General features: G+C 44.0%; 6 protein-coding genes, 2 non-coding genes and 1 pseudogene across 9 annotated transcripts; 8 read left to right on the forward strand and 1 right to left on the reverse strand.

Moving 5' to 3' along the window:
• Positions 1-35,619: 35,619 nt before the first annotated feature.
• PROKR2 (prokineticin receptor 2) lies at positions 35,620-47,879 on the forward strand. Its single transcript, XM_003933222.3, has 3 exons — positions 35,620-35,858; positions 37,961-38,426; positions 44,663-47,879. The coding sequence occupies exons 2-3, from the start codon at positions 37,969-37,971 to the stop codon at positions 45,357-45,359; spliced, it is 1,155 nt and encodes a 384-aa protein (XP_003933271.2). The 5' UTR covers positions 35,620-35,858; positions 37,961-37,968; the 3' UTR covers positions 45,360-47,879.
• Positions 47,880-77,637: 29,758 nt separating this feature from the next.
• Positions 77,638-78,134, forward strand: LOC141585534 (small ribosomal subunit protein eS24-like). Its single transcript, XM_074405380.1, has one exon. The coding sequence runs from the start codon at positions 77,652-77,654 to the stop codon at positions 78,051-78,053; it is 402 nt and encodes a 133-aa protein (XP_074261481.1). The 5' UTR covers positions 77,638-77,651; the 3' UTR covers positions 78,054-78,134.
• A 22,013-nt stretch (positions 78,135-100,147) lies between these two features.
• LOC101053445 (ubiquitin domain-containing protein UBFD1-like) lies at positions 100,148-101,428 on the forward strand (annotated as a pseudogene).
• A 17,047-nt stretch (positions 101,429-118,475) lies between these two features.
• CDS2 (CDP-diacylglycerol synthase 2) lies at positions 118,476-196,327 on the reverse strand. 2 transcript variants are annotated; one of them, XM_003933223.3, is made up of 13 exons: positions 195,986-196,325; positions 145,902-146,038; positions 144,563-144,659; positions 142,194-142,291; positions 139,995-140,134; positions 136,165-136,223; positions 135,466-135,548; positions 132,414-132,501; positions 131,549-131,617; positions 130,248-130,400; positions 127,570-127,689; positions 126,921-127,024; positions 118,476-126,655 (listed from the first exon to the last, which is right to left on the reverse strand). In XM_003933223.3, exons 1-13 carry the CDS (start codon positions 196,040-196,042, stop codon positions 126,523-126,525), a joined length of 1,338 nt encoding a protein of 445 aa, XP_003933272.1. In that variant the 5' UTR covers positions 196,043-196,325; the 3' UTR covers positions 118,476-126,522. The 2 variants fall into 2 exon arrangements, with proteins under 2 accessions (XP_003933272.1, XP_010342087.1); XM_010343785.2 differs by lacking the exon at positions 130,248-130,400 and having other exon boundaries at positions 195,986-196,327.
• LOC120367941 (U6 spliceosomal RNA) lies at positions 190,315-190,421 on the forward strand. Its single transcript, XR_005582182.1, has one exon. It is a non-coding gene; the product is annotated as a U6 spliceosomal RNA (small nuclear RNA).
• A 4,162-nt stretch (positions 196,328-200,489) lies between the features above and the next one.
• Positions 200,490-200,611, forward strand: LOC120368000 (small nucleolar RNA SNORA26). Its single transcript, XR_005582231.1, has one exon. It is a non-coding gene; the product is annotated as a small nucleolar RNA SNORA26 (small nucleolar RNA).
• A 2,131-nt stretch (positions 200,612-202,742) lies between these two features.
• On the forward strand, positions 202,743-208,688 carry PCNA (proliferating cell nuclear antigen). The gene is made up of 6 exons (XM_010343786.3): positions 202,743-203,155; positions 204,195-204,292; positions 204,384-204,451; positions 205,414-205,608; positions 208,079-208,202; positions 208,284-208,688. Exons 1-6 carry the CDS (start codon positions 202,935-202,937, stop codon positions 208,361-208,363), a joined length of 786 nt encoding a protein of 261 aa, XP_010342088.2. The 5' UTR covers positions 202,743-202,934; the 3' UTR covers positions 208,364-208,688.
• A 3,166-nt stretch (positions 208,689-211,854) lies between these two features.
• TMEM230 (transmembrane protein 230) lies at positions 211,855-238,175 on the forward strand. Its single transcript, XM_010343787.2, has 4 exons — positions 211,855-211,938; positions 215,908-216,021; positions 217,662-217,784; positions 224,167-238,175. The coding sequence occupies exons 2-4, from the start codon at positions 215,923-215,925 to the stop codon at positions 224,305-224,307; spliced, it is 363 nt and encodes a 120-aa protein (XP_010342089.1). The 5' UTR covers positions 211,855-211,938; positions 215,908-215,922; the 3' UTR covers positions 224,308-238,175.
• A 9,843-nt stretch (positions 238,176-248,018) lies between these two features.
• Positions 248,019-249,329, forward strand: LOC120367874 (heterogeneous nuclear ribonucleoprotein A1-like). Its single transcript, XM_039479364.2, has one exon. It carries the CDS (start codon positions 248,095-248,097, stop codon positions 249,055-249,057), a length of 963 nt encoding a protein of 320 aa, XP_039335298.1. The 5' UTR covers positions 248,019-248,094; the 3' UTR covers positions 249,058-249,329.
• The last annotated feature ends 22,881 nt before the right edge of the window (positions 249,330-272,210 follow it).

Genomic DNA, 272,210 nt, shown 5'->3' on the forward strand with positions numbered 1-272,210 from the left:
ACCTCTGCCTCCCAGCTTCAAGCTATTCTCATGCCTCAGCCTCCTGAGTAGCTGGGACTACAGGCGCATGCCACCACACCCAGCTAATTTTTTGTATTTTTAGTAGAGACAGGGTTTCACCGAGTTAGTCAGAATGGTCTTTATCTCCTGATCTCATGATCTGCCTGCCTCAGCCTCCCAAAGTGCTGGGATTACAGGCCACTGCACCCAGCTGGGATTGTTCTTTACAGGTGGAGGAATGAGCATCGAACTGTGAGTGAGGAGACTCAGCTCTTCCAGATGGAGACATCAGTAAGAAGTCCTTGAATTTTTCCTCATTCAGATCCCTCATCTGTGAAATGAGCATTTGGGATCAGAGGGCTGAGGGTTTTTCCAGCTTTAGGATTGGAAGCATTTGTAAATTCTTAAAAGAATAAAGATGCTTCTTACTTCTAAAACCCCAACAATGTCAGACACATGGTAAGCGTGCAAATAGTGTTACCACTCATTACTATCATCATCAGCAGCAGCCTTTCTTAAGTGTTAAGGATCAGAGAGGGACTTTTACTATTCATATTGTTTGTTTTTTCAAAATTGAAAATAGCCTTTATTTTACACTTACATGAATAACACATGTTCAGTGTTTCTAAAAATTCAAAAAGTAGAGAAAAGAACAAAGAATTTAAGAAAAAAATTCTGAGACCCTCCTTACCATTTATATTTTGATAACTAGCTTTTCATCTCTCTCTCTCTTTCTCTGTATATTTACACATACACACTTTCAAAGATGTTTTATTATGGACACTTTTATGTGATTTTAGTCTTTTTCCCCTACCTCCAACTCCCTTTTTCTCACCCTTCCAGGTATCTCATCATTCACAAGCTGGTATGGTATCAAACCACAATGTTCTCTATGTTCACCTAATCATACACATGTATGTGTTCACATTTAAAAAGGATTTTTATGTTTGTTTTACAGATATAAATGATATATATTCATTTACATAGACATACCTACACATACTATATAGCCATATACATGCAGTTTTATTTTTCTCACTATGACAACTAAAACAATTAGTTATTGTATACATAATATATTTTAGGCACTCTTCTAAGCATTCAGATTTATCGTATCAGCTGATCTAGTTCTAATACATATGCTTAAAAGCACTATGACACTACCTGGAAAGAACGACCACGTATTAAATCAATGGGCTGTTAATATGTATTCATGATGTTTCAGATATTTTTCTACCAAAAATGTGAAATAAAAAATATTCTAGAAGTGGAGTTTCTAGGATGAAGGTGTATGTGTTTTTAATCTTAAATATATTGGCTGCCAGGTCTTGTGGCTCACGCCTGTAATCCCAGCACTTCGGGAGGGTCCAAGTGTGAGGACTGCTGAGACCATCCTAGGCAACATGTTGAGACCTTGTCTCTATAAAATATATACATTGGCTTAGCCTCCTCCACTGCAGGAAAGGCAGAGTAGTTGTGGTTTCACTGTATCAGGAGTTCCTGTGACCTTCTGTTGGAATCCCATTACATTATGCAAAAGTACAGTAGATGACACACAGAAAAAGGGGGCACAAAATGTAGCACCTTCCACCCCCAGCTACTCCCTAGGTCACCCCATCCAGAGCCCTGCATAGGAGGATTCCACTCCCAAAGCTGCATTTGCCTGCACGCATGGCCCAAATTTATAAGGTTCCACTTTGCAGAATTCTATATTCTGCAAGCCCATATGGGAAAGAAAAAGTCACAACTAAATTCAGTGATGATGATGCAATCCTAAAAGAGAATCTTGAGAAGGTAGACATATAGGCTACAGATGCTGCCCTGAACAATTCAGTGATGTCCAGAGCTTCCAAGATGCACCTCCTAGTCTATGCATTCAGTTTCCTCCAGGACTCCAACAAGCAAAAGAATACAACTATGAGGGCCAGCCAGCCAACAGACACAAGCACAGGCCCTATCCAGGTGTAATGGTGACACTCTGCACCCTAGAAGCAATTCTGGCCTCTGAGATGTGTCTAAAGAGAACTCTAAGCCTCATGAAAATTGCCTTGATGGACTGTGGGCCTATAGCTCTGCAAGCATAATTATTTAATGACTTTTAAAATTACATCTGCCCTTGTTTAGAGAAACATTCTAAAAGTTTTTAAAGTCTCTTTACAATGCAGAGAATGCTACAAATTTTCTGACATGGTTGCTTGATTGTTTTCCTTAATGCCAATGCCATGTAAGATTTGTACTATCAAAATATGGAAGTGGATTCCTTCCAGGACAATGTAATGCACCAATAACCCCAGAAACTCCTTCCTGCCCTTAGTCCACTCTATCAGGAAATGTCTTCACCCTCTTCTCGCATGTGTCTTTAGTTTTCCAACTGTATTGTGGAGAAAACTCCCAGCAATAGTGGAAGAGAATATGTATTATTTTTCCATAATTTAATGTGTTCCGGAAAATATATTGGCAACCATTATTTTTCTCCTTCTAAATTCTTTGATTTAATTTTATGATCTGGTGTTATTGTCTTTTTTCCTTATTTCTTTTCTCTTTTTTTTTCCCCTTTGGTCTTTGCATCATAAAAGGCAAGAGAAGGAGCGCCAATGTATTCAGAGTTAAAATAAAAGTGCAGTAAGACACTGTAAATGGTATAACCATTTCATCTGTTCATAAGTTTTAAAAGATTGTGTGAAATTAGTTGTGAATGCACTAATTCTTCCAACCCTGCTTCAGTTCACTCTGGCCATGTCTATAGAAACTTTTCTCAGGCCAGTTTTCCTTGTGCATCTCATGGGATAATGAGGCAATGAACAAAGCCACATCCAGAAGTCCCCTTCCCTCTGCCCCTAGACCTCTATTTCTGGCCCTGTTAACCAGGGTCCAGGCTCTGCTGGCTCCCCGTGGGCTACCCTGGCTGCCATGCACAACAGCATCTGGTCCTTTATTAAGTGGTGACAGCAGCCTGATTGCATATTGCTTTTCCCATCTAAGCAAAATTGTTGGCATTCCACGGGAGCCATTTGCTGTATAATGTACCACCTGGTCCTTTGGGATAAGAAAATAATTGATTATTTTTGAAGACTCTTAACTCATCCTGCCGGCTGCACCATATGAAGAGAGGGGGCCCTAAACTTGTGAGACAGCCAAGCTTTTACTAAAATGAAGTAAGTGGCTGAGATTCATGAAGCCAACGGTTCCCTCCTGATTAACTTGTTTTTTAAAAAACAGATTGTGACAAAGTGATTGCTATATGCCAGGCACTGTTTTAAGGATTTTATAAATGTTAGCTCATTTATCCTCAAAGCAACCCTGATCTGTGGGGGTGGGAATGAGGAGTGTTGGGAATGCTCTGTTTCTTGTTCTATATGCTGGTTGCGTGGGTGTGTTCCGTTTGTGAAAATTTCTCCACTCCACACTTATATGTACTTATGTATGTTATTTTTCAAAAGAATTAAAACACAGATTCCACTTAGTGCTATTATTTTTCCCCTTTTACTGATGGGAAACTGAGGCATGGAGCTTGCCTACGGTCACATAGCTGAAAATGGTACTCTGGAATCAGAACCCAGACATTCGGATTCTGGACCCCAGGCTCTCACTCCCGCTTCACACTGGCCCTCTGAGCATGGTATTCTAGCGAGGGGCTCTGGCAGCAGAAGAGGATTGAGGAACACCTGTTCCCTCATACTGCTGCATGAGAAGGGATCCCTATAGCGAAGGAGGCCTCCTTTGGTCATCATCTTACTTGTTGCTTACAGATTGTTCTCTGGATAAATAAGTTTTAACCCAGGAACCAGAGAATGCAGAGCTGGCTTGACCAAAGTGAAGCTGCTAACATAGTGAGAATAAGAGAATGAGAATGGTGTCCACCAAAATACAGGCAGGACAGGGAGCCATTTGGCAAGCTGGAAGGGGAATCAGAGATGGGCTCCATCACCAGAAAGCTGGTAAGGAAATCCAAGAGTGGCCCCCAGTGGGAACAGCAGGAAGATGCTGGATCCAGGACACAGAATAACACACAGACTCAAAGCAAAGCATGTTCTGCAAACCTTTGGCTCCACAGGTGGTTGGTAGAAAGTGTGTTCATCAAGAAGTAAAATAAACACAACAGAGTTAGGTCTGTGCTGCTTTCCGTCATTCTAGTAAGAATGAAACACAGCTGTGTGTACAAGCTACAAAATATAAACTGCTTCCATGATTCCACATACCAGTTGAATGTTTTATATTTGCACATAAAGCTGATATTACATAAAGTTTATGCTAGTGTAAAATTTTAATTTTTTTCACTTAGAACATTAAATAGGAAATTCAAAAACCTCCAGCCTGGCTGGGCATGATGGCTCATGCCTATAATCTCATCACTATGAGAGGCCGAGATGGGTGGAATGGGTGGGTCATAAGGTCAGGAGTTTCAGACCAGCCTGGTCAACATGGCGAAACCCCAGATCTACTGAAACTACAAAAAATGAGCCAGGCATGGTGGTGCGCACATGTAATCACAGCTACTCTGGAGGCTAAGGCAGGAGAATCTCTTGAACCCAGGAAGTGGAGGTTATGTTAAGCGGAGATCATGACATTGCACTCCAGCCTGGGCAACAGAGCAAGACTCTGTCTAAAAAAAAAAAAAAAAAAATCCCAAGTCAAAAAACAAAAAAGACTGTAGATGAAATAAAAAAGCTTTGTCCTTTGGTAACTTTAATGACCTTTTTTCCCTGCATTTTGCACAGGATCTCAAAAATTATGGAGCTTACCTGTCTACAGAGGAGTAGCACCAAGGAATTTCAAGGGGGTTCTGGAATTATTTGACTATGGTGATGGTTGCTCACAGATAACTCTACATGAAAAAAGGTAAATTTTACTATATATAAGTATCTCAATTTTTTTTTTTTTTTTAGACGGAGTCTCACTCTGTCATCCAGGCTGGAATGCAATAGTATGGTCTCGGCTCACTGCAACCTCTGCCTCCCAGGTTCAAGCGATTCTCCTGCCTCAGCCTCCTGAGTAGCTGGGATTACAGGTGCATGACACCATGCCCAGCTAATTTTTGTGTTTTTAGTAGAGATGGGGTTTCACCATGTTGGTCAGGCTGGTCTTGAACTCCTGACCTCATGATTCGCCCACCTTAGCCTCCCAAAGTGCTGGAATTACAGGCATGAGCCACTGCACCCCATCAAGTATCTCAATTTTTTTAATGGGGAAATTTTTTAAATATTAAGGGCTGATTGCATATGCCTTTCATGGCTTTTACTGATGATAAGAGTTAAAATAACAAGCCTGCATTTGTTTTTGAAATCTGTGGAAACTGCCACCCAGTACAACAAAATAATGAGTTCTAAATGGCTATTTGTTCCTTCAACTTTTGGATAATTATGCTAATCAGAACCTCCTGCCTTCTCAGAATCCATGCCTGGCTTTGTTTGTTTTTCCCCTAGACAGAGCTGGCTGGTGAAGACCACCTTCTTTCAACAGTAGAGCATCCCTGGACAGGTGTGACCCAGGTAGAGCCTGGCTGCAGTGAGGATGGTGAGGATGGTCTACATGCTGACCTGACACCTGAATCCTCACATGACATGGCTCTCCCTGCAGCAGTGGCCAGGGTTCTGAGGTCCTCTACAGGGGCCTGCCTGCTCTCCCAAAATCTCCCTTGAGGGCTCAACTCTGGCTCCAAGTCTCCCTGTAGACATATTTGAGCTCAAAGTGCAGGATTCTGTCCATTCAGCGTCCTGCAAGGTGAGCAGAAGCTTTGAGGGCTGACAGTCTCCATTTCACACTGTCCTTAGGACCCAAGTTGCATCTCCTTCCAGGCACTTGTGACTCTCAACCATTTGGTGAATCTCTCCAATATGATTGGTTCTTGGTAACATTTGTCCAAAGAGTGGATGAATTACCTCTTGACCTCAGACCCAGCTGCTCTCAACAGCTAATTCTCCACTTCACTTCCTCACTTCTGTACTGCAGGATCCCAAGTTCTCATTATCTGAAGCAATTTGCAAATTTTCATATACTTACGAAAGAGTGAGCCCAGAATTTGAACCAAGGCACCCTCAACCCCAATACACACATATTCCGCCTTCTCCGACAGCAATAGCAGGGAGAGCTCATCATCAATGTATCCAGTCATTCATTTTTTATTTTCCTTGGCAAGTTTCACACAACTGATAAAAGACTCAGAATGTTGGGACAAAAGTCTGCCTCTATGTTGAGGGAAAGGCACTTGCCTTGGAAAGCTGTGGGGTTGAACAATAACCACCCTGGGAAAGTTGGGATCATATCAGCTTCCTGGTGGTTTGAATGATATGGTATTTTGGAAGGTCATAAATGTTTTTAAAATAGATTAGGAAGGATCAGGTGTACCATTTAGGGAGTGGGGTTGCAATTTTAAATGGGGTGATCAGGACAGGCCTTATTGAAAAAGTGACATTTGAGTAAAGACTTGAGGGAAGTGAGGAAGTTAATCCAGGGCCACCTGAGATAAAGATGCTCAAGAGTAGAGTTGCCAGTGCAAATGCTGAGGTGTGGTGTGCCCAGCGTGAACAACAAACAGCAGGGGCTCAGTGGAGCCCGAAGCAGAGCCAGCAGTGCTGAACGGCCAGGGAGGTCAGAGCGCACTATAAGGACTTGACTTTTACTCTGAGTGACCAGGAGAGACTTTGAAAAAACTGCATTTATGTTTTGGTCACTTTGAATGCTGTGCTAAAAGCACAGGATAGAAGCAAGGAGACAAGCTCCTGAGACTAATATCAAAATCCAAGTGAAAGGTGGTGGTGATTCAGACCAGGTGGTTAGCTGTGAGGTTATGGCAAGTGATCAAATTCTAGATTGTGTGAGAGAGTTTGTGTGTGTGTGTGTGTGTGTGTGTGTGTGTGTGTGTGTGTGTGTGTGTGTATTTTTGAGACAAGGTCTTACTCTGGGTGTCACCCAGCCTGGAGTGCAATGGCATGACCATGGCTCACTGTGGCCTCAACCTCCAGGGTTCAAGCAATCCTCCCACCTCAGCTTCCCAAGTAGCTAGCACTACAGGCCTGCACCACCACATCTGGCTAATTTTTTATTTTTTGAAGATATGAGGGTCTCACTATGTTGCTCAGACTGTTCTCAGACACCGGGCCTCAAGTGATCCTCCAGCCTCAGCCTCCCAAAGCACTGGTATTACAGGTGTGAGCCACCACCCCTGGCCCTGGATAGATTTTAAATGGGGACCCAAAAGGGTGTTCTTACAATAGGAAATATAATGTGAAAGGAAGACAACAGACTCCAATTTTCGGGAACCTGAGGAAGTGGAAGGTTGAAATTGCCATCAACTGAGAAGGAAAGGTTTATGGATAAAGTAAGTTTTGGGGGCAAGCTGAAGAGTTCAGTTTTAGAAATACTGACCATGAGATGCCAATAAAACATCCAAGAAGAGAGGTCCGGGGGGCAGTTGGGTATATCAGACTCAAGAAAGAGTTCTGCCTGGAGATGGCAAAAGTAGCCATGTCACTGAGGGACGTGTAGGGGCAGAAGAGGCAAGATATCCCCATCACAAAGATTACAGCTGACACTTTTATAACAAAAGACAGGTCAACAAGAAGAAAGAATAACAGACTTTTTAAATCAAAGTGTTGCATGACATGGGGCCCTCAGAATGAAGACCCAAAGACTCAAGAGAAAACTGTCCATTTTTATGATTGGGCAAAAAAGGGATGATCTAATGGTAGATCGATGCGGGGAAACCCAGCAAAGCCTGTCTGTTCAGATTCTTCTTGGTGCTCCTTGCAGTATTTCTTCTTCCAGGGTATGGTGCAGGACCACACCTCAGATGAAGGTCTTATGACCTACTGTCAGACAAGGGTAGGTCAGAGAATTTCTTTATGGCCAGCTCTTACACAGAAAGGTAGGGGACAGTTAGAGTAATAATTCTAGTTGCCATGGCTGACTTTGGGGAAAAAGTGTTCTAGTTTTTATGATATGCCTTGAGGAAGAAGAATTCTGATTTCTATGACTTGTTTCCAGGAAGCATGAGAGGCAGGAGGCAGGAGGGCAGGAGAAGGTCAGAGAAACTCTGGTTCTGAGGCTGCTTCTGATGTCTTCCAGTGTCCTTTAGTTCAAAGTATTCAGTATGCCCAGGCACCATACTTTGGGGTGTTGTTTTTTTGAGCCCCAAACAGAGGGGAAAGGATGAGGTCTAGTTCACAAGTGAAGAATTTGGAAGAGCTGGCCAGCTTATCTACAGTGACAAGAGAGAAGTGAGATCATGAGGGTGGCAGGGGGTTAGAACCTTCTAGCCTTACTCCTGTATCTTAAATTTGTTTTCTATGTCTATCCCTGTGCAGAAGTCCTGCATTTTTATATAGTCATTTCTGGTAACAATTTCCTTTATGGCTTTAGGATTTCAGTCTTATTTAGGAGGTCCTCCCTCAAATGAAGGTTATAAAATTATTCTCCTGTATTTTCATCTGGTACTGTTAAAAATCATCTAGATCTCTAATTATTCCTTGATTTTGTGCATGGGATATGGTAAAAACAAACTAACTTTCTTTCCCTCACAGGAATGGTAAATCATCTAATACCATTGGTTAAATGGCCCATCCTTTTTTCCATTGATTTGAAATATTAACTTTATCAGTTACTAAATTCCTCTATATAATTTGGTCTATTTCTGACCTCGAATTCTACTATTCAATCTGTATATTCTTAATCCAAATACTATAACATTTTAATTATTGTATCTTTTCAGCATATATTAGTCTGTTTTTATGCTGCTGATAAATATATCCCTGAGACTGGGTAATTTATACAGGAAAAAGGGGTTTAATGGACTTTCAGTTTCATGCAGCTGGGGAGGCCTCAAAATCATGGTGGAAGGCAAAACGCATGTCTCACGTGTTGGCAGACAAGGGAAGAGAGAACTTTTACAAGGGAAATCCTCTTTATAAAACTATCGTCTCGTGAGACTTGTTCACTACCACGAGAACAGCATGGGAAAGAACCCCATGATTCAATTACCTCCCACCAGGTCCCCTTCTATAAGGCTGTCCTCACGTTAATTAAACTATTTCTTTACTGCAATACTATAGTCTCGGTGAATTGATTTTGTCTGTGCAATGGGCAGGAAGACCCCCACTTCAGGCAGTTACACCAGCATATTGATGAGCAGGGTCTGTGGACAGCGCGGTCCTTATCATCACTTTTGATGGGGACAGCTCTGCTGTTTCACCAGCATATGTCTAGGCTTGCTTCTTTTTCGTAATATTTCAATTTCTCATTTCCTCAGGTTGTGGACCCTTTTTTCTCCTCCTTTTGTCTTTCTTTTCTTCTCGTTGCTTGTGCTTCTAAAAATCCTACTTTAAGAATATAGAGCTCCCTCCCATATTTACCTCCTATATCCTTAACCTTTCTCTCATATTTTCTTTCTTTTTGTTTATTGCTGAAGTTTATTTCTCATCCATTTTTTAAAATTTTAGCAACTGTATTTTTAATTTCCAAAAAAACCCACCCCTTTTTCTTATTCTCTGGTTGCTTTATTTACAGTGGTTCTTTTTATATGAAATTATTTTATAGCAATAATTTATCAAAATATTCCCCAGGTAATTATGTTAAAGGTTTTTGTTTTGTTTTGTTGCATTCTTGAATAAACAGCATGAGGTTTAAGCTAAGGCAGACAGGAAGAGTGGAAAGAAAATAAAGGATTTGAGAAAAACTAAGACACTAGAATTAATGATACTGAGGCAGGGATTGAGGTGAAGAGTGAAAAAACAGGGAAAGACAGTAAAGTTAGGGTTGAGATTTTTTGTCTAAGCTATTGCTAGAATTCAGGACATGCTGCCCCCAAATATGACTGTAGGAGACCAGAATATGCCACCCCAAATATGCCTCTTCTGCATGAGGATTATTTTGAGTTGATTATTTTGAGAAACTACAGAACTACTATGAAAACAAGAACAGAAGTATTATCCTTTTGTTAGAGATATTTACATGTGTTAAAGAAATCTCCATTTATAATGGTGTCTTCCTCTCTGTACCAAGAAGAGAGGAATGATTCTAATTCCCTAGAAACTCTCATCAGTGGAGAAGGCATGAGCTCAATTCCATATAACAAGCCTTGCTCATGTTTACTGAACTTTTCCTGGTCACCTCATCTTAACGAGGCTTTCTCCACACCCTTCTTTATTTCAGCAAATGGTAGTATTTAAGGTGCAAGTCAAAGCCACCTCTGTGGGTTCTACTTTAAAGATGTACTAATGTTTTCCTGGGTATCTTCCATTGGAGTGTGTTATTCCATTCTGTTTGTTTTTCTTTTGTTACAAATAAAGGGAATAACTATTTTTTCTCCCTTACACTATTTAGTTATTTATTTAATAGCTCCTGAAAGTAAGGTCTAAAGATCAGCTAATAATGTTTAGAAGAATTTTTTTTTAACTCTCTGTTGTTTGTTTTGACAAAAAACAAAATTTTCACAAATTTAGTGTAAAGATCAAATGGGCTATTATTAGGGATTTATGAACTAGGCAGCATTTCATCTAGATATTTAGAAAGCGCATTCCACTGGGCATGGAAGAACAGTCACTTCACAACCACCCAACAGGTTCTTCCTGCTCACTGCACAAGTAAAGACCATGGCATTGCAGTGAAGAAAGAGTTTCATTGACATGAGGCTGGCCATGCCATGTGGGAGGCAGCAATATTACTCAGCTCAGTCTCCCCAAAAATTCAGGGATGAGGATTTTTAAGGATAATTTGGTGGGTAGTGGGTGGGAAATTGGGGAGTATTGATTGGTCAGGTTGAAGATAAAATCAGAGAGAGTTGAAGCTGTCCTCTTGCACTGAGTTAGTTCCTGGGTGAGGGCTACAAGACAAGATGAGCCAGTTTATTGATCTGGGTGGCATCAGCTGGTGCATCAGATTGCAGGATCTGTAAACTATCTCAAGCACTGATCTCAGGTTTTACAACAGTGACTCTTAAACCACAATTCTGAATCTTGTGGATAATTTGTTAGTCCTACAAAGTCAGTCTCATCCCCAGACAAAATGGGGATTTCTTTTGGTAAAGGGCTGTTACCACTTTGTTTCAGAGTTAAACTATAAACTAAGTTCCTTACTATTTTGCCTAGGCTCATCTCAAACCCCAGGGTCAAGCAATTCTCCTGCCTTCTACCTAAGCCTCCCAAAGTACTAGAATTACAGGTGTGAGCCACCTCATCTAGCCAGACAATTGCTTTTTAAAAATCTATGAATAGCCTCTGTGTTTTTATAAACCAAAACTTGTAATCTAAGGGAAGCTTTAGGGTATTGTGGAAAAGACACAAGAGGCTGGGTTCTGCTTCTAACCTTCTCCTTTGGCAGGTTATTAAACTATTGTGCTCAATTTTCTTTTTTTTTTTTTTTTTTTTTTTTTTTTTTTTCCGGAGTTTCGCTCTTGTTACCCAGGCTGGAGTGCAATGGCGCCATCTCGGCTCACCGCAACCTCCGCCTCCTGGGTTCAGGCAATTCTCCTGCCTCAGCCTCCTGAGTAGCTGGGATTACAGGCACGCGCCACCATGCCCAGCTAATTTTTTTGTATTTTTAGTAGAGACGGGGTTTCACCATGTTGACCAGGATGGTCTCGATCTCTTGACCTCGTGATCCACCCGCCTCGGCCTCCCAAAGTGCTGGGATTACAGGCTTGAGCCACCGCGCCCGGCTGTGCTCAATTTTCTTATCTGCAAGATGGAGATCAAAGAGTGCCCTTCACAGGATTACAAGTGAGAATTGATATAAGTACAACACTGATATACGACACATATTAGTTATTATTTCAGTTATCTTTTAACTCTTGACAATAATTTCCTAGTCACACCTTTATTATTTCCATTTCTATGTTTTTTTCTCATATGAAATTCTCCTCCTAGTGTTTGTATGAATTAACAAGCACTCTGAACAATTTTTTAAAAAAAGGAAAAAAATGCTCTCAAGAATTATTTCTATTCCCTGAATTCTCTCATTAAGCCTTATAAAAACAAGAGCATTTACCAAAATTGCTAGTTGATTCTAATTTAATATGTCTGCATGAACACAAATTCTCAATAATAATTTTTGTTTGATTTCTGCTTCTCTTGGTAGTCTTGGGTGCTAGCTGAGAGTCAATATTTCACAGGAGCACCAGAAAGCATCTGAAATGACACATCACTGAGCTCAGAAGAGTGTCCAGTTCAAGGTTACTGAAGTCTGTCCAGACAAACAATTGCAGATGGTATCAGGAAACTAACTTTCCCCTCACCATCTGCTGAAAAAAAGGAACTATGAAAACAGGAGGATTCTTCATTGGGTGTGGTAGAAATGCTACATAGAATGACCTTGGAAAGCTAAATATTATTATAACAAGAATAGTATTGTAATACTATTATAGCCTGAGGTTGCTAAGCACCTTCCTTCAGACCAAAATCTGTCTCTGATGGTAACAAATCTTCAGCACACTAAAGCACCAAATTTACGTACCCTCCAGTGGAGAATCAAGCATGGAATCAGAACTACCTTACCACCTTCACCTCCCTAACACCAGATACCCGCTGGATGGAGCTAGGATCCTAGAGGAAGAGGATTAGGAAAGAGAAGAGGTAGGGAGACCAGAGTCAAAAGGGACTATGGGTGCCATATGAGGCTCATAACTCTGTGAGGTCAGAGAGAAACCCAATGGGAAGAATAAAGAAATGTCTCCTGCCACCCTCCGTGTGATCTGTGCTGTCACGACTGACTACCATTAGGATTGTTTTATTTCTAACGATGAAATCTTATCATCATACTAGACATTCAAGGGCTAACAATGGGATAATGATATTAACAGCCACAATTTATGTATGCTTTCTCTGCCTAGACACTAGATCAAGACTTCTACATTCCTTATATCATCTAATCCATGAAATTATGTATTAGTTATCTGTTGGTACATAACACATTACCCCAATAGTTATCAGCTTAAAACAATAAACATTTATTGTCTCACACAATTTCTGTGGGTCAAGAATGTGAGAATGGCTTGGCTGGTGGTGGCTCTGACTCAGAGACTCTCATAAGTTTCTAGTTAAGATGACAGCCAAGGATACTGTCATCAGAGACTTTACTAGTATTCTTGGATCTTCTCTGTATGCCTGACAAGATACTACTGTTGGCAGGAGATCTCAGTTCCCTGCCACGTGGACTGCTTGAGTGTGGGGCTGCTTGAGTGGCCTCGCAACATGGCAGCTGGCTTCCCCCACAGCAAGAGATTCAAGAGAGAGCAAGTCATCATATGTTTTATGACCTAGCCTCAGAAGTCACATTCTGTCATTTCTATAACATCCTACTGCTTACACAGGTCAGCTGTATTCTGTGTGAAAGGGGACTACATGAAAGCATGAATATCAGGATGGGGGATCACTGGGGAACACTTTAAAGCCTGGTATCCTTGGGAGAGTGTGATTATCCCCATTTTACAGCAGAGGAAAGTGAGGCACAGAAAGATATGTCCATTTGCCAAAACACAGCTGGCATGTGGCAGAGCTGGGATTTGAATCCTGGTTTCAGTGACTCCAACACCATGTGGAGGCAACATTGATGCCTGAACTGTAGTTAAGTGAGAAGTTGGGTTGGGGCTTTAACAGCATCAGGGCATGATGAGCTTAGGGGTTTCGTGCCTTGGCCTGGCAATTCAACCTCCATTTGCAATATTGATTCCATGGCAAATTAAAATCTGAATCCCAGATAGCCAACCTGCACATTTTGGAACCCAACCTGCTCTTAAAATGAGAATTGCCTGCATCATCAATTTCCAAGCATCCATCTGCAGTAAATAATTATAATGTACACTTAAATGTAGAGCAGGAGTCTCACTGATTTATATCCACCAAATTGCTCACAGGTCAATTATGAATGTCATATTTTGGAGGAATAACTATGCCTGGCATTCTCTATTTATCAATAACGTCTAAAGTTTCTTCCAACTCTAAAATGTCCTGATTATTTGATCATAAGAAATTAAGCTATTTTATTTATTCTGTACTTCGTAGCTCCCTATAAATATGCAAAACTACTCATTAGCAAGAGAACTACTTGAGGACATTAAAACTGGAACCGTAAAAGCCCAAAAGAAGCTCATTTGATTCATTAAAATTCAAAATCTTAATAAATGCTCCTTGATTTTGGCATAAATACTTCATGTAATGGTTTATATGTCTTTTGTTGCATCTGCCAGCCTTTTCCAGTCTCCATTCTGAACACAATAAAAACTCGTTTCTCTGCCATTCTGTTTATCTAGATGAACACTTTTACACATCTTTAAGGCAGTGGTAATTTACGTTCATAAGAAAGATTCCAAGATGTTCAGAATCCTGAAGTTACTTCTAGTTTGCCAATGGAAAAATACCCAGCCATGTGGAACTGTAAGTACAATCAAAGCTCTTTTTCTTCCCAGTCTCAGGTACGTCTTTATCAGCAGCGTGAAAATGAACTAATGCAATACTCCAGTCCGAATATACTGTAGGAGAAACAGTCAAGGAGGCCAGATTGGAATGCCCCAGTTTTCCAATGTGAGCCCACCCTGCTTTGGAAACCTGGTCCTCAGGTTCCCATCTCTTCCAGACCCTCTCCACGGAGACCAGCTCTCTGCTAGATTTTCACTTTGTCCCTGGAAAAAGCCCAGAACTCCAAGTTCCCAGTCAAGCTTTTTCACTAACCCAGCATACAGCCTTGGGGAGGTCACTTAGCCTCTGTGGCCTTCATTTCACTTACCCATCAAAAGGCAGATTGCACAAAAGAACCCTGACCCAGAAATCTAATTAGGAAAGAGTTGCAGAGGGATTTTTCCATTAAACCCCAATCCGTGTAATGAAAATAAAACCAAACCCTGCAACTGTCATAGGGGAACGTTATTCTTTCCTAAACTACCCTGTCAATTATAACAGCAGAGGGGCTGTACCATGCCATGTGGGGTTTGAATAAATGCTGATTGTGGTTTTTGTTTGTTTGTTTGTTTGTTTCTTGTGTTACTTATCTAAAATTCAGGCTAAGCCAGGAATATGTAATAAGTGTTTGCTCTTTCTGGAAAAAAGTTGTAATGATTTGTCACTGTCTTCATTACAAGTTTAAAGCATCTCCTAGAGGTTCATTTTATTCAATAAAATCACTTCCTCAAAAAGCTCCGCCCATGTATTTATCAGCTTATGGAGAACAAATAATCACACAGATATTTTCTCTTTTATAAAATTCCAAACATGACTTAAGAGAGTCCTCTGGGGGAAAAATATGGGGAAACCAGTATTTTTTGAAAAAACAAGCTGGGGAAGTCATTCATCAATTAGAAACTAAATTACATTGACAAAACTTTACCCTAAAACACTACCAAGATGCATTTTAAAGCACTTTATAAACTCCTAATCATTTTCAACTATTAGCACTCTGTTCCAAGTGAGGTTTTAGAAGTTAATCCACACAACCACATGGGTCAGTAATGTTCCTCATCTCATGCATTGAAAGCAAGAGATGGGACCAAAACCTCAAATTATAGGCTGTAAAAAAAAAAAAATGTTGTAGGAAAATCACATCAGGACTCAAACACTTTACAGCACCACCAGTACTTTCTAAAATGTATATGAAAGTAAAAATAAGAAAAGAGCAAAAATGATAAGCATACAGCTTGATACTTTTTTTTTTTTTTTACAAAAAGAACACACTACTGTCATAGCATTCACAGCAAGCAATAGAGCATTGCAAATATCCCCTATACCCCCCATCATGTCTCCTTCCAGGCAGTACCCTCTCCTGTGTGACTTCTGAACAAGGTGATAGAGAAATGGTCTGAAAAAGTACCTCTAAGGCCAGGAGCAGTGGTTCATGTCTGTAATCCCAACACTTTGGTAGGCTGAGGCAGGTGGATCACTTGAGGTCAGGAGTTTGAGACCAGCCTGGTTATCATAGTGGAACCTCATCTCCACTGAAAATACAAAAAAAAAAAAAAATTAGCCGGGCATTGTGGCATGCACCTGTAATCCCAGCCGCTAGGGAGGCTGAGGCAGGAGAATCACTTGAATCTGGGAGGCAGAGGTGTCAGATAGCTGAGCCATTACATTTCAGCCTGGGCAACAGAGCAAGACTCCATCTCCAAAAACAGAAAGAAGGAAAGGCAGAGAGAGAGAGAAAGGAAAGAAGGAAGGAAGGAAGGAAGGAAGGAAGGAAGGAAGGAAGGAAGGAAGGAGAAAGAAAGAAAGAAGAAAGAAAGAAAGAAAGAAAGAAAGAAAGAAAGAAAGAAAGAAAGATAAAGAAAGAAAGAAAGGAAGGAAGGAAGGAAGGAAGGAAGGAAGGTACATCTAAGCTGAAAATCTGAGAATGGCAGGGTGATTGGGGATGTAGACAGGGAAGAGCCGAGGAGAAAAGATGGGGAGAAGGAAACATCCCAGAGAGATGCAGCAATGTATGCAAAGCCTGACTTCTCACAGCATAGATTATTTTTGTCTGTTTTTATATTTTATACAAATGAAATCATACAGCATGAACTCATTTGTGTCTGGCTTCTTTCATTCAACATCGGGTCTGCAGCTGTAAATCATTCATCTCCCTTGCTGTCTTCCAGTGTGTAAATGTACCACAGTTTGTTTATCCATTCTGCTGTTGTGGGCATTCGGGTCATTTTCAGTTTGGGATCATTACAAATAGAGCATCGCCACCAGTGTTATTACCCTAAGATTAGAAGTGGCGTGCCCAGGTCCTTGGCCCAGTAGTTCTGAAGATGAGAATCAAAGGCGTAAAAACAATAGACAGTGCAGCGGTTCTCAGATGTCAGTGGGCACCGGACCTGTCTGCTGGGCTTGCGGCAGCACAGATTGCCAGGCCTCCAGAGACTCTGATCTGGCAGGTCTACAGTAGGTCTGAGCATGTGCATTTTTAACAAGTTTCCTGGAGATGCTGAAGCTGCTGGTGCAGACACCACACTCTGAGAACCACTGAACCAGAGATATTTGTAAAGCTTTGCCTCAGTGGGACCAACTGTTATTGAAATCATACCAACTACGATGAATGACACAGGCAGCCTCCAGCAATCCCTAATGCTCAGGCTCACTTTCAAAATCTCTCCAGCTTCACAGAACTCTTACACAGAAAATTATTTCTGTCTTCCATTAGGGAAGATCATTCAGGCTGCAGGAAACAGAGACCCCCCTCTCCTTCAGGTTCCCCCAAGTGATTCACCTTTTATAAGGAGAAATGGGAGTAGGGACGCTCAGAAAATGACTCTGAGAGCGACTCAGCCAGGCCTTAAGACAGTTGTGCTTGTCAAACTTAATGAGCAAATGAATCACCGGGGGATCTTCAGTCAGGAGGTGGAAGGTGGGGCCTAATACTTTGCATTTCTAACAAGCTCCCAGGTGATGTTAATGCTGCCGGTCCACAGATCACACAGAGTAACAAGGTTGTAGAGAATGGAGCCTCGTTCATCCCTGTTGCTGATACTGCAGCAGCACCGGATCTCTGTTGGCCCAAGGATCCTGCAGCAATCCAAGAAGTCTTCCAGGCTCAGACTCCACACCTGCATTTCTGCTTTCCTCCCTAGCTCCTCCCTCACTTCCCCTCCACTGATTTTTTCCCCCTGGACGTCGCACTCATCTGTGGCTTCTCCTGATTTGGGCTTTTCCCCACTGCCTTCTCTCCATTTCTCTGCCCCTCAACTGTCTGCTAATATTGTATGAGACCTTACATCCTAATTTTCCAATAGAGAAGATCTGATGGAGTCTTACTGGACAGTTACTGAACTGTAGAGACAGGTCATACATACCTTTGGGTTATATGCCAATCCCCGGCCTCATTAGTTGTAGCCTGGGAAAGAGGGGTCTCAGGTGCAAGAATAATGACCTCTGTCAATGGTTCACGGCCCTGGCTACACATTAGAATTACCCAAGGGCATTAAAAAAATTGCCCAGCCCAAGGCTGAAAACATGGAAATTTTATTTCTATTTGTCTAGGATGGAGACCCGGGCATTAGCATTTTCCAAGAGCTCCTCTGATATTTCTAAGTAATAGCCAGTGCCACTGACTGTATTAGGCTCCAAAGGCTGCTGCAACAAAGTACTACCAGCTGGGGGGCTTAAAACTACGGAAATGTATTCTCACAGTTCTGGAGGCTAGAAGGCCAAAAATCAAGGTGTTAGCAGGGTCATGCTCCCTCCAAAGCCTCTAAAGGAGGAGACTTCCTTGCCTCATCCAGCTCTGGTAGCCCCAGACATTCTTTGCTTATGGCCATATAACTTCAAACTGTCCCTATCTTCACTTGACTACCTGCCCTCTGTGTATGTGCCTGTGTCCAACTTTCCCTCTTCTGATAAGGACACAGTCATACTGGATTAGGGTCCACTCCAGCGATCTTATTTTAACTTGATTACACCTGCAAAGACCTTACTTCCAAGTAAGACCACATTCGTGGGTGCTGGAGGTGAGGACTACAACATATCATTTGGGGGGTCACACTTCAACCCACTGATCTTTATGTAGGAACCTTTCAGGAGGGGACTATGGCTTAGGAGGTTACATGAAGAGTGTTCTGAAGGGGACAGTGTAGGAGAGTGTCACCTTGCATGACCCTCCCACATAACTCCTTCCCACATTTCCTCTGACCTGCCCCAAAAATGATGCTCCCTGGGGAACTGGTAGTCTCAGTTTTCCTGCCCAATTTTGAGAGAGTCACTCATTCCACCCACAGTAACCTCAATGCTCAAGAAAACAAAACTCATAACCCTGGCATCCACATTTGGAAGGTAGTTATTCCCACCACCCTAATTTATTCTCAGACCTATTTACAAAATTGCAAAGACACAGCATTTTGCTATCATGTAATTAACATTGCAGAGTCTGTAAGAAAATCACAACTCTTTGAAATACCAGAAAAAGTAGATCAAGCCAAAACAAAATTGTCATGACCAGAAAAGTCTGGCAGGTTTGTCAGGCTTGTTCCATAGAGTATTACAATTTAGGGGGAACTGCATGCTTCCCCCACGAATATAAAGATATAAACATGGACAAATTCTTCCTATGTCATTGACCCTTCAGCATATTGATATTCAAGTCATTTTTAAGTTATCTGAGAGGTATAAGAATGTTCAGGTATTTATTCTCTGAGGACAGCGTGAATAATACTTCAAGTACAAGTACAATTACTACTCCCCATTTTTTCGGTTTCAGTGATGTGAGTAGTTGTCCAAAGCTGATTCCAAAAGCCTAAGAGTGATTTTGTTTTAGAGGTGGCTGAGCCACAAGAGTACTCCATTGCCACAAAATTACCATTTACAGGACAAAAAAGCAAGTTTCAGCTGTGGTTCTGGCCAAACAACACACTCTACATGTCCAATGGTTACTAAGTGATCTGGTCCTGTGTATACCACCCATTGCCTTTAGGGACCTTGTGACATTCATCTGAGCACACCCAGGAGTCAGGCAGGCAAGTCTCAGCTTAGTGGTTCATGAGCTGTGTGTCCACGGTCACATCATTTACTGCCTCTGAGCCTTGGTGTCCTCAGTTGGAAGATGAGAATCACTCTGCCTCTCCCACAGTGCTCTTTTGAGTATGAATTGTAACAATGAATTTAAGTGCTTAGCAGTGGCTACCACAAAATCAACATCTAATAAATATAATCTCCTCTTATGGACTGAATGACTGTGTGCTCCCCTATTTCCGCAAATTTATATGTTGAAATCCTAACTCCCAATGTGGTGGTATTAGGAGGTGGGGCCTTTGGGAGGTGATTACATAATAAGGATAGAACCCACATGAATGGGATTAGTGCCCTTATAAGAAAAGCTGCTTATAAGAAGAGACCCTCATAAGAAAGCGCTTGCTTCCTTTCTCTCTGCTCTCCATTGTGGGAGGGCACAGAAAGAAGACAGCCATCTGCAAACCAGGAAGCGAGCCCTCAGCAGACACTTGACTTACTGGCACCTTAATATTGGGCTTCCCAGATGGCTGAACTGTAAGTAATAAGTTTCTGTTGTTTAAGCCGCCCAGTCTATGGTATTCCATGATGGCAGCCTGAACTAAATGGCTGTCATTCTCTCTGAGGTAGCAGTCTCCATTTGTTCACATAATCCATGTCTGCACATGGAGAGTGTATCCAATTGTCTGAGAAGAGGACCCCATGTTCCCCATTCTTTCTTCCTGAACCAGAGTTCTGTTTTGCCTCTCTGTGACAAATTTCCAACACTTTTTCATATATCAAAATCCAGCAACCAGTAGGCCATACATTTCTTATGTCTTGTAACGTACTAGGACCTGTGACAAGTACAAAGAAATGGAGGCCACCATCAGGGCCTCAAAGAGTTTACAATCTTGTATGATCAGAGCACAAAGGAGGGATGGGTATATCCAACTAAGTACTGAAAGAGATGACCCAGAAAAGGAGTTCTTCAGGTTGAACTTTGGAGGAGTGGGGGAAGGGTAGTTTTGGTGGGAAGGACGTTTCAGACAGTGGAAAGGGCATAGGTAAAAGCCCAGGTTACAGAAAACAGAAACGGCAGCCTTAAACCGAAGGAAGTAGAAAGGAAGATAATTCTAAAACAGGGAAAATAGTGCAAAAATATTATTAATATTTGAAGAGAGAATAGCTAAGGATTTCTCAGCATTGAATAAGGGCTGAAGTCCACACATTAAAATATTCTCATAAGCACTCAGTAAAGTAAGTCTAGTTTTTAAAAAAAGTTTATGCAAACATATATCACAATGAAACATCAAAACAAAAGAATATCTGAATGGTGGATCACTTGGCTGGTGTGTCGACGGATGGACTCAGCTAGCTGTAAGAATGAATGTAAATGGCAAGATATATTCATCTCCAACTAGGATGTCGAGGCTGCAGTGAGCCAAGATCATGCCACTGCACTCTAGTCTGAGTGACAGAGTGAGACCTTGTCTCGAAAAACAAAATAAAACAAAAAGTGATGTTATACATCATTGTTACAATAATACTAGCTTTTATAGTTATTCATGTTTCACCTTTACTGAGCTCTTTATTACTTTATACGGCTTTCAGCTACTGTCTATTGTCCCTTTGTTTCACCTTTTAACATTTCCTGTAGGGTAGGTCTAGTAGTAATGAATTCCTTCAACTTTATTTTTCTATCAATGTCTTAATTTCTCCATTAATATTTAAGGTCAATTTTGTCAGATATAGGATTCTTGGTTTAAAGCGTTTTTTTTTTTTTTTTTTTTTTAAGCATTTTGAATACATAAGCCCAATGCCTTTTGGCCTCCAAAGTTTCTGATGAAAAATCTGTTGATGATCTTACTGAGAATCGCTTCTGTGTGATGAATTAATTGCTTCTCTCTTGCTGTTTTCAAGATTCTCTCTTTGTCTTTGTCTTTCAACAGTTTGATTATAATATATTTTAGTGTGTGTTTCTTTGAGTTCTTCTACTTGGAGTTTATTGAGCTTCTTGGATATTTATATTCATGTCTCTTACCAAACACGGGAATTTTTCAGCCATTATTTCTTCAAATGTTCTATGTGCACTCTCGTTCTCTCTCTCTCTCTCTCTCTCTCTCTCTCTTTCTCTCTCTCTCTCTCTTCTCCTCTGGAACTCCCATAATATGTATTTCATCCTCTCGATGATGTCCCACAGGTCCCCTGGACTCTGTTTACATTTCTCAATACTTTTTCTTTCTGTTCTTCATACTCAATAATTTCTATTTTAATATCTTCAAGTTCACTGATCCCTTCTTCTGCTTGTTAAAACCTGCTTTTGGATCCCTCTAGTGAATTTTAGATTTTGGATATTATACTTTTTAACTCCAGAATTTCTTCTTGGTTTCTTTTTAGGTTTTCTATCTCTTTATCGATATTTCTGTTTTGTTCATACATCAGTTTCTTGACTTTCTTCATGTGTGTCTTCGGTTTTTTGACCATCTTTAAGACAGCTGTTTTAAAGATTTTGCCATCAGGTATTTTTCAGGGATAACTTCTGACAGTTTGGTTTTTTCAGAGTTTATTTCTATCTTTCATTTCTGTTTCTTGTTTCTATTGTGGTAACCATCTCTAGGCTGAAGATCATCCTGAGGAATAAACTTAAAGTCTTCTTAGATCTTCTCTAAACCTGTGCCTTTCCCTGAACCCATGTGGTGACTTCCTAATCCCCCATATATGCAGTTGCTTCTGAATGTCTTAGTCTTCAATATCTGGTTCCCAAAATGGGGAAAACAAACAAACAAAAAAAAATGGAAGAGCAAAAATAAAGGATGCTGGCCCTTTAAATTCTCAGGAAATTGCCTCAGCCAGTGATAGAAGGGCTGGCAGCAATGGAGGAAGGTGCGACAATAATGGCTGTCACCTCTTTGTCTACATCTCTGTGGTTTGAAGCAGCAATCAGCAATCAGGGCATGGATCCCCAAAATTAAGAGGACAAGGTCTTTTTTGTCCACTCTAGCTTCCAAAAGCTGTATGCAACCTCAGCTGTATGCATGACTGCCTGCCATGGGGCTTAGGGGTGGATGATGGGTGACTACTGTGCTAAGAGCTAAAATTGGCCAAAACTAACTGCAATTTATCATCTAAAACCTTCCCCTGGAAATGGAAAGTCTTCAGTGGACTTCAGAGTTCCAAAATAGTTACTCCAGACAGATTCTGCCGATGCAATTGTTACCTAGGTGGAAAGACAGATTTCTGGTGCTTCCTATTCTGCCAGCTTCCAGAAGTTTTTTAATTGGAAATTTCAGATCTTGCTTTGGAATAATTTTTGCAAGTAATGCATACCTGGCCTTCATGAAATAATATGTGGAGCTGGAGTTGATCTGTGGAGCCAGCCAGAGTTTCACCAAACAGTATTCACTTCCTGTTGGATACTGACTCTAGAATGAGTGGTTTGGGAAGCAGAGGGATGGAGGAGAGATAATGACAGCTCCTGTGTTCCCTGTGGCTGCATGGAGGAAGGCAGACAGCACCAAAGCAACATGACCCCAAGACATTCCAAGAAAGGGCAACAGAAGGAAGCACAGAACAGCTTCTGAGGTAAAATTCAAAACCCAAAATGAGCTCCGACCTGGTGGTCTGCACATGGCAGGGAAGTCCTGACTTTAAACAGAAAGACGCCTCTGGGAGGGATGGAGCAAGTTTTTGTGGGGGTGGCTCTTCCTCAGCCTCCTGGGAGGGTTGTGCACAAAGACGTCCTGGCATGTGACACTTCTCCACTTGGTCAGAGGAAACCTCTGAGATCTTTGCTCCTGTTCTTGTTTGTTGTTGTTGTTGTTGTATCACCATCTCCAGCCTGATGACTATGCATACTGTAGGAGACATCAGTTAAAGCACTCCCTCCAGTACCACTGAAATGGTCCTTACCATGTGCTATTAACTAATCCTAGTGCTGCTAAGTTACAGGGCATTGCCTCCTGGGTACACATGCCTCATCTGAAAAAGTACTGACTCCTGCTGAATCTTGAATGTCAATACTTAACTGACACCAAACTCAAGTGAACCAAAACCTCATCTTCAGACTCAGGAGAAGGTGACAATCAAAATGAACTGCTTTTATGAGACACAGGGCCAGCCTGGATTCAAAGATATTAAGACTTGCTTAATAATTTTGCCTTTTTGTAAATTGTTACAATTTTTTCTATGCCTTGATACTACATAATTTGAATGTTTGGCTAGCTGTGAGCTTCCTTTCCTTCTCACTGTCAAAACTAGACAAAGCTTATAACTTTTTGTTGGAAATGTTGCTGATTCTTTATGTTTTGTTTTCCAAAGTCAAGAAAACCTTTTTTGGCCAGGTGCAGTGGCCAATACCTGTAATCCCAGTACTCTAGGAGCCCAAGATAGGAGGAGGATGGCCTGAGCCCAGGAGTTCAAGACTAGCCTGGGCAACATAGCAAGACCCCATCTCTACCCCCCCAAAATTTTTTTTTAACTTTTTTCTTTTGAGCTAAGTATAGCTTACAACAAAGGTCCCCAAGCCTTAGGCCACTGACCGATACCAGTCTGGAGTCTCTTATGAACTGAGCTGTACAGCAGGAGGTGAGCAGCCAGAGAGCAAGCATTGCCACCTGAGCTTTGCCTCCTGTCAGATCAGCCCAGCCTAGATTCTCATAAGAGCGCCAACCCTATTGTGAACTGTGCATGCCAGGTATCTAGGTTGCACACTCCTCATGAGAATCTAATGCCTGCCTGAAGATCTGAGGTGGAACAGTTTCATCCCCAAACCATCCTCCCTACCCAGTGGTCTGTGGAAAAATTGTCTTCTACAAAACTACTCTGAGGTGGAATGAGTGCTGTACCATACTAAGTACCCTCCCTCTAGGGCCAGGGTATCATCGAAGAGATGGACACCTGAGACTCCAGTTTTGAGGGGTAAAATTAGTTCAGACCCTGCAAATCAAAAATAGGCACACAGATGCCTACATAGCTGACAAATGGAAGGACTATGCCTCCTGGGCCACTATGTGGCCTCTTTCCAACCATCCTGACCATAAAAAATTTTCTGCTTCCTATAGACTTAAAGGAGAGTTACCAAGAGGACATGGAGATACCCAGTGACAAAGCCTACTGGGTGTTGGTGTTCCTGGTTACGGGGTTTACACAGAGAGATGATAAAAAATTTATTGGCCACTTAGAACAAATTACTAAAAAGATCACAGAAGACATTGTGGCACAACAACAACAAAAATCTCTAAATTCCTTAGCTCAAATGGTTTTAACAAAATGCTTCCTAGATGCATAAAACTTACAGATAAGTTAATTTTGTAACCTTGCTTTTTCGACTTTTGGTTTTTGGCTCTTATGTTGCTTAGACAATTTAAGGGTTTAAAATTTAAAAATTTTAATAAGTTCCTGTTCACCTCCATTCCCATATGGCCTGGAATGTGAGTTGGCTGTACATCTTTTGGCTGTAAGTCTCTTGAATACAGAGGTGCCACCAACAGAATGGATGGACTCAGGGCAGGTGATCATACCATTCGGGCAATGATATGGAACAAAAATAAAAGTTTGGCCATCAATCTGCTTCTGAAAAAATCTCAGCCAAAAGGGGGAAATGGGAACTAAAAACAAAATCCAAAGCCCCCCAAACAACCGAATGGTCCCCTTTTGGTCAAGGGAACCCCAAAGAAACCTTAAATCCTGAGTTCTCAGCTGTGATAGGATGGGAAGTCAGACACTCCTCATTCTGTTCCCTCCCTTTTGTGGTTTAGATACAACAATTGACCGGCATTAATATTCAAATAGGGATCATGAAACTGACAGAATGGACTTTTTTGTGGCAATAAGACACAAATTATAAACAGGACCTAAGGCCGTGTGAGACAAAAGTTAAGTCATGCACCTCTTCCTACACTTAAAGAACAAGCAATTTCTAACTACCATGAGGTTTTTCTTTTTCTCTAGCAGCTAAACAATCACTGACCTTGAGATAAGAAATATTAAAACAATTTGCAGCTCATCCACCACCAGACACTGACTAACTGACCACCTGTTCCACAAGCCATAACTACAGCTTTGATTGAACAAGAGACTGGTTTCAGTAACCTCCCTTTGCAAGAGACCACTAACTAACTGACCATGGACTGGTTCTGGCCAGTTTACAGAGACTGCACACATGAGTGCCTTCATGTCTTTGCTTTATCTTTCAATGTATAGTGCCTAATTATAATGCATTTATATGTTAAGTCTCCACCCCCAAAGTGAACATGGGACACATGTAACACACGTTTGCTTATTATGCATGTGTTAGGACCCCCTTCATGAATATCCATAGTCTCTTCTATAACCTGTTGAATATGTGTATTTGGCCAGCCCATTCAGCATACATTTCTATCTCATCTTTCCTTCCCTCCCATGAATTGCCTGCCTTTGTTTTCTGCTGAAAGCTATGCTTTCCAGCCTGTCAGAATGGCCACCCTGCAGGCCGTAACCCTTTATAATAAAGTCTGCTCTCCAAATTTTAAGAAGACCTTGTGATTTTTCAGTTAACATATGAAGCCTAAAATCAACATCTTGTGAATTTCTATAAACATACTTATTTTCATACAAGATGCATAAGTGCAGCTGAAAGATACCTTGGAACTTCTAAGTCTTCTTTAGCTGAGTTGTTAACATAGACACACTGTTCAGTAGAAACACCAGGTTTTAGCCAGGCGCTGTCGCTAATGGTAATCCTAGTACTTTGGGAGGCCGAGGTGGGAGGATCACTTGCGGTCAGGAATTCGAGACCAGCCTGGCCAACATGGTGAAACTCCATCTCCACTAAAAATACAAAAAGTTAGCTGGGCGTAGTGGCACACACCTATCATCCCAGCTACTCAGGAGGCTAAGGCATAAGAATCACTTGAACCCGGGAGGTGGAGGTTACAGTGAACCGAGATCACGTCATTGCACTCCAGCCTAAGAGGCAGAGTAAGACTGTCAAAGATAAAAAGAGAGAAGGGGAGTCGGGGAGAGAGAGAGTGAAGGAAGGAAGGAAGGAAGGAAGGAAGGAAGGAAGGAAGGAGAGAAAAAGAAGGAAAGAAAGAAAGAAAAGAAAGAAAAAGAAGAAAAAAAAGAAACACCAGGTTTCAATGAAGGCCAATCAAGCCAATCTCAAGCACATCTGTTGAAAAAAGTTGTAAGAAAATTTCATACAGGAGAACTCAGATTTTGCTGCATATTAGAATCATTTGGAGAAGATTTTTTAAATCTCCAAATCCAGACCACACTCCAGACCAATTAATTCAGAATCCCTGGGATTACGCTCCAGGTATCAGTGTTTCTTTCACTGCTCCCTGGGTGATTGTGATGCACATCCCAGGCAGAGAACCAGAGGCACTGAGTGTGCCTATTTGTAAGCGTAAGTGTTTTTAAGTGTAAGATGTAAGTCATTTTGCAGCCTGAGTAATTGAGAGGAATAAGAATAGAGAAGCAGAAGAAGACATGTTCACTCAACTCCAGTTTCTGCCCATAACAATTTCATGTCCTAGTGAGGGTAATACAAAATGAGTGTTCTGATGACCACACTTCACAATTGTTCAGTAATGCTTAATTAGATTTTTTTTTTCCAGAGTATCTCCTAAACTCTGGACACTTACCAAACACTCCAGAAGATTTCCAGCTGTGTCATTAGAGGATTAAATGACTGAACCATTTTCTCAATAACCCATTCCAGTCTGAGGATTCTCTATTCTATCACTTCCTGCCTGGCAAGAAGCATTTTTAAAATCTCTTTGTGAAGGTTATTCTTGGCTTGCTACTCTGAGTTTCTTGGACTCTACATCCCAAAAATTTTATGGCTCAACGAGAAAACTTCTAAACTGTGTGCACGAAAGTCGTTGCATCTACATTGTGACTTTCCCACAAGTGTCTTTTGTTGCTCAGGGATTTCGTCTGCATTTTACAACCTGGCTCCTACAAATCCTCCACAGCTTTTAAAACCAAAGATCTCTAAAATAGGCCAAACTACTTTTCTCTCTAGATTTTTCCAAACTTCCAAGGCACCACTGAATAGTTAGATGCCTAAGTCACATCACACCTGCAGTGTAAGACATGACGTATAGACCAATATTCTCTGAGAAAGAAAGTAACACACTAGGATGAGAAGTGAGAAGAAATTCGGAAACTTTGCAGGCTCCTTGCCCCAAATAAGATTGATTCAACCAATTACGCCTAAGTTGCTAGTGTGACCATAGACATTCCCTGGCCAGGAATGCCCTATCCAGCCCAGAGGTGAGCCTTGAACTGAATCAAATTAGTTATTTTCATAGCAGAAAATACACAATACAATCTGAAACAGAAAACCTAGGAACACCCACAATATCTCAAACAATAGTCTAAAGTCAATTATAAGTATGTTGACTTCCAACTATAAGAAGAGAAAATGCCTTGTCATTTCACAAAGGCTAATGGGACAACATTGTGAAAAACATGCCTGGCAATACTGGGTCTAAAGAAATGGTGAGGAGAGGAGAGAAGGGCAGCCAGTGGCAATGGAAGTTCCATATCACCAGAAGAACAGAGAAAAGAAGCCTGTGACTGGGCTTCTTACTGTGTTTCTGCCCCATCCTTCTCTTTCTCTGCCCCAGACCCAGCTTGACCAGTCTTCCTAGTATTAAAGTGAATAATGACCCATCAGGCAAGCTTGCTCTGCAGGGAGAGACGAAAAGATAATCAGGGGCCCTTGACACAGCCTGGAGTCTCATCAAGCACAGGAGGGGGAAGTGGGGGCCTGGGTGATGCAGAGGACACCAGCAGGTTTCTGGAAAAATACAGATGGGTTTTTATGTCTGATATGGGAACAAGGCTGCCAATTACAAACAGATTTCAGAAAGCCATGAGCCACTTTATAGGGAAAGGCTTCGAACAGAGTTCAGAGGAGTAGTCTTTCTCTGCGCTGGATACTCTCATTGAGGACAGGGAGTGGCAGTGGGAGAAGCCTTGTAGACATGCCTCCACTCCTGCTCTTGCCCAAAGCATACCCAAAGCATACCCAAAGCATACCCAAAGACTGTTTTGTTTGCGTTTGAACTTACAAAGTCTAGGTAATCATGTCACTTCTAAGGGGCTGCATTGTGGAGAGCGGACAAAGAATTTGACTTTTGACTTTCCAAATTTCCATATTATGTGAATTTTTCCACCTGAGTGCTCCCACACCCCCCTGCCCCTGACCTCAGGTGACATACCAAAAGGAGGGAGTTTTCATCCTTTCCTGAGCTCACAGCAAGACAGCATGTGATCACCTGGATACAGGGTCTTCAGCTGGAGGAAGACAAGCCAGAGAAGGTGAAGCTCAACATAAATTAATACCCAAGTGTCTCTTTATAAAACTAAACCCTTTCTATACTCTACCAAATATGGATCTGAACGCGATGCCTCCTGTGTTTCTTATTAATTACAGCACTGTCCTCTCCTTCCTCTGCCCTGCCAGTGAATGAGGTCGTTTCCATGAAGGGATTTCGTTAACTGAACTCTCCATCATAGAGATCAGTTTTGAGTGCATCGAGGAGCTGCTTCTTCCAAGAACTTTGCTTCCTCAACCCACCTTCCTTCTACCACTGCCTCTCTCTGAGGGCTCGGAAAACTTCTCGAAACAGTTTTCACAGCAATCAAAAATTTCCGACTGGAAGTTCTCCGGCTTTCATGTAAACTTACCTTTTTCTTGGGTCTTTCTCCATAGACAGTGAGCATGGCTGGTGGGTACTGACCCTGATTCCTTGTCTCAGTCCTGACTCTCGCTTCCTCCCCGAGAGGCAGATAGAAGCTAGAGAGGGAACAATACCTGGTCCAGCTGAGTCAGCTGGTGTAGCCTACAGAGCCACTCTGCAGAACCCAATGAAAGCCAGCTGGATGGAAGGGAAAGTAGACCCAGGGTCACTGCACCTTTAACCATTAATTAAGCTTCGTCTTTCCCAGCTATGATTCATAGAATTTAATTACATTTACTTTCAATGTTAAAAAGTGTACCAAAAATATGTCTGCATTCAATAACAAGGGTCTATTCTCAATTTCATGATTAATTACTACTGGAGAGAAACAAGAAAACACACTAAAATAACTTGAAGTCATTTTCTTGAGAATAGTGCCCCTCCCCATCATACTTTGAATGACTGAAAGGAACCTGCATTCAGGACTGAGGACCTGGCTGGGCACATGACTCACACCTGTAATACCAGTAGTTTGGGAGACCGAGGTGGGTGGATCACCTGAGGCAGGAGTTTGAGACCAGCCTGAGATCAGCCTTGGCAACATGGTGGAACTCTGTTTCTACTAAAAATACAAAAAATTAGCCGGGTGCGGTGGCAGGCACCAGTAATCCCAGCTACTCTTGAGGCTGAGGCAAAAGAATCGCTTAAACCTGGGAGGTGGAGGTTGCAATGAGCCTGGACCGAGTCTGGACCTCACCACTGCACTCCAACCTGAGTGACAAGAGCGAAACTCCATCTCAAAAAAAAAAAAAAAAAAAAGAGAAAGAAAGAAAGAAAAAGAAAAAGTAGAAGAAAAAAGGACTGAGGACCTGTGTGAGAGACAGGCACTACTGAGAAATCAGGCACTTGAATATTGCCTCTGTGAGCACAACAGACATTTTATTACTGCACTTTTTTTAAGAAGCAGGGCCTTGCTCTGTTGCCAAGACGGGCGTGCAGTGGTGTGATATAGCTCACTGAGGCCTCAACCTCCTGAGCTCAAGCAATCCTTCCACTTCAGCCTCCTAAGTAGCTGAGACTGCAGGCACACACCACCATGTGTGGTGTGTGTTGTGGAGACAGGGTCTCACTATGTTGCCCAGGCTGGTCTTGAACTCCTAGGCTCATGCTATCCTCCTGCCTCAGCCTCCCAAACTTACTGGGATTACAAGTATGAGCCACAATGCCTGGCTGGCATTTTATTATTGATCATCCCTGGTATTAACCTCTGCCCTCCAAAGACTGCTGAATAGTGAGACCCCCTAAAAAGTTAAGTGCGACAATATTTACACGAAAGCATTGACTCAGCAATACCACATCTAGGATTTAGCCATCCAAACGTATTTGCACATATACAAAAAGACATTATGTCAGAGTTATTCTTTGAAGCATTGTTATATGTATATCATTTTTACTACAGCACTGTAATAGTTAAAAATTGGAAACAACCTAATTTGTAGTTTAACAGGCATATCTTGAAAATATTAAACCAATGTGTCCAGCAAAAGGGACCTTAAAAAAATTAACTGTGGTATATCCACACAGTGGACTACTTTGTAGTTGTAAAATAAAGAATAAAGAAGCTCTATATATATTTATATGGAAACTTCTTAAAGGGGAATAAATGAGAATATGCCATTGTGTTTACAAAAAGCAGCACAGGAAGGATACAACGGGAACTCATAAGGGGAGTCAAGGGGAACAAAATAGATGGGTACGGGGTGAGAGCAACACTTTTCTTTTCTTTTCTTTTTTTTTTTTTTTTTTTTTAGGCGGAGTTTCGCTCTTGTTACCCAGGCTGGAGTGCAATGGCGCGATCTCGGCTCACTGCAACCTCCGCCTCCTGGGTTCCGGCAATTCTCCTGCCTCAGCCTCCTGAGTAGCTGGGATTACAGGCATGCACAACCATGCCCAGCTAATTTTTGTATTTTTAGTAGAGACGGGGTTTCACCACGTTGACCAGGATGGTCTCGATCTGTCGACCTTGTGATCCACCCGCCTTGGCCTCCCAAAGTGCTGGGATTACAAGCTTGAGCCACTGCGCCCGGCCGAGAGCAACACTTTTCAATGCATAATTGTGTGTGTGTGTTGATTTTAGAATCATGTGAATTTATTACTGATCCAAAAAAAAAAACTTAACTGGGAGCCTGGTATGTCATAAAAGACATTCTTATCACATTTTAACCAAGTTGTAAGAAATCCAGGTTGTTCTCAATTTCTTATTAAACAATACTACAATCAATATCCTTGTAGCGAAATCTTTACCTGCTTCATTCGTTATCACCATAAAATAAAGTTATAAAATCGAATTTCTAGATTAAAGATTAGGGGAGGTATATTTTTTAAGACTTTTTTTTTTTTTTTTTTTTTTTTTTTTTTTTTTTTTTTTTTTGAGACAGGATCTTACTCTGTTGTCCAGGCAGGAGAGCAGTGGCATGATCATAGCTCATTGTAGCCTCAAACTTTTGGGCTCAAGCAATCCTTCCACCTCAGCCTCCCAAGCAAGTTGGGACCACAGGTATTTACCATCATACCAGTTAATTTTTAAAAAAATAAATTGTAGAAACGGGGGTCTCACTATGATGCCCAGGCTGTTCTCAAACTCCTGGCCCCAAAGGATCCTTTCATCTTGGCCTCCTAAAGTGCTGGAATTACAGGCATGAACCACTGTGCCCAGCCTCATGGCTTTTTAACATCTATTGGCAAATCAAGCTCCAGAAAATCTGTATTAATTTCTTTACAATTGAAAAAGTTTACATATAAAACCTTTATAAACCTGAAGACCCATGTGGTTTTGTCTTAGAAATGAGTCACTTTCAAGAAACATAAAACAATTATCAAAAGTAATTTAGGGGCTAGGTGCTGTGAATCATGCGTATAATCTTAGCATTTTGGGAGGCTGAGGTGGGAAGATCATTTGAGCCTAGGAATTCAAGACGAGCCTGGGCAACATGGCAAGACCTCATTTCTTGTTTGTTTTCCAAAAATAAAAATAAAAATAAAAAAATAATAAAAAGCTGAGTGTGGTGGCAGGCACCTGTATTTCCAACTATTAGGGAGGCCAAGGCTAAAAGACTGCTTGAGTCTGGAAAGGCCAGGCTGCAGTGAGCTATAATCACACTAATGCACTCCAGTCTAGGTGACACAGGGAGACCCTGCCCCTGACAAAGAAAAAAGTAAAAATAAAAAAATAATTTGGGGGTCAAGCTCAGTGGCTCAAGGCTGTAGTCTCAGCTACTCAGGAGGCTGAAGTGGGAGGATCACTTGAGCCTAAGTTTGAGGCTACAGTGAGCTATGATTGTGCTACTGCACTCCAGCTTGGGTGACAGACTGAGACCCTGCCTCCAAAAAATAAATAAATAGCAAACGTAATTTAAAAAAATTATCTGAAAATCAGATTTACCTGACAAACCCTGAGCTCTCTCTCCCTTTATACACATACGGACACATATTCTGAGTAGTGACACATATTCCCTCTCCCATTTAGAAGAATCCCTAGATGTGGCTCTATCTGGCCATCTCAGGCTGACCCAACAATTCCACCCTCCCTATTCGGGAGTATCATTGAGAGATGTTATTCTGAGGTGGTGTTAACCTACTCCAATTTCCTGGCTTTATACGAGTGGAGTGGCTGCCATGCACTAGGATTTGTGGGGGAAGCAATAGAAACCATTCAGATTTAATACTGTCAAAATATTACACCTGTTAAATTTTTATTCTTCTTGTCTCCCAAGTGGATTCCAATATACAATCTTCTGGCCCTGTATCAAAGTATCCTTACCTCATCCATTTTTCTCATGTCCAGTTGTGTGTTGAAAACCCCTCCCCTGAGGCTCTGTAGCAACTCCAGTCTATAAGGCTTTTCTTTCCACCCCTTGGCCTCTTCCCCTCCCTAAGCACTTGTAGTTCAGCTAAGCGTTTCTCACCAGAAAGACTTCAGAGAGAAGTCTCTTTCAGAGATAAGGAGAAGAGACTGTGGGCTTGCAATTAGAGACACCTCTTTGACTAGAAGGAGAAGTCCGTTAATAATTTTCACCAAAGTCATCTGCACTTCCCCAGTTCTCGCCAGCTTTGTGAGCCCAAGTGGGGTTGTAAGTTACCTCCAAGTACCTAATGCAAAGTCTTCAGCCCCTCTCAAAATCCCACTCAACTGATCCAGTTTCTCTGGGTTCACACCCAGTTCAGTCTATGAACTCCAGCGGAAGTAGGGCTTTTGCCCACCTCTGGAAAGGAAGGCCCCTCTGCTGCCCTCCTGCAGCAGCTGTGAGAGTGATCGCCTGCCTGGAATTGCCTCTGCTCTCCTGGACTCACTGGCAGATGCAGTTCCAGGCACTTTCTACACCACACTGGGACACAACCTGAAAGGGAGGGAAATTCTGGCCCTGTTCATGGGAGGTGGGGTAGAAATTGATGGCTGAATGTCCAGTCTCCCTGTGCTACTGTGAGCAACCATGTGGCATGTTCCACACGGTCTGCAGGTCAACTGGAGGAGCCCCAGTGGCACCCTGCTTATTAGCATATAGTGTATGGGCCCTTCTCCCTTCTCTGTCTCACTTCCCCTCCACCTGTCTGGGAGTCTCCTGAAACCCAAACCAAGACAAATCCCAATAGCACTTTATTTTTCTTTCTCTCTCTTTCCTTCTTCCTTCCTTCCTTCCTTCCTTCCCTCCTTCTCTCTCTCTCTCTTTCTCTCTCTCTCTCTCTCTCTCAGTCTTGCTCTGTCACCAGCTGGAGTACAGTGGCACGATCTTGGCTCATTGCAACCTCCACATCGCGGGTTCAAGTGATTCTCCTGCCTCAGTCTCCCGAGCAACTGGGATTACAGGTGTGCGCCACCACGCCCTGCTAATTCTTTGTGTTTTTAGTAGAGATGGGGTTTCACCATGTTAGCCAGGATGGTTTCCATCTCCTGACCTCATGAGCCACCCGCCTCAGTCTCCCAGAGTGCTGAGATTACAGGCATGAGCCACCGCACCCGGCCTGTTGCACCATTTTCTAAGCATCCACTGTCTCCCTGGGGACGGCATGTCCATTCCCAGAAAAAGCTCCTACTCTGCCAAGGGTGGTCAGTATTTGGAGTTACTACAACGACATCTACAGGTCTCCAAATCTGTGTAGATGCAACCGTGCTTTAACTCATCTTAGAGGATTCCATGAAAGCACCAGCAGGCAGATGTTCCCAGGGGTCTGTCTGTTTGCCCCCATTGAATAGGGCAGGTGTGGTCCATGAGCAGAGAAGCCTCTAGCTGAAGTCGAAAAGCATGAGCTATGCCAAAGAATATGCCCAGGGCGTGTAACTGGCTACCTCATCATCTTCCTTGAGCAACAGAGCCTCTTTTGCCTCTGTCTCTGGAGTTTGCCCTGACCCTATAGAACACCTGCCCAATCGCAGCCCCTCCCCAGGAGGAAAGCAAACAGCTGGCTCTCCAGCCTTTGATCAGGCCCGAAGAGATGCTAAGAGGGGAGGAGAGTGGGGTCAGTTTCACTTAAGGTGGGAAAGTCTGAATCACAGAACGTCACAACCTAAAGAGATTCGAAGTTCATTCACCCACACATTTTTTAATTGGCAGTCCTGTGGACTGTGTTCAGTCTGAGACAAGTTCTCTTTAGCCAAAATAAAGATCTTGCTTTAACAAACCCAAAGAGTATTTTTTAAGTTCTCAAATTCCAGATTCCCTTGAAAAAAAAAAAAAAAAAAAAAAAAAGGGAAGCTCTGACATAGAGGAGTCTATATTCTGACCTGCCAATTATCCGCTGGCTGGGTGGCTGGGGTTTAACAATGGGGAACACCTTTTCAGACCTTCAGGATCCTGCCACAGGTCCAATCCTGTACACCCAGAGTCCTGAGCACCAGTCATTTGAATGGGCACTTCCTGTGTTTAACCAGGGAGATCGTGGGAGGAGTTAGAGCCTGTTAGAAGCAAAGTGGAGGGCTCCAGACTCTCGGGACAGATGGGCTGAGGCACTCCTGGGATATGGCCCTGGAATCTGATAGCAGTGGTCATCCCAAAGTTTGAGTGAGGACTACAGGAGCTTTGAGCAGGGCAAGCTGCCCCCATCCCCAGCTTCCTCCTGGGGGCCTCCTTCACCGCCATCGCCAAAAGGTCCACACTGCACTCGTCGGAGCCAGGCTTTCCTTGAAAGAGTCCCCTTGTAGTAGGCGCGGACGCTGGCACTGGGCACCTCCGGAAGACAGTACGCTCCGCTCCTGCGCCCGATACCCGGGTGCCGTGCCACGGCTAGCGGCAGAGGGCGGTGCTCGCTGTTCCCAAGCGCACGGTCGAAACCCGGCTACTGTGGTCCTATTCAGACTGTAGGCGAAGACGCTGAAATCCCTGAGGGGGTGGCCCCCGCCGCCTCGGGACCCGCGTCAGGGAGGCCAGAGCTACGGTGCCCGGCGCCCTGGATGCACCAGCCCGAGAGCACGCGGTGGGGTGCGGGAGCTGGGCACCCACCCTCGGCCTCGGTTCGGAGGCTGGCGGGGACCCCGGGGCGGAGTCGAGCGCGGGGAGGGGCTCACAGGTCGGCGCCACAGGAAAGAGCTGCGGGGGCGAGTGCCAACTCCAGCTGGAACCCAGAGACCGCGACGCGCCGAGGGAGCGCGCCAGGGCGAGGAAAAAAGAGGGACATTACCCACGCAGCGGCTCTGCAAGTGCAAGCCCCGGTCCTGGAGGCGAAAACCAAGCGGCCCGCCGGCACCCAGCCACCCTGTTACCCTCGATCCGGCTTCCGGGGCCGCAGAGCGCACAGAAAGGAGGCGCCGAAGCAGGTAAGGGCTCAGATCCGTGCAGTCCCGGGACTCCATCGGTGCGGTGGGGGAGTCGCTGGAAAAGGGCTTCCGACGCCTACTTTTTCCTCTGGGGCATTCTGGCTGCGTTGCCTCTCGCCACTCTCGAGATGTGTCGGGGCTGGCTCCAAGAAGGAGAGTTGGTTTTGGAGATACTGTACCCTCTGGGCCCTCTAGGACCGGGCAGGGGACGGTAAGCGGGGCCTGGGGTGTGCGGGCGCGGGCGGAGGGATCCAGCACGTAGCTGAGCTCTCGGGCGAGCTCTACATCGCCGGGGAGGGTGCAGGCAGAGGGGCACCTTCCTGAAAGGTGTGCAGAATAGCAAGCGTCCGTGGGGAAATTCCCGCGCACCGCATCCTCCACCCACCGCAGCCTTTGCTTCTGGAGCCTGAATTTGTGACTTGGTTCCTGCCCCTGCTAGGGCGTCGCCTCCAGACCTCGATCGTGCGGCCGCGTTGATGGGGCTGGAAGGGGGTTGCTGGAACGGGTTGCTCCCGGACGGGTAGTGCAATCTGTGAAAATGCGCCCGGGACCTATCCCAACCCGGGCGCGCGTCCTCTCCTCTTGGGTTAGGGGACTGGAAAGCCTACGAGGGGTAGGATTCCCGATTCTTGGTCCCTGGCTGAGCAGAAGCTGCGGGGATTGGGGTGTCGCATGAGACGGAGGGGCGACCTGGAGGGAAGGCACCTCCGGATGTGGATGCCACTGGGATTTGCACCTCACCTCTTGGAGGTGTTCACCTTGGGAAAGGAGCTAGCGGGCGCATCCCAGGTTAGCGTGTCTTTCACTGGAGTGCAGTTCCTGTCCCTCGGCGTTCTTCTGTTCTCGCAGGAGTGGACCAAATGCGTTGTCCATCTGGGTCTTCTCCTTGCTACGCAGCACCCCGCGGCGCCCACATATGAGGTCGTTTCCAGGTGTGCTGAGAGGTGAGGGGAAGGCCACTCACAGTTGGACAGCCAGGGCCCCTTTCTGTGGGTGTTGGGGTCTGGGTTCTTTTTCCAGCCCCTCGGTGCAGCCTTGCACCCTGGGGTGCCCTATCTCCTCCAGGCTCAGGGCTTCAGAGACTATTTTCCCTATTTTGAGATCTTGGTGACATAATTGGTGTCTTTCAGGCAGGGTTGACTCTGGGTGGAGAACTAGAGCCAAGTGAAGGAGGTCAAGGAGCAGATCCAAAGGAGTGGGAGTGGTGGGGGAAGGCGGACAGAGGATTTCTTTCTGGAGCTCATTCCCTAAGAACAGGGGAGCAAGAGGGGAATTCCACTCCCCCCCCCCCCCCCCGCCAATGCAGCCTCCTCCACCTACAGCATCCTGGTCATGCACTCAACAGATTCCTGTCCAGCCCACATTATGCACCAGGCACTGGACTGGGCAGCAAGAATTGGGTTTACAGGAAGATTAGGACTCGGAGAACATAAATCACTAGCCCAGGGTGACTCAGTCTGTCCATGTGAAAATGGACTTGATGATTTCCAAGTCTGTGGCTTGGTCAGTACAGAGGGAGTGATGTCCTGCTTTTGGAGAGAAGACCCTGCAGTGTCCTGGCCGTCCTGCTTCATTGTCCCTGGCCAACAGGTGCCACAACATTGCAACTGCTGTAGGAGCCGGGCCAGCACCTGGGAGCAGCCTTGGAAGAGTTCCAGAAGCCCCTGTAGGAGCTGATGCATGGGAAGCTGGAGGATGTGACTGGGCAGACAGAGAGGCCCTGGCCCCTGGGCAAAGGGCAAAGGTGCACGTTCTTCTTGAGAGTTTTAGAGAGTTTGATCCATCCTATGCTATCCTTCCCGGCAGCTGGGCAGCTATAGAAGGCTTCCCAGCTTACAAATCTATGGTCTCCTCTCCTAGCATCCTGGGTAGTTCCATCTGGGTAGGCAGTGGGTCTGGTTGGCCTATACCTGGGGAACTCGGGGAATGTGACCAGATATTCTCCTGCATGCTGTCCACTGGCTGTGCCTCCTTCCAGGATCCAGGATGGTGACTCAAGTCTCCCCAAGGATGTGGGCAGGGTGCTAGGCTCACCGACCCCGAGAGAGCAGGAGGTCTGCACCCCTACCCCTTGCACCTCCCTCACACCACTTTTCTTGCAGGCGTCACCATGGCAGTCCAGAATGGAAGCACCAGTTTTGCACCCAACTTTAATCCACCCCAAGACCATGCCTCCTCCCTCTCCTTCAACTTCAGTTATGGTGATTACGACCTCCCTATGGATGAGGATGAGGACATGACCAAGACCCGGACCTTCTTTGCAGCCAAGATTGTCATCGGCATTGCACTGGCAGGCATCATGCTGGTCTGTGGTGTCGGTAACTTTGTCTTTATCGCTGCCCTCACCCGCTATAAGAAGCTGCGCAACCTCACCAATCTGCTCATTGCCAACCTGGCCATCTCCGACTTCCTGGTGGCCATCATCTGCTGCCCCTTTGAGATGGACTACTATGTGGTCCGGCAGCTCTCTTGGGAGCATGGCCACGTGCTCTGTGCCTCTGTCAACTACCTGCGCACCGTCTCCCTCTACGTCTCCACCAATGCCTTGCTGGCCATCGCCATTGACAGGTGAGGATGGTGGGTGGGGTGAGTGATGGGGCTGAACCAGGCTGTCTCTTTCTTCACTTGGGCTCTGACAGGCTGGCATTGCTCCAGGTAGAAATGCTAACCAATCTATGGAGGGCAAAAGGAGGTCTTAATTCTCCAGGTGTATTCTTACTTCTCCAAATGTGAGCAAGACTGAGGCTGCTGAAAGGCCCATCTCTGAGCCATGCCCCCAGATACCACACTTGCTTCGATACAGGCATGCCAGATGACAGTATGTGGGATCAACAAAAAGGGAAAGCAGACAGGGCAGGCAGCTACTACCTAGAAGCCACATGAGTGTTAACAAGGGCAGCTTCCAGACAGGAAAACATGTACCAAGCTTTTCCTATAGCCACCATCCAGGTGGAGATGTAACATTTACATCACCTAGAGAATCTTCTCTGCTCCTCACCAGTCAATCCTCCCCACCAGGAAACCACTAATCTGACTTCTATCATTACAGTTCAGCTTCACCTGTTCTTAAAAAAGAAATCATACCGTATGTGCTCTTGCTTCTGGTAGACTTTGTTGCAGAGCTGATTTTAAAATGAGATAACAGGGTTCATTTATGCAAAACAGGAAAAGACATGCTTGCTTTTGCTTTTCTGTATATATTGGTGTGCTCATTTGCATACGTTTGCATAAGATATTCCAGAAGTCCTTGCTCTATTTTATTTTTTCCTTTCTTTTATGTATTTATTATTTTATTTTATTTTTGGCATTTATTCTTTTTAATTGACATGTAGTAATTGTATATACTTATGGGGTACAGAGTGATATTTTGATGCATGTATGCAAATGTGTAATGATCAATCAAGTTAATTAGCATATCCATCACCTCAAATGTTTATCATTTTTTTGTGTTGGAAACATTCAAAATCCACTCTTCTGGCTATTTGGAAATTATATAATGAATTGTGTTAGTTATATTCACCCTATAGTGCTGTAGAACACCAGAACTTATTCCTCCTCACCAGCCCTTGCTTTATTTTAAATTTATAAAGTAAAATACATAATAGAGGTTTATGACAAACCTTACACATGTTTTGTTTATGTGAACAGTTGCAGGCCAGCATGGGGCCATCACTGGCTCTGTTCAAGGAGACAATTGTCACCTTCTCTTGGTTTCTGTCCACCACTGTAAGCTGTGCTCATTTGGATGATCTACTTAGTCATCTTTTTTCCTTTCATCTTTTCAACTCTTCAGTTTTTCCCTTGCTTGTTCTCAGTGCTGTTCAGGTTTGTTCTCTTTAATCAACCACTTTAATATTTTTCATTTTGGTAATAAAATACACAGACAGGTGTAGGAGGCATCCTCCTTCCTTTGCATAACATAATTCCTGCAGGAAGAACAACTTTTTAACAACTCTGAGACTCCACCCCTGAAACAAGCCTTTATGAAATGTGTACCTATCAAACAACTGCACAAAATTATCCAGGGAAAATGGTGCAGAAGTATTATTTGATAGACAGTTACAAAGTCAGGCTGGGTGTGGTGGCTCACACCTGTAATCCCAGCACTGTGGGAGGCCAAGACAGGCAGATCACCTGAAGTCAGGAGTTTGAGACCAGCCTGGCCAACATGGTGAAACCCCGTCTCTACTAAAAATACAAAAATTAGCTGGGCATGGTGGTGAGTGCCTGTAATCCCAGCTACCTGGGAGGCTGAGGCAGGAGAATTGATTGAACCCAGGAGGCAAACGTTGCAGTGAGCCAAGGCTGTGTCATCGCACTCCAGTCTGGGTAACAAGAACAAAACTCCATCTCAAGAACAAAAAACAAACAAAAAAAAAAGACAGAAAGATACAACATCAGATTTCTGGGCTCCACCCCAGCTTCTTGAATGGGAAACCCTTGAACTGATGAAATATATATGTATGGGAGTTTAAAGTATTAACTCACATAATCACAAGGTCCCACAATAGGACATCTGCAGACTAAGGAGGAGAGCCAGTCCGAGTTCCAAAACTAAAGAACTTGGAGTCCAGTGTTGGAGGGCAGGAGGCATCCAGCATAGGAGAAAGATGTAGGCTGGGAGGCTAGGCTGAGGTCTCTTTTCACATTTTTCTGCCTGCTTATATTCTAGCTGAGCTGGCAGCTGATTAGATTATGACCACCCAGATTAAGGGGGGTCTGCCTTTCCCAGCCCACTGACTCCAGTGTTAATCTCCTTTGGCAATGCCCTCACAGACACACCCAGGATCAATACTTTGTATCCTTCAGTCCAATCAAGTTGGCACTCAGTATTAACCACCACAGAGAGTGAGTACTGTTCCCATCTCCCTTGTCCCATGGAAACCTTTGCCTTTATAATGCTGGTTTAATTTGGTTTCGTTTTTTGGAACATTGGAGTTTCTTGGAAGCAATCGCCTTGTTACGACAACATAGACAACAGAGTGGGTCCTTTTCTACCCCAAACCAACTCTGCCCCTAGTCAGCCTGCAGCTCCCTCAGCAGCTCCTCCATCCTCTCAGCCATCCAAGCAGGGAAAAGTTACCATCATCCTTACCCTTTTTCCCTGTCCTACCTCCACTCATCCCACCCCATGTGTTCAGACATGCAGCAAGTCCAGGCAGCTCACCCTCCAGCTTCATCTCTTAGAAGGTCATAGCTGGACCGTTGTAATACTCTACTAACCTGTCTTTTCACTCCTCAGGGGCTCCTGACTGTTCCCTGAAGTCTATACTTATTCATAGGAAGCATAGGAATGCCACCACTGATGGATCTTCCTAGACATTTCATTACTTACAAAATGTCTAGAAATCCAAGTGCTTACGGAATACATATCAAATCCTGAGCCTAGCATTCCAGGGCCCTTGTAATCTGATACCCATATTTAATTTGCTGTCTTTCTAAATTCATGCTATGTATGGAAATACTGATAGTATTTTCCAAAAGACAATTTGTTTTAAGCACAGTAACTATGTGTTCTATCTTTCTCCACAGTACCTAGCACAGGGACTTACACCTGTGTCTTAGCTTGAGTTACACCCAAATCAGACTCTAAGACAAAGATTTATGTGCAGGTGACAACCAAGAAGTACTTAAACAAGCTTTCACTGTGGGCAATTAGCACATATCCTGCTGAGGGACTCTTGGAGCCAGAGTAGACCACAGCTCTACAGAGAGTTCTTCCAGAGGTGGGAGGTATAAATATCCCAGCTCCCCATAAGTCATTGATGAGGGTTGCTCTGGAAATGCTGTACAGGTGGCAGGTGGTAGGACAGGGAGAAAGGGTAAGGATCCTCTTCTCCAATCAGCTTCTAAACTAATTGAAAAAAACACAGTAAAACGGTAAGAAAGATGAATAGCCAAACTCTCACCTTTGCCTGGATGATGCTGATTTTGGAGAAGGGGGCTTTTATCAGTGGGCAGAGTCAATCCCAGAATTAGATAGGCCTGTGTACCCTGACACAAGTAGGGTGGGAGAAGCACAGGTCTCTCTGTCCTGCTACACAGAAATATCAGAAGGGCCATCCAATGCTGTTTCCATATGCCACAGGCAGCTCCATCTAGAGAGGGCCCCAGAAGAGGTGCTATTTCAAGTCATAGAAATACTAGAAGGAAAGGATTGGCCTCAAGAAACATTCAAGCAGACAGATGAAAACAAAGACCTTGCAGAGATTCCTCTTGCCAATGAATGAGTCACAGGAAATGATTAGTTTAAGCAATGTGCAATAGCTTTCAACAGCCCTTATGTATGTTTACCTTCTCAGAACATGACCAAAAGCCTTAGAGATTGTCAGTGATGTTAATTATCCCCACTTCACAGACAAAGAAACTAAGTCCCCCAAGCATAAGTGATTTATCCACGTGCACAGTTTGACTCCAGGTACACAGCTGGAATCCAGGTCTTCTGAATAACTCCTAGGCCAATGTTATTGCTTTCTGATTTATTTGATGACAACTCTGAATTTTGGAACATCCTACAGTGAGGAAGATGTTATTGGAGGAAAAAGAATGAGAACTAGGAACTGACAACAGAATAAGGAGGAGTGTGGAAATTCCCTTTGGCATGGGTTATTGAAATACTTTTCATGATAAAGCCAGATTGAGAGAGAGCTTTTAAGTTCTGAATTAGTTCTGCCTATCTAAAGGCTTTGGACTCAGTATGGGAGGCAGAATAATGTCCCTCTCCCAAGGATAACCACATCCTAATCCCCAGAATCTGTCAACATGTTACATTACATGCCAAAGGGGAATTAAGGTAGCAGATGGAATTAAGGTTGCTAATCAGCTGATCTTAAAATACAGAAATTATACTGGCTTATCTGGGTGGGCCCAATGAAATCAGAAAGATCTTTAACTGTAGAAGAGGGAGGCAGAAGAGTCTGTGTCAGTCATACAATGAGAGAAATTTGATTGGCCCTTGCTGGCTTTGAACAGGGAAGAAGTCACCAGCCCTGGCATGCTGAAATCCCTAGTAAAGGCAACAAAAACATATTCTCCCCATCAGCACCTCCAGAAAGAAATGCTGCCTTGCCAACATCTTGATTTTAGCACGGTGAAAACTATGTCAAATTTTTTACCTCCAAAACTATAAGACAATACATTTGGGTTGTTTCAAGCCACTACATTTGTGGTAATTTGTTACAGCAGCAATAGAAGACTAATTCACTGAGTCATCACGGAAAGATAGGGATTGTGAGATGTCCCTGCCCCATCAAGAATGGGCCTGACCATTTGTTCCATTCTCCAGCCCCTGTGAGCCTTGTACCACGCAGGCAGGTCATGCAGGTTAATTTGGCAAGGCCAGGTCACATGCATGGGTGAAGAACCCCAGCAACCACTGTGCATATTGATATACCTAGCTAGGGTGCAGCCAGTGGTTGGGGGAGGATCCACCTTCATCCCAGATCTTCAGAAAGTCAAAAGTTGGGGAGAGTCATGCTGCTTTGGTATCTCCTCTAACGGAATTCAATGGATCAGAGCCACTAGCAGGCAGGGGGTACACAAGAGAAGATAAAACAACTTTGTGGCAGAAATATTGGCAGGGACAGGAAGAAATAACATGACAGAAGGCCTTCTTAGTCCAGTCAGAGACTTGGAAAGGGTGGCTAAAGGGTCACAAAGGAAAGGCAAGTGGGATAGAATTTCCTACAGGCAGCATCCGGCTCTTGTTCTCACCTGACTCAAGCTCCAGGTAGGAAGCACACGTTCATTTCTAGGGTTGATTTGTTTCCTCCCTGTCCTTCATGCCTCTTGTCTGCATCTACCTCATCCCAAAGCATTCTTCTCCTACCCCAACCATAAGATGCACAGAAATGATGCCAGGGCACCAAGTGTCTAAATAGGTGTCATTAGGTGTCCCTGGAAAGAAAGTATGCAGCCCACACAAATGAGCTCACTTCCCACAAAGGACTCCAGTTTCTCTCCCAGATAGTGTGGCTCATTGGAAAGAGCAAGAATTATGGTGTCAAGGTGACTTCACATACCTTCTCACTTGAGCACAAGATGGCCCAGGGAGGTAGGAGCATAAGCTTTGTATCAAGAGCCTGGATTCTGGTCCCTGCATGATGTAAGCTTGGACAAGGCGTTTACTTTTCATTAGAGTCCTTAGATTCCACCATAAGACCACCTTGAATCTCCTGCCTCTGAAATGCAGGATGACAGCTCATGGGAGGGGAAGCAAGTTCTTACCCATTGCCCTGAGAAGGTCCCCCACCTCTTTCTGTGGGGCACAAGCCTTTCCTTCATCTAAACCATGAGGTATTTGAAATGAAGAGCTTTGAGAGTATTATATGTTCTTGGGAAGAATGGCAAGATGGAAACCCAAGGTGGTATAATAGGATGCTTAAGAACAGTAACAGGCCACAAGTATTTATTGAATACCTACTATACACAAAGCATTTTACAAAAATTACTGCATTTAATGTTCACAGTAGCCCTGCAAAGTAGGTGTCCTCTTATCCCAGGTTGCATTTGAGGAAATGAAGCTCAGAGAGATTGGATAATTCATCCTAGACCCCAAAGCCAGTCCAGGGAAAAACCAGAATTTATTCAGCCTGTTTGACCCAAAGCCTGTGCTGTCTTCACCAAAATACTCCACTACTCCAAATGATATTGCTAAAATAAGATGAAGCTTGTTAAAGCTGGATAACAGGTACATGAGGACTCATTGCCCCACTATGTCTGCTTTAGTGTATGTTTAGGGTTAGTTAAAAACTAACGTTTCCAAGCATCCATTATTACTACTGTTGGCTTCCCTCCCCCACCAGGTATCTTGCCATCGTTCACCCCTTGAAACCAAGGATGAATTATCAAACGGCCTCCTTCCTGATCGCCTTGGTCTGGATGGTATCCATTCTCATTGCCATCCCATCAGCCTACTTTGCAACAGAAACCGTCCTCTTTATTGTCAAGAGCCAGGAGAAGATCTTCTGTGGCCAGATCTGGCCCGTGGATCAGCAGCTCTACTACAAGTCCTACTTCCTCTTCATCTTTGGTGTGGAGTTCGTGGGTCCTGTGGTCACCATGACCCTGTGCTACGCCAGGATTTCCCAGGAGCTCTGGTTCAAGGCAGTCCCTGGGTTCCAGACAGAGCAGATCCGTAAGCGGCTGCGCTGCCGCAGGAAGACAGTCCTGGTGCTCATGTGCATCCTCATGGCCTACGTGCTATGCTGGGCACCCTTCTATGGTTTCACCATCGTACGCGACTTCTTCCCCACCGTGTTCGTAAAGGAAAAGCACTACCTCACTGCCTTCTACGTGGTTGAGTGCATCGCCATGAGCAACAGCATGATCAACACCGTGTGCTTCGTGACGGTCAAGAACAACACCATGAAGTATTTCAAGAAGATGATGCTGCTGCACTGGCGTCCCTCCCAGCGGGGGAGCAAGTCCAGTGCCGACCTTGACCTTAAGACGAACGGGGTGCCTGCCACGGAAGAGGTGGACTGTATCAGGCTGAAGTGACCCACTGGTGTCACACAATTGAAAACCCCAGTCCAGTACTCAGAGCATTACCCACCATCAACGAAGTTCACAGGCTGCATGGGAAACGACATCTGTGCTCATGTCTCCCCAGTGCCCTCAAGAAGCTGAATGCTGCAAAGTCATAACATGCAATGAGACTAGACATGAACCACAACAGCTGACATTTACTGATATCTGCTCAACACCTGCTGTGTGCACAATCCCAGCAAGATTAGACATAAGGAGCAGCAACTGACATGGACTGAACATCGACTGTGTGCAAACTACACCAGTGAGATTAGACGGGGACAGTGGGAGCTGACATTTACTGACTACCTACTGTAATCAAAAACATTTGATTTGATTACAATCAAAGAACGTTAAAAAAAAAAAACAAAAAACAAAAAACAGAACAGAACAAAATGGCAGAAGCTATTGGAGTCCCCAAGCTATCTCCAGATATATAGATAGCTCATCCTCCACCTTCCCTAATTCTGTATCTTATCACTGCAGGAACCTCAAAAGGCTATAGTCTGAGCATGATGGCTCATGCCTATAACCCCAGCACTTTGGGGGCTGAGGAAGGTGGATCACTTGAGGTCAGGAGTTCAACCCAGTGTGGCCAACATGGTGAAACCCTGTCTCTACTAAAAATATAAAATTAGCCAGGCGTGGTGGCACATGCCTGTAATCCCACCTACTCGGCAGGCTGAGGCAGGAAAATAGCTTGAACCTGGGGGTCAGAGGTTGCAGTGAACCAAGATTGCTCCACTGTACTCCAGTCTGGGCAACAGAGAGAGACTCTGTCTCAGGAAGAAAGAAAAAAGGCTATAGAAGAAGGCCCTTAGACACAATGGAAATGTAAGAATAAGTTTATCAGTGCGGGGTTTTCAGCACCATGGGAGGAGTGTTAAAGCCATCACATTGAACTTTCCCACCCACCTCCTATTGCCTCCCAGGACATTCTCTAGGATTTTGCCTTCAAGAGAACAAACCTTATAGTCAAGCCAGCCTGATATGGTTACCCACAATGGTGTAATTTCAAAGGAAAGAACCTAAAGATCACTTTCCCACTGATGCTTGAAAGCTTACTTTATTTTGGTGGAGATGGGTAATCCTGAGGTGTCAGTTTTTGACACGTCAGTGCAAAAGATGTCAGGGGCTCTGGAGTCAGAGCGGAAGAGGATAGAGAAAAAAGTGGTGGTTGCCACTGGCAATGAACAAAATCTGAGTGGGTGTTTTGCTAAGGACTGAACCACTTTCTAGAGCACACCTTCTTTTACAAAAGGAATTCTACCTGGAATCTAAAGTCCTGGGTTCAGGTACTAACTCTAAGACTCATGTCCTAAACTTATGATGTTTTCTCTCTGTGTCTCAGTTTTGCTTTAATGAAATGGCAATGATGAAAATACTTGCTCTGCCTACCTTGCAGGACCATTGGGAGAGCCCATTGAGGTCATGATTTGTGAATGTGTTTTTCAACTGTGCGCATGATAAGAATGGAGAAGTGATATTGAACAGTTTATTTGGAGGGAGTTTATCTAGAAACCCCATCCACTGTGATTTATTAGAGAAATACTCCCACTTTTTCATCCCTGTTCTTTGGACTAAAGATCCTGAACTCTTCACAGTGTACTCTGTCTACAGTGAGACAAAAAGGAATCCCTGTTCTTAGTTATGATCAGGGAACTTTAAGCTCAGAGTCTCTGTGACCCCAAGACTCTCAGCATCCCTATGGTGGTCTTACAAGTGTTGACAGTCTTCCCTGCATGTCACAAAATAGCACCCTAGCACTGCATAAATATAACTTCTGAATCTGTTTGTATTATTATACATTTGTGGTGACTGTAGGTATACGTCCTCATTTCTTCCTGATTCATTGTGAAGCAGTAGCTATACAAATAGTACCTGGTTTGGGACTGATCCATCCTTATTTGGTCAATTCCTAATTTTGCGTAGAGAAGGAATTAGTTGCTTGTTTTTATCATTTGTTGGTTTCTCCAACTGAAGTTTCAATCAATATTTCTTTCTATCACCTCCCAGCAGACCCACCTTCAGCCCAATCATTGTACCCTCACAAAATGCAGGCCAGCACGGTGGTTCACGCCTGTAATCCCAGCACTTTGGGAGCCCAAGGTAGGTGGATCACCTGAGGCCAGAAGTTCAAGACCACCCTGGCCAACATGGCGAAACCCCAGCTCTACAAAAATACAAAAATTAGCCAGGTGTGGTGGTACATGCCTGTAGTCCCAGCTACTCGGAAGGCTGAGCTAGAAGAGTCAAGTGAACCCCAGAGGCGGAGGTTGCAGTGAACAGAGACGGTACCACTGCACTCCAGCCTGGGCAATAGAGCAAGACTCCATCTTAAAAGGAAAAGAAAGAAAATGCTGCATTGGAACCGAATCATTTCCTGAGTGTTAAAAAAAAAAAAAAAGAAAAAAAGAAAAAAGAAAATGCAAATGTACTGTAATATGCCTAAGCAAAATTATTTGTTAATTCTGATTTAGAAAAATTCTTACTTACTTGGCTTTGAAATGCATTGTGTAATTTTGTAATTACAGAATGCATTTCAAAGCCAAGCAAGTAAGAATTTTTGGTTGTCTACATTTCTATAAATATAATAATAATTGTGTTTTTATTTATTTTTCTATCCTGGCTTTCAGCCGAATCAGAAGATTCTTTAGGAATGGACCATGTCGAGTCTGCAGGATCCATCCCCCTTTTCCTTTTTGTCCTACAATATTCTTTTATTGCAATTTAACTGAAAAAACTTTTGTAAATATCAGTGTGTATTTGTGATTTTCCAGCAAATAAAAGTGTAATGTTGTTATCCAATTAAATAATTAACATATGGAATTTAATCACAGGTTTCAAGTGCTTTCCCTGCCAATCTTTTAGAGCCTGTTAGTATATTTAGATATGAATGAAGTAATAGCCACCTAAACAGTCCAATCCTAGAACAGAGAAGGAATTTATTGAAGGCATTTTTAGAACAGTGGCAGCTCATAGCATCAATCAGCCTCCTCTCAGTTACATCCTTCAGGCTAATAGCCCAGGAGTGTATTCATGCGTGCAAATAAGCAGGGAACCACAGTCCTGGACATCCTGGACTGATGTGATGCCTTCATTCTAAAACAGTCTCGTTTGTTCCAACAAAAACTGCCGCTTGCACAGTGACTATTCATCCGTCCAACTGGTAATAAATGAATTACACTTGTATTTAGGCTTTTCTTTTCAAGTCTAATTAGTGGTAAGCTTAGGACACGTTTAATTAGTGGTAAGCTTAAGACACTTTTAATATGCTAAGATATATAGACATTTATGCCTATTATTATATATTGAAAAATTAATCTCATTTAGCAAAATGGATCCATTTCCTCAGCCAGAATAAGAAAAAAGATGGCTCTGTAATGAAGCTATTTAAGATTTTTCTATCAGCATTCAACATTTAAAATAAGTTGCTTTACAAATTAAAGAAATCAAAAGATGGCTTCAGGTCCTCAGTCATGAGAAGCAATCCAGACTTGAAGATGAAGAAAGAATGTGACATGTAGGAGGTAATTAGAAAACTTAAAGTGAGTTGTTCTATTTCTACAAGAAAAAATGATGGATCTGAAACATATCCTTCCAATTTAACACTTATGTCTCCTTTGGTTCAAGAGGATGGGTGTGCACATGCACACACACACACACACACACACACACACATCCCAGACCAGGAAAGGCCTTATAAGGGCATACAATTCAACTCACTCCTTTCTTAAGTGAGGAGATCTGAGTTTCAAGAGGAAATGTCTTGCTTAAGAGTGCAGCTAACACCACTGGAGCCAAGATATTGCCCCATGTGTTCTCATTGTTCAACATCCACTTATGAATGAGAACATGCGGTGTTTGGTTTTCTGTTCTTGTTTCAGTTTGCTAAGAATGATGGTTTCCAGTTCCATCCATGTCCCTGCAAAGGACATGAACTCATCCTTTTTTATGGCTGCAACAATCTGCACATGTACCCCAGAACTTAATTTAATAAAAAATCTTGAAAAAAATATATTTTCCCAAGATTTTCACTCTGATGCAGTGAACTGCACTCCTAACTCTTAAGGAGTGAACCCTCAGCTGGTTTCTGGCCTCCCAGCAGAATCTTAAACTGCAGGGAAGATACTGTTCCTCCCTTTGGCAGGCCAGAAGCCATCCAATCCAAGAGACCATAATTGAGCCTCCAGGATTCCAGGGAAACCAGAGCAATCACCCCAGAATCACTCTAGTGCTCTTGTGTTTTTTTTCCTAATGAGAGAAATGGGCGTGCAGGGGCTCTTGACACATTTGACTTGAATGTATGTGGAGCTATTTGCAAGTGATCCAGGAGCCACATGGGAAAGCAGATTGTGCTGAGAGGCGACCTGGCCCCAGGAAAAGCAGGTGGAGGGGAGGGGATTTGCTTGCACTCAGAGACAAGGCAAGTCCAGGGACACCCACGACAAAGTGCGGTCTTCATCCAAGTCACTGCTGGCTGACTCAGCTGTGGTCATGCTTTGTGCCTCCCAGTAGCCAACTGCCTTCTAAAGAAATAAACATCAGCTTTTAAAGAGTTCAAATTGGTTTTATTCAGAAGTCTTACTGAGGACGACAGCCCGGGGGGGAGTCTTTCAGAGAGGTTCTGCTGGATACCTCCAAAGCTGTGAACTGTGTTCACAGTTTATATGCAGGTATGAAGATTCAGCACATGTACAATCACATCAAAGCCTGGGTGGAAGGGTATATCTAGTTATAGTTTACAGAAGCATAATGATTAACTGCATCAGATGTTATCTTATGTGCAGAAAAAGGCAAGGATTAGGGTCATTCATCTTTTGAGAAATAGTGACTCAGGCAAGAGACGTGGGTCCCGATAGGATGCTGTCAGCTGTGGTTCTTGTTCTTAACTTAAAATGCTACATGTCATAAAAAATAACTACATTTCTTTGTCAATTGAAAACTTTCATCAGATTTTACTATGGCTATTCTAAGTTTTGTCTCTATGCTGTTTTGTCTTCACAGCATTCCTCTGGAGAGCTGCACGTTTTCACAGTCAGAGGCTTTGTGAACTTTGTGAAATTTTGCTGGCAAGCAGCAGTGAGCACACGTGGCTTCTTACCTTTGCTACTTTATCTCACATGGTGATGTGAGACAAACGCAGCATCTCTTGAGGTGCGCCGACCAGAGACACATCACCTCCTGAGGCTGCTGATGCCCTCTTTTTATAATTTTAATTCTTATGGGTACATAATAGGTGATGTCCTTTTTTTTTTTTTTTTTTTTTGTGAGACGGAGTCTTGATCTGTCACTCAAGCTGGAGTGCAGTGGCATGATCTTGACTCACTGCAATCTCAGCCTCCCAGGTTCAAGCATTCTCCTGCCTTAGCCTCCTGAGTAGCTGGGATTACAGGCATGCACCACAATACCTGGCTAATTTTTGTATTTTTAGTAGAGTTGTGGTTTCACCATGTTGGCCAGGCTAGTCTCAAACTCCTGATTTCAAATGATCTGCCCGCCTTGGCCTCCCAAGGTGCTTGGATTACTGGCATAAGCCACCACGGCCGGCCTCATGCTCTCTTAAATAACAGCACAAACACAACTTTTGCTGGTTTCTTCCCTGAAGAAGTTTGGATAGCTCTACCCTAGAGGGACCTGGATACAGAAACCCTGAGTGCCCAGTGGTGGAACCACTATGTGATGAACACATTTATTTAATCAAAGTATCTTTTGCTAAGCAAGGTCTTCACCTTCAGCCCTCAGCTGGGAAAAACCTCGATACTACATAGGGCAGTTCATCAGCAGGGTAGCCTGGATTACAGGCATGAGTCACCGTGCCCAGACTCGGTCTTTTTGATATAGACATTTAGGGCTATGAACTTTCCTCTTAGCACCAGCTTTGCTGTATCTCAGGGGTTTTGATAGGTTGTGTCACTATTGTCATTCAGTTTGAAGAATTTTTTAATTTCCATCTTGATTGTTTTTGACCCAATGATCATTCAGAAACAGGTTATTTCATTTCCATGTATTTATCCTGGTTCCTTTTGGAGCTGATTTCCAGTTTTATTCCACTGTGATCTGAGAGAGTGCTTGATATAATTTCAATTTTCTTAAATTTATTGAGGCTTATCATAGGGTCTATCATGGAGAGAGTTCCATACACTATTGATTATAATGTGTATTCTGCCATTGTTGTATGGAATGTTCTGCCTATATCTGTTAAGTCCATTTGTTCTAAGGTATAGTTTAAATTCATTGTTTCTTTTTTGACTTTCTGTCTTGATGACCTGTCTAATGCTATCAGTGGAGCATTGAAGTCCTCCACTATTATTGTGTTGCTGTTTATCTCATTTCTTAGGTCTATTAGTAATTGTTTTAGATTTGGGAGCTCCAGTATTAGGTGCATATACATTTAGGATTGTGATATTTTCCTGTTGGACAAGGTCTTTAACCATTATATAATGTCCCTCTTTGTCCTTTTTAACTGCTGTTCCTTTAAAGTTTGTTTTGTCTGGTATAAGAATAGCTACCCCTGCTCGCTGTTGGTGTCCATTTGCATGAAATGTCTCTTTCTACTCCTTTACTCTAAATTTATGTGAGTCCTTAGGTGTTAGATCAGTCTTCTAAAGGCAGCAGATAGTTGGTTGGTGAATCCTTATCCATTCTGCAGTTCTGTATCTTTTAAGTGGAGCATTTAGGCCATTTACATTCAATGTTAGTAAAGAGATGCGAGGTACCATTCCACTCATCACACTATTTGTTGCCTGTGTACCTTGGTTTTTCGTTTTTGCATTTTAAATTGTATTTTTGTTTTATAGGTCCTGTGAGATTTATGCTTTAAAGAGGTTTCGATGTGTCTCAAGGATTGGTTTCAATATCTAGAGCTCCTTTTAGCAGTTCTTGTAGTGGTGTCTTAGTAGTGATGAATTCTCTCAGTATGTGTTAGTCTGAAAAAGGCCATATCTTTCCTTCATACATGATGCTTAGCTTCACTGGATACAAAATTCTTGGCTGATAATTTGTTTGGGGAGCCTGAAGACAGGGCCCTAATCTCTTCTAGCTTGTATGGTTTCTGCTGAGAAATCTGCTGTTACTCTGATAGGTTTTCCTTTATAGGTTACCTGGTGCTTTTGTCTCATAGCTCTTAAGATTCTTTCCTTTGTCTTAACTTTAGATAACCTGATGACAATGTGCCTAGGAGATGATCTTTTTGTGATGAATTTCCCAGGTGTTCTTTGTGCTTCTTGTATGTGGATGTCTAAGTCTCTAGCAAGGCCACGGAAGTTTTCCTCAATTATTCCCCCAAATATGTTTTTTAAACTTTTAGATTTCTGTTCTTAGGAAGAAGAATAATTGGAGCACCAATTATTCTTAAGTCTTATCATTTAATATAATCCCAAACTTCTTGGAGGCTTTCTTGATATTTTCTTATTCTTTTTTCTTATTGTTGGATTGGGTTAATTCAAAGACCTTGTCTTCGAGCTCTGAATTTCTTTCTTCTACTTGTTCAATTCTATTGCTGTGGCCTTCCAGAGCATTTCACATTTCTGAAAGTGTGTCCGAAGTTTCCTGAATTTTTCGTTGATTTTTATTTAGCTATGTATTTCCTTGAGTATTTATCTCTTCATTTCTTGTATCATTTTTTTAGATTTCCTTGTATTAGAGACTTCATCTTTCTCTGGTGCCTCCCTGATTAGCTTAATAACTAACCCCCTGAATTTTTTTTGCAGGTAAATCAGGGATTTCTTCTTGGTTTGGATCCATGGCTGGTGAGCTCGTGTGATTTTGGGGGTTGCGGGGAGTGTTTAAGAGCCTTGTTGTGTCATATTACCAGAGTTGGTGTTCTGGTTCCTTCTTATTTGGGTAGCCTCTGTCAGAGGGAAGGTCTAGGGCCGAAGGCTGTTGTTCAAATTCTTTTGTCCCACAGGGTGTTCCCTTGATGTAGTATTCTCCCTCTTTTCCTATGGATGTGGCTTCCTGAGAGCTGAGCTGTAGTGGCTGTTATTTCTCTTCTGGGTCTAGCCACCCAGCAAGTCTGCCAGGCTCTTCTGGGCTGGTACTGGAGGTTGTCTGCACAGAGTCCTGTGATGTGAACTGTCTATGGGTCTCTCGGCCATGGATATCAGCACCTGTTCTGATGGAAGTGACAGAGGGTGCAATGGACTCCATGAGGGTCCTTAGCTTTGGTGGTTTAATGCTCTATTTTTGTGCTGGTTGGCCTCCTGTCAGGAGTTGGTACTTTCTAGAGAGCATCAGCTATGGTAGTATGGCGGGGGCACAGCCCTAGAACCTCCAAGAGTATACGCCCTTTGTCTTCAGCTACCAGGATGGGTAGGAAAGGACCATCAGGTTGGGGCAGGGCTAGGCATATCTGAGCTCAGATTCTCCTTGCAGGTCTTGCTGCGGGCTCATGTGGGAGACGGGAGTGAGGTTCCCAGGTCAATGGAGTTGTGAACTTAGGAGGATTATGGCTGCCTCTGCTGAGTCATAGAGGTTGTCAGGGAAGTGAGGAAAACCAAGCAGTCACAGGCCTCATCCAATTCCCATGCAATCTGAAGGGCCGGTCTCACTCCCACCATGCACTTCCTAACAGCACCAAGTTTGTTTCCAGGCTGTGGGCAAGCAGGGCTGAGAACTTGCCCCAGGCTACCCACCTCCCAGCTGCAAAAGAAAAGGGCTTTAGTTCTTCCCTTGCCTTTGGAGTCTCACTTCCATCATGCACCCCTGTGCATCAAGTCTGTTTCATGGCTGTGGGCAAGCAGAGCTGAGAACTTACCCCAGGCTACCCACCTCCCAGCTGCAAAAGAAAAGGGCTTTAGTTCTTCCCTGGCTTGTGGAGTCTGCACGCCAGATTCACACCCTCCCCACAGTTCTGGCCAGAAGGCTTCTCCACAGGTTCAAATTGTTACAAAGTTCAGCTGGAGACTTTCTTCTCTCTGTGGCATTTTCCCCATGCCTCTAGCTACTCTCCTGAAGGATCCCTGTACTGCCAGGCAGGAAGGGCCTGCTTGGGAACCCACTAATCTCCCAGAGCCTTTCCCGCTGCTTCCTCTACCCCCTATTTCACTCAGCTCTCTAAATGACTCAGCTGCAGATAAGATCAAAATCTTCTCCGGCACACTAGACCTTCGGTTTCCCCAGTGAGGGGTATGTGTTCGAGAGTGGAGGAACTCTCTTTTCCAATTCCACGGTTCGGGCATGCACAGTATTTGGGGAGTCTCCTGGGTCCTGCAGGAGCAGTCTGCCTCCTTCAGAGGGTCTGTGGTCCTCTTGGGATTCCTAATTTATTCCTGCAGTTATTCTGGAGCTAAAATTCACAGTGTGAGCCTCCACACCCTGTTCTGTCTGTATGAGTTGGAGCTGCAAGCTAGTCCTGCCTCCCGTCCACTATAATTGACACCTTGATTTTATTATCATAAACTCATTTTGGACTTCTGACCTCCAGAACTGTAAGAGAATAAATTTGTGTTGTTTTAATCCACTAAGTTTGTGGTGATTTGTTACAGCAGCAATAGGAAACTAATACACCTGGGTACCAATTTCCTTGCTACCTTTGAGGATGGAAAGTCAGAAAGCACTTTGGTCCTCCCCAGACTACATCCCTCTGGCTGGACATATATGCTCCTGTCTTAAATCAGTGAGGACAGACATAGAATGAAGTTGATCTGGAGGGCACATAACAGGTTCAGAAAAGAACAGGGTGATTCTGCCAGTCAAGAAAGGCTAAGGGTCAAATCTACAGACAGCAAAAACAAAAAGCAGGGAGGAACACGCAGAGTCCAGGAGGTCAGATTACAAATTCAGCACTGAGGAACAAGACTGACATGCTCAGCTCCTAAGCCAGCAATGGCTTCCTCTTCTGTTTCTGCTTTGCACATCAATGTGGAATTTTTCATAATATTTGTTTGCCATAGAAAGAGGTTAGAACCCTGCAGGCAAAACTTTGCATTAGGCTGAAATCAAAACAGAACAAAATGGCTGCCTTCCCTTCCACCTGGACATGCTCATTAGACTACTGAGGCCGTGAATATGTCAAAAAACACATTTGAGACCAAGTATTTATCTCTGTGGCCTTCCCAAGATCTCTTCTTATGTACTAAACCAAGGATGCGCTTAACTCTTCTTTGGAAACATAGAAATTTCTTGGCCAGAATGGTTCACTTACAGCCTCCCCACTCCCAATTATGCTCTTACCATTTTGGCACCTTTCTTAAGTGAAGAAAGAGGAGATGAAATCAATGATAGGAAATAAGAACACACCTGCACTGTATACTTGTATACTTTCTTGGTGCCACATTTCATAAGGCACATTTGACATACGAAACCACGTTTAAACCTCATTTTCACTTGATCATTTAAAAGTGGTTATATCTCTTCACCTGGAATCTTTTTATATAGGAGTGAAGTCAATGTGCAAAGTAAAGTGTACATTGTTAACAGAGTTTCCTTGTGAGTAGATGTTGGCAGCACATGGTACTTCATCTCTAGAAGGTGTTCAAAGAAGAGCATCTATTTCTTTAAAATAAGTATTTCTTTAAAAGTTTTTATACAGGATTTTAATAGATGTTTTCTCATGTACATCTTTTTTACACATAGTTAGCCCTCATTCTTTTTTTTTTTTTTAATTTTACTTTAAGTTCTGGGGCACATGTACACATCTCACAGGGTTGTTGCATAGGAACACACAGGCCATAGTGGTTTGCTGCCTCCATCCGCCTGTCACCTACATAAGGCATTTCTCCCAATGTTATCCCTCCCCAAACTCCCCACCCCCTGCTGTCCCTCCCCTAGCTCCCCACGCCCAACAGACCCCAGTGTGTGATGTTCCCCTCACTGTGCCCATGTGTTCTTATTGTTCAACACCCATCTATGAGTGAGAACATGTGGTGTTGGTTTTCTGTTCTTGTGTCAGTTTACTAAGAATGATGGTTTCCAGATTCATCCATATCCCTACAAAAGACATGAGCTCATCCTTTTTTGTGGCTGCATAGAATTCCATGGTGTATATGTGCCACATTTTCTTTATCCAGTCTATCATTAATAGGCATTTGGGTTTGTTCCAGGTCTTTGCTATTGTAAACAGTGCCACAATGAACATATGTGTGCATCTGTCTTTAAAATAGAACGATTTCTTTTTGTTATTCTTTTTTATAGAACGATTTATAATCCTTTGGGTATATACCCAGTAATGGGATTGCTGGGTCAAATGGAATTTCTATTTCTAGGTCCTTGAGGAATTGCCACACTGTCTTCCACAATGGTTGAACTAATTCACACTCCCACCAACAGTGTAAAAGCTTTCCTATTTCTCCACATCCTCTTCAGCATCTGTTGTCTCCAGATGTTTTAATGATCACCATTTTAACTGGCGTGAGATGGTATCTCAATGTGGTTTTGACTTTTATTTCTCTGATGACCAGTGATGATGAGCATTTTTTCATATGTTTCTTGGCCTCATAAATGTCTTCTTTTGTAAAGTGTCTGTTCATATCCTTCGCCCACTTTTGAATGGGTTTGTTTTTTCTTGGAAATCTGCTTTAGTTCTTTGTAGATTCTGGATATTAGCCCTTTGTCAGATGGATAGATTGCAAAAATTTTTTCCCATTCTACTGGTTGCTGGTTCACTCTAATGATTGTTTCTTTTGCTGTGCAGACACTCTTAAGTTTAATTAGATCCCATTTGTCTATTTTGGCTTTTATTGCCATTGCTTTTGGTGTTTTAGTCATCAAGTCCTTGCCTATGCCTGTGTCCTGAATGATATTGCCTAGGTTTCTTCTAGGGTTTTTATGGTGTAAGGTCTTATGTTTAAATACTTAATCCATCTGGAGTTAATTTTAGTGTAAGGTGTAAGGAAGGGGTCCAGTTTCAGCTTTCTGCACATGGCTAGCCAGTTTTCCTGACACCATTTATTAAATAGGGAATCTTTTCCACATTGCTTGTTTTTGTCAGATTTGTCAAAGATCAGATGGTTGCAGATGTGTGGCATTACTTCTGAGGCCTCTGTTCTGTTCTTTGGTCTGTATCTCTGTTTTGGTACCAGTACCATGCTGTTTTGATTACTGTAGCCTTGTAGTATAGTTTGAAGTCAGGTAGGGTGATGCCTCCCAGCTTTGTTTTTTCTGCTTAGGATTGCCTTGGCTATGCGGGCTCTCTTTTTCTTCCATACAAAGTTTAAGGTGTTGGGTTTTTTTCCAGTTCTGTGAAGAAGGTCAATGGTAGCTTGATGAGGATAGCGTTGAATCTATAAATTACTTTGGGCAGTATAGCCATTTTCACAATATTGATTCTTCCTAACCATGAGTATGGAATGTTTTTCCATCTGTTTGTGTCCTCTCTTATTTCCTTGAGCAGCGGTTTGTAGTTCTCCTTGAAGAGGTCCTTCATATCCTTTGTTAGTTGTATTCCTAGGTATTTTATTCTCTTTGTAGCAGTTGTGAATGGGAGTTCACTCATGATTTGGCTCTCTGTTTGTCTGAGCCCTCATTCTTGAATTCTGTATTTGTGTATTTTCTTATGAACTAAAATTTATTTGTAAATCCAAAATCAGTATTTATGGTGCTTTTGCAGTCATTTGTGTGCATGCACAAAACAGAGAATAATTTGAGTTGTCCAATGCACATTCCCAGTGAGGTTGAACAAGCTGACATTCTGCCTTCTTGTTTCAGCTCTCATACAGTAAACAGTTATCCTTTCCAATGTCCATGTAGTGCCATGTCTTTTGATGTTTTTGCTTTCTGTTGGTGATTTTGCTGTTTAAAATGGTCCCCAAGCACAATGCTAAAGTACTGTCTATTGTTCTTAACTACAAGAAAGCTCTGATGCACCTTACAGAGAAAATATGTGTTAGATAAGTTTTGTTAAAGAACGAGTTATGTTGGTCTTGGAGGTGAGTTCAGTGTTAATGAATCAATAATGTACATTAAATAAAGTGTCTTTAAGTAGAAACACACATAAAACAAAGTTATGTATTTATCTCTTGACAAAAATATTGTGACTAGTGGCTTGCATGAACTTGACCTATACTTCCCCTAGGAGCAATGGTTCAGTATTCACTAATTCAGTGTTTGAGATGACTATAGAACATGACTAATATGAGTAATGAGAATTGACTGTCATATTTTAAGTTTAACCCTTGTTTGTCACCAGACATAACTTTGGATGTTAGTTGGATAAAACCATATGGTCCAAGATTTGAAAAAGCCAAATGGCCACTTTGCAAGACATCCCTGTCACCCCTCCCTCCTACCCAAGTCTGCCATTTTGATGCAAATTGAAACCCCTTAGGCAGAAAGGACTGGGATGGAAATACACACATTTAACCAAACCACACGCCACACTTTCTGGTGAACACATGTCTAGAAGACCAGCCCTCATTTTTTTTCCAAGAAAAAAAACAACACTACAAACTTGAAAGCTCCAGCTCATCTGTTCTATCTTATTGCTATGGAACAGAAAGAGGAAAACCACACACTCTTCCCATCCCAGACTGGAAAAGAGGGTAGCCCTTGGCCAAGACTTTAATTGAGTCTTTATGTGGCAATTGCAAAGCTTTTCAAAGTCAATCTTAGCAGAGCTGAGGGGACAGCTACTTAGAAATGGTGCTACTTCCTACTCCCAGTGACCCAGGTATACAAGGGGAAGCGGAAGGTTGAGAGAAAAGGAAGGAGCCAGTGATCTTCCACATCAAAATGTGAAGTTTAACTCCACTGAGGAGCTGTGGCCTTGAAAATTGTGGGGCATCAAGAAAAATGTGATTCTTCCTCCTTGTGGGTTTCTACTGTCTCTTGATAATTACCATTTGTCCTTGGAGTGAGAAAGAAAGAGGGGAGAGGAAAGGGGAGAAAGAGAGATTGAGGGAGAAAGAGGGTGGAGCAGAGAGCAACAGTCTCCTGCCTTTTCACTTGATTCAACAGCCACTTACTGGAAAATGTGAAAGATGAATAAGTTCACCTGCAAAATATGCAGATGGGAGAAGATATGGAAGGGAGAGCTCATGCTGGGCTATACTGTGGGTCCTAGAAGCTAAAAGCAACTTCCCACTCCCCTCTGGAGCCCCAGGACATTCTCACAGACAGAGCACAGCAGCAAAGAAAGTATGGCTAGTAGGAGAAGAATGAATCCTGGGGAAGGCAAATTGCTGGGGTAGGTAATGGAGTTTCTTAAAAAGTGAGTTGAGAGTCCTATAATGAGAATTTAAAAGAAGTTGATACTCCCTTAATAAGAACCAGATACAAACGTCTGCTCCCATCCCTTCCATTCATCCTGTACTAGAAGTTGGCATAATAAGAAAAAGAAAAAAAGTTACAAAAGATTAGGGAAGAAGAATCCATTGTCATTATTTGCAGAAAATATGATTGTCTACACAGAAAATCCAAATTAATCTAGTAAAAAGAAATAGAGCTAATAAGAGAGTATAGCAAGATAGCTGGTCATAAGACCCAGAAACAAAAATTAATAGAGAACTCGACAAGTCTATCCCATAATTCAAGCCAAGGCAAATTTCTGGAGGGACTTATTTCAACAGAGAGCAGTATTTATTATAAAGCTGTGGTAATTAAAAGAGTGAGGCATGCAGGGAAAGACAGACAGGCCAATGAAACAGAATATGAAGCCCTAGATACAGATGCAAATATATATGAGAACTAACAAAATCAAGTTTTCTCCAAAATGTGGAAATCAAGGCTTAAGAACTAATTTAATCTCAGTTTGGTTTTTTTTTCCAAAACATTTACATCTTTCAACCTACCCAGCACATTCTATGGTGGAGATGCTGAAAGGGACATGATCAGGATGGAAAAGGAACTGTGGCCTAACCCCTTTCAGCCCCATGCTGATGCCTGGAGAGAAGCAGCAATGTCCAGGGGTCAGGCAGGCCTGGGTCACCAGCAGCAAAGTGAGCAGAAGAGGAGCTGGGTGCCATGATGGCCTGGCTACTGCCAGGTGGATACCTCATGAAAGACTTAAGAGAAACTCCTCTGTCAGGAGGCCAGGAGGCTGGGAGTCTGGCCCATGAGGAACTCTTCCTAAGCCCAGTCAAATACTGAGTATTACCAACAGAATTCCTTCACTGTGCATAACACACTAGCACCTCATTTCCTAAACATATTCTGCAACTGTCCTCCCTGTGCCAGAAGCACTGCTTTCATGAAGACTTCCTCATCCATCTTTATCACAGTAATAATCCCTTCCTTCTCCTGCCAATACCAAAGAGTGGGCCAAAGCTGCATTGTTCATGGGCTCAAATTCTGTCCCTACATAGCTGTCACCATCTAATTTGTGTCCATTCCTGCCTGGCCCTGGTCTCTTACATACCCAGCCTCCAAGACCATAAGAGTAACCCTGCACCCCATGCCTTGATGTTACCTACTGCAGTTTCTCTCATGACTCTGAGCCCATTGCTGGTTCTAGCCCCATGCTCAGCTCTGGGCTCCCCAACCATTGGGACTGAGCCCTGATGGATGCAGAAGGATTCCCCAGAATGAAGATGCAACTGTGCCCTCAATGTGAGCATCTCCATTGCCCAGAGACTCCTGCCTCCTGTTTCACCAGAGGGCCATCTCCAGGTTTTAGCACCAGCATAGACCAGCAATGATGACCTGTAGTTTACACTTATGTGACCCAGCTCTACTTTTGGGCTTGATTCCTGGGCTTTGGCCCTGTAGCTCCCCAGTTTACTCCAGTCTTCTTCACCCTCCAACCTGCATCCTGCTGTCTCAAAAAGCCAGTCCCACCCAAATCAGGATGCTTGGAACCTTTACTCTTTCTCCATGTGCCCATCAGGATTTTAAAAGAAACAAATTCAACTCAGCTCGTTCAACTGAGAAGCCTTTAATAAAGGTGCTATTTTCAGCAGTATGGGTGGGGCTAATGGGACCAACGAGGGTAATTGGGTCCCAAAGACAAGCAACGGACTGCAGCATTACTGCCCTTAGGACTGGGGGGGCAAGGGAAGGAAATGGCAGCACAGGAGCCCAATGAGAGCTGGAGCTAGGTTAAGGGACTGTTCCTGGGGGGATGGTGCCACTGTCAAAGCAGGAATTGGGGGTGGATGTCTCCTTCAATCTGCCCTTCTGTCTCAGATACCTCCGACTGGTCAAGCCCAAGCAGAATCTAGTTGTCAAGGGAACCTCAAAAGTGCCATTCACAGGGTCAACCTCTGCAGTGCAGAGAAGGGCTTGGGATGCATTCGTGTGTGTGGGTGTGGGTGGAAACAGAACAAGCAGCCTACCCCTCTCATGGCAGGCCCTTCATTTCTCCTACAATCATAACAGCTTCTGCCCTATTGAGCCCAGACTCAGGCTCTCCTGGCCTCCTGACAGGGGAGCTTCACTTAAGCATTTCACAAGGTGTCCACCTGTCACCATGACTTTCATGATGCAGACTGCTGAATTTCTATTCCAACCACTCAGCTGCAAGTGAGGCCGGGACTCTGATATTCTCCCATTCCTGGGAGGGGAAAGTGGAGAAGGGGGATTCCCGGCACTTCTCTGATACCAGGTGTTACTGGGAACTTATGGAAAGAGAACAGAGAAGGCTTGTCTCCCCCAGGAAGCTGTCAGTGGAGACACAGGCAGGTGGGACACAGCACAAGGAAGGAGGACCACAGGAATAAAAAGCCCAAGACAGGCCCCCTGTCCAATCAGTTAGGACAGTAAAGTAAACTTTCTCACATACTTGTGAGAAAGTCTGTCCTCTTATTCCAGGGGATGCCCAACAAGAAGCAGAATGGCTCAGGTACCCCTGAGAGACTATATGACAATGCTTATTACAAACTCGCACCTCTCCTTCTTTCCAAACCAGGGACAGCTTCTTGACCCCCACTTGGTCACATATGGCTATCCCACCCTTAACATGCCTTTCTGTACCTGCTTCTCATATTCGTAATTGCTGCTACTTTTTCTCTTTTGTAGGTCTATTTGTGTCATCCCAGCACTTCTTGTTGTCACATAGTCCCAATTTAACATCCTTTGTCAATTTTGTGACTTAAAAAAATATGGTTGCCATAACAACTCTTGCAAAAATCATGGACCAGCTGCATCATTCAGCAGTTGCCATGTCCCACTTTGGAAAGACTTCCTGATAAGACATCCTGGACTTCTCTTTTATGTTAACCCTGAGACCCAGGGACCAGAACCAACATGTTTACCATAGCAGGCACACGTAACTCTCTCAACTGCCCTCTGAGCTGTGAACCACTATTAGTCCCATTTTACAGGTGAGGAAACTAAGGCTCAGGGAGGTTGAGTAATTTGTCCCAGGTCATACTGACAGTAAGGATCAGAAGTGGGACATGTGAATACATAGAAGTAGAGAGTGGAGTAGAGACCACCTGGGTTGGGGAGAGGGAAGACATGGGTGAGGCAGGTCAAAGGGCACAAAGTTGCCATTATATAGGATGAAATAGCCCAGAGAGCTCACTACAGCAAGGCGACCGTTGTTCATAATGTTATGTTATATACTGGAAATTTCAGATACTCTTACCATGTGAAAAGATGTGGCTGTTAATTTGCTTAACTATAGTCATATTTTCACTATGCATATGTATATCAAAACATCATGCTGTATACCTTAAATAAATACAATTTTTTAAAAGTGGGACATGAACTCAGATCTGCCTGAGTCTAAAACACATGATCTTGCGGAATAAATCAAGAGTCTCCGACGTAAATTTCTTTTTTTTTTTTCCCCTACGTAAATTTCTTCAAAGATCCCCAAGTGAAGACACAATCATTGGAGATGATGCTGCTGACCTCCAGGAGCCCCTCCTCCTAGCATCCACCCCTCCTCCTGCAGCAGAGATCTGCTGTCTTTTCTAAATGACAGTTCTGCTCTGGGGCATGGCCGGTTGAAGCTGTTCTCCTTCCTGAGAACCTGGGGTGTTAACTGAAATGTCTTCCTGGGGTTTCCCCACTATCATAATCACATCGAAATCTGATCCCAACACAGGCATTCAGGTATAAGTGGTCAATTGAGAAATAATTAGATAACTAATTAATTAAGGAGAAATCAGCAAGAAAGTACAGAAAGCAGGATACAGAAGGGGAAGAAGCCAAGAAAGGGGTGCATTTCGGGTGGATCCCCAGCCTCAGCCTGACCCCATGGTGAGCTCTGGAACATATACAACACCTCAGACTGTGTCTTGCCTTGGGCGCTGAGCTTCTGCACTCACACCTGTCCTGGGCTAGGGAGCGAGAAGGCTCAGGGGAGGGCATGAAACTCCAAGTCTCCTCCGGCTCACTGTTGGGCTCCACTGCTCAAGACAATCTCCCAAGAGGCACAGGTGCCACTGTTAGCAACAAAGCACAAGGGGCAGAAGACGCCACCAGAGGGATGGTAAAAGGAATCTCAGAGGAGCTGGGTGGCACAACAGCAGTGTCCAAGACCACTGCTATGGTCTGCCTGAGTTTCCCAAAGTCCATAGATTGAAACTTAATTGCCAGTGATAGTATTAAGAGGTGTGCCCTTTAGGAGGTGATTAACCCCAACCGGAAGATCCCTTATGGATGGGATTAAAACCCTTCTAAAAGCTTGAAGGAATGGGTTTGTTTTCTTCTGTTCTTCCACCATGTAGGGGGATGCAATGCTCAAGGCATCATCCTAGAAGCAGAGACCACCCTTCACCAGACACTTGGACCCATTGTCACCTTAATCTTGGCCTTCTCAGCCTACAGAGCTGTGAGAAGTCAATTTTTATTTTTTATAAATTGCCCAGACTGTGGTATTTCGTTATAGCAGTGCAAACAGACTGACACAACAACACATACCAACTTCTCTCTTAAAACCAAAAGCCAACACTGTTCTGTGTCAGGGCAACAGATGCTTCAATTCTCCTGGTATTCTGTCTTTCTAGGCAGTTCTGACAATGTGCTTGTTCTTTATCAGCCCTGGGTGAGCTTTACCCAACCCTTTTCAGTTAGTGTCTCTTTCTCTCTGTCCTGCCAAATGTCTGTGATCCCAGAGTCAGGTACAAAAGCAGCATTTGGGCCGGGCACAGTGGCTCATGCCTATAATCCCAGCACTTGGGAGGCAGAGGCAGGTGGATCACGAGGTCAGGAGTTCAAGACCAGACTGGCCAAGACGGTGAAACCCCGTCTCTACTAAAAATACAAAAATTAGCCTGGCACAGTGATAGGCACCTATAATCCCAGCTACTTGGGAGGCTGAGGCAAGAGAATGGCTTGAACCTAGGCGGCAGAGGTTGAAATGAGCCAAGATCATGCCATTGCACTCCAGCCTGGGTAATAGTGTGAGACTCCATCAACAACAACAATAACAAAAAAAGGCAATATTTGACAGGCAGCACTTCTCTCTCCCCTTGTTCAGTTCTTTTTCAGGCTTCTCCTCAGATTCTCTGTAGCTCTGCCTCTCCTCCTTGCCTTGTGTTTCAGAATGATACTGAGCAAGTGAATAGCCAGGGGCAGCTTCCCAGATGGAGTGACCTGGACCCAGGCACCTGGAGCAGAAGCCAGGCCCCTTGCTGCTGAGCCCTTTCAAGCTCAGCTCAACAACCCCCCATTGTGCCTTTGTTCCTTTTTGCCAGCCTGCTTTATTCCAGGGACAGAAGAAAGAACCTTCGTTTTCTCCAGGGAGTGAGAAAGGTTGCGGCGAGTCATTCTGGGGAAGTTAAACTGAGATAGAAATGGGGCAACTCCCAACTACTCTCTCCCCCACCGACTGCCACTGTCAGTAAAGGAGTTGAACAAAATCAAAAAAGCATGGTAGGTGGCTCTTAACAAACCATTTCCTGCATCATCTCATGCAGTTTGGCATCTCTCATCCATCCCCTGGCATGCACAAGCGCGCACACACACACACACACACACACACACACAGACACACACACACACAGACACACACACACACAGAGCATGCGAGTGCCCTTGGTGAGTACACAGAGGACACATGGACAATGCTCCTGTCCTGATTGCCCTCTGAAGCTAAATCCAGGTAAGATATTTGAATTTGAACAGTCCATAGAATCCTCAACTGTCTCTAAATGAGATCAAGCCCAGAGTCTGCCAGCAACAGGTTCTGTGACCTTGCTGGCAGGCTATGGTCTGGAATTCTGGTCTCCCGATCTTCAGTTCACATTGAGCCATCCACATTCTCTGCACCCTACAAGGGCAAGGTGAAGAGAGTCAACAGCAAGCTCCTCTAGCCAGGCCCTGACTGCCATGGCTGGAAGATTTGTAGGGGGAGAGGCCTCCTAAAAACCCAAGAGATGAAACTCATAACCTTTCTCAGGCCAGAGACAGCCTTTCCCTGGCAGTAGGGCTGTCAGACCTACAAATTAAAATGGCCGGGCACGGTGGTTCACACCTGTAATCCCAGCACTTTGGGAGGCCGAGGCAGGTGGATCATGAGGTCAGGAGATTGAGATTATTCTGGCTAACACGGTGAAACCCCGTCTCTACTAAAAATACAAAAAATTAGCCGGGCATGGTAGCATGAGCCTGCAGTCCCAGCTACTAAGAAGGCTGAGGCAGGAGAATCCCATGAACCCAGGAGGGGGAGGTTGCAGTTAGCCAAGATCACACCACTGCACTCCAGCCTGGGCAAGAGTGAGACTCTGTCTCCAAAAAAAAAAAAAAAAAAAAAAAAAAATTAAAATACAGGTCATTCAACAAAATTTGAATTTCAGATAAAAATGAGTAATGTTTTGGAACAAGTATGTCCAAATATTGCCTCTGTCTGGCAATTCTATTCCCAAAGCATAGATTTTTGAGAAGTAAGGGGAGCAACCATAACTGCCACAGACCCTTTTTTTATTTCCCGAAGGGTATTCAGAGAATCCCAGCAGAATGAGACCCTTTCCTGATTTCCAGTTCAGAGGTTCAGTCTGAAGTCAACAGAGCACTAGGGAGCAACTGGGGAAGTCAGAGATGTAAATTTTTCCAAAATAGAAATTTCAAAACTTCTAACCCATACCACCTCTTTGCCATATGAATTTCTAGGAAAGTGAGAAATAGACTTGCCATGCTGGACAACCTGCCCATTGGGAATGCCACTCTGAGAAAGATGCCAAGCAGATTATCCTGAAAGTAGGTAGGTGCTCAACACTTTTTCTTAAATGAATTAATTGATGCATGAATGAATGGATGGATGGATGAGCAAGCCAGGGCTAGAGCAGGGTGTCAGGATGCCCAACCTCCAAGAGACAGCACTCGCATCCTAAATGGACATCTCCCCTTCTCTCCCAGCCCAGGCCTGAACCATCCCTCAGAGCTCAGTAGAATCCTCTCCTCCTCCAAGAGCCAGGCAAGCTCCTGGTTTTCACCCTTGACACAGGATATTTTTCATCGCCTGATGGAAACTGTGGGCCTCACAGTTTACAGAGGGGTGAAACGAGAGAGCAGGATTCAGGTCACAGTAGAGAGCACTGTAGTGTGGGAAGCATGAGAGGCTGCGGGACACAGACAGTGTCCCTCGGAGGACCCCATATGACTCCAGCCACATCTCAGTCTCTCCACGCTGCCCTGTGGTGCTCTGGGGTCTTGTATCTACTGCTTTATTTCTCTATCAAAGGATTCTCCTGCTGTCTCCCATGCACAGATAAACAATCTTCACCATAAAGCTAATGACACACATTTTCTTCTCCATAACTTCCCAGAAATTCCCTCTTATTTCCCTGGCTACTCATCCTTAAGAATTGACTTCCAGGAAGTTCTTGCTAACTTCCATGCTATCCCCAGGCTGGGCAAGATGAACCTCTTCCAGCAGCAATGCATATAGATCTGCCTTTTTAATTTAATGCTACATAATATTCTGTTGTATGGATCAACCACAATTTATTTGATTGATCGCTTATTAACTCAAATGCCTTGTTAAATTCCTAACAAGAATGGAATGCTAGGGTTATAAAATTTAATGAGACACAGTATCTATAAACAATGAATTCAGTGTGATGGGTAAGCTGACATTTAACAACTTGATATAGTTTGAATATTTGTCCCCTCCAGACCTCATGTTGAAATTTGATCCCCGATGTTGAAGGTGAGACCTAATGGAAGGTGTTTGGGTCAGGAGGGCAGATCCCTTGTGAATAGATTAATGCCCTTCCTGGGGTCAAGTGTGGGTGTGTTCTCCTTCTGTGAGTTCTTGAGGGACTTTGTTGTTAAAAAGAGCCTGGCTGCTGGGCATGGGGGCTCACATCTGTAATCCCAGCACTTTGGGAGGCCTAGGAGGGCAGATCAAGAGGTCAAGAGACAAACACCAGCCTGGCCAATATGGTGAAAACCCATCTCTAATAAAAATACAAAAGTTAGCTGAGTGTGTTGGCATGCACCTATAGTCCCAGCTACTTGGGAGGCTGAGGCAGGAGAATCGCTTGAACCCAGAAGGTGGACGTTGCAGTGAGCCGAGATCATACCATTGAGCTCCAGCCTGGATGACAGGGCAAGACTACCTCTCAAAAAAACAAACAAACAAAACAACAACAACAACAAAAAAAACCCAGCCTGGCATCTCCCCTACTCTCTCTTGCTTCCTCTCTGACCATGAGATCTCTGCATATACCCAGCTCCCCTTCACCTTCCACCAGGAGGGGAAGCAGCCTTGGCTTTCATCAGATGCCCAAAATTCCAGCCAGCAGAATCATAAGCCAAATACGCCTTTCTCAGCATTACTTAAACAGCCTCAGGTATTCCTTTAAAGCAACACAAACTAAAATAACAACTAACCATGATTAAACATAATCAGAGCTATAAGGGCATTATTAGCCAAATGTAACCAAAAAAACAAACAAACAAACAAACAAAATCAAAAGCGAATAAAAATATTTGGATCTGAGAAGGTCCTTAGTCAGCTCTTTCTTAAGAAAAACATTTTAAATGCCATATATAAAGGATTTCGAGTGTAAAATTTTAGACTCTTGCTGCTTAAAGTATACTCGGCAGACCAGCAGCATCAGTATCACCTGGGAGCTTGTTAGAGCTACAGATTATCCCCTGAGACTGCAGAATCAGGATCTTCATTTTAACGAGATCCCCAGGTGATTCATGTGCACATTACAATATGAGATGTACTAAGGTAAAGGATTTGTTGGTTTTTCCTATCTTGACCTCTTTCCCATTCCTTTACTAATACTAATTAAGGTAACTAATTTGATGGCAAATCTTATGAGGAATAGTCTTTTGAAAATTGTCCAAATGCTGTACATAAAATAAAAAAAAAACTGTGAGTACATTACCAGATCTCACAGATAGCTCGTGGGATCCTTCGTATGTCCAAGCCTTTATCCATAGATGTATTATTCTAGCTCTTCAAGTTTCTAAGACCTTGTTCTATAAATTCCCAACTTTCCTCCTAATGATTCCTTGCTCATTTTAATTCATCACTCACATCCCTGATGCTGAAAACTGTGGAAGGTGGAAGACATCTTATCAGGAGTGCCAGCTTAGCTTATAGGTCTTCCTTAATTCTGAATTGTAGGTAGTACAATTCTGGAGGCTAGCTCAAAAAGATACTCTAAAACAAATTATCTGGACAGAAAAAAGAGACAAGAAAATGTAGATGTCTGGTCATTCAAAGACATTCTACATTAGGATGCTTCCTAAAGTGCTCAACATCACTACTTATCAGGGGACAGTAAATTAAAACTACAGTGAGATACATCTACACACCCTCCAGAATGGCTAAAATAAAAGACTGATGAGATCAAGTACTGGTGAGGCTGGAGAGCAACAAGAACTCTCATACATGGAAGCATAAAGTGGTACAACCTCTTTGGAAAACTGGCAAACTCTGCTAAAATTAAACATGAATCGGCCGGGCATGGTGGTTTAAACCTGTAATCCCAGCACTTTGGGAGGCTGAGGAGGGCAGATCACGAGGTCAGGAGTTCAAGACCAGCCTAGCCAACATAGTAAAACCCTGTCTCTACTAAAAAATACAAAAAAATTAGCCAGGCATGGTGGCACGTGCCTGTAGTCCCAGCTACTCAAGAGGCTAAGGCAGGAGAATTGCTTGAACCCAGGAGGTGGAGGTTGTAGTGAGCCAAGGTCGCACCACTGCACTCCAGCCTGGGCAACAGTCTTTGTCTCAAAAAAAAAAAAAAAATTAAACATGAATCTACCCTGTGATTTTTTTTCAGAATGTTATATAATTGTTATCAGTCTTTTCAAATTGAAAATTAATAATACTAGAAAATTATTATTTTCTAATAATACTCATTTAAGTTTCCTCCATGTCTTTTCATTAATTTATAGTTCCTTTTTTTTTTAACCAATAAATACTATTTAATCGTCTGGATATACCACAGTTTATCCATTAACGTACTGAAGGACATCTTGGTTGCTTCCAAGTTTTGGCAATTATGAATAAAGCTGCTATAATCAACCACAGGCATGATTAAGTGTGGACATAAGTTTTTACCTCCTTTGGGTAGATAACAAGGAGTGTGATTGCTGGATCCTATGGTAAGAGTATGTTTCATTTTGTAATGAGCTCCCAAACTGTCATCCAAAGTGGCTGTGCCATTTTGTATTCCCACTAGCAATGAACGAGAGTTCCTGTTGCCCCACAACCTCGCCCCCATTTGATGTCAGTGTTCTGGATTTTGGGCATTCTTATAGGTGTGCAGTAGTACTTTCATTAATTTTATAATAATTTTAAATTATTTTTAATGTAAATAATCCTTTTATTTTCCTGATATTAAATGTGTTCTCCCTAAGGGGAAGAGAAAGTTGGCCTCTGTTCCCAGCCCTCCTCATAAGAATAAAACGTAGGGAAGAGTACCATCAGCCTGAGAAGACTGTGGGAAGCGGATAGGGAGATCTCCTCCTTCCACAACAGGTGGTTCCACCTTTTGGCCTCTTTCCCCATCTTCCTCTCCCCTGTGAACCTCCCCTTTAACCACCTCTCAGAGCCTAATGTGTATAATACTCAGTATGCGCCAGACTCAACAGACCTTGCACGTACTTATTATATTATTTCCCCAGAACATTCAAAACATTTGAAAACAACTTTAAATAGAGACTCAATATATTTTAAGTGAGGTTGAGAAAGGGGGTGGCTACATAAAGAAACAGCGAAAACAGTTACCAGGGGGAGAGAGTGGTGGGTGGACAATTTAGCAACATGATTCCATTTCAGAGTTCTCTGCTGTTTGTGGGTGATATTATGTCACTGAAACTGTCATAGTTAATCCACAGGAAGTGGGTGGTGTTAACACAGACTTTAATGTGCTGCCAAGGATGTTTCACTAACTTGTGAATCCTGCAAGCGTAGAGAGTATACTGGTGGGCCAGTGGGGCTACTTCTCCAGGTCCCCGAATGCAGTTGGAGATATATATATACTCCATATAACGAGGGGTTGAGGATGGAAGGAATGTGAGTGGGCCTATAAAAGGGCAGCATGAGGGATTCTTGTGGTGCCGAAATGTTCGGTATCTTGACTGTATCTGTGTCAATATCCTGATTGTGATACAATTTTTCAAAATGTTATTATAGGGAGAAACCAGCTAAAGGATATATTGAATCTATCATTTCTTACAAATTCATGTGAATCTACAATTATTTCAATATAAATACATAAATATGGAGTAGATATATATATATACATATATATATATATATATTTCTATACTGTGCATATACACATTTAGAACCACATCAGATAGTGTTACAATTTTTGATTCAAATGTAAAATATAATTTTTAAAACTCAGGCAGAGAATGAAAATCTATTGTAACCATCTACATTTTTGCTTACCTTGTTCTTTTCCTCCCCCCGGTAGTCTGTGACTTCTTCTTTTTTCGTTTTGTTTCTGTTTAGATAACTGATTTAGCATTCTTTTAGGGTAGGCCCTGCCAACTGATTGTCTTTTTAAATTCAGCTTCAGGTCGTCCTTGGTTTTGGCATGAGGAGTGATTTTTCTATTAAAATTTGAGCATTTTGAAATTCTGGGTCTTATTTAAAACTCCCGTTTTAGTTGACTTCTTCTGACACTGCTCCAGCAGGGAAGGGGAGAAGAGCACCACCTCATTACTTTCACCTGTGGGTAGAAATCCAGATTCCCCACGTGATCTCGACTGACACCTGATAAAGGGAGGATGGCCTTATTACTGCCAGGTGGAGGAGATACCCAGGCTTTCTAAATTGTTTCCATTGACACTGCGGTGTGAAGAGATCACCTCATTATTTTCCAGTGGAGAGGAAAGTCTGGGCTCCCTAATTAATCTGTTCTGACACCATCTTGTTTAGGAAGTATGCCAGTCATTTTATAGCCTGGCAAGGCTGAAAGTCTAGGCCCTCCATTCAATATTTGTTGGCAGGGCTGGGAGTGGGGCCATAATTTTTCGTGATGTTTGGCTAGAGTAGAACAGTTATTGCCTAAAATATGTCTATATTTCTAAGCTTTCCTGGTCCTTTGGCTGGAGAGAACAGACTTCACTTGGGGTTTTTTCTGTCTCTATTAGCATTTCCAGGTTGCTAGCTTCTTTACCTTCTAGTCTGAGATGTATGAAGCAAAAACCAAACAAAACCAGGACAGAAAACTCACCTCCTATCATATTTGGGGAAAAGTACATCTACATCTTCCTATAAGCAGAAATCCTTCTGCTTTTCTTTTTTTTCTTTTTAAATATTTGATTGACAAAAATTGTATATATTCAAGGTGTACAGTATGATGATTTGATGTATGCATATGTTGATGTGTGATTAACACAATCAAACTAACATATCTATCACCACCTATAGTGTGTGTATCCATGTGTGTGTGTTTGTGTGTGTGTGGTGAAGGCATACACAAACTATTCTTGTATCATATTTCCAGTAAACAATACAACTATAGTCACCATGCTGTACATTAGATCTCCAGAATTTATTCATCGTATAAATTCAAGTTTATACCCCTTGATCAAAATCTTCCCATTTTTCACACCTCCCAGACCCTGGAAACCACAATCCTACTCTTTGCTTACATACGTTTGACTTTAAGATTTCACATATAAGTGAGATCATACAATATTTGTCTTTCTATGTTTGGCTTATTCCATTTAGCAAAATATTCTCGACTTTTTCATGTTGCTGCAAATGGTAGGATTTTCTTCTTTTTTATAGATGCAGACTATTCCATTATAGATATAGATATTCTTTACACAAACAAAATGAATAACCTAGAAGAAATTGATACATTCTGGAAAACATACAACCTATAAAGACAAAATCATGCAGAAACAGAAAATCTAAACAGTCCAATTACTAGTAAGAAGACTGAATCAGTAATCAAAAACTTCCTAACCAAGAAAATCCCAGAATTGAAGGGTTTCATAGCTGAATTCTACCTAGGATTTAAAGAAATAGGAAGTGAGTCACTCACATCTCCCCAAAACCATAACAATTCACCGATCCACAGACAAAAGGATTTTTGTAGGAACCATGGGATTTAGGTAGAAGGTTACAGAATCTTGGTGAAACTCAAAACCTGAGAGGGTCATTTTGAGACTGCAGACCCACACCCAGTCTGCAGTCCTGCCAGTTGTGGTCCTGGGTGCAAACCGGGAAATGATTTCACTCCCTGAAGGGTTTGACTACAGCTCTGTTTGGCCTTGAGCCTATGATAAAAACCATCTGCCATGGGGTTCAGAGGAATAATGACCCTAGCGCCTCAGCAGAGAGACTCACCAGCCCATCAACATTGGTCTTGGCAGTGGACCAGAAAGTTACCCTGTAACTTGACTCCAGCCCTTCTCAGCTCTGGTCCCTGCTTAATGCTGCCTACACAAGAGCCCGGTGGGAGATTTGCTCATCTGAGCCACCAGCACAGGCTTGTCTGTGTCCGTCCCACAGCAGATCCTGAAGGGACCCTGTCTCAGCTGTGGACCCACTCTGCCATAGCCAGGGAGTAATCCTGCCTATGCAGAGAAGAGCTCAGAGACTCCTGTGACTGTCACCTTAGTAGGCTTGCCACTCTCTATCCCATAGCAGAGCCTGAAGAGCCCCTGAAATTCAACTCTACCCTCCTCATTGTGAGCTACGCTGATGACACAGAGAACTTCTGGGAGATGTGCCTCTCTGTGCTAACTGGGCAAGCTTGCCAGACCCTATCCCACAGAGAATCCTTAAAGGAGTCCTGTCTCAGCTCCAGTTGCTCTGTGTAACAGCCTTAGAGTTACCTCATCCATGCAGGAAACTCCTAGGAGATGCATCCAGACAGACTTGCTGGACTCTGATCCATAGCAGTTCCATCCCACAAGTTCCAGAAAGAGCTCTGAATGTCAGCTCTGGCTCCTCTTAGCTGCAATATACAAGCAAATCTGCCTGCATAGGGAACTGCTGGGACCACTGTTGTCACCAGTTTGGGCTTGCTGACATTGCTCCCATAGCAGATTCTGATTGGCCCTGAAGCTCAGTTTCAGCCTCTCCTAGCTGTGGTCTAAGAGCAGCTCTACCCAGGCAGGATCCTGCTGGGAGACATGACCATCTGAGTTCCTGCCTTAAGCTTGGCAATCTCTATTTCTCAGCAGATCTTCAGATGGCCCTGGATATTGGTCCTGACCATTTTCATCTATGGACTGAGAGCAGTTCTGCCTGCCTGGGAACTCAGAGACAGGCATGTTTAATAGTGCCCCTGGAAGCTGATGCCCAGATCTTGGTCACATTGTGAATCTTGAAGTTGCCCTATAAATTGGCTCCAGTTCTTCTCAACTGCAGTCTGAGAACAAGTCTGCTCACCCAGGAACCCAGTGGGAGACAACTTTCAGTGACCCCACAGACAAACCTGAATATCATGGTCTTGGCCGTGGACCTGAAACAACCCTGTATCTCAATTCTAGCCCATACCAGCAATGAGCTCAGGTAATACAGACAGCCCAGGGAATCATCCAGTGATCCAACAGAGGCTCTCTCAGAGTCCCAGAGGAAACCATACTCATCAGTGTACCTAGTAATAGGCCCACTATCTGCAAATCCTGAAGCTGATGCTTACGTTAGCACCAACCCAACAAACCAAGGTCCTAGAGACAGTCCAATACCCAGGGGCAAGATAACACTTGCACCAAATAACACTTGCACCCACTAAAACCTCTGGGAATAAGCCCTCCAACTGTGGTTTCTGCTGGGGACCTAGAATCAGCCACATGACCTGGACCCAACACCACTCAATTGCAATCTCAGAGGCAATCCCTTCAGCCCAGAGACCTAAAAAGAAAAGACTTAAGCTTGTCAAAGCCAGTCTTTAAGACTGAAAGAGAGATTTTTTTCCTTCAAATGCACACATGCCAATGCAAGACTACACAAATAATGAAGAATCAGGCAAACATGACACTACCAAAGGAAATCTGTAAGGCTCCAATAACTGACCCTAAAGAAAAGTAGATATACAAATTGCCTGAAAATATAATTCAAAATAATCATCTTAAAGAAGTTTAGTGAAATACAAGAAAATATAAACAATTAAATAAAATTAGGAAAACAATATATGAACAAAATGAGAAGTTTAATAAAGAAATAGAAACCATAAAGGGAACCAAATCGAAATCCTGGAACTGAAGAATACAACAACAGAAGTAAAAAACTCAATGGAGAGTTTGAACAGCTGACTCAATCATGCAGAAGGAAGAATTAATGAACTTAGGTCAATTGAAATGATCCAAGTAGAGAAACAAATAGAAAAATGAGTAAATAAAGCATAAGATATTTATGAGGACACTGTCGAATATACAAATATATGAATTATAGAAGTACCTGAAGGAGCAGAGAGAAACAAGGAGGCAAAAAAATTCACTTAAAGAAATACCGTGGAAAACTTCAAATCTGAAAGGAATACAAACATACTGATTTAAGAAGCTCAAAAGAACCCAAAGCAAGATCAATGCAAAAAAGAAACTCCAAGGTCAAAGATGAAGACAGAATCTTTAAAAAAGCAAGACAGAAGAAACTTGACACGTACAAAGGATTTCCCATAAGGCTATTAGTGGAATTCTCAACAGAAACTTTATAAGCAAAAAGGGAGAGGATTAAAGATATAAATGTAAGACCTAAAATCATAAAAACTCTAGAAGAAAACCAATTCAGAACACAGGCATGGGCAAAGACTTCATGACTAAAACACTAAAAGCAGTGATAACAAAAGCCAAAATTGACAAATGGGATCAAATTAATCTAAAGAGCTTCTGCACAGCAAAAGAAACTATTATCAGAGTGAACAGGCAACCTACAGAATGGGAAAAAAAATTTTGCAATCTATCCATCTGACAAAGGGCTAATATCCAGAATCTACAAGGAACTTAAACAAATTTACAAGAAAAAAACAAACAACTTCATCAGAAAGTAGACAAAGGATATGAACAGACACTTCTCAAAAGAAGACATTTATGCAGCCAACAAACACACAAAAAAAGCTTATCATCACCGGTCATTACAGAAATGCAAATCAAAACCACAATGAGATATAATGGCAATCATTAAAAAGTCAGGAAGCAACAGATGCTGGAGAGGATGTGGAGAAATAGGAATGCTTTTACACTGTCAGTGGGAGTGTAAATTTGTTCAACCATTGTGGAAGACAGTGTGGTGATTCCTCAAGGATCTAGAACCAGAAATACCATTTGACCCAGCAATCCCATTACTGGGTATATACCCAAAGGATTATAAATCATTCTACTATAAAGACACATGCACACATATGTTTATTGCAGCACTGTTCACAATAGCAAAGACTTGGAATCAACCCAAATGCCCATCAAAGATAGACTGGATTTAAAAAATGTGGCACACATACACCATGGAATCCTATGCAGCTATGGGAAAGGATGAGTACATGTCCTTTGCAGGAACATGGATGAAGCTGAAAACCATTATTCTCAACAAACTAACACAGGAAAAGAAAACCAAACACCACATGTTCTCACCCATAAGTGGGACTTGAACAATGAGACCACATGGACACACAGAGGAGAATATCACACACCAGGGCCTGTCGGAGGATGAGGGGCTAGAGGAGGCATAGCACTAGGAGAAATACCTAATGTAGATGACAGGTTGAGGGGTGCAGCAAACCACCATGGCAAGTGTATACTTAATGTAACAAACCTGCACCTTCTGCACATGTATCCTAGAACTTGAAAGTATAATAAAAAAAAAAAAAGAAAAAGAAAAAGAAAAGGGGTGCACATTCCCCAGCCTGCAAGTTCCCACAGGAAAAACAACTTGAAACTATGAAATATGATAAAATTGACAAAAAGTATATTCCTTCATAGGCAGGCAAATTGTGAAACATAAGTTTCAATTCCATTTTTCAACAAAAAGAATTATAAATCTTTCATCAAGATAGAAAACAAAATCTAAGGCCACTTTTGCATACGCCAAATGTCATTCCAATTATTCCACCTTTGTGTCCCTGCATCATCTGACTTCATGTTAACACATGTATGTTCTACATTGCTGGGTTCACACATTTCATATTTTTCTTTCAACCATGAGACAGTTTAGGCATGTTTAGTTGTGATTTCTTTTCAGAATAAAATTTTTTGAAATAAAATATTTAGGGAGAAACTTAGAAAGTTTCTATGATATTTTTTATTGATAAAAGAAATATAAGTGGGTCATTTGTCAACTCTCTATTCAACAAGAACTATTGTTGACTTACCCATCACCTACTTACCCAACAGTGTTTGTTTCTGGATTTTCTGCAGCACTGTCCAACACAGTAGTCATTAGCCACATGTGTCTATTTAAATTTTAACTAATTCAAATTAAACAAAATTTAATATTCAGTACTTCAGTCCCCTGTGCCACATTTCAAGTGCTCAATAGTCACATATAGCCAGTGGCTACTGTATCACACAGCACAGATACAGAACATTTTCATCACAGAAATTTCTATTACATAGTGCTATTCTTGATCATTGGGAAAAAAATTTTAATATTAGAAAAAAAATCTTTCTGTTTTCTCCTTAGCGGCTCTCCTCCTCCCTCACTCCATTTCTATCACTGCCTCTTCTTCTTACATGGATTCAGAATTCCTGGAAGAGATTGGACATGGTTCTCCAGGTTTTGTGGGTGTGAATAAACTTCTGAACTCTATAGCAATGACCCCAAACTTGTTATATTGTGCAGCCCACCAGTAAGAAAGCTCAAGCCACAACCGAAGAAATTTTTAAAGGATAACCTAAATAGGAAATGAATGTTTAATACATGTTTTAATAAATTTATTAATAGTTCTGTTTATTATAATGAGTCATTCTCATTAAGATAGAATTAAAATGTTTATTATTTGGATTTTGAATTCAACATAATTCAGTCTCCTTTAATTTAAAAAAAATTGAGGATAGGCCGCCATCATGAACGACACAGTAACTATCTGCACTAGAAAGTTCATGACCAACCGACTGCTTCAGAGGAAACAAATGGTCATTGATGTCCTTCACCCCGGGAAGGCAACAGTGCCTAAGACAGAAATTCGGGAAAAACTAGCCAAAATGTACAAGACCACACCGGATGTCATCTTTGTATTTGGATTCAGAACTCATTTTGGTGGTGGCAAGACAACTGGCTTTGGCATGATTTATGATTCCCTGGATTATGCAAAGAAAAATGAACCCAAACATAGACTTGCAAGACATGGCCTGTATGAGAAGAAAAAGACCTCAAGAAAGCAACGAAAGGAACGCAAGAACAGAATGAAGAAAGTCAGGGGGACTGCAAAGGCCAATGTTGGTGCTGGCAAAAAGCCGAAGGAGTAAAGATGCTGCAATGATGTTATCTATGGCCGTTGTGGATTTTTCACGAGAAGCTTAATAAACTAAAAACTTGGTGTGTCTGGTTGTTCGAAAAAAAAAAAAAAAAATTGACCTTTTGCAATAAAATAATTTGAAGGTGTATTCTTTCAAGACTTGCTTCTGATTACTGTCATAGCTAAAAAATATTTCTCACAAAAAGTAAATATAGTAAGGACATCACTACATTACTGAATGTGCTGCCCTAAATTGTGAAACTCATTTTTCCATCTCCTTCACCACCTATTATACAAAGATTCTTGTTGACACTTGGCAAGTAAATGACCATGTTCCCTGATGTTCCCCCAGACTAATCATAGGGTGATGTGTTTTTAAATATTTAACAGTGTTTCTGTCCAAACCTACTGAAACACTCCATTTGGAAGCTTTTAAAACAGCTCAATAATTCTGTTCCCAGGTCTCCTGTCCTCATTGTTTTATTGTGGTAAAAACACATAACAAATTAACCATCTTAACCATTTTTAAATGTACAGTGCAGCAGTGTTAAGTATAATCACATTATTGTGAGACAGATCTCAAGACTTTCATTGTGCAGACGTGAAACTCTATACCCGTTAAACAACTCCCCCTTTGCCCCCTCCCCTTTCTCTGACTTCTGGCAACTCCATTCTACTTTATGTTCTATAAATGTGACAACTCTAGATACTTAATATAGGTGCACTCACACAGGATTTGTCTTTCTGTGACTGCCTTCTTTCACTTAGCATTGTCTTCAAGGTTCATCCATGTTGTAGCATATGACAGGGTTTTCTTCCTTTTAAAGGATGAATAATATTTCATTGTGTGTGTATACATATGTATGTTTTATATGTGTGTGTATATATATATACATATATATATTTATAAAACATTTATTCATTCATCTATCGATGAACATTTGGGTTGCTTCTACCTCTTGGCTATTATGAATAGCACTCCTATAAACATGGGTGTGCAAATATTTCATTGAGACTCTGCTTTCAATTCTTTTGGTTATATACTCAAATGTGGGATTACCAAATCATATGATAGCTCTATTTTTAATTTTTGGGAAGCCTCCATACTAATTTTCATAGCAGTTGCACAATTTTACAATCCTACCAACAATGCACAAAGGGTCTAGTTTCTCCACATCCTTGGCAACCCTTGTTATTTTCCAGTTTTTTGATAGTGTCTAATGGGTATGAAGTGACATCTCATTGTTTTGATTTGCAGTTCTCTGATGATTAGTGATGAGCATCTTTTCATATGCTTGTTGAACATCTGTATGTCTTCTTTGGAGAAATATCTATTCAAGTCTTTTGCCCTTTTTTTTAACTAGGTTACTTGATTTTTTTTTTTTTTTTTTTTTTTTTTTTTTTTTTTTTGCTGTTGAATTGTAGGAGTACTTTATATATTCTGGATATTAGCCCATTATCAGATACATGATTTACAAACATTTTCTCCTATTCATAGGTTTTCCTATCACTCTGTAGATTTGTGTACAGTTCAGCAGTGAATTTTGTTTGTTTCTTGTTTGTTTCTTTGTTTGTTTTGAGACAGAATCTCGCTCTGTCACCCAGGCTGCAGTGCAGTGGTGTGATCTCAGCTCACTGCAACCTCTGCTTCTTGGGTTCAAGCAATTCTCCTGACTCAGCCTCCTGAGTAGCTGGGATTACAGGCAATGTGCCACCACACCCACCTAATTTTTTTTTTTTATTTTTATTTTTAGTAGAGACAGGGTTTCACCATGTTGGCCAGGCTGGTCTCAAACACCTAACCTCATGATCCGCCCACCTCAGCCTCCCAAAGTGCTGGGATTACAGGTATGAACCACACTCAGCCTGTTTTTTGTTTTTTTGAAACAAGGTCTCACTCTGTTTCCCAGGTTAGACTGCAGTGGCTTGATCTGACCTCCCAAGCAGCTAAGACTACAGGTGCATACCACCACACCCAGCTTATTTTTTTTAAAAAAATAGGATTTTGCCATGTTGCCCAGGCTGGTCTTAAACTCCTGAGCTCAAGTGATCTTCCTGTCTTTGCCTCCAGAAATTGGTGTACAGGTGCATAACCACCATTCTCAGCTAATTTTTTTTTAGAGATGAGGGTCTCCTATGTTGCCCAGTCTGGTCTTGAACTCCTGGCTTCAAGCAATCCTCTTTTCTTGGTCTCCCAAAGTGCTGCAATTACAGGCCTGAGCCACTGTGCCCAGCTTGGATTGTGCTCTTTGGTGTGCAAAAGTTCTAAAGTTTGATGTAGTCTCATTTGTCTAGTTTTGCTAATGTCATCTGTGCTTTTTTGGTGTTATCTATTGTTGTCATTGCCAACAATGTCATGAAGTTTTCCCCTATATTTTTCCCTGGAAGTTTTGTAATTTGAGGTCTTACTTTTAGGTCTTTAATGCATCTTGAGTCAATTTTTTCATATGGTATAGGACAAGGGTCCAAATTCATTCTTTTGCATCCAATTTTCCAAGCATCATTTGTTAAAGAAACTGTCCTTTTTCCATTGAATGATCTTGGCACCCTTGATGAACATCATTTAACCATAGACAGGGGCTCTCTATTCAGTTCTATTGATCTATCTTTATGCCAGTACCACACTATTTTGCTTACGGTAGTTTTGCAAAGTTTTGAAATCAAGAACTACTAGTCCTCCGACTGTGCTCTTTTTTCTCAAAATTGTTTTGGCTATTCAGTGTGCCTTGAGATCCCATATAAATTTTAGGATAAATTTTTCTATTTTACAAATAATGCCATGGTATTTAAACAGAGATTGCATTTAATCTATAGATCACTTTGGGTAGTGGTAACATCTTAATAATATATTAAGTATCCAATCCATGAACACAGGATGCCTTTTTATTTATTTCTCCTTTAATTTTTTTCAACAATGGTTTTGAAGTTTTCAGCGTACAGGTCTTTTACCTCATGGGTTAGGTTTATTCCTAAGTATTTTATTCTTTATGCTATTATAAACAAAATTGCCTTCTTTTTTTTTTTTTTTTTTTTTTTTTTTTTTTTTTTTTTTTTTTTTTTTGAGACAGTTTTGCTCTGTGGCCAGGCTGGAGTGCAGTGGTGCAGCCTCGACTCACTGCAACCTGTCTCCTGGGTTCAAGTGATTCTCCTGCCTCAGCCTCCTGAGTAGCTGGGATTACAGGCACCCTCCACCACACCCAGCTAATTTTTGTATTTTTAGTAGAGACAGTGTTTCACCATGTTGTCTAGGCTGGTATCAAACTCCTGACCTTGTGATCCGCCCATCTCAACCTACCAAAGTACTGGAATTACAGGTGTGGCCCACTGTGCCCAGCCATGAAATTGCTTTCTTAATTTCCTTTTCAAATGATTCATTGTTTTTCCCAAGTTTTTTTTAATATGGCAGGAGGATAGTGGGCAAATTATCCACTTATATTTCTTTTATCAATAAAATAATATAATCATAGAAACTTACCAAATTTCCCTGCATTTTATTCCAAAAAATGTTGCTTTCTCCCACAATATAAAATACTATTTTCATCTTGATGATAGAGTTTGTGTTTGTTTTTTAGTGTATTCCTTTTTATAAAATTTTTATTATAAACATTTTTAAACACACAAATGTAGGGAGATAATGGTGTAATTATCTACCATATAGCCAATACCTGGATTTAATTATTCTTTATATTTTACTATATTTGCTTCATCTAATTTTTACCTCAGTATTTAATATTATCTAATATTTGCCTAAGTATTAATAAGCTACAATGAAATTTTACCTCATCATATTTTCATATGCATCTCTCAAAAAGCAGAATTTTTTTTTTACATAACCACTATCTTAGCTTGTTCAGACTGCTGTGACAAAATACCAGTGGCTGGGCATGGTCGCTCATACCTGTAATCACAGTGCTTCGAAAGGCCAAGGTGGGAGGATCGCTGGAGTCCAGAAGGTCAAGGCTGCAGTGAGCCGTATTCGCACCACTGCACACCAGCCTGGGAAACAGAACGAGACCCTATGTCAAAAAAAAAAAAAAAAAAAAAAAAAAGATAAACTGGGTAGCTTATAAACAATGAAACTTATTTCTCACAGTTCTGAAGGCTGGGAGATGCACAGGGCGCCATTGTGCTGAGGACCCTCTTCTGGGTTGCAGAATGACCACACCTTGTTTTGTCCTCACGTGGTGGAAGAGCCAAGGCGTTCTCTGGGGTCTCTTTTATGAGAGCACTGATTTCATTCATTAGGGCAGAGCCCTTATGACACAATCACTTTCTAAAGGCCCCACCTCCTAATGAATTCTGGGGGGACACAAACATTCGTACCATAGCAGCCACTATATCATTATTGTACCTAACAAAATGAACAATCATTCTTTCATATTACCTAGTACCCGATCTGTGTTCCACTTTCCCCAGTTGTTGCCAAAATGTCTTGCAGTTGGTCCATTTGTGCCAAGATACATGCTAGGGCTACAGATTTCATCCTGTTCAGCATTGGTGCACTAAATTTAGCAACATGTCTGGACAAAGCTGCATTAGCCTGGGGAAGCAGAGGGGACATAGAAGCCTGTGTTCCTGCCTGAGGGTCTGGGACCTTAACAATGTGGCATATCATTAACTCTGGGAGTGATGAGGTGCTCCTGGCCCTGGTGCAGAAGTCTGGAGCTGGAAAAACAATTCGGCTTCCAGAAGACCTGATGGAATTCTCACCTGATCGGATGTTACCATCGGACACTGTGTGGCTCTGGGAATAACTGCAGTGGACACGTTTACACCTCTACACGGTCCAGTTAGTATTCCTAACCTCTTTGCAGTGAATTCTGACTATGCCAACTTCCTTCCCCATTCATGATATAAGGGAACATTACTAACTTACCCAACAGTGTTTGTTTCTGGACTGTCTGCCAACCTGAGCTCTTCGTGTCTTTTGTCAGTTATATTGACAGCCACTTGTCTTCCCAGAAGTGTTTCCCAAATTTGAAACTCTTCAAATTGCCACCTTTCATAAAAGAAAACTGTGTAACTCATCTTTAAAGAACCTGGCCACAAATAATCAGTGAACTTCCTGTGCAGGTAAAAGATTTTCATCCCCATCCTTAGAAAATGCCCCTATAAAGCAAGCTACATTAATGGAGCATCTCTGTCTTTTATTTTATTTCATTTTATTTGAATTTTTTTTAACTTAAATCTTTTTTAGTGTTATGGGGGAAGGGGCGCAGAGCTTCCATGCCTTCCCTGGGTGAGCCACTTCCAGGAATCTCCACATGTTCAGATATCCGGAATCTCAGCATCTCTGGCTTTGACCTCTTTGCTGTAACACCTGGCCTATGAAACAATGGTGGATATGTTCTTTATGGGAAATTCAATATTCTTACTGCAAAGTCCTTTCTGTTCTCCTCCCAAATCAAAGCAGACGACTCTTGGTAGCGTTTTTGCATTTCACTTTTCATCAAACACTGTTTTTTTCTTTGTTGTTGTTTTGTCTAACCACTAGATGTTGTGGAACATCAAACACTTTTTTTCATAAGTTATTATTGAGACTATATCTTATCTAGTTCATCTTTCCTTTCATGGCTTATTAAAAAGTAGTTCTTTCAATTTATAACTGACACAGTCTAACAAGCACTATGAGCTAGAATGTGTTACAAGCATCTGTACTTTTATCAAACTGTATTGCAAATTTCTCACCAGTGTAATTTGTTTTAATATTTTCCAAATCTTTGGCAATATTTTCTATGTTTCTTCCACTTTTGACCAGCAAGGACTGTACTTTAATCTTGCCACTATATTGCCTCCAGATATTCTTTCTATTGTTTTTATTCCAGCAGAATGAGACTTTTATACATAGCATGCTTTTCATCTTTTACATAAGGAATCTCAAAAGAGGCTTTGTAAGTATTTATCATTAAGTCCAACAGAATTTTCTAACGGTCTGAATAAGGTTTATCATAACTTTTAAAATAAAGTAATAAAAAATTGGAGCTTTTTCATCCTTGGGATTCTTTTTTTCTTTTTCTTTTTTCTTTTTTTTTTTTTTTAAATAGAATCTTACTCTGTCACCCAGGCCAGAGTGCAGTGATGTAATCTCAGCTCACTTCAACCTCTGCCTCCCAGGTTCAAGTTAATCTTGTGCCTCAGCTTCCTAAGTAGCTGGGACAACCAGTGTGCACCAGTGTGCACCACCACGCCTGGCTAATTTTTTTATTTTTAGTAGAGATGGGGTTTCGCCTTGTTGGCGAGGCTCTCAGACTCCTGGCCTCAAGTGATCTGCTCACCTTGGCCTCCCAAAGTGCTGGGATTATAGGCATAAGCCACTGTACCTGGTCTAGGATTTTTTTTTTTTTTTTTAAGAAAAAAAGGTCATATTAATCATGTTAACTTTGTTTAATTGAACTGTATTGAATTTCTAATTTTATATCAAAATATAGCTAAATATTGTCAACTCTATATGATTCAGCCTAATACTATTTGACTTCTTGATTTCTCAATACATATACACCTAAGGCAAGGTTTAAAACTAGTAAGAGTGGCTTTAGAGCCATAATCCAGAAAGAATTCTTAACAGTTTTAAATTTTTTTAACCAACTGTTTGTCAGCACTGATTAGACCATCATCATTTTTAACCTTATGTTTATTGATACTAGGAACAGAGTCTGTCAGTTCCCCCACGTTCTTGTAGAGTTGTTTGACTTGCCTCATTCGTGTCTTCAATCTGTGTGTTCTTTGCAGCACTTTTTAAAGCCACTTGTTCATTTGGTGTGTATAACTCATAAATCTACTTGGCAGGCACATTTAAATCACAGAGAGGATATGAGGATGCCACAAGCAGCACCCCTCTTCTTGGGGAGCACTCTCTCTTTCCTTGGGATCCCACACTCCACGGAAGCCTCATAACCCGTAATCCAGCAAGGATGTCAGTGTCTATTGATACATGCAATATTAACAAAGCTTTAAATACAAATTAAATAGTCCTAGCTATTATATTTTATTTCTGCCCTCTAGCATGGGCACTACTTTTTAGGAGGTCACTGTTCTAGGCATGGTGGCTCACACCTGTAATTCCAGCACTTTGGGAGGCCAAGGTGGGTGGATCACTTGAACTCAGGAGTTCGAGACCAGTCTAGGCAACATGGCAAAACCCTGTCTCTTCCTAAAATACAAAAATTAGCTGGGCATGGTGGTATGCACCTGTGGTCCCAACTACTCAGAAGGCTGAGGTGGGAGGATCACTTGAGCCCAGGAGATGTAGGCTGCAGTGAGCTGAGATCACACCACTGCACTCCAGCCCAGGTGACAGAGGGAGACCCCATCTCAAAAAAAAAAAAAAGAGAGAGAGAGAGAGAGAGAGAGATCACTGTTCATTATGACCATGGCAATGTCCTCTACAATACGCTGCCCATCACTCTCCAGCCCCATCAGCAACTCATCAGACCCAGCCTATGGTTGATGTCCAGCCTCTCTCTTGAGAGTCACATTCACAAGAAGCCACCTTCACTGTCTGTTCTTCCCTAATCTGCCCTTACCCCACATTCTGTATTCTTAGCCTAATACACTACACTCCTGTGGAGTCTCAGGTGCAGCACGTGCACACATTGCATTAGTAAGAACTGGCTTCAGTCAGGCAAGGGAGGAAACTAATTTCTAAACTGGAAAGCACCACACAGGCATTGGAGCAATGTTCTTTCACAGGCCCAGCCCAGGACTGGTAGATCCAAGTCTCTGGGTCATGCCCTGGACATCTATATCTTTACCTACCTTTCTACTAATTATGCACAATTATTCATATTTAAATTTCAGAACTTCAGAATTAGACCTCACATCACCTGCCTACTCTTACTTTGGGAAATTTCTGACAATGCTATATGATGGCAGCGAATACTCTCTTCATTAAGAGTGAACTTAAAGGCACATGATCAGCACTGCACTTGAATGAATAATTCCTCTGGACTTCTGGAAGGAAGATAACTTTCTGGGATAGTTGGTTGGGGAAAATAATCTACCTTGAATCTGGCGTTGAAGGTTGTAGAATTTCAATTAAGAATTGAGCATGGGAATAACGAAGGGAGAAAGACCTGAAGTCAGGGAAGATTTGTGGTCTTATTCTTCTGGTTCTCAAAGAGCTGGAAGGATTCTATTTTTATTTTTTTTTATTTTTTTATTTTTTTATTTTTGAGACGGAGTTTCACTCTTGTTACCCAGGCTGGAGTGCAATGGCGCGATCTCGGCTCACCGCAACCTCCGCCTCCTGGGTTCAGGCAATTCTCCTGCCTCAGCCTCCTGAGTAGCTGGGATTATAGGCACGCACCACCATGCCCAGCTAATTTTTTTTTTTTTGTATTTTTAGTAGAGACGGGGTTTCACCATGTTGACCAGGTTGGTCTCGATCTCTCGACCTCGTGATCCACCCGCCTCGGCCTCCCAAAGTGCTGGGATTACAGGCTTGAGCCACCGCGCCCGGCCGGATTCTATTTTTTAAAAAAAATCAAAATTATTGAGAAAACTTTCTAAACTGTGGATTTATGTCCACTCTCACTAGTTTTGAACCTTGCCTTAGGTGAAAGTGTTTTGAAAAATTAAGCAATGATTGCATTATACATAGTCATATGGGTCCACAGAGGAGGCTTTTTGTGGAGTGCTTGTTTGTCTCTAGACATGGTTTTGAGCAAAGCATCTATGCAGTGCGTCAAACAGAGGAAGAAAAAGGAGCTTCTGATGGAATGTGGGGCCCCAGGACAGCGTGGTGCTGCTGGCTCCAGGCAACAATCCAGACACAGCCAGCCAGGACATGGAAAGGCTAGGCTTGATTTCCGTGATTTTTTTCTAAATAAGTCCTACAGAGATGTTGGAAGCCGTGCTGCAATAAAAAATATTTAGCATAAAGAACTTTAACAACCAACACTCAGGAACTCCCTGGATAGGAGAAGAAACAGAGGAAGGAAATGAGGAATCAGGGGATGCAGGCCTCACCGTTATGACCAACCTCACTCACTGCAGATCGTCTGTCTACACAGCAGGCAGTGCTGGGCTAAGATTCCTCCAAGAACACTGCTTACTGAGCTCCCCTTGACTTTCTTTTTTTTTTTTTTTTTTTTTTTTTGAGACGGAGTTTCACTCTTGTTACCCAGGCTGGAGTGCAATGGCGCGATCTCGGCTCACCACAACCTCCGCCTCCTGGGTTCAGGCAATTCTCCTGCCTCAGCCTCCTGAGTAGCTGGGATTACAGGCACGTGCCACCATGCCCAGCTAATTTTTTGTATTTTTAGTAGAGACGGGGTTTCACCATGTTGACCAGGATGGTCTCGATCTCTCGACCTCGTGATCCACCCGCCTCGGCCTCCCAAAGTGCTGGGATTACAGGCTTGAGCCACCGCGCCCGGCTTTCCCCTTGACTTTCATTGATCAGGTTGAGGTTCATGAGACATGGAGCATACTCTGCTCCTTCAGCAATGGCTCTGGTGATTTCGAATCCTCTCCTGCTTGTCATTCTAAATGAATGTATGACAAAGAAATCCAGATGGAGATGACTGGATATGGTGCAGAAACAATTCAGATCAACCCGTAAGTTCCCTCCCCTGGGCTAAAGTGAAATGGGACCAAGGCACGTCCTTGCCTTAAGGTTAGAACAGGTAATGCATAAAGATGGGCACTGCTGGAAACAGATGCTTGGTGCTGCAAAGAAAAATCAGCACTGAGACAAAGGTCTTTTAGCAGGGCAATTTTTACTTTTTGCAGAAAGGTTATTCTTGTTAGCTATCTTGCTATGAGAGTACAACGAACAAAGGAAAAGCAAATGTATTTATTTTTTATGCATTTGGGGTCATCTTTACTGCTGTGTCTGATCTCTGTTGGTTGGAGCTAGACTTCACAATCCAAACCAAAACTTGATTGGCTAACAACTTAAAACTTTTCTAAGCAGGTAAAAGCAACAGAGAACAAAAAGGAAGTCTAGATAAGGCAGGGGCGTAGGTTGTGAGATGGGACATGCCTGTGAGCACATCTCACACAGATATCTTGGTTAAAGTACAAGGACATAGGATGTACTATGTGCTTGTAGGCATGTATAACAGCTACATAGGATAGGGCTTAAAAAAGAGCTACTAGGGCCGGGCGCGGTGGCTCAAGCCTGTAATCCCAGCACTTTGGGAGGCCGAGGCGGGTGGATCACGAGGTCAAGAGATCGAGACCATCCTGGTCAACATGGTGAAACCCCGTCTCTACTAAAAATACTAAAAATTAGCTGGGCATGGTGGCGCGTGCCTGTCATCCCAGCTACTCAGGAGGCTGAGGCAGGAGAATTGCCTGAACCCAGGAGGCGGAGGTTGCGGTGAGCCGAGATCGCGCCATTGCACTCCAGCCTGGGTAACAAGAGCGAAACTCCGTCTCAAAAAAAAAAAAAAAAAAAAGAGCTAGTAGCAAGAAGGCTTTGAAGAAAGTGAGTGTTTAAAACAAACTATTATTTCTAATACTTATGATTTATTCTTTAATGAGAAAGGAAATTTTGAAGAGGAACTTTTCTACTTCCTACAGGCACTTAGCAGGGGCTGTATTAGTTTCCTAGGGCTGCTACAACAAAGTACCACAGACTGGGTGGCTTACATCAGAAATGTACTTTCTCACAATTCTAGAGGCTGGAAATCTGAAATTGAGGTGTTAATAGGGCCACCCTCCCTCTGAAAACCTGTAGGGGAGAATTCTTCCTTGGCCCTTCCAGCTCCTGGTGTTGCTGGCAATCCTTAGTGTTCCTCAGCTTATAGATGTCACTCTAATCTCTGCCTCTGTCTTCACATGGCCGTCTTTCTCTGTGGCTGCCTCTCTTCTTCTTATAAGGACACTAGCTATGTTGGAATAGGGCTCCCCCTACTCTAGTATGACCTCATCCTAATTACAGCTGCAATGACCCTATTTTCAAATAAGGTCACAGTCTAAGGTTCCAGGTGGTAGGACTTCAACTTAATCTTTTTGGAGAATACAATTCAACCCAGTATAGGGCATAAGAAGTATCTATTGGAGGAGTGACAAAAGGTCCCACAGCACTGGTGTTCTCTGTCTCTAGAAATGAGACAACCCAACGTGAAGTGATGCTAGAAGTTACACTAGCAGGAGCACTATGGCTGCATCCCACGACTGTCCATGGGGACAAGGTCGACTGATAATACCATTCTGGCTTCTGGCTCTGCCATCAGGATTTGCTTCACTCAGACCCAGACAGGCTGGGTCCTGACTACTGTTCAATCAATGTATATAATTACATCCTCTAGCCACAGGAGAGCTCTGTTCAAGAATATTTCTTCTGGCTGGGTGTGGTGGCTTACACCTGTAATCCTAGCAGTTTGGAAGGCTTGGGTTTATGCCGCAGGGAAGCAGGCTTTGTTTGGCTAAGAATTATACATTTGAGAGCTCCCGCATTCAGGGTGCTTTGAGTAATGGTGGGCAAGAAATGCTATTAAACCAGGCATGATTGTTGTCTTCTGTTTATGAAAGATCTTGGTTTTATAATGGTGTCTGGGGATATAAAACGTCATTGGTGGGCGAATGCTTTACAATGACACAATCTTATCCAAAGATTTATTGATGGTTGCATTATGATGGAGAAGTGCTCAAATAGCTATTGCTTTCTGCCATACTGTGTAGGGGCGGGGAAGATATATTGCTATGATTTGCCATCCTCTCTTCCACAATTAACAATGAGTTGCTTTTTGGTAAGGCATGGCTGGGCCCTTGTTAAACCATTAGGTGGCGCTGTCTCTGCGGTAAAGCAGGGCAATGCAATAGCTACATTGTTAAAATTATTTCATCACAATATTACAGTTACAGTGCTGTAAATCCATAACTGAGGCCATCTCTAAACTAAAAGTAACTTCTCAATTGTCTAAGCTGATGCATAGGACAGGAAAAAGCAAGGTCTACCATAACCACAATGAGCGAGTGGTGGAGTCTAACAGGACTTACATGGCTTATTGTGGTTTCTTCAGGGAATGGAGCCTTCAGGATGGGGAGCCCAGGTCTCAGGTCTACTGACCTTTTAACAGCATCCTACCCTTCGATCACCACCCCCAGCTGGCAGAGTAGATTAGTAGTTTGAACAATAGAGCCACACTGAGGTTGAAAGGAAGGCAGCTGGGAGAAGAGGTAGTTTTGCTCAAACTGACTGTGCCAATAATCGTGGAAGCATGAGGAAAAAATATTTTTTGATATAGCTTTCTATTTATAAAAGAAAGATACATCAGTGAAACATTATGAAAACACACACATAGTATTTTTCCAAACATTTCAAATCACCCCTCCGCTCAATGTGCCTGTTTTGAATACGGTCTACTCTCCTGGTATTTATATATGTATGATTTTATATGTAAGTAATTAACATGTCTGTATAAGCATGTGTATTTATAATTTACATCTGCCTATATAATTTATCAAAATGAGGACCTCCTGTACATTCTGCCTTGCAGTACGCAATCTATTGCAATCAATATTATGTTATTGAGTCAATATTATTTAGAACCTGACTATAGGACTGTGAAGCAATCCATCATATGGCCACATCTGGGATACAGCTAGGTGATCAGATCACACTGAAGCAGGAACTGTACCACAGAGCTGGTCCTGCCTTAAGGCAGCACCAGCTTTGATCACCTAGCTGCATCCCAGGTGCCTTAGTCCATTTTCTGTTGTTTGGAACAGAATACCTGAAACTGGGTAAGTTATAAAGAAAAGGAATTTATTTCCAACAGTTATGGAAGCTAAGAAGTCCAAGGTCAAGGGGCTGCATATGGTGAGGGCCTTCTTGCTGGTGGGGACTCTGCAGAGTTCTGAGGTGGCTCAGGGTGTCACATGGTGAGGAGCTGAGTGTGCTGTCCCAGGTCTCTCTTCTTATAAAGCCATCAGTCTCACTCCCATGATAACTCATTGATCCACTAACCCATTAATCCATGAATGTGTTAATCCATTCATGAGGGCCAAGCCCTCCCTCATGATCCAACCACCTCTTAAAGACCCCACCGCTCAATACTGCCACATTGGGGGTTAAATGTCAACATGAGTTTTGGAGGGGACAAATGTTCAAACCATAGCACCAGGGTTGGATGTTTTGGTGGATAGATTTACAATTAGCTGTTTTGTTTTGTTTTGCTTCCTTATCTTTGAGGCAAAGAGTTGGACTGCAGTGGCCAAAACAAAGATGAAGACTGAGAAGGAAGGCAAAAACCTTTCTGGTTTGTCCTCCTCCCCTCCATCCCCCCGCCCCCACCGTGACTTCTATTCCCTCAGCTCCACACAGAGCCCACAGTCCTTGAGTTAATTAGAAATGCTGGAGGGGCATGGAGTGATGGTAGCAGATTATATCTCTCAAGGTTCCATAGAGCATGATGTTGCATGGGATTATGAAATGCATTATTTATTTCAAATACAGCTTGCCTCCAGGCAGGCAATTCAGCCTTTCCACAGTCTGTCCACGCTACTAGTCTAGTCAAGGATGTGAAAGCTATTATTCGTATGCTGGGTATTCAACAAAAATTCTATATTCAAGTGTATGCTTGGGGTTGATTGGCAATTTGAGGCTGTATGCCATTTTTAAAAATAAGACACAGGGTTCTCATCCTATTCCTTTTAGAAAATTTCCAGGAAGAAAGAACGTTATTCTTTCGTACAATTTGTCTCTTTCTTTGCCTGTTGTCACTCTTGTGGCCAACAGAGAATGCGTCATACCCGATGTTCTGTGAATAAAAAGCAATTTCCAGCTGTGGTACGATGCCTTCGGGGTGGACTTTGAGCTCATTGAGTCCAGTGTGACACGGAAGATACATTTGTTAACTGCTTGCAGTCTGTGCAGTAGCTCAAACGCAGAGAAGCAGGCACATGTGCAGGGGAGACCTATTGTTTTGCTTATCTTAGAGTCTTGAAGGGCAGGGTTGGTCAAGAAGGTGAAGATCCCCATGTGAATAGCTTAGGTGAGAGAGGTAAGGATAAACAAGAGTTAAATTGCACTCCATAACGGTGTTGGCATTGCCTCCTGGGGCTTGGGGGAAAAGTGGAGACTCTGAAACGGGAAGTGGGAGGAAATGGGTCCTAGCCATATGGTGGAAAGAAGGGCCTGTAGGAGGACACGTGTGGCAATGGAAAGGGAGGATGGGGGCCAGTATTCCACCCATTCAGTGAAAGAGAACCCACCAAGCAAATGCATGAGGTCCTTCAGCTGCCCAGAGGCAGCAGGCTCTGTGCCTGCTGAGAAGGAAAAGTCAAGGTCCCCAGAAGTTGAGCCTGAGGCAGGGATTTGAGTACAAGTAGATTAATTACGGAAGTGATCCCAGGAAACACTGGAAAGGGGTAAGACCAATCAGGAAGCTGGTACCATAAGCCAGGGGTGAGGTTATGGTGGCACATTCCAAGGTGGTAGCAAGGGAGGGAATGAGATCAGATGAGAAGCGCATCACTTGTAAGAGAAAGCATAAGTAAAACATGCATTTGTTCCCAAAGTGATGTTACAGAGATGCATGTCATAAAAACCTGAATAGCAAGAAGAGAGCCAGGAACCGACACTGTTAGTATGAGATGTGAACTCAGAGAGGCAAGGAGGGGGTGCCCAGCTTGATCAATGCCTCACTCCTTCCTCCCATTCCTGTGCTTACAGCAAAGACCCTCTTTGAACTGTCACTCTTTTCCCCATGAAGTGCTGATATGGTTTGCATGTGTGTCTTCTCCAAATCTCATGTTGAAGTGTAATTCCTCATGTTGAAGGTGGGGCCTGGTGGGAGGTGACTGGATCATGGGGGTAGATCCCTCATAAATGCCTTGCTTGGTGCCATTCCCAGGGGTGATGAGTGAGTTCTTGCCAGTTGTTTCCAGGAGATCTGATTGTTTAAAAGGCTCTGGGAGCTCCCCCTTCTCGCTCCTCTCACCACGTGACACTGCCAGCTCTCCCTTACCTTCTACCATGATCAGAAGTTTCCTGAGGCCCTCACCAGAAGCAGATGCTGGTGCCATGCTTCCTGTACAGTCTGTAGAACCGTGAGCCAAATAACCTTTCATCATAAATTACCCAGTCTCAGGTACTCCTTTATAGCAGTGCAAACAGACTAACACAAGTGTCCATGACTGTAAGATGCCCACAGCTAGAGCTTGGATTGCAATTTTTGAGTCAACTAAATCTGTGTTCACTGGATACTGAATTGCAGGGGATTCCAAAGTCAGCATTGCCTCGTTTACTTCTACACACCTTCCAAAGCTAGTTAAGTGTCATGGTCTTTGAGACCCAACTGGTGGGCTTGAGGTTCCCCCTGCCCCTTTCTATAGGGTGGGGGTGAGCTGTTATTTGGTGCTTGCTATTATTATTTTTATTTTTTAAGTAAAAGCTGTTCTTAAAGATGACTGATGTGACTTTCCACTTAGTCCTTTGCAGCTTAATCGTTAATGCGCTCAGAAGATCCAGTCTGTATTTGAACTGATTTGGGAAGAAATCTGGCCGCTCCTAGAACTAACTAAGACTCATCTTCATATCCACGTGGACGCAAATGCAGTGCCTTTACTGTGATCAATGGTTGATGAAATGACAAACTATGGAGATAAATCATTCTTTTCTAAACTCACCTTTCCTCTTTGGCACTCCATTAATGCATATGGCAACTTTGTCCAAAGGATGAAAGGACAGACGCTCCAGACGTGGCTCCTTGCAGGACACAGGACAAGGTAAGTGAGCTGGGCTGCTTTTTGGCCTCCACCCCCCAGCCCCCAGCTCCCAGCTGCCTTGTGTAACATGGGATCTGCACACAGCATCCAGCAGGCTGAGCCTACACAAGCCAGGTATCAATAAATTAAAGCTAGCCAATTATCCAGATACCTTATTATGCATTCCTGAAAAAGATCTGCCACTACCATACATATAATTTCATATGCATATGAAATTCATATAATATTTTGGCTGGGTGTGGTGGCTCATGCCTCTAATCCCAGCACCTTGAGAGGTACAGGCGAGTGGATCACTTGAGGCCAGGAGTTTGAGACTAGACTGGCCAACATGATGACACTCTGTCTTTATCAAAAAAACACAAAAAAATTAGCCAGGCATGTTGGCACACACCTGTAGTCCAAGTTACTTGGGAGGCTGAGGCACAAGAATTGCTTGAACCCAGGAGGTAGAGGTTGCAGTGAGCCGAGATCATCCCTCTGTACTCCAGCCTGTGCAAGAGAATGAGACACTGTCTAAAAACAAAAGAAAGAAAGAAATTAATATAATATCTTAGAGATGGAACCATCATGAAAACTCTTTTTCTGTTGTTTATAAGTTGTGAGGATATCCAACTGTGAACTGTCACAGGCAATGACAATATCCTTTGCATTACACGTTTGGAAAGACAGTCTCGATGCCCCTCCCCCTAGTCACTGCCTTGGGTCCAGCAGTCCAGGCAGTTGTAGCAGCTCTGTCAGTGGCCTCCCCACATGCCCTTGACCCTCACGATTGCCACACATGCAATGGCTTCCTACAGCAAGCGTTTGCAACTCATTGCCTAACAGCTATCTCTCACTGCAGGAATGTTCTCGGCTGAAGGTGCAGCAGGGAGGATACGCTGCAGGATCTAATGCCTCTGCCTCATCTCTTAGTGGTGACAACTTTGAGAAGTGTTCTTTATAATCTCCCAAGTTTCTGCAGGGGAATTAAGTCCCAGTTGTATCCAGCAGCAACCTGCTTGTTACAGGATCTCACTCTGTCACCCAGGCTGGAGTGCAGAGGCGTCATCATAGATCAGCAGACTTGAACTCCTGGGCTCACCCAATCCTCCTGCCTTAGCCTCCTAAGTAGCTGGGACTACAGGCACACACTACAGGGTCCAGCCCTATAGGGTTCTGTGTGCCCCTCCCTATTGGTGTAGAGGTGAAAAACTGTAGAAATAAAAGACACAGACACAGAGATAGAGAGAAGAGAGTTAGGGCTCGGGGATCCACTGCCAACCAAAGCGCGGAGACCTGCAGTGACACCAAGTGCCTAGACACTCTGATTTTTATTGAGTACAAAGCAGTGGGCAGGGAAGGTAGGGTGAGGTAATGGTGGTCGGTGATAGGGTCAGGTAAATCACGTGTCTTAGAGACAGGGAGCCCAATACTTTCAGGAAGCCGACGAGAGGAGAAAAGCTAATGCATCAGTGCTCTTCGCATACTTGTCAGAAATGTCAAGGACACTACGATTATGTTACTATTATTAATTCTTATCTTTTAAGAAAAAGAGAAACCAGGTACAGAAGCAGGGTGTGAGAGTAGACATGGAATGTGACCACTGGGGCACAGCATCACATAGAGACAGTTAAGCCCCTGGATGTCTGTGGGTTTTCCTGACAGCCGTCAGGCCTTGCCACAAGAGCTTGGAGAAGCGGAGTTTTCTCCTATCTTGCGCAGGAAGGAGATGTCTCCATCATTTTGGACATCTCCTTCCCTCGCTGGCTAAACTGCAGGCACTTTCATAGCACTGGCCCTGCCGCTCAGCCGAGGCGCCCTCCAGCAGCCCTTATGCGGCGTGACAGAGGGCTTAGGGCATCTTGCCTTAGGATCACTTTGTTCACAATGTCACCTCAGTTCCATGCTTCATAACCTGATAGTCATTAGTAAAATTAAAGGTTATATTGAGTATATATCTTTGATTATAAGTAACTATAAGATTATATAAAGGCATAACTCTGTGCCTACATTTCTAATTCTTTTCTAAACCAATATTTATATGGGAACAGGCTGAGGCTTCAGACCCTTGCCACAGCACTTGAGGGGATTCCCCCCTACAACACACCCCATTCCAAGCTCATGTTTTTTTTTGTAGAGATGGGGTCTCCTTATGTTGCCCAGGCTCAAACTTGTGACTTCAAGCAATCCTCCTGCCTTGACCTCACAAAGTGCAGGGATTGCAGGTGTGAGCCAATATGCCCAGCCAGCAGCCTGCTCATTAATACAAATTTATCTGTGTCACCTGTCCATTTCACTGCAAGTTCTTCCTAAGCTCCTCCAAATACCCTACTTGCACTCAGATTCTTGTCTTGATGTCTGAAGCCTAACTCAAACCAGCTGCTTACTGGGTTAGTTAAATTGATTCCTCCTTTAGATCAGGCGTCCCCAAACTTTTTACAAAGGGGGCCAGTTCACTGTCCCTCAGACCGTTGGAGGGCCGTCACATACTGTGCTCCTCTCACTGACCACCAATGAAAGAGGTGCCCCTTCCTGAAGAGCGGCGGGGGGCCGGATAAAGGGCCTCAGGGGGCTGCATGCGGCCCACGGGCCGTAATTTGGGGACGTCTGCTTTAGATCTTCCTTTAGTTCTCCTTCTTCAGACTCAGGTTAGACAGGAAGACATTTTCACAGGAGAATTTAAAATATGCAAATGACATTCAAGTCCCAGAGTAAGAACTACTGTTATTTCTGCCAACCTAATTATGTTCACACCCACCAAATGCCAGAAAAAGAGAGGCTGTCAAACAAAGATAACAGAAACAAATGCCAAAAAGCAGCCTGCCCTGGCCAGTGTCATCAACTCCCAGATGAACAGGACTCTGCTATCAGGAGCTCTGATCTCCAAAGTAGGGATAGAGAAACAGAGAAATAAGTGTCCTCTTCTCTCTGAAACATCCTCACAACCTCGCCCAGTGATGTTCCTACTCTCTCCCCATCTCTGTAACAGCCTCTGCCCTACACTAAGCAGTAAGAGTCTTTCAGGGAAATAATGGTATCGTGTCCAACTGTTGAACAAGGCTAAAAGCTTGTTGTTGTTGTTGTTGTTATTGTTTTGAGACAGAGTCTCACTCTGTTGTCCAGGCTGGAGAATGGTGGTGCGATCTCAATTCACTGCAAACTCTGTCTCCTGGGTTCAAGTGATTCTCCTGCCTCAGCCGACCTAGTAGCTAGGACTACAGATGAGCACCACCATACACACCTGAGTCCCAGCTACTAGGGAGGCTGAAGCAGGAGAATGGCTAATTTTTGTATTTTTAGTAGAGACGGCGTTTCACTGAGTTGGCTGGGCTGGTCTCGGACTCCTGACCTCAAGTCAAGTGACCCACCTGCCTCAGCCTCCCAGAATGCTGGGATTACATGTGTGAGATACCGTGCCTATCTAAGACTTGTTCTTGATTCCTCTTTTTCTCACCACTGTCATCCATTTCATCAGCAGGCTCAATGGTTCTGCCTCTAAAATACATCCCAAAGGATTCTGTGCCTCCCCTTCCAGCCTGACCACCTTAGCTGAAACCATGCCCTGCACCAGGGTTCCTGCAGCAGCCTCTTAACTGGTCATGTCTGCTTTGACCCTTGTTTCCCTACAGAGGAGCTAAAGACCAATTTTCCCTGCCTGTGACACATGTAGCCCAACTGCACTGTAAGTCCCACTTCCGCAATATCTGCTGCGTCTACTGACCAACACACTCTTGGCAGGATTTAGTTTTCTGCAGCAGTGCAGAAGTTCCCAGTACCTTAACCCCCACTTCATGAGGGTCAAGTTGGCCTACTTGTGGCAGCAACTCCCTGGGTGTCTCCTTAGCAGGGAGTGTTTGTCCCCAGAGCCAGCCACACAGGCAGCAGCTCCCTGACTGTGGAGGAGGTGGCAGCTCTCTTAATGGCCAATTCTGCAGTATCCCTCTGCAAATTATTCTCAGAGCTCAGCCTACAGTCTCATTCTCTAGTTTGTCCAATGATTTTGCAAGCACCTAATTATCTATATAAATCCCTTCCTGCTTGCCCCAACTGGAAGAATTGTTACCTATAACCAACTCTGATGGTCACCACTGCTGTATCTAAAGGGAATTAGAAAGATTGTGTGGGTGCGTGTTTGAGAACATGTTTAATAAGCCCTTCAAAAGAGATTAAAGTTATGTGTATCACTTTCCCCATAACCATGGGAAAATATATCCAAGAACTTAGTGCTTCCCAGGGGGTCTCCTTACTTATTCCTGGTTCTTGCCCTTGTTTCCAACCTGAATGTAGCCCCTGCCTCGTCATCTTTGCTGGGAATCCCCATGCACCGTCTGGTAATCCTGGCCCCACCCAGAGTGTCTGGTGTCACCCGAGGGGCCATTTCTCTTCACCCAGGATTATGCCCAGTGGCTCCCATGTGGCATTCCACAAAAGCATCAGCCACTCTGAGATTGGCCAAACAGTAGGAAGAAAGGAGTCTGAAGCACCAAAGTCCCACCAAGTGGTCCTATGTGTGCTCGTGTTCCTCCCAAGCTCTTCCCCCCAGGAGGAGTTGCAGAGATGCCTGTCATGTTTAATTTTCCAGTCAGCTACTATATTTCCCATAGACATCCATAAATTCTCAAAGGCAACACCTACAAAGAAGAGGTGACGTAGTTCTCCAGCTGCCTGATTTATTTTCAAGCCCACCCATCCATAAGTTAGATAGTCACAATTCCATGAAAGATTATGACAGTTCCTTTCCTTAAATCCCCATTTCCAAACTGAGCCCCACTTGAACCTATAGACTAAATAAAGGGTTTATTGCTAAGCCACACATTTGTATAGCTATTCTATGGGTGCACAGACCAGAAACACCTTCTACAGTGACCTCTTGTAAGGAGTGGACTAAACTCCTGGCTACCTTACCTTGGAATCTCTGTCTTGTGGGTAAAAGGAGGATTTTAGTCTTTTAGTGATTACCGTATTGAATATACAAGTCCAGGAATCTTAATTTATTTTTTAAAATAATAATAATGCCTTTAGCAAAGATGTTGCAGCAGAAATGGCACTAAGTGCTCACTGGTTCTGTTTGTTTCTAAGAGGACTCAAATCCCTATGCCTAAATCATCAGTGAAAACTTGCTGTGGCTTCCTAGGGACAGACAGGCAGGATGAGAGGATGAGCTGCTCATAACCTCCTCGCCCGAGCCTCATGCAGACACACACACACACACACACACACACACACACACACACAGCCTTTAAAAATTTTTTTTATTTCATTTTATGTTACGGGATACAGGGGCAGGATGTGCAGGTTTATTATATAGGTAAATGTGTGCCATGGTGCTTTACTGCACCTATCAACATATCACCTAGATATTAAGCCCCACATGCATTAGCTGGTTCACCAGATGCTCTCCTCCCCTCCCACAACCCCCTGGACAGGCCCAAGTATGTGCTGTCCCCCTCCCTGTGTCCATGTGTTCTTATTGTTCAGCTCCCACTTGTAAGTGAGAACAAACATGTGCACACCACACCATTTTTTGGAAGCAAAGGTATCAAAGGCAAGAATTTGGCCACAAAGCTCTGTTCTGCTAGTGAAAGCAGCCTGAAAGAAGACTGGCAACTCATGCTGCCTGTTAATGATGAAATGTGTCTGTAGCATTTATCAAGCCCCCATTGTGCTTTCACATCAGTCTCCCCAAGGTGGTGTAGGACTGTGATAGAGAACAATAGCTGCCTCGCAATAACCAGTCTTCCCTTTTCCCTCAGTAACAGAGCTCTTTCATTTCGGCACAAGGTTGGCCGGAATAAAGGCTGCTTTCCTAGCACCTCCCCACAACCCGTGGTCTAGAGTTTGTATTTGGCTCAATTCTGGCCAATGGATTACAAATGGACACGTTGCTGGGACTTCTGGGAAATCTAAAAGGGGAATTAGTAGACATTTCCTCTCCCCTTTCTTTCCCTGCTGCCTGAAATGTAGATGTGGTGACAAGCGCTCCTGCAGCCATCTTGGACCACAAAATCAAAGGCCACACCCCAGAACCACAAGCTGGAAGGAGCTTCGGTTTCTGATAATTTTGTGGCACCAAAATCACAGCACTTAATCTTGGGACTTCTTTTTTTTTTTCTTTTGAGACAGAGTTTCTCTCTTGTTACCCAAGCTGGAGTGCAATGGCACGATCTCGGCTCACTGCAACCTCTGCTTCCTGGGTTCAGGCAATTCTCCTGCCTCAGCCTCCTGAGTAGCTGGGATTACAGGCACACACCACCATGCCCAGCTAATTTTTTGCATTTTTAGTAGAGACGGGGTTTCACCATGTTGACCAGGATGGTCTCGATCTCTTGACCTCGTGATCCACCCGCCTCGGCCTCCCAAAGTGCTGGGATTACAGGTGTGAGCCACCGTGCCTGGCTAATCTTGGGACTTCTTTTACATAAGATAGAAACAGACACAATCCTCATGGTGGCGGCCAGAGTCCCAGATAGCATGGAGGAACCTGGCATGGACAGAGAGGCCAAGACCCTGGTGATCTAGGCGCCAGCGAGGCCCCTTAACTGCCTGGAGACAGAAGCCACAGGGGGGGCAGCCTGCAACTGGCCCTGGCCCAGGCCCCTGGGGACCCCACAGCCCAGGCCTCAGTCAGCAACAGTGAGGACACAGATGGAGGCACAGGCAGGGAGCTGGTGGACCTGAAGATCATCTGGAACAAGACCAAGCACAACATGAAGTTCCCCCTGGACAGCACAGGCTTCAAGCCAAAACAGAAGATCCACTGGATAACCCATCTCTCGCCTGCCATGCAGAAAGTCATGCATAAGGGACTCATCTGCGAGGATAAGACATTGCTGGAAATACGAGTGACCAGTGGTACCAAGATCATGGTGGTTGGCTTCACCATCAGTGATGTTTTAGCAGTTCATACACCCAAAGATGCTGCACAGCAGGATGCAAAGGTCAAAGTGAACAAGAAGGAGCCTCTCTGCAGGCAGAAACAACACAGGGAAGTGTTGGATAAAGGAAAACCTGAAGATGTGATGCCATCTGTTAGTGGTGCCAAGGAGCGCATGCCAATGGTACCCCTGTCTGGCATGTACAATAAGTATGGAGAATTCATCTTTTTTTTTTTTTTTTTTTTTGAGACAGTCTTACTCTGTTGCCAGGCTGGAGTGCAATGGTGCAATCTCAGCTACTTATCTCTACACATAAGGACTGGTGGGAAGTTTGTTATAGATAAGGACTTATCTTATAAATAATGTCTGATGGGAAGTTTGTTTACCAGGGCAAGGGATACAGAGAGTAAAGAAATCTGGCCTTGAAAGCAGTGAAAGCTGGGGTTACAGGAGCCTGCCACCATGCATGACTAATTTTTTATATTTTTAGTAGAGATGGGGTTTCACTATGTTGGCCAGGCTGGTCTCGAACTCCCGATCTTGTGATCCACCTGCCTCAGCTTCCCAAAGTGCTAGGATTACAGGTGTGAGCCACCATACTCCACTAAGACTCACCTTTAAGCTAGAACAAGACCAGCTGTGGATTGGCACCAAAGAGCAAACTGAGAAATTGCCAGTGGGCTCCATAAAAAAGGTGGTCAGTGAACCTATTGTAGGACATGAAGACTATCACATGACGGCATTTCAGCTGGGGCCCATGGAAGCCTCTTACTACTGGTTGTACTAGGTTCCAACTCAATATGTGGATGCAATCAAAAACACTGTGCTGGGGAAATGGCAGTATTTTTGAAAGCACTTTCACCTTTGGCCCAGGAGACTGTCCCAAAGTGGAGGACGTTGCTGGGAGAGGCTTACAGCATCCCTGGATTTCAGAGTTCTGGAACTTCGTTCACAAAAAGTCTATATTCAATCTAAGACAATGTGGTGACTGTTGGGAACAAATGCTCGGTGCTGCAAAGAAGAATCAGCACCGAGACAAAGGATCTCTCAGCATTGCAAATTTACTTTCTGTAGAAAGGGTGCTGCTTGTGATGGAGCAATGGCAAGAGCACCCCGAGCAAAGGAGGGAAGGAGTTTTTATTTCTAACGCAGCTCACCCCTGCTACTGTGTCCTATCTCCATTGGCTGGAGTTGGACAATTTAAGCTGAGCCCGGCTAACCTGAAAAGTGCAAAAATGCACTTATACCGGTGAAGAGTGCAGTTTCGGGGGAAGGAGTCTTTGTGACAGGAGGGGTAATCTATGGAGTGGGTAGCAGATGTGGAATGTGGTCTCTATAGATAAGGAGTGGGTGGGAAGTTTGTTTACCAGGGTAAGGGATACAGAGAGTAAAGAAATCTGGCCTTGAGAGCAGTGAACAAAGAGCAAGGATGCTGAGCAAGTCACCCTTTGAAGAGGACCTCTTTTTATATCCAACAGCGACTAAAGCCAGAGGTGATGTACTTCACCATTAGCTTAATTTTAACTTAAAATCACCAGCTCTCCCAGCACTTTGGGAGGCCGAGGCGGGTGGATCACGAGGTCGAGAGATCGAGACCATCCTGGTCAACATGCTGAAACCCCGTCTCTACTAAAAATACAAAAAATTAGCTGGGCATGGTGGCGCGTTCCTGTAATCCCAGCTACTCAGGAGGCTGAGGCAGGAGAATTGCCTGAATCCAGGAGGTGGAGGTTGCAGTGAGCCGAGATCGCGCCATTGCACTCCAGCCTGGGTAACAAGAGCGAAACTCCGTCTCAAAAAAAAAAAAAAAAAAAAAAAAATCACCAGCTCCCTTTCTTGCAGTCAGCTTCATACCATCATTAAAGTCAATATGATGGAAATCAACAAATCTGAATTAAAAAAAAAAAAAAAAGAAGCAGGATTCTGTCTTGCATAAGCTACTTGCTTAAGCCATGGTTATGCTAGCTTTTCTCAGATGTAGCTAAACTGATAAACTACTAAAAATGTGTGAAATATTTCACTTTGTAAATGAAGCCCTGAAAAGATAAGTGACTTATTAAAAAGCAGGCAATGGAAAAGCTAGGATTAGAAACAATATCACTCAACCATAGCTTATGATGCTCCCCACTGTCATGTATTTAATATAGAGAATATATATATATATATATATAATATAGATAGGATATATTTTTTATAAGTTAAACCATCAACTGCAGAAAAGAATTGGAGGGCTATAACTGTGTCACTAGTCAGACAGACCATTTCCTTCTTCACCAGCTAGAATTGTTTAATTACAAGACCTGCATCTGACAAACTGAACTCTAAGCTCATCCTATATTGGTTAGGCCACTCCGCCTCTTCCTTTCTCTCATGACAGACTATGGAATCTCCCAGTTGAAAAGCACCTTGAAGGGCTTTAGCTCAAGACCAATGCCCTGCCCCACCACCAAAGTAAGAGTTAAAGTATTTCTACCACCCAGCAAGGACTTGAAAGAGAATAGACACATAAGAAATCATAAGGGAAGATACTTTTTAAGGCTAATTTTCACAAAGTAGAATTTAATAGTAATTGCTTGCTTCATTGTCATGAGGGTAGATTCATTACTGAGTCTTATCCAACACTTTGAGAAAAATGTGCCATGAAAGTACAAACATCCCCAACTTTTAAAATATATAATGAACAACAGTTCACACAATCACTTAATTGTCATGCCATAGTGAGTACATTAATTCCCTATTGAGATGAATCAGTCTGTCATCTCGATCAGGTCCCAGAAATGTCAGAATTTTGAGGATTTTAAAGAGGAAAAAAAAAAATCTATCAATAGCATTTATTTGGCCCCACTTGTTTAGAGGCTTATGAGTCATCTTTTGTCCCTCTCTTATTATTTTTCTGCAATGGACTGAGTGTTTATGCTCTACTCCCCCTCAAAAAAATTGTATGTGTTGAAATTCTAGCCCCCAGTGTAATAGTATTATTAGCCTGGTGCAAAAGTTACTACAGTTTTTGCCAGTGAAAGTAATGGCAAAAAATGCAATTACTTTTGCACCAACCTAATAAAAGTTGGGGACTTTGAGAGGTGATTAGGTCTCGAGGGCAGAATCCTGGTGAATAGGATTAGTGCCCTTATAAAAGGGGCATCACTGAGATCCCTTGACCCTTCTGTCATGTGAGGACATGGCGAGAAGGTTGCTGTCTATGACGAACAGGCCCTCACCAGACACCAAATCTGCCAGCACTTGTTCTTGGACTTCCCAGCCTCCAGAACCATGAGAAATAAATTTATCTTGTTTAAAAGCCACCCAGTCTATGGTATTTTTGTTATACCAGCCCAAACAAACTGAGACATCGCCCTTCACTAACTAGGGTCATTTCCAGGCTACACTCCTAAGTAGCTTCTTGGTACATAGTTTTTCTTTTTTTTTTTTTTGAGACGGAGTTTCACTCTTGTTACTCAGGCTGGAGTGCAATGGCGCGATCCCGGCTCACCGCAACCTCCACCTCCTGGGTTCAGGTGATTCTCCTGCCTCAGCCTCCTGAGTAGCTGGGATTACAGGCACGCGCCACCATGCCCAGCTAATGTTTTGTATTTTTAGTAGAGACGGGGTTTCAGCATGTTGACCAGGATGGTCTCGATCTCTTGACCTCGTGATCCACCCGTCTCGGCCTCCCAAAGTGCTGGGATTATAGGCGTGAGCCACCGCGCCCGGCCGGTACATAGTTTTTCACGTCTGAAGAAAGAGAGGGTGGGATTTAAGAGGTACAGGGAAGACTTTTGCCTCTAAACTTTGCTTCCACTGTTCTTAAATGCAAACTAGAAATTCATTCTTTGGGATGAAAAAGGCAGTTCCCAAAATGAGTTCCACCAAACACCAGTCCTGAGATTCTTCCCCTGCCCAATCTTGCCTCTGCAAAAAAGAAGGTATTCCATATCAAACACATTTGAGAAACTCTTTATACTGTATTCTGTTTGGAAAATTCTAGGAAGTTTTCAGGTAAAAGAAACTATTTAACTTGGTTTATCCCAGAGTTGCTCAAAGTTCTTTGACCAGAGACCCCTTTCTGTAAATAGCTATTTGATGACCAGAAGAAGCGGCCAAAAGGACTTTGGAGATACTTCACATGGTGTCATACTGAAATATTCCACCACCCCCAGGATGAACACGGCATTCAGCCCTTACTCCTGAAACACAAATTCATTTATTCTCCCCATCTTATTTATTGATACAGGTTAGATGTACCTATTTTGGGGGCACATGTAAGAATTCGATACATTCATACAATCAAATCAGGGTAATTGGAATATCCATCAACCTTATCTGTCTTTACAGTAGGAACATTTAAATTATTCTCTGGTAGCTATTTTTGAATGTATAATCAATTAATGTTAACTATAATCATCATACTAATCTATCAAACACCAGGTCTTATTTATTCTAAGTGTTTATTTGTACCCATTAATCAATCTCTCCTCACCCCAGTCCTCCTCCTCCCTCCCCTCCCCGGCCTCTGGTATCTTCCCATCTTTTTTTTTTTTTTTTTTTTTTGAGGCGGAGTTTCATTCTTGTTACCCAGGCTGGAGTGCAATGGCGCGATCTCGGCTCACCGCAACCTCCGCCTCCTGGGTTCAGGCAATTCTCCTGCCTCAGCCTCCTGAGTAGCTGGGATTACAGGCACGCGCCACCATGCCCAGCTAATTTTTTTGTATTTTTAGTAGAGACGGGGTCTCACCATGTTGGACAGGCTGGTCTCAAACTCCTGACCTCAGGTGACCCACCCACCTCAGCCTCCCAAAATGTGGGGGTTACAGGTGTGAGCCATCACGCCAGGCTTCCCATCATTTTTAACAGCTTACTGAGAACAGTTTACAGCAGAATTAGAAATAACACTGGAAGTGATCCTACACCTTGTCTAACACGGTTTGCTTTATGCCTGCTCCTATGCAATTATTAATAGCACTGCTGTCACTCCCAAGAGTCCTTATGTAGATGATAAGGTATAAGGTCACCCCAATCACAGCTAAGTTCTGGTGGGAGAGGTGTGGAGAAGACACTACAAAACAGGATCAGTGTCCTGGGATGTGTTAGAAGTTCCCCATAGAAGATAAATGGAAATTCCAGGACCCTGAAGAAGACTGCACAGGAGGAAATGACAAAAGGGTATGGAAGTGAGAAGGCACTAGAAATAAACTTGGCCAACCTGGATTTTTGCCAGTGGCTAATCCTGCCTGTGGTCAGCATGGCCAGGATAATATAAGCTCACACTGCCAGCTTCACAGGCACCTTTTCTGACATGTACAGAGTAGCCTGCCCCATTGGAGAGAGACACCAATGTGTTCAGAGGGTATGTGCCTCAGCAACCCCATGCACAGATGCCCACCTAACTAAACTAGCTGGAAGAAGACTCACCAGCTGCCCAACAGGAAAGGCATCTAGGGATGTCATTTCCCAACCCCGAGGTTGCAACAGCTGCTGCATGAGGTTCAAAGTTCTCAGAGCCTGAAAGCCACTGGAGGAGGCTTCTTCAGTGAAAACCAGTGGCAGAAGCCATGGGCATGTCAAAAGTGCTGCCATGGTACCCTGTACGACCAGCAGTTCAGTGTGTGGGCTCTGGACTCAGCTTGAACCTTGATTCCACTTCTTATCAGCTGTCAGATGCTGGGGCTATAAACTAAGTCCTAACTTCCTAGTAAGAGGTTAAGAGTAGAGCACATAGTAACTAGCGGAAATATAATGCAAGCTACCAATGCACTAAATTACAGAGGTAATTTTAAAGTTTCTAGTAACCACATTTAAAAAGTAAAAAGAGGAGGCTGAGGCAGGAGAATTGCCTGAACCCAGGAGGCGGAGGTTGCGGTGAGCCGAGATCGCGCCATTGCACTCCAGCCTGGGTAACAAGAGCGAAACTCCGTCTCAAAAAAAAAAAAAAAAAAAAGTAAAAAGACCTACCTTCAAATACATTAAAAAAAAAAAAAAAAAAAAAAAGTAAAAAGAGGCCAGGCACAGGGGCTCAAGTCTGTAATCCCAGCACTATGGGAGGCTGAGGTGGGAGAGGGTCAGCAGGGAGGATCACTTAAGGCCACGAGTTCAAAACCAGCCTGGAAAATATGGTGAAAGCTTGTCTCTACAAAGCATAAAAAATTATCCAAGCATGGTGGCACCTGTATTCCCAGCTATTTGAGAGGCTGAGTGGGAGGATCACCTGAGCCCAGGAGGTCAAGGCTGCAGTGAGCCATGATCGTGCCACTGCACTCCTGCCTAGGCAGAAAGTGAGATCCCGTCTCAAAAAAGAAATAAATATATAAAATAAAAAGTAAAAAAAAAAAGTGAATTTAGCTTCAATAATAATTGTAATACATTATACCTGAAATGTCACTACAACCAGTATTATCCCTGCAATCAATATTAAAAATTATTAGTGAGATATTTTACATTATTTCTTCTGTCTACTGTCTTCAAAATTATTGACGTATTTTATGCCCACAGCATATCTCAGCTCCAATTCGCTCAATTTCAAGTACTCAGCAACATGTAACTGGTGGCTACCATATTGGACAACGGGGCAGATGCTATCAGTTCCCTTTACATGTATTGGCCACTAGCAGCTTCGTACTATAATCACCTGTGACTCTGCCTTGGAGCTTCCTCTCATCTGAACATGCAGCAGGCCAGAAGTGCTGAGGAAGAAATGTCCCAAGGAGCAGCCCTCAATCAATGAAGATTCACAGTTGGCAGATTAACATCCTACTTCCTGACTCCTTAGATGGGGCGGGACTATTTAAATTTTAATTGAAATTAATTTGATGTAATTCAACTTTTCTTTTGCTTTTTTTTTTCAAATGAAGTCTCACTCTGTCATCAGGCTGGAGTCCAGTGGCACAATCTCGGCTCATTGCAACCTCCACCTCCTGGGTTCAAGCAATTCTCCTGCCTCCGCGTCCCTAGTAGCTGGGACTACAGGCGTGTAGTCCTGTAGTCTGTGCTGGGATTACAGGCGTGAGCCATCGTGCCCAGCCATCTTTCACTTTTGTTGCTTGTGCTTCTGTTTCCCTGTCCAGTAAATCACTGCAAAATCCAATGTCATGAAGCATTCCCCCTGCATATTCTCAGGGAAGTTTTACAATTTGGGGTCTTACGTTTAAATCTTTCACCTCTTTTGAGTTCAATTTTTGTGTATAAGATCCAACTGCAGGCCAGGAGTGGTGGCTTATGCCTGTAATCTCAGCTACTCAGGAGGCTGAGGCATGAGAATCACTTGAACCCGGGAGGCTGGAGATTGCAATAAACTGAGATCATGCCACTGCACTCCAGCCTAGGAAACAGAAAGAGACTCCATCTAAAAAAACAAAAAAAAGTCCAGTTCCACTCTTTTGCATGTGGATAGCCATTTTCCCCACCATCATTTGTTGAAGAAACTATCCTTTCCCCAATGTGCATTCAGGGCACCCTTGTTGAAGACTGGTTGACCATATGTGCATATGTGTGTGGATTTATTTCTAGGCTATTTATTCTGTTCCATTGGTCTACATGGCTGCTTTGATTCCAGTATCATACTGCTTTAATTTCTGTAGCTTTGTAATATATTAATATTTTGAAATCAGGAAGTGTGATGCCTCCAGCTTTGTTCTTCTTTCTCAGAATTGGCTTGGCTACTGGGGGTCTCCTGTAGTTCAATATGAATTTTAGGATTTTTTTTTTCTATTTCTGTTTTTTTTTTTTAATACCACTGTGTTAGCCAGGTGTGGTGACATGTGCATGTAGTCCCAGCTACTGGGGAAGCTGAGGTGAGAGGATTGCTTGACCCCAGAAGTTCGAGTGTGCAGTGAGCTGGGATGGCACCACTGCACTCTAGCCTGGGCAGCAGAGCAAGATCTCAACTCAATAATAAAAAATAAGTAAGTAAATAAATAAGTAAATAAATAGATAAATCCTTTTTTAAAAATCCTTATTTTAAAAAAAGTCATTTTGATAGGAATTGCATTGACTTTATAGATTGCTTTGGGTTGTATTGACATCTCAACAATATTGTCTTCTAATTTATGAACCTAAAATGTCTTTTCATTTATGTATGTATTCTTTAATTTGTTTCATTAACATTTTGCCATTTTCAGTGGACAAGTCTTTTACCTTCTTGGTTTAGTTTAGTCCCCAATATTTTATTCTTTCTGATGCTATTGTAAATGAGATGGTTTTCTGAATTACCTTTCATGTAGTTCATTGCTGATGCATAATATTTCAATTGACTTTGTATATTGATCTTGTACCCTGCAACCTTGCTGAACCTGTTTGTTAGCTCTAATAGCTTTTTAGTAAATTTTTAGGGCTTTCTATATACAAGTTCATGTCATCTGCAAATACAAATGGGTTTACTTCTTCCTTTTATCTGGATGACTTACGATTTTTCTTCTTCCCCAATTCTTCTGGTTAGAACGTTCAGTACGATGTTGAATAGAAGCAGTGAAAATAGAAATCCTTCTCTACTTCCTAATCTTAGAGGGAAAAGTAATCAGTCACCATTAAATATGACATTTGCTGTGGCTTTTATATAAATGTCCTTTTATCATGTTGAGGAAGTTCCCTTCTCTTTCCAGTGTGTTGAATGTTCTTATCATGAAAGAGTATTGGATTTTGTCTAACAGTTTCCTGAATTTATTGAGAAGTAAGTGTCTTGTCAGGGGAAAACAGAATTTTAATCAGTGCATCCCAGTAGGTGCAATAATTTTGGCATGGACAGATTTGTTTCCTGTGCCTTGGGTCACTCCAGAAACACAGCTATTGGGTTTTCTCTATTTGGGGCCAGCCAGCTATGGCCCTAACCCTTCCTGAAGTGGCTTACCGTCAAAGGGTGCTGCTCTGGGGCATAAGTCACCACCATCAATCCTTTTGAAACATATGGCTTAAAAAAAAAAATCACACTCTAACTTTAAATTTGGCATCAGCACTCAGCCATATTATAATCACACCAGCCAGATTTTTAATTAAGGCCTCAGGCTCCAAATAATTTGGGTGACAGATTGATAACAAAATAAGAAAGAGTTATTGCCAAACGACATTTGATTGATGGGCTTGGACCTCTGAAGAGGATTGTCTTGAGACCCTTAACAATATATGCAACCGAGTTGTTAAATCTTTATGAGCCTCAATTTCATGACCTATTAAACAGGTAGAATAATATTTAGCTCATAAGGATGCTATGACGACGAAAGGAAATGGTGCAAATAAAGAGACAGGCACAATACTTCATCCAGGAAAAGCTTTTAGAAGTGTCATTAATAATTAACTATGAATAATCCTTCCCACATAGTGTTGCAATGATCCATTTAAAATGTCTCTCTTAATAACAAGGACAAGGTATGATTTGTTTTTGTACATTATTTTGTGAATAAATGAAAGAGCAATCCCAGCTCGTAAAGAAAGAGAGGAAGGAAGGGAGAGGCGGGGTCAGGAGGAGCGTCTTTGAGCTCCGTGAATGACAAGGCCAACGCTCTGTACAATGACTTTTCTATTTCCCTGAATACTTTCTGGTTATGTTCTCAGAAGCCACCACCTCTCTCCTCTCTACAGGACCCTGACAGAATCTTAATCATCATGAATTAACAACTTCACAACCCTCGCACGTTGACAAACAAAAATCAACTGTCAATGACACAGAAGAGTGTTTGTCCCCTCCTACCTCGTTCTCATTCTTCAACCAGCAAACCACCTCTCCAGATAGAGGCCGACCTAGGCCAGGCATACTCTCTGGGAACTCAGCGAGTTAACAGCAGGGTGACTGAGGGGTACATAGTCTACCACCTAGGGAGAACAGAACAGGGAGGACAGCCAGCTTTTAAAACTCTGTTCTCAACAACAACAACAACAAAAAAAAACAATAGGCTTTATTATGAACTTCCTAAGGACAAGAACCAGGTTTTGCAATCACTCAAGGTACCTAATACAGTGGCCCTTTAGTCTAATTTATCAATTACTTTCTTTTATAGTGAGCCTTTTTGTGTCATGTTTAAGAAATCTTTGCCTCCTCTGAGGTCATAAAGGTGGTCTCCTATGTTTTCTTCAAAAGGTTTATTGCTTTACCTTTCACATTTAGATGGATTTAAAAATCCATCTGGATTTTTTTTTTTTTGTATGGTGTGAGGTAATTTTTCACATGAACATACAATTGATCCAGCAGGTTTACTGAAAACATACAATTGATCCAGCAGGTTTATTGAAAAGACTGGTCAGGCGCACTGGCTCATGCCTGTAATCCCAGCATTTTGGGAGGCCAAGGCTGGAGGATTGCTTGAGGCCAGGAGTTCAAAACCAGACTGATCAACATAGCAAGACCCCATTGCTAGAAAAAAAAAAGTTAAAAATTAGTCAGGCATGGTGGCACACCTGTAGTCCCAGCTACTTGGGAAGCTAAGGTAGAGGATCTCTTGAGCCCAAGAGACTGAGGCTGCCATGAGCTATGATCGCACTGCTGCACTACAGCCTGGGCAACAGAGCAAGATCCTGTCTCAAAAAAAATGACCACCCTGTGCCCACTGCACTATCACCTTTGCATAAATCAAGTGACCATATGGGTGTAGGCTTGTTTTCTCTGCAATTAATTCTGTCATTGTAATTACCAGTTTAAAAATTACTACCTAGACTACTACTTGGTTCATCTTTACACAACAGATATTTAGGCCAGGCATGGTAGGTAACTCACAGTTGTCATCCTAGCACTTTGGGAAGCGTATGTGCAAGGACTACTTGAGGTCAGGAATTCGAGACAAGCCTGGCCACATAGCAAGATACCATCTCTATATATCAAAATAATATTTTTTAGAAAACAAGGATTTAACACCAATGGTACGGTTTATTTAGAAAAGGCAGGGTAAGTGCTTGATTCTTTCATTTACTAGTTTTAGAAATAGAGTTGGCTTGCCCACATCCTCCAGAACTGATCACATGAATTTAGGCATTATTATGAATTAATATACTTAAACATAATCAATGTGTTTCCATCAATTGCAGTTATGACCCTTATTGATGCTCAAAATGTTCTATCTTTGGAAATCTCTTCTTGTTGACTCTGCCTCATTTTGACATGACCCTACTGTTTGCTTTTCATCTCTGGTGTGTTTGCAGCAATAAATAATGAACAGATAGAAAGTCTTTGGTCAGATAACAATCCTAGAAGTTTGACTGATGGCTCTGTAGAGGTCAGTATGAGCAGCCACTTGAGCAACAGCTATGTTCAGGGGCAGGGAGACCCAGATCCCAAGAGTAACTTCCTTACCCAGAATGGGACCACCTCAGGGGTGATATGAAAAGGCCAAGCGACCAGGTGTGGTGGTTCATGCCTGTAATCCTAATATGTTGGGAAGCTGAGATGGGCAGATCACTTGAGGTCAGGAGTTCGAGACTGGTCTGACCAACATGGCGAAATCGTCTACTAAAAATACAAAAATTAGCCAGATGTGGTGGCAGTGCCTGTAATCCCAACTACTCATGAGGTTGAGGTTCTGCTTGAATCCGGGAAGCAGAGGTTGCAGTGAGCCAAGGTAGCACCACTGCACTCTAGCTTGGCAACAAAGTGAAACTCCATCTCAAAAAAAAAAAAATAATAAAAGGAAAGGAGAAGCACTCTGATCAGGAAGAAAATGGGGTGCCAATGGGAGAAGACACTGAAGTAATAACAGTAATAAGAATATTTATGGAAAATCACTGTGTGCCAGAAGCTAGTCTAAGCTCTTTGAAAGTATTAACTTATTTAATCTTCACAATGATCATGGGGATGAGTATAATCCACATACAGTGTAAATGGTGTTATCTCCTGTTTTGCAGACAAGGAGACTGAAGCACAGAGAGATTAACTAACTTGCCCAAGGCCACAGAGTCACTAAGAGATGGAGTCAGGAATCAAACTCAGGCACTTTCCCAGCCTGAATGGAAGACAAGCTGCTCCTCGTTCATGGATTTGGTCAGGATGACTATGGAGGAAGTTCTAGTACCTGATGGGAACCTGGACAATGCCATAAAATACTCAGCCAGCATTCCAGTGTGAATTTTAGTTTGAGCTGGCTTTGGTGTGTTCAACATAAGGTCAGCCACAGCTACCACTTCATTCCCCTCCCCTTCATTCCCTCCTGCTCTGTGTCCACTGTCCGGGCATGCCTCTGCCTTCACTGGAAACTTTCTCTGCTTCTTCCCCGGCATCCCTGAGAAACTCACTTCTCAGCCAAGGTGGTAATATTACAAATAAAAGTTTAAAATAGTGCAAATAAAACTATCTACTGGATGATTACTAGATGCTAGGAGTGGACATGTGCTTTGCAAATGTTCTCAATTATCCATATTTTATAGAGGTGGAAGCTGAATGGTTAAGCGTTTTGTTCAAGGTCACAAAGCTAGTGAATGCTGGGCCAGGATCCTCTGTGGATAAATGTCTCACTCCCAAGTCCTGCCTGTGCCTCACTCCTGAACCACCACTGCCCTCTGCTGGGCTCATGACAGCACTGCCTCACTATGCTGGGTACCACATCTTACCTAGGCCTCTCCAACAGCGGCCCCAGGCGGTTCCATCACAACAGGGAAGACAGCCCCAGGCGGTTCCATCACAACAGGGAAGACGCAGCCAGGACGGAAAGAGGAAGGGTATTTCTTGTTCTCAAAGCTCCTGCAGAACTCAAGTTGCACCAGTCAAAAACATACGTGTTGCTGGGCTCACACCTGTAATCCCAGCACTTTGGGAGGCTGAGGCCATCGGATCACCAAGGTCGGGAGTTCGAGACCAGCTTGACCAACATGGAGAAATCCTGTCTCTACTAAAAATGCAAAAAATTATCTACGCGTGGTGGCGCCTCCCAGCACTTGGGAGGCTGAGGTAGGAGAATTGCTTGAACCCGGGAAGCGGAGGTTGCAGTGAGCCGAGATTGTGCCATTGTACTCCAGCCTGGGCAACAAGAGCAAAACTCCATCTCAAAATATATACATGTGTGTGTGTGTGTGTGTATATATATATATATATACACACACATATACATATATATATACATATACATATATATACACATATACATATATTTTTTCTTTGCTATGATGAATATTATTGGAATAATTGGTGAAATCTGAATAAGGCTATATAACAGTAAAGGGGCATAATGTCTACAACTCTCAAATAACTAAAAAAAAAGCGTGCATGGAGAGAGAATATAAATGTGGCAAAATCTTAACATTTGGAAAATTTGGGTGAAGGATGTAGGAAATTCTTTATACTATTCTTACTTTTCTGTAAGCCTAAAACTATTCAAAATACAAAGTTAAATAATTGCAACTTCAGGAAGCCACCAACCCCAGCTCCCCAGATTCAGGAGGTTCTCTGGTAACAGACAGATTACCAGAAGGCCCCCTCCTGGCCCTGCTTCCTAACAAACAGCATGGTAGACAGGGAATCTAGGGGTCTGTGATACTACAGTGGGGAAGAAGCTCACTCTTGGGCAGTGGCTACGGGAGTCTCCAATGCCCACAGGATCCCATGCATGCCCCCTCCAACACGCACACTGGTGCACAACCACGGGTACTGACTTGGGACCCGTGATAAGCTTGTGGGTATGCAGAACTGGGCAGCACAGTGAAGGGAATAGGAGGCATTTCTCATGAGGAAGAGTGAAAAGAACAAGATGGAGAACTTGGGAAGAGAAGGCTGGGCAGCAAAGGGAGGGGCAGAAGGCACTTAAGAATCACTGTAAGCCAGGCGTGGGGGCTCATGCCTGTAATCTCAGCACTTTGGGAGGCCGAGGCAGGCAGATCATGAGGTCCGGAGACAGAGACCATCCCGGCCAACACGGTGAAACCCTGTCTCTACTAAAAATACAAAAATTAGCTGGGTGTAGTGGTATGCACCTGTAGTCCCAGCTACTTGGGAGGCTAAGGCAGAAGAATCACTTCAATCCAGGAGGCAGAGGTTGCAGTGAGCCAAGATTGCGCCACTGCACTCCAGCCTGGCAACAGAGCATAACTCCGCCTCAAAAAAAAAAAAAAAATCATTCTCGACATGTGTCATGCAAAAGAGGAATCAGAGCCAGTCTATTCAGAGGTGTAAGAAGACAGGAGGCTGGGCGAGGTGGCTCACACCTGTAATCCTAGCACTATGGGAGGCCCTGGCAGGTGGATCATCTGAAGTCAGGGGATTTAAGACCAGCCTGGTCGACATAGTAAAACCCCATCTCTACTAAAAAATACAAAAAGTTAGCCAGGCATGGTGGTGGGCACTTGTAATCCCAGCTACTCGGGAGGCTGAGGCAGGAGAATTGCTTGAACCAGGGAGGCGGAGGTTGCAGTGAGCCAAGATCGCACCACTGCACTATAGCCTGGGTCACAGAGCAAGACTCTGTCTCAAAAAGAAAAAAAAAGAAGTCCTAGGCAGTGGCACTGGGAGGCACACACCCAGGCCTCTAGAATTCTAGAATTTCCAGGGGGAAATTAATAGCTGCTTCTGCTGTCAGGTGGGAGTAGGGACACCTGAAGGCAAGTCTACCTAGGCCTTTCCCCAGGCCTTAAGGCTGGATTGTCTTATTGAAGGGAAGGGAGTAGTCCTAGCTGAAAAGAAGTAGATCCTCAAGTCCAAAACAATAGAGAGGCTCATCTCCAGACCTCAGCTCCTCTCTGTGGATGACTTTATCCAGTCTTTTGGCTCCTAGTGTAGAATAACACCCACACCCCGATTACTCTCAAATTTCTATTTCCATCTCAGACTACTCCCCAGCACTGGACATCCCTGTGTGGGCATTTCACAGCCATCTCAAACTGAATGTGTCCAAACCCCTCTCTAATCCACCTCCCACCTACTCCTGTCCTCCCACAGCCGTCCACAGTTCAGAAATGGCAGCGCCATCCTTACGGCTGCCCAAGCCAACTTCACAGCTATCCTTGACTCCTCTTCATCCTCCTCCATACTTAATCCTTCTGCAGATTCTGACAATCTGACCATTTCTCACCATCGCACCACCGCCACACGTTCTGCTGAGCCGTGTGTGTGTGTGCGTGTGTATCTGTTTCTCTCTCTTCTAGATCGATGCTGTTGCCTCCTCTCTGATCTCCCTGCTTTCACCCTTGCCCCCCTGCAGTCTGTTTTCAACATAGCAGCCCTTTGCAAACAAACATTTCGAGTCACTCCTAGGCTCTGAACTCCCAACCCTTCTCATCTTGTTCAGAGTAAAAGCCAATGGCCTTGGCCTTGTGTAATTACTCATGATCCTTGGGACCCCTGGGTTTCCCGCCGGTGCTCCTCCCCACTCCCCTGCTCCATCCCTGCAGTTCCTCCACCGCACAGGTGTCTTCGCACTTCCCCAGACACCCAGCTACCTCCCCTATAGCCTCCAGGTGTGTCCATTTGCCCACACACCACCTCTGCAGTGAGGCCTTCCCGGTGCACCCTATTGAATATGGCAACCTCTCCCCACCAGCATTCCCTCTTCCCCTCTCCTGGCTACATTTTTATCTATTTAACATGTTTTCTCAGGTTTGTTGTTATTCCCCAAGATGAGCTCCATGAAACAAGGACTTTTTGTTGCAGTGTCTGGAGAAGGCCTACCCTAGAGCAGGCATTCCACAAGTGCTGGCTGAACACAAAGAAATCATCAAGGCTGGCCGGGCACCGTGGCTCATGCTTGAAACCCCAGCACTTTGGGAGGTTAAGGCGGGTGGATCACCTGGGATCAGGAGTTTGAGATCAGCCTGGCCAACATGGCAAAATCCTGTCTCTACTAAAAACACAAAAAAATTAGTGAGGTGTGGTGGCATGTGCCTGTATTCCCAGCTACTTGGGAGGCTGAGGCAGGAGAATTGCTTGAATCTGGCAGGCAGAGGTTGCAGTGAGCCGAGATCGCACCACTGCACTCCAGCCTGGGCAAGAGAGGGACTCTCAAAAAAAAGAAGAGAAGAAAAGAGGGGAGAGGGGAGAAGGGGAAAAGAAGAGAGAGGAAGGGAGAGGAAGAGAGGAGAGGGGAAAGGAAGGGAGGGGAGAGGAGAGGGGAGGAGCTGGGAGGGGAACCATCAAGGCCAGTGTTCGTGGGCTCTGTGAATGGAAGGACGCCAGATGCAGGCAACTGCACAGGCGCTCTGATGCCACTGACCTAGGCCCTATGGACTTCACAGGCCTGGACAACAGAGCCTTCAGCAGATGGACTCGAGCCCAGGGACCCGCACCACTTCGCCAGCACCACGTGAACCCTCAGCTCCTGGTGCAACAAAAGGGAGCAAGGCACCAGGGAAAACGACTCATGCTGGGTTTCTCAGCAACCCTGGAAACTGGTGGCTTGGAGTCAGATTTTGTGGGATTTAGGAAAGTAAATGAACGCGGTAGTTTTTCTTTTTTCTTTTTTTTTTTTTTTTTTGCATCTGGAATGTTGGCAAGCAATTCATTGTGGAAGTTCCAATGGTAGTAGGTTTCCTGTGGGCAAAAATAGCAGACACCCCTGTCCAAAAGGTAGTTAATCTACAGGTCCCACTGGCCTCCGACATTTGCCCTGGTAAGGCTGGCCCATTGGCTCCCAGGAGTTCAGACTCTCCCACAAAAATCGAAGGTCCTGGGGCAGAAAGCACACAGTGAGTGAGGAGAAAACATAAGGCCTCCCCGACAAACTGCTGTTAACGGTGAGAACTGCAAGGAACAGTGGAGTTAGGCAGGCTGAGGAGGAACTGGGGAAAGGAAAAAAACTGGGCAGAGGAAACAGCACACGCCAAGGCCAGGGACAGGCTCACACCTGGAACAAGGAAGGACAAGTGGCAGGTGTGGCTGTGAGGACAGGGCCTGAACGCGTGGGTCAGGCACTGGCCAGCTCACTGATGGCCCCAGAAGCCTCGTTACCAAGTCTGAACTTTAACCTCAGGCACCAAAGAGTTCCAAACAGAGAGAGCTCATCCCAGCTCTTACGTACGACATGGATTAGAGGGGGCCAAGCATGGTGGTTCACACCTGTAATCCCAGCACTTTGGGAGGCTGAGACAGGCGGATCACCTGAGCTTGGGAGTGCAAGACGACCAGCCTGACCAACATGGAGAAACCCCATCTCTGCTAAAAATACAAAATTAGCCAGGCATGGTGGTGCGTGGCTGTGATCCCGGCTACTCAGGAGGCTGAGGCAGAATTGCTTGAACCCAGGAAGCAGAGTTTGCGGTGAGCCGAGATAGCGCCACAGCACTCTAGCCTGGGCAACAAAAGCGAAACTCCATCTCCAAAAAAAAAAAAAAAAAATTGATTAGCAGAGGTGGCCAGGCTGCAGGGAGAGGGTTGGAGGCTGCCCTAGAAATCCTGGCACGAGATGGGGCCTGGCCCAGAAGGCTGCAGTAAGGATGACTCTGAGGATGTCTGGAACGCAGAATGGGCAGGCCTGGGCAGCTGATGAGATCACTCCAGTTACTGGCTTGTGTGACAGACACATGGATGGTCAAAGAACGCTGACTCAGGGCAGAGATAGGAAAAGGGCATAGGTTTGGGTTTTGTCACGCAAAGTCTGTATGAGAGGCCTCATAGGCAGCTGGAAATGCAGGCCCACGTGGGCTAGAGACATGGACTTGGGAACTGTTGAAGTGAGTGTGGTGATTAGAGCCCTGGGAGTGGGTGAGAACACTCAGGGAGGAGAATTCAGTGAGGGAATGAGAGCCTCAGGCAGAATGCCACCACCAAGGGATAGCCCAGAGGAGAGACACCCAGAAAGAAGACTGAGGAGGAGCAACCAAGGAGGGCAGGATGCAAAGGCAGAGGAAAGCCAGGAGGGCAGGATGCAAAGGCCAAGGACAGAGGGAGTCTCCAGAAGCAGGGGGTGGTCAGTAGCATCCGGGGAAGTAACGCTGGCTCCACATACGTGACCAGACGTCCACACCCTTGGCCTTCCGACAACCCCCACCATCAAAGACCACACATGATCTAGAATTTAATATATGTTTATTTGTGTAGTAGGAACATTCAGGTATATAAATAAGGTAAATGCTTTCCAATGTACAGTATATTATGTCCTTACATTGCGTGGAAAAAGAAGCTACATGTATTGTTCAACACAGATCACGAGTGCACAGAGAGAGATCAGCTGCATTTAGCGGAACGCCAAGTTGGGGACACGGCACAGCAGTCGCGCACAGGCACACACCTATCTGGGGAGGCCGTGGGGACTGTCACGTGAACTCTGCACACCGAGAGCTGCTTCAAAGTCACCCGTGTCTGAGTGCGGAAAAAGTGAGTATCAACACCCAGGCTATCAGGGTGAGACAACTGAATTCCACCATGTCCGTCCACTTTACAAAAGGGCAGGGGGCACCACGGAGAAACTGACCAGAAATGCTCTGCCCTGACACAGAGGAGACAGGGCCAGGGCAGACACAAGGCTGACCTCTGGGAGGCACAGACACTGGCAGTGATGGGTCCCATGGGACGCCTGGCACTCCCAGCAGACAGCTCCCCTAAGCAGGTGGGGAGGCCATTTCTGTGTCTGGGAACTTTCTAGTTTAACAAATCCTCAGAGTGGAGAGAATTATGAAGGATGTCCACAGCTGTGCATAACTCAACCAAAAAACACCAAGGTTCCCAAGATCCTTCAACAGAGGGGCTTGCCATCTGATCTCACCCTCCTGTTTTAGAAGGTGTTAAACATCAATAAAAATTAAAACTTGGTGTCAGCATCAACTCTAGAAGATAACCCATGGTTCAAATCTCCCTGAATGGGTTCTCTGAGCCCAGATTTCTGGTCCTCAACTCACATGACATCCAGGGTCAGCGAGCGTTCAGCTGGCCTCTGCTAAAAGAGTCTGCCCTCTACTGTGGGACTCCCGGCCCCTCCTTGGCCCCCATGTTCCTCCTGCTGCTGCCCCTGAGTCCTCCAGCTGGATAACAATAAACCAAACCACTGTCTCCTAGTCCCTGCCTTGTTCTCCTGACTCCTAGTCTTTTGAATTCATCGGCCCCTGATGTCTGTTCAACTCTTCCGCTTTGTAATCAGCCCCTACCACCCAGCCAGCATGACGTAAGACAGAAAAACAGGGTTTACTAAAGGCCGGAGCCCTGTGCATGGAGGCTTTAAAAGAAACAGCACACAAAGGACACTCATAAAAACACGTATGCACATCCTGCCTGCTAGAAAACATTCTTAACCCCTTTTCTACTCTGGTGTTCCTTTAAGAAAAGCCAGCATAAAAAGTACAAGAACCTAACGCAGGTGAAAAAGAGGCATCCAAACGGCGAGGACAGACAGGGCTATGTGGATATTATCAGCAAACATAGTTTCACTAGGGACAGAATCACCAGGTGGCTAACCCCTCCAAGTACTTTATGCATGGAAGTCCTCTGGGGGCTACAAAGGGCTAGGCTCTGCCCAGTGCCCAGGAGACCACTGCAAGAGCTTTCTCTGCTTGATTTCCAGAGGGCCCTTACCCCCAAGAGTGAAGGTTGTCTATGGACACAAGGCTGCCTGGGTCCATCCGACAGCACAATGAGGGAGGAAGAGCCAGGCAGGGTAAACACAAACCCAGAAGGGCGAGAGGGCTCCGGGGCAAGCCTGGGATTAGCCCATCACAGCAGCTGCTTCCTAGAACCCCCACAACCATCTTCTCCTGGTTCACGGTATTATCATTACTTCATTAATTCACTGAAGCAGAGACACCATTATTTCCATATATTAATAGCAATGTGTTGTTGGGTCCCACTAATACCCAGGAAAGAATCCACAGTCAAACCAGTAGTTCAAAGTTATTATTCAACTAACTAGAATTCCATGGATCGTGTTAGCCAACACCATTCCTTCAAAGTGAAGTGGCCTCCCCTCACACACACACATGCCACAACTCCCCATCCCCATTCAGAAAACTAAGTTTAAACAAACAAACAAACAAACAAACAAAAAACTCTTCAGGCCAGGCGTGGTGGCTCACACCTGTAATCCTAGCAATTTGGGAGGCCGAGATGGGTAGATCACCTGAGGTCAGGAGTTCAAGACCAGCCTGGCCATCATGGTGAAACCCCATCTTAAAAAAAAAGAAAAAAGAAACTCTTCATTCAGTCTTGTGCCTCTTCTCCTTTCATTTATGAGTCACCCATCTGAGTCTTTGCTAACCTAAAATCTGGGAGAAATATCTCATATCATGTATCCTCAATGGGTCACCCACTTCTACCCTGTTACTACTTTTAAGAAGGAAACATGAAGCTCCAGATTGGCTGCGTCATAAGGATGTGGGCAGAATTTCTAGGCTTTTAGTCTACATAATCCCCTACAAAGCAGGTTTCTGTTGTCCCCACTCTTCTTGGCCCTCAATAACATCCACCCATACAGGGAACTGCTGCAGGTGCCTGAGCTATGTGTATAGAACACAGCCCTTGGCCAGAGGGAGAAGTGGGGTCCACAGCAAGTCACAGACAGGCCCTCCTTGCCCAGAGGGGAGACACCACCAGGCAGAAAGAGACAGCCTCCTTCCTGCAAGCAGTCCAGACCATGGGCAGAGGAGGTGATCTGGAGTCTCAGGCCAGCCATCCCCACTAAGAACAGAACTTCTGCACACCCTCATGTCCTCTTGCCCCTTGTTAGGCTGGCCTCCTAAAGGTGTGTGAAGCACCAAGATGCTTCAGGGGATGTTAAGGCTGGCCTGCTTCTCTAGGAGGGACCCATGCCGTGTGCAGGGTGGTGGTAGTGCGGTAGCTGAGAATCCCATCTCTGGCATTGCACCAACGGAAGGCAAACTACCAGCTGAGCTCAACAAAAGTAACTACCATTTACTGAGCACTTACTATGTGCCAGGCACGGTGCTAAATGCTTACATGCATGACCTCATTATACCCTCACAACCACCCCGGGAAGAAGGTAATATTATCAGATCCAACTGACTTAAAGGTTGAAGCTTAGAGCAGCCTAGTAACCTGCCTGCACCTAGAGTGATTTGATCCCAAAGTGTGTCTTCTTAACCACTGCTCTCGGTCTCAATCATACTGCCTCAGTTTCCTCATCTATAAATGGGGATAATACCTAATTCAAAGGTTGTTTTCCGGATTAAAAGGAATAATGTATGTAAACCCTTGGCACTATGTCTGGAACATATTAAGCACTATACTGTTGTATCCTTATTAAAAAACACACTGATATCTCATTGGCTCAAGAATAAAAAGAGAAGGTGCCTCAGTAGGTAAGCATTTGATAGAAAAAGGAAGGGGAGGGTTGGCAAGAGGACAGGGTCTTTAAACAGCCAACAAATTCAAAACCCACTGGCCACAAAACCCTAGGCTTCACATATTCTGCCCCTCTATTCTCATAAATCATCAACATGTCCTCAAAGCCCCAACACTTCAGCATCCAAAGGATAATCTCCTAAACTACAAGGTGTCTTGGGAAACATGGTCCCCATACAAACAGGTGACAGCCTTAGTCAAGAAACAGCCCCAGGTGAGAACAGCCTCCATCCACCTGAGAGGCCACATAAGGCCACTGCTGGTCAACTGAAAAGTGGGGGCACGTTCAAATGGCAACAGCAGCCAGGACTCTTCTGAGAATAGGGCCCACCTTCTGCAGGGATGTGGATGAGGACAGTCCAGGCTCAAGAGAAGGTGCGCCAGGCAGAGCCCTGAAACAAGAATCCTTCATCACCGCTTGGTTTAAACCCTAGGACCCCATGCAGGTTGTGGCACAAGACCCCCACCCAAGAAGAAAAACTGAGTCAGGAAATGAGAGTTGTTCATCTCTTTAAAAACTGGCTGCTGGGCAAACATGTGGAGGGTGATAAAGGGAAAAGGAAGTTTGTTTTGACCAAGATAGGGAAGAATATGAGGCTCTGCCCAAGTATTAGCCACCATCTTCAGGAGCCCACAGTTTGGTCCACCTGCTCCTTGGTGCCCTGGGTTCGAAAACACAAGTGAGAATCCATCCACAGCTTACTGTCTTGCAGTATGTCCACAAAAGTCACCTGGACATTCTCCCTACTCTGACCTCAGAAGAACAGGAACCTGGGTCCAAGTGAAATTGTCCACCTCCCAACTTCACCTTTTTCTTAGCACATAATCAGAGTGCAAGAAAGGTGGGCCCAGATGTGTTACTCTGGAAGACAAAAGACGACAGTGCCTAAGATATTACCAAAACAGGGAGAGGCTTTAGCAATGACATACCACATTTCATAGAATGATGAAAATCTACTTCCTTGGACATGCATCTAGGGCTGGCTTTGTAACTAACAAGATCCCTGCTTCACAGTTTTCTGAGCAAGGACGCTCCGTCCCAAGTCATTTACACCCTTCCACTACCCAACTCTGTCAACAGTGGGCATGGACTTGAGCCAGCCAAGGGCTCCCTGACAGTGTGAAGATCTCAACTCAAGGACTGATTCAAACAAGGCTCCAGTCAACTTAGCAACTAGCTCAGCCCCAAATCACAAGGTCTTTGCAGTCACCCTTAAAACATATTTTTGGGATTTTCTTGCATAATATAAGTCAAGTTACAGGATAAAAACCCAGTGGAAAAAAAAATCTATAAAAATGGTTTCAGAGCCGGGCGCGGTGGCTCAAGCCTGTAATCCCAGCACTTTGGGAGGCTGAGACGGGTGGATCACGAGGTCAAGAGATCGAGACCATCCTGGTCAACATGGTGAAACCCCGTCTCTACTAAAAATACAAAAAAAAATTAGCTGGGCATGGTGGCGCGTGCCTGTAATCCCAGCTACTCAGGAGGCTGAGGCAGGAGAATTGCCTGAACCCAGGAGGCGGAGGTTGCGGTGAGCCGAGATCGCGCCATTGCACTCCAGCCTGGGTAACAAGAGCGAAACTCCGTCTCAAAAAAAAAAAAAAAAAAATGGTTTCAAAGTCCACCTGTGTAAAGTCAAAAGTTATATCCCCCCCAATGAAAGAGACTAGTTTCAAAGCATGTGAAACTAGTTCTCATACATTATAGGGATGTATAATACTAGAGTAATTACATTTCAAATGCAAAATACTGTAGCTACTAAAATGCCCAGAATACGAAACGAGCTGCCTAAGATGGTTTCACTTTCAGGAATAAAATATAAATGGAATCTTTTTAAATATGAAAAGCAGTTAAGACAGCAGCATGCAAACACACAAAAGGCAAAGACTCAGTGTCCTGTAAGCGGTCATGAGCAGAGCTCCCAGGGGCTGGGGGGATGCCCATCAGCCCTTGTTCATCAACTCCTTATACTACCAGGTAGGAGCCAACAGCAATTTAAGCTCCAACGTGGCTCAGGTCAGGCCTCCTGAGCTAGAGGAAAGCTGCAATACCTCGGTGTACTCACAACACACAAAAGCAAGCAGGGCTGGGGGACTCTCCAGGTGTCCTGTGGGTAAAGCGCAGGATGGAGTGATTCCCAACTCCACCACGCTATCCTGGGGAAGCTCCTTGCCTTGTAAGGTGCTCATGACTCACACCCAAGGTAAGAAGGCTGTTGTGAGAATGTAGGGATACAAGCTGGAAAGCAAAGCAAAAGTCTCTGAATGAGGACTACGCAATATTTATGAATACATAAACAAATGGGAAGCATAAAACCACAATGAAAGTAATAAACGGAATTCACAAGGAAGGGCACACAGTTGTAGTCACATTTTATTTCCGACCAAAAAAAGAAAAAAAAAATGGGTCTAAAGCAAGTGATGCCATTCAGTAAGATCTGAATGTATATACGTAAAATAGTTTCTTGAATCTTTCCGTGAAAAGGCAAAATGTGCTATATATGGACACAAGGTGGCGACACTCTCCTAGCTAACTGATGAAAATTCCTCATCTCCAGAAAGCATGCAGGGGAAATCAGAAAATAAAACACAAGCTGACCCTCTGGCCTGCCTGCTAGCAGCTCTAGTGAGCACCCAGCTTTGGCCTCCTAGGTACCACCTTCCGTACCCCACCCCCTACCCAGTGACCACTTCCACAAAGGAACATGAGCCTTGCCTGGTACGCTCAGCTCCCTGATACCAGAGGCAGCCCTATTCAAGAGCAGCTCTCTGAAGCCAGGGCCCCAACTGAGACTCCCTCCTCTCAAGGAACCCACCATATGCCCACAATTGGACAAAAGAGACAAATAAGGAACCCTTTCGGTATCTAGTTTGGTGATCCAGGTTCATTCTTCAATCTGAAAACTACAGTTTCATTATCGATCACCTTCACTGTTCAGGTGTGCTGCTGAGATACCTATTCACCTTGAGGATAAGCATGTAAGGGCCTGAAAGCACTACCCGTTTGGGGATGCCCAGGACCTCACTCAGTGAGCCTCTAGTAGCATGAACTTGCTCAGCTAAAATCGCAAAAGAGTGGAATTGGGAGTAGCTCTGAAAAAGAGGCCCTTGAGAGTGATGTATCCCACCTGGGGTCACACAGTGAGTACTGAAATGAAACCCCTTGCAATAATATATTTTGTTTTTAAGGAGCCTTGGACCTGAATAAGAAAAGTCACAAGGCTGAAATGGAAATACAAGTTCAGAGGAAAGAAGCTGCTTCAGCCCTGCATGCATGTGGGAGGTCATTCAAGGGTATGTGAGCTGAAACATCCCGGGGCTCTATCCTCTGCTGGAGACTCCAGAGACCTGGGCTGACTGTGTGCTATCAGGAAGGTGGTGAGGCCAATTTACAAACAAACCCACCACAAACCAGCACTAGACCAAGGTGCTGAAACAAGTAATTGTACCCTCATTGGCAATGAAAACATCCATGGCACAGAATAATTTAATATGTTTAGGCACCAAGTTCTCTCTCCCACACTCCATTGCTTGTTGGCCTGACAAAGAAGTAATCTGTCTTCCCAAAGTCAATCTCACCCCTGAAATTAGGGAGGGGGAAAAAAAAATCACAGTTTTAGCAAACAACAACAAAAGGTCCCACAGTAAAATACAAACTACATTTAAATTGGTCACATTATATTAAAAGTATGCATTTAATCTTCAAAATAGTCAAGCCTCTAATCAGGTTAGCTTTTCCATAGTTTTAAGCAGGCCTTTGTGGTTTCAGTGAAGAAGTCATGGTACAACTGAAATCACTGTAAAAAATAAGTGACTTTTAAAACAAGCACAGACACACACACTCCTCTAAAGAGTAATACATACATACACAGCAGCTACATGGGTGTTCAGGCAAAGGGTGCATGAACGAGAAGCCCTCTGCTCCCTGCCCAATGGGAAAGTCCCCAGAAAGGATTCAGCAGCAGCAAGTCTACAGCACAAACGTGGATGGCATCATCCCTGAAAAGACACAGTTAGGTCGACTTGAGACACTGGAGCCTAGACATGTGAGAAAGGGCTCAGTTACAGTACATTCTACCGCATATACTTGAAATATTACAGTGTGTTTTTTCCTCCAGACTATTATAAATAATTTTTCGTGCTTTCTGAAAAAAATAAAAACTGAAACTTTCAGCCTGCGATGAAGGTGAAACCATCTTATAAAGCAGAGCTTAGTTATATTCTGCATGATTTTGGTGTGGATAGAAGGCTTATCTGGTTAGTAAGCCTTTGTTCCTCCAACCTACAGAAGGCAACTCTCCTGCAGCTCCAAGGAGGGATTTCTAGAAAAGACCAGGTGTACAAGACATCCAAGCTGTGCCTCCCCACACAGGTAGAGAAGCCCCCTGATTTGGTCGGACACAGATGAGTGTCTGTGTATGACTGAGCCCAGAAACAATTCAATTGATTGTGGCTGGAACTACCACAAAAACACTCCTGACCTGGGCAACACTGTCTTCCAGATTATTAATACTTCTGTTTTAAAAAAAAGGTTTTACCCCGATGACTTCTTTCCAACTCAAAGCTATAGTTTACTTACAACGTAAATTCTAAACACATAGACTGTATATACAGATTTTTTGAACCCACAAATAAAAAACAACCTACAAAAAAAAAAAAAAAGACAGTGAGTTGAAGCCTTGTCATTGTCTAAATCACACCAGCTGGGCTTGTCTTGGAGACCTGCCCCTGCTCAGTTCCGTTCCTGTTCTCCTGGCCCTGGGTGGCCCCTACTCATCCTCTGTGGCAGATGTCAGCATCCCCTTGTCGATCAGATGAGACTGCAGCGTGTTGAAGATGTGGAGCTGCTGATCTGGCCGTAAGGTCAGGAACTGCTGAATCAGTTTGCTTGGGTTAGGGCCTCTGGAACAGAATGTGAATAAACAGCACTGAGCTGGGGCCCAGAAGCTTCTAGGGCCTGATTATCCAAGTGGCTGCTCTGATCTCTAGATCAGAGAGCTATCTACTACCAGATGGCAGGAGGAAGCCTCAGAAAATCCATAAGCAGTAACAACTGAAAATTGCATTATTTGGGATGCTTTTCACTGGAACTTAGATGTTGCTAGAATTCTAGAATTGCCCCATACTTAAACAACCACCAATTGGTTCATATGGAAAGGCACTATACCTGATAAAACTGGCGATGTATACATTGACAAAGGTGGCCATCAGATACTGGCAGTCAAAGCGATCCATGATCCCTCCATGGCCAGGAATGGTATTGGCAAAGTCCTGTTAGAGGCAGGGGAAGGAGGGGTGAACTGGGGCTCAGCCACTGACCAATTCCAGCCTAATGGTCCCACCCTGATGTCTGGCTTCTGTCCTGAGTAGCTGAGGGCAACAGAGGTGAGAAGTATTAAATCTAATGGTCAGGCTATATTAGGATACAATTTTATTGCATTATAAAATGTTCTTATTTTATTTACTTATAGAGACAGGAGTCTTGCTATGTTGCCCAGGCTAGTTTCTAACTCCTAGTCTCAAGTGATCCTCTTACCTTGTCCTCCCAAAGTTCTGGGATTACAGACATGAGCTACTGCCTGGCCCAAAATGTTATTTTGAAGAAAGATATATTAACAAATAAACTGAAAAACAACTATTGCATTTTCCTGAAAATAAAGTATTTTTATTTAACTCACCTAAATTCAGTGCATGGGTCAAGAAGATTAATTGCCAGGGTGTACGGCCTCATATTTTGGACGGGGCAGGGAAGGGGGAGAAAGGCAGAAGACAGGTGAGAAGGGAGATGAGAGGAACGTTAAGAAGCGTTTTCTTACTTTGATTTTAAATGCTCGCTTGAATCCACTTGCGAAGAATCCTCCAAAGGGGCCAATGAGCGAGGCAAAGGTAGAGAGGGCGATGCTGTGAATCTGGAAGGGGTACATCCGGACCGTTTTCTGAGAAGAGTAAATGAAGTGAAAGTCAAGGTGCATACATGCCCAGTGCTACAGTTCGAGTTGTCAACTCATGTTGAAATTTGATCCCCACTGTGGACTCATTGGGAGGTGACGCCTAGTGGGAGGTGTTCGGGTCACAGAGGCAAATCCCTCATGAATGGCTTGGTGCCTTTCTTGTGGTAGTGAGTCCTCTCTGTCAAGAGACTAGATTAGCACTGGCAGGAATGTAACTGAGGGAATGGGTTGTTATGAAGGGATGAAGTCCCTGGTTTTGCCTCTTTGCATGTGTCTACTTCCACCTTTGACCTTCTCTGCCAAGTTACAATGCAGCACCTAAAGTCCTCACCAGAGGCCAGGCAGCAGCCAGTACCACACTTCTTGCCCTTCCCAGATTGCAGAAACAGGCTAAGTAAACCTCTTTTCTTTATAAATTATCCAGCCCCAAGTGTTCTATTCTATCAACCCTAGACAGAAAAAGACATCCAACCTCATAACTATGAAACTAATCATATTTATGTAGGTTTTTAAATCAGTAAGAGGAGTGGATTTTTCCCATTTTTGTGAATCTTTAAGTTAATGAAAAACATTAAGATATTCTGCATTCAGGCCGGGCGCGGTGGCTCAAGCCTGTAGTCCCAGCACTTTGGGAGGCCGAGGCGGGTGGATCACGAGGTCGAGAGATCGAGACCATCCTGGTCAACATGGTGAAACCCCGTCTCTACTAAAAATACAAAAAATTAGCTGGTCATGGTGGCTCGTGCCTGTAATCCCAGCTACTCAGGAGGCTGAGGTAGGAGAATTGCCTGAACCCAGGAGGCGGAGGTTGCGGTGAGCCGAGATCGCGCCATTGCACTCCAGCCTGGGTAACAAGAGCGAAACTCCGCCTCAAAAAAAAAAAAAAAAAAAAGATATTCTGCATTCAAATTGTTGCAACATGATGTTTTGGTAGAAGTATATAAAGAAAATACAGGCTTACACAGATACATAGTTGAAAAAAGAGTATTTTACTAATAGTCTCAGATGGTTTTGGGTATTTTCTGACACTACACCAGAGCTTGACAAGTAGTCATTTCTTGAGTATTAGGTGTGTACGGATCTGGAATTCCATCAATGGACTTTTGTTCTCTCTTACATTAAAACCCACTGGTCTATCTTATACTTGAATGACTCTTTTACCCATGCATGACTATATAGCACCATGCATTGGACATTTAGAACATAATGGTTCACTGAGTTATGTAAATCTTTCAAATGTAGACACATTTCATTATACAGTATCAAACGTGTTTTTTCTCATGTGATCAACACACACACACACACACACACACACACGCGCGCGCGTTAAGAATCGTCACAGACCTCATCAGAAAAGGCTTTAGAAAATATTAGAAAGCTGTCAAGCTCATAGCGGCAGGTTAAGCTTTCCAAAATTCTAATTTTCATCTGAAAGTCAACTTTTATCTTGGTAACAATTACTGGCAGTCATTTTTTTTTCTTTTTTTTTTTTTTTTTGAGACAGAGTCTCACACTGTCACCCAGGCTGGAGTGCAGTGGTGTGATCTCAGCTCACTGCATCCTCTGCCTCCTGAGTTTAAGCAACTCGACCTCCTGAGTAGCTGGGATTACAGGCACACCGCCACCATGCCCAGCTAATTTTTTGTATTTTTAGTAGAGACAGGGTTTCACAATGTTACCCAGGCTGGTCTGGAACTCTTAACCTCAAGCGATCAGCCTTCCAAAGTACTGAGATTTGAAGTGTGAACCACCATGCCTAGCCTCAGTCATTTTCTTTAAAGTGACAGGATTACTTCATTCTTTTCAGAAAAATGTCTGCCAGATACCCAAGTCTGAAAAATCATAATTTGTTGGTTCTTTCCAAGTAAAATTTACTTTCTTTTCTAGAAAAAAGCAGCTAATTCAGTTCACAGCTCAAATAACTGCACACATGCATTCCCTTTAGGCAAGCACTGTACTGCAGTACTTAGCAGAAATGTTTTAGACATACTTCCCATTTCAGTAGAGAGTATTAAAAAGGTATGTATGCAAAGGTCAAGATTTAACAAAATTAGTAACTTTACTATTTCATGGACATTCATAAGAAGAACTGGTCCATTTGTACTGTGAGTGTGTGGCATGAGGAACCCACTGCCTTAACTCATAGGAAGGCACCAGCAGTTTTAACCACTGCTGCTTTTGCACCGTATCACAGCAAATGTCAACACACTGGAAAAGGCAAATCATGTTTTAGTCTAATTATGAAATAGTTGTGACCTCACAGCCCCCCAACCCCCACCACACCCCCGCAACTAAAAGGATCCCAGGGCCCTCCAGGGATCCACAGAACAAACTTTGAGAACCACTGGTCTACATGATCTGATGTTGGGGAAAAGGTCTCCTGCCCATACCCTGACCTGGCGTGAGCAATTCTCCTTCATCCTGGAGCTTACAGCTTTGGGAAGGAGGAAGCTAGCTTTTATTGGAGGGCAGGTGGTGGAGGGAGATCTCTCTTTGTAGCTACTGTCCACAGAGGCCACTCGCCCCCTGTGAGTGGCACATACCCAGCCAATGACTGACTGGATCACCCCAGGAATGTTGTACTCCTGCAGGCGAAACAGGTCTGAGGGCTCACAGTCCACAGTGAAGCTGTTGGTGTCATTGTTGTACTCCACAGGGCAGACAAAGCATCTGTACCCAGACATCACGTAGGACAGCTGAGGAGGAATAACAGAGAGACCGACAAGGAGATAAGTTCCTAGCCTAGACACAGGCACCTAGCTTGGCCATGTTTCTCAGGGTGCCTAGTGCCCTGCTAACTGCAAGCTATGTGCTCAGAGGTTTGTTTTACCATATATATTTTATCTCAATTAAAAAAAAAAAAAGGCGGTCGGGCGCGGTGGCTCAAGCCTGTAATCCCAGCACTTTGGGAGGCCGAGGCGGGTGAATCACGAGGTTGAGAGATCGAGACCATCCTGGTCAACATGGTGAAACCCCGTCTCTACTAAAAATACAAAAAATTAGCTGGGCATGGTGGCACGTGCCTGTAATCCCAGCTACTCAGGAGGCTGAGGCAGGAGAATTGCCTGAACCCAGGAGGCGGAGGTTGCGGTGAGCCGAGATCGCGCCATTGCACTCCAGCCTGGATAACAAGAGCGAAACGCCGTCTCAAAAAAAAAATAAAAATAAAAAGGCTCATAACTCATCAAGATCATACACAGACACCCAAATACCCAGGCCCTGAAAGAATCCAGAAAAACCTGAAGGGATTGGGGCAAAAAACTACAACAAGATTCTCCCCATTTGGGAAGCTATGACCACTTTCCTCAGGATCTCTGAACTCAGTGATAACTGGAGAGAGGCTGTCGGGGAGGGGCAGAGTGAGAGGCAGACCTCAGGAGGAACAAGGCTAGAAAGCATCACGGCTAGGCACTGAGCACCAAGGGGCAGCCAGACAGCACTGAAGAAGGGGGACTGGCCCAAGGGCCAAAAGCAGAGAATGGTGCTCTTGAAAGGGCAGGAAGACCACCCGCCTCTGGGCAAGGCACACGTAGGAGAAAAGCTGTGTATCTCACCTTCCCTCGGGTGCCCTCACCCTGACCCTGGAACATCAAATGCCCGACAAGCAGGCTACCTGCTGATGCATGGGCATGAGAGGGCATTGAAGGTGCTCTCCAACTGCTAGCACCCTGCCTGAAAGCTGGTGGATGGCTGATGAGGCCAGTGGCCCTGTTCAGAGCAAGATTGCTGTTTAGTAGGACAAAGTCCTGGCATCCAGAAACAATCTCCAGCTCTGAACAGGCCTTAGAAAGTGGAGTGATGCTTCTATCCACCCTCCCTTAGCCAGCTGGAAGTCACCACCTACCAGAAGGCCAAACACCACAGTAGCAAAGAAGCCCCCAATGAAGCCTTCCCAGGTCTTCTTCGGGGAGAGCTGTGGACAGAGAGCAAGTTCTCAGCAAAGGGTGTTTCAATAACTACAGCTTTGGGAACAAGGATTACTTGTTAAGAACCTTTATTTCATGAAACCCCATTCTCTTAACCATGTTACCTTCTACAACTCCCCTGAATGTGGTTTTCTTGTCGCCTTCCTTATACCCTCCCTTTGGTTCCCTCTCTGTTTCAGTCAGTCATTCAAATAGTTTTATATTAGAGAACTGTATACTAATTAAATGACTACACTCAAATCCAGATCAAAGTCCCCAAAAATATGCCTATATAATCTGTAAAAATATTGTCCTTTCTTCTTTTTTCAAGAAATGATCTTGCCCCATCACCCAGGCCGGAATGTGGTGGCACTATCACAGCTCCCTACAGCCTCAACCTCCTGGGCTCAAGAGATCCTCCCATCTCAGTCTCCCAAGGAGCTGGGACTACAGGCACATGCCACCACCATGCCTGGCTAACTTTTAAATATTTTAGTAAAGGCACAGCCTCACTATGCTCCCAAGGGTGGTCTTGAACATCTGGCCTCAAGCAATCCTCCTGGCTCACCATCACAAAGTGCTAGGATTACAGGCGTGAGCCACCATGCCTGGCCTGCTTTCTTTATTATTATTATTTTTTAATGAGTTGTCAGTGTTTTCCATTGGCCTTTCTTTAGGATTACATGAAGACATGGCCACAATACACACAGCGAGATTTCTTCTGTCTGCCAGGCTGATCTACTCACATTGAGAGCACCACCCTCCCCTCACAGTGATTATTTCACACTAGGGTAATCTATTTACCTTGATGAGTGGGGTCCGACCAAAGAAAAAGCCAAACATATAGGCCATGATGTCATTACAGATCACACAAGATATGGGGACAATGAACCTAGAAATGAACCAAAGTAAAGATCAACTCAACCAAGGTGACAGTGCCTCAATAGTACACAAAACAGTGCTATTCTTAACTTCCGGTACCAAAATCACCCATAAAATTCTGGTAACCCATTAAGCAGTAAGTTAAAAATATAAAAAATACCGAAACAGTCATACCTAGTACCTGGCACAGAGTACACATTCAAGTGTTCACTGAATGAATACTGAATAAGCGGAGGTGGCAATCTATAAAAGGTCAATTGTCCTTTTTTTATGATAAAGTAATATATGCAAACAATAATAGAAATTTAATTATAAAAGGAAAATAAAGTTTTCTTCCCCCATCCCTATCCCCATTCCCAAAAATAACCACTTTTAATCATTTCTAACTTTTATTTTTCTAGTAGTTACCTCCCCAATTCTAACTAATATACTTTAATGTCTATTTTATTATTTACTGACTTTTCTTGCTGTTTATCACTAGCTATAGTGAGCCCTACCTTTCCCTAGGACTGTACTGAGTGTGAAACCCCAACATGCACAGCTAGATTTCCTCTCTGCCCACTCCCCTGCTTATCCAGTCATCCTTACTACAAGAGAAGGTAGTTTCCACACTTCCACTATCTCTCTCCTCATTCTCCACTCTCTGATGCTTTTTTAAAAGTTCTTTGATTACAGGGGTTTTTCATTTGTTTGTTTGTTTTGAAACAGTCTCTCTCTGTTGCCGAAGCTTGACTCACTGCAACCTCTGCCCCCCAGGTTCAAGCAATTCTCCTGCCTCAGTCTCTTAAGTAGCTGGGATTACAGGCACACGCCACTATGCCTGGCTGATTTTTTGTATTTTTAGTAGAGACAGGTTTTTGCCATGTTGACCAGGCTGGTCTTAAACTCCTGACCTCAAATGATCTGCCCACCTCGGTCTCCCAAAGTGCTGAGGTTACAGGTGTGAGCCACTGTACCTGGCCTGACTACAGTTTAATACAATACTATAGGCCGGGTGCGGTGGCTCAAGCCTGTAATCCCAGCACTTTGGGAGGCCAAGGCGGGTGGATCACAAGGTCAAGAGATTGAGATCATCCTGGTCAACATGGTAAAACCCCGTCTCTACTCAAAATACAAAAAATTAGCTGGGCATGGTGGTGCGTGACTGTAATCCCAGTTACTCAGGAGGCTGAGGCAGGAGAATTGCCTGAACCCAGGAGGCGGAGGTTGCGGTGAGCCGAGATCACGCCATTGCACTCTAGCCTGGGTAACAAGAGCGAAACTCCGTCTCAAAAAATAATAATAATACTATATATGTAAATCCAGTGGCCTAGCCCATCAACCACAGGTAGCATTTCCTGGCTTCCTGTTCATTAAGGAAGGGAATGAGCATCTGTATCCTCCTTACTCCATTCACCTCCCAATCCCCACAGCACGACTTTATCAAGCCATCTAGCACATAGCCTCTGTTCTGTAACTATCATTATATTTATATTTACATAACATATATTATTTATATTTAAAATTTATATAATTTACAATTATAGAACATAGGCTATGTGCTAGAAGGGTGAGTTTGAAAACCGTTAATCAAGAAGATTTTAATATTATTTGCTATAGAACCAAATGGTATGTTTGGCCCTAAGATAAGAACATAGCACATGCCAGTCTTACAAAATACCTAACAAAAAATGCTGAAAGAGGAGTTACTTGCCTCCACAGTCCATTATAATTGTTTTAAATGCCATAATGCCTAAGCTAATATGAGTTGGCCTCAGTTCTAAATACTTTACACATAATATTTAATAATTTATTCTTTAGGAGGTGGGCATTACTGCATCCGAACTCTGAGATCTTGAAACAGGCAAATCTGGGATCTTAACCACAGTATTTAAGAACCTATCTCTTATATACACTAGCATATAGCTTTACTTTTTTTTTTTGAGACAGAGTCGTGCACTGTTGCCCAGGCTGGAGTGCGGTGGCATAATCTTGGCTCACTGCAACCTCCGTCTCCTGGGTCCAAGCAAATCTCCTGCCTCAGCCTCCTGAGTAGCTGGGATTAGAGGCACCTGCCACCACACCCAGCTAATTTTTTGTCATTTTAGTAGAAATGGGGTTTCACTATGTTGGCCAGGCTGGTCTTGAACTCCTATCTTCATGCTCTGCCCGCCTTAACCTCCCAAAGTGCTGGGATTACAGGCACGAGCCACCAAACCCAGGCTTTTACCATTTCACTAAGGTCATCTAGCTGCTTCAGTTGGCCGGTGATTTCTATCAATGCTGATAGACTTCCTATTGAAACCACTGCATTTTTGGAATAAAATCTACTCAGTATTTGCGTATTATTCCCTTGACACACTGCCAGATTCTATTTGCTAATATTTCACTTAGAATGACTTATCTATAACTGTAGCAGAAATGGGTTTGTCATTCCTGCTTCTCTCTCCTCATCGGCTTTGGTATAAAGGTTAGATAAAACTCAGCTAAATAATAATAATAAAAAAAAAACTCAGCTATAAACCCATTTGGTCCTGCTTCTTTTTTCAGATATGGAATCTTACATAATTTTCAAAGTTCTTTTACAGTTATTGATCTACTCATGTTTTCTTCTTCATGACTTTTAGTATACATTTTGCCAGGAAATCATAAATATTTCCTCTAGGTTTTCAAATTTGTTGCCATACATGTTGCATTGTCTTAGAGTCTTTAAATATTCCTGTACCTGTTAGCTTTGAACAGTGGTTCTTAGACTGTGGGTCCTGTCCAGCAGTATCAGCACCACCGAGGAATGTACTGGAAATTCAAATTCTCAAACCCTACTCCAGATCTACTGAATAAAAAACTCAGGGGTGGGGCTCAACAATTTGTGCTGTAAAGAGCCCTGCAGAAGATTCTTATGTGGCTCCAAGTGAGAGCCATTAGCTTACAAGGTAACTGCACATGAGAAACACCCACAAAATAAAAGGCAAGATCCATCCCCCACAACACTCACCAGATCATTCCTTCAAATAGGTTGTGGATCACAAGATGTGACTGTGTTACAACAATAAGTAACGTCACATGGGTCCAGCCAAACTGCAAAAGAAGAGAAATAAACACTACTTACCAGTTTACCTTGAAAGTAACTTCAAAAAACAATCAGTACCAAATAGAAAATTGCTGAGAAACAGGTAAGAAAAACATCTGCTTTTGTATATGACTTATGGAAAGTGAACAGGTAATATCAGGCTTCTGAGAGTAACACTTTGTCCCCCCTAGTTTGGGGGGTATTTTTCATTTTCTTAGTAGCTACTGAGCACTTGGAGTACTCAGAGAGGAGCTGTTCTTAGGGAATAAGCAATACCAAGTGATGTACCAGACAGGACATCTGAGGGCAATGTCCAAAGCTTCAGCTTGAGCCTTCTCTGGAGCCCACCTCAGGGTCCTAGTGGAGAGGCTGCTTAAGGTGTAAGTTAAGTAACAATGACTGGGCCTAAGTCACTGCAGAGCCATTAAACCTAAATGGGTATTCTTCCTTCATGCTCTAGATGCATATAGATCAGACCATGTTCCAGGGTTTTCATTTGTCACAGCATGAAAGGCCTGTTGAGCTCCTGAAAAACTTCATTTAAATCAAGAGTTCTAACATGCACACATGGGTGCATGCGCATGCACACACACACACACACACACACACACACACTTCTCTTACCATGTAGAACTGCAGTCGATAATGCTTCTTGACCAGACTCAGTACAAACATGCAGAATCCTAGTTTGAGGTGGGAGAAGAAAGGAAAAATGAATTATATTCTGCATTTATCTTAGCCCTCTGTGAGCTATATTAAGTGGTTGTTAGCTAATTTATTCCCAGCAACTAACCAGTGCACAATGTCAAAACCCAGGGGAGGAAAACATTATCCAGATAAACAGTCACAAGGAAAAAATAACTCCTCCAAAACAGTAAAAGGAAGGCAATATTGTATAATCTTGCAGACCACACTAAACTTAGGACATAGTTCATCAGATAGGAATGTTTTATTCCGAGAACAGGGGCCAGCAAACACTGGTGAAGCCAGCTGCTTGTTTTTAAAAATAAAGTTTTATTCAAACACAGTTAAGTCCATTGTCTATGGCTGCTTTCAAGCTACAGCTCAGCAGAACTGAGTACAGTCATGCTCTGAACAACGAGGTTCTGGTCAACAACAGACCACATGTACAAAAATGGTTCCCTAAGATTATAATACCCATTAGACTGTAATACCATAAGATTTACTAATTACCATATGGTACCTTTTCTATGTTTAGATACACAAATACTTACCATTGTGTTATAAATGCCTACAGTATTTATTTGGTAAAGTAACATGCTATACAGGTTTGTACTGTAAGAGAAATAGACTACACCTTATAGCCTAGGTGTGTAGGAGGCTATACCACCTAGGTCTGTGTAAGTACACTCTATGATGTTTGCACAATGACAAAATCCCTACAATGCATTTCCCAGAAGGTATCCCATTGTTAAATGACACATGACTGTAATTGCAAGAGAGACCCTATGGTACCCAAAGTCTAAAATATTTACTGTTTGGAACTTTAATAAAAGTTTGCTGGCTGCTGTGCCTATAGAGTAGCAATTCCTTTATTCCTTTACTTTCTTAATAGACTTGCTTTCACTTTACTCCATGGACTCACCCCAAATTCTTTCTTATATGAGATCCAAGAACACTCTTGAGGTCTGTGTCCGGACCCCTTTTTGGTAACATCTTTCTGGTGAACCCCAAAGGGACAATACTGAGGAGACCCCCCAACCCAAAGGAAATAGGCTGCAGCACTGAATGGCTGACTTCGGGTTTTTTCTGCAATTTAGACTGACTGCTTGTTCCTGTGAACCCACCAGTGATCTCTGGCTGTAGCTCAGAAGAAACAAGAGGGATTGGTGATGTAGAAACTTGAATCAGTATTCTAATTCTGGGAACATTGCAGTCAGTTACTGACCCCATATCAGCTTGGTTCCAACAATTGCCTGGTTCATGGAAAGCCTTCTTACTTAGTTTACTTGGGATAGTTTTGCTTATTTTGCTTTACTGTTGTGGAATATATTACTGTTGTACTCTTTGTGTAAGAATGCAGGTTAAGCTTAGTCAATGTTCTCTTAAACACTTATTAATCTTCCAAATATCACCTTGTGTCAGAGTTATGAATGGCCTTCACCATAGTGACACTTTCTGACTGAGCTCCTCTCAACCCTGAATACAAGAGATCTTGATAGTTGGGCAGGAATATCATCACCCCTATTCAGCCTGAAGAAGTTACAGAAGGTGGTTCATCCCTCTGCAACTTTTAGGATTAAGGATTCTCTTAGAAAAGTGAGGGAGGAAATGTCAGAGGCACTTGAACTACAGCAACTGCATCTTGAATAGGAGCTGGGTAAAATCAGGCTGAGACTTACAGGGTTTGCATGCCCAGATGGTTAGGCATTCTAAGTCACAGGATGAGATGGGAGGTCAGCACAAAATACAGGTCATCAAGTCCTTGCTGATAAAACAGTTTGCAGTAAAGAAGCCAGCCAAACCCCTCCAAAACCAAGATGGCAATAAGAATGACCTCTGGTCATCCTCACTGCTACACTCCAACCAGTACCATGGCAGTTTACAAATGCCATGGCAACGTCAGGAAGTTGGCCTATATGGTCTAAAAAAGGGAGACATGAATAATCCACCCCTTGTTTAGCATATTAACAAAGAAATAACCATAAAAATGGGTAACCAGCAGCCCTTGGGGCTGCTCTGCCTATGGGGTAGACATTCTTGTATTCTTTTACTTTCTTAATAAACTTGCTTTCCCTTAAAAAAAAAAAAGTTTGCCAACACCCGTCCTAGAGAATAGCGCTGGGAGAAGAGGGATCTACAAGGTATAGGGTCAAGACTACCTTTTTATGTCTCTCATAGTGACCTAGATGGTAGCAAAACATGTCTGCAGACCCCTTTTCCAGGAAGGAGAGGAATCTTTATCCATAAATATGCAGAGCCCCTCAAAAGCTGTCTGACCCAGAAATAAGTATACCACTGTTCCAGACCCTCACCTCCCACTGGCAAAGGCTGCTTTCAGGGTCTGCAGCATGCTCTCTGAATATCCTCAATGGCAGCAGAACCCTTCAAAGTAGATTTTAATAGCCAGGTATTTTTTATTTTTAATAGCCAGGTATCATTCACAGAAGTATTGCTATCAAGCTGATCAAAAATAGGTCAGACTGACATTGAGGTCAGAACAAATTTTTCATGCACCTCAAACTAGCTTTGAAGGCAACTATGAAAAACTATCAGCATTATTAGAATTAGTACCCAGGCTTAACTGAGTTTATATTAACATAACGCTTTAATGTTTGTGAAGTTTTAATGTATTTGATTTAATCCTCACAGTAACCCTGCAGTTTTAGCTCTAGATTACGAAAGAGCTAACTGAGACTCAGAAAGATTAGGTTCCTAGCCCCCACTGAGGTTGCAGAGTCTTTTTAAGCCCAAATCCAATAAAATTTCCACCATGCTACAATGTTACCCAAGTTAGTCTCCTAAAATGACTCCCCTAAAGATGGTAAGTTCTCAGATGACTTTTTGTTTCAGTCCCACAGCAGAATCTTTGCCAACAGGAGAGTCAGGACACAACCATGTTGTGCTACTCTTCAATGGTGGCTAAAACACAGAGGCAGGTGGCACACACTACAGTCCTGCCCTTCACACTCCATTTCTCTTAAAAGAGGGGCTACACGACCGGGCATTGTGGCTCTTTGGGAGGCCAAGGCAGGCAGATCACTTAAGCTCAGGAGTTCAAGATCAGCCTAGCCAACATGGTGAAACCCCATCTCTACTAAAAATACAAAAATTAGCTGGGCGTGGTAGTGTGCACCTGTGGTCCCAGCTACTTTGGGACCTGGGGTAGGAGGATCACTTTAGCTCGGGAGGCGGAGGTTACTGTGAGCTGAGATTGTGCCACTGCACTCCAGCCCAGGTGATGGAGTGAGAGCCTGCCTCAGAAAAAAAAAAATAAATAAGGAAAGAGCTACTACAGCTCAACATAGACAGAACACCGGCTCTGCTCCCCTCCATGGTCAGAGTTAATATCACAAAACTGTGCACTCGGCCGGGCGCGGTGGCTCAAGCCTGTAATCCCAGCACTTTGGGAGGCCAAGGCGGGTGGATCACGAGGTCGAGAGATCGAGACCATCCTGGTCAACATGGTGAAACCCCGTCTCTACTAAAAATACAAAAAATTAGCTGGGCATGGTGGCACGTGCCTGTAATCTCAGCTACTCAGGAGGCTGAGGCAGGAGAATTGCCTGAACCCAGGAGGCGGAGGTTGCAGTGAGCCGAGATCGCGCCATTGCCCTCCAGCCTGAGTAACAAGAGCGAAACTCCGTCTCAAAAAAAAACCAAAAAACAAAAAAAAAAAAACTGTGCACTAACCAAGAAATTCCCAAATTCCTACTTGACAGATATACAAAAACAATACAGACACAAGAAGTGGTGAACTACTTAATGCATACCTATTAGATAGAGAGTAAAGGAAATGAACCGGTGGTATTTACTGAGAATCCGCAAAGGCTCTTCTCTCTGGACCAGGGTGAAGAAGTAATCTGTCACTGTCTCACCATAGAAGAAATAGTTTACACACAGGAGGAAGTACCTGTAAATGAAAACAGGTCATTGCTGCAGGGAGCACCCTTGCCTTTATAGCAAGACAGTCAGACATCGCTGAGGAGGGGACAGAGAGCAACAGAATGTCCCCTTCCCCCCCACCGCCCCGCCCTTTAGCTCCACAGGACAGCTCACAGAGGGACAGGTGGACCAGTTTCCTGCTCTCTGGTGACACCACACGTGAGAAATTTATCTAGAAACAGGTAGCAGCTTTCATTCACTCTCCATTTCTCCGAAACGTGAGACTCCGTTTTTGCCCCTTTTGTAGCATTCCCATACCTAACTGAGGGATCCTGAACCATACGACCTTCAAAAACATGCCTCATCCTGCTTCCCAGTCTCATTTCCACTCTTCCCAACAGGAACTGCTCCACTCCTATCAAAATGGTTTCTTCCGGCTTTGTTGCCTGTCTGCTGTTCTCCTGCCTTTTTCCTGCTCCTGACATTCTCTTCGCTTCTCCATTTTTTTCACTCCTTGCTCAAATCCCATTTTATTCATAAAACTTTGGAAAACCTAACATGATATCTGCCTTCCCTGCATTTATTTCTATAGCAAGTAATATGTAATTATCTGACTAAGCAATTAATGATGCATCTCCCTCTCTGAAGCCTGGCTCTGACTCACAGACCATCCACTAGCGTTAACTCTTCACTTGTTTATCCTCTCTCCTCAACCAGTGTTCGTGAGAAGAGAAGCCATCCTTATAGCCTCCACAGTGCTGCTGAATATGAGACCATGCAGCCACCACTGCAAACCCCCAACAAGGATCCTGAGATAGAGAAGAAAGTGGAGAGCTTTTCTTTCCCATTATTTTTTTTATATAATTTTGAAATACAAAAACTCCCATATTGGGTTTATTTTCTGTTACACGGAAAAAACTTTCTTTGGAAAGTGACCACAGCCAGGAGTCAGGCCTCCTGAGTATGTCAACAAAATCCAAAACACTGCTTTCCAGCTATAGAATAGGCACAAGAGGGATCTGCATCTTAAGCCAGGTGGCAATCACAGTTCCATCTGGAGGCTGGGAGGCAGCCTGTACTGTTGAGTGATGGGAAGCACCTCAGGAAGGGGGTGCCCAGCTTACATCTGAGCACATCGACTTCCTTGACCATGACCAGGTTGCTGGGGCAAAAACCACTACTCTCCAGCCGCCTAAGTCATAGTCTCAACCCCTGTATCCCTGCATGTGGGGTGAAAAGGTCTGCATTTGCCCCAGTCTTCAAAGTCACTACCTGAGAATACTACAGCCAATAAGGCAGAGGGTTTCAGATCAGAAAGGGGTCTCACACATGCGCTACAGGGTTTTCTTTTGTTTCTGATTTCAGAAAGCTGAGTCCTTTCCTAGGAAAGGGAGAAAGCCAACTTTCCCAGTGGAGCCCAGATCCCATGCATTCAGTCTTACTCCTGCCCACCCTGGCACTCAAAACACCTCTGATGAACTAGGGCTCCAACACCAGTCTGGAAACCACTGAGTCTCAACCATCTGTCTTAGAGACAAGGAAACCAAGTTCCAGGGATAACAAGCAAAGCCAGCAGTAGAACCTAACAACTCCCAGACGGCTCTAGCGGGATGCTGCAATATGACAGCATGAAAAATACGCTGATCTAGAAAAACAGAATCATCGTGTAGAGTTTAAGGAATCCAAATACCGAGGCAAACACAGTCACAGAATACAGCCCATCTGGTTTCTTCTCAGGAAGCTTCCAGACTCCAAGTAACTATTAAAGATTCCTCCAAGGCTGACCACACAGTCTGGCCTATGAAATACTCGGGTCTCAAAGGTACTGTGCAAGTCTGTGGCAATCACTCCATCTCCTTTTTCTCCTGCCTTTTTCTTGCTCCTAATATTCTCTTCACTTATCCATTTTCTCACTTGTTGCTCAAATGCTATTTTCTTCATAAAACTTTGCATGATCTAACATGATAACTGCCTCCCCAGCACTTATTTCTATAGCAAGTAACAGAAATGCCCACCATCACTGTAAACACCTGCCACAAAGCACATTATCCAAATTCTAAGGGCCTCTGTGGGGCCAGAGAGCTTACCAGCTGAGGGTCCTGAACCAGGGCAGGTCATAGGAGTGGTAGACGTTGTAGCCAATAGTGATTATCTCATGGAAACACTTAATCTGAACACACATCACCTGCAGGACACAAAACATAAAATGATACCCCAATTCTTATGATTTTTGGAAATGGAAACCAACAGGTCATGAGCCTTCCAGAAAACCCATTATATTTAAGAAAAACATCAGGCCTCCAGTGGTTCTGCTTGCCTCATCCTTCCACTCTCACATTATCCCACAGAGCAATGCAGCCTTCTATGTTACAGGGAGTAGATCCAATTTTCCACTCACAATAAAATATACACCCTGATGTTTCAATTAATTTTTTTTTTTTTTTTTTTTTTTGAGATGGAGTTTCGCCCTTGTTACCCAGGCTGGAGTGCAATGGCGCGATCTCGGCTCACCGCAACCTCCGCCTCCTGGGTTCAGGCAATTCTCCTGCCTCAGCCTCCTGAGTAGCTGGGATTACAGGCACGTGCCACCATGCCCAGCTAATTTTTTGCACTTTTAGTAGAGACGGGGTTTCACCATGTTGACCAGGATGGTCTCGATCTCTCGACCTCGTGATCCACCCGCCTCGGCCTCCCAAAGTGCTGGGATTACAGGCTTGAGCCACCGCGCCCGGCTAATTTTTTTTTTTAAGACAGGGTTTCAGCATGTTGCTCGGGTGTGGGGAACACTCCCGTGTGAGACCCCTAAAAGGCGTGAGTCTCACTATACGGTGAGTTTGATCCCAAACACAGTTTCCTACTGGAGGCAGTAGAGCTATCCGGAAATATAGGAACTGAAAGATGAATGATCAGTTTCTAATATCAACCACAATATCGTTTGGGCCTAAAACTATGCGTTGCTGCTAGACCGAGTAACCCCCTACCAGCAACCAGTTCCTGCTTTTAACCTTTTTATGACTTTAAGAATAAGTTTTAACCTTTACTTACCTAACTGCCTTGTACCCTAGATAATGGTTTAACTGTCAATATTTGCAAAGCAAAATGCCACCTTAAGGGATGGCTTTGATTCCTGACTCAGAGTTTCCTGAATGGGGAGTTGAGTAAAGTTGAGTCAGGAGTAGACAAAGGAGAATCTGATTAAAAGATATTCTGATGAGCAAAACCAAAAAACCTTTTCACATCTCAGTTCTAAAACAAGGTCAAACCAGAGATACCTGCAGCCAGGAGGAATGATGTTTGGATATAAACAAGCCTTGTGAGCAATGTTTGGATATAAACAAGCCTTGTGAACAATGTTTGGATATAAACAAGTCTCACGTGAATAATGTTTGGATATAAACAAGCTTTGTGAATAATGTTTGGATGCAAACAAACTTTGTGATTGTAGAAAATTTTGTTACTTTTTACAACCATTGATCGCATATCTGACTTCTCTATTGTATAGGCCATGTGAGGCATACATTTACATTCCTCTTCCTATGACATAAACCAAAGCCAAGAAAATGTATTTATTCCTGGCCTTTGAAAAATAAAATTTGCTGTTTAGGCACAGCCTATCAGCCCTCCAGACGCCTCACTTTTTCTCTCTGTCTTTATTAATTTTCCAGGCGCACTCCTTCTTCCAGGTATTGGGACCCTCTTGCAGGTCGAGAGACCCCCGGGCAGACGTGCCTACCCGTCCCGGACGGTCCACGACACTCGGGCTGGTCTTGAACTCCTGGGCTTAAGCAATCTACCTGCCTCGGCCTCCCAAAGTGCTAGGATTACAGAGGCGAGTCACTGCACCCACCAGCCAAGCTGGTCACAAAATCCTGGGCTCATGCAATCCTCCTGCCTTGGCCTCTCAAAGTGCTGGAATTACAGGTGTGAGCCGCCGTGCCTGGCCCTCAATTAACTTTTTATTCTAGAACCTCCAAGGATTCAACCAGTCCATTCTCCTGATGACTTTGAATACTTGAAAAGTCTCAACTGTTTTGCTCGCATGCAGCTGATGGTCACTTGACCCTGTCCAGGACTGTGGGAAGACAGAGAAAGCAGCTCTGTGGACTGGGATTTCTTAATAAAAGCTCTAAGCCCTGGAGGGAGGCCCCAGGAAAACAAGAAACAAAACCAGGAGTCACACAGAGACATGGCCAGGGTGTAAGTTTACAGAGTTGGAATAACAAAGTCAGTTTTTTAAATGAAGAGACATCTTCAATCATAAACAACTAGCCTATCCCAGAGAGCCTCCAGGTGGCTACTGAAAAGTAGAAAGTCACAGATGTTCTATGGCAGAGGATTTTTGAGGAGTCTGGACCCCTATCAATTCCCACAACCAACCCAACACCTGGCACTTAAGACAAACAGGCCTGTAGCAAAAACTGAAGGGAAAACTAAAATAGTGTGAAATGGCACTTACGATTATCATTAAAACCATTGGTCCCAGGTAAATGATGATGAAGAAAAATGCAATCATGGCCATAGTCAGAATGCCTCTCACCCACCAGTTCTTCCATCTAGGTCAGAGAGTAGGGGAAGGAGAAAACACCAGTTAGGAACCCAGAAAGAATCAGTGCACAAACTCAAGGGATATGGATCTTCCTGATATTTGAGGGCCCTGAGCTCAGTCCTTTCCAGATTCACCTTGATGGAAGCACCAGCCACATGCTGGCAGGAGCAAGGCCACTAGTACCAATGCCTCACCCACAACCAGATCCAGCAGAAAAACACACCCAGCTTATATCTTAAAGAATGTATCAGGCAAAAGCCAAACAAACAAAAAAAAAACAAGGGAAATACAGTGCCTTCTGCATCTGTATCCACTTGAATGGTTTCTACAGCTGACTAGCTGAAGAAAAAAACGTTTTCTTCTGGCAGCAGGATCCTAAACTGCACTGCCCTGAATAATTATGGGAATAAGAGTAACATTATGCAATGATAATAACAACTACCACAAATATGCATAAGGTACTTTTATGAGGACTTTACATACATTAACTCCTTCAATCCTCAACATACTTCGCTTTTACAGGTGAGGAAATAGAGGCACAGGTCAAACAGCTGGCAAATAGTAAAGCTAGGATCTGAATCCAGGGGTCTGGCTGCAAAGTCCACACCCTTAATCACTGTACAATTCAGCCTCCCAAGGGGACATCTGGAGGCACACATAGGAACATTTAGATAATGCTTTGGGGTCTTATAATTTGTTTTTGATCTACCCACAAAGCTGTGTTAGAAGGACCAAGTTCTCAAGGGCCAAAAGTTTTAACCCTAGATTCATCTAAGTTCAGATGTTTCCCAGTTCTTCCTGGAGAATTTAAGGAACTGTTCCCAATGAATGTGGGAGAGAGAAACTAAACTCTGAACTGGAAACATGGACTCCTCAGTAAAAAGCAGCCTGCCCATTAGTCACAAACCCAAGGCCAGTTTCCTGTGACATGTAATGTCAGCTGAACTCACCTACCTCCATCCTTCCTGTCCCCTCTTCCTCTTTGGACCTCACCTCCTAGTCCAGTCTGGAGCACCCTTCCAGGGCCAGATCCTTCCAGTCTTGGTTGCGCTCCCCTCCTGGTCACTGTGCTCACAGCCACTGCTAAGCACTAGCTTATACTCAACAGGGCCTGGAGCAGTGGCATGGGAGGCTGAGGCAAGCGAGCAGGCCGGCTCCGAGAGACCATGGGCTCTTTGCAGGCTCTTCCAGAGCACTTGGACATGGTGCAAAGCCCCCAACAAGCACCTCCATCATTAAGCCAGGTTACCTTGAAGACAAGTTGGAAAGGGCCCTATTGAGGACCTCCGGGGTATCATCTGCAGAGACTGGCAGGGGAGCTGATTCTGTCCGGCTCTCACTGTCCGACGCAGTCTCTCCATCTACCTTTGCTTCTGACTCTGACTCCTATGTGGCAGAAACACACAAGAGAAAAAGGTAAAAAGTGCTGAGTAGACCATTGAGAAGTCTATGCCTGTCATGAGAGATCTGTGGGGAAAGATTCCAAACAGGGCTTAAGAACCTGGCACAGTCAGGTGATGGGACCGATAGGACTAGCAGCAATCCTGACGCTGTTGTGATATGTGCCGAAGTGGTCAGCCGCACTCTGCTGGAAAAGAGGTGGGTATGTGCACCGCATACCGTCTGCTCAACCACAGAGGACAGATCCAGAAGAGAGAGAACATGGCTCCTTTGTATCCAAAGAATGCAAAAGGGAGACTGGGACTGATTTTACCAGGAGGTTATCCCTGAGAATGCCAGGGCAGCCAATGGCACTGACCAAGCTCTCTCAGGGGAAGCCAGGTGGTGTGGGCTGTTGCCCCTGTAGACCTGTTAATGCCAACATGCCCCAAGTCCAGAGTATTATTTCTGGACTTCACTAGAGCCCTCTGTGTGGAGGTCAACCACAGTCAGTGTGCACAATGAACCATACAGCCTACTCTAGCCAATGCTTGAGCCAGGACTGGTGCATCACTGCCCTTTCCCTTCCACCAGGCCCTGGGTGTCAAAAGACCTGCAGGAACTCATCCTGCTCCCAGCCTGGGTGAGGGAACCAGAGCCATGCCAGCAATAAGCTCTTTATCCAAAGTATCAAGGGACAGGCTACTCTGAATCCAAGGAACCATCCTACTACTCAAGTCTCTTCTTTCATAGGGGAATTTAGACTAGTTGCTATGAGAAGAGGTGGAGGAGAAATTTAATCACGAGCATCAACACTACTTAGTATCTGTATAGCCCTGCACAGTCTGAAGAGCCTTTCCCAGGCCTGCAAACTTCAGGGCAGTATAGGAGGAAAGGAAGGGCAAGAGAAGCCCTGTTTACAAATAAGAAACAGGGGATCTGGGAATTTCAACGTGTGGCCCCATGTCTCATATTAACCCAGGTCCTCTGACTTCCCTGATGACTGATAAATGCATAGAATTGAGCACCGTTTCACATGTTCATTGGCCGTTTGGATAACTTCTTTTGTCAAGTATTTGTCAAATGATTGGCCAGTTTTTCTGCAGAGTTTTCTGCCTTTTTTCATTGATTGTAGTGGTTTATGCACTTCAGATTTGAGTAATCTGTGTCACAAATATGTTCTCTCAGATTGCTCTAACCCTTACCTTCACCTCAGCCAAGGTTAGACACCCCAGTTATTTGCCCTCTTAACATTCAAACCTTCTCCCTCTTGGCTCTGGCCACAATGGGGACTTTGGTAAATGTCTCCTTGGCTGACAATAAGCTCTTAAAGACAAGAACATAACAACTTGTTCTCATTATCCCCACGCGTGGCACACAGCAAAACACTTACTAATGGATGGAAGGAGGAAGAGAAGAATTAAGTCCAGGTAGGTAAAGAAAAATCCATACCCCAGAACCTAAAATACAATAAAAAAATTAAATACCCTACCCTTCCAAAAAAAAAAAAAAAAAAAAAGAAAGAAAAATCCAGCCCCTGCCCTCAGAGACAGCTCTTTCTAAATTAATTTACAACTGTGAGAAGACAGAGAGCATTAACCAGTGCAGATTAGCAAAACAGAAAAACAAAACAGATTAGCAAAAAAGAGGGCCTCGCCTAGTGCAGACTGCTGATATAAAAGAGACAGCTGGCTTTGGTACAGGCCTGATAGAGATGGCCTCATCATTAGGATCCAAGGGAAAGAGCCACAGCTTCTGACCACAGTGACTGCTCCCTACTCCACTACAACTGAGCCAGGTGGCTCTGAATAAGTCACCCAAGTACCTCTATACTTTGGCATCTTCACCTTATAAAAGGGGACCAGTAAGGTAAGGCCCCTCCTTCCCATGGGGATTCCTTGAAGAGATATAACCAAACTCCCACCCAGGGCTGGGTCCCAGTACACCACTCCAGAGGTTCTGAAACACAGCAAGGTCTCCAGAGTTGCCCCTCTCCAGGGAGACTAAATGAAGATAAAGCATTCAGAACAGCTTTCCAATCTTTACTTCAACATTGACACCCACACCACCATCAGCAACCACCAGCTGTCGGTAATAGTACAGTAATCACTACAAGGTAATGATGCTGCCTGATTACCCGGCTCTGACCTCTAAAACCTTGGGGCTTCAAAATGCTGGCACCTGGACCCTACCGAGACTCCCACTGACGCCTTCCAGGAGCGCCCAGAAGCTGCAGGGACTGTGCTCCAGCACAGCAGGCAAGAGGGCATTCACACACAGAAAACCCGGCACAAGGTTATTTTTAGCTTATCCATCCTATTGTTAAGGAGACTCACAAGGGCTGCTGGTTCCTCAGGCAGGGAAGGACAGGAACGGAACACAGGCAGGGTGTCCTGTGAGGGAGGAGCAGGCAGCTCCAGCTCCAGCTCCATGCTAAAAGCCTCTCTGGACCTTCCATTAGCCCAGCACTGCATCCTGCAACACTGTCAGACCTGACTCCCCTCCTTCCTTGTAGGAAGGCTGAAGTGAAGAGAGGTATCTGGAGGCAGAGAGTAGTAAAAGGCGATAGAGAACTGTTCAAAGATACCGCAACTATGTTACCAAGACTTCAGGGGGACTGAGCTGAGCAATGAAGTAATCACCTGAACAAACAAGTCTGAAAGAGATTAACTTTCTGGTTTTTTCCTGCCTTTGAGTAACTCCAGGTTCCCTGGGCCTCACCCAGGCCTACTGAGGAAGCATCCTCCGAGCAGGAGACCAACACCAACACGGACCACGCTCTCCCACAAGCTGAGACAGGGCCGAACAGGTGGCAAGGACAAATCCCTGTGAGAGGGGAAACTGCACAGCCCAGGGAAGACACAGAGGAGGAGGGGGACAGGTCAGCCAGCCACCCCACTCCTGATGTCCTGTGGACACCAAAGGGAACAGGAACCTGAGAGAACATGGATGCCTGCAGTCTTCCAGCTCCTCCCCACCCCGTGGACAAAAAAAAGGCATTCTGCCTGGGGAAACAGCTGCTCATACCTGGGAAAAGGAAGCTGAGTGCCGGCGACAGCTTCCACAGAGGATCGGGAAGGACTCAAGGACCTGGGACCCATGCTCCTTCCCACAAGAAAGATGGCACATGCTGAACATGTTCATCAGTTTGCTCCTCTGGGGCACAGCGAGGCGGGTAGATGTCAAGGAAAACTTTCTGCAGAATGAGGCAGCAACAGTCCAGGAAAGCAAGGCCCAGGGCCAGCTCTGACACTCAGGACACGCAGCACAGGCCTCCATGCTCTGGTCTTCAGTGGGGAAAGGACTCCCTATCTTGGAAGGTTGTTGGGATGACCAATGTGACCTCGATGAAAGTCTATGAAAACTGTAAAGGACTGAATAGCAGCAGGTGGCTGCCACACTCCCCTCCCTCACCTACCCCTCAGTAGCCTGACCACAGCACACAGGACCGAAGCACAAGAGCCTAAAACACCCTCCCCAGACAAGCTGGGCACCCTTCCCGAGGAGAGCATCAGGCCTTGCTGGGGCCAGGTGCTAATAAGTGATCTGGGCATGGTATTTGCCTACCTTGCTTCAAGCTCTTTCACACTGGCAGCTCCGACTCAAAACTGTAAGGTGGTGTCTGAAACACAAAGGCTACCCATTAAAGCAACAGTCCACACTAGTAGACTCTGAAGCTGGACGCATGCATCACCATCTGCCAAAGTGTGGGGAAAAAAATCTTAGAACTTATCTCTACTAGCCGGGCACGGTGGCTCACGCCTGTAATCCCAACACTTTGGGAGGCCGAGGCGGGTGGATCACGCGGTCGAGAGATCGAGACCATCCTCCTCAACAAGGTGAAACCCCGTCTCTACTAAAAATACAAAAAATTAGCTGGGCACGGTGGCGCGTGCCTGTAATCCCAGCTACTCAGGAGGCTGAGGCAGGAGAATTGCCTGAACCTAGGAGGCGGAGGTTGCAGTGAGCCGAGATCGCGCCATTGCACTCCAGCCTGGGCAACAAGAGCAAAACTCCGTCTCAAAAAAAAAGAAGAAGAAGAAGAAGAGAACTTATCTCTACTTACCTCATTCTTCTTTTCTTTCCCATGTATGCTTTGTATTGGGCATTTTCATCAGTACATGTCATATGTTCATGAATATAAACTGGGACACATGGTAAAAACATCATATACATGTCAGACACGGTGGTGCGTCAGAGGCCGGGAGCTACCTGTTCACCACGGCACTGAGCGGTGCCTAGAACATAGCAGGTGACCCAAGATTTGTTGAACTGATGAGCTAATTAATTCTACTTGACCTGCGATAGACCAAAGTGTCCAGACTACCCTGAGGTATGACAGCACCCATTTTCCTGCTCACGAGCCTGAGAGGTGCCCCTGTCTCCCCTGCAGCAGCCCTGGCAGCAGGACCAGGCCAGCATCCACTTCTGCCTCACTCCTGGTCGGCGCCGGGACCAACTCGTCTACACCCAACTCCCGGGCACCCCTCCTCCTTCCTTCCCTTTCAATCCTGAGGGCTGGGAACAGAGGCCAAGTGAGGCAGACCCTCTCAGGTTCTCTCTCAATCACCACCCAACCCCCCACAGTTCCTCCGCCATTGTACCGGTGTAAACAGGAAACAAGAGTCCTGCTTTACAGGAAGGGGAAAAACTCCTCTGAGGGCCCACCCCTTTTGGTCTACACAGACCCTCTAGGGAAAGACAGAAGCACTTAGGATGAGGAACACCTGGAGAGTCCCGTGTACCAAGGGCTCAGTAAAAGCCATTAGCATTTTCGCAGAAAATCATGCTCAGAAAGCTTCTCCGCCAACTGCTCAGAAGCTTCCCCACACCCAGCACTGACCCGAAGATCAGAACAGAACAGAAGCCTTCCTTCAACAGAAGAAAGAGAAGGCAGTAAGGGACAGCCAGAGGGAGCAGTGGGCGGGAGGGGGATGTTCCTTGTGGTTAAGGTCTGGCTTTTCCTGGGGAGGGACCTAGCTCAGTCCAGAACAGCATTTGTGAAACTCATTTTCACCATCAACTTTCTGGGTGGAAAACCCTGCTGTTTGGGTTTCCTGCCCGCCTGGTGGGCTTGCGAGGCTTCCTGGGCAGCAGCCTTGAGGCTCCCTTTCAGTTATCTGTTGGTGTCAGGGGCCCACCCTCCTACCTGGATATTTCTCAAGACTCTAACACCCAAAGTAGTGATGGTCAGTGTTTGACCCCAAAAAGTGTGGCTGTGGCCAGGGCTGGAGAGAATCCCTTGAGCACTGTGTCAGGCTCCATGCTGGTGGAACTTACCCTACCCCATGCCTCATTTCTTTTCTTTTCTTTCTTTTTTTTTTTTTTTTTTTTTTTTTGAGACAGAGTCTTGCTCTGTCACCCAGGCTGGAGTGCAGTAACACGATCTTGGCTCACTGGAGCCTCCGCCTCCCAGGTTCAAGCAATTCTTCTGCCTCTGTCTCCCAAGTAGCTAGGATTACAGGAACCCGTCACCACATCCGGCTAATTTATATTTTTAGTAGAGATGGGATTTTGCCACATTAGCCAGGCTGGTCTTGAATGCCTGACCTCAGGTAATCCACCTGCCTTGGCCTCCCAAAGTGCTGGGATTACAGGTGTGAGCTACCGCACCCGGCCCCATATCCCATTTCTTTACCAGATAATGGCTCAGCTTTGGACTCCACTAAAGAAAATATATTAATATTCTGTTCCCATTTGCCTATGAGGAACTAAAAACTAGGAAAAGAAAATAAGCAGTAGCATCATTAGGCTTTTCTTCTCTTTTTCTTTCATCTTCAAGGAAATGTCACTAAAAGGTAGAGTTCAATACACTGGTGGGTTATGCCTCCAACAACTCTGCCTTTCCCACTGACAATGCATTCAAATTCACAAATTTCACTAACTCCATAATTTACACAAACAATTTTTGCATTGCTTTATATGCAAGTTATCAACTTTCTCCTGGAGGAAAGTCATTAGTCTAAGCCTACCCTTTCTGCTGAATACCATGGCCTCCATCTTCTAGATCAAGCCCTGTGGCCAGCTGCCAGGGAGGGCAACTTCCCACTCACACAGACAGGATCCTAGGAGAGAAATTACCAGAGATGGGTTTATCCTTAATAAGCATCCTTAATAAGTGCCAGGGACTTAGGTGGCCCTCTCATTGAAAAAGCCAAGTAGGCTTTCATCTGAGTTCCTACTGAAAAAAAAAAATTTACATATATGTGTATGAGAGCATGTGTTTGTGTGTGTGTATTGTTAGGAATAACAAAGAAATACTTTTAGCCCTAATATTAACTCCATTTGACAAGTTCAGTTGTCAGAACAAAACACGAAACAGAAGGAGGAGCCCACTCTGAATGAGTTTACAATCATCCCCAGTATGGCCATAGCCTGTCCTCCAAAAGCCTCATAACAATAATGGGATCCACAGAAAATGCATTCAGCTACCCAGATGGACAGCCTCACTTTTCGCATCTCTAACAGGTTAACTGCACTCAGAGAAAGGACAAAAAAAGACATGTATGTGGCAGATTCAGCTTCTTAAAACCTAACTCCGGCTGTGAGCCATTTTGCTTCCAGATAAAGCTATTTACAAAGGACCACAGGGGACTTGGTAGAGGACACACCACAGATGGCCAAGGACAAGGGTTCCCAGGACAGCCACACTGGGAGCCGGCCATGTGCTCGCCATGCCCTCTCCTCCCACCTCCTCAGAGACTCACTCCATCGTTCTCCCCATCATCTCACCTCTCTCCCTTACCACAGCCCTACTTACAACCATCTAGACAGGCCCAACAAACAACTTCTGACAGCGCATCCAACCAATGCACTTTCTTCCCCATTTCGTGGGTAAACCTCTGGGAAGAGCTGTCAACATTTCATGTCCCCTCCCTGGCTGTGTATCATTCCTCAAACCACAACAACCCAATTTCAGCCCCAACTATTCCACTGAAGCAGCTCTCCCATGTCAATAAGGACCTTGCCACGAAACCCACCAGGGACTCAGTCCTCACCTTGTTCAATCCCTCAGCAGCTTTTAATGCTATTATTGAAAAACACTGGCCGGGCGCGGTGGCTCAAGCCTGTAATCCCAGCACTTTGGGAGGCCGAGGCGGGTGGATCACGAGGTCGAGAGATCGAGACCATCCTGGTCAACATGGTGAAACCCCGTCTCTACTAAAAATACAAAAAATTAGCTGGGCATGGTGGCACGTGCCTGTAATCCCAGCTACTCAGGAGGCTGAGGCAGGAGAATTGCCTGAATCCACGAGGCGGAGGTTGCGGTGAGCCGAGATCGCGCCATTGCACTCCAGCCTGGGTAACAAGAGCGAAACTCCGTCTCAAAAAAAAAAAAAGAAAAGAAAAACACTCTTCCTCTGGCTTCCAAGCAGCACCTCCCCCTGGGTTTCTGCCTGCCTCTCTGTCCCGGCTGTCTTTAGCTGGCCTTCTCCTTAGCAGCTGCCTCTTCCTTGGCCTGTCCTTTCAATTGAGGGTTCCTGGGGGGTTGGTCCTAAGCTCTCTTATTCTTCTGCTGCCACCCACTCTTCCTGAGTTTTCCCATTCATTCTGATGCTCCCTGCTGTCTCTTCTTGAGCTACAGACCCTAAATCCAAATGCCTATTAGATGTCTCCACAGACACCTAAAACTCATCATGTGTCCAAAACCAAGCTCATCATCTCTTCCCACAAACCTCTTCCTCCTATGTGACCTATCTTAGCAAATGGTACCCTTTCCCCTGAATTTTCGAAAGAACAAGGTGGCCATCAGTCTTAATGGCTCCTTCCTCAGCTTGTAGATCTGTCACCAGGCTTGTTCATGCTACCTCCAAAACAGCTTTGAGCTGCATCCACTCCTTATGCCACTTCTGTCATTCCCTTAACTCAAGCCAACATCATTCCTCCTCTGAGTAACTGCAACAGCCCAATTGGCTACCACACCTTCAGCCTAGAGTCGATTCCCACCTTCACTCTTGCCACTGCAGCACAAAGACCTTCCCAGAAATTCTGATTGTGTCACTCTCCATCCTGAACCCCTTCCACAGTTCCCCAGGGCCTAGATGACAGGTCTTTAAAATGGCGTACAAGCCCCTTGGGATCAGGGCCTTACCTGCTCATCCAGCCTTATCTCTTACAGCCATTCTGAACTAAAGTCAGTTTCCAGAACAGGTTGTACTTTCTTACCTTTAGGGCCTTTGCTCCTATGTTCCTACCTAAAACAGTCTGCAAACCACCCTCTACTGAAACCCACTTCTCTTCTGGCAAAATTTCATTGACCCTTTAAGAGATCCCTTTCTCCAAATCTTCCCCAATTGCTGTGTGTCCCAGCAGCCCCTATCCTTCTTTAAGAGTGCTCCCCACCATGGTTCATGCCTGTAATCCCAAAACTTTGGGAGGCCAAAGCGGGAGGATCACCTAAGCCTAGGAGGTTGGGGCTACAGCGAGACCTGATCATGCCACTGCACTGCGCCTAGAAGACAGAGCAAGACCCTGTCTCAAAAACAAAAGTCTCTGTGGGGGAGCCATGTTGACTTCCTCACCACTGTACCTCCAGCACCCGGCCTGGCACTTAGAACCACTCTGCACAGGCAGCCACAGCCAATTATTTTGAGAGAATCCAGGGTTTGCTAACGTGGCTAAGGTACAGCTGGGCTACATATAGCATAGGCCAACAATTCATTTTTGCACTCAATAGCACTATAGGAGGCATTTTAGGGCTGCAGCCAGCTGTCCCACTGTTTTATCTCCCCTTCTTCTTAGACGTTTGTGGCCAAATGTATCCTAAGTGATACGGGGGTTTCCAAAAAAAGTACAGGATCTGTATGTCTCAAAAAAGGATGAGGAAAGCCTGTCTGAAGTCCAGCTTCTACAAATGCAAGGCTTTCTAATTCAAATACATACAGTTGTACTGAGTCCCAACCTCTGCACGACTGCCAGTCTCATACATTAAACCAATAACTTTTGTGACAAGGAATGATCAGGAATCCTTCTTTCTCCCAATACTCTCTCCCACCTTGCCCATTAAAGCCTCCTTCTGGAGTAGATGCATCTGTTTACTAATAGCAAGCATATAACTATAAATATGAAATAGCTGCAGGAAGTACCAACCCCCATCACAAGCCATTACTTAATTCAAAACAGAGACTATCAGAGACTGAAAAACCACTCAGGTCCCCAGGAGGCTCCAACAATGGCTCCGTTCTGATGACATCACTTGTTTTCCTATTGTCTTCCAGAGTTAAGGGAAAGACACCAAAAATCAGAAGCCCCACTGGAATCCAATAGGTTCTCCCATTATCAGTTCCTTAGTCGGGCATCTCTATTTAGTATTTAAGGGAAAATGAGTTCTCAGCCTTACTGGGGAAGGAAGGAATTTTTTTTTCAATTTACCTTTTATTAGGTTAAAGCTCTTTCAAGGAGGGAGTATGTCAAATACTGCCAAAAAATCTAGTGAGATGGAGAAGAAAAATATATTTGCAATCTCAAAACTGGCCTCAAGTGTGCTCCCCAGACCTCGGCCAGGAAGCTGAACCGGACAGCTGCTGGATTCCACACGCAACAAGCCCCTAAATCATAAATCATCATCTGGTACCTGCTTCACTGTCACTCACGTTACAATGGTGCTTTCTACAAAGATTCCTAGACAAAATAAGTTGATATGAGAGCAAATGTCCCCAGTGTCTCATGCCCCAACCTCCCCTACCCCTGTGGACAGGCAAGCACCCTGGGGCTGTTTACCATATTGGAACATTATATCATCACTTTTGTAGTATTCCTGGTTTATAACCAACAATCATGGAATCAAGTACCAATCAAATAGACTCTAACGTTTCTCCCTTGAAGAACATGGAATTAATAGTGTTCTCAATCCCAAACGTGTCATATTAGTTATAGAAGAGTTCTGGGCTGGGCATGGTGGCTCATGCCTGTAATCCCGGCACTTTGGAAGGCCAAGGTGGACGGATCACCTGAGATCAGGCATTTGAGACCAGCCTGGCCAACACGGTGAAACCTCATCTTTGCTAAAAACACAAAAGTTAGCTTGGCATGGTGGTGGGCACCTGTAATCCCAGCTACTTGGGAGGCCGAGGCAGGAGAATTGCTTGAACCTGGGAGGTGGAGGCTACAGTGAGTCAAGATCATGCCATTGCATACCAGCCTGGGTGACAGAGCTAGACTCTGTCTCAAAAAAAAGAAAAGAAATCATGAAAGCAACAATGCTAAATAGTTTCTCTTTTTGACAAATAACATTAAATTGAAAATGAGAAAGCCATTGAAGAAGACTCCTAATGGCCAATGATAGAACAATTTGAGCATTAAAACAATAAACAAAAAGTGATTTAAAGACAAGTATATGAAAATTTATGAGTTCATAATGATAACTGTAAGAAATGGGCCACCCTTTGGCCACCTTTGAAGAGTGATGAGACACCAAATATTTTTTGAAAAACAGTTATTAAAAGGAAAGAGCCTCCTTACATTGCCCAGGCTGGTCTCAAACTTCTGGCCTCAAGTGATCCCCACACTTGGCCTCCCAAAGTGCTGGGATTATAAGCATGAACCACAGCACCTGGCCATCAAATTATTTTCAAATATCCATTACCTCAGCAGAGAAAAGTTAATGTGGCCTCAGTATGATCTCCCCAGGCTCTGGAGACTAAAGTGCATCTCAAACATAAAAATAAAACATTTCCATGCTGCCAAATCAGATAGACTCTCTTGTCTTCATCTTATCATATATCTTGGCAATATCAGATCTAGTTGATCATTTCCTCCTTGAAACATTTTCCTCTCAGCTACCTCCATACCATACTTATCAGGTTCTCACTCTGACTGGCTGTTCTTTCTCAGTCTCCTTTGCTATTTTATCTCTCACTGTCAGATTTAAATTTTGTTTGGAGAACCCCTAACATACCAGCAGAGAACACAGTTTGCAAACTACTGTAAAACATAACCATGTATCTCTAACAAATGAGTCATTACTACTTGAGGATGCACCTTCTGAGATACAACCATCACCCAGTACTAAATTCCTGCTGTGCCCCCAAACTGCCAGCTGCTCAGAAACTGGCTGTGTTCTTATCCTGTCACTCCAATTGGAAACTGGGATACATACTGGTGGCTCTGTTTGTACATCTCAAACCAAGATTCACAAGCTTTACTGTTAATAGAAAATCTACTTATGGTCTTATAGCCTGAAAATATTTCATTTGATGACCTGGAGACCAGAGTCAAATAGATTCCATTACAATCTGGAAACAACTGAAAACAACTCCTGGTGAGATTTTCCAGGTTTTTAAAAAAATTACCTAGGCCAGGCACAGTGGCTCAGGCCTGTAATTCCAGCACTCTGGGAGGCCAAGGCAGGTAGATCTCTTGAGGTCAGGAGCTCCAAACCAGCTTGGGCAACATGGTGAAACCCTATCTCTACTAAAAATATAAAAAATTAGCCAGGCATGGGGGCGGGCATCTGTAATACCAGCTACTAGAGAGGCTGAGGCAAGAGAATCACTTGAACCCAGGCGGCAGAGGTTGCAGTGAGCTAAGATCATACCATTGCACTCCAGCCTGGGCAACAAGGGCAAAACTCTGTCTCAAAATAAAAACTTCCCTGGGCCACAATGGAAGAAGAAGAATTGTTTTGGGCCACACATAAAATATACTAACACTAACAATAGCTTATCAGCTTTTTTAAAAAAAAGAAAAACCTCATAATGTTTTAACAAAGCTTATGATTTTGTGTTGGGCCACGGGTTGGACAAGCTTGAACTAAAGGACCTAAAAATGATAATCTGTCAGTAACAAGCTCCTTCAGAGAGAAATGAAACAAGTGCCTGCCACCTACTCCCATTTGAAGTCTTGGCCTTCTGTAGTCTGAATAGATATGTCTCCCCAAAATTCATACACTGAAATTCTAACCCCCAACTCAACTGTATTAGAAGATGGGCTACTGGAAGGTGATTAGGTCATGAGGCTGAACCCCTCATTAATGGGATTAGCACCCTTATAAAAGAGGTCCCAGAGCAATCCTTATTCCACCATGTGAGGCTTAAGTAAGATGCCGTGGATGAACCAAAAAGCAGCTCCTTATCAGACACGGAATCTGCTGGTGCTGTAATCGTGGACTTCCCAGACCCCAGGACAATGATAAACAAACTTCTGTTGTTTATAGGTCACACAGCTCATGGTGTTTCATTACAGCAGCCCAAACAGACTGAGACATGGCCTCTCTTTTCCCTGCCCAGACCCCAGATCCCACATCTTCCAGTGCTCTCTTATTCTCTTCAACTCCTCCTCTCTCTGCCTCTACCATCGTGATCTTTTCTCTCAGATTTTTTTCCACTTTTCAGATGTTTGTCCTGAAACTGTTTTTCTTTCAACTGCATTTGGCCTGGAGCCATCAATCCACCCCTCCTCCTCTTTACTTCCAAACTGTTTTAAAAAGTCTTTACCAGCCGGGCTCGGTGGCTCAAGCCTGTAATCCCAGCACTTTGGGAGGCCGAGGCGGGTGGATCACGAGGTCAAGAGATCGAGACCATCCTGGTCAACATGGTGAAACCCCGTCTCTACTAAAGGTGCAAAAAATTAGCTGGGCATGGTGGCGCGTGCCTGTAATCCCAGCTACTCCGGAGGCTGAGGCAGGAGAATTGCCTGAACCCAGGAGGCGGAGGTTGCGGTGAGCCGAGATCGCGCCATTGCACTCCAGCCTGGGTAACAAGAGCGAAACCCTGTCTTAAAAAAAAAAAAAAAAAAAAAGTCTTTACCTACAACATATTCTCCCTTCCCCCACCAACTCCTCAAACTTCTGAGTTTGGCTTCAGCCTACACCGTGTCAGAAACCATTTCCTGAAAGGTTAGCTCCCGAAGTCAAGCCCCACACACTCCAGCATCCTCACAGTCATCTGAGTAGCATCCAACCAAGCCTTGCTTTGTGCACCACCATTCCCGCTCCCACCCAGGTCACTGATGTCCTGGACATTTAGTGTCTTACCACCCAGTTCCGTTCCACTCTGCAACAACAGTTCCTTTATTTTGCTTTCGAGTACTCCTTCCACCCCCTACTCCAAGTGTATGCACATAATTTAGACCTGATTCATCAGAGCACTGTGCTCCCTTGACCAAAATGACTAGGTCAGAGAAGACAAGAACATGTAACAGTGACTTCCTGTGCTTCTGGAGCCACCAGGAGGAAGGCATGACCTTTCCCATGGGACTTTCACCTGCTGGCAGACATCTTGCTTCACCTAGCTACTACCATTTAAAACCCAAAAATGAAGCCAACATGAGGGGAAGTCAAGAGATGGAGGGAGACCACAGCTTGGTGACATTTGGATTAAGCCAGGCCGGAAGCTAGAATTATCTTAGTCTTTTAAGTTACAGGAGCCAATGGATTCCTTTTTTCCTTTTTAGTCAATTTGAGTGGCTGCCTGCATTTACAACTAATCACATCTGAATCCTCTCCAATTACATCTTCTCTGTTCTTTCTCCCCACACTTCATAAATGCTAGTAAGTCCCCCAGGCTGTATTTCCACACTGCCCCTTAGTAAGCTGACCTGCAGTTCAGCCTCTCTTCTGTGGACCAATCCCGTAACACAACTTATGTCCTCTCCTCCAAGCTCCAGTGCAACCTTTCAACCTGCCAACAAGATACCTCCAACTCGGTGGGTTCAAAAATAATCACCACCTTTCCCACCCACACTAGTTCACCCTTCTGCTTTCCTTCAAGACTCTAATCCCCTGAAATGGGCCCCATGGAAAGCAATGTCCGCATCACTGTAGCCATATCCCCTGTCCTACACACCTCGGCGGTTCTTACACTATGCAGACCCTTTCATTTAGGGTCTTTCCCATTCTCACCACTAGCACCCTTGCTGAAGCCTAGAGGTCAACCCCTCACTACTAGGCTGGCCTCCTAATTGGCATCTCCACAAATTCCTGCCTACTCCCTCTCATTTATTCTCCATAAACTACCACATTAATCTTCAAAAAGCACAGCTCTTATCACACCCCTCCTCCATTCATTTTTGCCTAGTGAATAAGACAAACTGTTCCCACTCAAGGTTCTCCACCATCCATCCCAGTCCATCCCCCACACCACCTGCTCCAGCCAAGCAAAACTGCTGCTCCCTGTTCCTGATTACTTCCTGCACTTTCCTCCTTTCCCCCTTTCCCCCTTTACTCTCAGTCTTTGCTCCTCCCTGTTAATCCTTAGATGCCACTAAGAAAAACCTCTTCTGATTGCTGTCTATGGGTAGGCAGGAAACTCCCCCAACAAAATTAATTCACTTCCTAATCCCTGGAACCTGTGACTATTATCTTATATGGCAAGAAGAGTAAACATTACTTTACAAGGCAAAAGATATGATTAAACTAAGAGAGAAGGGATTTATCCTGGATTATCCATGTGGGCCGTAAATGTAATCACATAGATCCTTATAAGAGAGAGGCAGGAGATTAGAGAGCAATGTGAAGACATAGCAGAGAGAGATATGGCTACAGCCAAGGAATGTCAACAGAAGCTGGAAGGGAGATGGCCAGATCCTCCCTAGGGCCCCCGTATGATTTTTTATTACTTTATATTTACACCAAGAGGGCACTTTCCATAATTTTAGACTTTGAGATTATAAAAAGTAAGGCCTGTCCTATTCATCTTTGTTGACCTTGAGAGCTCCTTCTCTTGAACCTGTTGAAGCTCAAGGATTAATTTTTTAAAATGAATTAAATCCATCAACCTTTACCTACAAAGCCTGCAAAATTGGCTTGCCAGCATTTGTGTGGGAAAGACAACCCTAGAGCTACAGTTACATAAATGCAATTAATGACTAAAAGTACGGAATTTCAGCCCTTCTCAAAGGTTAAAATGACTTCAGGTGGTGGGGGGGCGCTCCAAGGAACCGCCATAAAATGGAGGATGGTAATGAATGTGCTGCATTTCCCACAGCGGCAAGGGTGCTGCCAGGGATAATGACTAAGTATACAGAGTAGAAACTTTTAGAGTCCTAAGCAGTTCAATCTTGCCCTACAGAATGTATAGGTTTCCATTTGTTTCCCTTGAATAACAGGAAATGCTCTAAGCAGAGTCAGAACACATCAGCTGAGCACAATGGCTCACACCTGTAATACCAGCACTTTGGGAGTCCAAGGCAGGCAGATTGCTTGAGCTCAGAAGTTTGAGACCAGTCTGGGCAACATGGCGAAACCCCGTCTCTACCAAAAATACAAAAATTAACTGAGTGTGCATGCATGTCTATAGTCCCAGCTACTCGGGAGGCTGAGGTGGGAGGATCTCTTCAGGCCAGGAGGTGGAGGCTGCAGTGAGCCAAGATCACACAACTGCAGTCCAACCTGGGCTACTAAGACTTTGCCTCAAAAAAAAAAAAAGACATCTGTCCTTTGTGCCAACTGGACAGCACACTGGAGAGCTCCTTCAGACGCTGGCACTTCAAAAGGGTACATACTTCTAACATCACTACCACCTGAAATGACTGCACATTTGTCTGTCTCCTCCATTCACACAAAAGTTCAGAGTGGAAGCGACTTTGTTTATTCACTGCTATATCCCGTGGCCTGCAACACAGTCTGGGACATACTTGCCCTGACAGTGTTTCCAAGCTGCCTCTCTTCCAAAGAACTACCAAGGGTGATGAACCCAGAAAGTCAAGCCTCTTAGAATGAAAGCCTCAGCTACGAACTACCACAGACAGTGAACACTTCACAGCCCAAGAGAGCCCCCAGGCTCAGCAAATGGGGGAAAATTTTCTGGGTATGGGCTATGGCACTTCTACTCCCAGAGGTGCTGGCTGGGAGCAACGATCTCACAATCAGACAAGCTTACAGATGACAGGATAGCTCAGCACTCAGGCCCTCCATATAGGTATTCTGGAGCCTGAGGGAGACACGAGGTGGGAACGGGGTACAAAGAAATCTCTCCATAGGCAAAGCCTACAGGCAGGGAAGGAACCGGTGGGGAGCTATGCACAATCATCATTTGTCATACCTGCATGCCACCTATGTCCCTGCAGAGCTTCATCCTATTAGGGGGAGGCCAAAGACAAATACTATGAAAGTTTCCAAGCCACAAACCTCCAAAGCAAGATCAAATGCCTCTGACTCAGTCACAAAAACACAAACCAAAAACATTCTCAGTACTTAAGAATGGTAATCTTAAGAATCAGGAACGCACTAAAGCTACATTAATAATGAATATCAATCTTGGAAACACATTAAGGGGGAGTGATAAACAAAACATAACACAAAGGGGGCTGCAAATGCCTTTCCAAAGCAAGTCATCCCTCATCTCAGGGAGAAGAGCAGCTCAAATGCATGAGAAAAGGGGGAAACAGTACAAGCTGTATGATCTTGGGAGAAATCTCACCATTGGGCCTTAGCTTTTTCATTCATAAAAAAATAATTCCTACCTTAAGAGTTATTGGGGAAAATAAAATAGGTTGCGCTTTTCTTTCCTTTTTTTTTTTTTTTTGAGATGTAGTTTTGCTCTTGTTGCCCATGCTGGAGTGCAATGGCGTGATCTTGGTTCACTGCAACCTCCACCTCCCGGATTCAAGCGATTCTCCTGCCTTAGCCTCCCAAGTAGCTGGGATTTCAGGCATACGCCACCATGCCCGGCTAATTTAGTACTTTTAGTGGACATGGGGTTTCTCCATGTTGGTCAGGCTAGTCTCGAACTCCTGATCTCAGGTGATCCACCTGCCTCAGCCTCCCAAAGCCCTGGGATTACAGGGGTGAGCCACTGTGCCTGGCCTGAGGTTGTGTTTTTCAAACTATAGGCTGAGACCTACTTTGTCGTAAATCAATTCAGTGGGTCACAATTAGCAAAATATAAAATAAGATACAGTGTCAAAAGTAAGGCTAGTGGCTACCCTGAGCAACTGGTAGTGATTAGGAGATATCATAAGAGACCCTTCCCCAAGACTGGTGCCATTTTGTTTTATCTTGGTTGCAAGGAGGTGCTTACTTTATTAGAAATCATTGTAAACATATGATATATATACACTCTATACATTTGGTATAATAAAAAGTGTACATAAAAGTATAAGATGGACTCAAACAGAAAAGAAATTTTCTGAATATATCACAAATAGTAAGTACTGCTTCCTGAAACTCATTTCCAAGTGATATATGCATGCAAGGTGATACTGGGACACAGTGTAAGGTGTATTTACTCCTGTGGATCAAGGTCCAAAACAAGCCCCAAAGGTCTCAAGACAATCCAGACAAAATACTGTAAACTCAACTACACAAAAGCTGGCTATTATTGTGGGACAAAACTGGAGGGACAGGAAACACAGTATGGCTGACCTTTTACAGCTGAGAACCTAAAACATAAAGCCATAACGCCTGGGTGGTACATGCATTCTAAATGGCATGCTTTTCCAGTTACTCCACTTATATTTTGAGACTTATCCACATCAAGGTGTCCTCATTTAAAAGCCTTTTTTTTTTTCTCCCTAATCCTCAAGAGGAGGAAGAAAACCAATCAATAAAGCAAATTTTTTGCCTAGAGACTAATTCGTGTGTGTGCGTCAGAGTCTCACTTTGTCACCCACGTTGGAGTGCAATGGCACCATCTCGGCTCACTGCAATCTCTGCCTCCAAAGTTCAAGCAATTCTTCTGCCTCAGCCTCCCAAGCAGTTGGGATTACAGGTGTGCACCACCATGCCCATCTAATTTTTTGTATTTTTAGTAGACACAGGGTTTCACCATATTGACCAGGCTGGTCTCAAACTCCTGACCTCAAGTGATCCACCCACTTTGGCCCCTCAAAGTGCTAGAATTACAGATGTAATTCATGAGGCACCATGCCCAGCCTGCCTGGAGACTAATTCTTATGCCAGTTCAAGGAGTTTCCAAACTAAAGATGAAACTAGAGTACACCAAGATAAACAGGAAATGCTGTCTTTGAAACAAAAACACAGGACACTAGCAATTAAAAGGCTGCAATCTTGGCCAAAAAAAGAAATCCTCAAAGTTAGCAAACAAAAAGGATTCTTTTGAGATGGAAATTGAAGGGAAAGAGTTGCGGTTCAGTGCTCTCATCATTCCCCTACTCCTAGTTTATCAGCAACAGGAGAAAAGAAACTTGAATAAAAATATATCAATGTCACCAATGATGCATATTTTAAAAGATCATTGCCTGTTTTTTTTTTGTTTTGTTTTGTTTTGTTTTGTTTTTTTTGAGACGGAGTTTCACTCTTGTTACCCAGGCTGGAGTGCAATGGCGCGATCTCGGCTCACCGCAACCTCCGCCTCCTGGGTTCAGGCAATTCTCCTGCCTCAGCCTCCTGAGTAGCTGGGATTACAGGCACGCGCCACCATGCCCAGCTAATTTTTTTGTATTTTTAGTAGAGACGGGGTTTCACCATGTTGACCAGGATGGTCTCGATCTGTTGACCTCGTGATCCACCCGCCTCGGCCTCCCAAAGTGCTGGGATTACAGGTTTGAGCCACCGCGCCCGGCCCTGTTTTTTGTTTTTTAAAAATAAAAAATAAAAAAACACATGGAGTCTAGGCTGGACGTGGTGGTCCATGCCTGTAATCCCAGCATTTTGGGAGATGCAGACAGAAGGACTGCCTGAGACCAGGAATTCAAGACCAACCTGGGCAATAGAGCGAGACCCCATCTCTAAAAAAATTTTAATTTTTTTTTTTTTTTAAAGAGATGGGACCCCGCTATGTTACCAGGCTGGACTGGAACTCCGGAGCTCAAGCAATCCTCCCACTTCTGCCTCCCAAGTAGCTCAGACTATAAGTAAATACCACCTTGCCCACTGATCACTACATTTTAAATCTTAGTTTCAATTTTGAATTAAATGTAGTAAATGAAGTAATATAATTAATTTAGTACATCTTAGTAAACATTAAATTTTATCTACTAACCTACACAGGAATGGTAATTTATGTTTTACATTTAATTTTTATGAAATTTGTTTTTTACTTGATATTCTGTAATGTGTCCAAACTTGGTACAGTTGCATCAGTTTTACTTTTTTAGTTTTATAAATTCTAAGCACTTTTTAATGAAATACTGGGATTGATACTAAGTATGTTAGTATTTAGTACTAAGTATGTTAGATATTAAGTATGATTGATACTATCATATGTTAGTGTAGCATTAACGCTGTCATGTTGTTAAGGTGGTACTTCAACACTAAAAATAAACACTAAGACGGCAATATTTATTTTGCTGCACAACAAATTCCTCCTGAAACTAGACGCCTGGTTCTCACTGCCCAGGCAGTTGCTAATCTTCACAGTTGATTTAGTACCAACTCAACCTCCTGACAACCATACCTGCTAGGATCAGCTAGGTCTAACCAGCAAGGAGTTCATAACCAAGCCAGCAGGCAGTTCAGCATGTGATCTCTGGCTACTTTTTTCCCCTGATAGTTTTGCCCTTCTGCCAGAACCCCCTATGATGAATCAACATGCCTTTACTGAATCACCTGGGAGCTACAGAAATCCAAGACAAAGAGCCTGACTCCAGAGACCATCTGCTGAGGAGACAGCACCTAATGAGGGTTTGGACATTCAATTTCCACAGAAGCCTGGAGAGGAACAGAGATGAGGAAATGGGGTGGGAGCATCAGGAGAGCTCCACAGCGGAGGCTGGGGGCTGAGCTGGGCCTCAGGATGAGGGCACTGTGCCACACAGACCTCACACTGCTCCAGGGCACACTTGCTTTTGGCCTGCAGGCCCCATGAAACACAGAGGCCACTGTCACCTCCTCTTCTCTCTGAGACAGGGCACAGAGGAAGGCAAGGGCTGCTCCACTCCTAATGGTCCTGCTGGCTGACCCTGAGAAACTTGCAAGTCTTCCCTGTGTTAGGGGCTCTTTGGCCAACCCATGAAGAAAAATGACTGGCAGAGACCAGGAAGCCAGGAAGGCAGAATTGTAAAGCAAATAGCATGGAACTGAAATTCAGCCCACCTGGGTTCAAACTCCAACATGTCAAGTTATTGAACTGTAAGCCTGTCTGCTCATCCCAGTAAAACAGAAGCCAATGCTTCTGATAATCCAGTGAATCCATTTCTAGAAATGGACGCAGGTGGACAGGTGGTCACTGCATGGTCAGCTCTGCTGAGCAGCCAGCCAACACAAAGCCACACCCTGCCCCAAACCCTCCTCAGTTATCACAGTGGCAGCACTTTGAAAAATGGATCATTTAAAAAAATCCTTTAAGAAAATACCACATTTTAGAGGTCTACTTCACACCATTCATTAAAAGATATTCAAGATGGATGAAAGATTTCAGTGTCAAAAGCAAACTATAAAAATATTAGGAGGGCAGGGTACAGTGGCTCACGCCTGCAATCCTAGCACTTTGGGAAGCTGAAGTGGGTGGATCACCTGAGGTCAGGAGTTTGACACCAGCCTAGCCAACATGGAGAAACCCCATCTCTACCAGAATATTTTTTTATAAAAGAATAAATTTTATAAAATTTATTTTATAAAACCTACAGGCTGGGTGTGGTGGCAGGCACCTGTAATTCCAGCTACTCAGGAGGCTGAGATAGGAGAATCACTTAAACCCGAGGGACAGAATTTGCAGCCACTTCACTCTAGCCTAGGCAAAAGAGTGAGACTCTGTCTCAAAAAAAAAAAAAAAAAAAAAAAAAAAAACCTAAGAGAAGGCTATGCACAGTAGTTCACACCTATAATCCAGCACTTTGGAAGGTCGAGGTAGGAGGATCACTTGAACCTAGGAGTTCAAGACCAGCCTGAGTAACACAGTGAGACTCCATCTCTATTTTTTAAAAAATAAACTAAAAGAACATATAAATTAAGGACATATATGGTGGGGGCGGCAAGGAGAGGAGGTTTAAGGCTCTTCTAAGCATGTCATCACAGGCAGAAACAAAGGAAGACTGATAGGTTTAGCCAAAATAATTTAACATTTCAAACTTCAAACACTTCAAACAACACTAAAAATGACAAATTGAGAAAAATCTGCAGCATATAACAAAGGGATCAACTTCTTTAACTATTTTAAAAACTTACATATCAGTAAGAAAAATGTGAACATGCCAATAAAAAAATTAGCAAAAAAGAAAAAGCATTTCCCAAATACAAATAGCAGGTATATTTAAATACTCAACCACGGCCAGGCTCGGTGGCCCATGCTTGTAATCCCAGCACTTTGGGAGGCCAAGGCGGGTAGATCATCTGAGGTCAAGAGATCGAGACCAGCCTGACCAACATGGTAAAACCTCATCTCTGCTAAAAATACAAAAATTAGCTGGGCATGATGGCAAATGCCTGCAATCCCAGCTGCTTGGGAGGCTGAGGCAGGAGAATCTCTAGAACCCAGGAAGCAGAGGTTGCAGTGAGCCGAGATCACGCCATTGCACTCCAGTTTAGGCAATAGAGTAAGACTCCATCTCGATAAATAAGTAAATAAATAAGTAAATAAATAAATAAATAAAATAAATAAATGCTCAACCTCACTAATAATCCATCATATAAAAAATAAAATGGTCATCAGAAACAATTTTTCTCACATCAGGTTGATGGGCCAGGAATGGAGAATACTAGTATACTATACTCAAATGGTACTCATGGAAATAGAAATTAGCACCACAATTTAAAAATATGTATTCAGCTACTTTATTTATTTTTACTTTATTGTTATTATTATTATTTTCTTAGAGACAAGGTCTCACTGTTACCCAAGCTGGAGTGCAGTGGCATAAGCATAGCTCACTTTAACCTCAAACTCTGGCCTCAAGCCAGCCTCCATCCTTAGGCTCCTCTGTAGCTGGGATTATAGGCACATGCCACTGCACCTAGCTTAAATGAATATGTAAAAAAATACAGTTTATAAGACAATGTCATCACAGCATCATTTACAAGAAGAAACAACTGGAAGCAACCTATATGTCCAACAATGCCTTGATTTATTTAACAACTTTAGGGGGATATATCAAGCAGCCATTTTAAACCCATAGGAAAAAAGATCAGTGGAGCATGTATGAAAAGGTTAACCATAGTTATATTTTGGGTAGTGAAATCAAAGACATTTAAATTGGCTTTACCTCTCCCTTTTCCTCCGCATTTTCCATACAGTAAGTATTGCTTCCATAATTGTAAAAAGTACAAAACTACTTTTTGATCTTCATAGAGAAGACAAAATATAAAGAAACAAAGAAAAAATAAATAAAATTTAAAAGTACAAAACAAATAATTTAAAGCATCTCACTCCTCTATGCTGACACCGTTACTGGCTTTCCTCTAACTCTCTGGCCTTCCTGTCATACTTCAAGACCCTTGACTCATTCTCTGTCCACTTTCCAGGCACATTCCTCCTCCTCCAGCTCAACTATCGCCACCCCTGCCACACCCCTTCCGTGGCCCTGCCCTGGCAGTGCTGAATATCTGAGCCCCTGAATCACACACAAATGTGTGTGACAACTGAGTCCCAGAATCACACACAAATGAGCACATGAGGCAGTACAAGATTTGTCAAGGCAACAAGGAGAACCAGTCTCCAGGTCAGCTTTCACAACCTCATTACCTATGCCAACTCATCAAAACTAAGAGATTAACAGTCCAATGAAGGCTGAAAATCTTGATCCAAATTTCCCTAAAAAGGAAGGGCCCTCGTCATGGTTTTATTCCCTTTTTGATCCTCTGGACACTTAAAAGTCTTTGTTTTATCAACTCTCATATAACTCATTCAAGTATTTTAGATATTTTAAGACCTAGGAGAAATATGAGTCGTGTTAGAATGCCAAACCCAATAATAGAGCTGATTCTACCCTGAGATCTAGAAAACAAGATGTTCCTCTAACTACTGCTCCCAGGACTCCAGAGGAACCCTCTGGAACAATATGTCACTTGCCTGATGAAAAGTCCCTAGGAGATTGGCCAGGCTTACAGTGGCTTATATCTGTAATCCCAGCACCTTGAGAGGCCAAGGCTGGAGAATCACTTCAGCCCAGGGGTTCGAGAGCAGCCTGGGCAACATGGCAAAACCCTGTCTCTACAAAAAATAAAAAATTTGCCGGGCATGGTGGTGTGCACCTGTAGTCCCAGCTACTTGAGATGCTGAGGTGGGAGGATCGCTTGAGCCCAGGAGGTCAGGGCTGTAGTGAGCCATGATCATGTCACTGCACAACAGCCTGGGTGACACAGCAGGACCCTGTCTCCAAAAAAAAAAAAGTAAAAGTAAAAAAAAAAGAAAAGTCCCTAGAAGAGACTGAAGAAATTAGTATCTCTGAAGAAACAGTTCTTGGTAAGTTTTTAAAAACAGTTACTCCTTAGTGATACATTTTCAACAGAGAGACCACTGCGTGCATACTGTAAAAAAATCTCTGTACCTAGTATTCTGTGGAACAGATAGGAAATAGAAATGGCAAGTGTTCAAGAGAAAACTGGGTGTTTAGCTGACATCCCTGTGAGAAAACAAAGTTTGGGCAGCTTTTACACTCCCAAAATCATAAGAGGGAATGAATATTGACCCAAATACAGTGCACACTGCATTGTAGGAAGAGATTCTTTTCAAAGTGTCAAAAGATAAGCAATGAGGAGGGATTCCAGGGCATCTACATGCCACCCTCACACTGGAAGCAGATTTATCAGACACCATAAACCTACAGTTGAAGGGACTAAAGACTCATTTTTTATGCTGTCAGAGTTAAGCCCACGGGAAAAAGAATGGCCAGAACCAATCAGACATCTGGCCAGCCTGTCAGTCTCCATGCGCCTCAGTTTCCACATGTAACAAAACAGAGATGGCCTAGACCTATTTCTTTTGGTTGGCTGGTTGGTTGGTTTTTGAGATGGAGTTTAGTTCTGTCTCCCAGGCTGGAGTACAATGGTGCAATCTCAGCTCACTGCAACCTCCACCTGAAGGTGATTCTCCTGCTTCAGCCTCCCAAGCAGCTGGGATTACAGGGGCCCACCACACCCAGCTAATTTTTGTATTTTTAGTAGAGATGGTGTTGGACAGGCTGGTCTCAAACTCCTGACCTTGTGATCCACCCACCTCAGCCCCCCAAAGTGCTAGGATTACAAGCGTGAGCTACCGTGCCTCGCAGTAGACCTATTTCTTAACCTTATCCTTTCATATTTTGCACCAAAGACCTCTTATTTTGAAGACTGTCTACTAAACTGCATTAGTGACTGATTCATTTCGCCAGAGAGAAGTGCCCCATAAAGCTGATAAAAGGCTAACCATGGCGTCCTCACAAGGCCTAGGTTTAGACAGCAGGACACCTAGGTTTCAATCTCAGCCACACTGGTACCTGTGCCACCTCCAGCAAGTCATGTTGCTACATCTAGGGTGGAGACATTTCTGTTGCAATGGCAGGAAGGGGGTGCAGCTGCAATAACTTATACCCAAAGTCTTCTTGTTAAAGCTGCCCCATTATTGGCTATCTTCAACAGGTCACGTCCATACAATTTTGTAAGACCTCAAAATCATGTTAGATAAAAATTACTGCTCTTAGGCAGAGGTTGCAGTGAGCCAAGATCATGCCACTGCACTCCAGCCTGGGTGACAGAGTGAGACCTTGTCTCAAAAGAAGAAAAAAAAAAAACAATTACTGCTCTTAGAGATCAAAAGACACAAATAGACAATGAAGGACATGAAGCTGAAGGATTTTTTCCTGTACTTTTAGAACAGTGTGCCCTGCCAGGGGCAGTAGTGTGCTGCTATAGTCCCAGCTACTCAGGAGGCTGAGACCAGGAGTTTAAGAGCAGCCTGGGCAACATAGCAAGACTCTGTGACCAAATTTTTAAAAAAAGGAAGAAAGAAAAAAGAAAAAAGAAAAGTGTGGCTAGGCAGGGTAGCTCACACCTGTAATTCCAGCACTTTGGTAGGTTAAGGTGGGTGGATTGCTTGAGGCTAGGAGTTCAACACAAGCCTGGGCAACATAGAGAGACCCTGTCTCTACAAAAAAAACCAAAAAGTTAGCTAGGCACAGTGATATACATCTGTGGTCCCAGCTACTTGGGAGGCTGAGGTGGGAAGATCACTTGGGCCCAGGAGGTGGAGGCTGCAGTAAGCCCTGATTGTACCACTATACTCCAGCCCAGTCTCAAAATTTAAAAAATTAAAAAAGAAAAGGAAAGAAAGAAGTGGGCTTGGACATACTTAGGAGGTACTGGGACGCAGGGAGTTTTCTGCAGATTAATCCCTTTATTTACCAAACATTTATGTACCAGATGTCAAAAGATCCTCAAAGCCTGTGCTCTCCTGGACTCCACTATTGATGGATGTGCAGGCAGCTGCTTGTGACTACACTTGACCCCACTCCTTTCCTATCCCCAAACGTACAAAACAGTCCCCTTTCCCTTTCTGCCTGGCTGTCACTGAGTCAGCTCTTATCACTACTAAATGAAGACTCCCAGCAACCACAACTGATCTCATCTACTCTCCATCCTTATAATCTCCCAGCCCCTCCTCTGCATTGCATCTTAGATTGGTCAATTTTTTTTTTTTTTTTTTGAGACGGAGTTTCACTCTTGTTACCCAGGCTGGAGTGCAATGGCGCGATCTCGGCTCACCGCAACCTCCGCCTCCTGGGTTCAGGCAATTCTCCTGCCTCAGCCTCCTGAGTAGCTGGGATTACAGGCACGTGCCACCATGCCCAGCTAATTTTTTTTTGTATTTTTAGTAGAGACGGGGTTTCACCATGTTGACCAGGATGGTCTCGATCTCTCGACCTCGTGATCCACCCGCCTCGGCCTCCCAAAGTGCTGGGATTACAGGCTTGAGCCACCGCACCCGGCCTAGATTGGTCAATTTTTAACAGGCATCCTCAGGCTCCTCAGGAGTTCTCAGAGATTGCTGGTTGTCTCCCAACATTCAGTGGAAGAAAAACTCTTTTTCTTCCACTGTAATAGGAATCTCAATGCTTAGCCAAGCACATTACCCCTTAGGAAGGACATGACCCAGCTTCTCTTGTGGTTAGGTAAGAACATGCAAATTAGTTCTGGCCAATGAGATGTGAGCAAAAATCATGCGTTTTTCAGAAAGTATCCTTTCAGGAAAGGAGTAGGCCTCTCTTTCCTTCCTGCTTACTAAAGTATGAAGTGATTGCTGGAATTCTAGCAGCCATCCTATACTAGAGATAGAAGCCACACAGTATGGTAGAAGAGCAAAAGAATAGAAACCTGAATCCTAGACACTGTGAAGCTGCTAGAATTCTGACCTCCAGACTTCTTTCAAGTGAGGAGAAATAAACTTCTAGCTTGTTATATACAGTTTTCAATCATTTGCCATTAAAAATACATGGACAATTTTTTGGTATAAAAGCCTAGGCCAGGTGCAGTCACTCATGCCTTTGGGAGGCTGAGGTGGGTGGATCACAAGGTCAGGAGTTCAAGACCAGCCTGGCCAGCATGGTAAAACCCAGTCTCTTTGGGAAATCCCAGCACTTTGGGAGGATGAGGTGGTGGATCATGAGGTCAGGAATTCAAGACCAGCAGGCCAACATGGTAAAACCCTCTCGCTACTAAAAATACAAAAATTAGCCGAGTGTGGTGGTGGGCACCTGTAATCCCAGCTACTCAGGAGGCTGAGGCAGAGAATCGCTTGAACCCGGGAGGCGGAGGTTGCAGTGAGTCGGGATCATTCATGCCATTGCACTCCAGCCTGGATGACAGAGTCGGATTCTGTCTCAAAAAAAATAAAACCTCTGAAATTTTGTTATGATGGTTTAAAGAAACAGGTTATAAATGCATAGTGGTAGTTATTTCATAAGAGAATAGAGGCTAAAAAAAATCATAAATAACAGCTTAGCAACACCCAGAAAACAGCAAATGTATTTTATAAAGGTTTACTGCTCAAAAGAGCTTAGGTCCTATCACCTGAGATGACAGCCTCTCATCTGTCATCTGTGCCCCATGGGAAGCACACAAGGGTGAGAGAAACCATGTCTTCTTATTCTACTCGACACCCTCCCGTGGCACTTGACATTGACCTTTTCCTCCTTCTCAAAAACATTCAGGCTTTGGCAGCACCCCATACTCTCCTGACTTTCGTTGGTTTCCTACCCTGACTCTTCTGCTCCATCACCCACCTCCAACCAAGCACAGGTACTTCCCAGGGTCACTGTCAGCACCTGCCTGTCCTAATGCCAAGAGCAGAAGCCCAGAATTCAATCAGTTAAGAGGAATCATTTTTATCCTTCACCACGTACACAAAACAAAACCAGAAAATGTCAACAAAAGTGTTGCAACTGCCTACTGCTATGTTGAAATGATAGCTTAGTCTCTCAAAATTGGATGGGCACAGTGGCTCATGCCTGTAATCCCAATATTTCGAGAGGCCAAGGTGGGAGGATCACTTGAGCCCAGGAGTTTGAGACCAGCCTAGGCAAATAGTGAGACTCCATCTCTACAAAAATGTTCATCTCAAAGAAAAACCCACAAAAAACAAAACACACAACTTGAAACTTCCTGCTGAAGACGAGACAAAGTGCATGCTTTGGGCCCCAATATACCAATGAAATGAATGTCAAATAAGTACAGTAAGGAATGAAACTATGGCTTTAGAAATAGCAAGGCACAGGCATCATCACTGGATGTGAGATTTCAGCAAATTTCTGGATGACAGAACTCTGAAGAGCTAAGATGGATGAAACGAAATAGAAAATGCAGCCAAGAGTATACATCAGGAAGGCTCTGGAGGAAGTAGGAACCTCTGCCCTCTGAAACTCTGGAGAAGCTCTGGACCGGTATCAGACACATGGGATAGCGGATGACAGCAAGAACTAGGGATTCTAACAGAAATTGAAGGTCTATGCACCGAAACGACTATGCAAGTTACAAGCTCTATTCCCAGACTCACCTATACAGGACATGGCTATTCCTCCAGGCTCAAAACTAGGTTTATCTTTAAATAAACCAAACAGACCATCTGGGTTAATTTTAGCTTCCAGTGTGAATACTGAGCCCTAGAATGGATCTCTCCTCATTCTGGGATTTGGCAGGGGGCAGGGGGAGTCTCTCCTCTCTATCCTTTCATCCTGATATGAGGCCTATCAGGCAAAAGTCTCCATCTGTGCACCCAGAGATCTTAGTCCTATTTCCACTCAGGAGAGAGGTAAGCCAAAATACTGCTGTGTCTTGTCTCCCCCATTCTTTCCCTGTCAAAATGGGAAAGCTTATTTTGGCTATTCTGCCCACCCCCCATGCTGTCCCTCTTCCACAACTGCAGTTGGAGGAAAAAGGGATGACAGATAACCTGTTGGTGCACAGTCACTAGACCCAAGAAGGAGACTACTGGGCATGAAACTGTGATGCCGAACTCTGAGCCACTCACAATACTAGTAACTGAATGGGGCTTCATGCTGCCTCCCTTGCAGAGGAAGCAATATGTTCCGCAAGCCAGAGGGGAAAGGACTGGATCAAGCCAGCACACCTTGCAAACCCTCCACAGTTAACATTTTCCTGGGAAGACATACATGGATTGTTAATACACAAACTTCACAGAATGCATGAAATCCTCAACATGATGGTTTCAATGTTTATATGAAAAAAATGTATATTTTGTCTCAAAATTTACTCAACATTTTTAACAAAGCAATGTGTAGGAAAAGTTGTTTCATGTTGAATTTCAAGTAACACTGAAAGAATGTCAGAATCATTACTCATTTTGATAAGTATGTCAAATCTCAAAAGAGATATGTAGTCTCCAAAGCTACTGCACTTTGATACATGTTGGTGACATACTCTTTGTGATATGATGAAAAGCTTTCTTTTAAAAAGAAAATGCGCCGGGCGCGGTGGCTCAAGCCTGTAATCCCAGCACTTTGGGATGCCGAGGCGGATGGATCACGAGGTCAAGAGATTGAGACCATCCTGGTCAACATGGTGAAACCCCGTCTCTACTAAAAATACTAAAAATTAGCTGGGCATGGCGGCGCGTGCCTGTAATCCCAGCTACTGAGGAGGCTGAGGCAGGAGAATTGCTTGAATCCAGGAGGCGGAGGCTGCGGTGAGCCAAGGTCTCGCCATTGCACTCCAGCCTGGGTAACAAGAGCGAAACTCCGCCTCAAAAAAAAAAAAAAAAAAAAAAAAAAAAAAAAAAAAGGCCGGGCGCGGTGGCTCAAGCCTGTAATCCCAGCACTTTGGGAGGCGAGGCGGGTGGATCACGAGGTCAAGAGATCGAGACCAGCCTGGTCAACATGGTGAAACCCCGTCTCTACTAAAAATACAAAAAATTAGCTGGCCATGGTGGCGTGTGCCTGTAATCCCAGCTACTCAGGAGGCTGAGGCAGGAGAATTGCCTGAACCCAGGAGGCGGAGGTTGCGGTGAGCCGAGATCCTGCCATTGCACTCCAGCCTGGGTTAACAAGAGCGAAACTCCGTCTCAAAAAAAAAAAAAAAAAAAAAAAAATACAAAAAATTAGCTGGGCATGGTGGCACGTGCCTGTAATCCCAGTTACTCAGGAGGCTGAGGCAGGAGAATTGCCTGAACCCAGGAGGCGGAGGTTGCGGTGAGCCGAGATCGCGCCACTGCACTCCAGCCTGGGTAACAAGAGCAAAACTCCGTCTCAAAAAAAAAAAGAAAATGCCCTGATATTTAATAAAAATGTCTTAGTATCGTATCATTCAAAGAATTTTTTTTTTTTTTTTTTTGAGATGGAGTCTTGCTATATTGCCAGGCTGGAGTGCAGTGGCGTGGTTTTGGCTGACTGCAACCTCCACCTCCCAGGTTCAAGCGATTCTCCGGCCTCAGCTTCCCTAGTAGCTAGGACTACAGGCACCCACCACACCCAGCTAATTTTTTGTATTTTTAGTAGAGACAGGGTTTCACCATGTTGGCCAGAATGGTCTCAATCTCTTGACCTTGTGATCCGCCCACCTCGACCTCCCAAAATGCTGGGATTATAGGAGTGAGCCACTGAGCCATGCCTAGAAATTTTTAATATAACAACCAGGACTGTAACAAAGCTTCTTTTGCAGTTTTTTTCATCCTAAACCTTGGTCCACCAAGGTTGTCCATAGGAAGATTAAAGTTTGCCTATTCAGGGAGCTCCACAGCAACACCAACACTAAGGTGACTTCATTACCAAGTGTGACCATCTGCCTAATATTAACTCCATTAATAGGGTGGCCATATAATGTATCACCCAAACTGGGTCACTTGAGAGCAGAAGAGTATGTCACTCAACTCACCCACGTTATCACTTTCTATACCCACTGACAATGGCTACTTCAACCCTTTCCTTGATAATACAGTTCATTAAAGTAGTTCTCCAATTACTGAGGATCACAATAGCTGTTTATGTAGATTATATCTACAGAAAAAATCAAAACCGAGAAGTTTCTAAAACACAAAAACACCCAAATGTGGCAGTTCCCCACAAATTAAACAGAATTACCATATGATCCAGCAATCCAGTTCTCCTGGGTATATACCCAAAAGAACTGAAAGCAGGTTGTTCAAGCCTGTAATCCCAGTGCTTTGAGAGAACAAGGTGGGTGGATCACTTGAGGCCAGGAGTTCAAGACCAGCCTGGCCAACATGGTGAAACCCTGTCTCTACTAAAAATACAAAAATTAGCTGGGTGTGGTGGCACACTCCCGAAATCCCAGCTACTCGGGAGGCTGAAGCAGGAGAACTGCTTGAACCTGGGAGGCAGAGGTTGCAGTAAGCTAAGATCACACCACTGCAGTCAAACCTGGATGACAGAGCAAGACTCTGTCTCAAAATAAAATAAAAATTTTTAAGTTAAAAAAAAGAATAAGGGCCGGGCGTGGTGGCTCAAGCCTGTAATGCCAGCACTTTGGGAGGCCGAGGCGGGTGGATCACGAGGTCAAGAGATCGAGACCATCCTGGTCAACATGGTGAAACCCCGTCTCTACTAAAAATACAAAAAATTAGCTGGGCATGGTGGCACGTGCCTGTAATCCCAGCTACTCAGGAGGCTAAGGCAGGAGAATTGCCTGAACCCAGGAGGCGGAGGTTGCGGTGAGCCGAGATCGCGCCATTGCACTCCAGCCTGGGTAACAAGAGCGAAACTCTGTCTCAAAAAAAAAAAAAAAAGAATAAGAATAAAGAAAAAGAACTGAAAGCTGCAACTCAAACAGATATCTGTACACTCATGTTCCTTAGCAGCATTATTCACAATTTGGATTTTTAAGTTTGGGGCTACTACAAACAACACTGCTTTGAATGTTCTAGAACTTGACTTTCAGTGAATACATGTACAGATTTCTACTGGGCAATCACCTAAGAGTGAAACTGCTTGATCATAAAGTGTGTGTATATTTAGCTTTAGTAAACATTGTCAAACAGTTTTCCAGAGTGATAGTGCCAATGTATACTTCCTCAAGCAGTCTATGAAAGGTCCACTGGCTCCACATACTTGCCAACCCCCAATGTTTTCATTCTTTTTAATTTTAGTCAATCTAGTGAGTGTACAGTAGTATCTTATCAAGGGTTTTAATTTGCATCTCCCAGATAACTAAATGATACTGGGTATCTTTTCATGTTTATTGATCATCTAAAGTGCCCATTTTTGGCCAGGTATGGTAGCTCACACCGATAATCCCAGCACTTTGAGAGTCTCAGGCAGGAAGAATGCTTGAGCCCAGGAGTTTGAGACCAACCTGGTCAACATAGTGAGACCCTGTTTCTACAAAAAAAATACAAAAATTAGCCAGGTATGGTGGTGTGTGCCTGTATTTCCAGCTACTAGGGAGGTGAAGGCAGGAGGATCCCTTGAGTCCAGCAGTTTGAGGCTTCAGTGAGCCAAGATTGTGCCTGTGCCACTGCACTCCAACTTGGGCAACAGAGTGAGAACCTGTCTCAAAAAAATAAAAGAAACAAAGTACCCATTTGTCTACTGGGTTGCCTTTTTATATATTTATTTTGAAGTAATTATTTATAGATTCTAGAAATTAGCCCTGCATCAGATACATTTGTTATAAATATCTTCTCATTGTCTGTGCCCTTCCTTTTCACTCTTGATACTGTAGTTCAGCGAACATAAGTTCTTAATTTTAATGTGGCTCAATTTATCAACAGTTTCCTTTATGGTTAGTGCTTTTTATATAGGAGGAATGTTTAAACATCACCATGCCAACATCACAGCTAAAAAATTAACAATTCCTTTATATTAAATATCCAATAGTCAAATTTACCCAATAACTTAAATTATTCCTCTTTATTGCAGTTAGATTGGATCAGGATCCAAATTAGGTTCAGAAATCGTAATATGCCTCAAGTTTTTTTTTTTTATTTGGACAGAGTCTTGCTCTGTTATGCAGGTTGGAGTGCAATGGCATGATCATGGCTCACTGTAACCTCCACCTCCTGAGTTCAAGCAATTATTCTGCCTCAGCCTCTCAAAGTGCTGGGATTACAAGTATGAGCCACTGTGCCTGGCCTTAAATCTTTCATTTAGGAGACAGGGTCTCACTCTATTGCTCAGGCTAGTCTGGAACTCCTGGCCTCACAAGCCATCCTCCCACCTTAGCCTCCAGAGCACTGGAATTATAGGCACAAGTGAACATAACCAGCACCTAAAGTCTTTTAATCTATAGGTTTTACCTTTCATATCTATCTCTATCTCTCCCCTCTCTTCCTTTATATATTTTTTTAAATCAGAGAGAGCAGTGTGTGAACGTGGCAAAAATCAAATTGTGTATGTATTTTTTTCCTCTGTTCTCACACTGTAACAACAATCACAGAAGACTTCTGTGACCAATTGTTTTTTGGGGATGTCTCCACACACACCAAACAATCAATTCTGCAGCAGACACTAGCTGAGTACCCTCCAATTTAATTAACTTCAGCCACTATTTGCCTGAAGATAGTCTCAGAAACCTCTTGTGGGGTTAAGAGCTCAGCCCTACAAGACCACCCCCTTTCCCATCAGTTGCAAATCTGAGGCTCAACAATTTCTGATCTACCAGCATTAAGCTGGAGTCCCCATGACCCTCTGCCACCTTTGAGTTCAACTAATTTGCTAGAATGGATCACAGAACTCAGTAAAACACTTACTTCCATTTACCAGTTTGTTACAAAGGACGCTTTAAAGGATGCAAATATACAGCCAGATGAAGAGATATATAGGGAGAAGTCTGGAAGAGTTCCCAGTACAAGAGCTTCTGTCCCAGTGGAGTTGGAGTGCACCAACCTCCCAAGCACTTGAATGAATTCTTGTTCGCCGTTCTGTAAGCCTCCACCTGTTCAGCTACCCAGGAGCTCCCTGCACCCTGTCCTCTAAAGCCTTTTATAGAGGCTTTGTTAGATGCACACGTTGCATAGACAACTGCAGAAATGTGACTGAACAAAAAGGATATGATCTAACACTGGCAAATTAAGTGGGGAGACACAGCAAGTCCTGTCTATTCAGATTCTTCTTAGCCTCCCTGTGCATCAGTCTTTCCTCCAGGCTATGGGGTTCTGAAATGAGGGTCTTATGGCAATCAAACAGGGAAAGCCAGATAATTTTTTATGGCGAGCTACAAGATAGGTAGGCAGGGGAAGATTCCTGCCTTGGGGAGAAAAAGGAGCAGGTGAAAGGGGAGCAGGAGATGGTCAGAGAGGGAGATTCTATTTTCTGATGCCTGCTTCTGAGTTTCCAAGTGCTCCAACATTACAACAAAAGACTTTAATAAGGGCTTTGAGAATTATAAACCAGGAATCACAGACGTGGATAAAGAAATTTACACACACAGACAAAGAAATTCACACACATGCTTATTTACTCCTTGCCATTTATTTACTAAAGCAACCAGGTCCATGTGTTCTTCTTTCTCTTGAATTTCCTATAAACCAGCACTTAGAACTAGTCTTGATCAAGCTCAAATATGATTTTATGACAGGATTTCTCCATCAGGAGGTACATAGTATTTGGTTGTTTCTGTGATGGTAGCAGTATTGGTGATTACTGCCTCATCCTATTAATTCATTGGGGTTTGGAAATTTTAAGTATTTTAATTGTATCACTTTGTCATTTATTCTATGAAGAGAAACTTTCCTTAATCAACTTCTTAGCTCTAAGGTACAATTTGTAAAGGAAAGAAATGATAATGCCTCGGAATAATACTATAAGGTTGATACTATTGTCCGCCCTATTGTTCAGATGAAAAAACTGACACAAACTAATGGTGAAGCTAGGCTATAAACCAGGCATTCCAACTCCTGAGTCTATGATTGTAATCAGTAGGCTAAAATGCCTCTCCTAAAATCAAGAAACTGGTGAATACTAGCATTACTCTGCAGGGAGGAGAGATCACAAAGACAGGCATTTATAGTTATAGTGGCTACAAATTTACTGGAGAAGGAAATACATTAATTGTATCAAAACCTAAACAAAGTACATCCCTTTGAGTCAGCAATTCCAAAGAAAGGAACATGTGCAGAAAGGTTTTTGCTTTGTTTTAACAAGGGTTATTTCCTGCAGCATTACTTACAATAGCAAAAACCTTAAAACACCTTAAATGCCTGATTGGTTCAGTAAGTTGAGACACAGTCACAAAATGAAATGACACACCACCTCTAAAAATGATGCTATATCAACAAAATGAAGGACAAAAACTGTAAGATCATTTTAATTGATGCTGGCCATATGATGATTTCAATTGATGCTGGCTAGGCACAGTGGCTCATACCTATAATCCCAACACTTTGGGTGGCCAAGGTGGGCAGATCACCTGAGGTCAGGAGCTCAAGACCAGCCTGGCCAACATGGCAAAAACCTGACTCTACTAAAAAATACAAAAATCAGCTGGGCGTGGTGGTGGGCACCTGCTGAGGCAGGGAGAACTGCTTGAACCCAGGAGGCGGAGGTTGCAGTGAACCAAGATCACCACTGTACTCCAGCCTGGGAAACAGAGTGAGACTCTGTCTCAAAAAAAAAAAAAAATTTGATGCTAAGAAAGCACTTGATAAAATTCAACAACTGTTTACAATAACAACTCTCAACAAATTAAGTATAGAAGGAACATACCTCAATATTATAAAAGCCATATATGACAAACCCGTAGCTAACATCATATTGAAAGGCAAAAGCTGAAAGCCTTCCTCTAAGCACTAGAAGACAAGGATGCACAATTTTATCAATCTTATTCAACATGGTACTGGAAATCATAGCCAGAGCAATTAGGCAAGAAAAAGAAATAGAAAGCAACCAAATTAGAAAGGAGGAAGTCAGACTATCCTTCTTTGTAGATGGCATGGTCTTACATGCAGAAAAACTAAAAGCCACCATGAAACTCTTGGAACTGATAAACTAATTCAGTAAAGTTTTAAGCACAAAAACAACATACAAAAATCATATTTGTTTAGTTTGTTTGTTTTTGATACACAGTCTCAGCCCTGTTGTCCAGGCTGGAGTGCTGTGGCATGATCTTGGCTGACTGCAGACTTAGCCTCCCAGGTTCTAGCAATTCTCCTGCCTCAGCCACCCAAGTACCTGGGATTACAGGTGTGGCGGACTAATTGTATTTTCAGCACAGATGAGGTTTCACCATGCTGGCCAGGCTGGTTTTGAATTCCTGGCCTCAAGTGATCCACCCACCTTACCCTGGCCTCAAGTGATCCACCCACCTTGGCCTCTCAAAGTGCTGGGTTTACAGGTGTGAGCCACCACACCCAGCCCAGTATCATTTCTATATACCAATAATGAACCGTTTAAAAAAGAAATCAGGCCAGTAGTGGTGGCTCACACCTACAATCCCAGCACTTTGGGAAGCAGAGGTGGGTGGATCACTTGACTTCAGGAGTTCAAGACCCATCTGGCCAACATCATGAAACCTCTTCTCTATTAAAAAAAAAAAAAAAACATAAAAATTAGCCAGGCATAGTGGTGTGCACCTGTAATTCCTGCTACCCAAGAGGCTGAGGCAGAGGAATTGCTTGAATCTGTGAGGTAGAGGTTGCAGTGGGCCGAGATCACACCAGTGTATTGTAATATGATTAAAATGACCATACTACATAAAGCAATGTACAGATTCACAGATATTTTTAAATCCTGAAATCTGTATGGGATCACAAAAGATCCCAAATAGCCAAAGCAATCTCAAGCAAAATGAACAAAGCTGGAGACATCACATTACCTGACTCCAAAATGTACTACTATGAAGCTATGGCAACCAAAACAGCATGGTATTGGTATAAAAACAGGCACACAGTCTGGGCGCAGTGGCTCATGCCTGTAATCCCAGCATTTTGGGATGCCTTTGGATCACCTAAGGTCAAGAGTTTAAGACCAGCCTGGCCAACATGGTGAAACCCCATCTCTACTAAAAATACAAAAATTTGCTGGGCATGGTGGTATGCGCCTGTAATCCCAGTTACTCAGGAGGCTGAGGCAGGAGAATGTCTTGAATCTGGAGGGGGACAAGGTTGCGGTGAGCTGAGATGGTACCACTGCACTCCAGCCTGGGCAACAAGAGCAAAACTCCATCTCAAAAATAATAAATAAATCAAGTAATTGTGGCTGGGTGCAATGGCTCATACCTAATCCCAGCACTTTCGGAGGCCAAGGCGGGCAGATCATGAGGTCAGGAGTTTGAGGCCATCAGTGAAACACCATCCCTACTAAAAAATACATATAAAAAATTAGCTGGACGTAGTGGCAAGCACCTGTAATCCAGCTACTTGGGAGGCTGAAGCAGAAGAATCACTTGAACCCAGGAGGCGGAAGTTGCAGTGAGATGAGATCGTGCCACTGTACTCCAGCATGGGTGACAATGGGAGACTCGGTCAAAAAAAAAAAAAAAAAAAAGACCAAACAAGTAATTAATTAAATAAAATAAAAACAGACACACAAACCAATGGAACAGAATTACGAACTTGGAAATAAAGCTATGCATTTACAACTAACTGATTTTCCACAAAGGAGCCGAGAACACACATTGGGAAAAGGACAGGCGCTTCAACAAATGGCGCTGTGAAAACTGGATATCTGTATGCCAAAGAATAAAACTAGAACCCTATCTCTCCCCATACACAAAAATCAGCTCAAGGCTGGGAGTGGTGGCTCATACATGTAATTGCAGCACTTTGGGAGGCTAAGGCGGGAGGATCACTTGAGGCCAGGAGTTTCAGACCAGCCTGGACAACAGTGCACGATCCTGTTTCACAAAAAAAAAAAAAAATTAAAGAAATGATAAATGTTTGAGGTTATGGATATGCTAATTACCCTTATTTAATTATTATACACTGAATACATGTATGGAACTATCATTCTGTATCCCATAAATATACATCAACTAAAAATTTTTTTTAATGCTGGGTTAAAATGTTTAAAAACTTAAACAATATTTAGGTCACATGTATTTTTTTCAGATAGTGTCTTGCTCTGTTGCCAAAGCTATAGTACAGTGGGCTACACTGCAGCCTCAAACTCCTAGGCTCAAGGGATCCTCCTGCCCCAGCCTCCAATGTAGCTGGGACTACAGCACGCACCACCATGCTCAGCAAATTTTTAAAAATACATTTGTAGGCCGGGCGTGGTGGCTCACGCCTGTAATCCAAGCACTTTAGAGGCCAAGGTGGGTGGATCACCTGAGGTCGGGAGTTCAAGACCAGCCTGACCAACGTGGTGAAACCCCATCTTTAAAAAAAAAAAATATATATATATATATATATATATATATATATATATATATATATATATATATATGTTTATATATTTGTAGAGGCTGGGCACAGTGGCTCACGCCTGTAATCCCCGCACTTTGGGAGGCCGAGGTGGGTAGATCACGAGGTCAGGAGTTTGAGACCAGCCTTACCAACATGGTGAAACCCCATCTCTACTAAAAACACAAAAATTGCTGGGCGCGGTGGCTCAAGCCTGTAATCCCAGCACTTTGGGAGGCTGAGGCGGGTGGATCATGAGGTCAAGAGATTCAGACCATCCTGGGCAACATGGTGGAACCCCGTCTCTACTAAAAATACAAAAAATTAGCTGGGCATGGTGGCGTGTGCCTGTAATCCCAGCTACTCAGGAGGTTGAGGCAGAAGAACTGCTTGAACCTTGGAGGCAGAGTTTGTAGTGAGCCAAGATTGCGCCACTGCACTCCAGCCTGGGCGACAGAGCAAGACTCTGTCTCTATAAAAAAAAAAAAAAAAAAATTGTAGAGACAAGTCTTGCTATCTTGCCCAGGCTTATTGCAGACTCCTGGCCTTTCAAAGTGCTAGGATTACATAAGTCACTACTCTCAGCCTGGGGCATATTTTAAATCTAAAAAAACCAGTGGGTAATAAAATGGTAGTACAGGAATGTGTGACGTGTCTAAAAAGAAAGATATACATAAAACACGAACAGCGGTTATCTCTGAATGGCAGAATGAAGATCATTTTTCTTTCTGATGCTTCCACAATGAATATCTTTTATTTTCACCTGTTTCTTTCATAATAAAAAGAAAGTAACTGGGCGTGGTGGCTCATGCCTGTAATCCCAGCACTTTGCGAGGCCCAGGTGGGCGGATCACCTGAGGTCAGGAGTTCGAGACCAGCCTGACCAATATGGTGAAACCCCATCTTAAAAAAAAAAAAAAAAAAAAAAATTTAAAAAATTTAAAAATATAAAATAAATAAAAAGAAAGTTTGAAATACTATTTACAAAGAACCTTAAGGATGTGGAATAATGCTTCCAACAGCATAAAAAGGCAAGCTATCAGATGCATGGTTGCTCTCATTACAGCCATAAGTAGCAATATGTGGGGAAGAGAATAAACATTTGAAAAATTTGTTTCTCTGAATGACAGCAGCGTAGATGGATTTTATTCTCATATGTACACACTTCTGTAATTTTTTTTTCTTGAGATGGAGTCTCACTCTGTTGCCCAGGGTGGAGTATAGTGGCGCAATCTCGGCTCACTGCAACCTCCGCCTCCCAGGTTCAAGTGATTCTCCTGCCTCAGCCCCCCAAGTAGCTGGGATTACAGGTGTCCACCACTATGCCTGGCTAATTTTTATGTTAGAGACGAGGTGTCACCATGTTGGCCAGTCTGGTCTCGAACTCTTGACCTCAAGTGATCTGCCCACCTCAGTCTCCCAAAGTGCTGAGATTACAGGCATGAGCCACTGCGCCCGACCCACTTCTGTAATTATTAATAATACATGCTTACGTCACTTCTAGCCAGAGAGGCTCTGAGATAAATTTTGAAAAAGTAAGACTTAAATAGGTAAAAGGCCAGGCATGGTGGCATACCTGTAATCCCAGCACTTTGGGAGGCCGAGGTGGGAGGATCACCTCAGTTCAGGAGTTGAAGACCATCCTGGCTAACATGGTGAAACCCTGTCTCTACTAAAAATACAAAAATTAGCCAGGCGTGGTGGCACACATCTTTAGTCCCAGCTACTCGAGAGGCTGAGGCAGAAGAATTGCTTAAACATGGTAAGTGGAGGCTGCAATGAGCTGAGATCACACCACTGTACTTCAGCCTGGGTGAAAGAGCAAGACTCAGTCTCAAAAAAAAAAAAAAAGGTAGAAAAATAGGTAGAAATGAGAGAGGGTGACAGAAAGAACACATCTCAGGGGTAGGAAAGAGCAATAATCAATCCATGACACAGAGGCACCAAGCAGTGGGAGGGGCCAAAGAAGGCTACACAAAAAAGAATAAAATCATATCCTTTGCAGCAACACAGATGCAGCTAGAGGTCATTATCCTAAGCAAATTAATGCAGAAATAGAAAACCAATTATTTCATGTTCTCACTTGTAGAGTGAACCGGGAGCTACACAGGGACACAAAGTGGGGAACAACAGACACTAGGGTTTGAGGGTGGAGAGTAGGAGGTTGGTGAGGATTGAAAAACTACCTACCCAGTGCTATGCTCACTACCCAGGTGACAAAATCATTTGTACACCAAACCTCAACAACATGCAATTTACCCATGAACCAAACCTGTCCATGTACCCCTGAACATAAAATAAAAATTAGAAGGAAAAAGAGACAGAGAAGGCTACCGAAGATCTTAAAATTTAAGCATTATGAAAAAGAGCCAGAATTCTATCCTTCACCAGCCCCGCCCCATAATTATTAGGGTAGTTTCAGAACTCCTGGAAGATAGGAAGGGCAGATGGACTAGGAGGGATCTAGAGCAGACCCTAACAGGAGGCAGCTCAATTCACAGAGTTTACAATAAGACAAGCAACATAAATCCTGAAATCTGGGAAATCTGAAAGAGCAAAAGATGGATAAGGATTCCAGGAAAGGTGAGGAGCTCAATTTAGAAGCGTTTACAATACTGCATGCATCAAATCCTGGAAATCTCCAAGAGCAACAAAGATATAAGGATTCCAGGTCACACCTGGTTAGATTCTGTATACTGCCCTGGGTGAGGAAAAAAAAAAGGAATAGATTTCAAGCCAGAGTAACTGAGTCATCTGTGATTTTATCACAGGAGAAAGAAACCAGAGCAGGGTGGTAAGAGTAGAAAGAGAATTCAGATTTGAGACAAAATCAGTTTGTGTGAACTGTAAGGGCATGCGCCTAGGAATGTCCTGTAGACCACTGAAACCACAGCATTAGCAGGGCATAGACTGTGGAGACAAAGCTCAGAGAGTTGCCCCCTCATGGGTTCAGTGTCAATGGTAGACATCCTCTCCACATCAGAGACCCAGGGGCAGAGAGTGTTGCCTATAAATCCCAAGTCCCAAGAACTCTCAAAACCTCAGCAAAGTCTTCACAGAGAAGCCCCAAGCTGGCCCTATGGTGATCCTAATACAAAGGATCTGCTGCCAAAGGCAACAAATCAAAAAGATGTCCGACTTTGGTAGGACAGGTCAGGTCCTTCCACACAGACGGCAGTGCTCGTGATAACCACAGTGTGCCATGAGGCTGTCCCTGGGCGAAGCAGGTGGAAGAAAGGGAACCTTCACAGAGTACCTTTGCTCCCTTCAAGTTCTGAACCACACACATTGCCTACTCAAAATAACAACAAAGTTTAACTTTCTTTAAAAGGTCACTCAACTTAGCAGGCTCAATGCCATCCCTACTGTTGGGGCAAACAACATGAGAACAAAGATCAGTGACTGGCACTGGAAGCTGCCTGGTGGGAACCACATGTGGGGGTGGGGAGGGGGTGCCTCACTATTACCCCAACCAAGTAACCACCACTTGACAAGACTTGGAAGGCAGGAACTCTGCCCAATGCCGAGAACAAATCAGCATTCTTCCAAGGAGACCCTGGCAAAATTAATAGTGAGGAGTCAGTGTCTGTCTCTTTTCTGAACCAAAGGCAGTATGATACACAAACACCTGTCCTTTTTCACTGCCAACAGCCTCTAGTGCCAGTCCAGAAGGCCTGAGAGGCCTAACCAACACAGAATGTAGGCTAACAAGCTGTGGAGAGGAACGTCCTCCAACTATGTGGATCCTAGAAAAGATGGAAAAGTATGAAAATCAGAAATAGTAACACAGAGATGTTTTCAAACAGTTTAAAGGATTATTATCTGCACTGTGAAATTAGAATGGCTAGGCTCGGTGGCTCATGCTGTACCAGTACTTTGGGAGGCTGAGGTGGGAGAATCACTTGAACCCAGGAGTTTGAGACCAGCCTGGGCAATATTGTAAGACCCTGTCTCTATTACAATATATATATATATATATATAGATAGATAGATAGATATAGATATAGATATACACACACACACACACACAAATAAAAATTTAAAAAAAATTAGTTATATTCATTTTTAAAAGTTTATCAAATATATTCAAGATTATATAATTTCTGGCAGTTGTAAGGTTGAGAATTAAGTGAGAGAGAGGAAATGCTTTACATTAGTAGTGCAGTGCAGGTTTTATACAACCTTCTTGTTTGTCAAACTTATTCTGAATGACTTTATCAAGTATTATGTTCCAATATCCATCAGTTGTTAGACTCTCAGGATCATTTTCTACCTTATCCATTTAAATATGCAGTCCACTGGGTACAGTGGCTCATGCCTGTAATCCCAGCACTTTGGGAGGCTGAGGTAGGTGGATCATCAGAGGTCAGGAGTTCGAGATCAGCCTGGCCAAGATGGTGAAATCTCGTCTCTACTAAAAATATAAAAATTAGTTCAGTAATTAGGCGGGCGACTGTAATCCCAGCTACGTGGGAGGCTGAGGCAGGAGAATCGCTTGAACCCAGGAGGCAGAGGTCGCTGTGAGCCGAGATCTCACCATGGCACTCCAGCCTGGGCAACAAGAGAGAAACTCCACCTCAATCAATCAATCAATATAAAAATGCAGTCAACGTCATCCAGAACCCTGTCTTTGATGCTTAGGTGCTCAGACATAAAACTCTTAAAATATGATTGATTTTAAAAGGTTATATTATTTATTCAAATCAGTAGGGAAAAAACTGATTATGTGGAGTCAAAACGGGTATAAAATTCTGAATAATATCCTTATGTGTGGGGAACACTCCCATGTGAGAGCCCTAAAAGGCGTGAGTCTCACTATACGGTGAGTTTGATCCCAAACACAGTTTCCTACTGGAGGCAGTCGAGCTATCCGGAAATATAGGAACTGAAAGATGAATGATCAGTTTCTAATATCAACCACAATATCGTTTGGGCCTAAAACTATGCATTGCTGCTAGACCCAGTGACCCCCTACCGGCAACCAGTTCCTGCTTTTAACCTTTTTATGACTTTAAGAATAATCCTTAAACCTTACTTACCAGACTGCCTTGTACCCTAGATAATGGTTTAACTGTATTTACAAAGCAAATACCACCATAAGGGATGGCTTTGATTCCTGACTCAGAGATTCCTGAATGGGGAAATTAAGTTGAGTTAGGAGTAGACAAAGGAGAATCCGGTTAAAAGATATTCTGATAAGCAAAACCAGAAAACCTTTTCACATCTCAGTCCTAAAACAAGATCAAACCAGAGATACCTGCAGCCAGGAGGAATAATGCCTGGATGTAAACAAGCTTTGTGATCACAGGAAACTGTTACTTTTTACAACCACTGATTGTGTATCTGACTTTTCAATTGTATAGGCCATATAAGGTATACATTTACATTTCATCTTGCAACCATTGTGTATTTGACTTCTCTATTGTATAGGCCATGTGAGGCATACATTTACATTCCTCTTACTATGAGGTAAACCAGAGCCAAGAAAGTGTATTTATTCCTGGCCTTTGAAAAATAAAATTTGCTGTTTAGGCACAGCCTATCAGCCCTCCAGACGCCTCGCTTTCTCTCTCTCTGTATTTATTATTTTCTCAGGCGCACTCCCTCTTCCAGGTATTGGGACCCTCTTGCAGGTCGAGAGACCCCCGGGCAGACGTGCCTACCCGTCCGGACGGTCCACGACACTTATGAACACTGATAATACCAGCCCCTCTCAGAAATGCAGATACTGTCCCTAGTAGATCCTGAAGTCAGTGAATGTTCTAAAGAGAAATGTTGATTACTGAATGACTGCTTTTTGCTAGAATAAATGGTTCTCATGCTAACAGTCACTAACTGGAAAGCATTTCTTCTAAGCAGCCTCACCTGCGGCCTGGATGAGGCGCCTTGTGGTTTTCAAGCACTGCGCTGGGAGTGCCTTTTGAGGATACCAGAGTGGCCACTCCCAGGAAAGTGCTTAAAAATTTATAAATCATAGTCACCTAGTAACCAGGAAAATTGAGCCTAATCAACTTTCTCTGCCAAAAAATATAAATTTTTTTCTTCACAGAGTCTCCACATTTATTCCCTAAGACTTTACTTTCTAACATTTAACATTTTGAATGACTTATATAGTATTTTTCTGATTTTGTAGCCAAATAAGAAAAATAGGTAATATTTGGGTATTTTACCTATCAATGTTAATCAATACAGAAGCTTTTAAAGTCTGTAAATTAATTCTATGAGAAAAAAAATAAAAAACAACAACCGGGAATGAGAAGACCTTCATAGTAAGAACCGCTCTGTATCTAACCAGCTACGTCATCTTGAGCTAATAACTTAAACTCTCTGAGCTGTGGTATCCTCTTCTATAAAATAACTACCTCAATCCAGGTGCCACGGCTTGGGCCTGTAGTCCTAAGCTACTCTGGAGACTGATGCAGGAGAATGGCTTGAGCTCAGGAGTTTAAAGCTGTAGCGAGCTATGATTGTGCCACTACACTCCAGCCCGGGCAACAAGGTGAGACCCTGTCCCTAAAAATAAAAAACACCTCTAAAGGCCCTTCTAGTCCTAACAACCAAGGAGAGCAATTTAACACCTTCAAAAGATGATAAAAATTCTTCTAATGAAATACCATATTAATTTGTGCAAACACAAAACGTTTTTTAAAAATAGATTTTGGAAAAACTAACTTTAAATAGTGAAAAATCATGAAGTAATTGAGTTTTTAAAATAAAATCACGCTGGTGCTCGCTTCGGCAGCACATATACTAAAATTGGAACGATATAGAGAAGATTAGCATGGCCCCTGTGCAAGGATGACACACAAATTTGTGAAGCGTTCCATATTTTAAAAAAATAATAATAAATAAAATAAAATAAAATCACGCTGAACAACAAAAATAAGACACATAAGATACTGAGTTATATGACAAAACAATCTTTCACCTCCTCTCCCTGTTAAGCCTGGAAATTATAGTTAAGGTTTACTGATATTTCAACTCCCAAATTATTTCTCAAACTAAAAAAGTTTTCTTGAAAAAAATTAAGCATTTCTCCTACACCTGAAGTAGTTATAGCTCTTTAATATTTTATTTCAGTAGTTCAATCTCAAAGTCTATTGAAAACCATTTTTAGTTATAAAAGAAGACACAGCAATGTTCAGTGGTCCTTCTACAGTTAAAAGTTTGATTGTGATTTGGCGTACTGAAAAATTCAGCAAGAAAATAAACTGAAAAGATAGGTCATAGAAGGCTAAGTCCTTTCTATAAAACTTTCCTTAAAAGGTAATTAATATGGGCCGGGCGCGGTGGCTCAAGCCTGTAATCCCAGCACTTTGGGAGGCCGAGGTGGGTGGATCACGAGGTCGAGAGATCGAGACCATCCTGGTCAACATGGTGAAACCCCGTCTCTACTAAAAATACAAAAAAAAAAATTAGCTGGGCATGGTGGCACATGCCTGTAATCCCAGCTACTCAGGAGGCTGAGGCAGGAGAATTGCCTGAGCCTGGGAGGCGGAGGTTGCGGTGAGCCGAGATCGCGCCATTGCACTCCAGTCTGGGTAACAAGAGCAAAACTCTGTCTCAAAAAAAAAAAAAAGGTAATTAATATGAATAGAGTCTGCAAATACATGTAACTTGAAGATTTAATCACCTTCTAAGAGTATAAGATGAATATTAAAGTTTTTTCCTATAAAAATCTATTTTAACCAGTAGCAACAATAGCTAACATATTATTACAATGTGACAAGCTCTGCTGTAAACCCATACATACATTTAATCCATATGAATATCCTGTGAAGCACACACAATTTTATCACCCCATATTAATGATGGACAAACTGAGGCTGCCACAGCTTCGGTGATCTGCTCAAAGTTACATAGCCTCTATGTGGCAGAGCCCAGGCTCAAGGCAGATGTAACTGACTCAAGCCCCTGCTTTTAAACGCTATCTTCAGTTAAAATTTAAACTCCCCTTTCTAAATTATGTCACTCTTTCCTCTCCATATGGGTTTCACCTATCTAGAAAGGAAGCCTTGAAATAAGTAAAGCTCTAATTTAAATAGCACCTCGGGAACTAAGTAAAGCAGAAAACCCCAGAACCTTTTCTCTAACTTACAAAACAAAATCTCCTGAAATGCCAACTCAATTATAAATTTTAAGATACCAATCTTTCAGACCACATCTCATCCTTCCCTTTCCTAAGCTCCATTGTAAAAATACATTTGGCAGGAAGAGGATCATTCCCAAAGCCTAAACTCCAAGTTTCTTAGATTGGCAACTATACTGTGCCTTGGGACTTTAAAATTATAAGCACAGTTCCCAGAGGAGACCATTTCCTTTATTAGCAATTGGCTTTGAAAATTCCATTCTCAGATGCTAAATATAACAAAATACCTTCTGACTTTTTTTTTTTTTTTTTTTTTTGCGATGGAGTCTCACTCTGTTGCTCAGGCTCTAGTGCAGTGGCATGATCTCGGCTCACTGCAATCTCTGCCTCCCGGGTTCAAGCAATTCTCCTGCCTCAGCCTCCCGAGTAGCTGGGACTACAGGCACGTGCCACCATGCCAGGCTAATTTTTTTTGTATTTTTAGCAGAGATGGGGTTTCTCTATGTTAGGATGGTCTCCATCTACTCACCTTGTGAACTACCCGCCTAGGCCTCTCAAAATTCTGGGATTACAGGTGTGAACCACCACAGCCAGCCTATGACTTTTTTTTTTTTTTTTTTTTTTGAGACGGAGTTTCGCTCTTGCTACCCAGGCTGGAGTGCAATGGCACGATCTCGGCTCACCGCAACCTCCGCCTCCTGGGTTCAGGCAATTTTCCTGCCTCAGCCTCCTGAGTAGCTGGGATTACAGGCACGCCCCACCATGCCCAGCTAATTTTTTGTATTTTTAATAGAGATAGGGTTTCACCATGTTGACCAGGATGGTCTCGATCTCTTGACCTTGTGATCTGCCCACCTCGGCCTCCCAAAGTGCTGGGATTACAGGCTTGAGCCACCGCGCCCGGTGCCTATGACTTTTATAAATAAACATTCTCCAGATTATTATTTTTTTTTTTTTGAGACGGAGTTTCGCTCTTGTTACCCAGGCTGGAGTGCAATGGCGCGATCTCGGCTCACCGCATCCTCCGCCTCCTGAGTTCAGGCAATTCTCCTGCCTCAGCCTCCTGAGGAGCTGGGATTACAGGCACGCGCCACCATGCCCAGCTAATTTTTGTATTTTTAGTAGAGACGGGGTTTCACCATGTTGACCAGGATGGTCTCGATCTCTTGACCTCATGATCCACCCGCCTCGGCCTCCCAAAGTGCTGGGATTACAGGCTTGAGCCACTGCGCCCGGCCCAGATTATTTTTGATACTAGTGATTATCCATTTACAAGAAAGTTTTGCCAGGGCAGTTAAGCAACTATAACATTTTGAAGAATCTTTCAAATTGATTCCAGAGCTTTTAAAATACTGACTTGAACATGGTTTACTGGATTCTTCTACTATGAAATAAAAAAAGTTCTCATTTCATAATGCATTTCCTTAAAAAGGCAACCCTGTTTTATTATTTCTAATTTCCCTGGGTTCTAACACAAGAATATTGGCAAAGCCAAAGGCATGGAAGTAGACTTTTCCCAAACTATGAAACAGAATAAATCAGGATTTTTTAAAAAACTTTACTATGGGCCAGCTGCAGTGGCTCACACCTGTAATCTCAGCACTTTGGGAGCCAAGGCGGGTGGATCACCTGAGGTCAGGAGTTGAAGATCAACCTGTACAACATGGTGAAACCCCATCTCTACTAAAAATACAAAATTAGCCGGGCGTGGTGGCAGGTGCCTGTAATCCCAGGTACTGAGGAGGCTGAGTCGGAGGTTGTAGTAAGCTGAGATTGCACCATTGTGCTCCAGTCTGGGCGACAAGAGCAAAAAACTCTGCCTCAAAAAAATAAAAATTAAAAAAAAAGGTTTACTATATACATTCAAAGACAAGTAATAGATTTCACAGTTTTTAAAACATGCCCTTATTAAAAGTCCCATGCATGACAATTCAGAAGTTCGGGATGATGGAGTGAGAGACTGATTGCCTTGTTCTGAGTAATGAGTATCAGAGTGCATAGCAGCTGTCTTTTAAGGAACAAGATGCAACAAGTGGACCTCATGACCCCAGGCATTATGTCTCTGTATAAGTGATATAAGTGCATCTTTAGCTGGACAGCTCCTCCTGTCCTCCCTCCAAAAGTATGGGATGTGAGAGTAAGACCAACAGGCACTTTATCTCTGGGGATGGATCCAAGGAGTCCAGAAAGAAGGGTAGAATCTTTATGTTCCATCTCATAACCCCATGGTTGGTTTTTTTTTTTTTTTTGGTTTTTTTTTTTTTTACATTCTAACTATTGTATACAGTTAGCTTTTCAAAAACATGGCCCACCAGCTCTCATGCCTTCTTTCTTCTCCCTCTTCTCGTACCTTCTAGATCCACAAAGTCCCAGTGACATCAAGTATGATCTCACCTTAAACAGAGCCTCCAAATATTTGCATAATCACTGATTAGCAGTAACAAGGTAAGTCAGAATTCTTTCAGGCTGAACCAGAAGAGCCCACTGAAAAATTAGAGACTTCAAAGTCTCTTGTCTCTGCAAGCGACTACTAAATCCTTAGCCCTAACCCTAAATTTTCTCCAAAACATGTTTTTGTTTTTGAGACGGAATTTCGCTCTTGTTACCCAGGCTGGAGTGCAATGGCGCGATCTCGGCTCACGGCAACTTCCTCCTCCTGGGTTCAGGCAATTCTCCTGCCTCAGCCTCCTGAGTAGCTGGAATTACAGGCGCGCGCCACCATGCCCAGCTAATTTTTTGTATTTTTAGTAGAGACGGGGTTTAACCATGTTGACCAGGATGGTCTCGATCTCTTGACCTCATGATCCACCCGCCTCGGCCTCCCAAAGTGCTGGGATTACAGGCTTGAGCCACTGCGCCCGGCTTTGTTTTTGTTTTTTTTAAGACAGGATCTCAAACTCCTGGGCTCAAGCGATCATCCTGCCTCGGCCTCCCTAGTAGCTAGGATTACAGGTGTGCAGCACTGTGCCTGGCCAAAATACATTTTCTAAAATTCAGAATGAACAGTTTTCTTTGGATGGTCCACTGTCAATTGCAATAACACGAAAGTTGTTTTAAAAAAAAAATCATTATCGTTCACCCAAAACATTCCTCCTAGTGTAACTGCTCTGTTGACATCCTGTCACCAAATCTTGTGCTTTCTTCCTTCTTGGTGTCTCCCTAATGTCCCTTTCTTCCAGTCATCAAAAAGTTAACAGGCTGCATTAGGAGAAGCCATGAGTCTGGTGTAAGGCAAGAGGGATTGGTGGGAACAGATGATCCTCAGCTCCAGCCAATCATTAATCAGGTGAGAAAGTGATGGTGGACCCTCCAATTATCTAAGACAGGCAAGAACTTAGATTATTAGGAGAAATTTTCTGATTTTTAAGGCAGCATGTGGGCCAAAGAAAACACCTACAGGTCACCCATGGGCAATCCCCAAGTGAACCGGTCTCCCTCATTCGGGTCCAAGCTCCCTCAATCCATTCTGCACATCACCGCCAGATCAGTTTTTCAAATACAGTACTCTGACCACTGCTATCTCGGAAAGCACAACTACAACTACAAAGTCCTACGCTGCCATTCAACGTCCACAGAAATACAAGTACTCCCTACCTTCCTCAACTCCCCTACACAGACCTTTCACTTCACCCAAAGGAATCTATTCCCACACCCGTCACCCCCAGCCGCTGTCCCCGCCAAGATGGCCTCCTTCCTACTCTCCTCCCCTACTTACCAGAGCCCACAGGGCAGAGGAAACAACCCATCAACTAGGAGGACCCCCCTCCAACACCTGCTGATGACGGGGTGGCTCACTACGTAACACACCTCTCTGCTCAAAGCTCGTGTCCAAGAAAGGATTTACATATCCCAGGAGGCAAATGCTATGGCCTTGTCCCGATTCCCCCACCCCCCAAAATAATAACATTGTAAAAGGGAACGGAGAGCCTAAGTCGTGGTCAGAGGAGCCGCCTGAGAAGGCTCTGCGCATCTTCACCTCCAGGAAGGCCTCAGGGAGGTGGGGGAGAGGGGGTTCCCGCAGTCAGCCCAGCGAGGCAGGAGGCCGTGCGCCACTCCAGGCGAGCTCCTTCCTGCGCCCCAGGGGAGCCACCCCAGTCAGACCCTGAGCCTGGACTCCGACCCCGCCAATCCCTGACAAGCGCGCCGCAAAGGCTAGGCACCCGAGGACCCATCGCGCTGCCCGGGCCCGGGGCCGCCGTCGGCCGCGACTCTGGATCACAGGACGAGAGGAGCCCCCTGCGCGCGTCCCCCGCGGGCCTCCTGGATGCGCCGCTGTCCCGGCCGCGCCCACCCCGAGATTGCCGCTACCTTGTCCTCGGGCGGCGCATCCGGCTCGTGGGCCACCCTCTGCCTCAGCTCGGTCATCCTGGAAAAACCTGCCCGACGTCGCCGCGAGCGAGCAGCGCAGTAGCCAGAGCTGGCAGCTCAGCGCGGGCACGCGCGGACTCCCTCGGCCGGCCCCGCCCCGCCCGAGAGGCGCGCGGCACCGAACGGCTCACAGTTCCCTTAGCAGCCGAGCAGCCAGCCCTGGAGCTCGGCCCCGCCCAGCGCCGTCACCGCCCTTTCACCCGGGCGAAGGAGGATCTGCCTTCCCTAGCCCGGGTCCTCGAACTCCCCCTCCCCGGAGGCGGGCTCGGAGCGAGTGCGCACACGCAGCGCCGCCATCACGGCCCGGAAGATCGACCAATGGCGCAAAAACGCCAGGGACAGGGCGACGGGGGCGGGGTGGAGCGGAGTTGAGAGGCTCGCATTGGACGGCAGCGTCAGGGGCGGGAATAGGCGTGCGATTCAGAGTCCGATTAGCCAATGGGAGCTCCTGCTTGAAAGCAGATGGCTGAAGCTGGCGCCCTGGTTCTGGAGGTAACTGGTTGCCGACGGGGAGAGGCGCCACCCGAAGGCTCTAGCCTGACAAATACTTGCTGACCTGGGCTCTGAGCTTGCAGCAGCTAAGGGCTCTTCCCTCACGCAAGTAAGTAGACGTTAGGCCGAATGGAGAGGATAGGTGAGCCGACCTGATTAAAAGCATTATCACTTATCACATGATGGGAAGTGGAACCCACACTTCAATCTGCGTTGCTTTGCCAAGCGGTCTCTAGCACTTGTTGAGCGCTAATTGTATACTAGGCACTGAGCTGAGTAATCGTTTTAGTTGGCTTATCTCATTTAATCCACACATGGCTTGGAAGTGAGTATGATTTTGCATTTTGCAGTTAAGATCTTCCTCAGTTATTTATTTATTTATTTATTGAGACAGAGTCTCGCTCTGTCGCCCACGATCTCAGCTCACTGCAGCCTCCTCCTCCCGGGTTCAAGCAATTCTGTCTCAGCCTCCCAAGTAGCCGGGACTACAGGCGCTCGCCACCACACCCGGCCAATTTTTGTATTTTTAGTAGAGACGGGGTTTCGCCATATCAGGCTGGTCTTGAACTGCTGATCTCGGGTGATCTGCCCGTCGTGGCCTCCCAAAGTGTTGAGATTACAGGCGTGAGCCACACTGCACCCAGCCCTTCCTCAGTTTTTCAAATTTGTCTTCTGGGCTATGGAAAGGCTCAAATAATTTTGAGCCAGCATGGCCAACATGGTGAAACCCCATCGCTACTAGAAACACAAAAATTAGCTGGCCGTGGTGGCGGGAGCCTGTAATCTCAGCTACTCAGATGGCTGAGGCGGGAGAATCACTTGAACCTGGGAGGCAGAGGTTGCAGTGAGCAGAGGTCACGCCACTTGCACTCCAGCCTAGGTGACAGAGCGAGATTCCATCTCAAAAAAAAAAAAAGACTTTGACGGCTGCTAAAATTACTGATGGAGGGGCCATCCTAAAGTAACTAAGAATTTCTGGAGGAGGGCCAAGTGGGATAGGCTTTTATAAAGCTCCCCAGGTGAGCCTAGAGTGCAGCCAGGATTGAGAATAATTCTGATACATATTACCTTATGAAGAAATTTGCCAGATACTACATAAAATAATTGACAGCATTTTCTCCCAGTATTCATTTTCTGACCAATACATTTTCACTGAAAAAAGTATAGAAAATACAGAAAATAAGGCCGGGCGCGATGGCTCAAGCCTGTAATCCCAGCACTTTGGGAGGCCGAGGCAGGTGGATCACGAGGTCAAGAGATCGAGACCATCCTGGTCAACATGGTGAAACCCCGTCTCTACTAAAAATACTTAAAAAAATTAGCTGGGCATGGTGGCGTGTGCCTGTAATCCCAGCTACTCAGGAGGCTGAGGCAGGAGAATTGCCTGAACCCAGGAGGCGGAGGTTGCGGTGAGCCGAGATCGCGCCATTGGCAACAAGAGCGAAACTCCGTCTCAAAAAAAAAAAAAAAAAATACAGAAAATATAAGAAAAAATAAAATTATTTGTGGCACCATCAGCCAAATAATTACTGTTAATATTTATATTCTTGCTTTTCCATTCCATTTACTGTACACATACACCCGGATATAAAAGTTTTACAAAATTGGAATACCTTTGTTTATTCTGCTTCATAACGTGATTTTTCTCTTTATTGTTAAATGCTCTTTGCAAATCGTACTTTAGAGGCCAAATAGTAGCGGGGATTACAGGTGTGTGCCACCACGCCCAGCTAATTTTTGTATTTTCAGTAGAGACAGGGATTCACCTTGTTGGTCAGGCTGGTCTGGAACTCCTGACCTCAAGTAATCTGCCCGCCTTGGCCTCCCAAAGTGCTGGGATTACAGGTGTGTGCCACTATGCCCAGCTGCTTTTATTCTTTTCTAATAGTTTAACCAATTATCTGATCAAAATTTACTTAATTGATTCTTTCTTCTACTGATTCAATAGTACGTTTACTAGATGTTAAAGTATCCTCTTAAAATGTAAATTGGGGGCTGGGCGCGGTGGCTCAAGCCTGTAATCCCAGCACTTTGGGAGGCCTAGGCCGGTGGATCAGGAGGTGGAGAAATCGAGACCATCCCGGTCAACATGGTGAAACCCCGTCTCTACTAAAAATACAAAAAATTAGCTGGGCATGGTGGCACGTACCTGTAGTTCCAGCTACTCAGGAGGCTGAGGCAGGAGAATTGCCTGAACCCAGGAGGCAGAGGTTGCGGTGAGCCGAGATCGTGCCATTGCACTCCAGCCTGGGTAACAAGAGCAAAACTCCGTCTCAAAAAAAAATGTAAATTGGATCATATAAAAGACCTGCTGTGGACAACATTCGCTTGCACTTTTAGAGAGCCTACAAAGTCCTGCAAGAGCCCACCCCAGCCTCTCTGCAACCTCACCTTGCACCACTCTCGCACTTAGTCTGAGTTCTACATCTAACTTGTCTGAATATATTCCAAGTATGTGGACCTTTATAATTATGCTATTCTCTCAGCCTAGAATGTTTTTCTTCCAACTCTCCAAACAGCTGTCTTCTCTGACAAGATGCTATCTCCTCAGAGAGGCCGCCTCTGACCACAGTGAGAGGCATGTTTATGTCCTCATTTCAGTTTAGCACGAGTTTAACACAACTGTACACCTCTTTGTCATTCGACATTTTTAGGAACAAATCACTTTTATAATAGCAAAAATAAATTCATGTAGGTCCCACATGGGTAGAATTTAATTGACATTTAAAATGTCTTCAAATCTAATCCAGTGATTTGGCATTAAACCAAAATGTTATTATGTAAGCAGACAGAACTGAAACAGAGTAGTGGAGCATATGCATTTGTTTTTAGTGAAGCAAATGTTCCTCACTGGGGGAATGAACACATTCCACATTTTGTGAAGGAACTGAGATTTTAAGGGACCCAAGAAAGGAAAATTCCCACAAACAGATGATGCTGTATTATGTTTTGATATTGAGATGCATGCAAATGGGTTGTCCATCACACATAAAGCAAGAAAGTGCCAACATCAAAACTTACAAATGGGTAGCAGAGGCCTGCAAGAAGTTCGAGAGACAATAGACTAGCACTATTGAAACACGCGGCATCATCAACACCCTTAACAACACAGGGTACATTAGTATACGGAAAAACGGCAGTGTCAGCAACTGAGTGGAGAAACAGTAGAAATGCCTTAACCAACGTAGCTTACATTTTTTCTTGTATGCACAAGAGTAATATAAGAAGAATTTTTTTAAAGTCTAAAAGTTCTTTTAAAACAAAATAGAAATTCTAAGTGATAAAGCATTGTATAGCAGTTTGAGGCTGGGCGCAGTGGCTCATGCCTGTAATCGCACACTTGGGGAGGCTGAGTGGGAAGATCACTTGAGCCCAGGTGTTGGAGACTACCGGAGTGACATAGTGGGACCTCCTCTCTACAAAAATATTTAAAAGGCCGGGCGCGGTGGCTCATGCCTTTAATCCCAGCACTTTGGGAGGCAGAGGCGGGTGGATCACAAGGTCAAGAGACAGAGACTATCCTGGCCAACATGGTTAAACCCCATCTCAACTAAAAATACAAAAATTAGCTGGGCGTGGTGGTGCATACCTGTAGTCCCAGATACTCGGGAGGCTGAGACAGGAGTGTCACCACTGCACTCCCGCCTGGTGACAGAGCAAGACTCCATCTAAAAAAAAAAAAAATTGTTAAACTTAGCCAGGTGCAGTGGTGCACATCTGTAGCCCTAGCTACTTGGGAGAATATGGCAGGAGGATACCTCTAGCCTAGAAGTTGGAGGTGTCAGTGAGCAGTGATCATGCCACTGCACTCCAGCCTGGGTGTCAAAGGGAAACCCCCTCTCTAAAAAATAATAAAAAATAATAGTTTGACAGTTTTCTTTCCTGTGCTACATAAAATAATGGAACGTATTACACTTGAAGGCATCTTATAATAGAACAACAACCCTTTTCTGTTCTCTTTTAAGGCTGACCCAGTGCTTTAAGAGGCTGACACAGAGGGTAAAGTTAAGTCTCCACAAAACCCAGGAAAGAGACTGTGAAACTCCTCTTAGAATCCTGTCTGAAGTCACAGCTGAACTAGGAAAAAAGAAAAAAAAAAAAAAAAGACATTCCAGAGATAAATAGACTAAGGAGAGGAGATATTTGAAGCCATAATGATTGAGAAAATGTCAGACTTGAAATGCATCTGCAGTTCCCTGAACAAGATAAATAAAACTAAGGCCAGGCACGGTGGCTCAAGCCTGTAATCCCAGCACTTTGGGAGGCCAAGGCGGGTGGATCACGAGGTCAAGAGATCGAGACCATCCTGGTCAACATGGTGAAACCCCGTCTCTACTAAAAATACAAAAAATTAGCTGGGCATAGTGGCACGTGCCTGTAATCCCAGCTACTCAGGAGGCTGAGGCAGGAGAATTGCCTGAACCCAGGAGGCGGAGGTTGCGGTGAGCCGAGATCATGCCATTGCACTCCAGCCTGGGTAACAAGAGCGAAACTCCGTCTCAAAAAAAAAAAAAAAAAAAGGATAAATAAAACTAAATCCATACATGGTAGAAAATCTAAGGAATTATACTGACCAAGATATTAAAAGCAACTAAAGAGAAAATGGTGTAAACAAAGCAAGAGAGAAACAACAAACCCTGTAACAATTCCTCTAACAATTGAAATTTTCTGGCTGGGTGCAATGGCTCACTCCTGTAATCCTAGCACTTTGAGAGACGGAGGTGGGTGGATCACCTGAGGTCCGGTGTTCGAGACCAGTCTGGCCAACATGGTGAAACCCTGTTCTACTAAAAATACAAAAATTCTCTGGGTGTTGTGGTGGGTGCCTGTAATCCCAGCTACTGGGAAGGCTGAGGCAGAATTGCCTGAACCGGGGAGGCAGAGGTTGTAGGGAGCCAAGAGCGTGCCACTGCACTCCAGCCTGGGCGACAGAGGTAGACTCCATCTCAAAAAAAAAAAAAATGAAATTTTTACACATATGAGCAATGATTTAAAAACGAGATTGCTGATATCTAGTTTGGAAAATAAAGAGAAATGAGCATATTCATACACAATCTTGGCTAGAATGTAAATTGCAAACTTTTGGAGATTAATTTAGTAATATTTATAAAAAATTTAGTCACATGCGGTGGCTCACGCCTGTAATCCCAGCACTTTGGGAGGCTGAAGCGGGTGGATCACCTGAGGTTGACAGTTCGAGACCAGCCTGGCCAACATGGTGAAACCCCGTCTCTACGAAAAAAAAATACAAAAATTAGCCGGGCCTAGTGGCAGGTGCCTGTAATCCCAGCTACTCAGGAGGCTAAGACAGGAGAGTCACTGGAACCCGGTAGGCAGAGTTTACAGTTTGCTGAGATGGCACGACTGTACTCCAGCCTGAGTGACAGAGCAGAGCTCCATCTAAAAAAAAAGCAAAAAAAAAAAAAAAAAAAAAACCCAAAATTAAATGTATACGCTCTTTGACTCAGCCATATTACTTCAAGGAGTTGATGACACTAAAATTACCTAAGTACTCAAAGGTGTTTGTAATTAACAACAGGAGCTTGATCAGTTAGGTTACACACATGTGATGCTATCTTTTAAAGAGGTACTGATACAGAAAAATGTGGCATAAAATTAAACACTCTTTCGAAGTGTTTACGGAATGAACGCATTTTGAAAAAGATGTGTATTCATATTTTTAAAAAAGCTTTAAAAGCTTTATACAGTGAACGATTGATTCTAAGAGCTGATGGGGGAATGTTGATAGAGAGCTAAGGTTAACTAACAGCCCACCTGTCTATGAGGTGACACTTAGGAACGCATCTATTCTGTAACTGAACAAGAGCATATTTGCAGCAGCTGTACTCTTCAGGCTGCAAGGAGGTTTTTCCTCCCGGAAGGCATGACTTGCATTTCACTTTCACTTTCGTGGCTGGAAACTTTCTGCCCACGAAGTGGGAGGCTGAGGAAGCACCACAAAGCTGGGGCTTGACGAACCGCGGCCTGGGCCTGATCCCCGCAGACGCCCGAGCTCGTCCAGCGGCCAGCTTCAGGAGTCAGGCAAAGAGGCGGGGAGACCTGCGGTACGCTGCCTCGCCCTGCGCCTGCATCCTCCAATGCATGTCCTAGGAGCGCGGGCCTCGAGGGGAGCAGGTACACGATTGGCCCTAAGGTGTCCACGCGCAGGCCGTGGGCGTGGCGACGTGGTGACGTCAAAACGCGGCGCAGGGTGAGAGCGCGCGCTTGCGGACGGGCCGGCATTAAACGGTTGCAGGCGTAGGGGAGCGGTCGCCGTCTTTCTAGGGCTCAGCCTCCCGTCACGACGTTTGCCCGCTCGCTCTGAGGCTCCTGAAGCCGAGACTAGACTTTGCTTCTTCCCGCCTGTCTGTAGCCGCGTTGGTGCCACTCCGCTACCATGTTCGAGGCGCGCCTGGTCCAGGGCTCCATCCTGAAGAAGGTGTTGGAGGCACTCAAGGACCTCATCAACGAGGCCTGCTGGGATATCAGCTCGAGCGGCGTAAACCTGCAGAGCATGGACTCGTCCCACGTCTCCTTGGTGCAGCTCACGCTGCGGTCTGAGGGCTTCGACACGTACCGCTGCGACCGCAACCTGGCCATGGGCGTGAACCTCACCAGGTGAGCCGGGCAGCGCCCAGAGCCGACTCCGGCCCACCCCTATCTCTGGCGCTTGGCGGGAGCGCTTCCGAGCCGAGCCCTCATTGGTTGGCGTGGGCCATCCGCGCCTTCTTATTGGCTTGCCACGCAGGGGGAGGGTGGGGTCCCGCCGAGCGCGCGGTTCCGAAAAGCCCGCGCTGGCTGCTGCAGCGCGAACCTGCTTTTTCGCGCCAAAGTCACAAAGCGAGTGGTGGCGGGAAAATGACTGGTTTTTCTGCGGTGCCAGGAACACTGCTCCAGGGCTCTGGCTCCTTATATTCCGATGGCCTTGAATGGACGCTTTAGTTGTGGCTGACTTCTTTTTCGACACGGGGTCGCGGTGTGTTGCCCAAGCTGATCTCCGACTTCGGGGCTCAGGCGATCCACCCGGCTCAGTCGCGGTTGACTTTGAATGGTTTATAATGTGCTCTTGCGAGAATGTGTTAGCCTGTCATCCTACTTGGTGACAGGAGATTGTTTCTATCCAGAAGGGAAACTGCTGGTGGCGTTTTAGTATAAATACTGCCAGATGCATCCCAAAATGTCTGCATTAATATTCACATCCTCCGGCAGTACGTTTACTCTCCACCAGTTCTGAGATGGCCTGATGGGTGAGAGTGGTAACCCCTTCTAACTGCATTAGAAATACAGACCTTTAGCAGATGGTGTTGATTTTTTATTTATTTATTTATTTTTTTTGAGACGGAGTTTCGCTCTTGTTACCCAGGCTGGAGTGCAATGGCGCGATCTCGGCTCACCGCAACCTCCGCCTCCTGGGTTCAGGCAATTCTCCTGCCTCAGCCTCCTGAGTAGCTGGGATTACAGGCACGAGCCACCATGCCCAGTTAATTTTTTGCGTTTTTAGTAGAGACGGGGTTTCACCATGTTGACCAGGATGGTCTCGATCTCTTGACGTCGTGATCCACCCGCCTCGGCCTCCCAAAGTGCTGGGATTACAGGCTTGAGCCACCGCGCCCGACCGATGGTATTGATTTTAAACCATGTGTCTCCTGTCTTCTAGTATGTCCAAAATACTAAAATGCGCTGGCAATGAAGATATCATTACACTAAGGGCTGAAGATAATGCGGATACCTTGGCGCTAGTATTTGAAGCACCAAGTAAGTCATACCTTTTTACTGAGTTGTGAAGCTACAGAAAATCAGAACGCTGTATTAGTATTTCACAACAGCATTTGCTTTCTTTTGGTAGACCAGGAGAAGGTTTCAGACTATGAAATGAAGTTGATGGATTTGGATGTTGAACAACTTGGAATTCCAGTGAGTATCAACTTCTGATTGTAGAGAGTACTGTACACAGGCATGATAGTTATGTAATAGAATGTGGGATAAAATTTTTGTGAGTCCGTCCGTCCCCCTCCCTCCACACAGGGTCTTGCTCTGTTGCCCAGGCTGGAGTTTAGTGGAGCCTTATAGCTCACTGTAACCTGGGACTCCTGGGCTCAAGCAACCCTCCTGCCTCAGTCTGTAAGTGACCAGGAAGGACTACAGGCCTGTCCCACCACGCCTGGCTAATTTTTTTATTTTTGTGTCTGAGTGGGGACGGTCTTGCCCAGGCTGGTCTGGAACTCCTGGCCTCAAGCAATCCTCCCCACTCAAGATATGTTAATATAATTTAAGCCTACTTCATAAAACTTTTCTAGAAACGTGTCTACTGGTGCATGTTTCAAAGACAGGTTTTTAGTATTTGAATAGTTATTGTTTACCACAAGCTTAAAACTGGTTGTATTTATTGTTTACTGCCAGTTGTCTATTTGCATTAACTTCCATGAACCTCTTTTAAAAATTTTTTCCTTCTAGAATGTTTGGTTTTTATTAAGTGTATTTTAAAGATATCTTAGAAGAAATTTATCCAGGTTAGGTTTATAAACAGCAAAGGAGAAAAGAAATGTTGAAATGTTGAAAATGCCTAATGTCATATTCTTAGGTTTTTTTAGAAAGTAGTTAGGCCTGCTTGCACCATCATCATTTCTGTGGCATACGCTAATGTCCTCTTGCTTTATCCCTGGAGGATGATTAGGAGGAGGCTCTTGTTCCCTGGATAGAGCATTTAATCTCCATTTATTTTTTTGAGTGGTTGGAGGTTGTTAAGAAATTATCTGAGCCATATTTTAAAAGTAATCAGAAAATCTTGATTCTGAATTGTTTAGATGTTATCTCTTAAAGAGTGCCTAATCATTAAGTTTCCAACAATTAACTTTTGGAAAAATTGTTCTTAATAGGAACAAGAGTATAGCTGTGTAGTAAAGATGCCTTCTGGTGAATTTGCGCGTATATGCCGAGATCTCAGCCATATTGGAGATGCTGTTGTAATTTCCTGTGCAAAAGACGGAGTGAAATTTTCTGCAAGTGGAGAACTTGGAAATGGAAACATTAAACTGTCACAGACAAGTAATGTCGATAAAGAGGAGGAAGCCGTAAGTAGTTTTTAAGTAAAAAGAAAATAGTTTGAAGAGAATTGTTTTCTTTTTTTCACATTGCTACAAAGACGTACCCAAGGTTGAAGAGAGTTTTAATACTACTTAACATTTGGTTAATTGCTAAAATGAAAAGTGGATAGAATTGTACCTTAAGTAATTTGTGAAAATTGGGATACTGTTGAAATCTGCAATTGATTTGTAAGTGCCATCCAAATTCAGCACATGTACATACCATGGAACAGTAGTTTATGGATCAAGCCCACACAGGCTCTTAAGGATAGGATTGGGAAGCTAGCTGTCTAACCTTTAGGTCTCTGGAGATACTTACTCTATTAATCAAATAATTGAGCATAGGTCAGCAACTCAATAGAAGGATATGGTTAGGAGTAAAAGACCTGTTATGAGTTCTTATGTAATCCTCATGTTAGCTTACATGTTGTGGGTCCAATTGGTAGCCCATTCTTCTTCTTTTTTTTTTTTTTTTTTTTTTTTTTTTTTTGAGGCGTAGTTTCGCTCTTGTTACCCAGGCTGGAGTGCAATGGCATGATCTCGGCTCACCGCAACCTCCGCCTCCTGGGTTCAGGCAATTCTCCTGCCTCAGCCTCCTGAGTAGCTCGGATTACAGGCATGCGCCACCATGCCCAGCTACTTTTTTTGTATTTTTAGTAGAGACAGGGTTTCACCATGTTGACCAGGATGGTTTCGATCTCTTGACCTCGTGATCCACCTGCCTCGGCCTCCCAAAGTGCTGGGATTACAGGCTTGAGCCACCGCGCCCAGCCTGGTAGCCCATTCTAAAGGTAGAGAAGCAGGCTGAGCAACCTTAAGTGGCAATTTAGCCAAAGTCACAGGCTGTAGGAATCAAAGGTTAAACAGGAGGGAAACCTCACTAAAGCTAGAAAGCAGACTCCATGCAACATTGAGAATGCCTAGAGAGCCCTTATTTAACCAAAATAGAATACGTGGCAAAACCCTTTCTCTACTAAATACACAAAAATTAGCTGGGCATGGTGGCACACACCTGTAATCCCAGCTACTTGGGAGGCTGAGACAGGAGGATGACTTGAACCCAGGAGGCAGAGGTTGCAGTAAGCTGAGATTGTGCCACTCCTCTGCAGCCTGAGCATAAATCAGAACTTCGTAAATCAAGGACAAAGGTCCTAACCTCGTAGGATTGTTAGTATTAAATAGCATATGCTGTGTCTGACACATTATAAGCTTACAATAAATGCTAGACGTTGCTTTTTTTTTTTTGGAGACGGAGTTTCGCTCTTGTTACCCAGGCTGGAGTGCAATGGCGCGATCTCGGCTCACCGCAACCTCCGCCTCCTGGGTTCAGGCAATTCTCCTGCCTCAGCCTCCTGAGTAGCTGGGATTACAGGCACGCGCCACCATGCCCAGCTAATTTTTTGTATTTTTAGTAGAGACGGGGTTTCACCATGTTGACCAGGACAGTCTCGATCTATTGACCTTGTGATCCACCCACCTCGGCCTCCCAAAGTGCTGGGATTACAGGCTTGAGCCACCGCGCCTGGCCTAGACGTTGCTTTCTTATCCCTTGAATGAATAGTCCACCTTTAGATTAAATAAAAGAAATTCAATTGAAAAGGTTTTTTTTTTTTTTAAATTTATGAAGTCCAGGAGCTGATTCTGTTTCCTGAATCACATGCCAATCTCATAGGGTTTTGTTTTTTTTTTCCCTGTTTTTCTTTGTTTTTGAGACAAGGTCTTGCTCTGTCCACCAAGGCTGGAGTGCAGTGGTGCAGTCTCCAAGGCTTAAGTAATCCTGCTGCCTCAGTTTCCCAAGCAGCTGGGACTACAGATGTGTGCCACCACACCTAGCTTAGTTCCCTCTAATTTCATTTTGTCTCTTCCATTACAATCTATTAAAGAAATTAGATCGTTCGTTAGGTTTTCCAGAGTTTGGATTTTGCTGATTGCATCCCTGTGTATACATAAATTCTTCTATCCTGTATATCCTACAAACTGGTAGCTACAGCCCTGGAACCTTGATAATATTCAGGATGTTTTGTTTTGCAGGTGGGAGAGCAAGAATACTTTATAGTTGGTAGTGTGTCATTCTAGTAGGAGGCACAGGGTGTCTGGGTGTCTTTGCAATGTTTGTTAGCAGCTATACTAATCATTGTCTAGATACATTAAGTCATTAATTAGCATTTCCAGAGCTGAAATTAATGTGTCATTAATTTATTGGCTGCTCATTATAAAATTTTCTATAAAGAAAAGCTTTCCCATATCACATAATTAGCTTATCTGAATTAATTGATAATAGGAAAAACAAGCTAAATACTCGATTCTTTTGCTTTATGTATCAGTCTTCAAAATTTTCATAGCTCCTTCCAAAGTGTCCAATGAAAGTCTTTGTATGTTTTTTCTTTTAATATATAATGAACTAATAGATTGCAACTTTCTTGCTGTTTTTAATGATGAATCTTGTTTTCTCTTGTAGGTTACCATAGAGATGAATGAACCAGTTCAATTAACTTTTGCACTGAGGTACCTGAACTTCTTCACAAAAGCCACTCCACTCTCTTCAACAGTGACACTCAGTATGTCTGCAGATGTACCCCTTGGTAAGATAATAAATTTGGACCTAATTTTGTAGGTAATATATGTGATACTCGTCAGTAATTAACTATCTTCTTGTCTTTCAGTTGTAGAGTATAAAATTGCTGATATGGGACACTTAAAGTACTACTTGGCTCCCAAGATCGAGGATGAAGAAGGATCTTAAGCATTCTTAAAATTCAAGAAAATAAAACTAAGCTCTTTGAGAACTGCTTCTGAGATGCCAGCATATACTGAAGTCTTTTCTATCACCAAATTTGTACCTCTAAGTACATATGTAGATATTGTTATCTGTAAATAACCTATTTTTTTCTCTATTCTCTGCAGTTTGTTTAAAGATCTCTGCAAAGTCAGATCCAGTCTAATTAGCCTAGAAGTATTTTTGTCTCTTAAAAATACTTGTGATTTTTATAATACAAAAGGGTCTTGACTCTAAATGCAGTTTTAAGAATTGGTTTTGAATTTAAATAAAGCTTGAATTTCAGACATCATGGGGCAGTGCCTTCATTTGGACCAGGACTGTTGGAAGTATCCTGAATTGCCAGCTACAGCTACCCTTTCGTGTGAATGTTTTTTCAGCTTAGAGCAACCTGTGAAGATAAAAAGTATTTCAAATACAGTAGGTTACTAGATATTTTAGAGGATTCACTTGTCAAACTTGTTTTTTTTCTTTTTTTTTTTTTTTTTTTGAGACGGAGTTTCGCTCTTGTTACCCAGGCTGGAGTGCAATGGCGCGATCTCGGCTCACCGCAACCTCCGCCTCCTGGGTTCAGGCAATTCTCCTGTCTCAGCCTCCTGAGTAGCTGGGATTACAGGCACGCGCCACCATGCCCAGCTAATTTTTTTGTATTTTTAGTACAGACGGGGTTTCACCATGTTGACCGGGATGGTATCGATCTCTTGACCTCGTGATCCACCCGCCTCGGCCTCCCAAAGTGCTGGGATTACAGGCTTGAGCCACCGCGCCCGGCTTTTTTTTTTTTTTTTTTTTTTTTTGAGACGGAGTTTCGCTCTTGTTACCCAGGCTGGAGTGCAATGGCACCATCTCGGCTCACCGCAACCTCCGCCTCCTGGGTTCAGGCAATTCTCCTGCCTCAGCCTCCCGAGCAGCTGGGATTACAGGCACACGCCACCATGCCCAGCTGATTTTTTGTATTTTTAGTAGAGACAGGGTTTCACCATGTCGACCAGGATGGTCTCGAACTCTCGACCTCGTGATCCACCCGCCTCGGCCTCCCAAAGTGCTGGGATTACAGGCTTGAGCCACCGTGCCCGGCTTGTCAAACTTGTTATTCCAATTTGAGCTCAAGTAACAAACGAGAGAGAACAAATCCTGTGTATTTCATCATTTTAGCTGGCAAAAATTAATATTCTTCAGAAGCTTAATGTACTCAAAATCATGTGGGCTTTATGATAATGCAGTGTTTATATTTTAGCTAAGGGAATCCTACAAGAATCTTAGATGTTTCAGTAGCTCTGTAATGGAGCCTAAGGAGTATGGTTATGCAAAATTCCTCTAAGTACATTCTTTGCAGGTAGCTCTCCTCAAAGGGTGAAGATGTCTTTGTGTGTGTGAGAGACAGTCTTTTTTTTTTCTCAATTCTAGACCAGGACCACCAGAAGTGAGACACAGCCTTGCTTTGTCACCCAGGCCGAAGTGCATTGGCACAATCTCGGCTCACTGCAACATCCACCTCCTGGGTTCAAGTGATTCTTCTGCCTGTGCCTTCTGAGTAGCTGGGATTACAAGTGTGTGCTACCACGCCTGGCTAATTTTTTGTATTTTTTTTTTCTTTTTTTTTTTTTGAGAGTTTCGCTCTTGTTACCCAGGCTGGAGTGCAATGGCGCAATCTCGGCTCACCGCAACCTCCGCCTCCGGGTTCGGGCAATTCTCCTGCCTCAGCCTCCTTAGTACCTGGGATTACAGGCATGTGCCACCATGCCCAGCTAATGTTTTGTATTTTTAGTAGAGACGGGGTTTCACCATGTTGACCAGGATGGTCTCGATCTCTCGACCTCGTGATCCACTCGCCTCGGCCTCCCAAAGTGCTGGGATTACAGGCTTGAGCCACCGCGCCCGGCCTCAAAAAAAACTTTTAAAAATTTGCTTTATCGTGATCCTTTTCTCCGGTGCATTTTGTGTTTGGTACATTAAATGACTTCTTTTTTTTTTTTTTTTTTTGGAGACAGAGTTTGGCTCTTGTTACCCAGGATGGATTGCAATGGCATCATCTCGGCTCGCCGCAACCTCCACCTCCTGGGTTAACGCAATTCTCTTGCCTCAGCGTCCTGAGTAGCTGGGATTACAGGCACCCACCACCATGCCCAGCTAATTTTTTGTATTTTTAGTAGAGACGGGGTTTCACCATGTTGACCAGGATGGTCTCGATCTCTTGACCTCATGATCCACCCGCCTCGGCCTCCCAAAGTGCTGGGATTACAGGCTTGAGCCACCGTGTCCGGCCAAATGACTAATGTTTTATCTTATATTTTTTTGAACACTGCTTTTGAGAATTTGGTCCCAAGTTTAAATGACTGGTTTCTTTTTTACATTACTTGGACTGAGTTCTAGTTACTGGACCTGAGAATTAACCATGTCCAGTAGTTAAATATTCATTTACTTATAGTATGACTGTGAGTGGAGAAGGAAATAGGTTTCAAAAGTGTACGATGAACCTTTGGTATGATTAATATATTTTCATCTAGATTGGTTCCAGGACAGTGTGCATTTTCAGAGTTCATCTATTTGTACTTGTGTATAAATTATACCTTAATAAACAACTTTTTTTTTTTTTTTTGAGAGTTTCACTCGTTACCCAGGTTGGAGAGTAATGGTGTAATCTTAGCCTACTGCAACCTCTGCCTCCCAGGTTCAAGCGATACTCCTGCCTCAGCCTTCTGAGTAGCTGGGGTTACAGGCATGCGCCACCATACCCGGCTAATTTTGCATTTTCAGTAGAGGCGGGGTTTCTCCATGTTGATCAGGCTGGTCTGGAACTCCCGACCTCAGGTGATCTGCCCGCCTCGGCCTCCCAAAGTATTGGGATTACAGGCGTGAGCCACCGCAACCGGCCTAAACCTAACTTTTCAAAAACCTTCATGTGCAGCAAAATGTCCCTTGTGGGCAGGTCTTTTACCTGGGCAAGTCCTGAAGACAAGCGCAAATTTGTGGAGTTATTCAAGGGAAGTGCAGTGAGGTGCTGACAGCAGAGATAAGAGGGTTATTCAAGCGAAGTGTGATAGTGGAGTGTTGACAGCGCGTGCCCGTGGAAGGCTTGCGCCTCGCAGCGGATTAAGATCTGACGGCTCTGACTACTAGTCCTGAGCCTCCGTGGGAAGCCACGGCGCTCTCTAACCCGACCTCTGTACTAAAGTGAGAAGAGAAACCACGTAGCCGGCTAGCCCTGGGCCTGATTCGGACCCAGGTGGGTAGGGACCCTACGTGCTCGCCCGCCCTAGCGAAGGTAACCGGCAGCGGGCAGAGGACGCGGCTGCTCAAACAAAACCCACGGAGCAACAACACTCGGTCCCTATCGCCGCGGAGCCCGGATGCTGAGTGACTAGACAAACGCTCCGGAAGACGCAACTTCCGGCGCGCCTGTTTCCGGCACGCCACTTCCGGCGCACTGATCTCGCCCGGGGCAGGCTGGGTAGCATTTAGGCGGGCCGAGCCATGCGACCTCTGGTGCTGCCAACCGTGGACCAGCTCTGGGCGTGCGGGCAGCCTGGCGCGGCGCTCCGGTAAGGCGTCCGTGCGTGCGGCGGGGCGGGGACAGAAGCGTCCTCTTGGGCTCTGGGCGTGACCAAGACCGCGTTCCCCGCCGAAATCAAGCTCCGAGTCGTCCCTGTGGGGCATTCGGTCGCCCAGGGACGGTTGGCCTCTTTCCAGAAGCCAGTTTTGTTTGTTTTATGTGTAAATTCGCACCGGTTCTTATTTCTCTCCCTGGCAAGGTCTGAAGACGGGCAGAAGAATAACGTATGTAAAGGCGCGTAATGCCAGACACCGTGCCAAACGTTTTATGATGCTTTTAGAACTTAATATTCAGGTGCTAAGGGAGTTCAAGGGTTGCGGTGAGCTGATAAAAAACCTGTTGGGAACGAGGACTGATACTTTGAAAATGCTTGTTTTTACTTTTTGCCTCTTTTAGAATCCTCTTTGCCAAGAATAAACATTCGTCTCGCCGCTCCCTCGCGGCCCCGGCGATGTATTGTTTTTTGCGGATATATGTATAGTTAATGTCAGAGGGCGTACTTTTTTAAAAAGCCTAAATGCGAGTTACATGTGGCTAAATTCCCTCAAAAACTACGCATATTGGTAGTTTGAACTTTGTTTTATAGAATTAAATGCAGTCGGGATCACAACACTAAAACCCTAGTGACGCAGTTTGATCCAATCGTTTTTGAAAAGTATAGAAATTAGCATTACGCTAATTTTTTCAATACTGGATTTCTAGACCAGGATGTAATCAATAAAAAGGGACAAGAGGGGCCGTACTCGGTGGCTCACGCCTGTAATCCCAGCACTTCGGGAGGCCGAGGCGGGTGAATCCGTCGGGAGTTTGAGACCAGCCTGACCAACATGGAGAAACCCTGTCTTTACTAAGAATACAAAATTAGCTGGGCATAATGACACATGTCTGTAATCCCAGCTGCTACTCGGGAGGCTGAGGCAGGAGAACCGCTTGAAACTGGGAGGTGGGGGTTGCGGTGAGCCAAGATTGCGCCACTGCACTCCAGCCTAGGCAACAGAGCGAAACTCCGTCTCAAAAAAAAAAAAAGGCATGAATATTTAGCACCAATTCTTTTTTTTTTTTTTTTTTGAGACGGAGTTTCACTCTTGTTACCCAGGCTGGAGTGCAATGGTGCGATCTCAGCTCACCGCAACCTCCGCCTCCTGGGTTCAAGCAATTCTCCTGCCTCAGCCTCCTGAGAAGCTGGGATTACAGGCACGTGCCACCATGCCCAGCTAATTTTTTGTATTTTTAGTAGAGACGGGGTTTCACCACGTTGACCAGGATGGTCTCGATCTCTCGACCTTGTGATCCACCCACCTCGGCCTCCCAAAGTGCTGGGATTACAGGCTTGAGCCACCGCGCCCGGCCTAGCACCAGTTCTTTAATTATGCTAGTTATTTTACATTGACTGAAAGCCACTTAAAACAGTTTGTTAATTTTTGGAATTAAGTATGTATAAAGTACTTAGAACAGCTGGCACCTAAAAAAAAGACTAAGTACTAACCACGATTATTGTGATGATGATAAATTTACAAAATGCATTCCAAGAGAAAAACTAGTCTTTATGTTGCCCTTATTGAAATATTTTTCTCTTTTTTAAAGATATGTTTTTGAATTTAGAATTTAAATAACTTTATAATAAATGCCGAAAATATATTTGCCCATTTTGATTATATAGTTTTGTTACTTTATGGAGGAAAAGTGGACAAATTAAAAAAATTTTTTTTTTTTTTAAACAGAGTCTCATTCTGTCACCCAGCCTGGAGTGCAGTGGTGCAACCTGGGCTCATTGCAGCTTCTGCCTCTCAGGCTCAAGGGATTCTCGTGCCTGAGCCTTCCAAATAGCTGGGATTACAGGTGTGTGCCACTGCGCCCAGCTAATTTTTGTATTTTTAGTAGAGACGGGGTTTCACCATGTTGACCAGGCTGGTCTCAAACTCTTGACCTCAGGTAACCCACCCACCTCAGCCTCCCAAAGTTTTGAGATTACAGGCCTGAGTCCACACACCCAGCCTACAAATACAAATTGTTTCAATTTAAATGTTTTTATTTTTCAAACTTATCCACTGTCTCTTAAACTGGTGGCAAAATAGCCATGATTTCACTACCACTCTCTGCTTTGAATATTTTGAACAAGAAACCAGGTTTTTATTCCTTTTGTTGTTGTTGTTCTTTATTTAAAATTTATTGTGAGATAAATATTGTATAGTGTTCTGTTTCTTAAGGTAGGTACAGAAGTAATTAGGAAAATGAAATCACTACTTTCAGTGCTTGGGATAGGACAGAGAGGCAGACACTTCTGGAGGCACTAGTATAGTACTGATAGCCAGGGCCTTATCCAGATTTACAAGGGGCCTTGTGCAGTGGCCTGTAATCCCAGCAGTTTGGGAGGCCAAGGCAGGGAGTCACTTGAGGTTAAGAGTTCAAGGCCTGGCACAGTGGCTCATGCCTGTAATTCCAATACTTTGGGAGGCCGAGGTGGGCAGACCACTTGAGGTCAGGATTTCAAGGCAGCCTGGCCAACATGGTGAAACCCTGTCTCTACTAAAAATAAAAAAAATTAGCCAGGTGTGGTGGTGCACACCTTGTAATCCCATCTACTCAGGAGGCTGAGGCAGGAGAATAGCTTGAACCCAGGAGGTGGAGGCTGCAGTAAGCAGAGATCACTCCATCACAAAGGAAAAAAAAAAGACTTCTTTTTTTTTTTTTGAGGTGGAGTTTTGCTCTCGTTACCCAGGCTGGAATGCAGTGGCGCGATCTCGGCTCACCGCAACCTCTGCCTCCTGGGTTCAGGCAGTTCTCCTGCCTCAGCCTCCTGAGTAGCTGGGATTACAGGCACGTGCCACCATGCCCAGCTAATTTTTTGTATTTTTAGTAGAGACAGGGTTTCACCATGTTGACCAGGATGGTCTCGATCTCTTGACCTCGTGATCCACCCGCCTCGGCCTCCCAAAGTGCTGGGATTACAGGCGTGAGCCACCGCGCCCGGCCAAAAAGACTTCTAGACCAGCCTGGCCACCATGGTGAAACTCAGTCTCTACTTTAAAAAATACAAAAACGAGCCGGGAGTAGTGGAATGCGCCTGTAGTCCCAGCTACTGAAAGGCTGAGACAGGAGAATTGCTTGAACCTGAGAGGTGGAGGTTGCAGTGAGCCAGCATCGTGCCACTGCACTCCAGCCTGAGACTCCATCTCAAAAAATAAAAATAAAGCAGGAGCAGGCGACAGTTAACACTGTGGTGTCAGTTGGTCCTGGATTTAAGTCCCCACTCTTCCTCCTAGTTTCTATGTGACTTTGGAAAAAGTAAGAGTCGGGGAATCTTGGTGGCAAAATAAACTGGAATGTGATTCTTTTTTTTTTTTTTTTTTTTTTTTTTTTTGAGACGGAGTTTCGCTCTTGTTACCCAGGCTGGAGTGCAATGGCGCGATCTCAGCTCACCGCAACCTCCGCCTCCTGGGTTCAGGCAATTCTCCTGCCTCAGCCTCCTGAGTAGCTGGGATTACAGACACGCACCACCATGTCCAGCTAATTTTTTGTATTTTTAGTAGAGACGGGGTTTCACCATGTTGACCAGGATGGTCTCGATCTCTTGACCTTGTGATCCACCCGCCTTGGCCTCCCAAAGTGCTGGGATTACAGGCTTGAGCCACCGCGCCCGGCCTGGAATGTGATTCTTGATGAGTGTCTTCACTCATTCTACAAGGACAGACCAGAGTGGATATTTAATACATACTGAGAATGTCTTCACTGTGTCACAGGCATATTTGGTTTTCCATATGCATATGCTTCTGACACAATGAAAATTAGCAGTGAAGCATAAATTGCCCATTGCTAGTCTGACATGGCAGCCCAGAACTCCAATGCACAGCTCTAATAATCCTGAACTCACTGGCTGTAATGCACCATTGTCTCCTACAGACAAGTAACAGGGTTTTTTTTTTGTTTGTTTGTTTGTTTGTTTTTTCCCATACTGTAGCTGTGTCAGCGTGTTATGATGCCGTCCCGTACCAACTTGGCTACTGGAATCCCCAGTAGTAAAGTGAAATATTCAAGGCTCTCCAGCACAGACGATGGCTACATTGACCTTCAGGTAAATGCAGAAGAGAACTGACAAGACTGGCTGGCCGTGTTTCTGTTGAGTTAGCAGGAAGACCTCCCAGAGGGGGGTTTCCATAACTGTACCTGGGGATTAGAGGGAGCAACAAGAAGAAAACTCAGCTCTGAGACTCTTTCAGCCATAATTGCAGAAGGGGGCCTTGACAGGGCAGTTTCAAGCCAATTCCAATATTGTGCATTTCTAAGAATTTTTAGTTGTAATGCCAGAGTCTTGTAATTACAAGTTTTATTTACTTTAATCAGAAACTAATCAGATTGTGTTTTGAAGAGTGGAGTCGTGTTTTTTTTTAAGGAATTGTAAAAATTTTTGTTAGGTGGAATTTTTTTTTTAATCACTGTTTATTTACACTTTAGTCAAAGCCAATTCATCTTTTCAGGGTGTTTTTTTTAAACAAAAACAGAGGGCGGGCGCGGTGGCTCAAGCCTGTAATCCCAGCACTTTGGGAGGCCGAGGTGGGTGGATCACGAGGTCAAGAGATCGAGACCATCCTGGTCAACATGGTGAAACCCCCGTCTCTCTAAAAATACAAAAAAATTAGCTGGGCGTGGTGGCACGTGCCTGTAGTCCCAGCTACTCAGGAGGCTGAGGCAGGAGAATTGCCTGAACCCAGGAGGCGGAGGTTGCGCTGAGCCGAGATCGCGCCATTGCACTCCAGCCTGGGTAACAAGAGCGAAACTCCGTCTCAAAAAAAAAACAAAACAAAAACAGAAATGTCTTTATGAAGTTGCTTATGATACAATTAATGATTTATGGAATGAGATTAGAACTAAAGACTGAGACTCCTTTGAGTAACCGTGAGAGCAATAACTAGAGCTTCATCATCTCTTGCCATTCCCTTTTATTTCTCAGAGCTGCACTGGGTGGTAGGACATACTTAAGACACGTAAAGCATCTAGTTTGGTTCTTAATTACCCTCCCATTTTTGTTGTTGTTGCTTTTGTAACAGGCTCTGGCTCTATCACCCAGGCTGAGTGCAGTGGTGTACTCTTGGCTTGCTGCATCTTCACCTCCTGGGCTCAAGCAGTCCTCCCACCTCAGCCTCCCAAGTAGCTGGGACTGCAGGTGCATGCAACCATGCCTGGCTAATTTTTGTATTTTTTGTAGAGATGAGGTTTCACCGTGTTGCCCAAGCTGGTCTCAAACTCCTAAGCTGAAGTGATCCACCTGCCTCAGCCTCCCAAATTGCTGGGATTACTGGCATGAGCCCTCCTCCCTGTTTTAAAGTGTTTGAGGCTGGGTTTGATGGCTCACACCTGTAATCTCAGCACTTTGAGAAGCAGAGGTGGGAGGATTCCCTTGAGCCCAAGAGTTCAAGACCACCCTGGGCAACATAGTGAGACCCTTAAAAAAAAAAACAACTTAAAAATTAGCTGGGCATGATGGCGTACGCCAGTAGTCCCAGCTACTTGGGAGGCTCAGACAAGAGAATTGCTTGAGTCCAGGAGTTTGAGGCTGCATTGAGCTGTAATCGCATCACTGCACTCCAGCCTGGGTGACAGAGCAAGATTCTATCTCTAAAAACATAAAAATTAAAAATAAATAAATAAAATGTTTGAACCCTGGTATTTGTCTAATGTTCTTCCTTGTCTTTTTCATCTCTGTTTCTCTTCCAGTTTAAGAAAAGCCCTCCAAAGATCCCTTATAAGGCCATTGCACTTGCCACTGTTCTGTTTTTGATTGGCGCCTTTCTCATTATTATAGGCTCCCTTCTGCTCTCAGGCTACATCAGCAAAGGGGTAAGCTGACGGGCATGTGGGAATAAGCTGTGAGAGCCATAGCTAGTCAAGGTGTGCGCACGTGTGTGTGTGTGTGTGTGTGTGTGTCTCTGTGTGTCTCTGTGTGTGTACGTCCATCCCAGTAGTCTATTTTTCTGAGACAAGGTTTTGCTCTGTCATGCAAGCTAGAGTGCAATGGCACAACCTTTACCTCCCTGGGCTCAAGTGATTCTCCCACCTCAGCCTCCCAAGTTGCTGGGACTACAGGTGTGCACCATCACACCCAGCTAATTTGATATATTTTTTACTTGTTTTTGTTCATTTTATTGTTTTGTAGAGACAGGGTTTCACTGTATTGCTCAGGCTGATCTCTTAACTCCTGAGCTGAAGCAGTCTGCCTGCCTCAGCATCCCAAAGTTCTGGGATTGCAGGTGTGAACCACTGCACCTGGCTAACTTTTATTTCAATTTTTACAGGTACATGGTGTATATACTTACGGGATACGTGAGGTATTTTAATACGGTCATGCATTCATAATAATTACATCAGACTAAATCGGGTATCCATCACCTCAAGCATTCATCATTTGTGTTACGTTCCAATTATACTTTATTTATTTTTAAGACAGAGTTGTTCTGTTGTCCAGGCTGTAGTACAGTGCCATGATATCGACTCACTGCAACCTCTGCCTCCCAGGTTCAAGCTGCTGTCATGCCTTAGCCTCCTGAGTAGCTGGAATTACAGATGTATGACACCAAGCCCGATTAAATTGGTATTTTTAGTGTAGTTTTGCCATGTTGACCAGGCTGGTCTCAGACTCCTGAACTCCTAAAGCATTCGGATTACAGGCAGGAACCACTGTGCCTACTTGTAGTTATTATATGTATATACATTGTTGTTTTGGAGGAGTCTCATTCTGTCACCAGGCTGGAGTGCAGTGGTATGATCTCAGCTAGCTGCAAACGCCACCTCCTGGGTTCAAGTGATTCTCCTGCCTCAGCCTCCTGAGTAGCCAGGACTACAGTCTCAAGCTACCATGCCTGGCTAATTTTTGTATTTTTAGTAGAGGTGGGGTTTTACTATGTTGGCCACATTGGTCAGTAACTCCTGACCTCAGGTGATCTGCCCTCTTCAGCCTCCCAAAGTGCTGGGATTACAGGTGTGAGCCACCATTCCCAGTTTTAGTTATTATATTTTTATAAGATACAATAAATCATTCTCTAGTCACCTTGTGCTATCAAATACTAGCGCTTACTCATTCTATGTAACTATATTTTTGTACCCATGGACCGTCCCCATTTCCCCCCTCTCCACCTTTCCCAGTCTTTAGTAACCATCATTCTACAGTCTTCATGAGTTCAATTGTTGTAGTTTTTAATTCCCACAAATGAGTGAGAACATGCAAAGTTCGTCTTTCTGTGCCTGGTTTATTTCACTTAACATAATGTTCTCCAGTTTGATCCATGTTGCAAGTGACAGGATCTTTCTTTTTTGTGTACTATTCAGTACTCCATTGTGTATGTGTACCACATTTTCTTTATCCATTTGTCTGTTGTAGAACACTTTGGTTGCTTCCAAATCTTGGCTGTTGTGAATAGTGCTGCCATAAATATGGAAGTGCAGATAATCTTGACAGACTGATTTCCTTTCTTTTGGGTATATACCGAGCTGTGAGATTGCTGGATCATATGGTAGTTCTATTTCATACTGTTCTCCATAGTGGCTATACTGATATACATTCCCATCAACATTGTACGAGGGTTCCCTTTTCTCTACATCCTCACTAGCATTTCTTATTGCCTGTTTTTTGGATAAGCCATTTTGGCTGGGTACAGTAGCTCACACCTATAATCCCAGCACTTTTGCAGGCCAGGGCCAGAGGATCACTTGAGCCCAGGAGTTCAAGACCAGCCTGGGCAGCATAGTGAAACCTCGTGTCTATATTTTTAAAAAGCCATTTTAACTGGGATGAGATGATACCTCATTGTAGTTTTGATTTATATTTCTTTGATCAGTGATATTAGGCACCTTTTGGTATACCTGTTTGCCATTTGTATGTCTTATTTTGCGAAATGCCCAATTTTGATTGGATTATTAAATGTTTTTCCTACAGAGTTTGAGCTCCTTGTATATTCTGGTTATTAATCTCTTGTCAGATGGATACTTTGCATATATTTTTTCCCATTCTGTGGGTTGTCTCTTCACTTTGTTGATTGTTCCTTTGCCGTACAGAAGCTCTTTAACTTGATGTGATCTCATTTATCTTTTTTACTTTGTTTGCCTGTGCTTTTGGGGGCATTACTCAAGAAATCTTTGCCAAGTCCAACATCCTGGAGAGTTTTAGGTCTTAGGAGAGTTTTAGAGCTTCATAGTTTTAGATCTTAGGTTTAAGTGTTTAATCCATTTTCATTTGATTTTTTGTGTATGGCAAGAGATTTCAGGGGTCTAGTTTCATTCTTCTACATATGGATATCCAGTTTTCCTAATACCATTTATTGAAAAGATTGTTCTTGACCGGGCACAGTGGCTCACACCTGTAATCCCAGCACTTTGGGAGGCCGAAGTGGGTGGATCACCTGAGGTCAGGAGTTCAAGACCAGTCTGACCAACATGGTGAAACTCCATCTCTACTTAAAAAATACAAAATTAAGGCTGGGCATGGTGGCTCATGCTTGTAATCCTAGCACTTTTGGAGGCCGAGGTGGGTGGATCACCTGAGGTCAGGAGTTCAAAACCAGCCTGGCCATCATGGTGAAACCCCATCTTTAAAAAAAAAAAATTAGGCCGGGTGCGGTGGCTCAAGCCTGTAATCCCAGCACTTTGGGAGGCCGAGGCGGGTGGATCACGAGGTCGAGAGATCGAGACCATCCTGGTCAACACGGTGAAACCCCGTCTCTACTAAAAATACAGAATATTAGCTGGGCATGTTGGCGCGTGCCTGTAATCCCAGCTACTCAGGAGGCCGAGGCAGGAGAATTGCCTGAACCCAGGAAGCGGAGGTTGCGGTGAGCCGAGATCACGCCATTGCACTCCAGCCTGGGTAACAAGAGCGAAACTCCATCTCAAAAAAAAAAAAAAAAAAAAAAATTAGCTGGATGTAGTGGTGGGCATCTGTAATCACAGCTACTCGGGAGGCTGAGGCAGGAGAATTGCCTGAACCCAGAAGGCAGAGGTTGCAGTGAGCTGAGATGATGCCATTGCTCTCCAGCCTGGGCAGCAAGAGTGAAACTCCATCTTAAAACAAAAAGACTGGTTCTTTCCCCAGCATATTTTTTGTTTTTGTTTTTGAGAGAGTCTCACTCTGTCATCCAGGCTGGAGTGCAGCAGCATCGTCTCAGCACACTGCAACCTCAGCCTCCCAACTAACTGGGACCACAGGTATGCGCCATCACACTTGGTTAATTTTTTTTCATTTTTTGTAGAGACAAAGTTTTGCCATATTGCCCAGGCTGATCTTGAACGTCAGACTCAAGCAATCCAGGAATACAGTGGTGTGATCACAGCTCTCTGCAACCTCGATCTCCCAGGCTCAATCCATCCTCCAACCTCAGCTTCCCAAGTAGCTGGGGTTACAGGTGTGAGTCACCATACCCAGCTAATTTTTTTGTTTGTTTGGCAGAGATGAGGTCTCATTGTGTTGCCCAAGCTAGTCTTGAACTCCTGGGCTCAAGCAGTCCTCCTGCCTCAGCCTCCCAAAGTACTGAAATTACAGGCTTGAGCCACTGCACCCCACTGGCTGTGTTCCCCATTGTGTGTTAATTACAGTCAGTGCAAGGTCCACTCTAGCCTCCCAAAGTACTGGGATTATAGGTGTGAGCCACTGTACGTAGTGGATGTAGAATTTAATCAAATGCTTTTCTAGGATTGATTGAAATAATCATAAACATACGGTTTTCTTCCTTCATTTTGCTGATACAGTTATATCACATTGATTAATTTGTGTAAGGTGAGCCATCCTTGCATCCCTGAGATAAATCCCACTCGGTCCTGATGAACAGCCTGTTTAATGTGTTGTTGAATTCTGTTTGCTAGTATTATCCTCCTTATTCAGGATTTTTGCATCAGTGTTTATCAGGGATATTGGCCTATAGTTTTCTTTTTTCTATGTGTCTTTGCCTGGTTTTGGTATCAGGGTAAAACTGGCCTTATAGAATGAGTTTGGAAGTATTCTCTCCTTGTCTGTTTCAGAATAGTTTCAGTAGGATTAGTATTTGTTATTTTTCTTTTTTTTTTTTTTTTTTTTGAGACAGGGTCTCACTTTGTCACCCAGGCAGAGTGCAATGGTATGATCTCAGCTTACTGCAACCTTTGCCTCTCCAGGCTTGCATGATCCTGCCACCTCAGCCTTGCTTATAGCAACTGGGACTACATGCGCATACTACCATGCCCATCTAATTTTTGTATTTTTTGTCAAGATGGGGTTTCACCATGTTGTCCAGACTGATCTCGAAATCCTGAGTGATCTGCCTGCCTTGGCCTCCCAACGTGCTGGGATTACAGGAGTGAGCCACCATGCCTGGCCAAATATTAATTCTTTAACTGTTTGGTATAATTCAGCAGTGAAACCATCAAGTCTCAGGCTTCTCTTTTTTTTTTTCTTTATTTTATTTTATTTTTCTTGCCCATCACTTCACAATTTTATGAGTCCCAGGCTTCTCTTTGCTAGGAGACTTTTTATTAGGGTTTCAATCTCATTACTCACTGTTCAGGTTTTAGTTTTCTTCATGGTTCAATCTTTATTTTTATATTCATGTCTGTACAGCAGATTTCAGCAGAAAGAACAAAAAGATTTTCTTTTATATTTTGTTCTCTGTTGGCAAAACATGTTTTTCTTTCTTTGAGCAATAGTAAATTTCCATAATTCCAGTAAGGGAGGTAGTGGCAGGTAGGCACACTTGGCCTCTGAAATATTAGACAGTTTGCCCACTGTCAGAGTTTGGAACAACACAGCCGAGCCTGGCATACAGGGGTCCTAATTGCTAAAGGGTGTGGCTGGAGCAGCATGCTGTCATTGTAGCTGTGCAGTGCCATGAACATACGGGTCAGTGTTTGGAGAGAAATAGTGATTCTATTATATGCATGGGGTCACAGTGCCTCATAAGTCAGTTCCTTCTTACATTAAGTTTGGTTTGAGTTGCTGTTGAGCTTCTTTTCCTTTTTTTTTTTTTTAATCATTCTTAACATTCTTGGAGTATACCTGTTGAGCTTCAATATGAACTCTTAGTAACCTAAAGTAGTTGGTGGTTCTTTCTCATGGGCTGTCCCCACGTACACAGTGTATAAGTTGTCTTGACCGATTCTGGCCATAATTAACACACAACAGGGAACACAGCCAGCCAGGTGCAGTGGCTCAAGCCTATAATTCTAGCACTTTGAGAGGCTGAGGCAGGATGATTGCTTGAGCCTAGGATTTTAAGACCAGCTTAAGCAACATAGTGAGACCTCATCTTTACCAAACAAACAAAATTAGCTGGGTATGGTGACTCACACCTGTAACCCCAGCTACTTGGAGGCTGAGGTGGGAGGATCACTTGACCCTGGGAAGTAGAGGTTGCAGTGAGCTGTAATCACGCCACTGTACTCCAGCCTGAGCAATAGAGCAAGACACTGTCTAAAAATAAAAAAGGAAAAGAAAAACCTGAAAGGCTAAGAAAAACACAGAAGTTTATTGTAATAGCATCTATACAATTACAAAAGGTGAAAAGCCACCAAAGTGTCCAGCAGCTGTGTGTGGGGCAGTTAAGTAAAACTGTGTACATTGATTTCAGTGGAGTGTTACATACCCTTACCGTTTAAATATCTGAAGAGGTTTTAATAATATTGGCCACAGGACACAGTGTGTTTACAACTAAGAACTTTTAAAAAAAGGAAAAGAAGCCGGGCGCGGTGGCTCAAGCCTGTAATCCCAGCACTTTGGGAGGCCGAGGCGGGTGGATCACGAGGTCAAGAGATCGAGACCATCCTGGTCAACATGGTGAAACCCCGTCTGTACTAAAAATACAGAAAACTAGCTGGGCATGGTGGCTCGTGCCTGTAATCCCAGCTACTTAGGAGGCTGAGGCAGGAGAATTGCCTGAGCTCAGGAGGCGGAGGTTGCGGTGAGCCGAGATCGCGCCATTGCACTCCAGCCTGGGTAACAAGAGCGAAACTCCGTCTCAAAAAAAAAAAAGGAAAAGAAGCCCAAATATCTAGTTGAGATTGGGTCATTCTTTATAATTGTTAGTACTTTGTAGTTTTCCTTCAATTTCTAATAAGGAGGAAACCTTTTCCCTTGGTAGTGTACAACTCAAATAAAATGTACTGAAAAGTATAAAATGCTGATCTAAAGATTAGGTCTGTGACTTTTTATTTTAAAATGTGCAACTCTTAGAGTACTAATGTGTTTGCCTCTTTCTGCCACCAGGGGGCAGACCGGGCCGTTCCAGTCCTGATCATTGGCATTCTGGTGTTCCTACCTGGATTTTATCACCTGCGCATCGCTTACTATGCATCCAAAGGCTACCGCGGTTACTCCTATGATGACATTCCAGACTTCGATGACTAGCACGCACCTCATATCTGAGGAGAAGAGTCACAGTGGGACTGCCCCAGCTTTAAGATACTGAGCAGAAGCTCTTGATAAGGGCTAAAGAATTCTGCATCTTGCAGATGTTTAAGTAAACAATGGCCAGATTTTATGGGTTCTTCCCAAAGATGTTAACTGAGCCTACAGTTAGCTAGTTAGGACATGACCTGCTCTGTTTCTCATCCCTTGGCCCTGGTAAGAGCTCCTGACAAGTTTTTCCACAGGAATATGAATCATGGAAGAATAGAGGTTATTCTGTAGTAGAAAGTGTTGCCTGCCACCACCCTCTGTAGAGCTGAGCATTTCTTTTAATAGTCTTCATTGCCAATTTGTTCTTGTAGCAAATGGAAGAATGTAGTATGCCTAATTTCTTACTACTAAGTAATTTATTTTAAAAACAGCTGAATATCTTGGCTGGGCGCAGTAGCTCATGCCTGTAATCCCAGCACTTTGGGAGGCCAAGATGGGCGGATCATGAGGTCGGAAGTTTGAGACCATCCTGACCAACATGGTGAAACCCCATCTCTATTAAAAATACAAAAAAATTAGCTGGGCATGGTGGCGTGCACCTGTAATCCCAGCTACTCAGGAGGGTGAGGCAGGAGAATTGTTTGAACCCAGGAGGTGGAGGTTGCAGTCAGCTGAGATCACACCACTGCACTCCATCCTGGGCAGCAGAGCAAGACTCCATCTCAAAAAAAGAAAAAAGTTGGAGTGTCTTATCCTCTACACTTAACCCTAACTTCATGTTCCAGTGGAAGACCTTGGTAAAAATCAAAGATCAGTGAGTTCATCTGTAATATTTTTTTTTTTACTTGCTTTATTATTGACAGTAGCCAGGAATGTTTTAGCCTGCACAGCAAGTTTTCAAAATGTAAATACTTTCTCTGTTTAACAGTCCTTGGCCCATTCTGATCCAGTTCACCAGTGGGTTGGACAGCATATAATTGGGGTCATTTTGTCTGTTCTAAATCAAGATGTTCTGTAGATTATTCCTTTAAGGGCAGGACTTTTGGCTGTTCCTAATGAAACCTGTAGGTAAGTGTTTATTAGTTAGAGTTTATATCCTTGTTGCTAGGACCTTGCATTATGTCATTCTGCTCATGATTGCAAGGCTCAGCCTGGATGCCTGGAGCACTGGATTGCCTTCGTTTGATTCTATTTTTTAGCTTGCAAAAAATGACTTATATTCCAAAGAAATTAAAATGTTGAAATCCAAGTCCTAGAGTTAAAATGCGTTAACTTTAAACATTTCAGAAAACACTTCAGTGATTTTATGATATCTTTAATCCCAGTACCCAGATCTACCTTAGTTTCTAGGTAGCTGGCATTGTGAGTTACATTACTTTCCCCAACCCTGAGGTTATGGACTTGGGCAACTAACTAGAAGCCTGGCCATGCCATCAGCTGAGATGGATGGCTGTGGGAAGAGCAAGTTTTAGATGTCTGCTCAATATCCAAATGGAGCTGTTGGGGAGGCAGTTACAATGCATGAGTATGTCTAGAGTTTAGAGTGGGTCTTATGGAAATAGAAATTTAGGAGTCAGTATTTGGACAGTATCTTAAAAACCAGAGGGCTATTTGAGATCACCAGTGGACTGAGTGTACGTGGAGGAAGAAAAAAGGACCCAGGAAATGAGGGACAAAGAGAGGGTGACCTGAAGCAGCCTCCAAGATTAGGCACTTTTAGTAATGGGAATGTTTGCTGGGGAGTTCAATAGTGAGTTTCTAAGCCTTGACAGTGAATTGTGAGGTGATGCATAAAGCTTTATCTTGGGGAGTGGTTGCCAAGCAAAGCTCAGATCAGAAGGTTTTGGCCAAACCAAATGATTTGGATTGATGGATTAGTTGATTGATTTTTGGAGACAGGGTCTTGCTGTACTGCCCAGGCTGGAGTGCAGTGGCACAATCATGGCTCACTGCAGCCTTAACTCCTAGGCTCAAGTGATCCTCCCACCTTGGCCTCCCAAAGTGTTGGGATTACGGTCATGAGCTACTGAGCCTGGCCTGTTTGGTCTTTTTTTTAAAAGTTGATGCTGCTCCGGGCGCGGTGGCTCAAGCCTGTAATCCCAGCACTTTGGGAGGCCGAGGCGGGTGGATCACAAGGTCAAGAGATCGAGACCATCCTGGTCAACATGGTGAAACCCCGTCTCTACTAAAAATACAAAAAAATTAGCTGGGCATGGTGGCGCGTGCCTGTAATCCCAGCTACTCAGGAGGCTGCGGCAGGAGAATTGCCTGAACCTAGGAGGCGGAGGTTGTGGTAAGCCGAGATCGAGCCATTGCACTCCAGCCTGGGTAACAAGAGCGAAACTCCATCTCAAAAAAAAAAAAAAAAAAAAAAAGTTGATGCTGCTGGTCAGAAGAGTATAAAGTGAAAAGTAAACATATGGGCATGGGGTACAAAGTGTACATTTACTCCAGCTTACTTTCAAGGTTTTCCAAATAAATTTTTTTTGTTTTGTTTTTTTTAAGATGGAGTCTCACTTTGTCACCGGGCCTGCAGTGTAGTGGCTCGCTCTCAGCTCACTGCAGCCTCTGCCTCCTGGGTTCAAGCTAATCTCCTTCCTCAGCCTCCCAAGTAGCTGGGACCACAGGCAGGCACCGCCACCCCCAGCTAATTTTTGTATTTTTAGTAGAGACGGGGTTTCACCATGTTGGCCAGGATGGTCTCTATCTCTTGACCTCATGATCCACCTGCCTTGGCCTCAAAGTTCTGGGATTACAGGCGTGCTGTGCCCAGCCCCAAATAAATTTCTTAATATACCCTTTCTGAAATGTTCTAAGCACATAAATACATGTCTGATTTTTAAAACTTAGGCTCACATTTTGTGGTTCTATAATTTCTCCCCTCCCCCACTGATTGTATTTTATGTATCTTTGCATATCCATGGAGATCAGTCATATTCTCATTGATGTACCTTATAAGTGTAGTTTTTCATCCTTTTTATTTAGTAGTCATAGTGTCAGAGCAGAAACCAACCAACTTCCTACATGGAATAGGAATCTCCTCTCCAGAGTACCCTGAGGAATGGCCTTTGCTGCTCTATTTGAACATTCACACTTGTAATCTCATTCCAGCTGGAATTGTTATAGAAGTATCATTTATTAAGCCAAAATCAGACTGTAATTTCTATGCTTTGGCCATAGTTGTATTTGGTGTTTTAGAGAAAAGACCTAAACCTCTACACCCATACTACCCTGACTGCTCCCGACCTCATCTGATCTTGGAGGCTAAGTAGGGTCGGGCCTGGTTAATACTTGGACAGGAGAAAAGATCTAAACCTATGTAATAATGTTGAACATTTCTTGACCCCTTTGCCAGGTATTCTGCAAGTGCTTTTATTACATATCTCATTTTAATCCTTAGAAAAATCCTGAGTTAGGTAAGATTCTTAGGAAGTAAGTGAGATATTTGGGATTAAAATTAGGCAAAGCCTGGGCCAGACATGATGGCTGATGCCTGTAATCCCAACATTGGGAGGCCAAGGCGGGCAGACCACTTGAGGTTAGGAGTTCAAGATCAGCCTGCCTACTAAAAATACAAAAATTAGCTGGGTGTGGTGGCGGGCACCTATATCCCAGCTACTCAGGAGGCTGAAGCAAGAGAATCACTTGAACCCAGGAGGCAGAGGTTGCAGTGAGCCCACATCACACCACTGCACTCCAGCCTGGATAACAGAGACTCCATCTCAATAAAAAATAAAATTTAATAATAAGGCAAAGCCTGAACTCCCTTTACTACCATGACAGCCAAATGCTTTTAGGTACTGGGCCAGTGAAGAAATGGGGAAGGTGGATGTGGAAAATAGAAGTAGTTAGGTGACCGTGGTCAGCTGTCAGATGTATATTTTACCTCAAAGCAGCCTCCTCCCCACTCCAAAGTGTTGGCCAGACCATATACCCTAACTTTTTAAAAGACTGTTATTTGCAACAACTACTCTGCCTCTTGTTAGTCATTTCCAAGGCTAAAAATCTCTCCAGTTGCTTCAGCTGTTCTGCATATGATGGAAATTTCAGATTCATTGCCACTCTGGTGGGTCTCTTGGATGAGCTTCATGTGGTCGTATACCAGATGCACTTCTGTTCTGCTAGGTGCTAGAGGTACAACAGGAAAAAATAGGACTTGGTAGTTTGTGCTGCTAACTAGCAGCCACATAAGGATTGATTTTATTTATTTATTTATTTATTTATTTATTTATTTATTTATTTAGGGTTTCACCATGTTGGCCAAGCTGGTCTCGAACTCCTGACTTCAGGTGATCTACCCATCTTGGCCTCCCAAAGTGCTAGGATTACAGGCATGAGCCACCGTGTCTGGCCGAGGATTTACTTTTTTGATTTAATTGTTCCATTTTATTTTCTTACCACCTGTCTCCAACTTCTGCACATTTTGTTTCTAAAAAGTGAAATGTTCACATGATCTTGATTTTGGACTTCTCTTGAAAAATCAGGTAGTCCTTCATTACTGAGAGGCTCCAGCCAACTAGAGCAAGGTACTGAAAACTTTAGCTCAGCAGCATTCTCCAGCTCTCCAAAGTTTCTACCCCTTTGCTACTTTTAGATCCAACAGGCTGATTTTACTCACTAAGGGCAAAGACTGTGTCTTAAACTCTCCCGCAAAGCCTAACCTTCATGTCGGTTAGGCTGATCTTGAACCCCCAACCTCAGGTGATCCGCCCGCCTCAGCCTCTCAAAGTGCTGGGATTATAGACATGAGCCACTGTGGCCAGCCAAGACTCCATCTCAAAATAAATAAGTAGGCCAGGTGCAGTGACTCATGCCTGTAATCCCAGCAGTTTGGGAGGCTGAGGCAGGCAGATTGCTTGAGCCCAGGAGTTCAAGACCAGTCTGGGCAACATGCCAAAACCCCATCTCTACAAACAATACAAAAAAATTAGCCAGGTATGGTGGCATGCACCTGTAGTCCCAGCTACTCAGAAGGCTGAGATGGGAGGATAGTTTGAGCCCAGGAAGTGGAGGTTGCAGTGAGTCACGATTGTGCCACCACTCTCCAGCCTGGGTGACATAGTGAGACCCTCTCTCTACAAAAGAGTAAAATATAAAATAAAATGGATTTTTTTGATTCATTTTTTTCTTTGAATAGTTCTTTGTTAATATATAGAAACATTACTAATTTTTATGTTGCTTTTGTTTCCTACAACTTTAGTTTTGACAGGTTTTTGGTGGTATCTTTAGGGTTTTCTATTTATAAGATCATGCCATCTGTCAATAGAGACAGTTTTACTTCTTCACTTCTAATTTGGAGGCCTGTCATTTCCTTTTCTCACCTAATTCTCTGGCTAGGGTTTCCATTACTATGTTGAATGTAAGTGGTGAGAGTGGGGACCTTGTCTTGTTCCTGATCTTTGTGGAAGAGCTTTCAGCTTTATACCATTAAGTATGTTCACTGCAAATGTCGTACAAGGTAAATTTCAAGATATATTGAAGTATGTACCTTCTATACCCAATTTGTTGAGAGTTTTTACCATGAAAGGATGTCAGATTTTCTCAAGTGCTTTTCCGCATCTATTGAGATGATCATGTGATTTTTGCCTTTCATTCTCTTAATATGTGTATCACATTTACTGATATGCGTATGTTGACCCTGGGATATCAGAAAATGTCAAGTATTTTCCCCATTTAATGGGGAGTGAAACCACAGTGAGATCAAAAGCACCATGGATTGATGCTGGCCCAGGATCAACGACTCCTCCTTCAGAACATCAAATCAAGAAGATCCTTCACTGTATTTTTCTCCCTGGTGTTTTTATCTCCCCACCTCCAGCAAGGGATAAGAAACTAATCTCTCTCTGCCAATCTTATCAGACTGGCAGTAAAAGAAGTTCAGCATCTCATTGTGTGGAGATTAGGACTTTGCAATCTAGGAAAAAAGGGAGGCAGGCACAAAGTCTAGAAAGTCACATAGGGTGTTGGCAGAGTAGATGCATGTTTATATACCAAGTCCCAGGTGACCAAATGAACATTAAACAAATGAACATTAATCAAAAAACATTTCCTAGACTTTGCAATCTAGGAGAAAAAGAAGGCAGGCACAAAGTCTAGAAAGTCACATAGGGTGTTGGCAGAGTAGTTGCACGTTTATATACCAAGTTCCAGGTGACCAAATGAACATTAACCAAAAAACATTAAAACAAATGAACGTTAACCAAAAAAGTAGACCACAGAGCTTTGAATGCAGCTCTATCTTGATGTACTTAGGTTCTCCAAATGTCTTAAGTATTATCAGTGACAGCTTTAATCTAACCTTGGTTTTTATCTCCAGACTTTGATTTAAATTTGCATATCAAGTCACCTTGAATTTGGCCTTTATCCGTGAAATATTTTGGGGGTATCTACTATGAACATAGCTTTGACAGGCATCAAAAAGGAATTGTCCACTATGCCCGTCCTCCAGAAGTTTGCAATATACTTAGGCAGAAATAGATCCATATTTGAAATAACTGAACGAATATATTAATGAATATAGTCAGCCTTTTGTATGCTTGGGTTCCATTATCTGAGATTCATATTTTTTATCGTATCTAGATAAAAAATATTTGGGAGAAAAAATAACAAAAACAGCTGGGCGAGGTGGCTCACACCTGTAATCCCAGCACTTTGGGAGGCCAAGGTGGGTGGATCACACGAGGTCAGAAGTTCAAGATCAGCCTGACCAACATGGTGAAACCCATCTCTACTACAAATAGAAAAATTAGTTGGGCGTGGTGGTTCTTACCTGTAATCCCAGCTACTTGGGAGGCTGAGGCAGGAGAATCACTTGAAGCCAGGAGGCAGTTGTTGCAGTGAGCTGAGGTCACACCATTGTACTCCAGCCTGGGCAACAAGAGTGAAACTCCATCTTAAAAAAAAAAAAGTAACAAAATAACAACAAAATCCTTACAAAGAGTTAAAAAATTAGCTGGGCTCTGTGGCCCATGCCTGTAGTCCCAGCTACTTGGGAGGCCGAGGTGGGAGGTTCGCTTGAGTCCCAAGAGTTCAAGGTGGCAGTGAGCCATGATCTGGCCACTATACATCAGCCTGGGTGACAGCAAGACCCTGTCTAAAAAAAAACAAGGCTTATCATGAAAATCAGTAGTTCTTGGCAACCCCTCTTTCCTTTCTCCCCAGGAGATAACCACCTTCAATTCTTCCAGATGAATCTTTTAGTATTAACTTTCATCTCCATGTGAAGTATGTATATTACCATTTCACAGTTGTTCAGTACTGGGCCCGGGCCTTATCAATTGATTGTATCAGGTGCTGCAGATTTGGCTGCTCTTTAGTCATTCTTTATCACAGACATGTACTTTCAGTCCCTCCATTTGTCCATATAATTGTGTCATTTTGGTGGGATCAATATTAATGTTGATATTATTAAGGATATACAAACCCTATTCATAGCTGAGCCAGGACACTTAGGACTTCTTTTCCTTCTGACACAACTTTTATTTTTTCATTGGAGTTAATAATCATGTTCATTTGTATGATTTTCTGTGTATCTGTCATAAGTTAAGCCCAAACTGACCCCATTTGTATGTATCCCCTAGTCTTCTATCCGTTTCATCTGCAAGAGCTCTCTCCATCCTGCCCTGTCCTCTTCCTGCCCATTGTCCCTCTGAGGGGAGGAAGTGACTGTAGTGCCTTCTGGCTTCCCACATGACTTCTGATTCTTGGTTCTTCCTTTGTCGTCATTTTTCTCTCTGGATGCTTGTAGAATTGTCTTCACTGTTCTGAAATTTCACAATGTCATGTCCTGCTGTTGGCCTATTTTTATTCAGCATCCATTACCCATTGTGCCAGGTGCTGTGGGCCCTTTCAGTCTGAAAACTTATGTCTGTTAGTGCTAGGGAATTTTTTTATTTCACTCATGATTTCCTATTTCTGGAATTTTTTTTTTTTTTTAGATGTTGATACTTTTCTGTTTTTTGTATTTTTGTCTCTTTTGCATATTTTGTCTTTCTGATCGCCTTTATGGAAGATTTCCTCAGTTTTTGTCTTCCAACTCCTCTGTTATACTTTATACTACTTTTTTTTTTTTTTTTTTTAATAGTCTCACTCTGTTGCCAAGGCTGGAGTGCAGTGGGGTGATCTCAGCTCATTGCAGCCTTTGCCTCCCAAGCTTAAGCAATTCTGCCTCAGCCTCCCAAGTAGCTGTGATTACAGACCTGAGCCACCACACCCAGCTAATTTTTGTATTTTTAGTAGAGATGGGGTTTTGCCATGTTGTCCAGGCTGGTCTGAAATTCCTGGCCTCAAAGTGATCTGCTCACCACAGCCTCCTAAAGTCATGGGATTACAGGCTTGAGCCACTATGCTCAGTCTTCTACTCTTCCGTTACTATTTTTTATTTAAAAAAAAAAAAAAAAACTTTTTAAATTTTTATTTTATTTTTATATTGAGATAGAGTCTTCCTATGTTCCCCAGGCTGGTTTTGAACTCCTGGGCTCAAATGATTCTCTTGCCTTGGCTTCACAAAGTGCTAGGATTACAGGCATGAGCCACCACACCCAGCCTGTTACTTGCTATCATGGTTTTAATGTTTAAGGACTCTTTTTTATATTTTACAGCAATTAATTTTTATTTTGTGACCATAATATTTTTAATCTCAGTATGTTATCAACATAAAATAGTCACTTATCAGCACAGCAGTCAGAGTGATCCCTTCAAAATCTGTTATACTAAGTTCCCACCCACACTCCGATTAACTTGATGTCATTAACCCTGTCATTCCACCTGCTGCTTGGATCTCCTATCACCGTTTCCTCCTCTACAGTTATTAAACCTGGATCTGGGTTGAGCATGGTAGCTCACGCCTATAATATCAGCACTTTGGGAGGCTGAGTTGGGAGGATGTCTTTAGCCCAGGAGTTTGAAAACATCCTGGGCAACACAGACCCCATCTCTACAAATTTTTTTTTAAATTAAGCCAGGCATGGTGGCATGCACTAGTCCCAGATACTCAGGGGGATAAGGTAGGAGGATGCTTGAGCCTGGGAGGTAGAGATTGCAGTTAGCTGTGATCATGCTACTGCACACTAACCAGGGCCACCGAGTGAGACCCTGTCTTAAAAAAATTAAAAACACCTGATTGCATTGCTGTTGCACATCCTTCTGCTGACCTAGCAGAGTTAGGAGACACAGGCACAGCTTCATTTTTCAAATCTCTGTCTCCCATGGAAAATGCTGGGTGTTTTTTTTTTCCCCCTCTTCTTTTTAAAGGAGGTTGGTTTTGATTCACTGTGTTTGAAACCTTTTTTTTTTTTTAAAAGTATGTCTTGGCCAGGCATGGTGACTCATAAATGCCTATAATCCTAGCACTTCAGGAGGCCTAGGCGGGTGGATTGCTTGAGGCCAGGAGTTCAAGACCAGCCTGCCCAATATGGCAAAACCCAATCTCTACCAAAAATACAAAAATTAGCCAGGTGTGGTGGTGCATGCCTGTAATCCCAGCTACTCCACCAAGTGCCTCTTCTTATCGTTAGCCAAAGGAGCCTGTTTTTCTCTCATGTCAGGAGTTGTGATATGGGTTTCCTGTTTTATTTTCTAGCCCCAGACCAAAGAAAAACATACTTTCTTTGGGTTTATTTACCAGATTTAGATGATGAGCTGAGAGTGAAGAAAAGGGCTGGACTGCCAGCTAGGTTAGGGGACAGGAAGCCAGACTCTACCCAGGCCAGGCCAGGGGAGGAGAGGTGGAGGTTACAGATCGCACCACTGCATTCTAGCCTGGGCAATGGAATGAGACTGTCCTAAAAAAAAAAAAAAAAAAAAAAAAAAAAAAAAAAAAAAAAAAAAACATGACTCCTTGAGATTCCTGGAAAGCACCTGGAGTGTACAAAGCACTGGCAAAGACCTAGCAATAATCGGGTTCCAACGTTCAAAACCCTGTGAGTAGCCGGGTGCGATGGCTCAAGCCTGTAATCCCAGCACTTTGGGAGGCCGAGGCAGGTGGATCACAAGGTCAAGAGATTGAGACCATCCTGGTCAACATGGTGAAACCCCGTCTCTACTAAAAATACAAAACATTAGCTGGGCATGGTGGCACGTGCCTGTAATCCCAGCTACTCAGGAGGCTGAGGCAGGAGAGTTGCCTGAACCCAGGAGGCGGAGGTTGCGGTGAGCCAAGATCACGCCATTGCACTCCAGTCTGGGTAACAAGAGTGAAACTCCACCTAAAAAAAAAAACAAAACAAAACAAAACAAAAAAACCCTGTGAGTAGTCAATACTCTAGAGTGAAGGCTGGAAGGCAAAGTTGTCTATTATTAAGGAGGGAAACAGCTACTTAATGAAATCCGGACACAGTTAAGGCTCTGATGGTGTCTCTGTCTTCTAAGGTCATCCCTGGGTTTTCCTATGTCATCTTCCAGAATTTGGAAAACAATTGTTGGCCAGGCACAGTAGCTCATGCCTATTTTTTTTTTTTTTTTTTTTTTTTTTAAGAGAGACGGGGTTTCACCAGGCTGGTCTCAAACTCCTGACCTCAGGTGATCCACCCACCTTGGCCTTCCAAAGGGCTGGGATTACAAGCGTGAGCCACCGCACCCAGCCAGCTCATGCCTATAATCCCAGCACTTTGTGAGGCTGAGGCAGGAGGATTGCTTGCTTCCAGGAGTTTGAGACAGACCAGCCCGGGAAAATAGCATGACCTCATCTCTACAAAAAATTAAAAATTATAGCTGAGCATGGCGGTGCAGACCTGTAGTCCCAGCTTCTTAGAACACTGAGGCGGGATGATTGCTTGAGCCTTGGTGTCAGCCATGATCAAGACTCCGGTCAGCCATGATCACACCTCTGTACTCAGCCCGGGCAACAGAATGAGACTCTGTATCAAAAAAATAAACAAATAAGAAATTAGCCAGGCTAATTTCTTGGTGGTGTGCACCTGTAGTCCCACCTACTTGGGAGGCTGAGGTGGAAGGATGGCTTAAGCCTAGGAGGTTGAGGCTGCAGTGAGCTGTGATTGTGCCACTGCACTCCAGCCTGGGCAACAGAGCAAGACCCTGCCTCAAAAAAAAAAAAAAAAATTGTTCATTTAAATATGGAATTAAATTAAGCACAATACGAAATACTCCATATTAACAATCTGTCATTGTATTATTCCAGGGGGGAAAAAAAGCATATATAAAAATATATGCAGATAACTTTCTCTTTTTTTGAAGCAGTCTCACTCTGTCCGCCAGGCTGGAGTGCAGTGGTGCAATCTCTGCTCACTGCAGCCTCCACCTCCTGGGTTCAAGTAATTTTCCTGCCTTAGCCTCCTGAGTAGGTGGGACTACAGGCACCTGCCACCATGCCCAGTGAATTTTTGTATTTTTAGTAGAGACAGGGTTTCACTATGTTGGCCAGGCTGATCTCGAACCGCTGACCTCAAGTGATCCAGCTGCCTTGGCCTCCCAAAGTGCTGGGGTTACATGTATGACCACCATGCCTGGCCAGTACTTTTTTTTTTTTTTTTTTTTTTTTTTTTTTTGCCGATAGAGATGAGGTCTCACTATGTTGCCCAGGCTGGTCTCAAACTCCTGAGCTCAAGTAATCCTGCCACCTTGGCCTCCCAAAGTGCTAGGATTACAAGCATGAGCCCCCACCCCCAGCTGCATATTAAAACCCTTTTCATTGTGAAATAAAATATATACATGGAAAAGTACATGAACATCAAGGTATTGCTTAAATTATAATAGTAGAAGTTCAAGGATGTACTACGTAAGTCGAGAAGCATGACGTGGGCATCTGGACTAATGGAGCAGCCTGTGAGAGGTGACATGGCAGGTATGGCCTGACAACCACCTGGCTTTCTTATGGCTAACAGGTTATAACATGAGGGGCCTGTAGAGAGGATGCAGGCAGGTGAGATGCTGGAGAGCCCTTTATGTCATGGAAAAGAGCCTGGCCTCCCATCCCCTACTCTGCCTTGGGGTCCAGCCCTTCTCTTCACTCTAAGCTCATCATCTAAATCTGATAAATAAACCCTGGCTTTTTTGTCTGGGACTAGAAGATTAGAACAGGAAACCCGTATCACAACTCTTGACACCAGGGAAAAACAGGCTCCTTTGGATAAAGATCAAAAGAGGAACTTGGCTCATGGAAAGATTCAGGAGGTCAGGCCCAGTGACTCACTGTAATCTCAGCACTTTGGGAGGCCAAGGCTGGCAGATCACGAGGTCAGGAGTTTTGAGACCAGCGTGGCCACTGTGGTGAAACCCCGTCTTTACTGAAAATACAAAAATTAGCCGGGCGTAGTGGCATGTGCCTGTAATTCCAGCTATTTGGGAGGCTAAGGCATGAGAATTACTTGAATCCAGAAGGCAGAGGTTGCAGTGAACTGAGGTCATGCCACTGCACTCCAGCCTGAGTGACAGAGTCAGACTCTGTCTCAAAAAAAAAAAAAAAAAAAAAAAGATTCAGGAGCAGGAAAAAAAAAAAAAAAAAAAAAAATGGAACAGGAGAATTGGAGGAGAGTTGCTACCAGCAACAGGAAACACTTGTACAAAAAGAAGATTCGTACCTATGGTGAGATCAGAGATGATGTTGGAGGGGGCCATTGGGAGTCCAAGGATACAGCTTTCAGATGAAATTCTGGATTCAGGGATAAACACTCAGATAACAGAAGATTAGGTACAACCTTATGTGTGAGTTAAAAAATGGAAATGAAATGGACTTTTAAAAATAAAATACAAATTACTAAAATTGACTCAAGAAGAAATCAAATAAATATTGGAATAAACCAGCTAACTCTGGAGGACAGGAAAAGAGTCACCAGGGATCTTATGTTTCATCAACAATGGACTGGATAAAACAGCACAGATACAACATGGAATGTTACAGGGCTGGGAGTGGTGGCTCATGCCTATGATCCCAACACTTTGGGAGGCTGAGTTGGGAGGATCACCTGAAGTTGGGAGTTTGAGGACCAGCCTGACTAACATGGAGAAACCCTGTCTGTATTAAAAATACAAAATAGGCCAGGCGCGGTGGCTCAAGCCTGTAATCCTAGCACTTTGGGAGGCCGAGGCGGGTGGATTATGAGGTCAAGAGATCGAGACCATCATGGTCAACATGGTGAAACCCCGTCTCTACTAAAAATACAAAAAAAATTAGCTGGGCATGGTGGCGCATGCCTGTAATCCCAGCTACTCAGGAGGCTGAGGCAGGAGAATTGCCTGAACCCAGGAGGTGGAGATTGCAGTGAGCCAAGATCGCGCCATTGCACTCCAGCCTGGGTAACAAGAGCGAAACTCCGTCTCAAAAAAAAAAAAAAAAAAAAAAAAAAAAAAAAATACAAAATAAGGCCAGGCGTGGTGGCTCACGCCTGTAATCCAAGCACTTTGGAGGCCAAGGCAGGCAGATCACCTGTGGTCGGGAGTTCAAGACCAGTCTGACCAACATGGTAAAACTCCGTCTTTATTTTTAAAAAAAAAAAAAAAAAAAAATTAGCCAGGCATAGTGGCGCGTGCCTGTAATCCCAGCTACTCAGGAGGCTGAGGCAGGAGAATTGCCTGAACCCAGGAGTCGGAGGTTGTGGTGAGCCGAGATCACACCATTGCACTCCAGCCTGGGCAACAAGAGCGAAACTCCATCTCAAAAAAAAAAAAAAAGTACATTCGAACTTCACCTATAAATATTGATTTTAAGATTTTAAATAAATTATAATAAGATAAAATCAAGCTGTGGATTAAAACAAATAGTCAAAGTCAAAGGTATAAGGTATATTAAGGAAATCTGTGTGTATTTGATTGCCCTAATAGGTTGAAGGAGAAAAATCATATGACTCTCTTAATAGAAATCAAAAAAACCATCAGACGAAATTCATTATCTGTTCTTGATTTAATAAAAAGTGTATTAAAACTCCCTAGCTGGGTTTTTCCTCTCAGAAGTCCCTTCTCTCTCAATAGAGAGAGAGCTGTTTTTCTTACTCTTTCTTCTATTAAACCTCGGCTTCTAAAAAAAAAAAAAGAAAGAAAAAGAAAAAAAATCTTCCTAGCCAACTTCAAAAAATGGGCACTAACATCATCAAGAATCTGAAGAATTACGCTGGGTGTAATGTCTCATGCTTGTAATCCCAGCACTTTGGGAGGCTGAGGAGGGCAGATCCTCTGAGGTCAGGAGCTTGAGACCAGCCTGGCCAACATGGTGAAACCCCATCTCTGCTAAAAATACAAAAATTAGCCAAAGGTGGTGGTGCACACCTGTAATCCCAGTTACTCGGGAGGCTGAGGCAGGAGAATCGCTTGAACCAGGGAGGTGGAGGTTGCAGTGAGCCAAGATCATGCCGTTGTACTCCAGCCTGGGTGACAAGAGCAGAAACTCTGTCTCAAAAAAAAAAAAAGAAAAAAAAAAGAATTAATCACAAATGCCATAACTAACAATAAAATACCAAATGCATTTTCACTAAAATCAGAAACAAGGTAAAAATGCCCACTAACATCTGTCATTTTTTTTTTTGTCACTTAGTGTCAAGGCCTCCAGAAAGGAGGAGCATGTGACTCTTGAGTGTCCCCACTGGCAAAGATGTCTTTTGTTTTGCCTAGACCTTGGGTACTGGTGATACAGGTAGCTGTGGTTTTGTTCCCTGTTCTCATCTATGAACATGCTTCTGATCTGTGTCTCTCAGCTCCTTCTACACCCCATTTGGGAATGTGGGAGCTTTTGGTGTGTGTGCCTACTTTGTGGGAATATTCAAGGTTCTATGCTGCATTTGGGCTCCTGGACGCACATCAAATTGTTCTGCTGCTCCCAGCCCATGCTGGGGTGCCTGAGAACCATGTAGGCTGCCAGACCCAGCTGCCCTGCTGTGCCCATAGCCTTTTCACTGTCTTGCCACTTCCCAGACTCTACTTAGAAAAAGGGCATGGATCCCTTCAGATTCCAGCTTTCTAGTTGGTCAAGGATATCTTTTGTTCTCCTGCTGGCAGCTTGCCCTTTCCATCCCCCACCACCCACTTAGAGCAATTTTTTGGGCTTCTAAAAAAGGAGACAAGATGCAGGGACGCATCTCAGATTCAAACCCCGTGCTTCTCTCTAATTCTCCTCTTTCTCTGCATCAAGAGACTTCTGGTTAAAGAAACACTTATCAGGCCGAGTGCAGTGGCTCACGCCTGTAATCCCAACACTTTGGAAGGCCGAGGCAGGCGGATCACAAGGTTAGGAGATCAAGATCATCCTGGCAAACATGGTGAAACCCCATCTCTACTAAAATACAAAATACAAAAAAAAAAAAAAAAATGAGCCGGGCGTGATGGCACGTGCCTGTAGTCCCAGCTACTCAGGAGGCTAGAGCAGGAGAATCCCTTGAACCTGAGAGAGAGGTTATAGTGAGCCAAGATTGCACCACTGCACTCCAGCTGGATGACAGAGCAAAAGTCCATCTCAAAAGAAAAAAAAAGAAGCACTTATCAAGGTATGATGAAAGACCAGTTTTGTTTTACTTCCAATTGTCATGAATTAATGTTTGGCCTATATACTGTTGAATGAGATGAGTCAGCCAATCATGCAGTTTGATATTGTGGCAACATTATATTGCTATAACAGCTGCTAAATATTTGCTCTTAATACCGGCACTTAACTCATCATGGACACTAACAGATAGTTATGGATCAGCAGGAGTCCACGGTATAGAGTCTCACTGGCCTCATCTGCTATTTCAAAACTTTAGAAACTAAACATTTCAAGAATTTGACTTCCTTTTTCTACATTCTGCTGTGTCATTCCTTTCCTACGCCAGTAGGCGCTGAACACCCTGGCTGCTGCCAGCCTGGAGAGAAGCAGTCATGGGGTCAACAGAAAATAGTGGAAATGAAAATATATCAATCAGTTAACACAGCAACTTTTAGTCTTCCTGCAGAAATGAGAAGTATGAGAAGTATGAAATTGGTACAAAGAGAAAAAGGAAGAAAGAATGAGAGAGTAATCATAGTTTGTGAACACTTTCATTGCAACTTACAAAAAACGAGAATTTTTCTTCTTTTTTTTCCTGGTCTCTATATTAAGGACACAGAGATTTTTTCAAACGCTGTTTGCACTAATAAGAAAGTTCAGCAGCAGGATAGATGGTTACAAATAATATCAAAATTGAGAGAACTTCTACTCTACTAGAATAACATTTAGGAACATGGTCTCATTCACAATAACTATAAAACAAAATACTTGAAGATCACATTAATAAGAAGTTACTGAAGGCCGTGTGCGGTGGCTCACGCGTGTAATCCCAGCACTTTGGGCGGCCGAGGTGGGTGGATCATGAGGTCAAGAGATCGAGACCATCCTGGTCAACAAGGTGAAACCCCATCTCTACTAAAAATACAAAAATTAGCTGGGCATGGTGGCACGTGCCTGTAGTCCCAGCTACTTGGGAGACTGAGGCAGGAGAATTGCTTGAACCCAGGAGGCAGAAGTTGCAGTGAGCCGAGATCGCGCCATTGCACTCCAGCCTGGGTAACAAGAGCGAAACTCCATCTCAAAAAAAAAAAAAGAAAAAAAAAATAAGTTACTGAATATAGTAACCTGGCTTTTACTAGTTTAATAAAATAATGTTTTTAAGTATCTCAGTAAGATGTTACAATTTTTTTTCCAGACAAAAACTATGCAGTTAGTTTTTTAAACTAAAAATACAAAAATAAGCCGGGTGTGGGGTTCGGACCTGTAGTCCCAGCTACTCAGGAGGCTGAGGCAGGAGGATTACCTGAGCCTGGGAGCCGGAGGTTGCAGTGAGCCGAGATCAAGCCACTGCACTCCAGCCTGGGCAACAAAGCAAGACCTTGTTTCAAAAAAGAAAAGAGAGAAATAAGGCTTTCCAATATTTTTCTTCTTTTCAAAAAATTTTTAGTGATTTTCAGTCATTCAGTGACCATTCTCCCAGGGGATGGAAAGATTACTTCATTACACAAGTAAAAGCTGGGTGCAGTGGCAGGCATCTATAATGCCAGCTGAAGTGAGAAGATCACTTAAGCTGAGGAGTTCGAGGCTATAGTGATCAATAATTGTGCCACTGCACTCCAGCCTTGGTGACAGAGCAAGACTGTCTCTAAAAACAAAACAAAACCCTGATGTCTCAATATTATAAATAAATGCAAATTCATCTACAAATGCAATTCCATTCTAGTCAAAATCATATAGAAGGAGTTTGGGGATTTGACAAAGTGATTCTGAAATCTATCTAGAAATAAAAGATTAAGATAATAGCTAAAATGGCTGGGTGAGGTGGCTCATGCCTGTAATCCCAGCACTTTGGGAGACTGAGATGGGAGGATCATAAGGTCAGGAGTTCAAGACCAACCTGGCCAAGATAGTGAAACCCTGTCTCTACTAAAAAAACAAAAATTAGCTGGGCATGGTGGCATGCATCTGTAGTCCCAGCTAGTCAGCAGGCTGAAGCAGGAGAATCGTTTGAACCCAGGAGGCTAAGGTTGTAATGAGCAGAGACCACACCATTGCACTCCAGCCTGGGCGACAGAGCAAGGCTCCATCTCAAAACAAAACAAAACAAAACAAAAGATAATAGCCAAAAAAAAAAAAAAAAAAAAAAAAAAGGTAAAAGGAGAATCTTGACAATACTTAACTTCTTTGGTATTAAATGACATTATAAATCAGGTTTGGTGTCTCGGGCCTATAGTCCCACTACTCAGGAGGCTGAGGCAGGAGGATCCCTTGAACTCAGGAGATCAAGGCCAGCCTGGGCAAGATAGCAAGACTCTAAAACAATAAAATGTTTTTAGTGTCTCTAAAACAATAAAATAAAATGGCATTATAAAGCTACAGAAATTAAGGCTGGGCACAGTGAGTCATGCCTATAATCCCAGCACTTTGGGAGGCTGAGGCAGGTGGATCAAAAGGTGAAGACCATCCTGATCAACATGGTGAAACCCCATCTCTACTGAAAACACAAAAATTAGCTTGGCATGGTGTCATGCATGTGTAGTCCCAGCTACTCAGGAGGCTGAGGCAGGAGAACCACTTAAACCCCGGGAGGCAGTTGTAGGGAACCAAGATCGTGCCTCTGCACTCCAGCCTGGGCGACAGAGCGAGACTCCATCTCAAAAAAAAAAAAAAAAGCTACAGAAATTAAATCAGGGTGATTCTGCATAGGCATTGAAAGAAAAATCAGAACAGAAACACTCTGCAAAAAGTTTTGCACATGATAAATGGGCAATTAAAATCACCAGAAAAAAGATGGCTTGTTTAATAAATAGTGTTGGAGCTACTCAGAAGGCTGAGGCAGGAGAATTGCCTGAACCCAGGAGGCGGAGGTTGCGGTGAGCCGAGATCATGCCATTGCACCCCAGCCTGGGTAACAAGAGCGAAACTCCCTCTCAAAAATAAATAAATAAATAAATAAATAAATAGTGTTGGAATAATGAACGTAGGCTGGGCCCGTTGGTGCATGCCTGTAGTCCCAGATAATTGGGAGGCTGAGGCAGGAGGATTGCTTAAGCCCAGGAGGTTGAGGCTGCAGGGTACTATGATCACACTACTGCAGTCCAGCCTGGGCAGCAGAGCAAGATTCTGTGTCTTAGATAAACACACAGAAAAACAAATGGCCCAGTTCTCTGGGCTTGTGTTTGTATTGAACTTCTTCTTCTCTTAAAGGAGGGTGTCACTGCGTGACTTGCTTTGGCGAGGAAATGTGAGTTCAAGTAATATATGTCATTTCTGAGTAGAGGCTCTAACCACCAGTGCGTCATTTCCCTTGTTTCACTTTCCCTCTGCCACAGTCCTAGAGGGACGATGATGCTCAATAGAGCCCCCAGTTGACCCAGCATAAACAGGAAGTGTGAGAGTAAAGTACCCCTTTGGTGTTTTAAGCCACTGGATTTGGGGGTTTCTGTCATGCAGCATAACGCAGCCCACCCTGGATGATAGAGTCTCTGTCTCGTACTTCACACCTGTTAAAGGAAAAACAAAATTAGAAACATGAATCATTAGCATTTGCTGGGAGTATCTGTGCTTCCAAAGAGGGTGATAGGGAGAAGGCATTGCCTATTCAAAAGAATGAAGGACCAGCTACTTAACTTGTAACTTGTGAGGCCCAGTGCAAAATGAAAATGCACAGGCCCTTGTTTAAAAATGGCTTAAAAACTTCTAGAGGGTGACAGCAGAGCATTGAATCAAACACAGAGTCCCTCTAAGCATGGGTCGCTGTGCAACTACACAGGTCACCCCCCAGGAAACCATGAAGCATCCCTGGCTGTGTGTAATTGAGGTGTCTACATCCTCCCTTTCCTCCTGGACCAGTTTCTACTGCTCTGCCTCAGATTATACTTCCACAGGGCAGTGAGGTTGGTGTCTGTGTGTCATTCATGAAGTCTTGATACAAATGTCACCTCAGTGAAGCTAAACCCCCATGCCCCATGCTACTTATCTCTGATCCTGATTAATTTTTCTCCTTAATACTCACCACCATCTATCATAGTACATATTTCACAAACTTATCTTATTTACAAGTATTTCCCCTAGTAAGATGGAATCCACAAGGGCACAGATTTTTTTTTTTTTTTTTTTTTTTGAGATGGAGTCTCACTCTGTTGCCCAGGCTGGAGTGCAGTGGTGCGATCTTGGCTTACTGCAACCTCTACCTCCTGGGTTCAAGAAATTCTCTCTCTCTCTTTTTTTTTTTTTTTTTTTTGAGACAGAGTTTCGCTCTTGTTACCCAGGCTGGAGTGCAATGGCGTGATCTCAGCTCACCACAACCTCCGACTCCTGGGTTCAGGCAATTCTCCTGCCTCAGCCTCCCGAGTAGCTGGGATTACAGGCACGCGCCACCATGCCCAACTAATTTTCTGTATTTTTAGTAGAGACGGGGTTTCACCATGTTGACCAGGATGGTCTCGATCTCTTGACCTCGTGATCCACCCACCTCGGCCTCCCAAAGTGCTGGGATTACAGGCGTGAGCCACTGTGCCCGGCCAGTTTCAAGATATTCTCTTGCTTCAGCCTCCCAAGTAGCTGGGACTACAGGCGCTCACCACCACTCATGGCCAATTTTTATATTTTCAGTAGAGATGGGGTTTCACTATATTGGTCAGGCTGATCTCGAGCTCCTGACCTCAAGTGATCCTCCTGCCTCAGCTTCCCAAAGTGCTGGAATTACAAGCGTGCGCCACCATGTACAGCTAATTTTTGTACTTTTAGTAGAGATGGGGTTTTGCCATGTTGGCCAAGCGGGTCTCACATTCCTGACCTCAGGTGATCCACCTGCCTCAGCCTCCCAAAGTGCTGGGATTACAGGCGTCAGCCACTACACCTGGCCAAGGACACAGATTTTTGTCTGTTTTGGTCACTGTGTAACCTCAACATTTAGAATAGCCTGTCAGGTAGCTGGGATTCAGTAAATATTTGTTTTTGGGGATTTTTGTTGTTGTTGTTTCTGAGACAGGGTCTTGCTCGGTTGACCAGGCTAGAGTGCAGTGGCATGATCCCAGCTCACTGTGGTCTCTACTTCCTGAGCTCAAATGGCCCTCCCACCTCAGATTCCAAAGTAGCTGGGACTACAGGTGCATGCCACCATACCCAGCTAATTTTGTTGGTTTTTTGTAGAGATAGGATCTCACTGTGTTGTCCAGGCTGATCTTGAACTCCTGGGCTCAAGCAGTCCTCCCTCCTTGGTCCCTCAAGGTACTGGAATTACAAGTGTGAACCACTGTGCCCTGCCAATATTTGTTGAAAGAATGTATAAATGAATTTAAAGACTATCAATCAGCCGAATGCCATGGCTCACACCTATAATCTCAGCACTTTGGGAGGCCAAAGCAGGTGATCACCTGAGGTCAGGAGTTTGAGATCATCCTGGCCAACATGGTGAAACCCCGTCTCTACTAAAAATACAAAAATTAGCTGGGCATGGTGGCATGTGCCTGTAGTTCTAACTACTCCGGAGGCTGAGGCAGGAGAATCGCTTGAACCCCGGAGGCAAAGGTTGCAGTAAGCCAAGGTCGCACCACTGCGCTCCTGCCTGGCGAAAGAGCGAGACTCTGTCTCAAAAAATAATAATATTAAAATTTTAAAAAATAAAAGAAGCAACAAATTGTATATATTATATTATTATTATTTTATTTATTTATTTTTTTTTTTTTTTGAGACGGAGTTTCGCTCTTGTTACCCAGGCTGGAGTGCAATGGCGCAATCTCGGCTCACTGCGACCTCCGCCTCCTGGGTTTAGGCAATTCTCCTGCCTCAGCCTCCTGAGTAGCTGGGATTACAGGCACGTGCCACCATGCCCAGCTAATTTTTTGTATTTTTAGTAGAGACGGGGTTTCACCATGTTGACCAGGATGGTCTCGATCTCTCGACCTCGTGATCCACCCGCCTCGGCCTCCCAAAGTGCTGGGATTACAGGCTTGAGCCACCGCGCCCGGCTCAACACAGCGTCTTAATATGATGCCCAGACTGGTCTCAAACTTCTGGGCTCAAGAAATCCTCCCACCTCAGAGTCCCAAAGTGTTGGGATTACAAGTGAGCCCCTACACCCGGCCAGCAATAAAAACTTTAAAGAAACATTAAATTGGATCCAAGATGGCTGATCACTAGCAGCTCGGGATTGTAGCTCCCAGTGAAAGCGCAAAGAATGAGAGGATCACACCTTCACATGAATTCTTGTTGCTCAGGCACCAGGAGATTCCCAGCGGAGGAGCCCCACAGGTCGCCAGCGTGACTCTTGTGACCGGCGAGGTGGTTTTGCCGGCGCCTTGGAGCGACAGTTCTTGGTGCAGAGTCAGAAAAGCACCATCAATCTTTTTTTTTTTTTTTTTTTTTTTTTGAGACGGAGTTTCGCTCTTGTTACCCAGGCTGGAGTGCAATGGCACGATCTCGGCTCACCGCAACCTCCGCCTCCTGGGTTCAGGCAATTCTCCTGCCTCAGCCTCCTGAGTAGCTGGGATTACAGGCATGTGCCACCATGCCCAGCTAATTTTTTGTATTTTTAGTAGAGACGGGGTTTCACCATGTTGACCAGGATGGTCTCGATCTCTTGACCTCGTGATCCACCCGCCTCAGCCTCCGAAAGTGCTGGGATTACAGGCTTGAGCCACCGCGCCCGGCTTAGCACCATCAATCTTAACGCCGCTGATTTGGTCAGTGCAGTGGGTTGCTCAGATTTCAGCGCTGAGAATCAGTAAGTTGGACGTCCACTCAGAAACCTAATTACAAAGACGGTGAATACAAAGACCATAGATGGATAAATTTATAATGAAGGGAGGAAAACGGCCAAAAAAGGCTGAGAATGCCCAAGATCAGAACGCCTCTCCCTCAGCGGGGGATCACAGTTCCTCATCAGCAACGGAACAAGGCTTGATGGAGAACGAGTGTGTTCCAATTACAGAAGCAGGTTTCAAAATGTGGATAATGAGAAACTTCTGTGAATTAAAAGAACTTGTTTTAACCCAATCTAAAGTAACTAAGAACTTTGAAAAAAGATTCGACGAAATGTTAACAAGAATACACAATTTAGAGAGGAATATAAGTGAATTGATGGAGCTGAAAAACACAATAGGAGAACTTCGTGAAGTATGCACAAGTTTTAACAGCCGAATTGATCAAGCAGAAGAAAGGATATCAGAGGTCGAAGACCAACTCAATGAAATAAAACAAGAAGACAAGATTAGAGAAAAAAAGATAAAAAGGAATGAGCAAAGTCTCCAAGAAATATGGGACTATGTGAAAAGACCTAATCTATGCTTGATAGGTGTACCTGAATGTGACAAAGAGAATGAATCCAAGCTGGAAAATACGCTTCAGGACATTATTCAGGAAAATTTTCCCAGCCTAGTAAGGCAGGATAATATTCAACTTCAGGTAATACAGAGAACACCACAGAGATATTCCTCAAGAAGAGCAACTCCAAGGCACATAATCGTCAGATTCACCAGGGTTGAAATGAAGGAGAAAATACTAAGGGCAGCCAGAGAGAAAGGTCAGGTTACCCACAAAGGGAAGCCTATCAGACTTACAGCAGATCTCTCAGCAGAAACCCTACAAGCCAGAAGAGAGTGGGGGCCAATATTCAACATCCTTAAAGAAAAGAACTTTCAACCCAGAATTTCACATCCAGCCAAACTAAGCTTCACAAGTGAAGGAAAAATAAAGTTTTTTGTGAATAAGCAAGCTCTCAGAGATTTCATCACCACCAGGCCTGCTTTACAAGAGCTTCTGAAAGAACCACTACACATAGAAAGGAACAAACAGTATCAGCCTTTCTAAAAAAATTATCAAAAAGAGCATCAATATAATGAAGAATTTACATCAACTAATGGACAAAATAGCCAGCTAATGGCAGTATTAAACTCACATATATTATTATTAATTCTAAATTTAAATTGACTAAATCCCCCAATCCAAAGACAGGCAATTTGAATAAAAAACTAAATCCCATCAGTATGCTGCATCCAGACCCATCTCACATTCAAGGATACACAAAGACTCCAAACAAGGGATGGAGAAAGATTTACCAACCAAACAGAGAGCTAAAATAAATAAATAAAAAGCAGAAGTTACAATTAAGCAACAAAGATCAAAAGAAGCAAAGAAGGACATTATATAATGATAAAAGGATCAATGCAACAACAAGAAGAGCTAAAGATCCTAAATATATACGCACCCAATACAGGAATACGCAGACATACAAGACTTATAAAGAGACTTAGACTCCCACATAATAATAGTGGGAGACTTCAACATTCATATTAGACAGATCAATGAGACAGAAAATTAACAATGAGCTTTCTGCCCGTGGACGCCGCCGAAGAAGCATCGTTAAAGTCTCTCTTCTCCCTGCGATCATGTCTAAGTCAGAGTCTCCTAAAGAGCCGGAGCAGCTGAGGAAGCTCTTCATTGGAGGGTTGAGCTTTGAAACAACCGATGAGAGCCTGAGGAGCCATTTTGAGCAATGGGGAACGCTCACAGACTGTGTGGTAATGAGAGATCCAAACACCAAGCGCTCCAGGGGCTTTGGGTTCGTCACGTATGCAACTGTGGAGGAGGTGGATGCAGCCATGAATGCAAGGCCACACAAAGTGGATGGAAGAGTTGTGGAACCAAAGAGAGCTGTCTCAAGAGAAGATTCTCAAAGACCAGGTGCCCACTTAACTGTGAAAAAAATATTCGTTGGTGGCATTAAAGAAGACACTGAAGAACATCACCTAAGAGATTATTTTGAACAGTATGGAAAAATTGAAGTGATTGAAATCATGACTGACAGAGGCAGTGGCAAGAAAAGGGGCTTTGCCTTTGTAACCTTTGATGACCATGACTCCGTGGATAAGATTGTCATTCAGAAATACCATACTGTGAATGGACACAACTGTGAAGTTAGGAAAGCTCTGTCAAAGCAAGAGATGGCTAGTGCTTCATCCAGCCAAAGAGGTCGAAGTGGTTCTGGAAACTTTGGTGGTGGTCGTGGAGGTGGTTTCGGTGGGAATGACAACTTTGGTCGTGGAGGAAACTTCAGTGGTCGTGGTGGCTTTGGTGGCAGCCGTGGTGGTGGTGGATATGGTGGCAGTGGGGATGGCTATAACGGATTTGGTAATGATGGAGGCAATTTTGGAGGTGGTGGAAGCTACAATGATTTTGGCAGTTACAACAATCAGTCTTCAAATTTTGGACCCATGAAGGGAGGAAACTTTGGAGGCAGAAGCTCTGGCCCCTGTGGTGGTGGCGGCCAATACTTTGCCAAACCACGAAACCAAGGTGGCTATGGCGGTTCCAGTAGCAGCAGTAGCTATGGCAGTGGCAGAAGATTTTAATGAGGAAACAAAGCTTAGCAGGAGAGGAGAGCCAGAGAAGTGACAGGGAAGCTACAGGTTACAACAGATTTGTGAACTCAGCCAAGCACAGTGGTGGCAGGGCCTAGCTGCTACAAAGAAGACATGATTTAGACAAATACTCATGTGTATGGGCAAAAAACTCGAGGACTGTATTTGTGACTAATTGTATAACAGGTTATTTTAGTTTCTGTTCTGTGGAAAGTGTAAAGCATTCCAACAAAGGGTTTTAATGTAGATTTTTTTCTTTTTCTTTATCTTTTTTCTTTTTTTTTTTTTTTTGCATCCATGCTGTTGATTGCTAAATGTAATAGTCTGATTGTGACGCTGAATAAATGTCTTTTTTTTTTAAAAAAAAAAAAAAAAAGAAAATTAACAACGATATTCAGGACTTGAACTCAGATCTGGAACAAGTAAATGTAATTAACATTTATAGAACTCTCCACTTTAAATATACAAAATATACACTCTTATCAGTACCACATCATATCAACTTAGAAGTTTAAAAGAAATCTTGGTTGGCTCCTTGTTTGTTATTCTCTTCCCTCATTTTCTTTTATATCTCCATTATTAAGGACAATTGTAGGCATACCCATATTTAGATTGCATTCTAGCCCGGGCAATAAAGCAATACCCCCATCCTGTCTCCCTCTTCCTCTTTCTCTTTTTTCCTCTTCTTTATTCTTTTTCTTATTTAAAAAAAAGAAAAAAGAAAAAGAAAAAGAAAGAAAGAAAGAAAGAAACATTAAATTGGCCGGGCGCGGTGGCTCACGCCTGTAATCCCAGCACTTTGGGAGGCCGAGGCGGGTGGATCACGAGGTCAAGAGATCGAGACCATCCTGGTCAACATGGTGAAACCCTGTCTCTACTAAAAATACAAAAATTAGCTGGGCATGGTGGCACACGCCTGTAGTCCCAGCTATTAGGGAGGCTGAGGCAGGAGAATTGCTTGAACCCAGGAGGCGGAGGTTGCAGTGAGCCGAGATCGCGCCATTGCACTCCAGCCTGGGTAACAAGAGCGAAACTCCGTCTCTAACAAAACAAAACAAAACAAAAACATTAAATTTACTATCTTAATCATTTTTAAGTGTACAGTTCAGTAGTGTTAAATATATTCATTTTTAAGTGCGCAGTTCAGTAGAGTGAAACAGATCTTTAGAACTTCTTCATCTTGCAGAACTGAAACTCTATACTCATTAAACATTAATTCCCTCTCCCCCTTCCCCCAGAGGAAAATACTCTTTTTGAATCACCTCTATAAAGTAAATGGAGCATTCAGGATGTTTAAAGAACTCCCTAAAATAATCTCAAAATAGGGCCACTTCCAAAAAGAGCCAGTAAATCATTCAGGCTCTTAAGGGTGCAATTTTTTAAAATTCAACTCAAATTGCCTAAGTAGCAAAAAAGAATTTGAGGACTCCTGTACTAGAACAGTCCTCTATCCAGGACTCACATGATGACCAGGGCTAGTTTCTCTTTCTTCCCGACTTGACACTGTCTCCGGATGTGTCTTGTTCACACAGTGGCTGGGTGCAGCACCGGGGTTATGGGCTATGTAGGTCCCTACTCAATCACAGCCTTTTCTTCCTGGACCTTCCAGGAAGGAAACTTTTCATTCCTGGAAGTCGCCGCAGATGCATCCTCTGCTGGATCTGCTTGGGTTTCCTTCCCACCATGACCGAAGCAATGTCCTTGATGTCTTAAAGCAATCAGGGTCCATGTGAGAACTTGGGTGGGGGTTGATGCTCCCTTACTGCATTGCTGAGAATGGGTGAGCCAATAATTAACCAGGGCAAATTGGTTCCAGCTGGTAAAAGGGGAAATGGCTGCTAGGAAGATACTGTGATATCTTTATATGTTATATTACTCAATCATTCAGTATTCAGTGAGTTCCAGTTGCAAAATGATCATCTTGATGAATGTTTGGGATGTGGATCAAGCTGTCCCTGAATCAAAGTTTCTGGTGCCAATGGTTTATTAAGGAAGTGCTCCCAGGAGAAACCTGTAGGGGATGGAGTGACTGGCCTGTAAATTACACCTCCAGGCAAAGGACCTGGGCTATTGTCCTCCCATGCCAGTCTGGCTACTGGTCAGGGAGAAAGGGGAATTCAAAACTCTAGACACTTCCAGCTCTCCAAGCAGTCACTGAGGCTCCTGGGCCCAAGTTGCCAGCCATTCATGGCAAGCAGACAGGAGATGGGTGCACAAAGCTTGTCAGACTTTCACGAGTTGAGGCCGGCCTGGGCAACGTAGTGAGATTCCATCCCTAAAAAAAAAAAATACCAAAAATAATTTAAAAAAAAAAATGACAGGGCCTGGCACAGTGGCTCACACCTGTAATCCCAGCACTTTAAGAGGCTGAGGCAGGAGGATCACAAGAACAGGAGTTCGAGACCAGCCTGGCCACTATGGTGAAACGCCCCATCTCTACTAAAAATACAAAAAAAAATTAGCCAGACATGGTTATGCATGCCTGTAATCCTAGCTACTTGGGAGGCAGAGGTTGCAGTGAGCTGCGATCGTGCCACTGCACTCCAGCCTGGGCGACAGAGCAAGACTCCGTCTCAAAAAAAAAAAAAAAAAAAAAAAAAAAAAGTTGTGGGGGGGCTTCCATAGAATTCGCTACAAGGCATTACCAGAGATCTGGTGTGAAAGCTGGTGCCAGAATGGGTGGGCCAAGGTGGCTGGAAGAGCTGGAGAGGGGCCAAGGCTCGTACCTTGAAAAGAGCCACTGCCAAAAGGGCCCATGCAATGGCATAAACTGCAGACCTGGCACAGAGAAGACCTGGCCATGGGCCTGGGAGAACACAGCTGTCAAAAGAGAAGAGAAATGTGTGGTCTTGAGAGTGAAGAATGGAAAAACTTTTACTTTTTTTTTTTTTTTTTTTAAACAGGATCTTACTCTTTCAGCCAGCTGGAGTGCAGTAGTGTAATCTCAACTCACTGCAGCCTCAACCTCCCGGACTCAAGTGAGCCTCCGACCTCCACCTCCAGAGGAGCTGGGACTACAGGCATGCGACACAATGCCAACCTAATTTTTGTTTGTTTGTTTTTGTATTTGTAGAGACGGAGTTTTGGCATGTTGCCCAGAGTGGTCTCAAACTCCTGAGCTCAAGCGATTTGCCCACCTTGGCCCCCGAAAGTGCTGGGATTACAGGTATGTACCACCATGCCTGGCCTCCTCTACTCTCATATTCTGTAGCTGGGCCTGGGAGTTAAACTGTCAAAAGACAGATTAACAAAAGGAAAGTTTTATTTTGTGTACACGTAGGGACTTCATAGAAAAGAAGTGAAAACCTAAAGAAGTGGTTAGATTTGAGAGCTTATATGTCATTTTAACAAAGGGTGATAAATTGTGGAGAGACCAAAAAAATGGGTTTGGGCTTCTAGGGGATGTAAATTGTGGCAAAGTAAATGTAAGGGGGAAACTATAGATAGGTTAAATAAGGGTTATCTAATAAGGTTTGTTTATGCAGATTCATCTTGATACCATCTCCAGCGATAATGGTCTTAAGAGTTATTCTGCTCTTTCTGGGAGGCAGAGAAAGACACCTTTACAAACGAAAATTTATGTTCTGCTTTTAGGCAGAAATGGGAAAGGCAGCTGGGCGCGGTGGCTCAAGCCTGTAATCCCAGCACTTTGGGAGGCCGAGGCGGGTGGATCACGAGATCGAGAGATCGAGACCATCCTGGTCAACATCGTGAAACCCCGTCTCTACTAAAAATACAAAAAATTAGCTGGACATGGTGGCATGTGCCTGTAATCCCAGCTACTCCGGAGGCTGAGGCAGGAGAATTGCCTGAACCCAGGAGGCAGAGGTTGCGGTGAGCCGAGATCGCGCCATTGCACTCCAGCCTGGGTAACAAGAGCGAAACTCCGTCTCAAAAAAAAAAAAAAGAAAGAAATGGGAAAGGCAGTGATACGCTTTGGATGTGTGCCCCTCCAAATCTCATGCTGAAGTGTTGGAGGAGGGGCTCGGTGGGAGATGTTCGGGTCAGGGGGACAGATCCCCTATGAATGGCTTGGTGTCTTCTCATAGTAATGAGTGAGCTCGTGCTCTGAGTTTAGGCAAGATCTGGTTGGTCAAAAGTGTGGCACCTCCTCCAGCATTCCTTGTTCCCACCACCTGACATGCCTGCTCCTGCTTCACCTTCCACCACGAGTGGCAGCTCCCTGAGTCCTCACCAGAAGCTGAGCACTGGCTGGTACCACGCTTCCTGTACAGCCCACAGAGCCAAATACACTTCTTTTTTTTTTTTTTTTTTTTTTTTTTTGAGGTGGAGTCTAGCTTTGTCACCCAGGCTTAAGTGCCAGTGGTATGATCTTGGCTCACTGCAACCTCCGACTTTCAGATTCAAGTGATTCTCCTGCCTCAGCCTCCTGAGTAACTGGGATTACAGGCACACACCACCACACCAGGCAAATTTGTGTGTGTGTGTGTGTGTGTGTGGTTTTTTTTTTTTTCTTTTTTTGAGATGGAGTTTCGCTCTTGTTACCCAGGCTGGAGTGCAATGGCGCGATCTCAGCTCACTGCAACCTCTGCCTGCTGGGTTCAAGCAATTCTCCTGCCCTAGCCTCCCGAGTATCTGGGACTACAGGCATGCACACCATGCCCAGCTAATTTTTGTATTTTTAGTAGAGACAGGGTTTCACCATGTTGACCAGATAGTCTCGATCTCTTGACGTGGCTATCCACCCGCCTCGGCCTCCCAAAGTGCTGGTATTATAGATGTGAACCACCGCGCCCGGCCTGATTTTTGTGTTTTTAATAGAGATGAGGTTTCACCATGTTGGCCAGGCTGAACTGCTGACCTCATGATCCGCGTGCCTCAGCCTCCCAAAGTGCTGGGATTACCAGCGTGAGCCACTGTGCCCAGCCTATATCTGTATTCTTTATAAATTCCCAATTTCAGGTATTCCTGCAAATGCAGTAACACAGGCAGAGAGTTCTTCGTGTGTCTGCTGTTTCTTAATTGCCTTCAGTTCAAAATAATTCTTGTGCCAATGTGGCATATTTTGGAATCATTCTGATTCCCTTCAAGGAGGACAGCCTAAGAGTGAAGGGGAGAGAGAGGAAGCCGTGGTTCAGTCTCCTTGACTTTGTTGCCTCAACTCCCATGACCCAAGCCTTAGACTAGCCCTTGGGCTTTCCTATCTCTGGCCACTGAGCTGTCACCTCACATCACTGCTGGTCATCCAGGGCCCAGGCAGTCTCTCCAGTGCAGTCCCTGGTGCCAGGCCTTAGCCACACCCTGGCTCCAGCCCTGCCCTCCAGCAGCTCTGACCACACCCTGGCGTCCCAGCCAGTGGCACCAGGCCAGGATACACAGTGAAGTTCCGTCAGTGTGAGCCACCAAAGCCAACCCCCAGGGCAGGAAAAATGCGGACCCTCCAGGCCACTCCAACAAGGGCTCCCGGTGCCCACATCCTCTCTCACTGTCTTTGTGTGCTCCACCTTCAGGGCCTTCCTGGTCCTTTCCCACACCTGTGACTTTCAGGAGCATCTTTCTGGAGTTTCTGGAGCTGCTGTGTAAGCACTGGGACTTTATATTCACCAGGGTGATAGTGTGGGAGGAAGAAAGTCCACCTCTCTTAGATAGGAAGGATAACCCTGAGGTGTAATTGACACCCCACAGCTTCCCAAGGGACAAGGTTGAGACTAGAACTTTACGTGAAATCCCACCCTCGCTCAGTTTTCTCCTTTTCCCTGACCTGCTTCTCTCATTCCCTTACTGTTTCTCCTGGAAGTGCCTCCTTCATAATCTCTTGTACTTGAATCCTCACTTCAGAGTCTATTTCTGGGGAATCCAGCCTAAGTTACTATGCTGTTTGGCTTCTGTTTCTCAAGTCTTCAGTCTCCATAAGGAAGTTGGCACTAGATCCTCAGGCAACTTCAGGTTCATGTTCTTATAGTCTCGTGGCCGAAAAGGAAAAGCACTCTTTTCTACCAGCTCCAGGTAGAAAAATCCCACGGAGAATTCTTGGCCAACATGGGTAGTGTATCCTTCCCTGGAACTATCATCATGGTCAGGGAAATAGGGTCCTGCAGACTCCTCTAGAACTACACTGTTCAAAAGGGGCTGGACATGGAGGCTCATACTTGTTTGTAATCCCTGCTACTCTGGAGGCTGAGATCACTTGAGGCCAGGAGTTCAAGACCAGCCTGGACCACATAGTGAGGCCCCATTTCTACAAAAAATAGAAAAATTAGCGAGGCTTGGTGGTACACGCCTGTAGTCCTGGCTACTCAGGTGGCTGAGGTGGGAGCATCACTTGAGCCCAGGAGCTCAAGGCTGCAGTGAGTCATGATGGTGCCACTGCACTCCAGCCTGGGCGACAGTGTGAGACCCTATCTCGAACAAAAACTCAAAAAAGACTGGATGTGGCCAGGCGCGGTGGCTCATGCCTGTAATCCCAGCACTTTGGGAGGCCGAGGTGGGTGGATCACGAGATTGAGAGATCGAGACCATCCTGGTCAACATGGTGAAACCCCGTCTCTACTAAAAATACAAAAAATTAGCTGGGCATGGTGGCACGTTCCTGTAATCCCAGCTACTCGGGAGGCTGAGGCAGGAGAATTGTCTGAACCCAGGAGGCGGAGGTTGCGGTGAGCCGAGATTGCGCCATTGCACTCCAGCCTGGGTAACGAGAGCGAAACTGTCTCAAAAAAAAAAAAAAAAAAAAAAAAAAAAGACTGGATGTGGTGGCTCACACCTGTAATCCCAGCACTTTGGGAGGCTGAAGCAGGTGGATCACTTGAGACCAGGAGTTCAAAACCAGCCTAGCTAACATGGCAAAACCCCATCTCTACTAACAATGCAAAAATTAGCTAGGTGTGGTGGCACACGCCTGTAATTCCAGCTACTCAGGAGACTAAGGCATGAGAATCACTCAAACCCAGGAGGCAGAGGTGGCAATGAGCTGAGATCACACCACTGCACTCCAGCCTGGGTGACAAAGTGACACTCTGTTTCCAAAAATAAAAGAAGACATTTTTCTGCTTTCTTTATAGCTTTCTCTAAATGCACATATTAATGTCTATATTCACCTTGCTATATTTGTATCACTATAATATAAATCTATGTACCCTCATATGAATATTCATGCCCCCATCTTTCTCTAGCTTCCCATCCCTATAGGTCCATGCCCAGTCCTGCATCTGTCTGTCTTTGTGTGTGCCTGATTGGCCGTGCCCTGCTTGAGGCCCCATATAGCCCAGGGATGCTGAGCTGAGGCATTCACTAATGACTAGAGTCAAAGGTATCCCTACTGCCAAGCTTTACCATCATATCTGGTGCTTCTAAGGACATGATCAGCTGACTTTTGAGTATTGAGTACCGCCGGACAACCATTCCATTGCCATTCACCTGGAAATGGGGCATTGTTAGCTCCTAGAAAATAAGAAAAAACAAACAGAACATCTTCTACATCTTCTGAGATGATTTCTTTTATTCTGCCACATTTGCTTCGGAGCAACCAAAAAAAAGTTAGGAGTGGTGCCTGTGGTCCCAGCTATTCGAGAGGCTGAGATGGGAGAATCATTTGAGCCAGGGGGGCGGAGATTGAGGCTGTGGTGATTACTCCAGCCTGGGCAACAGCGAAACCCTGTCTCAAAAAGAAAAATAAAGAACCAACCAGCAAACAAAATCTGCCAGGTTATTTGCACAGGGTGAACAAAAATCCTTTTATGCAAATATTTGTTAGGTCTTCACCGTCTGAATAATTAAATACTACTTTCCACTTACACATGAATTAGTGGAACCACTGTAGTGGAAGGAGGCCACCTGTCACCTGCCACAGCCCTTAGCTCATCTGAAGGAGGAGGATGGCGGAGTAGGTAAGCTGGGCAGTGCTTTCTCACCAGTAAGACTCCTGGGTGATCAAGACGTCTTCCGGGGTCTCTTCCTGGCTTAGTCACTCTTCCAGTTATCTATTTCTGCTTTACAAATTGCCCCAACACTTCATGCCTGGACAATTGATTTTGTGTCTTATGGTTCTGTGAGTTCACTGGGCTACGCGCAGCAGTTCTCACTTGGGATCTCTCAGGTGATCGTTGTCAGATGTGGTTAGTGCTACAGTTAGCACAGGACTTAATTGGATCCAATGCAAGAAGTCTCATTTACGTGGCTGGTAGGTGATGCTAATTGTCTGCTGAGCACTCAGCTGGGACGGTCAACTGGAGAGTTTATGCATGGCCTTTCCAGGTGGCTTGGGAGCCCACTTAGTATGGGGACTGGGGTCTGAGAAGGAGTGTCTTGAGAGCAAAGTTCTAAGAGAGCCAGATGAGACCTGCAAGACTTCTTTTTTTTTTTTTTTTTTTGGAGACGGAGTTTCGCTCTTGTTACCCAGACTGGAGTGCAATGGCACGATCTTGGCTCACCGCAACCTCCGCCTCCTGGGTTCAGGCAATTCTCCTGCCTCAGCCTCCGGAGTAGCTGGGATTACAGGCACGCGCCACCATGCCCAGCTAATTTTTTAAAATATATTTTTAGTAGAGACGGGGTTTCACCATGTTGACCAGAACGGTCTCAATCTCTTGACCTTGTGATCCACCCGCCTCGGCCTCCCAAAGTGCTGGGATTACAGGCGTGAGCCACTGCGCCCAGCCGAGACCTGCAAGACCTCTTAACGCTGTGCCCTGGAAGACACAAGATATCCCTTCCACTAGGGGATATCTGGTCACTAAGGCCAGCCCCAATTCAAAGAAAAGGGAATTTGCTGGGTGCAGTGGCTCACATCTGTAATCCCAGCACTTTGGGAGGCCAAGGAGGGCAGATCACTTGAGACCAGGAGTTCAAGGTTAGCCTCTGCCCAACATGGTGAAACCCTGTCTGTACTAAAAATGCAAACAAGCATTAGCCAGATGTGGTGGTGCATGCAAGTAATCCCAGCCACCTGGGTGGCTGAGGCATAAGAATTGCTTGAACCCTGGAGGCGGAGGTTGCATTGAACTGAGACAGTGCCACTGTACTCCAGCCTAGGTGAGAGAAGGAGACTTTCTCTCGGAAAGAAAGGAAAGGAGGCCGGGCGTGGTGGCTCACGCCTGTAATCCCAACACTTTGGGAGGCCGAGGTGGGTGGATCACAAGGTCAAGAGATCGAGACCATCCTGGCCAACATGGTGAAACCTCGTCTCTACTAAAAATACAAAAATTAGCCAGGTGTTTGGCATGCGCCTGTAGTCCCAGCTACTTGGGAAGTTGAGGCGGAAGAATCGCTTGAACCCAGGAGGCAGAGGTTGCAGTTAGCGGAGACTGCGCCACTGGGCTCCAGCCTGGTAAGTCTTGGTCTCAAAAAGAAAAAAGAAAGGAAAGGAAAAGAAAAAAAAAGAAGAGATGAAAGGAGGGGGGAGGGCAGGAAGGGAAAGGGGAGGGAAGGGGAAGAGGAGGGGAAAGGGGGAGGAGAGAAGGGGAAGGGAGAGGGAAGAGGAAAGGGGGAGGGAAGGGGATGGGGAGGGGGAGAAGGGGAGGGGGGAGGGAAGAGGAAAGGGGGAGGGAAGGGGAAGGGGAGGGGGAGAAGGGGAGGGGGAGGGAAGGGGGGAAAGGGGAGGAGGGGAGAGGACTTAAATTCTACCCCTCGAAATGAGTTGCAACATTCATCTATGGGGAAGGAAGGAAATGCTGGTGTCTGCCCTCTTCAGAGATAGTTTACCTTGGTCACTTATGAGTGACAGATCACAAGCAACCATGCAATGAACAGGTAGAACTTGAGCTCCTGCCTCACTCAGGCCTGCAGGAGGTGTTGGGCACCAAAATGCATAAGATGCGGTTTCTTGACAGGATTTTTTGAGGGTTGAAGAGGTAAGAATGATACAGGCAAAACTTTTGGTGGAATTCAGAAGGGTTATTTCTTTGTCAGAGTCTTGGAGCCACCTCACAGGAACAAAATAAAGCTGACCACAGACACCTACCAGCATCCTGTGGGACATGATGGGAAGTGTCAGTGGGAGGAGTCCCAAAGGAAGACTCAGCTCAAGGCTTCCAGAAGGAAAAGGAACTCAGGCGTCACTACCTGACTGAGGTTGGTACCTCTAATTTGAGATAAGTATCTTAAAAGGGCTAAACTGAAAATATCCTAGGAGTAAGTACTTCAGCATGAAAATGACCCTGACTGTAAAATGCAGCAGAGAGCTTCCCCTACTAAGAGCAGGATGTGTGGAGGGAATGCTTTATATGCCTAGAAGAGCAGGCAAAAGGAATTCCAGCTGTCCTCTACCCCCATGCAACTCCTCCTGTGAATGGTGAGAATGGTCCAGACCACTCCCCATGGCCTGCATGCCTGTTCCTGAGAGCAGGAGGATTCCTGTTCCCTTCATACTATCCTTGGTACTGAGAGCAATGCTGAAGAGAGTGAGATGCTCGTATTCTCACAAAGGGACTGCAGGATGGTACAGACGGCTGGATGTCCAGTACTACATCCATTCTCCTCTTTTTCCTTGGTAATAGAACCACTGAACCTTAGCTGGATGAGTAATGAAACCGCTGGATGAGTAATGAAACCACTGGATAGCCGGGCATGGTGTCGCATGCCTGTAGTCCCAGCTATTTGGGAGGCTGAGGTGGGAGGATCGCTTGAGCCAAGGAGTTCTGAGCTGTAGTGCGCTATGCCAATCGGGCGTCCACACTACATTCGGCATCAATATGGTGACATTCCGGGAGTGGGAGACCACCAGGTTGCCTAAGGAGGGGTGAACCGGCCCAGGTAGGAAACGAAGCAGGTCAAAATTTCTGTGCTGATCAGCAGTGGGATCGCTCCCGTGAATAGCCACTGCACTCCAGCCTGGGCAACAAACAGAGTGAGACCCTGTCTTTAAAAAAAAAAAAAAAAAAAAAAAGCCGGGGGGAGAGGCCTGGTGGCTCACACCTGTAATCCCAGCACTTTGGGAGGCTGAGGCAGGCAAATCATGAGGTCATGAGTTCGAGACCAGCCTGACCAACATAGTGAAACCCTGTCTCTCTCTTTTTTTTTTTTAAGAATAAAGAAGAGGAAGAAAGAGAAAGAGGAAGAGGGAGAGAGGATGGGGGTATTGCTTTATTACCTGGGCTAGAATGCAATCTAAATAGGGGTATGCCTATAATTGTCCTATAATGGAGACATAAAAGAAAATGAGGGAAGAGAATAACAAACAAGGAGCCAACCAACATTTCGTTTAAACTTCTAAGTTGATATGATGTGGTACTGATAAGAGTGTATATTCTTTGTATTTAAAGTGGAGAGTTCTATAAATGTTAATTACGTTTACTTGTTCCAGATGTGAGTTCATGTCCTGGATATTGTTGTTAATTTTCTGTCTCATTGATCTGTCTAATATTAATGTTGAAGTCTCCCACTATTATTGTGTGGGAGTCTAAGTCTCTTTATTAGTCTTGTATGTCTGGGTATTCCTGTATTGGGTGCGTATATATTTAGGATCTTTAACTCTTCTTGTTGTTGCATTGATCCTTTTATCATTATATAATGTCCTTCTTTGCTTCTTTTAATCTTTGTTGCTTTAACGACTATTTTATCAGAGGCAAAAATTGTAATTTCTGCTTTTTATTTATTTATTTTAGCTCTCCATTTGGTTGGTAAATCTTTCTCCATCCCTTGTTTTGAGTCTTTGTGTATCCTTAAATGTGAGATGGGTCTGGATGCAGCATACTGATGGGTTTTAGATTTTTATTCAAATTGGCTGTCTGTCTTTGGATTGGGGGATTTAGTCGATTTAAATTTAGAATTAATAATGACATATGTGAGTTTAATACTGCCATTTAATATTAGCTGGCTATTTTTCCCATTAGTTGATGTAAATTCTTCATTTTATTGATGCTCTTTTTAGTATTTTTTAGAAAGGCTGATACTGTTTGTTCCTTTCTATGTGTAGTGGTTCTTTCGGAAGCTCTTGTAAAGCAGGTCTGGTGGTGATGAAATCTCTGAGTGCTTGTTTATTCAGAAAAAACTTTATTTTTCCTTCACTTATGAAGCTTAGTTTGGCTGGATATGAAATTCTGGGTTGAGGGCCGGGCGCGGTGGCTCAAGTCTGTAATCCCAGCACTTTGGGAGGCCGAGGCGGGTGGATCACGAGGTCAAGAGATCGAGACCATCCTGGTCAACATGGTGAAACCCCGTCTCTACTAAAAATACAAAAAATTAGCTGGGCATGGTGATGCGTGCCTGTAATCCCAGCTACTCAGGAGGCTGAGGCAGGAGAATTGCCTGAACCCAGGAGGCGGAGGTTGCGGTGAGCCGAGATCGCGCCATTGCACTCCAGCCTGGGTAACAAGAGCGAAACTCCGTCTCCAAAAAAAAAAAAAAAAAAAGAAATTCTGGGTTGAAAGTTCTTTTCTTTAAGGATGTTGAATATTGGTCCCCACTCTCTTCTGGCTTGTAGGGTTTCTGCTGAGAGATCTGCTGTAAGTCTGATAGGCTTCCCTTTGTGGATAACTTGACCTTCTCTCTGGCTGCCCTTAGTATTTTCTCCTTCATTTCAACCCTGGTGAATCTGACGATTATGTGCCTTGCAGTTGCTCTTCTTGAGGAATATCTCTGTGGTGTTCTCTGTATTACCTGGAGTTGAATATTATCCTGCCTTACTAGGTTGGGAAAATTTTCCTGAATAATATCCTGAAGCATATTTTCCAGCTTGGATTCATTCTCTTCATTACATTCAGGTACACCTATCAAGTGTAGATTAGGTCTTTTCACATAGTCCCATATTTCTTGGAGACTTTGCTCGTTCGTTTTTATCCTTTTTTCTCTAATCTTGTCTTCTTGTTTTATTTCATTGAGTTGGTCTTCAACCTCTGATATCCTTTCTTCTGCTTGATCAATTCGGCTGTTAAAACTTGTGCATACTAGCGGGCCGGGCGCGGTGGCTCAAGCCTGTAATCCCAGCACTTTGGGAGGCCGAGGCGGGTGGATCACAAGGTCAAGAGATCGAGACCATCCTGGTCAACATGGTGAAACCCCGTCTCTACTAAAAATACAAAAATTAGCTGGGCATGGTGGCGCATGTCTGTAATCCCAGCTACTCAGGAGGCTGAGGCAGGAGAATTGCCTGAACCCAGGAGGCGGAGGTTGCGGTGAGCTGAGATCGCGCCATTGCACTTCAGCCTGGGTAACAAAAGCGAAACTCCGTCTCAAAAAAAAAAAAAAAAAAAAAACTTGTGCATACTTCACTTAGTTCTCGTATTGTGTTTTTCAGCTCCATCAATTCACTTATATTCCTCTCTAAATTGTGTATTCTTGTTAACATTTCGTCAAACCTTTTTTTAAAGTTCTTTGTTTCTTTAGATTGAGTTAGAACAAGTTCTTTTAATTCACAGAAGTTTCTCATTATCCACATTTTGAAGCCTGCTTCTGTAATTGGAACACACTCGTTCTCCATCAAGCCTTGTTCCGTTGCTGATGAGGAACTGTGATCCCCTGCTGAGGGAGAGGCGTTCTGATCTTGGGTATTCTCAGCCGTTTTTGGCTGTTTTCTTCCCTTCGTTATAAATTTATCCATCTGTGGTCTTTGTATTTACCGTCTTTGTACTTGGGTTTCTGAGTGGACGTCCAACTTATTGATTCTCAGGGCCGAAATCTGAGCAACCCACTGCGCCGAGTAAATCAGCAGCGTTAAGATTGATGGTGCTTTTCTGACTCTGCACCAAGAACCGACGCTCCAAGGCGCCGGCAAAACCGCCTCGCCGGTCACAAGAGTCGCACTGGCAACCCGTGGGGCTCCTCCGCTGGGACTCTCCTGATGCGTGAGCAACAAGAATTCATGTGAAGTTGTGGCGTCCTCTCCGTTCTTTGCGCTTTCACTGGGAGCTACAATCCCGAGCTGCTAGTGATCAGCCATCTTGGATCTCTCTCCTCGTGAAACCCTGTCTCTACTAAAAATACAAAAATTGGCCAGATGTGGTGGCATGCACCTGTAGTCCCAGCTACTCTGGAGGCTGAGGCAAGAGAATCACTTGAACCCAGGAGGTAGTGGTTGCAGTGAGCCAAGATGGCGCCATTGCACTCCAGCCTAGGTGACAGAGCAAGACTTTGTTTTTGTTTTTGTTTTTGTTTAAATCACCTGGACAAAAGAGGGAAAAAGAAAAAAAAGAAAAGATAGGAGCCTAAACACTGTTGACATTGTGGCACATTCATCTGCAGCATGGTCGGCAGTGTCAGGACACCTGACATGTTTCCACTGCAGAAACCGCACGGGTTTCCCTATCACCACTGAAGCTTGCTTAGCCTATGTTGAGTAGTCTGGACAGACTGGGGCTTTAGTTCCCCAAGGACAACCCTCAACCAATGAGTGCCAGGAATCAGTGGGTAACTGCCCACCTGTTTTCCCACATCTCACTAGATAATTCTGAAGCATCTTCTACTCAACTCTGCAGAGGGTCTCACCAGTACGAGCCTGGTGCCCCCAGCGATAATCTGGACTTCAAGGCACCCTTCCTTGGCTTTCCACCCTGCCTGTTCTCACTTCTCCACTACTTGGAATCCTTTCCAAACTACCCATACTTGGAATCTACTTTTACATAAACCCAAGCTAAGACGGTGGAACATTGCTTCATTTTGAAGTCAGTGAGCAATTAGAAACTTGAACGGTGGTTGGATGTGTGTGGATTGGCAGCTGAGGACTCCAGAGGTGGGGTCGGAGATGAAACAGCTGAATGGGGAGATGAATACACTCATGTCTGCGAGGGATGATGAGAGTTAACCTGGGTCAGTGAAGTTCTGTGTCACTCGAGAGACATTCAAGGATGACCTTGTGAATCACAGGTGTGAGTAACCAGAAGGAGGATACTTGGGTATGTTTGGGGTTTTGACTTTTGTTTTGTTTTCGTTTTTGCTTTTTATTGCATTTTAGGTTTTGGGGTACATGTGAAGAACATTTAAGATTGTTGCATAGGTACACACATGGCAGTGTGATTTGCTGCCTTCCTCCCCATCACCTATATCTGGCATTTCTCCCCATGCTATGTCTCCCCAACTCCCCACCCCCCGCTGTCCCTCCCCTATTTCCCCTGACAGACCCCAGTGTGTGATGCTCCCCTCCCTGTGTCCATGTGTTTTCATTGTTCAACACCCACCTATGAGTGAGAATATGCAGTGTTTGATTTTCTATTCTTGTGTCAGTTTGCTGAGATTGATGGTTTCCAGGTTTTATCCATGTCCCTACAAAGGACACGAACTCATCGTTTTTGATGGCTGCATAGTAATCCATGGTGTATATGTGCCACATTTTCCCTGCCTCGTCTATCATCGAGGGGCATTTGGGTTGGTTCCAAGTCTTTGCTATTGTAAACAGTGCTGCAATGAACATTCATGTGCATGTGTCCTTTTAGTAGAATGATTTATAATCCTTTGGGTATATACCCAGTAATGGGATTGCTGGGTCAAATGGAATTTCTATTTCTAGGTGCTTGAGGAATCGTCACACTGTCTTCCAAAATGGTTGAACTAATTTACACTCCCTCCAACAGTGTAAGAGTGTTCCTATTTCTCCACATCCTCTCCAGCATCTGTTGTCTCCAGATTTTTTAATGATCGCCATTCTAACTGGTGTGAGATGGTATCTCAATGTAGTTTTGATTTGTATTTCTCTAATAATCAGTGATGATGAGCATTTTTTCATATGTTTATTGGCCTCCTGTATGTCTTCTTTTGTAAAGTGTCTGTTTATATCCTTCGCCCACTTTTGAATGGACTTGTTTGTTTTTTTCTTGTAAATCTGTTTTGGTTCTTTGTAGATTCTGGATATTAGCCCTTTGTCAGATGGGTAGACTGCAAAAAGTTTTTCCCATTCTGTTAGTTACTGATTCACTCTAATGATAGTTTCTTTTGCTTTGCAGAAGCTGTGGAGTTTGATTAGGTCCCATTTTCTATTTTGGCATTTTGGTCATGAAGTCCTTGCCAATGCCTATGTCCTGAATGGTTTTGCCTAGATTTTCTTCTAGGGTTTTTATAGTGTTAGGTCTTATGTTTAACTCTTTAATCCATCTGGAGTTAATTTTAGTGTAAGGTGTCAGGAAGGGGTCCAGTTTCTGCTTTCTGCACATGGCTAGCCAGTTTTCCCAGCTGTTTTGTTTTGCTGGAGTTTCTCTCACTCTGTCGCCCAGGCTGGAGAGCAGTGGTGTGATCTCAGCTCATTGCAACCTCTACCCCCCGAGTTCAAGGGATTCTCCTACCTCAGCCTCCTGAGTAGCTGGGACTACGGGCATATGCCACCAAGCCAGGCTAATTTTTGTGTATTTTTAATAGAGATTGGGTTTCATCATGTTGGCCAGGCTAGTCTCAAACTCCTGACCTCAAGTGACCCGCCCACCTTGGCCTCCCAAAGTGCTGGGATTACAGGTGCAGGCTACCGCGCCCAGCCGACATTTTTGTTTTTAAAGAAATATTCCCTCTCCTCTACTCCCTAGTTTTGCCTTTTCTGAGATGCTGGAGAACTCTAGGAGGACAAAGACGTCCTTCATGTCTACCATCAGGGGAAGGGAGCATCCTCCAAAGAAGAGTGACTGACCCTGATCAGCGGGCAGAGAAGCCCAAGGCCAGGCCCCGGGATGCATAAAGTCAGTCCCAGCCTGGTCCAGAAGGAGGCATGCCAATGTAGCAATGATGCATCACCCACATGGTTTACTGGCTTGACTGACCTGACCATGACTGAGCAAGGCTGTGAGGTTTCCCAGTCTGGGCCAATATGGGTGTGTGGGTAGAATACAGCCAGCATGGGGAGGTGAAGGCCTGAGAAGCAGACCAAAGTTGGGAACTTGTGGCCTCCTTCCACATCGCCGCAGCCCCTCTCCACCCTTCCCCACATCAGCCCCTTCGTCCCTGGTCATCCCAGGGAGGGGGGTCTCCAGTGCAGCTCACCCCTAATCATGGTGTTACTCAACCCCAGGACAGCTCCAATCTGACCTACAGTGGTGATGTTTGGCATGGTGGGGGCGTGATCCCTACTACATATCACCAGTGAGTCACAGCCCTTTGGTCCAGTCTGTGGACTGGTCACTTCCTGTTCTTCATATGAGCTCCCACAGGACCTGAGCTCTGTCCCAGGGCCCAGGCATTAGAAAGGCCCTGGCCTTAACTCAGTTGTCTCAGAGGCATCACACATGTGTCCAGGACATGTGAGAAGCTGCTGGTGGTGAGGAGTGAAGGGTGGTAGGGGCCTCTGCTCTGGCCCCCTGGCTTCCTACAAGCCAGGAAAACAGGCCCCACTTATGGCCACTTCTACCCTGCTCAAAAGCTTCAAAGAGATCATTAGAGCGACTGTGCTGCCCATAACAACAAGGGCCATTGGTGAAAACAAGCAGCTCAGGGAGGGGGATCACGGAAATCACAGAAACAAGATTTCTCTGTTTTCATCCCCCGAGATCATCAGTGCCCCTGCTCCTGACAATGGATCACCTCTCAGCCAACATCTGAGTCTATGGTGTCCCTTCCTAGAGTCAGAGTTCATGACACTCATGAATTATTTCAATGTGTTGGGAAGTTAGTCTTTTTCATTTTTTAAGATATGTCGTCATCAGGTGTAGTGGCTCATATCTGTAATCCCAGCACTTTGGGAGGCCGAGGTGGGAGGATCACCTGAGGTCATGAGTTTGAGACAAGCCTGGCCAACATGGCAAAACCCTGTCTCTACTAAAAATACAAAAATTAGCTAGGTGTGGTGGCAGGCGCCTGTAATCCCAGCTACTCGGGAGGCTGAGGCAGGAGAATTGCTTGAACCTGGGAAGCAGAGGTTGCAGTGAGCCGAGATTGTGCCATTGCACTCCAGCCTAAGTGAAAGAGCGAAATTCCATCTCAAAAAAAAAAAAAGAGAGATGGGGTCTTGCCATGTTGCCCAGGCTGGACTCAAACTCTTGAGCTCAGTAATCTTTCCCACCTCTGCCTCCCAAAGTGCCGGGATCACAGGTGTGAACCACCACACCTGGCTGAGGAAGTTAGTCTTCATAATGAGACTAAATCCGCTTTCCTATATTTTTCATCTTTTCATGTGTTTATTGGATATTTGCATTTCATTCATGAAAAAAAATGATATCTTTTCGTTTTCTGCTTTTTTAAAATAGAGATGAGGTCTCACTTTGTTGGCCCGGGCTGGTCTTAAACTCCTGAGCTCAAGTGATCCTCACACCTTGGCCTCCCAAAGTGCTGGGATTACAGGCATGAGACAAGGTGTCCGGCCCTAATTTTTGTATTTTTAGTATAGACGAAGTTTCACCATGTTAGCTAGGCTGGTCTGGACTCCTGACCTCAGGTGATCTACCTGCTCTCAGCCTCCCAAAGTGCTGGGATTATAGACGTGCGCCACCACGCCCAGCCAGTCTTTCTCGTTTTGTTATCTGTGCATCTGTGAGTATGCATTTTCCCAAGTACCACTTTGGCCACATTTTCCAGATTTTGACATGCAGCTCTCTAATTATTTTTTATTTATAGGTTGTAATTTGTTGTTTTTCTTTTTTCTTTTTTTTTTTTTTTGCCCGGGCTGGAATGCAGTGGAGTAATCTCAGCTCTCTGCAACCTCCAACTCCCAGGTTCAAGCGATTCTCCTGCCTCAGCCTCCCAAGTAGCCGAGACTACAGGCGCCTGCCACCACGCCTGGCTAATTTTTTATATTTTTCATAGAGACATGGTTTCACTATGTTGGCCAGGCTGGTCTCAAACACCTGACTTTGTGATCCGCCTGCCTTGGCCTCCCAAAGTGCTGGAATTACAGACGTGAGCCACGGCACCTGGCCCTTTTTTGGCTTTTTCTTATAAATTCCATTTCATCGTGGTCAGAGAGTTCACATGTATGTGTACACCTGTATGCATGTACACTTGTATGACTTTTCACTTTTCTGTAACTTTAATCCACCTGTCTTAGGTCTATTCTCTGATCCCCCTCAAAGAAAGCTTAGTTCCTTTTTCACAGGATGTGCCATTAAATATTTCATAGCAGGCCAGGCATGGTGGCTCACACCTGTAATCTCAGCCCTCTGAGAGGCCAAGGTGGGTAGATCACGTGAGGTCAGGAGTTCAAGACCAGCCTGGTCAACATGGTGAAATCTCGTCTCCACCAAAAAATACAAAAATTAGCCAGGCGTGGTGGTACACACCTGTAATCCCAGCTGCTCAGGAGGCTGAGGCAGGAGAATCGCTTGAACCCAAGAGGTGGAAGTTGCAGTGAGCCAAGATTGTGTCATTGCACTCCAGCCCAGGTGACAGAGCGAGATTCCATCTCAAAAAAAAAAAAAAAAAATGGCCAGATGTGGTGGCTCACGCCTGTAATCCAAGCACTTTGGAGGCCAAGGCAGGCAGATCACCGGAGGTTGGGAGTTCAAGACCAGCCTGACCAACATGGTGAAACCTCGTCTTTTTTTTTTTTTTTTTTTTGAGGCAGAGTTTTGCTCGTTACCCAGGCTGGAGTGCAATGGCACGATCTCGGCTCACTGCAACCTCCACCTCCTGGGTTCAGACAATTCTCCTGCCTCAGCCTCCTGAGTAGCTGGGATTACAGGCATGCACCACCATGCCCAGCTAATTTTTTGTATTTTTAGTAGAGATGGGGTTTCACCATGTTGACCAGGATGGTCTCGATCTCTTAACCTCGTGATCCACCCGCCTCGGCCTCCCAAAGTGCTGGGATTACAGGCTTGAGCCACCACGCCTGGCCTGAAACCCTGTCTATATATACATATACATATATATATACATATACATATATATATGTATATATATAAAGATTTCACTGCAGCTACTTAGTGATTGCTGTTGAGGGAGGTGGAGGAGGATTATGCAATCCTCCCCTGTAGACTTTTGGTCCTCTGTGGCCTTCTTATGTATTGAGATACACCACCCTCTTGTGTTGAGACCGCACAGGAAAAACTGTTCTTAGTTAGACCTTCACAGTAGGACAGCTGTGGTGAGCCTTCACCATCCTGGGGTCCATCTCTGGAGGTGCTAGAGTCTTTCAGTGTCCCTCCTTCGTAACTTAGGAAGCCAATATGGTGCTCAGAATGCAGGGAGCACAGCAGTTCCTCTCTCTGTCCCTGGAGACTATACTTCTCTTTATGTGCTTCAAAGCTAGCATTGTCTTTTTATTTTTATTTTCTCTCTCTCTTTTTTTTTGAGATGGAGTCTTGCTTGTCACCAGGCTGGGGTGCAGTGCAGTGGTGTGATCTTGGCTCACTGCATTTTGAATCTCCATCTCCCAAGTTCTAGCTATTCTACTGCCTCAGCCTCCTGAGTAGCTGGGACAGCAGGTGCACACCACCACATCCAGCTCATTTTTGTATTTTTAGTAGAGACGAGGTTTCACCATTGAGGTTTCACCATGTTGGCCAGGATGGTCTCCATCTCTTGACCCGATGATCCACCCGCCTTGGCCTCCCAAAGTACTGGGATTACAGGCGTGAGCCTCTGTGTCCAGCCTAGTATTGTCTTTTTCATTGCTCAGAACGTAAACTAAAGCCCCAAGCCAGTGTTTCCCACATTGTGTTCCACAGAATACCAGCTCTGTAGATATCAATAGGTAATATACAGTTCTGTTTAGGGACTGCTTATTTATTTTATTTTAATTAATTCATCTTTTTTTTTTTTTTTTTTTTTTTTTTTTTTTTTTTTTTTTGAGACAGGGTCTCACTCTGTTTCCTAAGCTGGAGTGCAGTGGAACAATCTGGGCTCACTGCAGCCTCGAACTCCTGGGCTCAAATGATCCACTCACCTCAGTCTCCCTCCTGAGCAGCTGGAACTACAAACACGCACCACCACACCCAGCTAATTTTTTGTATCTTTGTTTTTAGTAGAGACAGGGTTTCATCATGTTGCCTAGTCTGGTCTTGAACGCCTGGACTCAAGCAATCAGCCTGCCTGATTTGCGTTTCAAAGTGCTAAAATTATAGGTGTGAGCCACTGTGCCCAACCTAGGACTGCTGATTTAAAGAGAAATTTACTTCTTTACCATGGACATCCAGGTCTCTGTATTTTCTAGTGCATACATTGACTTTTTTTTTTTTTTTTTTAATTGAGACAGAGTCTCACTGTATTGCCCAGGCTAGTCTTGAACTCCTGGGCTGAAGTGATTCTCCCACCTTGGCCCCCCAGTGTGCTGGGATTACAGGTGTGAGTCCCCACGCCCAGCCACATAATCAGCCCTTTTTTTTTTTTTTTCCTGTTTTGAGACAGAGTGTCACTGTTGTTGCCCAGGCTGAAGTGCAATGGTGTGATCTCGGCTCACTGCAACCTCTGCCTCCCAGGCTCGAGTGATTCTCTCACCTCAGCCTTCTAAGTAGCTGGGATGGATTACAGGCACCCACCATCATCCCCAGCTGGGATTATAGGCGTGAGTACCTGGCCTATAAATGGACCTTCTAAGGGGAGGAAAAAGCATAGTGGTGCTTCCCAAACTAATCTGTAATAGAACCCTCTGTAGAACACCAGGTCCATGTTCCTGAAGAGATGCTGTTTTCAATGCCCTATTTTCAAGTATACTCCTGTGAAGTCTTTTGTTTTGATTGAACTTTATTTGGCCAATTGTTGGAGTCGGTCCTTTGCTCCATCCTCTCAGTGGGTTTGTGTCTTGATTCCCCAATCCAGTGTTTTAGCTATCCCCTGAGATTCTTACTGTCAGCAAATCAGATCAGCCTGTGACCTGTGTCCTCATTCAATGCACAGATAAGCGCTGGGAAAAGGACAGGACCAAGGACAGAGCCATGTAGTGTGCCTCTGAAATAGGGAGAACACACTCATCCTGTAGAATGACTTTGATTGACAGCGGCTGCCTAGGCTAGCCCTTCCCAGCCTTCCTCGTGGTGAATCACCTGAGAATGCATGATGCGGCTCAGGGAGTTTGGGGTGAGTCTGAGATTCTACATTTCTCCCAGACTCCCAGGTAATGCTGATGCTGCCAGTTCTGAAACTACATTTGAGTAGCAAAGTACTGGAGCACAGCATTGAGAGGGGATCTGAGGCTACATCTGCACTCAGTGGGAAACAGTGTTGTGATCAATTAGTAATGTCTGCCACAGGCAGAGAAATGAGCTGTGAATAATGTACCATCTTGGCCCTACAAGTCTATGTTGAAAATGATGCATTATTCAAGAAAGTAGAGGGGGAAAAGTAAGGTATTTATACCATAGTGTGCTATACAAGCATGAAAATGAATGTCTTCATATTTGATAGCATAATTACTAAGCGCGCGCTCTCTCTCTCTCTCTCTCTCTCTCTCTCTCTCTCTCTCTCTCTATATATATATATATATATATATATATATTTTTTTTTTTTTTTTTTTTTTTTTTTTTGAGATGGAGTCTCACTCTGTTACCCAGGCTGGAGTGCAATGGTGCAATCTTGGCTCACTGCAACCTCCACCTCCTGGGTTCAAGTGATTCTCCTACCTCAGCTTCCCGAGTAGCTGAGCTTACAGGCATGTGCCACCAGGCCCAGCTAATTTTTGTATTTTTAGTAGAGATGGGTTTCACCATGTTGGTCAGGCTGGTCTTGAACTCCTGACCTGGTGATCCGCCCACCTCAGCCTCCCAAAGTCCTAGGATTTCAGGATTGAGCCACTGTGCCTGGCTATATTATGGTTTTTAAAATGCAAGTTTGGAGAATAAACTGTACACTACACTCCCATGTGTTTAAAATAATCAATAATCATATACTCTGACAATGCCAAGATTTGATAAAGGTATAGAGAATGAGAACATTTTTACACTACTGGTAAGAACATAAATTGATGTGACTTTGGAAAACTATCTGGTATTATCAGTAAAACTGAAGACACTTACTCTCTATAACCCAGTAATCCTTCTCATGCATATGTGCACCAAGACCCATGGATAGAAGCACTGCATCTGATAGCCCCAAGTTGAAAATTCAAATGTTCCTCAAAAGGAAAATTGACAAACTGTGGCATATTCATAATGAAATATTACACAATACAGGTAATGGAAATCACAAAACTCTAGCTTTGTGTGGATGATTCTGAGAAACAAAATGTTAACTGAAAAAGGACACAAAAGACAGTACACTGGGCTGGGCACAGTGGCTCACACCTGTGATCCTAGCACTGTGAGAGGCCGAGGCAGGTGGATCACTTGAGCTCAGGAGTTCAAGACCAGCGTGGCCAATTTGGTGAAACACTGTCACTACTGAAAACACAAAAATTATCCAGGTGTGGT

Source organism: Saimiri boliviensis, chromosome 9 (assembly GCF_048565385.1).
Source record: "Saimiri boliviensis isolate mSaiBol1 chromosome 9, mSaiBol1.pri, whole genome shotgun sequence".
Classification (NCBI taxonomy): Eukaryota; Metazoa; Chordata; class Mammalia; order Primates; family Cebidae; genus Saimiri; species Saimiri boliviensis.

What these genes read in the sequence shown, in the direction of transcription:
- PROKR2 (XM_003933222.3), top strand. Translation starts at nt 37,969, where the DNA reads ATGGCAGTCCAGAATGGAAGCACCAGTTTTGCACCCAACTTTAATCCA. An exon ending in CTGGCCATCGCCATTGACAG is followed by an intron (nt 38,427 to 44,662) that starts GTGAGGATGGTG and finishes CTCCCCCACCAG; the next exon opens with GTATCTTGCCATCGTTCACC.
- LOC141585534 (XM_074405380.1), top strand. Translation starts at nt 77,652, where the DNA reads ATGAACGACACAGTAACTATCTGCACTAGAAAGTTCATGACCAACCGA.
- CDS2 (XM_003933223.3), bottom strand. Translation starts at nt 196,042, where the DNA reads ATGACCGAGCTGAGGCAGAGGGTGGCCCACGAGCCGGATGCGCCGCCC. An exon ending in TGGTTCAGGACCCTCAGCTG is followed by an intron (nt 140,135 to 142,193) that starts GTAAGCTCTCTG and finishes TTTCATTTACAG; the next exon opens with GTACTTCCTCCTGTGTGTAA. An exon ending in ATCGACTGCAGTTCTACATG is followed by an intron (nt 135,549 to 136,164) that starts GTAAGAGAAGTG and finishes CTTCTTTTGCAG; the next exon opens with TTTGGCTGGACCCATGTGAC.
- PCNA (XM_010343786.3), top strand. Translation starts at nt 202,935, where the DNA reads ATGTTCGAGGCGCGCCTGGTCCAGGGCTCCATCCTGAAGAAGGTGTTG. An exon ending in GCTAGTATTTGAAGCACCAA is followed by an intron (nt 204,293 to 204,383) that starts GTAAGTCATACC and finishes TTCTTTTGGTAG; the next exon opens with ACCAGGAGAAGGTTTCAGAC. An exon ending in TCGATAAAGAGGAGGAAGCC is followed by an intron (nt 205,609 to 208,078) that starts GTAAGTAGTTTT and finishes TTTCTCTTGTAG; the next exon opens with GTTACCATAGAGATGAATGA.
- TMEM230 (XM_010343787.2), top strand. Translation starts at nt 215,923, where the DNA reads ATGATGCCGTCCCGTACCAACTTGGCTACTGGAATCCCCAGTAGTAAA. An exon ending in ATGGCTACATTGACCTTCAG is followed by an intron (nt 216,022 to 217,661) that starts GTAAATGCAGAA and finishes TTTCTCTTCCAG; the next exon opens with TTTAAGAAAAGCCCTCCAAA. An exon ending in CAGGCTACATCAGCAAAGGG is followed by an intron (nt 217,785 to 224,166) that starts GTAAGCTGACGG and finishes TTCTGCCACCAG; the next exon opens with GGGGCAGACCGGGCCGTTCC.
- LOC120367874 (XM_039479364.2), top strand. Translation starts at nt 248,095, where the DNA reads ATGTCTAAGTCAGAGTCTCCTAAAGAGCCGGAGCAGCTGAGGAAGCTC.